Below are 288,358 nucleotides of genomic sequence, written 5' to 3' on the forward strand. Positions count from 1 at the left end.
TAACCATTAAGCTAAGTGTGCTGCAGTATAAGAGGCCCAAGCATTGCGAGCACCCTGCAATTCTGTCTCCCTCTGTCTCCTTTGCCTGCTAACTGACAAAAATAGATGCTAGCCAAGCATGGGGAAAGCATTCTGTCAGATATGCTTTATAGGCAGGTAGCAGTGCAGGAAAGCACTGCTTTCACAAGGAGCCCCCTGGACAAGCCAGGAGAGGGTGAATTCTCTGCTTCCAATTAGCACCTTCCTCTAAGCCAGTTTCCTCAGCCTGCCACAGCTGCCCGACAGCATCAAATCCTTGCATCGTCTCTTGCCAAAGGTTTAGACGTCCTTCCACCATCCCATGCCTTTTAGTGGATACTTTCTGTCTCAATTTCCTGGCTCTTTGTCCTACGCTCACCACCTCTGGCAGCAACCGATCTTTCATCAGTTCCTTTGTGCTAAAATGTCACCTGCCTAAGACGAGAAAAGGGCTGGTTTTTTTATTTGAAAAAATCCCTTTCTACCTTGGTTTGCCCCACAGGTCAGCAAAATGGTTACCACAGGCAGCAGCGCACCCATCAATTATGGTACCCATGAAAGTTCTCAGTAAATATATCTTCAAAATATATCCTGTTTGTTCTGTCTCACACATACACAAATGCAAATGCAACATGCTGGCTAATAACTGGTAGTGGATATATAATTAATTACAATGTCATTCAGTGGTACCTCAGGTTAAGTACTTAATTTGTTCCGGAGGTCCGTTCTTAACCTGAAACTGTTCTTAACCTGAAGCACCACTTTAGCTAATGGGGCCTCCTGCTGCCACCGGAGCACAATTTCTGTTCTTATCCTGAAGCAAAGTTCTTAACCTGAAGCACTATTTCTGGGTTAGCGGAGTGTGTAACCTGAAGCGTCTGTAACCCGAGGTACCACTGTATACTAATACGCCACCCAAAATAATGTATATATCATACAGTACATCTCACAAAATATACAAGTGACTGTAAGTTGTTGTATGTATAAGAGTCAAATGAGGAGTCAAACAAGTCAATGAATGGCGAGGAAAGCCAAGCCGTCTTTCAAAGGAAGGTAAAGGTAAAGGGACCCCTGACCATCAGGTCCAGTCATGACCGACTCTGGGGTTGCGCGCTCATCTCGCTCAAGAGGCCGGGAGCCGGCGCTTGTCCACAGACAGCTTCTGGGTCATGTGGCCAGCATGACTAAGTTGCTTCTGGCGAACCAGCGCAGCACACGGAAACGCCGTTTACCTTCCCGCCTGAGAGCGGTCCCTATTTATCTACTTGCACTTTGAGGTGCTTTCGAACTGCTAGGTGGGCAGGAGCTGGGACCGAGCAATGGGAGCTCACCCCGTTGTGGGGATTCGAACCGCCGACCTTCCGATCAGCAAGTCCTAGGCTCTGTGGTTTAACCCACAGCGCCACCCGCGTCCCTCTCTCAAAGGAAGACGTCTCTCAGAAATCTTAAAAGGAAGTCTCAAGAGGACAGTGTATCCGGAACAGTTCACTGTTTCGGAATAAAGATTTTTACATCTTGCAACACAGGAGTTTGTGTTTGTCACACATACACAGGCAGCCATTTTGTGACTGGCGCCCACATCACTGCCTCAAGATTCCAAATGTTGCTTGCCAAGTTTTCGGCACTGGAGCGAGATATTCTGTGTGGCTCCCCTCACTCAGTGAGCCAAGCTCCTTTGTCCAGCAGGTGCAGAAGACTCATCTCAGTGGGTTCCCTGCTGGGGTGTGGACCCCCAGCAGATGCCGAGCCATGCCTACCATTCATGCCAGCCCCGCTACCATTTCTCTAAAAAATGCTGCAAAAATGCCTTCAGACTTCCCCAGCGACATCGGAGGATATATAATTTGTTTTTAATCTCTTTCCTTTACTGTTATTTTTCATTTTTCTATAAAGATAAACAGAATTAAAACAATATAAGGGGGAGAAACAGGCTTGTTGATTAATCACTTGCCCTTGAAACTTAATTAAACTGAATTAAATTTCCATATTACCCAATCCATAGCACAGTTGCCGTTTTAAGATATGGAAAGAATCACTTACCAATGAACAAAGAAAATGTACTACTCGTTGTTGGACGGAAAGGCCATATTAAGTAGGTTTTTCCCCCATTCCTGCTGTAGGAACAGCATAGGAAGATGTCTTAAGCCAGTTTGTCGTATCTGAGTGTCCCTGGTTTTTTAGGTTCCATAGCAGAGAAAGACCAGTCTCTCTCACACACCCATACACAGGTCACAAATCTTTAAAGAGCTATAGAAGCTTTTCCTTTCAAAACATTTCAACCTCAGCACTGTCTACACTGACTGGACCCCCATCATCCAGCCAAGACACTGAGGTCTAGCGCTGAGGGCCTTCTGGGGGTTCCCTCACTGCAAGAAGTGAGGTTACAGGGAATCAGGCAGAGGGCCTTCTCGGTGGTGGCGCCTGCCCTGTGGAATGCCCTCCCAGGAGATATCAAGGCAATAAACAACTATTTTACTTGTAAAAGACAACTGAAGGCGGCCCTGTTTAGGGAAGTTTTTAAATGCCTGACGTTGTATTGTTTTTAATATTCAGTTGGAAGCTGCCCAGAGTGGCTGGGGAAACCCAGCCAGATGGGCGGGGTATAAATAATAAATTATTATTATATTATTATGGCAGCAGTTCTTCAGGGTTTCAGACATCCACAGTGTCACCTCGATATGCTAGGGATTTAACCTAGGATGTTCAGCAAGCAAACAGATGCTCTACCACTGTGGCCCATCCTCATACATAATGCGGATGGGCAGATCAGTATACAGCCATTCCTTGGATTCTGAACGCCTTGGTATTCAGATGTTTTGGCTCCCTAATGCCACAAATTCGGAAGTGAGTGTTCCGGTTTGCAAATGTTCTTTGGAACCCAAATATCCGATGGGGCTTCTGTAGCTTCCGATTGGCTGCAGGAGCTTCTTGCAGCCAATCAGAAGGCGTGCTTGGATTTCCAAACATTTTGGAAGGCGAATGGACTTCTGGAACGGATTCCATTTGACTTCCGAGGTACGACTGTACTTCTACAATTTTGCAGCCGTTCATTCACAAGCCTGTTCTGCCTCCATTCTGTACATGTGAATTACAGAATTACAGGATTTTCTGTGAAGAAAATCACATTAAAATGCATTTTTACACTGCAGGTATGTTTTTCCATACTTATTTAACCTCAATGAACACTTTTTATATTTTCTTTCGAATACTAAATTTCACATTTTGGTGCATCTTGGTACATTTTTTGAGCCTATCTGTAGCACAAACTTTGGAGAACGGCAAGGTCGAAAGGATAATTGTTCTCTGATCCACACATTAGCCCACAGGGGTGCTGACTTGAATAAAATATTGTGGGGTCCAGGTAAGCCTTGCACCACACAATCAATCACATGACACAGGGCACGCACAGCATTTGAATGGAAAGAAGAAGAAGAAGAGTTTGGATTTGATATTCCACTTTATCACTACACGAAGGAGTCTCAAAGCGGCTAACATTCTCCTTTCCCTTCCTCCCCCACAACAAACACTCTGTGAGGTGAGTGGGGCTGAGAGACTTCAGAGAAGTGTGACTAGCCCAAGGTCACCCAGCAGCTGCATGTGGAGGAGCGGAGATGCAAACCCGGTTCACCAGATTACGAGTCTACTGCTCTTAACCACTACACCACACTCGACTTTGCAAGGAGGCAGCCCCCTCAAATATTTTATTGTGGGGGCTGAAGCACACATGACCCCTAGGAGCTGGCTCCTATGTTAGCCCAGGAGGCATGAATTAGGATGGTCCACTTTAAAAATGAATGAAATCCTCCTCCTTCCTTAATACACAATGCTTATTTTTTTCAAAAGAAAAAATGTCTGTCTCAATTACAGGAGAACAAAAAAACAACAAAAAACAGGAGGGAGATACAAAAAAATAGAATGAAAGGGGGGAAAGAGGATCTTGTTCCCAGAAGTGCCAGCTAAAAGGATTTGTTACAGCCCAGCACATTTTGGAACACACGTTCCTTCTTTAGGAGAAATCTTAAACCTTCAAATTATGTAAAAAGAGCTTAAGTGGCTTGAGCAGATATTGTTGTCTATCTAGCACTAGGAGGGGGATTTCTCTTGAAGAAGGAACTTGCGTTCCAAAAATGTGTTGAGCTGCAATAAATCCTTGTCCAGTTTTAAAGAATAAGCTTGTCTTGTCTTCCTTTTCTGCATTCTTTCTGTCTGAAAGTGAATCATATGACTTTCACCTTAGATTCATTTCCCCCAGCCCTCATAGTTTTGTTTTGTTTTTAATTAATTTTATTCCAACTATATTTCAAGTCATCATGGCAGGGTATTGGGAAAAGTTTTCAATTAGCAATCATGGTTTTACTCAGTGGTAAGAAGGAGGGGAAGCACTCTGGACACATTCAAAATTATAGAAACATAGAATTGTAGAGTTGGAAGGGATCCACAGGGTCATCTAGTCCAACCCCCGCAGTCATTCTCCTTAATGACAAATCTGTTCACCTTTTCCTGGTGGCCGGTATTGTGGCCGGGCAGTTGGGTCACAACAGTATACTGGTCTAAGGGGTGGAGGGTCACCGCCTCTTCTTCTGCATCATGCCAGCAGCGTTATAGTTGCTGGGATCTGCCTCCTGTGGAGTGTTAGAATTCCTGCTCCATGATTGCAGTCATGGGATTGTTGTCTTTCACATGACGGTGTATGTTTTGTCTCCACAGAGTGGGAAGTGATGGAGACAGGATGTTTGTGTTACTGCGTTCCGTGAAGTGGGACTATTGTCCTTTGTTCTTTCTCTTTGCTGTCTGATGCTAGAGAGAAACGGAGCCATGTTGCAGTGCTCCGTGTGTGTTTATATGTAAATAAAGTAGATTAGCCAAAATGCTGAGTTGCTGAGGTCTGTTACGCAAGCTGCGAAGACTCTGCGGATCCCCAAATGTGCTGATGTCTGTTAGAAAGCTTTTGAAGCTCCCGAGCAAATGACCAGGAGGGAGAGAACATGCTAGTCGGGCATGTGACTCTACCAGGGTCCTACTCGAGTGTAGGACGAGCTCCTGGCATGGAGCAGCCCCAGCCAATCAGCTTTCAGTGTGGGTGTGGCCATGGGAGATTAACTGGCACCCTCTTTCTTGCCCCATCACCAGGTCGCCCACCCTCTTTTCATGCATTGCTCTGATATGACCTTGCTATGGACAATTGTCAGTCGCCATATTGTTGTGGCCGGGTGGGGATTTTTCCACTTAGCAAATTGGCACTGGCAATTTGGTTTTTGCCTACCTAGTAGCAATCGTCACAACTTTTGTGAGGTTAGGCACTGGGTAAGCCTTTGTTTGGATGGAGGGGAGGTTGTAGCCTTCACCTGCCCCTCCTCAGTTAGGGTATCCAGTTAAAGGGATCCAGGATGTGAATCCTGTCCAAAGCCTGGACGTGGGCTAGGGCCATGTCACAACCCTTACAGGGACCTCACAGGGTGCCCCTATTTGATGTAAGTCATAGGGCATTCCCTATTGGTGGCTTACCCTTAAGTGGACTCCCTGCAGATGGGCAGGATAGAGCCTGGCTTCACTCCAATGCCCTAGCCAAAACCACTGTGATGGCCTGGGATTCGGACTCAGATGCTGAACCTGAGGGATCCCAGCCTGCACAGGATTCCCCGCCTCCAGAACCAGCTGAGCTGGGGCTGGGGCATGAGCCTGAAGGGTCCTCACCTGTGCTGGATCCTCAGGTGCAGGCATCAGCTGAGTCTGCTCTGGCTCCTGAGGTGATGGAGGACCCATTGCCTGCAGGTGCTCCACTCTCAGCCCAGTCAGAGGAAGCTGAGGTTGCCTCTGGGTCCGGTAACCCTCCAGCCTCTCCTGAGCTGCAGAAGCTCAGGGCAGAGAGGCGGAGGGAACTAAGTTCCCGCAGGAGGAGTGCTCGCCTCCAGGCCAGGAGAGGCAAGTCACCAAAGTATCGGGGCCGCCCTATGCCTCGGGGCAGTTAAAAGCCGGCCAGTCCCAGTCCCGAGTTGCGGGAGCAACATTGTTGGTTGCTAGTTCCTGCCTGAACCCTGTCCTGCTTTCCTGCCTGAGGTCCTGACCCGCCCTGGCTCCCTGCTTGCATGCCTGTTCCTGACTTCACCTGACTCCCTGCTCTGCACCCAGCTTCAGCTACTCCTTCCTGAAGACTTCTGCCAGCCAGTGTTGAAAAGATATGGGGAACCTTGGGCCCAGCAGCCAAATGTAGCTCTTTAAGCCTGTTTATCCATCTCTTGGGATCTCCCTGTGCCCCTCGGGTCATAAGAACAGCCCTGCTGGACCAGGATGCTCTAGTCCAGCATCCTATTCTCACAGTGGCCAACTGGATGACAGTGGGAAGCCTGCAAAGAGGACCCTAGAACATGAGCCCTCTCACCTCCTGTGGCTTCCAGCAATTCAGAAGCACACTGCATTTGACTCTGGAGGCAGACTTCCAACTCTACAATTCTACGATGTCCCACATTTGCCCAATGCCATGTACTCTGGTGCTTTTGATTGCCTCTAGAAATGCCCTTGAGTTGTGGTAATGTCTCTTGCTTGCCTGTGTGTGTGTGTGTGTGTGTGTGTGAGAGAGAGAGAGAGAGAGAGAGAGAGAGAGAGAGAGAGCGCATATGCATAGCACATCTGTCGCTCCACCCACACTGGCATCTAGCCCGACCCACCACAAGCATGCCCTGCCTTCAAATTGGGTCCTAGGGCTGATAAATGTTCCTTGACCCTCACACAGACAGTATTGATCTAGATCAGAGTTTCCCAAGCTTGGATCGCCAGCTGTTGTTGGACTACAACTCCCACCATCCCTAGCTAGCAGGACCTGTGGTCCGGGATGGTGGGAACTGTAGTCCAAAAACAGCCAGAGACCCAAATTTGGGGAACCCTGGTCTAGATGGACCAGTACAGTGGTATCTCGGGTTAAGTACTTAATTCATTCCGGAGGTCCGTTCTTAACCTGAAACTGTGTTTAACCTGAGGTACCACTTTAGCTAATGGGGCCTCCTGCTGCTGCCGCGCCGCCGGAGCACGATTTCTGTTCTCATGCTGAAGCAAAGTTCTTAACCTGAAGCACTATTTCTGGGTTAGCAGAGTCTGTAACCTGAAGTGTATGTAAGCTGAAGCGTATGTAACCCGAGGTACCACTGTATAAGGCAGTTTCCTGTGAGCTCTATATAAATAGCAACATGGCGCTGTTGAGTTCTGGTCAAAGCAACCTCTGGACACAGACTGCTGTTTTGTGCCAATGTGTGTGCTCTGATGTCAGTTCCAAACACATGAGCCCCTAAATGTGCACAGTCACTTTCCCTGGGGCCTCTGCGGGAACACCGATTTGCTCCTTTGTTGTCACTCACCTGTCAGGGACGCCCCCGCTGCTGCCTATTCAGACCTGCCTGTTACTTAAAATCCCAGGGGAAATAAAGGCCCTGTAAAACAGGCTCGAGGCTGTGAAATGCAAGAGCCCTGATTAGATCTATAACAATTAAGAATTCTTTTAAATCTAATTGGAAAAGCGTCTGTTTTGATCGACGCCGCGATGTTATCTGCAAATTGTATTTTGTTTATCGGCAAGCGGCAAAGGTTTCCGCGCCCAATTCAGATGCCGTGCTTTGATCTTCCACGATACGGTGAACTGTAACAGGAGGGCAATGTAGATGATTATCAGGGAGGAGGAAGGGGGGTTCCATTGATCTTTTCTGAAGTGGGCTTTTTCTTGTTGTGTTTATGAATATCTCAGACTTTCGCTTTAGTTACAAAGGGAAATAATGTGCTTCTGTAGTAAGGAAACCACTCCCTATGCTCATGAAACCCAAGCTATACCAGATCTGAACATGCTAAGGTTTTGGCATTCCTTCCCAGGATCTGGACCATAAAGAAGGCTGATTGCCGAAGAATTAATGCTTTTGAATTATGCTGCTGGAGGAGACTCTTGAGAGTCCCATGGACTGCGAGAAGATTAAACGTATCCATTCTTAAGGAATTCAGCCCTAAGTGCTCACTGGAAGGACAGATTGTGAAGCTAGGGCTCCAGTACTTTGCCCACCTCATGAGAAGAGAAGACTCCCTGGAAAAGACCCTGATGTTGGGAAAGATGGAGGGCACAAGGAGAAAGGGACGACAGAGGACAAGATGGTTGGATAGTGTTCTCGAAGCTACCAGCATGAGTTTGACCAAACTGCGGGAGGCAGTGGAAGACAGGAGTGCCTGGCGTGCTCTGGTCCATGGGGTCATGAAGAGTCGGACAGGACTAAACAACTAAACAACAACAACAACAACAACAACCCAGGATCTGGTATAAGTCTTTGGAAGAGACTGTTTTTTTATTTATCTTCATTGCTACTAACGAGACATTGTTTTCAGAGAAGGGAACTTACTTAAGGACCTGAGAAGAGACTTGCTGGATCAGATCAGTGACCCATCTAGTCCAGCATCCTGCTCACACAGTGGCCAACCAGATGCCTGAGGGACGCTCATAAGCAGGACCCAGGCACAAGATCACCCTCCTGTCCTCTGGTTTCTTGGGAGGATATTGTGGGGAGCACATGGAAAGGATCTGCATGTTCTTAAGATGGGACATGATTTGTTTCATATGTTCAGTTTCTGAAAGAAAAATAATTGTATATTTCACATTAACACTCCAATCCTAAACATTTTGGGTTGTATCCAATAGGAGACATACTCAGAGTAGACCTACTGAAATTAATGGACTGATCCGGTTCATTAAATTTAGTGGGTCTACAACAGGCATAGACATATTCGGCCCTCCAGATGTTTTGGGACTAGTTCCCATCATCCCTGACCACTGGTCCTGGGAGCTAGGGAGCATGGAAGTTGTAGGCCAAAAACATCTGGATGGCCGAGTTTGCCTATGCCTGGTCTACAAGTTAGCTAAATACAGCCCATTTTTGCTGGATTTGCATCCTGCTGACCTCTTTCCTTGGCATCCATCCTCATTTGCTTGCATAATGTTTGCAGGAAGGTTAGCTGAGGTTGACTACTGAGCATGCACTGATTTGTTTTTATGGAGTTCAGGCGATGTTGCATCAAGAAATTGTTAGCTCACACCTCCTGGTACATTTCCCCCTCACTTTCCTTACCACAAAAAGCCAGAGTTATTTGCCACCCCTCTGTAGAGAGGGTTACTTCGGCTTTTCTCAGTTTCTCATTTTTCCAAACTTAAATTCAGTTTTCCGCATTTCTCCAGCAATTTCAAACAAAAGTCCTCCTGAAAATTCCTCTGCACTTTTTTGTGCATCTTTCTTCTAACAAACGCATGTTTGTATGCCGTTTTGACCAATATACACATTTCTGCAAGCAATTCCCATAATATTTACATATTCTATTTTCACTAATATATGTATTCTTTTTGTAACACAGTGTTCAGCTGGAGATCTGCATCACAAAATCTGGAGAAGTGCAGATTTCAAAGGATAGCTGTGTTGCGGTTCGCATATACCGGTTCTGGAAATTCGGATTAAGTGGTTTCAAATTAAATTGCAAACACCCTTGAATTTGTTTTCCCCTGCTATCCTTATTCCTCCCGCAGTGCCTCTTATGGGGAGTAGACCGAGGTACTTTCCCTCTTCCCTGCTTACTGAAGCCAGACTTGTAGCTGACAGATGATTAAGTAAGAAAACACAAGAAGAAACTGGAACAAACTTCTTGGCTTTAAATATATGAACCTATGAAGCTGGGCGAGGAAAGCAAGCAGACCTGTTCTCTGCGGGGAGCCAAATCAGGCCTTGCTAGACTTCACTGTGTCCTGTGTCTTCCCCAGCAGGTCATTCTATCAGCACCACTGAGCCATCTGCATTGCACAGACAGTGAGTGGGTGGATACAATCCAGCTTTCCTTAATTATATTCTCCCTACTCCAGTTTGGCACCGAAACGCGGGAGCTGTTTTGTTCATTCCCCCAGCCCTCCTGGCCTTCCGTGGAGACAACACCCCCCCAAATTTATTCTAAACAAGTCCTTTCACACTTGTTCTAAGGCAGGCCCGCGTTGTGTATGACCTGCTGAGCTCAATGCAGTCAACGAGCCACATATGATATAATGACCCACCAGATGCTTAGTAAGTCTTCTGCGTTTGTTGCCTGAGAATTCAAAAATAGATAGGTTAGCAAGCCAGCCTCTGGCAGCCCACAGTCCATTGCACTGAACTGAACATAAACTTAAAAACATAAGAAGTCCAGTAGCCTGTTCTCACAGTGGCCAAGCAGATGTCTGTGGGAAACCCATGAGCAGGACCTGAGTACAAGAGCCCTCTCTCCTCTTGTGGTTTCCAGCAACTGATATTCAGAAGCATTGCTGCCTTCAACTGTGGAGGCAGAGCATAGTTCTCATTAGCCCTCTCCTCCAGAACTCAGTGGGTCTCATGTTGTGCAGCAGAGATAGGGAACCTCAGGTCCTGAGGAAAATATGCCCCAGATCTTTCTATCCAGTCCTGTGGATCAATCTATGTCTCAACACCCTCAAAAACAATACCTCTCTCACTAGCTCCCTCTCCTAGACCCTCAGTGAGTGTCCATGCCTAGCCAGAAAGTGCCCTTGAACTCTGAACATGCTTCTTGCCTCCCTGGACAGAGGTCAGAGAAGAAACATAGAATTTTAGAGTAGGAAGGGACCATGAGGGTCATCTAGTCCAACTCCCTGCAATGCAAGAATCTCAGCTAAGGCATCCAATGACATGTGGCCATCCAACCTCTGATTAAAGACCTCCAAGGAAGGAGCGTCAGCCACCTCCCAAAGGAGTCCATTCCACTGTCAAACAGCTCTTACCAAAGGAAAGTTATTCCTGGTGTTTAGTCGGAATCTTCTTTCTTGTAACTTGAAGCCATTGGTTGGAGTCCTACCCTCCAGAGCAGGAGAAAATAAACTTGCTCCATCTTTCATATGACAACCCTTGAGATATTTGAAGATGACTATCATATCTCCTCCAATCTCCTCTTTTCCAGGCTAAACATACCCAACTCCTTCAACTGGTCCTCATAAGGCTTGGTTTCCAGACCCTTGATCCTCATGGTTTCTCTCCTCTGCAGACATTCCAGCTTGTCAAGATTCTTCTTAAATTGTGGCACCCAGCACTAAACACAGATCACTCCAGGTGTGATCTGACCAAGGCAGAATAGAGTGGGAGGACTAATACTTCCCTTGATCTGGACACTATACTTCTATTGATGTAGCCTAGAATAATATATTCATATATTAGAATTCATATATTATGAATTATGGTGCTGGAGGAGACTCTTGAGAGTCCCATGGAATGCAAGAAGATCAAACCTCTCCATTCTTAAGGAAATCAGCCCTGAGTGCTCACTGGAAGGACAGATCTTGAAGCTGAGGCTCCAATACTTTGGCCACCTCATGAGAAGAGAAGACTCCCTGGAAAAGACCCTGATGTTGGGAAAGATGGAGGGCACAAGGAGAAGGGGACGACAGAAGACGAGATGGTTGGACAGTGTTCTCGAAGCTACCAGCATGAGTTTGACCAAACTGTGGGAGGCAGTGGAAGACAGAAGTGCCTGGCGTGTTCTGGTCCATGGGGTCACGAAGAGTCGGACACGACTAAACGACAAAACAACAACAACAAAGAATAATATAAGTTGTTGCTGCGGTTTTTGCTGCTGCATTACACTGTTGATTCATGTTAAGACCCCTTAGATCCCCTTCACATGGACTACTGGCAAGCCAGGTGTCCCCCATCCTATATATATGCAAGTGTGAAGAAACTAGCTTAATGTACAAGGACAAACATATTTATTGCTCTGCTCACTTTTGCCTCTAGCCCTGCATGTGGCACCCAGAAAGTTGTCCAGAAGGAAATGTGTCTGTCCAGCAGAAAAATGTTTCCCACCCCACTGAACAGGCCTGCAGCTCTCATTCAGGTCCCTGAACAGTAGTTAGCATTGTCCTTAGTTCCTGCTTTAAGGCTTCTGTGACAGCTCAATACTTTGTATTTCTTTAGCTGTAAGATCCTTTTTACTATCTTAGATAGAGTATCTTAAGGTACTTGCTTTGCTTTTTCCCTCCATGGCTGTTGCTCCCATTTAATTATAAAGATTCCCTCTGTGGGGAGAATAGGGGTCTCTCAGCAACTCTTAGCACCCCTAACACACTACAGTTTCCTAAATTCCTTGGTGGCAGATATGAATGTTTAAAGTGGTGTGAAACTACTTTGAAACTATAGGGTAGATGAGGCATAATTCATGAAATTTGTGGGAATGTTGTAGATACTAGGAGAGGATATATTGATTTAATAATATCCTTCCTAACTCACACTTGTGAATCAGCAACATTCCCCAATATGTAGCAGGAAGCTTCTTGGTAGATTCGTTTGAATCTCTTTACTTAAACAATCCAATCTGGCTTCGTTCAGATTGGAGTACATTCCTGGTAAGACCCCTTTTATCCCTCCTAAAAAGAATAAAGACACAACAGTCTTCTTTTAAAAGTATAACAAGTTTACTCACATTCAGTTCACAGTTGGATCCCTGAAGGCAGGCTTTAGCTTGTAGTTACAGATACAGTGTGGCTTACATCTTTGTAAGGATGGGCCCTGTCCTGGGCCTGGGGGTTAACCCGAGCCACGCAGTACAGATCTGGTCCCGAATCCAAGGATTCCATGAGGAGTCAGTCCAACCGGGCCAAGGCAGGAAACTGGGCTAGGTCAGGCACAAGGTCTCAGGCAGGTTCCAGCAAGCAGCAATGTTGCTCCCGCAACCTGGGGCGGGGTCCGACAGCCCTTTGTTGGGGTAACGGCCAGTCCTGATCCCCTGGTGACTCACCTCCCTGTCTCACCCAAAGGCGAGCACTCCTCCTGCGAGTACTCGGGTCTCTCCTTCTCTCAGACCTTAGTCTCTGCAGCTCGAGAGACATCAGTGGGTTACTAGACCCAGAGGCCGCCTCAGCCTCTCCTGACCCAACTGGTAGTGGAGCAGCTGTAAGTGATGGCCCAGCTGAAGCCAATGAGCTAATCCCCACATCTGGAGCCAGGGCAGGCTCAGGCCCCTGACTCGGCCCAGCTGGTGCTTGTTGCAGGGGCACCTGTGCAGACTGGGGCTCTTCAGAATCAGGCCCCCGACTCGGTTCAGATGCCGCCTGAGGCAGAGGATCCAGTGCAGACTGAGACTCCTCCAGCTCTGAGTCCGAGCCCGAGTCCCAGGCCATCACAGGCCTATGTGCTGCTGGCAGAGAGTCAGCAGTGCAGTCCAAGAGAAGAAAAGGCATCAAAAGAGGAAGATGACTGTGTGACTGGACATTTTGTGGCATCTACAAGGGTCACGCCCACCTACCTGGTCACATGCAGGGGGACGATGCTTCAGACCAGGTGTAACAGGAAGTTCAACTGGCTGGATCAACATCTCCCTGTCTGTGTCCACTCTAGGCAAACAAGGAATGTTGTATTTGACTGCTCCAGTGGATTACATCCCACAAAATTCACTGTCCCCAGGCATGGGAATGGACCTTCTCTTATACTACCAAGCAGGGGATTGAGGAAATTCAGGGATGCTATCCATGGCAATTGGTCATGATACCAATTTGGAATGTCCATCTGCAGAGACAGCATGACACTGGATATCAATTGTCAATCTGGGCAGCTCCTGTATGTGGAATTGGGGAGGGGGGAGTCTTAGGGTGGCCCTGCCCCTGATCTTCAGGGCAGGAACAAGGCTGAGGAAAGATGCAAAATAGTTTGGAAGATGATATGTGAACTAAGGACATTTGAACACTGTACCTTGATAGTATCTTTTTAAATATATAAATTCATTCAGTTCCGGAACTAGGAAAAGAAAAAGATAAAATGACCGGTCATCGAGTCAGTTCCACCGATCCTCCCTTAAACTGTGTGCAGATGATTGGAAATTGCAAATTTACCATCCTTTCAGATGTTCCTATTGTCCCCAAAATGGATTTAGCCTTTCGGCAGAAAAAAAAGTTACGGGTTTGGCTTTGGAGAAAGACCTTTGACAAGGCAGCTCATGGTCTCCTGCTAGACTTCTGTGAATCACCGAGATTCCATGCCGGGACCCCCCACCCACCCCCCAAAAATGCCCTGCTGCTATTTGAAATGATTTCAGAGCACAGCTTTGTGAGAGCATGAGTAAGACAACATCCTTTGTCGTTCCTATTGTGCAGGTTGGCTGAAAATAACAGCCAAAAAAAAAAAAATGACCTCTGAGCACTACTTTTGACATAGTTTCTAAAAATACAGAAATCCTTTATCTTTTGCTGAATGGGATCATAAGCAAGAAAAAGATCTTTCACTTGGAAGGGAACGTGTGTGAATTGTTGCCCCAAAGGTCTCTCTTCAGGGTAGTGACGAACAATTCTGTCAGTTTCACTTTCTTTCGATTTCTCATTTTTACAGCCTTAAGTTCTGCTCACCTTAGTTCTGCATCAGCTTAATGAACTTTTTTTTTAAGTCCTTATAAAATTCATCACCATTTTAGTGTACATTTCTGCTGATATCTGAACTGTAGTCTGCAATTTTGCCTACTATACAATTTTTTTCCATAAAAAGAGCCCTGCTGGGTCACATCAAAGGCCTATCCAGTTTAGCCTCCTCTTAAGGGACGTGGGTGGCGCTGTGGGTTAAACCACAGAGCCTAGGACTTGCTGACCAAAAGGTCGGCAGTTCGAATCCCCGCCACAGAGTGAGCTCCCGTTGCTCGGTCCCTGCTCCTGCCAACCTAGCAGTTCAAAAGCACGTCAAAATGCAAGTAGATAAATAGGTACCGTCCAGCGGGAAGGTAAATGGCATTTCCGTGCGCTGCTCTGGTTCACACAGCAGGAGAGCATATTTACAGTTTATTCAGCGTTGGTCAGAACAAAGAAACCATGACCGCCTGCTCCGGTCTGCTCAGGCAAACAGAAGGGTAAAACGAAAGCAACGGAAAACATAAACATCCTGTGAACAGGAAATACGCAGACTCTGTGACTCACAAAGCCTGCTCCCTTTTAAGGTGGAACGGAAATATCCTAACATCCTCCCCCTTTCCGTGTAACCTGTAGTACCTGTGGTTCAACCCAATTGCAACCTTTGTACGTAAACCTTAAGTTGTACGTAAACCATTGTCCAAATGAGGAAGTACTTTCATGCCACCATTCAGCTTCACTGGATTTCCCTGAGTTCTAGTGTTATGAGAAAAGGAGACAAACATCTTTGTATCTGCTCTCTCCACAAATTACACTACCCATTTAAAAACCACTATATTTTTGGGTGTCTAAAAATTCCTGGGCACTCCCTGCTAGTGTTTGTATAATGCCATTATTGGCTAAGATAGTTAGATAAGGGTGGAACCTAGACTATTGTGCTGGGCCCGGGGGTGACCTAGGTAGCGGAGTCCAGGTCCGGTCCCGAATCCAAGGGTCTGCAAGGAGTGAGTCTGACACGGCCAAGACAGGAAACCAGGCAAGGTCAGGCACAGGATCACAGGCAGGTTCTGCCAAACAACAACATTGCTCCTGCAACCTGGGACGGGGTCCAGCAGCCTTTTATCACTGTCAGGGTAACGGCCGGTCCTGATCCCCCAGTGACTCACCTCCCTGTCTCGCCCGAAGGTGAGCACTCCTCCTGGGAGTACTCAGGTCTCTCCTTCTATCAGACCTTAGTCTCTGCAGCTCGGGAGACGTCGGTGGGTTACTAGATCCAGGGGCCGCCTCAGCCTCTCCTGACCCAACTGGTAGTGGAGCAGCTGTAAGTGATTGCCCAGCTGAAGGCAACGAGGTAATCCCCACATCTGGAGCCAGGGCAGGCTCAGGCCCCTGACTCGGCCCAGCTGGTGTTTGTTGCAGGGGAACCTGTGCAGACTGGGACTCTTCAGGATCAGGCCCCAGACTCGGTTCAGATGCTGCCTGAGGCAGAGGATCCAGTGTGGACTGAGACTCCTCTGGTTCCGAGTCTGAGTCCAAGTCCCAGGCCATCACAGCTATTCTGAGCTGAAACTTCTGCTACCAACTTCAGACAGGGCCCTGTTAGCTGTGGCACCCAGGGTTGGGAACAACCTCCCCTCCACCTTCTCCTTGAACCTATTTTAAAATTTATTTGATATATATATTCCAGGTAAACGTTGTCCTATGTACAAGAGTCTTTTATGGGTTTTCGTTGTGGGCAGCTGCTCATTTTTATCCGTTGCAAGCTGCTTGCTGTCTTTCTGTTTTTGTTTTTATTGTCTTGTGTTTGCATTGCATTTTAATTTGGGTTTGTTCTTTGTTTTGTGCTGTTTTTGAATTCTTTTTAAAGCTGCATGTAATTTCAATTTGCAGGGAAGCAAATCTTAAGATCTTCTAAACAAACAAATATGAAAGGCAGGTTTCTTCCTTTCTTTTTAATGTCAACCACAGACCTTCCAGGATCAAGTAAGGTTTAACCCTGAGAGGCAGCGGATGGGAAAATCCCATTTGTGTAGGGGGGTTTTTTCTTCATTTTCCCCTAGTCATATATTCTGTTCTCCACATTTCCAAATCAGTGTGCATTTTAAAAAGTCCTCATGAAAACGCATGAGCATTTTTAGTGCAAATCTCTCCTAATATACACATCCGTGTGCAGTTTTGCCTACTATACACATACATGTAATATACACACTTTTGCAAGGCAATGTGCCCCAATGTGATGCAGCTTGGTTTGTTATTTTCACTAACCTGTGATCTTTTATGCACACTTCATGAATTTGTTCTTTGCATATGCATTTTTGTACACGTTATACAGCTGAAGAACTGCATTGCAAGATTCAGGGGAGTGTGCATTTAGAAGTACAACTCTTTTTTGGTGCATAGGTTGGGGGCAAATTAGGTAGGTTCACCTCTAAATGCAAGCTGGGTCAGATTTCTCCCAAATTCGAAGCTGAATCTGGGGCAGCATTTTGGAACTATGATACAGTCATACCTCGGGCTGAAGTAGCTACGGTATGAGTATTTTTGGGTTGCGATCCGCGGCGACCCGGAAGTAACGGAGCACGTTACTTCCGGGTTTCACCACTCACACATGTGCAGATGCTCAAAATGACGTCGCGCGCATGCGCAGAAGAGGCGAATCGCGACCCTTGGGCGCAGGTTGCGTTCGTTTTAGGATGTGAAAGGGGCTCCGGAACGGATCCTGTTTGCATCCAGAGGTACCACTGTACATAGAGTGCAGATAAGTAGTCCCTCAGTAGCTGGGACACAATTCAGAGAAAGGGAAAGAATTGGAGGGAGGGAAAATCTACAGGGGAGCAGCAGTGTTTTCCTGACTTCTCTCTCCCTTTTCACTAATGCTACTGTGGCTATTCCAGTTAAATAGTAGCTCTCTTTTTAGGCTTCCTACCTTTGCTGTAGGAAGTCTTAAGTATTAGGCCAAGATCAATACCTCAGCTAATGGCCTATGGTATTAAAAAAAACAAAACAAGCGAAAAACAAAAACCCACCAAAAAGAAACCTCTCTTCACTGGAGGAAATGAGAGTGTTGTCTGGAAAGCAGATGACAATAATCCTTGGGATGAATGGATTTAGAGATTTCCGAAGCCATTTTAGTAAGCAGAGGGCAGGTTTAGGCAGCTCGTTCTACAAGTTCCTTGACAAAAGAGAAGAGATTGACATTTTCCTTTCTGGCTTTGCAGCCAACGCCGACTTCTCGCCCTGAATATTTATCAGCGGTTGCGATGGAGGCTGAAGGAAGCAGCACCGAGATGGCAGCAATGTAGAGGTACAAAAATCCAGGCACCTAGTGGTCCGTCACCTACTGGCAAATTCAGGTTGTGCAATTCTAGTCGATGGAGAGCTCTTGCACAGCAAACCTTCCCTGAAGAAGGCTTTTCGTGAAAAGAAAGTGATGAGACAATGCAGTGGGAAGTGTGGGGTGCCCCCTGCTTTGACGCAACATCACCTTAACATCACATCCGGGTCATGTGGCCAGCATGACTAAGCCGCTTCTGGTGAACCAGAGCAGCACACAGAGACGGCGTTTACCTTCCCACCAGAGCAGTACCTATTTATCTACTTGCACAGTGATGTGCTTTTGAACTGCTAGTATGGCAGGAGCAGGGACCAAGCAACGGGAGCTCACCCCGTCGCAGGGATTCGAACCGCTGACCTTCTGATCAGCAAGCCCTACCTTACCTCCCCACAAACAAGTCAGAATGAATGTCCCTTCAACTGCCAACATAATCTAATCTCCCTGCAAATGAATCTTGATGTATTCTCAATGAACAATGCACCCTGGGTTGCTGATAAGAGATGTTTTGGAGGTGCTATTCATTGGGAATTTTTTCTGCTCAGATTACATTGGACCGTAAGAAGAGGCTGCTGGATCAGATCAAGGGAACACCCAGTTCAGCATCTGCTCTTACAGTGGCCAACCAGACGCCTGTTGGAAAACCTCAAGCAGGATCAGATGTCAGAGACCAGGCAGAGGAGTACAGCTCTGATGAGGAATGGTGGGAACCTCCCCCTCTTCCTGCTCCTGACCAGGATCCTGAAGCTGCCCAGGAACAGTGGAGCAGTATAGATTTAGAGAATAACCCATATTGAAGTGATCACATTGTTTTGGGATTGGAAGTAGGCCTAAATGAAGTCTTGGGGTTCCCTCCCAGCACAGGGATTCTGGCTGCAAGAGGTCTTTGATCTGAGGAAGCATGGGCACAGGAAACAGTTTTGACAATGTCCTTGGGTTCAATGACACAATCAATTGAGCTGCTCCCTGTTCAGAATTGTCAGGAAGGCAAGCAGATGACTCATCCTTTTGTTATCTACTTGGCAGGGGCAAGCAAAAACTGTGGTGATTGGGTCATCCTGAGAAAAGTAACTAAATCCCAATAGTTCCATACAACCCTACTGTGACCTCCTTCAAAAAATAAAAAAGAATGAAAATAAATCCAGACCAGAGCACATGTTGCACCCCTGCAATTCTCACCACTCAGAGCAGACTCAGGCCACATTTGCATTATACACCGGGACATTCGCAGGGAAACCAAAATGCTTGTTCACAAAGCTATTGTACTGCCAACCTTATTATATGCTTGTGAAACATGGACCACTTATAAATGCCACCTCCAGCTCCTTGAAAGATTCCACCAATGGTGTCTCCGAAAAATGTTACACATCACTTGGGAAGACAGGCGAACTACATCAGTGTACCAGAAGAAGCAAAGATCACCAGTGCTGAAGCAATGATTCTTCAACATCAACTTCGTTGGATTGGTCATTTTGTGCAGATGCCTGATGATCGTCTTCCAAAGCAACTACTTTATTCCATTAAAAATGGAAAGCGTAATGCTGGTGGTCAACAAAAGGGGTTTAAAGACTGTTTCAAGGCAAATCTTTAAAAAATGTAGTATACACACTGACAACTGGGAAACACTGGCCTGAGAGCGCTCCAGTTGGAGAACAGCCTTTACCAAAGGTGTCATGGGCTTTGAAGACACTCGAACTCAGGATGCAAGGGAGAAACGTGCTAAGAGGAAGGCACGCTTGGCAAATCCACACCGTGATCAACTCCCACCCAGAAACCAATGTCCACACTGTGGAAGGACGTGTGGATCCAGAATTGGCCTCCACAGTCACTTACGGACTCACTGTTAAAACCGTGTTTATGAAAGACAATCTTACCCGGCTACGAGTGATCGCCGAAGATATATTTAAAGGATTATCATACCACTTTAAACAGTCATGGCTCCCCCTCAAAGAATTCTGGGACTTGCAGGCTGCTTAAAGTGCTGAGACTTGTTAGGAGGTCTCCATTTCCCTCACAGAGATACAATTCCTAGAGTGTTTTAATAGTCAATCCCTCTTCACAGGTAGCTCACAAAATTCAGAGAAGTGCGAATTTTGGAGGAGAATTGTGTTTCGGTTTATGCAATGTTTTGGGAAGTGTGAATTATGTAGTTTCTTGTTAATTGAAAACAGAAATGCATTTCTCCTCCATCCCTAATGGAAAGACCCAAGGCGTATCCCCATCATGCCTGGTTAGTTCTGCCGATCAGTTCAGTGTTCGTTTGTTGCCAAATCCAAATTCCTGCAACTGCCCGTTCCACTTGCTGTGTCCTTCAGAACTAGTCTCAGCCCCCATCACCTTGGATTGCTGTTTGCTCCCAAGAATTTATCACAGAAATGGCAAGTTAAGCCTGCTCAGTCAACTTTTAATTCTCTCACCGGCTCCCAGCTCTTTTAAAGTAACAACCCATGTCATTCTGCAAAAGAAGTCTGACAGACTGGAGGAGGAGGAGGAGGAAAGAAAGAGAAGAGGAGAAAGAGAAGAGATAAAACAAAACAACTTTTTATCACTACAAAGACAAGGGGGATCCAGTCTAATTTTGTTCTGTTTGACTGCACCATTTCTTATTAATGTCTTGTACTGACCTCTTGGGGAGCCAGTGCAACCATCGCATCAGCTTTATAGCTGTTATAGTTACTTAAGTTTCATCGTAGCAATAACAGCAAGTCAGATATCATAGCAGGCCTATAGCGCGAGAGAATTTGTGGGCAGCAGGGTTGTGTGTTGTGTGTTATATTCAGGCTCAGTGAATTGTCCGTGTCTCACTCCCCAGAGCCTCCCTCCAGCTGGACTCGTTACAAAATCAGAAATCTGGTTTATTCTGCTCCTTGGGGAAAGCTTTTCCCCACCTGGTCCCCTTCCGGATGTTGTTGAACTTCAGCTCTCATCAACCCTCTTCCCTGCAAGGCCAATGAACAGGGATAATGGAAGCTGCAGTCCACCAAAACCCAGAAGGCACCAGGGTGGGTGCCATGGTCATATGGCAAATAGAAGGGGAAGAAATGGAGGCAGTGAGAGATTTTACTTTCTTGGGCTCCATGATCGCTGCAGATGGTGACAGCAGTCATGAAATTAAAAGATGCCTGCTTCTTGGGAGAAAAGCAATGACAAACCTAGACAGCATCTTAAAAAGCAGAGACATCACCTTGCCAACAAAGGTCCGTATAGTAAAAGCTATGGTTTTCCCAGTAGTGATGTATGGAAGTGAGAGCTGGACCATAAAGAAGGCTGATCGCCGAAGAATTGATGCTTTTGAATTCTGGTGCTGGAGGAGACTCTTGAAAGTCCCATGGACTGCAAGAAGATCAAACCTCTCCATTGTTAAGGAAATCAGCCCTGAGTGCTCACTGGAAGGACAGATCGTGAAGCTGAGGCTCCAATACTTTGGCCACCTCATGAGAAGAGAAGACTCCCTGGAAAAGACCCTGATGTTGGGAAAGATGGAGGGCACAAGGAGAAGGGGACGACAGAGGACAAGATGGTTGGACAGTGTTCTTGAAGCTACAAACATGAGTATGACCAAACTGCGGGAGGCAGTAGAAGACAGGAGTGCCTGGCGTGCTCTGGTCCATGGGGTCACGAAGAGTCGGACACGACTAAAAGATTAAACAACAACATTACTTCCCAAATTGATCTGATTACTATACACTGAGGTCCAGCACTGAGGGCCTTCTGGCGGTTCCCTCGCTGTGAGAAGATGGAGGGCCCAAGGAGAAGGGGACAACAGAGGATGAGATGGTTGGACAGTGTTCTCGAAGCTACCAGCATGAGTTTGACCAAACTGCGGGAAGCAGTGGAAGACAGAAGTGCCTGGCGTGCTCTGGTCCATGGGGTCATGAAGAGTCGGACACGACTAAACGACTAAACAACAACAAAGTAGACCCAATTTGAGACACACAACTCGAATAGATTAATTTATTGTTGTATATATTTCAACCTTTCCCAAAGTTGGTTGGTAGCACAGATGTTGGAAAGGTGCTCTGTCGTGGAACACTGAAGTGGTTATCCAGACCTCGCTGCTGGTTGCGAAGGGGCCCCCATGACAGTTCAAACTTCAGGATCCCCAAAGTGTCAGATTGGGATATGGGTTAATATCTCCACTCAGCCATGAAGCTCATCGGGTGACCTTGGACCAGTCACTGCCTTTCAGCCTAACCTACCTCACAGGGTTGTTGTGGAGATTAAAGAAGAAGTGGGAGAACCGTATATGCTGCCTTGAGCTCTGTTGGAGAAGCAGCTGGGATTAATAAAAAATAAAATAACATCTGAAAGCTCAGACATTCTCCCATTGGTGAACAAACATTTCTTCCCTTTATCAACTTTCCGAAGAAATGTTTTGGAAGCAGCTCTTGAATTGAAACATTAGCAACCGGTCTCAGAGGACAGCCCTGGGCTGCTTTGGGCTGCAGTGTAACCTCCTCCTGTTTGGCAACACATAAAAATTAAGAATCGCGGGCAAGCATTTAGTTTTGCTTTAATGAAGGCAGCTGTCATAGACGGATGCGGTTGGCTATTAAAAGGAAACCGAGATGAGGGGGAGGGGGATCAATTCTGCTGCCACAGAGTTAGCAAAGGCAAATAATTATACATTTCAACATTACGCACATTAACCATGCACAGGCATTCCGAATTAGTATTTAACGAGCAAAGCAAAAGGTGATTAGCTATTTATCGCTAGGAAGATTTATCGGCAGGCGAGCAAATGGCTTAATTGCTACCCCTTCCGCTGGGGTGGGGGTGGGGTGATCAAACGAGACAAAAATAGGACGAGAGGCTTTGGCCGTTTTACGTTAGGCAATGAAAATGTAGGATAGTCCTCACAATCGCCGTGCCAGCGGTGCAAAATCAGTTCTGCTACAGGCACAGATGCTGAGGAAATTGGGGTGGGGGGCATTGTACACTCACGCCTACATGTAACAGGTTAAATAGGAGAGCCAGTGTGGTGTAGTGGTTAAGAGCGGTAGTCTCGTAATCTGGTGAACCAGGTTCGCTTCCCCGCTCCTCCACATGCAGCTGCTGGGTGACCTTGGGCTAGTCACACTTCTCTGAAGTCTCTCAGCCCCACTCACCTCACAGAGTGTTTGTTGTGGGGGAGGAAGGGAAAGGAGAATGTTAGCTGCTTTGAGACTCCTTAGGGTAGTGATAAAGTAGGATATCAAATCCAAACTCCTCCTCTTCTTCTTTTCTCTGTGTGGAAGCCCGCACTGGGATCCAATGTCATAGACCGGCTGGATGAGGAAGAGTGGTGGGAGTCACCCACCCAAGAGCCCCCCAGGGAGGACACAGAAGAAGACGACATAGATCTTGGATCCTGGTGGTGGGGCACTGAGGAAGAGACAAGCTGGAGGATGCTAGAAGCAGGGGGTTTGAGCGATCAAGGGGGCGTCAGGAGAAGGAGGGTCTTACAAGACAGAGTTAGAGGCTGAGAGTCAGTGTGCATTTGGGGGGAAATGCACAAGATGTATCTAACTTTACCCTGTCATTTATAGATTTTGTTAATAATAATAATAATAATAATAATAATAATAATAATAATAATAAATTATTTATACCCTGCCCATCTGGCTGGCCTTCCCCAGCCACTCTGGGCGGCTTCCAACAAAATATTAAAATACAGTAATCCATCAAACATTAAAAGCTTCCCTAAACAGGGCTGCCTTCAGATGTCTTCTAAAAGTCTGGTAGTTGTTGTTCTCTCTGACATCTGGTGGGAGGGCGTTTCACAGGGCGGGTGCCACTACCGAGAAGGCCCTCTGCCTGGTTCCCTGTAACTTTGCTTCTCACAGTGAGGGAACTGCCAGAAGGCCCTCGGTGCCAGACCTCAATGTCCGGGCAGAACGATGGGGGTGGAGACGCTCCTTCAGGTATACTGGACTGAGGCCATTTAGGGCTTTAAAGGTCAGCACCAATACTTTGAATTATGTTCGGAAATGTACTGGGAGCCAATGTAGGTCTTTCAATATCTTTTCGGTGTCTGGTAGCTGTGCACACCTCTTATCACATCCTGTCTCAGACAGGCAGAATAAGACTCACATCTCCTGTAGACTGTAGACAAATTTGGAAATGACCTGTAATAAAGGGGGGGGTGTGTGTGTGTGTGTGTGTGCGCGCGGTGGTGTTTTTGCTGACCCCTACCTGAGAGGGAGCATCACTCCTCCTCTTCTCCAATTTTGCAACGTGGGCTTTGATGCAGATGACAAGGAGCCGTCTCCCTGCCTTACCCCACTAACAAATGTATTCTGCCATATTGCTTTAAAATTGCAGATGGGCAAGCTGTTTTGATTGGCCCCAGCAAGGGCAGTGTTTCCATCACCATCTCATTTATAAAACAACCAGAGGTCTGAATGAAAGTGGACCCTCGTCTTGTAAAGAATGCATTAGGCAAAGGGAGGGGAGACATAAAAGTGGGCTGATCCGCTTCAGATTTAGATAGCTTGTCTCCGAAAGACTGGAGCTCTCGGTGGAGGCCGAGGGCTAAATTTACTTCGCATTCCGAGAGCTAGTGAGTCCTTGCTCACAGCTTGAAGCCCACGTAATTCCTCATGGCTTTTTAAATGATGCATAGGGGCCTTGATTGGAGTTTTGGAATAAGTTTCAGAACAAAGCTGCAAAATACAAAAGCGGAAGAGAAGCCATGAGTGAACGCTGGATATATGTTTGGAAACAATCAGCTGTGGGGGTGATCCTGGCTTGTTTGGCATGGCCACTGTCTTTTTACCAGGCCCAGAACTCCATATGGCGGCCCTGCAATGCATTCAGAGCATGTCAGCCCTGGCTAGTACAGTCATACCTCGAGTTACAGACACTTCGGGTTGCATGATTTCGGATTGCGCACCACGCTGAACCCGGAAGTACCAGAATGGGTTACTTCTGGGTTTCGGCGCTTGCGCATGCGCAGAAGCGCTAAATCGCGCTTTGCGTGTGCACAGAAGCACTGAATTGTGACCTGTGTGTGCGCAGACACGGCACTGCGGGTTGTTCGCAACCCAAGCATCCACTGTATGTGTGTATTTCATTCATCACACCTATGGCATACATTTAAAGCACTGTTGTACCACTTTAACAGTCATGGAGAGTCCTTGGTACCATAGTTTTCAAAGGGAGCTAGGGGAAATTCCAGTTTCCTATCCCTGGCCAGATTGGCATAGAAATAAAAGGATTACATATAAATTACGTAATTATGTTCTTACGTAATTTTTATAAGACGAACCTGCTGGATCATGGCAATGGCCCATCTAGTCCAGCATCTTGTTCTCACAGTGGCCAACCCAGGCACAGGCAAACTCAGCCCTCCAGATGTTTTGAGACTACAATTCCCATCCTCCCTGACCACTGGTCCTGTTAGCGAGGGGTGATGGGAGTTGTAGTCCCAAAACATCTGGAGGGCCGAGTTTGCCTGTGCCTGGGCCAACCCATGGGAAGGTTGCAAGCAGAATTTGAATACAAGAGCACCCTCCCCTTTTGTGGTCTCCAGCAACAGGTATTCAGAAGCATTATGATCTCTGACCTTGGAGGCAAAACACGGCCATTGTGGTTTGTTGCCATAAGAACATAATAATAGTCTGCTGGATCAGGCGACAGGCCTATCCGGTCCAGCCTTCTCACAGCATCCAAATAGATGCCTGTGGGAAACAAGCAAGCAGAACATGAAGTGAAGCTGCTTCTCTCCCTGTTACTCACTCTCTTCCATGTCAGGTACCTGACCAGGACAGATGTGTCTGAACTTGCTTCAAGATCAGACCACATGTTTGACACTATATGCTGTATGTTGTACCCAAGAGTAATCCACCTGTGTTCTCCTTGTTGTATGCAATAACACATAAACCTTTGGATTTAGTAAGTAAGAAATTTTAAACTTACTTAACAGTGTGTAGTACATTCATTGCAGGAAAGGTAGAGGGAGGGGGCAAGTGTTTCAAGGCAGACTTAATGGGACATGCAAAAGAGTTAAACAACCTATAAGTGTTTTTAACTCTGCTGGGGGCACTGCCTTGCTGGGGAGTGCACAAAGCCCCACATTTTGTTTTTTATAATTTTTTATTAGTTTTACATAAACGTTATACACCATAAACATAACATTTCACACATTAAAAAAAGAAAAGGGTTCTTTCGAGCCCTGAGACCTACTTCCTTCCCTCCATGGGTTCCAATTCTAAGATTTTATTCCTGCATCTTTTACTGTAATCTATTGGTTATATTATCATAGTATCCGAAATCTATGTTACATTACAAATGTCATTGTATTCCTGACAATGATTTCAACTGTTTACAGTGATCTCTAGGATAAATTAGAAAGTTATTCCAGTCTTTTAAGAATACTTGGTCTTCCTGATTTCTGATCTTGCCATATCTGCATATTCCACCAGCTTGGTCTGCCCCTCTTCTCTGGTAGGTACTTCTTCTTTCCATCTCTGGGCAAGAAGCATCCTTGCTGCTGTCATTCAAAGCCCCACATTTTGAATCTAGAGACCCAGCTGATTCTTTTTATTAATTGTGCACACGTGAGCCAGATCTACTTTTCCACCTCCCACAAGGGCCACATTCCACCACATTCCACATTTCCGTCCAGGCAAACGAGACATTACCAGAGTCCAAGGACACATTCCAGCCAGGAAAAAAACACTCAGGGTGCAAAGTAGGGCCGGTGAGGGGTGTGAACCTGGGAAAGAGGGCATGCCATGGGGACTGTTCCAAGGGCCAGATAGTAAGACCTGGAGGGACACCTTCAACCACCAGTCTTGAGGTTCCTACCCTTGACACTGACAAACTGGAACGTGTCCAGAGGAGGGCAACCAAAATGGTCAAAGGCCTGGAAATGCTGCCTTATGAGGAACGGCTAAGGGAGCTGGGCATGTTTAGCCTGGAGAAGAGGAGGTTAAAGGGTGATATGATAGCCATGTTCAAATATATAAAAGGATGCCACATAGAGGAGGGAGAAAGGTTGTTTTCTGCTGCTCCAGAGAAGCGGACACGGAGCAATGGATCCAAACTGCAGGAAAGAAGATTCCACCTAAACATTAGGAAGAACTTCCTGACAGTAAGAGCTGTTCGACAGTGGAATTTGCTGCCAAGGAGTGTGGTGGAGTCTCCTTCTTTGGAGGTCTTCAAGCAGAGGCTTGACAACCATATGTCAGGAGTGCTCTGATGGTGTTTCCTGCTTGGCAGGGGGTTGAACCCGATGGCCCTTGTGGTCTCTTCCAACTCTATGATTCTATGATTCTGTGATTTAAAGATGTTGTTGTTGTTGTTATTTAGTCGTTTAGTCGTGTCCGACTCTTTGTGAGTCCATGGACCAGAGCACGCCAGGCACTCCAGTCTTCCACTGCCTCCCGCAGTTTGGTCAAACTCATGCTGGTAGCTTCGAGAACACTGTCCAACCATCTCGTCCTCTGTCGTCCCCTTCTCCTTGTGCCCTCCATCTTTCCCAACATCAGGGTCTTTTCCAGGGAGTCTTCTCTTCTCATGAAGTGGCCAAAGTATTGGAGCCTCAGCTTGAGGATCTGTCCTTCCAGTGAGCACTCAGGGCTGATTTCCTTCAGAATGGATGGGTTTGATCTTCTTGGAGTCCATGGGACTCCCAAGAGTCTCCTCCAGCACCATAATTCAAAAGCATCAATTCTTCGGCGATCAGCCTATATGATTTAAAGATACAGCAGAACAAAAAGTCAGCCAATATTTGGGGAAGGATCGTGCTTCCCGGTGCTACAGACCATCTAGCAATTTTCCTCCCAGACACATTCTGCTGTCTTCATACATATTTTTTTTAAAAAATCTAACTTACCCCCTCACTGGGGTCTGGAACTGTCTCATTTCACCAAGAGAGACCATGTTGTAATTTTCTTAATTAGTGATTTACTTTAATATGGAAGTTGTCAAAGTTCATTTAACTTCAATTAATTGCTTCTCTTGCACTTAATCTCTTTAGTTGGTATTGATTGACTAATCTTTTTTTCTTTTTCTTTAATGTAGCAAGGGTCAGACAGGGTGAAATTTCCAGCTGCATACTTTTCTTAATGCATCGCTTTCTGAAAATATTTTTTTGTTTTTGTTTCACTGTTTGGAGTGGTTATGCACCGCTATTCTTAGAATGGCTTTTAACATGTATTCTTCTACCCTTCTGTTCTAAAATTTAGTTCTGAACTATGTATCCTGGCTGTTTTTTAGTGTTTATTTTTCTAATGCATTTTTAATATTAAGAGCAAGGATAAGCAGAAGTGGCAAATCCGACCATTTTTATCTATTTCATGGAAGGAAAAATTGATCTCTGAGAACCAGGCTGCCATTTATCAAGTAAAGGGTAGGGAAAACAATCTGGCAGAATTACGCAATTATTTATTTAATAATATTTTCATACCACTCACATTAAAAGACATCTCAAAGGGGTTTGCAAAAGTAAAAATGTCCTTTTATTGACTATGTTAATATTTCTCTCTCCCCCCCTTTTTTTTTGTATACCGCTAAGAAGTTCTATTTACAACCAAACAGTATATAATTTTTACTTCAATAAATACATAAATAAAAGTTTTTGGAAAGCATATTACCACACTTCAAAACAGAGAAATGAAATCACAGAAAAATAGGCTGGCTGTGCTACAGATGACCATTTGCCATATCACTCATGAGCAATAGTGGGCCAATTGGAGTGACCTTCCTACAATTCTATGAATTGCAAATCCCAGGTGGGAGGGACTAAGAGAAGGTTGATTGCTATTGGACACAATAGCCCATTGGGACTCGTTGTCCTCTCTGATGAATGGAAGACTTGGGGAATGAAGATGATGTAGAAGAAACCAGGGCTATGGAAACTACAGGAAATTGTCGCTGAGAATTACCGTATTTTTTGCTCTATAAGACTTTTTCCCTCCTAAAAAGTAAGGGGAAATGTGTGTGCATCTTATGGAGTGAATGCAGGCTGCGCAGCTATCCCAGAAGCCAGAACAGCAAGAGGGATCACTGTTTTCGCTGCGCAGCGATCCCTCTTGTTGTTCTGGCTTCTGGGATTCAGAATATTTTTTTCTTGTTTTCCTCCTCCAAAACCTAGCTGAGTCTTATTGTCTGGTGCGTCTTATAGAGCGAAAAATACGTATGTATGTATGTATGTATGTATGTATGTATGTATGTATAATTTGGCTATGATGGTAGAAGTCACATCTGTATGTCACATCTAAAGAATGGATAAACGTGTTTTTAAATACAGCTGGGCCAAAAGATTGGGGGCATTTTCGTGAACATTTTCATGCCCCTTTTGATGAAAGTGGCATGGCAGCTTTTCAGTCATTGTTATGGGCTGCTACAGGGAGACAGAATGAACCCCAGAACAACTCAGGGCTGATTCCACAGGGAAATTGAATAATTCCACTTTTCCCATCTGAACATAATATATGTAGCTGCAATTTGAGGAATTTTGGAACCATTTACAGGGAGAGTCAAGGAAGAGCTGGGACAGCCACTCAGTGGTTGTGCATTGTTGCCAAATTGTTGTCTGGCTGCCTCGTTGTGTCACGTTGCCATAGATATGCTAAGCATTATTATTAGAGACATAACGAGGCATCTAAAAGAAAGCATTTATAAATTGCCTCCTCTATGCCCTCCTCTCTTCTTCTTCTGATATATAATGGGGAGAGAGAGAGATGGTAGGAGCAAAATCACAAACTGTGAAAACAGTAGGAGGTAGGACCAAAGGACTTGCAATCTGTGAAAACATTTTGCAATTCTATGCCAGTTATGTGCACATGTACACAGCGCATAGGGGTGCAGTGATGGGTCCAGGAGGTTCTCAGGAAGTTTCTTTCAAAGGGACAGTTGTCCCAGCCAATTCACAAGACCACTCCTTAAAAAGAACTGTGTGCACATTGCCAGCTTAAAATTCAGCTAGGTTGTTCTTTTCTTCAGTGCAGATCGAAGCTGGCATGTGGGGAAATGCATCAAAACACCGTATTTTATAAGAAGCGGGAATAGATAAAGGACAGACACAAATTGTGGCAAATGTCGTGTGTGTGTGTCCAGCTTCGAAAGTCAGTGGTGGGAACACACTGGACGCAGAGTATGTGGGAGTGTGTACACAGTCCAGGTGTCTATCGGCCTTCAAGATTGTTCCATTGTTGGGAATTCCATTCCTTCCATGCTGCAGATGTGTGTGATTGTCACATGTCACATGTCTATGTTTACATTCCAGCATTGATTGTTGGAGTCTTGTGAGCGGCAATTGAGATACGCTGTTCCGTTCTGTGTAGCTACAGTCATACCTCATGTTACAGACACTTCAGGTTAAGCGTTTTCAGGTTGAAGACCACAGGAAACCCAGAAATACTGGAATGGGTTACTTCTGGGTTTCGCCACTTGTGCATGCGCAGAAGCGCCAAATCGCGCTGGCGCCTGCGCAGACGAAGATGCAGAGCTTCAGGATGCGAATGCTGCGGGTTGCAGACGTGTCTCCATCACAGATTACGTCCGCAACCCGAGGTTCTACTGTATTGTTTTTGCAGTTCTCTCTCTGAGGAAGAAAGACAAAGAGGCCATGTTTTCTTTGTTATGCTACATTTGATTTTGTGCGCAATAAATTAGGCTTAGATGTTACACCTCAAGGCTCAGCTTCTGTTTGGACTCTGCTAGTCATGTGCTCATGTCCTTGGATATGGGTCACATTAGCGTGACAGGACACTGGAGTGATGAATCCCCGGCGACACTGCATTGGGGGGGGGGGCGAAGGCACTGGCCTCAGCATTATCACCCAACAGTGTTCACAGTCCAAGTCTCTATTGGCCTTCAAGGTTGTTCCAACTATTTAGGAACTGCTTGGTTGGTTAGAACATGGTGCTGATAACGCCAGGGTTGCAGGTTTGATCCCTGTATGCGGACAGCTACATATTTCTGCATTGGACTAGATACCATTCTATGATTCTATGCACATAGAGATGGGAGAAATTTGATTTGGTTTGGAGTTAGAGGCAAATTTGCCCAAATTACACTTTCCAAAGCAATGCCTGAACTGAAATGCAGCCATCCTTCAGAATTCACATGTCTCTTTGAGTTTTGCAGTGAAGTTCTCTAGCCAAGTGATGTACACAAAAATGCATATACCAGGATAAAGTGTACATAAAATGTGTATGTTCCTGAAAATAACATTCAAAAAAGCATATTAGGGAACGGGCTTCCCATAGGTATCTGGCCACTGTGAGAACAGGATGCGGGACTACATAGGATAGTGACTAGATCTATTAGGTTAATAATAATAATAATTTGTATTATTTATACCCTTCCCATCAGTTCTCTAGAGCACTGAAATGTTCCAGGATTTCAGGATAGATTGCAAAAATAGGCAGACCATTGGTGCTACCACCACACACAATTAAAAGCCACAGTGCAGGTCTAGATTCATATCTACATTTCTTTTTATTTTGCACACTTCAAAAGATGTTGGGGCAGGGGAAAAAGAGGAACTTGAATTGTAAAATAAATCACTTTTTTCTCTCAAAGAAAACAATTAGGGGGGGAAACCTCTTTCATTAAATCTGATCACTTTCTTCGGTCGTGGATGCTGGTAACATCCAATAAATAATTTTACGGTGAAGATCGCAGACTCTGGATTAATATACATGGCTGAAACAGTTTCTTTCTCCTCTTTTTGTTTTCAGAACTTGAAAGTTGTAGCCTTAAACTTAAAAAAATAAAAAAAAAATCCTGATCAAGAGTTTCAAAGAGCTGCGGAGATGAGAAAAGATGTCAAAGGAACAACATTTTCATCTCCCATAAAAGTCAGGCGACGTTAAGCAAAAGAATAGCTTGAACTTGTTGTCTGGTTTTTAAATGATGCCTCCGTCTCATTCCTGAAACTGGTTGGGATGAATGGGGGTGGGGATGTAACAGCAGGATGAGAGAGTCATTGGAAGAGAAAAATGATGAGCCAGACTGTATTAATTACATGTGAGAAGGTCAAACGAAAATTTCCCATAAAGGATGTAATGCCACATTCACACAATGTAGTTAAAGTGGTATCATACTACTTTAAACTGTCCTGGCTTCCCCCAAAGTTTCTGGATGACGTTGAGAGAAGTTAAGCAGCTCCCCTACAATTCACAGCATTCGCTGGGAGGAAGAATTCATAGCTACAATTTCAGAGTGGTTTAGCTTCTACACGCAAACCAGGAAGTGACCTATCCAGACAATGGGATGACTCTTCTTTTCTTATCTCTGAGGCTGCGATCTTCCAGGTGACACGGATACCATGAGGCGGTTGAATAAGCATGCGTACTCCATTGGTTTCCCTCCCCTTTCCATTCATCTCTCTGCATGGCCCTGGGTGCTGGCAACCCACACTATGCCACTGTTCCCCAGCGTTACCCCATTATTGCCAACTGTAAGGGCCCACTTGTTCTATAGATAGACATCAAGAAGAAGAACTGGAACATTTGCAGTATAGAAAGTTGCAGGACTTCAGCAGGAGCTACAGGAAATGCACCAGTGGGACGCAAAGTAGGGCGCTTTCCTTGAAGCTTTTGCGGGCACAAGCAGTATTGAAAGTCAGATTGTGTATGTTCACCCCGATACCATAATGAGCGCAAGACATTATGAATGCACCAGAAACCTTCTTACTGGGAATAACTAAAAATGAAATAAATAAGAGGGACTGTAAACTTTTTCAGTACGCAATAACAGCAGCGAGAATATTGATGGCCCAAAAATGGAAACAAGAAGATCTACCGACTTTGGAAGAATGGAGAACAAAACTAACAGACTATGCAGAACTGGACAAATTAACTGGAAAAAATCAGACTTCAAAGAGACCATAAGTTCCTAGAGGACTGGGGAAAATTCAGAGAATATTTGAAGACTGTATGTGAGGAACAAACAACGCTAGTGTGTTTTAAAGAAGCTTTGTGAAAAAAATAAGGAATATTGCAAGAATGTAAATGAGGACAGAAAAATTTTACTTAAAGGCGATATTATAATTAAGGAATGTGAAGATAGAAATTTAACTACGGATGATTGTCAGAGGAGTTGAGGGAGGTTCAATAAGTCAAAATATGTGATTTGGAAAATTGTATGATTGGAGATATTATGGAAAAATTTAATAAAAAATCTATTTTAAAAAAGGGGGGGGAGACATTATGAATGCACAGCAAAATTGATTTCCAGGATAGGGGGGAGAGGATAGTTGCAGAAAGGCCTGTAATTGGAGACACAGGACTGTGACTGTTGGACTTTCTTTGCCAACCGAGTTTGCGCAGCGACTGGGGCAATGGAATAAAAGCTTGCCCGTAATATCTTCGCTTATCTTTATTTTAAATAATAAACAGCTGCAACTCACCACTCTACACCAGCCAGTACCATACAAAGCATTTGGTCAAGTGAAATACAGTTCTCAAAATGATCAATTACCCGATCACATCGCTGCATTCGGTGCAGCTGGTAAACTCCCCCCTGCTAATTAGTTAAATTGTTAAGATACTACAAGTGTGTTGAATTGTCAAGAGCTCACAGATGTGCTGCCATGCAGGTTATAATTACAAACACACACCTCTGAGTAGCACCATTGACCACATCAATATTAAGAAAACCCAACAGTGACCACCACCCTTTTATCTATTTTTTTAAAAATAATATTTATTAAAGTTTTAAAGGTTACAGAAAGAAAAAAGTGAAAAACATCATATTAAACAAAAACAATACAACACATCACAATAAGGAAAAGAAAGAACAAGAAAAATAAAAAAAAATTAAAAAAATCCATTTAAAAAAAACACACACAGCGAATCTTCCCATAACTTATCTTTCATTAGCTTATTTCCTTGACCTCCTCACACCTCCCTTTTTTGTATTCTAGTTCGATTATCTGTTTCAGCAAATCCTTTCCATCTTTTCAAATTTTTGTCCTGTAATTTATCTTAATATAATGTAACTTTACTTTCCCTCCTTTCACCAATTAACAGTCAGTTTTTTCCTAATCCTTTATAACATTTCTGCTAAAACCACATAACATCATTCCAACATCCTTCTAGCATTCATTAATTTTACAATGTTTCTGTAAATAGTCTTTAAATTTCTTCCAATCTTCCTCCACCAACTCTTCTCCCTGGTCTCTGATTCTGCCAGTCATTTCCGCCAGTTCCATATAGTCCATCACCTTCATCTGCCATTCTTCCCGGGTGGGTAGATCTTGTGTCTTCCAGTACTTTGCAAAAAGTATTCTTATTGCTGTTGTAGCATACATAAAGAAAATTCTATCCTTGGCACCAATTGGCCGACCAATTGGCCGACCTTTGGCACCAATTGGCCGACCATGCCCAGGAGAAAGGCCTCTGATTTCTTCATAAAGGTATATTTAAATACCTTTTTCATTTCATTATAGATCATCTCCCAGAAAGTCTTAATCCTTGGGCATGTCCACCAAAGGTGAAAGAATGTACCTTCAGTCTCTTTACATTTCCAACATTTATTATCGGGCAAATGGTAGATTTTTGCAAGCTTGACTGGTGTCATGTACCACCTGTAGATCATTTTCATTATATTCTCTCTTAAGGCATTACATGCTGTGAACTTCATACCTGTGGTCCATAACTGTTCCCAGTCAGCCATCATAATATTATGTCCAACATCTTGTGCCCATTTAATCATAGCAGATTTCACCGTTTCATCCTGAGTATTCCATTTCAACAGCGAGTTATACATTCTTGACAAGTTCTTAATTTTAGGATCTAACAGTTCTGTTTCCAATTTTGATTTTTCCACCTGGAAGCCAATTTTTTTGTCCAAATTATATGCCTCCATTATCTGATAATAATGAAGCCAATCTCGCACTCTATTTTTTAATTTTTCAAAACTCTGCAGTTTTAATCTGTCTCCCTCTTGTTCCAAAATTTCCCAATATTTCGGCCATTTGGCCTCCATATTGAGCTTTTTCTGAGCCTTCGCTTCCATTGGTGACAACCACCTTGGGGTTTTATTTTCAAGCAAGTCCTTATATCTTATCCAAACATTGAACAGTGCTTTTCTGACAATATCGTTTTTAAAAGGCTTTATGTGCTTTGACCTTGTCATACCACAGATATGCATGCCACCCAAATACATTGTTAAAACCTTCTAGATCCAGCACGTCAGTGTTTTCAAGAAGCATCCATTCTCTCAGCCAGCAAAAAGCGGCTGATTCATAATAAAGTTTTAAGTCTGGCAGGGCAAATCCACCTCTTTCTTTAGCATCAGTTAATATCTTAAATTTTATTCGAGGCTTCTTGCCCTGCCAGACAAATCTAGAGATATCTCTCTGCCACTTCTTGAAACACTCCATTTTATCCAAAATTTGCAATGTTTGAAACAAAAACAGCATCCTTGGCAATACATTCATTTTTATCACAGCAATTCGGCCTAGCAATGATAGCTTCAGGTTTGACCATATTTCTAAATCCTTTTTCACTTCCATCCAACATTTTTCATAGTTATCCTTAAATAAATTCACATTCTTAGCGGTCATATTAACCCCTAGGTATTTCACTTTCTTAACCAGTGTTAATCCTGTCTCCTTCTGAAACCTCTCTCTCTCAGTCACTGTTAGATTTTTCTCTAGAACCTTAGTTTTCATCTTATTCAACTTAAATCCCGCTACTTGTCCAAATTCTTGGATCAGTTCCAGTACTCTTTTAGTACTAGATTCTGGCTCCTGTAATGTCAATACCAGATCGTCAGCAAATGCTTTCAGTTTGTACTGTTTAGCTCCGACTTGTATACCTTTAACCAATTGGTCCCTTCTAATCATGTTTAAGAGAACCTCCAGGACCGATATAAAAAGCAATGGAGAGATTGGGCAACCTTGTCGTGTTCCTTTCTCTATCTTAAATTCTTCCGTCACTACATTATTCACAATTAATTTAGCCTTTTGTTCTGAGTAAATTGCACTTATACCGTTCCCAAAACCTTAACCAACCCCCATCCCCTGTAGGTTCTTCTTCATGAAACTCCAAGAAATATTGTCAAAGGCTTTCTCCACGTCCACAAATATCAAAATTGCTTTGGTATTAATATTCACTTGTAGATTTTCTAAGATGTTAATTATGTTCCTCGTATTGTCAGACAAATGTCTACCTGGGAGAAAGCCCGCTTGATCTTTGTGAATTTGTTCTACTAATACCTTTTTTAGTCTTTTAGCCAAAATATCTGAAAATTTTTTATAATCCACATTAAGCAGATATATGGGGCGGTAGTTCTTAAGCTGAGTCTTCTCAGACTCTGTTTTCGGTATAAGTGTAATATAAGCTTCCTTCCACGACTCTGGTGCCTTTTTCCCTTCCAATATTCCATTACAGACTTCCTTTAAGGGTTGTACTAGCCATTCTTTCAAGGATCTATAATATCTTGAAGTCAAACCATCTGGTCCTGGAGATTTGCCCAAATGCATGTTCTGGATGGCCCCTTCTACCTCCTGCTCCGTTATTTTGTAATTCAACATTAGCTTATTTTCTTGAGAAATTTTTTGTAGTCCATTTGTTTTCAAAAATCGATCAATGTCCATTTCTTTCTGCGTCTCCTGTGTATATAATTGTTTAAAGAACCTCTGGAAGCACTTTCTGATCTCCACTGGATTCTGTATATTTTTTCCTTCCACTTCCAAGTTTGTAATGGTATTAAGTTTTTGTCTTTTTTTCATTTGCCAAGCCAGCAGTTTTCCGCATTTATTTGCCGATTCAAAAGTCTTTTGTCTCATCTGTTTAATTTTCCATTCTATTTCCTGGTTCATCATTTTCATATATTGTACTTGATATAACTTTATCTCTTTCAGAATCTCCTGCGACTTTGGTTTCACTCTCAGTTTCTTCTCTCCTTCCTTTATTTTCTCCAAAATCTTATCTTTTTTCTCATTTTGAATCGCATTCTGTTGTATCAAAAATCCTCTCATAACCGCTTTGCTTGCGTCCCAAATTACTCTTTTTTCAACAGTGGTGTTCATATTTATCTCAAAATAGTCTCTCAAAGTTTTTTGGGCCTACTTAGTCACTTCTTCGTTCCTAAACAATGTGTCATTCATCCTCCATCTGAAGGAACCAGTTGGTGTTAGTTTCATTTCCATCTTCACAGCATTGTGGTTGGAGCAGGTTTTAGGGCAGATTTCCACCTTTCTAGTCTTCGGAGCCAGCCCTCTAGTTACCCAAATTTGGTCAATTCTTGTCCATGTCATTTTGGCCTCAGATAAGAAAGTTCCCTCTCTTCCCAAGGGGTTTTTCATTCTCCAGATGTCAAGTAAATCCATATTGTCAGTCATATCAAAGAAAGTTTTTGGTAGTCTACCATCCTTAGTAACTACCTGTCTCTGTGCCTTGTCCATATTTGTAGACACCACTCCATTCATATCCCCCATCAAAATCATATTGTATTCCATATAGTCCATCAGAGTCTCATGTAACTTCTTAAAAAATTCCGATTTTCCCTCATTTGGTGCGTAAATGCCTAGTATCAAAAATTTCTCTCCTTGTGATTGAATTTCAATTGCAACAAATCTTCCTTGGTCATCTTTAAATAAAAATTTCGGTGATAGGCTCTCCTTTGCATAAAGTACTACTCCTCTCTTTTTAAACTTTATCTGATGAAATAAATTCATGTCCCAGTCTTTTATTACTCAATATTTTCCTGTGTAGCCTTATCACATGTGTTTCTTGTAGACAAATCAGGTCCAGTTGTTCTTTTTTTAATAAATGAAAGACTTCATCTTTTTTCCAGGGAGTTCAGTCCATTAACATTCCAGCTTAATGCTTGCAGTGCCATGATGTAGTTACTTTGATTCTCCTCCAACTGCGCCCAATGCTTGCTCTTGTTCTGTCGGTGGTGTTAGTATCGCTTTTGCTGGGCAGTCCAGTCCAAAGGATAGTGCTGCTATGTCCACTATAGGTGATCTTCTGTCCGATGCTCCTGGCTCTTTTCCAAGTTCCTTCTGCAGGTCCTCTTCGTAGTTACTCAAAAACTTTTCTTTATCCTCAACTGATCTTATTTTTATTTTCCTTCCTTTAAAGCTAAAGGATAGGCCTTGGGGAAATTCCCACCTGAAGATGATTCTGTTCCTTCTCAGCAGGACAACCAGATCTCCATAATTGGACCTAAGGTCCAAAAGATGTTTCGGGATATCTTTGAATATTTCCACTCTTGACTGCAGTATTACCAAGGTCTTCTGATAGTGCCAACCCAGAATTTTATATCTCTCTTGTTTAGATCGGAGGGTAATCAAACAGTCTCTTATTCTATTCTTCTTCCCTCCTCTTCCAAGCCTAAAGGCACTCACGATTTTAACTCCTTCTTGTTCCAAATCCAAATCCCAAAACTCTGCAAATTCCTGAGTGAGAAAGTCTATCAAACTATCCTTCTTCAGTTCAGGTACAGCTCTGATCACAGCAAAAGAACAAAGCAGCCATTCTCAAAATGAAGGTGTTCCCGTTAAGGTTTCCACCCATTTCCCCCCTGGTCACTTCTGTCTTGCAACTTGATCTCGAAACCACCTTGTTATTTGCGTAGCCACCTTATCTTCTCTAAATGACCTTGGACTGATAGGTTGGACACTTTTGAGAGAGAGAGAGAGTCTGTTAGCTCTTTCTCTTCCAGTTCTTCTTCACTTTGCTGTTCACCCCCCAGTTCTTCCCAACTTTTGTCTTCAGAACTATGCCCCTCTGCAAACCACTGTTCCAAATCTATACTGCTCCACTGCTCCTGGGCAGCTTCAGGATCCTGGTCAAGAGCAGGGGGAAGGGGAGGCTCCCACAATTCCTTATCAGAGCTGTACTCCTCTGCCTGGTCTCTGACACTGAAGCATCATGCAAGAATTGCTCCTAAATACCTCTGGGAAATGGCACACTTCCTGTTCATCATCATCCCATAACATTTCCCAAGCCGCCAAACAGAGTCAAGGTTGCTGTTAACATTTTCTGCAATCCTGCAGAGAAAAGCTGAAGACTCGACACCCGGAAGCTGCAAACATCCCATGATATTCTACAGGAGGGTCTCCTCCTGCTGCTTCCTCCACCAGTGGCTTAGCAACCTAAAGGGGCAGATTCTGTTTATGAAACATTCAGCACTGGTATGGGATTGTGGCAAAATAAATCAGACTTAGCAATGGCTCTTAATAATCGCTGCATGTCTATCGGAGAGGACCTTTCGCATACTGCCTTAAATAATTCACAGCTCCTCAAATATTGCATTAAATAATTCAAGGACAGTACAGGCGTTGTGATTAATGATCTGTATCTGATATTTCTGCTAATGCTGCAAGGAATGAGAGGGAGGGAGTGGGGAGATTCAGATATATGAAGAGGCATCAACGCAGTCACTCTAAGCCAATGCAAGGAGTCTATTAGGAGAATGCCTGGTATTCTATATATAAAGAGAGATTCGAGATATCTCTCACACCCACCCCATTCTCTTTTCTTTTTTTTTATTTAAGAACCTGTTCAGTACACTGGACATGACTGATTTAGTCAAGAGCTTTCATCGTCTAATCTTCTCACCGAATCTATAGGAAGTGCATCCTTGTTTGCATCATGAATATCTGAACTGCCAGCCAAGATGGAGACGATGGAGAAAAGTAGAGTAAGAGGAGCCATCAATAGCCTACTGACACTCACCTCATGTGAGTTTTGGGCTGATGCTGGAAGCTGCAGAGACAGAAACATGCCTGCTTTGTGCTGGACCCAACGTTATAACTTGGGGCAGCCCAAACATCTACCAAACATTCAAAAAGCAGAGATACAGTAGTCATTGGAGACTTCAACTACCCCAATATACAGTATGTTGGAACTCAAACTCTGCCAAGAATGTAAGGTCCAACAAATTCCTCTTGCCTTGCTGATAATTTCATTTTCCAGGAAGTGGAAGAAGCAACAAGGGGATCATCTATCTTGGACATTTGTCACGTGATGAAGCGGAAGTACTCAGAACCTTGGGAGGAAGTGATCGTGTCCTCTTGGGTTTCATGATACAGAGGCAAGGGAAAGCTGAATGCAGTCAGACAATGCACTCTGGACTGTAAGAAGGCAGGTGTCAAAAAGCTGAAGGAGCTACTGAGTGAGTAAGAAATACTCATGGTAAAAAAATACTGTTTGCTGACTGGGAACAGTTGTGGACCACAGGTATGAAATTCACGGCATGCAATGCCTTAAGAGAGAATATTATGAAAATGATTTACAGGTGGTACATGACCCCAGTCAAGCTCGCAAAAATACATCATTTGCCCGATAATAAATGTTGGAAATGCAAAGAAACTGAAGGTACATTCTTTCACCTTTGGTGGACGTACCCAAGAATTAAGGCTTTCTGGGAAATGATCTATAATGAAATGAAACAGGTATTTAAGTATACCTTCCTGAAGAAACCAGAGGCCTTTCTTCTGGGCATTGTCGGCCAATTGGTGTCAAAGAAGGACAGAACTTTCTTTATGTATGCTACGACAGCAGCAAGAATACTTATTGCAAAGTATTGGAAGACTCAAGATCTACCCACTCTGGAAGAATGGCAGATGAAGGTGATGGACTACATGGAATTGGCAGAAATGACCGGCAGAATCCGAGACCAGGGAGAAGAGTCGGTGGAAGAAGATTGGAAGAAATTTAAAGACTACTTACGGAAATATTGTAAAATTAATGAATGTTAGAAGGATGTTGGGTGAAAAGTTATATGGTTTTTAGCTACAATGCTATAAGGAGTATGAAAATATTGGATTATTAATAGACAAAAATTTAATGTTACATTATTTTAAGATTAAAGATTAGGATAAGTAAAGAGGGGAAGGATTTGCTGAACTAACAAATTAAATTGGAATACAAAAAGGGAGGTTTGAGGAGGTTCGGGAATCAAACAAATGAAAGAATGTGATGGAAAGATGGAATTGTTTTTTATTTGTATTTTTTCTTTTTTTCTTTTGTAAAACTCTAATAAATATCTTTTTTAAAAAAAATACTCAGAGAGAAAGGAGTCCAAGATGGGTGGGAGTTTCTTAAACGTGAAATATTGAAGGCACAAATGCAGATGATTCCAACAAGAAAGAAAAATGGGAGGTGGTGGCGTAGGAAGGGGTGTGTGGTGGGTGTGGGCCACTGAGGGGGGTGACCTGCAGTGCACCCGAGCCACATGTCTCTCCTGGGGAGTGTTGCAGTGGCTTGGGCACCTGCAGGCTCTACACTGCCTGAACCGGCAATGTGGGGTTTGCAGACTCCATGGAGGTTCCGTGCAGTGTGCTCTGCCCCGGCTTGCCCCGCCCCTGGGTGAAGGGCATTTGCGCCATGCTGGGTGCCCAAGCAGCTAGCTACACCACTGGTGGGAAGCATCTAAAGAATCCAGTGTGACTGAATAAGGAGTGGTACCTATTTATCTACTTGCACTAGTGTGCTTTTGAACTGCTAGGTTGTCAGGAATTGAGAAAGAGCACGGATTCAAACTGCTGACCTTCCAATTGGTAAAGTTGTGGTTTTGACCACAGCACCACCCGCACCAGAAGCAGTTCAGTCTTGTTGGCCACATGACCCGGAAAGCTGTCTGTGGACAAACGCTGGCTCCCTTGGCCTGAAGCGAGATGAGCACTGCACCCCATAGTCGCCTTTGACTGGACATAAACGTCCAGGGCTCCTTTACCTTTTTACCTTTTAAAATCCCCTCCATCCTATGCTCAGGTTGTACATATGTGTGAATAATAGGAAATATACTAAAGACACCACAGTCTCCATTGATCTTCATCCCAATGAAACTGAACCTGGGTAAGTGAAGGAAACCCTGTAGTCTCTCGCTGCCTGAATTTTGGGGTTGCATACAACACTATCTATGAAACACATTAATTAAACACATTAAATAAGCAGAATCCACACCCCTCTGGAAAGCCTCTTGCACCCGGAACAATGATCAACAGAATAAGAAATTGATTCCTACTTTCAGTCGATTTGGTACGATGCATCAACTAGCACACCTCGGATTTGTGAAATGTGGGTTCAAGTTTCATCACTTTCATTTTAAGATCTCAGTCAAGAGCCTCTGATGCTCAGCCTCAGTTTCCCACCTGCAAAACTGGGATCACAGCGATCTGCTTCACAGGACTGATACGAACACAATAAAGACTGTTAAACACTTTTGTAAATGGAACATGCTGTATAAATAGGAGCTATAAAATGCCAATAAATGTTAGTGCAACAGAGGCCCCAGCTGAACCTTAAAAAGGTCAAAGCGGTTTTATTGTGTTCTGGATATTCAGACAAAATGACTTTATGGGGATGAATAGCTTTCCATGTACTCCCTGATGAACTGTTAATATTTAACACAGATTCAAAACTTCTTTTCAGAGAGAAAACCTTGCCTGGGTGCGAAGCACTTAATATTCTGTAGGTCATCACATTCATGCTACGCTGTACTCCCGGTCCCATCTGAAGCGTGTGATCCTGCGCTTGTGTGTCACACCGCAAAGTCATCAGCCTCGAGGAAATTCATTTCCAGAGCCCCGATACAAAGGCTGGCTTCTGAAGTTCCGGCTTCATATTGTTCTTTCAAAAGGCACTTGGTTCCCAAATGGGAACTAATGTATTGAAAGGCAAGTGACAAAAGTCATGGCAGTTCAAACAAACAATGGCTAGGAGGGAGAGCTGCGGTAGATATTTGAATAGCAGCAAACACTGTAAATATGTTGACACAGAGCTTATTTTGAGAGGGATTAGGGCAGCTGTACACATTAGGACTTCTATGGGAAACAACGGTGTTGTACAGCTTTCCCCCGCAATAAGTATGCAAAGTGTACATCTCAGAAGACACCAGTATGTGTATCTGGGACCCTTGACCAGGCCATAAATGTGTGCAAGAGTAGTTAAAGATGCATGTATTATAGGGCTATGAAGATACTGTTATCTACTAATAGTGAGAGACCCCAGGAGTTCCAGGCACCTACTTACATTGAGTGTATGAACAGAAGACAATCAACTTACCCGGTCTTCCTCATGCATCATCATGCACTGAAACAAGAGGGCTCCAATCTCCTACTACCAACCCCAAATGAGCAAAAGACATTCCCTCTCCATATTTGGGTACCTGGGACTGAATTCATGAATGGTGCACTATGGGAAGTAGACACTATCATCTATCATCTATCATCTATCAATCTATCTATCATCTATCTATATCTATCTATCTATCTATCTATCATCTATCTATCTATCATCTATCTATCATCTATCTATCTATCATCTATCTATCACCTATCTATCTATCTATCTATCTATCTATCTATCTATCTATCTATCTATCTATCTATCTTCTGTGGTAGTTGTTTATGGCCCTGCCTTTTACTGTCGTCAACGGTTTTATTGATTAATGCTACTTTCCTGTGCTTTATGAGCAATTGTAAACCAATCCGGAATGTTTAAATTGGGCAGTACAGAAACGCTCTCAATAAATAAATAGAAACGATACATAGCAAAGTGGAGTTAGGCTGCAATCCAAACCTGCAGGCAGTTTTGATTGGGTAGTGGCATCCCTGCACTCACTTCACATGGTTCAGGTGGCTGCCTGCCACTGCTGGAGAGATGGTTGCGTCACTCCTTTGGTGCAAACATTTCCCTTCCAGCTAATGATCATGGGGGCAAGCAGAAAGACCACTGTCAGCATCCCTGTCAGCAAAGCCTAGTGAATAGTCCCCAAACCCACAACTGCAGGGACCAGGATGAGCTGGCCCAGAATTCACTGGATGACATAGAGCCATAGAGTCCTCTAGTTCAACCCCCTGCAATGCAGGAATCTCAGCTAAAGCATCCATGACAGAAGGGCATCCAACATCTGCTTAAAAATCTCCAAGGAAGGAGAATCTATAACCTCCTGAGGAAGACCATTCCTAGACCAACTAGAATCTCAACTATAGCATCCATGACAGATAGCCATCCAACCTCTGCTGGTGAAACCTCCAGTGAAGGCGACTTCAAAACCTACTGATGTTTAGTCAGAATCTCTTTTCTTGTAACCTGAAGCCATTAGTTCAAGTTCTACCCTCCAGAGCAGGAGAGAATAAGTTTGTTCCCTTTCTATGTGATGGCCCTTGATATATTTGAAGATGGCTATCCTATCATCTCTCGGTCTCCTCTTTTCCAGGCAAAACATACCCAGTTCCATCAGCCACTCCTCATAAGGCTCAAGATGTCTTGGAATACATCTTGGGGAGGGAAAAACAAAACCCAGTTTGGATTGGACTAGCTTCTCTACTCATAATTTCAGAAGCATGGCTCCACCTGAGCTAAACATTTAAAGCAGTATCGTGTCACTTTTAACAATTACAACTTCCACCAAAGAATCCTGTAGTTTGTTAAGTGTGCTTGTGGTTCTTGTAAGGTCCCTACCCCCCCCCAAAGGTACAGTTCCCAAAGTTCCCTGAGAGGGAGGATTGGCTGTTAAATTGCTATGAGTACTGTAGCTTTGTGGGTGGAATGGAGCAGTGGTTGACTTTGGGCTCTCATATTTCAGGCACACAGTGTGGTGCTTAAATTCAGCACCCACACCTCTCGAGCTCCATTCTATAGCATTGTAATGGCACCCCCTGCTGAGAGGTGCCCAGGGAGGCCGAACCGGTCATGCTACCCTAAAACCGCCTCTGAATAGGGGACTCCGGAAAACTCTCAGCCGTGACTCTTTAAAAGGGTAGGTTACCGCTTTAAATAGGGACGGGGGTGGCGCTGTGGGTTAAACCATAGAGCCTAGGGCTTGCTGATCAGAAGGTCGGAGGTTCGAATCCCTGGAATAGGGTGAGCTCCCGTTACTCGGTCCCTGCTCCTGCCAACCTAGCAGTTCAAAAGCACGTCAAAGTGCAAGTAGATAAATAGGTACCGCTCTGGCGGGAAGGTAAATGGCGTTTCTGTGTGCTACTCTGGTTCGCCAGAAGCGGCTTAGTCATGCTGGCCACATGACCTGGAAGCTGTACACCTTCTCCCTTGGCCAATAAAGCGAAATGAGCATTGCAAGCCCAGAGTCGGTCACGACTGGGCCTAATGGTCAGGGGTCCCTTTACCTTTTTTACCGCTTTAAATGTATAGTACGGATAGAGCCAGAGGTAGATTTTCTCAGACTCGAGAGTGTGCAGGTACACTCGCCCACCCCGAACTACAATTTCAGCCCTAGATACAATTCTATTTTCACTTGGACAGAGTCCATTGGCCTGAGTAAAGGAGCTTACAATCCCACCGCAGCGTTCTATTAAAATCACCCGCTCCCTACCATCTATCCCTTGGAGATAATGATTATGTAACAAAGTTGACAAGAATATTTTTTGTCAAAAGTGACACGCTGAATATTCAGACATGATTTTCTCTGGCTCCACCTTTGAAATGTCATTGAGAGATGACTCAGTTGTGGCACCTGGATGTTTCTCCTTCCACTGCTGTCAGACTCGGCTGAGAATCTGAGCACACGGTCTCCCGCCTTTCTTCTTGTAGCAAGAATCTATTTCTGAATAATCAGACGCTTAAGGATGTTCCATCAGGATGCAGAGCTGGTCAATTTACTCACTGGGCTGAGTTTTTCTTCCCTTCTTCCCATCAACATATATGCCACTTTACAAAGCAGCAACGTGACAGCTCCCCTGCTCTAAGGAGATGGCAGTCTAAATTTAGACAGTACAGTCTTTTATGTCATTTAATCTGAGAAGGAGAATTAAAGAGTATCACCAAAGGCTTGCGTACCCTTTCTTTCCTAACCTTCCTTCCTTCCTTCCAACAGTATAAGCTGCCTCACACTGGGGCAGACTATTGGTTCTTCAAGTTTGGCTGTTCACAATCTAAAAATACAATATAAAAGACATAATTAAAACAAGAACAACCAAAACAGCCAACCAATAAAAATCCCCTCTCCCTGAGATTTTCAAATGAAGGGAAGTGTACAAATTTAATAAACAAACAAACAAATGAAATAAACCCAATATGTTATATGTACTTTTTAATTGGAGATAGGAAGGTCCCACTTGAAGAAGAAAATCTAAATCGTTTCCTTACTATCACACGCACACACAGACATGCACACTCCACTATCTCCACTGCTATAGGCAGTCTGCACCGCCAAGTCTGCTCACCTCTCAGGTGGGCAGCGTTGTGGACTGAAGCTCCACCCACCCATTGCGATCCGGTGGCAGAGGCCCCGCCCTCTAGGCCTCTTCCTGGGCAGCAAAGGATGTCCCTGGACTGAGCTTGCTGCCTGGGGAAGTAAATTCTGCCCACTAGCATAATCAGCCAATTTTGAGTAGGCCTGGGGGCAGGCCACTTCCGGGGGAAACCTGACTGGGCCTGCTATATTTGCTCAGTTCCTCGCCCTGTTAAGCATAATGGTGAATGCCTGTTTGTATTGCTGAAATGGTTTAGCTGGAAGATTCCATTGAAGCTAAAGAAGAGCAAGACAGGCCCTCTAAGCTCATGGATGGCTTGATAATTAACTGTTGTTGCTCTCTGCTAGCTCTCATGTGCGTGTTTAACCTTAGATCACATGGAAAGGTATTGAATTGCAAATCACCATTGTGTAGGGAGTTGACTTTTGTCTTTTGTTCCCAGGCTTAGTAGGAGTAAGGATGTATAAAAGGTTCTCCTAAAGGGACAGAAAACAGCTCCAGGCTAATGGAGGCTGAAAGGAGAGAGAAAGAGACCTTTGATTCTAGGTCTGTTTGGAATTATATAATATTTCCAAGAAGATGGTGAGCCTATGCTTAGTTAAGCACATCTTATCTTATGGAATTATTTGGATGCGCCTTTGGTGTTTTTGTTCTGTTTTGAAGAAAATTCTGCAAGTAAAGTTTTGAACAAGCGAATGGGTCTGGACACTGTTTTATTCCAAAAGGAGCCAGTTTTTATGCATCTGGTTGCTTCATGCTGCACAGGATTAATATCCGCAATGTGCCCTGGGGATTTAAAGAGAGCCCATGGCTGAACTTGGCAGTCAATCCAGTGTGGACTTCCAAATACCTGTTGCTGGAAACCGCAAGAGGGGCTTGCGAGTTTCCCTGTCCACTGTGGGAAGGGGAAGCTAGATGAGCTGAGCTAGTGGCCTAATACAACAGGACTCTTTTTATGTTCAGCTGCTTTCTCTTCTCTTTCCCTTCTCCTTCCCCAACCATCACATACCAACTTCTCACTCTTAGTCCATTCGCAGTAGGGAGGGGAATTTTTAATAGCTTGAAACCCCAAGACAAAGAAGCCTGATGAAATTGTCAAAAAAACAAAAGATAAAAAACCCTCCGCTTTCATTTGCACCAATCCTGATCACCTTCCCCTATCTGTCTTGAGGTATTTTTACCGCCTCCGTCTCTTTCTTACCATAAACCTCAGAGCGGTAGCAGTGTCTTGGACAGTTCCATTAAGAACTTTCTCCAAGGAGAAGAAGTTTTCAATTATTTAGCTCCTGGTAAACTTTTCTTTTCTTCTGTTTGTCCATTCTTCTTATGTCAGTGCACTCGAACAAAGGCCTAATGGTACCCTTGTGCCTCCATTTCTATTAAAAGGATGCCTCGTATTCACGGTTCATCTGGGATAAAGCAGCTTAGCTGGACTTCAAAATCTGACAGCTCAAATCGGAACTGTTTTATAAGCAGCTCTATAATACAAATGGTAGGGTTACCCTCAGGCCAGCACATAAATGTATAATGTAATTCTCCGGGAGATATTCTTTTAGCGTTCAGCTTCCTTACCAGTGTACACAAGTATCCTATTCCTGGTCCCAAAGGAGGAGGAGGGGTCACTCAAACACCGCAATCAACATGGTTTTCTCTAGCTTTGGCCTTGTGATCCTGAAATCTACAAGAGCCTCATCGCTGACACAACCAAACACAAGGCACAGGAACTTTAGTAGATCTTGATGGATCATGTCGATGGCCCATCTAGTCTAGCATCCTGTTCTCACAGTGGCCAAGGAGATGCTTCTCCTGGGAAGCTCATGAGCAGGACCTGAGCTCAGCAGCCAGGGGTGGCTCAAGACAGTCTGCCACTAGAGGCAAAACCCTGGTCCCTCCCTTCCACCCAGCACCTGGTACTTGCCACTGCTGGGTGCTCACAGCCGCTGAGTGCTTCCCACCTTCTGCCCCTCAGCCCCACCTGTGGCACACTCCTCTACTCATCCCCAGGTTGCTGCAAAGAGGACAAGCAGGAGGAGGGTGTTTGCCCAGGGGCGAGTAGAACAGTGCGCCACTGCCACTGCCCGCGAGTGGATTGCTGCAGCCGCCAGGACCAAGGAGTAAGCAGCTGGCAGCAGTGAGTGCCTGACAGGGGCAAAAGACAGGAGGTGGCAGTGGCCCATAGGCTCTGTCTGTGATGGGGGAGTCCTGTGTTGGGATGCGTCCAAGGGAACAGGGGCAATTTGCAAGCCCCCAGCTGGCTCCAGCCCACCAGTCAGCAGCCGGGCGATCTCCAATCCTTGGCTCAGCATCAAACAGCGACTCACAGCTTCAGAAGCCTTCAGAAACTTGAGCAGGCTCTAATCAGCAGATTGAATAACACACAACAGAAGTGGCAGGTAAAGTGTATTTACAGGCATTTTATCCAGCATCAGGACAAAGGGGAAAACATGTCTTCTCCCCTTCGTGTCCAAGCAAACAGCAAAAGCAAAAGCTATACACACAACAGAAGTTCCCAGCAAGCTGTGCTGGACTGTAAACAGACATGTGACATACAACAACTCCACACATCTGTTAAGGTGGAACGGAACATCAATATCCTAACATCCTGATGGTGGGGGGAGTAAAGGTGGCAATGAGGCAGCAGCAGGTACAGCCCCCCCTCCCAATCTTCCTATCACTCATCTCACCACTTTGGGAGATGAATTCTCCTCCTCTCTGAGTGATGCCTCAAAGCAGCTTGCTTCAAACTGCTTCATGCATGGGCCGGCTGTGACATCAGCACTCTTCCCTCCTGCAGTTCCTAACAACTGGTATTCAGAGTCCCAATGCCTCTCGCAGTGGAGGTAGATTATTCTTCCAGGAGAGATTCAGCCAGCATCCTCATTACTGACTTTCAGGTGTCTCTTGTAGACCTTGTGTCAAGGACTGGCTAGAGGAGGAGGAGTGGTGGGAAGCTACAGCTGAAGACCCCCAGGGAAGCATCAGAGGAGGAAGGCTCTGAGCCAGGAGAATAGTGGTGGGATACAGAAGACAGGTCAGAGGAAGAAGTGGGGCAGAGGTTGAGCAAGCAACAGGTTTGAGGGAATAGGAGGCAGCTGAGGAGCAGGAAGAGGCTGGGGCTGTGACAGCCACATCAGCCTGCCAGTTCCACTGTTTTCCTTTCCACTCCACCCTTGACTCCAAAAACAATGTCTGTGCTGACCTGCAGCTGAACCAGCCCTGTCACCTTCTCATGCCATTGAGTGATGACTACAGAGTTAGTTGAGATTCTATCTAGTGGTTTTGATGAAGTCTGGATTCTCTGGAATTTCACAGTGCTCTTCTCAAGGCCAAAAGCAAGCATTATAGCCCCAAATGTTCTTCTCCGGCTTGGATTTTAAATCAAGGAACCTTCAGAGAAAGGGATAGGGAACCTGTGGCCCTCCAGGGACTCCTGATCATTAGGTCCAGTCGTGACCGACTCTGGGGTTGCGGTGCTCATCTCGCTTTATTGGCTGAGGGAGCCAGCGTACAGCTTCGGGTCATGTGGCCAGCATCACTAAGCCGTTTCTGGTGAACCAGAGCAGTGTACGGAAACGCCGTTTACCTTTCCGTCGGAGCGGTACCTATTTATCTACTTGCACTTTGATGTGCTTTCGAACTGCAGGGACCAAGCAACGGGAGCTCACCCCGTCGTGGGGATTCGAACCACTGACCTTCTGATCAGCAAGTTCTAGGCTCTGTGGTTTAACCCACAGCGCCTCCAACTCCCATCGGGCCAGAATGGCCATTGGTCAAGGATGATGGTAGCTGGAGTCCAGTAACATCTGGAAGGCCACAAGTTCCCCATCCCTGTACTAGACCCTGCAAACAGCCCTGTGAGCTTGTGCATCCTTTCTCTGCCCGTGCATGTGTGTTGAATGCTGCAACTGTCAGAATTTTTTTCTCCCCATGTATCCTGTGTTGGTAATTTGACAGCCCCAAATGTGATCCCACCAACCAAAAATAGCTCTGTAGCTTTCCAATGTTAATAGGCTCCCTCTGGCACTTATTGCCCAAAGGATTATAGCATACATTAGATTCTGAATTCACACTTGGAGCTTGTTTTAACGTTGCTGAAGTTATTCTCCAGGCTCCTGTCATAGTTTTAGACTGCTTCCAAGCAAATGTCATGATAACGTGAAGCCTTGGAATTATGCTGGGGAATTGCAATCGCCATCACCAACATTGCTCCCTATCACCAGGCCATATGGAAACCTAGCTTTTTGCTATCCATGTAGAAATAAGGAAAGTCAACTAAAGTTATCAGGGGGTTGATAAGGATCTTCCTTATGAGGAATAGCTGAAACACTGATATTGATTAGATTAGACAGATAGATGGTAATACACAGCATACCCTCCAAGATTTCTCCAATGGAAAATAGGGACAGCCTGTTCCATAATGATAATTTTACCATTTATACCTCTTACTGGGTTGCCCTAACCACTCTGGGCAGCTTCCAACATATATAAAAACATAATAAAACATTAAACATTAAAAAAAACTTCCCTATACAGGGCTGCCTTCAAACAGCTTGGGGGTTGGATAATTCCATACCCTCCAACATTTCTCCAATGAAAATAGGGACATCCTAAGGAAAAGTGGGACATTCCAAGATCAAATCAGAAACTGGGATGTCTTCTCTAAATCAGGGATGTCCCTGGAAAATAGAGACACTTGTAGGGTCTGACACAGACACACAAAAATGTGAGACCTGCAACAAAAGAGGAGTGTGGAATACCTAGACTTCCAGCCAGCCATCCACACACTTTTCCAGCGTACTCCATTACACACCTGCACACAGAGCTCTACCCTCAACAAACGCTCAACATTTCATGTCCACTGAGCATGCTCAGTCCTCACTGGACTTTTTTGTACTTCTGCAAACCTCAGGGTTCCCCTAAACATGATGACACTTCCCTTTTACTTCCCCGTGGGCCCATTTTGCCTACAAAACTGTCAACACGCAGCAGCTGATTTTGCTGTTGGCTTGAGTGATGTTCAAAAACGTTATGAATGTGCTTCTTAAAGGCCAGGATCCAAATTTTAGCAATGGGCCATCACAATTTCTTTAATTCCTGCATTGGATTAGGTGATCCTTTGGGTCCCTTCCAACTCTGTTGTTGTTGTTTAGTCGTTTAGTCATGTCCGACTCTTCGTGACCTCATGGACCAGAGCATGCCAAGCACTCCTGTCTTCCACTGCCTCCCGCAGTTTGGTCAAACTCATGCTAGTAGCTTCGAGAACACTGTCCCACCATCTCGTCCTCTGTCATCCCCTTCTCCTTGTGCCCTCAATCTTTCCCAACATCAGGGTGTTTTCCAGGGAGTCTTCTCTTCTCATGAGGTGGCCAAAGTATTGGCACCTCAGCTTCAGGATCTGTCCTTCCAGTGAGCACTCAGGGCTCATTTCTTTCAGAATGGCTAGGTTGGATCTTCTTGCAGTCCATGGGACTCTCAAGAGTCTCCTCCAGCACCATAATTCAAACTCTTCCAACTCTACAATTCTAAGATCATCTTCATTTCACACCTTGCTTCTGAGCTCCCCAGAACATCTTCCCCAATGAGAAAGGTTTATTTTGGGGCATATCTGGCAGGATGGCTCTTATGTTCCTGAGATTCATAAAAACTTTTGGATATGTTATTTCTTTCAGAATCTCAGCCAACACCATCCCACACAATCTAGCAGTGAGGGGGGAGTAGTAGTAAAGCTGGTGAACATCGGTTTCTTAGCCAGACTGCAGCGTTAAAACACCATAAAACACAATATCATAAAACCCAAGTATATTATGTTCTTACCATAAAGCAAATTCTCTCTCTCTCTCTCATAGCTTTATTTGGTGAGTCACTGTGCTCAGACAGCATTTCAGAGTCACACTGAGATTACATCCATACCATGAGTTTAAAACACTGTTATACTTTTTTAATACCACTTTAATAGTCATGGGGAATCCTGGGAACTCTAGCTCCTTGGTGGGAACTGTAGCTTTGTGAGGCCAACAACCTTAACCAACTACAGTTCTCAGGACTCTCCATGGCTGTTGAAGTGGTATAGTACTGCTTCAAATATACAGTGTGGACAGAACCTGGGTACTATTCAAAGCACTTTGCATCCATTATTGCTGTAAACTTTAGAATGACCCTGTAAGGCAAGCATAGAGTTGTGCACCAGATTCAGCTTAGTCTCAAGTCCTGAACCAAATTGAGCTGATCTGGGAAAATTTATGGACCTTGGTCTAGTGAGGTTGAGGCAGCCTTGGGTCACCATGGGTCAAGAGATCTAGAGAGGCCCAGGGCTTTCAGGGTGTCAGGCAGGAGGAAGGAGTAGCTGTGAAAATGAGAGACCTACAGTACCTAGTGGCTCAGGCTTTCTGAGAAGGCAGGCAAGTTCCTCTCCCACTCCACATCTCCTTCTTCCTACTAGACCTCTCCTTCCTGCCCCCTGAAATCGCACCCCGCAGAATCAGACCCTTCTGCTTATCAGCTGGAGGGTAGGATGATCTAATGGTGCTAGCTCCTCCTCCTTTGTGAGCAGCTTCCCTTGCAGGTGTGGGCTCTCTATCACTGGAGGTCTTCAAGAAGAGCAGGGATGGACTCCAATTCCCATCAGCAGCATCCTAGATGCCCACCTGTGAGAAGGAGATTAAAGTTCCTCCTTCCCTTGCCCTTCCCAGCCATATGTAAAAATAGGAGTTAAAACAACCTCGGCCCTCCAGATGTTTTTGGCCTACAACTCCCATGATCCCTAGCTAGCAGGACCAGTAGTCAGGGATAATGGGAATTATAGTTTCAAAACTTCTGTAGGGCTGAGGTTGAGGAAGCCTGTTAAAACCTCCTTAGTCCTGCACCTGAATTTAGGGTTGCCATATTTTGAAGAGCAAAAAAGAAGACACATTTGCTGACTTCTGCTTTTAACTATGGATCGCTATGACAGCTCTCATTTTACATACCCATGAAAAAGAGGACGTGTCCTGGAAAAAGAAGACAGATGGCAATCCTACCTGAATTATCAGGTCCAGGGCAGGTGATCCCCAGGGCTGCACAAGGCAGATTGGCCCAATCCAGAAGCCACAGATGGAGTGGATTAGAAGGGCTGTTCAGAGCCCTATTAATTATCCCTATTTGTAGATTGGGGTGGATGAGCTGGGCTGGGTTGAGACTAGCCTACCTAATGGGCTAAAGGGAGATTTCAGCTGAACATCAGGAGAAACATTGTTATGGTAAGAGCAGTTTGATAATGGGACCAGTTGCCTAGATCAGGTGTGGGCTCTCTATCACTGGAGGTCTTTGAGAAGAGCAAGGATGGACTCCAATTCCCATCAGCAGCATCTTAGATGGCCAATGGTCAAAGGTGATGGGAGTCGTAGTCTAGCAACACTTGAAGGACCAGAGGTTTCCAGACCCCTGGAGTAGACGCTGGACAGCCCAATATGTTCTGAAAGCTCTATCTCTGGATTTCCTGCATCGTGCAGGACGTTGCACTAGATACTCTCTAAGGCCACCTCTGCTTCATAGCATACAACAAATGGTTAGGTTCATTTCAAAGCATAGTCCACGGTTTGTTGGCTGAAGTATCACTTGGCCCCACTGAGATGTTCAGAACGACGCAGGGTGAATGCGTGGGGAGACAGCTGTCATAAGAAGTGCCCGGATGAGCCAGCCCAGTGGCCCATCTAGTCCAGCATCCTATTCTCACAGTGGCCAACCACAGTGACCTGTGAGGAACCCACAAGTAGGAACCAAGCGCAAGAGCACGCTCTTCTCCTGCAGTTTCCAGAACTTGATATACAACTGTCCTCCTGTTTCTACAAGCCTTCACATATTAGTGGAAGGTCTGAAAAAGACATTGCACATGTGCAAATTCTTTCCACACCATTGGGAATCCTACAAATAAAGAGGCTCTGGTCACATGTACAGAGCTTATGCACATGGCACACAGGGGAAGCTTGTTCAGAACTTCTTCTGAATCGCAGGGTCCATGGACAGTAGACACACACACACACACACACTGCAAAATTCAGCTTACACAAGTGTGACGCTCTGGGCAGGACTAAAGTCACTGAAGGAAAATCGAAATGTGGATAATAGTGCCTGTAAATTCACTCGGCACAACTTCAAGGATTAAAACATGCAGAACGCCAAATTCTTCCTAATAAGGCCACTGTGGCAGAAAGAAGCTAAAAGCATGTTTGGCATTTTTTAAAGAATCTTCTTTGATGTTGCAAGGAGTGGATTTATAATAGCAACGCTGAGCACCGATATAGCCCTCTTAGTGTTCAAACCCACATGTGTTATCTAAGCAATCTTTACGCCAACCTTGTAAGGCAACTCAGCAACTGAGTGTTCTGATTCCCATATTGGACTCACTGGGAGCTGTGGCTGAAATAGAAGGACGACTGAGGCCATTTGGAGGCAAACCCCTCTCTAACATGGAAAGGAGCTGGTGGTGCCCATTAGGACTGGTAGAATGGAAGCCAAGGAGAGCCATCCCCAATAGGCTATAAACAGGAAGGCAGGGGGTTGCAGAGGTTGGTGGTCCATTTACTATGATGGACCAGCCTCCACTGCAAGAGGCCATAGCTCCTATATATATGCCATTTAGTTAATGCACATGGCTTGCCCTAAAACAGTGGTTCTCAACCTGTGGGTCCCCAGATGTTGTTGGACTACAACTCCCATCATCCCTGAGCTCTGGCCTTGTTGGCTAGGGATGATGGGAGTTGCAGTTCAACAACATCTGGGGACCCACAGGTTGAGAAAGGCTGCCCTAAAAGAATCCTGGGATCTGCAGTTCGTCAAGGGTGATGGAAGTTGTAGTTTTGTGCAGGGCAAACTACAGTCCCCAAGATTCTTTCTGGGTGTGATGTCACAAACGGTGAACATTCAGGAAAACCCCCACAAAGTTACCTTCTTCCTTTTTTGGAGGGGAGGGTGTGTAGAAGAAGGGAAAGCTCGAGGGGAGGGCGGAAACCCCTTCTGAGAAATTTCAGTTCACCCCTCTGTGAAACCATGGAATGAGCAAAGTTGGTCGGACGAAACTTCTTTTCCTATGTCCCCTACACAGCGATCGTGCAGAGCAATTTGAAAAGCATCTTCTGGCCTTGCGATGAATCTCTTTCACATCCAGGTATGCTGCCTGAGGCAACATGTCATGTCGATGACAAGCATATTGTTGGTCCTCGAAGTGACTCAACATATCCCCGGCAGTCTCATCAGTCCCCAAATGCGCAACGGCTCCGCCACTGAAGGTCAATTTCGCCCCGGTCTTGCCATTGGCAATGGAAGTCTCTGATTATCTGGTGGCATCCTGGACAAGGTAATTCATGTCATGAAGAGGAGATGCCTTAACTTATTGATGTGTCTTTGCATCAAAGCTCAGCCTTGCCTAGCGGAGGCTATTTATATTTGTTATACAGCAAATGGTGTCAGCTCCCGGCAGATGCTGGCTCACCGGGGAGTAAGTGCCCAGATTCTCAGCAGCATACTAAGCAAGTAAGTAATAATTTTAACACAGGATCAAAAAATAATCCTCCCCTGGTCCTTCTACCAGCCGCATCATCCCGTTTAACTGTTTAATGGATGTGGTTCAGGATAGAGCAGGAACCACATCAGTGCCATAGTTGTAATTGGATCTTCCTTGGGATTAAAAAGCCTTCAGCCATCAAATAGCTTTTGATACTCTCTGCTTCCATATGACCAACGCGGTTAGTGTAGCTACAAAGTTTTTCTAGAAAGGGGGAGTCGTGGGGCAAGTAACCCTCTGTGGATTCCCTCAATAGAACATAAGAAGAACGTTCTGGATCGAGCCCATGGGGGACAGGGGGCGGGCAGGTGTGGAGGACTCCCTGGTCCTCAATGGGGTAACTGTGCCCCTGAAGGACCGGGGCGCAGCCTGGAAGTCATTTTAGACTCACAGATGTCCATGGAGGCACAGGTCAATTCTGCGTCCAGGGCAGCTGTCTACGAGCTCCAACTGGTACGCAGGCTGAGACCCTACCTGCCCACAGACTGTCTCGCCAGAGTGGTGGATGCTCTAGTTTTCTCGTGCTTGGACTACTGCAGTGCACTCTACGTGGGGCAAACTTTGAAGGTGACCCGGAAACTACAACTAATCCAGAATGCAGCAGCTAGACTGGTGACGGGGAGTGGCTGCCAAAACCATATAACACCGGTCCTGAAAGACCTACATTGGCTCTCAGTACATTTCTGAGCACCATTTAAAGTGTTGGTGCTGACCTTTAAAGCCCTAAACAGCCTCAGCCCAGTATACCTGAAGGAGCGTCTCCACCCCCATCGTTCAGGTTCACTGAGGTCCAGCTCCGAGGGCCTTCTGGTGGTTCCCTCACTACAAGAAGTGAGGTTACAGGGAACCAGGCAGAGGGCCTTCTTGGTAGTGGCACCCGCCCTGTGGAAAACCCTCCCTTCAGATGTCAAGGAAATAAACACCTGACTTTTAGGAGACATCTGAAGGCAGCCCTGTTTGGGGAAGTTTTTAATGTTTGATGTTTTATTGTGTTTTTAATATTCTGCTGGAAGCCACCCAGAGTGGCTGGGGAAACCCAGCCAGATGGGCGGGGTATAATATTATTATTATTATTATTATTATTATTATTATTATTATTATTAATCCAGCATCCTGTCCTTACAGTGGCTAACCAGATGCCTTTGAGAAACTGGCAAGCAGGACCTGAGCACAAGAGCCTTCTTTGTAGCTGCAGTTTCCAGCAACTGGTTTTCAGAAGCATTGCTGCCTCCAACTGTGGAGCCAGCAGAGCAACAAAATCAGGGCCAGTAGCCAACAACAGCCTTGACCTCCATGAATGAGTCTAATCCCCTTTTAAAACCATCCAAGTCGGTAACCATCGCTGCCTCCTGTGGGAGTTCCATAGTTTAACTATACGCTACATGAAGAAGCACTTTCTTTTATCGGTCCCGAATCTTCCAAAGTTCAGCATCATTGGTAGTCTGAGAGCCAAGGAAATTGAAAAACATCTTCATGTATGTGACAACGGCCGCAAGAGTCTCAGTAGCACAAGGATGGAAGAATGAAGAAATCCCGACCAAAGAACTGTGGCAAGAGAAACTGATGGACTATGCGGAACTGGCAAAAGTGACAAACAAACTACGTGATAAGGACAACCGTGATTTTAAAGAAGAATAGGAACCCTTTACAAACTGTTTAAAGAAACAACAAAATGAACTGGACTCCTTGGCAGGTTTTGAATAAACATACACAAACTTTTTATTGGTAATATATAGATAGATAAATTAAGGATATTTACAATTGTATAGGGACGCGGGTGGTGCTGTGGGTAAAACCTCAGTGCCTAGGACTTGCCGATCGTATGGTCGGCGGTTCGAATCCCCTCGGCGGGGTGAGCTCCTGTCTTTCGGTCCCAGCTCCTGCCCACCTAGCAGTTCGAAAGCACCCCTAAGTGCAAGTAGATAAATAGGTACCGCTTTGTAGCGGGAAGGTAAACGGCGTTTCCGTGTGCTGCGCTGGTGCTGGCTCGCCAGAGCAGCTTTGTCACGCTGGCCACGTGACCCGGAAGTGTCTCCGGACAGCGCTGGCCCTCGGCCTCTTAAGTGAGATGAGCGCACAGCCCTAGAGTCAGACACGACTGGCCCGTACGGGCAGGGGTACCTTTACCTTTACCTTTACAATTGTATAACATGCAGAGAATAACATGTGCTGAAAAACCAGAGAGAGGAGCTGGTGGGGTGGGTTTTTCCTTTTCGGGGAGGGGGGAGGGAAAAAATAGGGTGGGATGAGGATGATGTGTTTTTGATAAATTTGTAATGTTGAAATTCCTAATAAAAAATATTCCAAAAAAAAAGAAAGTCAATCCACGGAAAGTCTATGTTCTGAGAAGGAGGAGGAGGAGAAGTTTGGATTTGATATCCCGCCTTTCACTCCCCTTCAGGAGTCTCAAAGTGGCTAACAATCTCCTTTCCCTTCCTCTCCCACAACAAACACTCTGTGAGGTGAGTGAGGCTGAGAGACTTCAGAGAAGTGTGACTAGCCCAAGGTCACCCAGCAGCTGCATGTGGAGGAGCAGAGACACGAACCTGGTTCACCAGATTACGAGTCCACCACTCTTAACCACTACACCATGCTAGCTCTTTACTTTACTTTCTCCCTGCCATGTGTAATTTTGCAAACTCCTGTCATTTAGATCAGCGTTTCTCAACTGAGGGCCATAGGGCCCCCTGTCCCCCACCCCCAGGATATTCCAAGGAGGGCAGAAGTGAACATTGTGTAAATGGGGGGGGTGCGGCATGAGACTAGGGGGCCACACAGAGGGAAGTGAGAAGCGAAGAAAACAGAGAAGTGACTGAGAAAAGAAAACAGAAAACAGAGAAGCGAAGAAAATAGAAAACAAAGAACAGAGAATGCTGCTGACATTGATGTTTCTTTGCAAGAAGCACTCACAGAGCTACAGAGCGACATAGCAGCCAAAGTAACTTGCAGTCAAGAAAAATACCATTATTTTGAATAAAGAGTACAATATCTAAAAAGCTTCCACAGCTTTGGGATAAAGCAAAATTGTTTTTCATGGCATTTCCTACTTCGTATTTGGTAGAATCAGGTTTCAGACGTGTGAATTATTTACTCAGCCTAACGCAGAATCGTCTTAACATAATGGACAGCGCTGATATTTGCTTATTCCTCACAGCAATAGAACTGGATATAATATATATATATATATATATATATATATATATATATATATATATATAAATAATTTCTGGTCATCAAGCACATGGGTCACGTTGATTGAGAAATACTTAAAGTATAATTTTTTATGTAATTGCATTTTGTATAAATCATAAAAATATATAAATAAAACATGTTCTATTTACAAACAAAATATTGAGATAGCTACCTTTCGACCACTAGTACAGGGGGGGCACAGTGGGGAAAAAAGGTTGAGAAACACTGATCTAGGTCAGGATTTCCCAAACTGGGGTCGCCAACTATTTTGGGACTACAATTCCCACAATCCCTGCTAGCTAGGGATGATGGGAGTTGTAGTCCAAAAACAGCTGGGAACCCAAGTTTGGGAAACCCTGCTTTAGAACAAGGTGTGCTGGGAAGAAGAAGGCAGAAAATTAAAACTGAGATCCATCTTAGGCAGGCTGGCTGAAGGCTGGCTGGGCGAGATACTGTTGACTCCAGTGCCACGCTGCTGGAGTTCCTGCTTGAGATGGCCATGCTGTAAGATCTGGACTCCCTCTGTGCAGACTGAAGGTGTAAACATGTGAATAAATCTTGTTTCTTAAAGGAGCACAAACCCTGGGTGAGCGCCTGGAACCCCCCAGGAATCTTTCTATCACTTGGCAGGGAGTGAGGGTGGCACCCAACTTCTGTAACACTTTTCTCCCTATGGAGCAACATTATCTACCCTGCAGCAGCAAATGACTTAAAATAAAACACGTCTTGTTTCAGCATTAGCATTTACCAATGTGTTAATGCTTTCTCTCTCTCTCTCTCTCTCTCTCTCACACACACACACACACACACAGACACACTTTCTGATTTGCAAGGTTTAGGGCGGAAAGGATTTTTATTGACACATTCCTGTGCAAATGGCCCAAAGTAACCACCGAGTTATTGAAGGAGCTAAAAGGGAAATTAGCAAAAAAAATGGGCCTTGAAACCAGCGGTGTTTGAGCCCGTGATCTTGATTGATGTTGACACCAATTAGCAGGAAACAAAATCCCCCAGATAAAGGCAAAGAAGGTTTTTTTTTATTATTAAGCCCTAAATGCCAAGAGTCAGAACTCAATGCAAAATTCATTAACGCTTTTGGCAGGAGTTCCTAGCAGCCATTGCCATGGGGGGGAGGGGATGGGGGGAGGAGTGGGGGAGAGTGGTTCTAAGGGAAATGAGGAAATCAAAGGCATAAAATGTTTCTGGGCATTCATGGTACAGTCCCCATAATTTTAATCTGACACTTTTAGTAGAAACTCGGCTATGCTTTAATCCCTCAGGAACTGTGAGGTGGTTGAACTCAAGGATGACACCCAATTATTCAGGGTGGTTGAAATCAAAAGGGATTCCAGAGAATTCCAAAATGGTGAAGAAGATGATTTAATTTACGAACCCCTTCCAATGAGGGACCCTGAAACAATTCGATATATTGTTCCACGACACCCCAATCTCCAGGGGATTGATGACCTTACTCAGAGTTCGTGTTTCCTTTTGAGAATGAGGCATAACGAAGACTGAGGTGTCTTTGTGATATATGGTATTTTACACATATATCATAATAATATGAGAAACAGCCTTATTAGAAAAACTAACCAATAAACTGAAACTGACACGGGCTCAAATAGAAGAAGACGCCTTCACCCCGGTTTGGTTCCCCTTTATCACATACACAGCCCAACAAGACAACAACAAGAAGCCACCAACAGCATACAAATCAATCTCGCTAACCTGATTCAAAAATACACACTCACACCCCACTCTCTCACACACAAAAATCTCACTACAGCCAACCAAAGACAACCAACTACACCCTAAGCCACCCCAACCTCTCTCACCACCAAGGAAATACAAGTGAATAGTAAGAGAACCCATACAAGTAACATTGACACAACCCCTCACACACACTAAGTAAATAATAGAAGCATAACCACCTGTCCCCACTAGCCCTCCTTCCCCCCTCCTCCTTCCTAATTGTTTAAACAAATTCATAAACCAAGAACTTATACATTAACCACTAATAATGAGACATATGTTGTAGATATTTTCCCACATTTATTATGCTATTTTTGTGATATGCAAATGACATGAGAAAACTTGGTATACTTCTTTGTATAACTTTATTCTTGTTTATAAAACCCAATAAAAGAATTATTATTATTATTATTATTATTATTATTATTATTATTATTATTATTTGTACAACCTGAGCCTGCAATGGAGGGGTTCACAGCATTAACACCCCAAAAAGGTCTTGTTTCTCCCATAGTTGCAGCCTTGGATTCAAACAGAAAACAAACATTGCTCTCTCTCTCCAGCTTGCTGCTTTCCTCCTAGGTCACATCCCTGCAAATGCTGCTCCAAACTATCCTTTTCACTCACTGTTTAAAAATTGCACATGAAAAACACATGCAGTCCTGGGTCCTTTCCTGCCCCCTATTTTGGCAATGTGCAAGTGGTCACTCTGCACACTGTTTAGGAGGAGCTTAAAACTTGCCACTGTTTCTGTCTTATGAATGGCACGTGGAAGGGAGTGAAAATCTGACCCTAGGCCATGGTGACTGGGGCAGGTGAGGGTTCACTGGAATCTTCTGACGGGGTGCTTTTGGCAACCCCTATGCCCCTGCGGTACGATTGGCCTTTACCAGGGATCAATAATTTTGTGTGGAACACCTTACTAATAATAGAAGTTCAAGATAAGTACAGGTTAATTGTACAGGTTATTGTTTTGGCAGTTTTTATTGATATGTAAATTGATATTTTAACTGATCTTATTCTAGAATTTTGCTTTGTTATATTTTCTATGTATAAATATTAATTTTGTCTTTCAGTTTTTTAAATGATGCAGAGATCCCCAGCTCAAGGTGCGAACATCTTAGATCAAAAAGAGTGGACATAAACGCTTCATCATCTGGTATTTTCAATTGCACTGAAGAGGACAACAGCAACAGCCCTGATGGCTGCTTGAGGTGCTCCAAAGAGTGGCTGTTATTTTCTACCTACATGCGGGGACCCAATTACACTGTTCAGTTTGTTTCAGCTGACACCAGTAAGCCTCTATCGCATTCCATTCACCAGGCGTTCTCTGAAATAATCTTCCAGGTACCTGCTTTTCAGCAATTAGCACGGGTGTGTATGTGTGCATGCCATTCTTCCCATGGAACATGTACAAGTCTGTGCCCTTGCTGGAACTTTGCTGCCAATGTGCATCGTTATGAAGGCATGAAGAAGATTTTGGAACCAGAATACTCTCTGTCTGATCAACCGGCAAAGGTTAAACCTCTTCTGTTCGAGGACTGCTCATCAGGATTCTGGTCCGTTCTTCGCTGTGTGCTAACATTCCCTTGAACATCACCTTACATATTCAGGATAATGTAGAGGCAATGATCCCCCAGGTCTAAGTGTGATGTCCGTCAGCCTTGTATGGAAACGAAAAGGTCGTAACCTCCTGGAAAAGCTTGTCGATCAATAGAAGACTTTTTAAAAAACGCTCCATCAGCCACAGATTGGTGTCTGGCTGACAGCCTGCACACCTGTATGATAATTTCTACTTGACATATCTGAGGGCAATTCAGTCCCAATGGATCTGCAAGATGTCCTTTCCTTGACACTGAACTGTGCTAGCCCTCCATTGACAGGTACCCTGTAAGGTACCAATGACCTGGCTCTCAATTTACCTCCCAGGAATATGCATCACTTTGCATGCTATACATATTTCTGAGAATATCATATTTGACTGCTAACTCTCTTCTCTGCCAGGAACACATCTGAACAGAGAGGTCTATCCAATGGTGGCTTTGTCTCAGGTCAGTCTTCAGCCTTGGGTCCCTAGATGTTTGTGGGCCACAACTCCTATCATTCCTGACCACTGGTGAAGCTGGCTGGGGGTGATGGGAGTCAGAGTCCAGCAACATCTTGGGGTGCAAGATGGAAGAACCCTGCTTTAGGTGCTGGGGCTGGGCCAGGAGCAGCCATTTGAAGACAGTCATGAACCAGGAACTGGGAACCAGGACCAAAGGGCAATCAGGATACTGTGATGGCCTGGGATTAGGACTTGGTTGCTGAACCTGAGGGATCCCAGCCTGCACAGGATTCCCCGCCTCCAGAACCAGCTGAGCTGGGGCTGGGGCATGAGCCTGAAGGGTCCTCACCTGTGCTGGATCCTCAGGTGCAGGCATCAGCTGAGACTGCTCTGGCTCCTGAGATGATGGAGGACCCATTGCCTGGAGGTGCTCCACTCTCAGCCCCGTCAGAGGAAGCTGAGGTTGCCTCTGGGTCTGGTAAACTTCCAGCCTCTCCTGAGCTGCAGAGGCTCAGGGCAGAGAGGCAGAGGGAACTAAGTTCCCGCAGGAGGTGTGCTCGCCTCCAGGCCAGGAGAGGTGAGTCACCAGAGGATCGGGGCCGCCCTATGCCTCGGGGCAGATAAAAGCCAGCCAGCCCCAGTCCCAAGTTGCGGGAGCAAAATTGTTGGTTGCTAGTTCCTGCCTGAACCCTGCCCTGCTTTCCTGACTGAGCTCCTGACCCGCCCTGGCTCTCTGCTTGCATGCCTGTAGCTTCCACTACTATGGACTGACTCCTTGTTGCACCTTTGACCACGAACCGGACTTGGACCTCGCCTCTCAGATAACCCACAAGACCAGCACAGATACAAAGGCAACCAGGAGACAGCATCAAAGAGCAAATCCGAAGCTGGGACCATGATGAAGAACTGGTCCAGAGAATGGCCAAGGAGCCAGGACCAGAAATGCAAGACAAATCGAGGAGCAATGATGAGGGATGATGGGGGGGGGGTTGTTAGTCCAAGGGTCTGCTCTGGGTGATCTTCCAGGGGCCACACCCAGAGCTTTTTTCCAGCCAGAATTCACTGGAATTCAGTTCTGGCACCTCTCAGGTGGGAATCATTTCCATTCTAAGAGAATGAGGGAGGTGTTCATTGTGAGTTCTGGCACCTCTTTTTCTAGGAAAATAGCACTGGTCGCACCTAGTGGTGGGCAGGGCAAGAGGCATATCCTCCAACATTTCTCCAATAAAAATAGGGACATCCTATTCCAGGGGTCAACAAACTTTTTCATCAGGGTGCCAGTCCACTGTCCCTCAGATCTTGTGGGGGTCCAGACTATATTTTTGGGGGGAAATGAATGAATTCCTATGCCCCACAAATAACCCAGAGGTGCATTTTAAATCAAAGGAAACATTCTACTCATGTAAAAGCACACTGATACTCGGACTATCTGTGGGCTGGATTTAGAAGGCGATTGGGCCAGATCCGGCCCCCAGGCCTCAGTTTGCCTAAAGGTAAAGGTACCCCTGCCCGTACGGGCCAGTCTTGCCAGACTCTGGGGTTGTGCACCCATCTCACTCAAGAGGCCGGGGGCCAGCGCTGTCCGCAGACACTTCCGGGTCACGTGGCCAGCGTGACATCGCTGCTCTGGCGAGCCAGAGCCGCACACGGAAACGCCGTTTACCTTCCCGCTGGTAAGTGGTCCCTATTTATCTACTTGTACCCGGGGGTGCTTTCGAACTGCTAGGTTGGCAGGTGCTGGGACCGAGCAGCGGGAGCGCACCCCGCCGCGGGGATTCGAACCACCGACCTTTCGATCGGCAAGCCCTAGGCTTTTGCCTACCCATGTCCTATTCCATCATCATCACCATCTTATTATTTCTACCCTGCCGATCTGACTGCTTTGCCCCAGTCACTCTGGGCTGCTTCCAACATATATAAAAACATAATAAAACATTAAACATTTAAAAAAACTTCCCTATTCAAGGCTGCCTTCAGATGTCTTCTAAAGGTTATCTTCTTGGCTCAGGGGTCGCATAACTCCATACCCTCCACCATTTCTCCGATGAAAATAGGGACGTCTTAAGGAAAAGCAGACGTGGGTGGCGCTGTTGGTTAAACCACAGAGCCTAGGACTTGCCGATCAGAAGGTTGGCGGTTCAAATCCCTGCGATGGGATGAGCTCCCATTGCTCGGTCCCTGCTCCTGCCCACCTAGCAGTTCAAAAGCACGTCAAAGTGTGGTGCTTAAATTCAGCACCCCCACCTCTCGAGCTCCATTCTATAACATTGTTATGGCACCCCCTGCTGAGAGGTGCCCAGGGAGGCCGAACCGGTCATGCTACCCTAAAACCGTCTCTGAATAGGGGACTCCGGAAAACTCTCCGCCGTGACTGTTTAAAAGGGTAGGTTACCACTTTAAATAGGGACGCAGGTGGAGCTGTGGGTTAAACCACAGAGCCTAGGACTTGCCGATCAGAAGGTCGGCGGTTCGAATCCCCACGACGGGGTGAGCTCCCGTTGCTCGGTCCCTGCTCCTGCCAGCCTAGCAGTTCGAAAGCACCTCAAAGTACAAGTACCACTCCAGCGGGAAGGCAAACGGCATTTCCGTGCGCTGCTCTGGTTCACCAGAAGCGGCTTAGTCATGCTGGCCACATGATCTGGAAGCTGTACGCCGGCTCCCTCGGCCAATAAAGCGAGATGAGCGCCACAACCCCAGAGTCGTCCACGACGGGACCTAATGGTCAGGGGTCCCTTTACCTTTACCTTTTAAGGAAAAGCAGGACCTCTTGGAATCAAATCAAAAAAATCAAATCAGAAACCGGGACAGCTTCTGTAATAGGGACACTTGGAGGGTCTGAAAGTGAGCAGAGCAATGAATCTAAACTTTGCCTTTGTACAATAGGCTACATTTTCTACACATGCACACACATATACCCCTGCGGGAGGCATCACCAGAGTTCAAGAATACATTTCAGTTGGGCAAAAAAAAAACCAAAAATGGAGTGCAAAGCAAAGTCAGCAAGAGGGTTGGTCTGGGGAGAATTTTGAGGATCCAGATAGAGAGATTGGATGGGTCAGAGGTTCTCAATCCATGTTATAAACAGAAACTTTGCAGGAATACAGGGAGCCAGGTAAAGTTGTCTGCCTCTGGGCTATTGAAGTCAACAGGACAGAATTTGTTGTGTTTCAGTGCCTGGGAGACCGAGAAACTTGAATGCTAGCAAAACATTTAACCACAGAACATTCAGCCAAATGATTGCCTTCCCTATTTTTGCACTTTTCAATTTTCTAGAACAGGCAACAATACCTCTCTGTTTCTAGTCAGAGCCTGACATTTCCCACTTTTTCTCCATTTTATTTATTTATATTTATTTTTTTGGAAAAAAAAAAACCCTTTTGAGACCTTCTTTTAAAAAATAAAGGCGAGCAAAACAATGCAATATAAATGTCGTTTCGCTTTCCGGGTCACCTTTAAAACACCCATTGGAGGCTGGCAAACAAACCATTGGCATTTGCCCTGGATATAATAACAGAATAGCAACCCTCTCCTTGCCACCGGGAAAAAATAGGAAAGAATTTGAGAGTCAGCAAAGCTTTGTAAATAGCTCCACTTTTCCCTTTCTCCCAAGTTAGTGTAAAGGTGACAGGATGAAAGGCATTTTTCAGAGTGATAAGCAATCCCTAACAGGTGATAGAAATCGCCTTCATCACACCAATCTCAAAGAGAAGGGAGAATCTCCAGCTCATTTTGCCTCTTTGAGGTTCTCCTTGGTTTTGGAAAGGAATTTAGTGTCCTGAGCAGTGGTTCTCAAAGGAAGTGGCAGGAAAAGATGGCAAGTGTGGTGGGAAGCTTCAAGGACAATCCAATAAACATTTAGACATTTAAGTGTAGCATAGTAATTATTATTATTATTATTATTAGGCAGAATATGGATAGATCTCTTTTCCAAATCAAGCACCACTAGGAGTTGTTTCTTTTTGTTTTGCAATGCATTTCTTTATTTTGAAAGTGTGGCCCAGAGAAAAATGATCCGAGAACCACTGGCCCAGAGGGATGAGGATGAGGAAATAATAGGCTGCGAGAAAGCAGCCATATTGGATCCGACTGAAGGTTCGATTGGTCTAGCAGAGATGGAGAACTTGGATACCTTCCAACATCCCAGTGAAGCAAATTGGGACACGACCTTGATGGAGGCCCCACCCCCTCCCTGCCTCAGGGCTCACCACTCCTCCTCTAATTTACTTAATTTTGATCCTTTTCTGGTTACAGGGGCCAGCTCTACCATTAGGCAAAATGAGATGTCTGGATCAGGTGGCAAATCTGGTAGCATCCTCCCAAGGTTGTACCCTTCCTTGTATTGGGGGACAATGCTGTGTGCTCTACCAGTGGCGAAGCTGCATGCTCCGCTACCGGGAGCGGAGAGCAGGCAGGGGCGTGGTGCGCCACCAGTGGGGGCATGGTGCCTGGTGTGTGGGGAGGGGTGCACAGCGTGTATCCAGGGTGGGGCCACCTCAATGGCACCCTCCTGGAATAGTGGTGCCAGGGGTGGTCTGCTCCCTCCGCACTCCTGTTCCTCCGCCAGTGTGCTCCACAAGGCCCGTGCTGTAACCCCATAATTCCCTTGCTGCTGCCATTCGTGGAGTAATACAGTGGTACCTCGGGTTACAGACGCTTCAGGTTACAGACTCCGCTAACCCAGAAATAGTACCTCGGGTTAAGAACTTTGCTTCAGGATGAGAACAGAAATCGTGCACCCGCGGCGCGGCGGCAGCAGGAGGCCCCATAAGCTAAAGTGGTACCTCAGGTTAAGAACAGTTTCAGGTTAAGAACGGACCTCCAGAACGAATTAAGTTCTTAACCTGAGGTACCACTGTACTCAACTGCCCACCTGGCCAACTTCTGTGCATGGAATTGGAGTGGGAGGATGTTCTACACCACAGGCAGCAAAGCGTCTTGCTCCAGCTCTGCTGGCTGCCACCACTAGCTCACTGGAGCAAGCTCAGCAGAGCTTAATTAAAGAACGTATTTTCAGGCTAGAAGGCAGCAGCCCTTTCCTCTGCCATCTGTCCCCAGGCATTCCCTATTTCATTCCCTGTAACTCCAAACAAGTCTACCCTTAGCTTGCAACCCAACTGATTACAGATAGGTAGCCGTGTTGGTCTGCCATAGTCAAAACAAAAAAATTTTTTCCTTCCAGTAGCACCTTAAAGACCAACTAAGTTAGTTCTTGGTATGAGCTTTCGTGTGCATGCACACTTCTTCAGATACACGCAACTGTTTTAACCCAACTGATGCAACTGGAAGAACTGCTTTGAGTGTGCAAGTGCCTTCAGGCCATAAACAGCTGCTCCAGGCATCCCATTTCCTCCAAGAATTAGATGTGTGCATTCATGTTTTTTGCATTATTGTTACATAGATGCCACCCTGTCTTTCCCAAGAGGACCAAAACATCCCCACCCCCATGCTGCATGGAAGGAAGGGCCTGTAGCTGCAATGCAGGAATCTCAAATGAAACATGCAGGACAGATGGCCATCCAACCTCTGCTTGAAAAGCTCCAAGGAAGGTGAGTCCACAATCTCCCGAGGGAGGCCATTCCACTATCAGACAGCTCTTACTGCCAGAAAGTTTTTCTTGATGTTTGGTCAGAATCTCCTTTCTTGTAGGAGGAGAAGAGTTTCAAAAGGCATCAATTGCAAGGGGGCAAAAGGGCAGCTGCCCCCAACTCTGGATGAAGCATACCCCACAGATTCAAAGCTTTCATTTTTTACCCTTCTTTAAAATGATTTTTTACCCTTCTTAAAAAAATGAAAGGTTGAATCTGTGGGGTATGCTTCATCCAGAGTTGGGGGCAGCTGCCCTTTTGCCCCATTGCAATTGATGCCTTATTATTATTATTATTATTATTACTATTATTACTATTATTATTATTAAAGAAGGGTAAAGATACATACTGGAGGGACATGGGTGGCGCTGTGGGTTAAACCACAGAGCCTAGGGCTTGCCAATCAGAAGGTCGGTGGTTCGAATCCCCACAACGGGGTGAGCTCCCGTTGCTCGGTCCCTGCTCCTGCCAATCTAGCAGTTTGAAAGCACATCAAAGTGCAAGTAGATAAATAGGTACCACTCTGGCGGGAAGGTAAACGGCGTTTCCGTGTGCTGCTCTGGTTCGCCAGAAGCGGCTTAGTCATGCTGGCCACATGACCCAGAAGCTGTACGCTGGCTCCCTCGGCCAATAAAGCAAGATGAGCGCCGCAACACCAGAGTCGGCCATGATTGGACCTAATGGTCAGGGGTCCCTTTACCTTAAAGATACATACACACCATACATGTATACATGTATGCAAAGAGTAAGGTTACCGTAACTTCCATCATAGAGCTTCAGTATGCTAATGACAACGTAGTGTGCGCACGCTCAGAGGATGACCTCCAAACCATCCTAAATATCTTTGCAGAAGCTTATGAAAAGCTTGGCCTATCACTCAACATCCATAAAACCAAAGTGCTGCACCAACAAGTACAAAATAACCCCTCTGCGGTGCCACAAATGCAACTCAATGGTGTAACGTTGGGAAATGTCGATCACTTCTCCTACCTAGGCAGTTATATTTCCACAATGGGTTGTGTCCAGTATTAGCTCTCGTCAGAGTAGAACCATTGAAATCAATGAACATGACTAGCTTGCATCCACTACTGTCAGTGGAACTATTCTGAGAAAACAGTGACTATGCAAGTACAGTCCTTTGCAGTGCAATCTACGTACAAGGTCCACCTGTTCAAAAGAAAACTTGTGTTTTGGAAGACTACGGCAAAAAGAATTTGTGGCAAGCATCTTGTGCTGTGATGGGGGTTAAAAGGGGTGGATGGAAGAAAATCAAAGCCCATTGTGCAACAGATTCCTCTGACATCCTTAGCACACTCTTTTGTTAGAAGCTTTTAAGCAGAGGCTGGATGGGCAGTTGATTCCCTGCACTGATGGACATTTGATCTAGATGACCCCTGAGATCTCTTCCAATGCTACAATTTCCAAACAAAAAACCCTCAATAAATAAAGTGAAGGAAAATAAAAGTCTGCCTGTTTAATGTTGCCTCTTTAGACAAGGCTCAGATGCCTGGATAAAGACAAGGCTGCCAGCAATTTTCCCCTTTAAAGTGTCGTTATCATTAAGAGAAGTGACGAAGTGACGTCTTCTCATGCTGCCTTCCTTCTACCTCTGCAATTTCCATTCCAAAACTGCTCTCAAATCCTCCAGCCGATCCAGGAGCTTTCACCTGAATTGCCAGGGCTGTAAGCTCCATCTGTTGTTACCTGGAAATCAAGTGACGCTCTTCCTGCTTATTAAAACATCGCTGGCTTTGAGAATCAAAACCGGAGTGAGTGTGCAGGAGGCATGAAGCAGAAATGCAACGTTGCTAGCAGTTCTCCACCTCTGCTGGAAAGGGGGAAATGGCACAGATAAACTAGGGAGCAACTCAGGAAAAGAGGTGTCTTGAATCACAGCTTTCTATTGAGGGACACCTCAATACCTTGCAGTATTTCACTCATGAAAACAAAGGCAACATAATGCTTTTACCAGCGTCGTCTGGCTCTCCAGCTATGGCTGTTCCTAGGCTGGGAGTGCCTGATCACTATACAGTGGTACCTCGAGTTACATACGCTTCAGGTTACAGACTCCGCTAACCCAGAAATAGTGCTTCAGGTTAAGAACTTTCCTTCAGGATGAGAACAGAAATCGTGCTCCGGCAGCACAGCGGCAGCAGGAGGCCCCATTAGCTAAAGTGGTGCTTCAGGTTAAGAACTGTTTCAGGTTAAGTACGGACCTCCGGAACGAATTAAGTACTTAACCCGAGGTACCACTGTAGTTCATGTTTTGGTGACCTCAAGTCTGGACTACTGCAATGCACTCTATGTAGGGCTGCACTTGGGCCTGGTTTGGTGTTAGAAGTGGCTTGTATAGGGTGGGGAGAGGGGAAAACTTCAACCCAAGGGCCACATTTTCTTCTGTGCAAACTTTCAGGGGCCAAATGGTGTTGGTGGGAAGGGCCAGAAGGAAAAGTGGGCTGAGCAACAGTTGGACATTCCACCTTTCTACAGGAGGCTAGTTTTTACTTACACGTCCCCCTCTCTATTCTCCATCCAGGCAAGGAAGAAGAAGAAGAAGAGGAATTTGGATCTGATATCCCGCTTTATCACCACCCTAAGGAGTCTCAAAGCAGCTAACAATCTCCTTTCCTTTCCTCCCCCACAACAAACACTCTGTGAGGTAAATGAGGCTGAGAGACTTCAGAGAAGTGTGAGTAGCCCAAGGTCACCCAGCAGCTGCATGTGGAGAAGCGGAGACGCGAACCCGGTTCCCCAGATTACGAGTCCACTGCTCTTAACCACTACACCACACTGGCATGATCAGAGTTCAAGGATGCGCTCTGGCCAAACACAAACACTCAAGGAGGGTGTGAAGCAAGGGCTAGTCTGGGGTGTGATTTGGGAAGAATATTGAGACCCAGATAATAATAATAATAATAATAATAATAATAATAATAATAATAATAATAATTACTATTATTATTATTATTATTATTATTATTATTATTATTATTATTATTATTTATACCCCGCCTTCCCCAGCCAAGGCCAGGCCAGGCTCAGGGCGGCTAACAAGCAATAATAAAAACAAGTTGAATGAATACAACTTAAAAATAGATTACAATATAACAATTAAAATATTGAAACATTTAAATATTAAAATGCAGCCTCATCACAGGAGAAGAAAGGAAAAAGAAAGAGGAGGAGGGAATCAAATTGGCTCCAAGCCAAAGGCCAGGCGGAACAACTCTGTTTTACAGGCCCTGCGGAAAGAAATCAGATCCTGCAGGGCCCTGGTCTCATGAGGCAGAGCGTTCCACCAGACCGGAGCCAGTGTTGAAAAGGCCCTGGCTCTGGTTGAAGCTAATCTAATTTCCTTAGGGCCCGGGACCACTAGGGTGTTGCTATTTATGGGGCATACCTGGAGAGGCGGTCCCGTAGGTACAAGGGTCCTAGGCCGTGAAGGGTTTAAAGGTCAAAACCAGCACCTTAAATCTGACTCTGTACTCCACCGGGAGCCAGTGCAGCTGGAAAAGCACTGGCTGTGTAGCACCCTGCTTGTGGTTAACGCTTAGCTGGAATGAAATATTCAACGCAGCAATAGAGAAATTAAAATAATAATTTATTTGTCAGACAAATAAATGAGAGACACAGTGGTATATGGTTACCAAAGCTCTGCCCACTACAGCCCTGATGGTCAGCACTTATATTTCCTCAGCCCAGCCCCCTTGCTCCTCCTTTGGCTGCCTCTGTCCAATCAGCCTGGTTGAAATTCCTATTGGCTGTTTGCTAGAACCAATCATAAAAGATACACCCATTTCCTATTAGCTTTTATGGGAGACAAAGAGCTATATTTCCTTCTATCTATAAATGGCAAACAAGTAGCCATATGTCTTACATTTGCCTCAACAAGGCACCTTAATTACCAGATCACCTCTTGCCCTTCTTGCCCTTTTGCCCTCCAAAACAGATGGCTAATGGTTTTAAATTTTTATCATTTTTATCTTAAACAGAGGTCAGAGATCTTGGGTTCACATTCTCACACACCATCAATGAAAGATCTCCTTCTTTGGAGGTCTTTAAGCAGAGGCTTGACAACCATATGTCAGGAGTGCTCTGATGGTGTTTCCTGCTTGGCAGGGGGTTGGACTCGATGGCCCTTGTGGTCTCTTCCAACTCTATGATTCTATGATTCTATGAAATAAGAATCTAACATAAGAATCTAACATTTCTTACTTTCTGAATCCTTTGCATAATTACATTTAAGCCAATATATTTCATACATAACATATATAGATTTTTAGAAGCAAAGGCCTTTTCAAAGTAAAAAGGAACTTAGTATATTTACACCCCCCCTTCCTGGCCAGCTGCTTTTCCCATTAGCTCTTGCCCTTTAACCTTATGAAAATGTGGCTAAAGTCTCTAATGGGAGACACATGGCATTATATTTTGTTAAACAATGAATCCTACTATTTACCAACTCTTAATTAGTGCTTTTGCAGCTTGATTGTATTCTGTAGGGTCAGTAACCTAGTAACCTTTGCTCTCAGCCTGTAATTCCCTTTTTACAACTTTGAGAATTTTGGCTCCTACTATAAATAAATCAAGGGGGGCCTTTGTCCAGGAAGATAAACATCTGCCAAACCCAGCTGCCTGGCATAAAAACACACAAGCATCTGCAAATATATATATCTTTTAAGCTCATTTTAAAATACAAGTCTTGATCAGATGCCTCAGCTGAATATGCTCCCTTGACAGAGACCCCGTGAGGAGCCTCGCTGCAGCATTCTGCACCCGCTGGAGTTTCTGGGACAGCTTCAAGGGCAGCCCCGCGTAGAGCGAATTACAGTAGTCAAGCCTGGAGGTGACCGTCGAATGGATCACTGTGGCCAGGTCGGGGTGGGAAAGGTAAAGATAGAGGCTTGGCCACCCCAGGCTTGAGGTTCGCAACTCCTAGCCTTCTCTCTTAGGCATGGGATTGAGCAGGTGGTTGCTAGCAGTGGGTGTGGACTGCTGTCAGCAGCAGGAAGGTCTGTGAGATGTCTTTCTGATCCGCTCAGGGCCCAGCTGGGCAGAATGGCAACAGATACAGCTATGGTTTGTGGGCTTATTATCTCAATCTGCTGCAGGGCTTGGCTGAGCAGTAGCAGCTCAGTGCTACAAATCCCTGCTGCACACCAGTCTCAACAGTCCCTGTGTTTGGGGGCCAGGACACCATCTTGCTTCCTACAAGGGGGGGAAAGGGTAGATGACCTTTAAATCCAGCTGCAGCATCTTCACAAAGAGTGGGCTTTGTGAGTGCACATTTCATCTGCCCGTCTTTCTCTTGAAAGAAATGGAGAACAATAAAACCAGACACAAGCATTTTAAGACTCATCGATTTTGGTGGGAAAATTAAACATGTGCTTAAATCTGTCCCGTTGAAATCAATGAGAGTTAGGTTTTTTTTGTTTAAAAAACAACTTTCAACAGGAAACTACCTATGCTTTAAAAAAATAAATAAACCTCACACAGAGCAGATAATAATTCTGTGTAGTTCTGAAACAGGCAGCATGATCTCTTATCACTTTCCATTTAATTAACATCCTGGATGCAATAAAGGCACTTAGTAATAACTGTTTAATGGTGCTGATGTGATTAATGCCAATAATTAACTTATACAATTTATTAAAGTAATATTTTAATCTAACGAACGTTAATTAATTGTTTTAGTGTGAAGATCTTATTCTGATGGGACAGCAGACTTCTTTGACTTCAGCAAGTTCTGGGTACCAGAAAGATATAGAGAGAGAGAGGGAGGGAGAGAGTGAGCCCTCACCATCTTTTTATACCATATAGCGCCCTGTGATCCTCAGATGAAGGGCAGTATAGAACTTCAACAAATAAATAAAGTAGGTGTATTGTGGGTAGGCTTGCTGGACACCTAAACAGACTTACCCAGAAGGAAGGAGCTGCAAGAGTGCATCCCAACTTATACAGGTGTCATCTTGGAAATCTCAGGTTGGGAGACAGTTGTTGTAACAGTCAGGTCCCACTTGTAGGATTCCTGTCTATTTATAACTTTGAGCAATGCCTAATTCAAGAAATGGCTTAAAAACAAACAAACAAAAACTGTGATTGGAGCACTATCAGGCTCCTAAATGCTCTTTGATAATGATGAACTAAACAGTAGTTCTATTTTCTGGGGTGGGGGAGACATCTCATCTTCTGCCACTGCTGCTGCTGTTGTTGTTTAGTCATTTAGTCGTGTCCAACTCCTTGTGACCCCATGGACCAGAGCACGCCAGGCACTCCTGTCTTCCACTGCCTCCCACAGTTTGGTCAAACTCATGCAGGTAGCTTTGAGAACACTGTCCAACCATCTAGTCCTCTGTCGTCCCCTTCTCCTTGTGCCCTCCATCTTTCCCAACATCAGGGTCTTTTCCAGGGAGTCTTCTCTTCTCCTGAGGTGGCCAAAGTATTGGAGCCTCAGCTTCAGGACCTGTCCTTCCAGTGAGCACTCAGGTCTGATCTCCTTCAGAATGGAGAGGTTTGATCTTCTTGCAGTCTATGGGACTCTCAAGAGTCTCCTCTAGCACCATAATTCAAAAGCATCAATTCTTCGGCGATCAGCCTTCTTTATGGTCCAGCTCTCACTTCCATACATCACTACTGGAAAAACCATAGCTTTAACTATATGGACCTTTCTGCCACTGCTAGTCATTGGTAACTCACTTTATTCCTTTCAGCTCTCCCAGACAGAGAACAAGGCTCATCACAACCAGCTCATTCATTCCGCTGCGTGATGAGCCCCTTCTGCATATTCAGAGCCCTGATAATTACAAGTTACTCTATTTCTCAGCTTTGTGCCTAAAGGTAGGATTCGAGGCTATAAAAAGTTCCTAGCTGAGCAAAAATAACACGTACAGTTTCATTCCTTTTCCTCCTCCTGGGAGAAAGAGGACTTGCTACTAACTCTCAGTATAGCGGAAACCCTGTGCTATCATCCAGAATGACTGAGTTCTACTGGGGTGCTGCTCCCCTTGCTTCCTCGGAAGAACGTCAAGATGAGGAGAAACAAATTTGGCGTCATCCATTTCCCAAAGAAGGAGCAAGCTGCAAGGAACCACCTTCCTGCCGCCGGCCAGAAAGAAAACTTACCTTTCTTTGTTGCAAATAAGAGTTTGCTTTTCTCCTCTTCCCTCCCAATCATCTTTTCCTTTTGTGTCGTGCCATTTGGTGTCCTAACACACCTTACTATTGATCTTGCAAACCATTCCAGAAGCCTTTTTTTGTGTGGAGGGGGAAGGTAAAGGGCGGGTCAGACTACTTCGAATAAATAAATACTCTGAGATCAAGAGGAGATGAAGCACCCATCTTAAAGGTGGGTGGTGGTGGTTAGGTCTGGCCCAGTAAGAACCTTCAAGCAAGGGTTAAGAAGGGGTGGTGTGCTGGTCCCGGGGGGGGGGTTACCGTGTGGCGTGGTCTGAGTCCGGTCCTGGGTCGAGGGTCTGGAGGCTGTCCATCAAGGGCGAAGCGGGGTCCAAGGAAAGGAACTCCGGAAGAGCAGGTCAGGGTGTTGGCAGGAACAGGTTTCCAGCGACGTTGCTCCCGCAACCTGGGACCGGGCTGACTGGCCTTTATCTCCTCTGAGGCCCAGGGTGCTCCTGGTCCACAGGTGACTCACCTCTCCTGGCCTTAAGGTGAGCATTCCTCCTGTGGGAACTTAGTTCCCTCCACCTCTCTGCCCTGAGCCTCTGCAGCTCAGAAGAGGCCGGAGGGTTACTGGACCCAGAGGCAACCTCATCTTCCCCTTCCACCAACAGCATACAAATCAATATGGCTAACCTGATCCAAAACACACACACACCTCACTCACACACGAAAACAAAGATCACCACAGCCAATCACAAGCAAACAATCACACCCTAGACCAACCCCAACCTCTCTCACCACCAAAGGAACACAAGTGAACAACACAAGCAACACTGACACCAAACTCTACATACATTAAACATAATAGAAACACCGCCACCCGACCCCACCCCCATCCATCTTCCCTCTCTCCACCCCCCCTTTCTTTTTTCTTTCTTTTTTCTTCTCCCCCTAATGCCTCAACAAATGAAACGGATTTGTAAAAATGTTACATGGAAGAAGAAGAAAAAAATACGAGGCACTACACTTCTGTAAAACAAGAAAATCATATATATATATATATATATATATATATATATATATATATATAACCTCATCTTCCCCTGACAGGGCTGGGAGAGGAGCACTTGCAGGCAATGGGTCCTCCATCACCTCCGGAGCCAGAGTGGATTCATCTGGTGTCTGCTCCTGAGGCTCCGGCACAGGTGTGGGCCCTTCAGATTCAAGCCCCTGCCCTGGCTCAGCCGGCCCTGGAGGTGGGGACTCCTGTGCAGGCTGGGATTCCTCAGGTTCAGCCTCTGAATCAGATTCCCAGGCCATCACAGGTGGACTAGAAGCAGAAGCATGCTTTACTGGAGAATGCTTGCTTTTTAGGAGCTGTCCATTGTGCTGCAATGGCGGTACTGCTGTGCTACAGTCAGAGGCAGAATGCCTTGCAATACCAGCTAGGGAGAGTGCTGCTGTGTCCAGGTTTTGCCTGTGGTTCTTCTCAGGGGGCTGGACCATTGTGAGAACAGCATTCCGGACTAGATGGGCCTTTGGCCTGATCCAGCATGGTTCTCTTTATGTTCTCACATACAGTGATTTTTAAGATACTGGGGGGGGGAGTGTCTTCGCCTTAAGAAAAGGGTGTTGTTGTCATTTAAAAGATCCATCCTTCCGAAATGCTTACTTCTGAGGGTTCAATCAAGGATATGCAAAACACCGTCATAAAAAAAAATGACTAGAGATGATTATGGGTGGTTCCCCCCCCCAACTGCTAATTGAAAACAGCTGTTTAGAGTTGGATTCCTAAGCATTGTGATGTTGCGCTAAAGGCTAAAAGCCCCCAGGCAAAATCGAGGTGTAAACAAAACCCCAACCCAGCACTTTCTCATTACGAAGTCTCAATGAAAAATCAGACCACATCTGATTACTCTTTGGGAACATGGTTAATTCTGGCCAGCTCATTGGTTTTGCACGCTGAGTGGCCATTGTCACGATTAAAGAGGCCCATGTACGAATGGCACAAAATGCTTTGCTTTACGAAAAGGGAGACTGATAAAGCTTTTGTCTATTATCTCTGAGAATTCTTGGAGAACAGGTGAGGTCCCTGCAGGCTGGAGGTGGGCAAATGTTGTCCCCAGTGTCATGGACTGGCTGGATGCAGAGTAGCAGTGGGAGGCACTGGCTGAGGAACTCGCTAGGGAGCCCCAGGAGAAGAAGGCTCAGAGCCAGGGAGTTGGTGGTGGGACGACAAGGAGTGGTCAGAGGGAGAGGAGAGAGCAGACTGGGAGGAGGCATCAGAAGCAGAAGAGGCAACAGGGTTTGGTGAGCAGGGAGAGGCTGTGACAGAGAACAGCCTAGACTCTGAGGCAGGAGCAGGGGCTGGAGAGACGTGGAGCCACGAAACAGTCAGTTCCCAAAAGCCTGTTGGAATCAGAAAGTCTTCACCCACTGGCAGAAGGACATCAAGGAGGGAGCCAGTCTAGCATCTTGAGAAAGGGAGTTCCAAAGTCTAGGAGCAGCCACTGAGAAGGCCCTCTCCTGCATCCCTGAAGGAATGACCACCGGGTGTGGAGCACACTTCCACCCGCAGACAAGCCTCAGGCTGTCTGAGCATCATGCCCTCTATCTAACCTTTGCTCTCTTAGTGGTCTGCCATGCCCTGTCTGTGACCTTTGTCTCCTTCGTCATACATTGTTCAAGGGGGAAATGACGCGGTGGAAACAGGTGCCAAAATAACTTTGTACCACCCCTCGATCTCGGAAGACGTGTAAAGGTCACAGTCCAAAATGTATCTGACTGGTTTTGTATATTGTGCTAATAAAAAGAGCCTCGACAGAGCTAGCTGGCAGCTTGCTTATGCACAGCTCGTCTGCATTACCAACTCCTGCCTCATGTCCTTCACTTCAATCCCTACTAAGCATGCCTGTGAGGGTGGCAAGACTGAGAGAAGAGGCTCCTCTGAAGAGCCCAGGCAGGTTTATATGAGGGAATATGGCATTTCAGATACGTTAAGGGTGCTAGAGTTGCTAGGATACCCATATTCCCCTCTCAGAGCTAGAGTGATTTAACAATCAATCCCTCTTCCCAGGGAACTCTGGGAAGTGTAGCTCTGAGAAGGGAATAGAGATCTCCTAAGAATTCTCAGCACCCTTAACTAACTACAGTTCCCACCATTCTTTTGGGGGGTAAGAAGCCATGACTCTTAAAACGGCATAACGGAGTTATGAAAGCATGTGGTTGCAGCTAGAATGGGGAATGAGCAGCACTTTGCCATTCCCCAAATCTTAAATTACATGCACCTTTAACACATCTAGGGACATGGGTGGCGCCGTGGGTTAAACCACAGAGCCTAGGATCAGAAGGTCGGCAGTTCGAATCCCCGTGACGGGGTGAGCTCCCGTTGCTCGGTCCCTGCTCCTGCCCACCTAGCAGTTCAAAAGCACGTCAAGTGCAATTAGATAAATAGGTACTGCTCCAGTGGCTTAGTCATGCTGGCCCCATGACCCGGAAGCTGTACACCGGCTCCCTCGGCCAATAAAGCGAGATGAGCGCCGCAACCCCAGAGTCGATCATGACTGGACCTTATGGTCAGGGGTCCCTTTACCTTTACCTTAACACATCTAAGTCTGTGATTACTAAATGTGAGGTGCTCTCCAGAGGGCATTCAGATGGAAGCTCAAATGTTGTGCTTCAGAGGGCTAAGCACTTCTAATAACATAGTTCCTGGTAATATGCCACTAAAGGGGGACCCGTCCTCTAGAGAAAGCCATACATTCCAAAGGAATATGTGCAAAGCCATCCTTAATATGTTGCCATGTGTTACCTGCTGGGAATAGGATGTCTGAATTAGCTAGGCATAATTCTGTTTCCCACAAAGAGCACACAGAAGGGAGAGCATTGCCAAATCCACAAATATCCTGCTCCAAAAAAGGAGAGAGAAAGTTAGCAGTTGACGTAACTGGCGGTGGAGAATCTCTTAAATTAATTGTTGAGCAAGCTGTGCCTTAAGATTAATATAGCTCCTCAGGGTTTGAAAGCAAATTTATTCCCAGTTGTTGCCAAATTTGATGTCCCCAGAACTTAAATTTAACTGCATTTGTCTGGACAGCAGCAGGACAAACTTCCTCCCGCAGAAAAGAGATTTCCATATTGCATGTTGGAGCATGCAATTCTGGACTGGAGTGTGTCACTGGAAAGTTACACAAAAAGTAAAGGTAGCCATTTCGGCGCATAAGCAACCCCCCCCCCCAATCCAAACTCAATCCAGATTCCAAAAATTGAATTCTTCAGATTGCTTTGCCAGACTAGATCAGGGGCTGAAGGAACTTTTTCCAGCATGGGGCCTGCATTCCCTCCTATAATAATAATAATAATAATAATAATTTATTATTTATACCCCGCCCATCTGGCTGGGCCTCCCCAGCCACTCTGGGCGGCTTCCATAAAAACCAAAAATACAGTAAAATATCACACGTTAAAAACTTCCCTGAACAGGGCTGCCTTAAGATGTCTTCTGAATGTCAGGTAGTTGTTTATCTCTTTGACATCTGCTGGAAGGGCATTCCACAGGGCGGGCGCCACTACCGAGAAGGCCCTCTGCCTGGTTCCCTGTAGCTTTGCTTCTCGCAATGAGGGAACCGCCAGAAGGCCCTCGGCGCTGGACCTCAGCGTCCGGGCAGAATGATGGGGGTGGAGACGCTCCTTCAGGTATACTGGACCGAGGCCGTTTAGGGCTTTAAAGGTCAGCACCAACACTTTGAATTGTGCTCGGAAACGTACTGGGAGCCAATGTAGGTCTTTCAAGACCGGTGTTATATGGTCTCGGCGGCCGCCCCCAGTCACCAGTCTAGCTGCTGCATTCTGGATTAATTGTAGTTTCCGAGTCACCTTCAAAGGTAGCCCCACGTAGAGCGCATTGCAGTAATCCAAGCGGGAGATAACCAGAGCATGCACCACTCTGGCGAGACAGTCCGCAGGCAGATAGGGTCTCAGCCTACGTACCAGATGGAGCTGGTAAACAGCTGCCCTGGACACAGATTTGACCTGTGCCTCCATGGACAGCTGTGAGTCCAAAATGACTCCCAGGCTGCGCACCTGGTCCTTCAGGGGCACAGTTACCCCATTCAGGACCAGGGAATCCTCCACACCTGCCCGCCTCCTGTCCCCCAAAAACAGTACTTCTGTCTTGTCAGGATTCAACCTCAATCTGTTAGCCGCCATCCATCCTCCAACCGCCTCCAGACACTCACACAGGACCTTCACCGCCCTCACTGGTTCTGATTTAAAAGAGAGGTAGAGCTGGGTATCCGCATACTGATGAACACCCAGCCCAAACCTCCTGATGATCTCTCCCAGCGGCTGCATGTAAATGTTGAAAAGCATGGGGGAGAGGACAGAACCCTGAGGCACCCCACAAGTGAGAGCCCAGGGGTCTGAACACTCATCCCCCACCACCACTTTCTGAACATGGCCCAGGAGGAAGGAGCGGAACCACTGTATGACAGTGCCACCAGCTCCCAGCCCCTCCTAGGGAAGCTCTCAGAAGCCACATGCTACAAGCAGCAGTGGACATGGACAGAATAATGGACGTGGCTTTTACTTCTGCACATCATCCCATGTTCCAGCAGGTAATGTGACTGTGCAAAAGAAAATGGTTTGTACATGTGCAACCACCTCTCCATCGCCCATCAGACAAGAAAGAGGAATTATTGCAATATAAGGACACATTCCAGCCAGCCAGGCAAAAGCACTTGAGGAAAGTGCAGAGCAGAGACTGTGAGGGCTGCAGTGAGTTCTCCAGTCTTGAAGTTCCCCACCCCTGGGCTAAATGGAATACGGAGCAAATTGGGAGGTGGGGTTTTTAAAAACCCCGTTGGCCAACAGCTCTTGCATTTTCAAGAGTCGGGGAATTAGTCGTTTCTATCATTCCTATTGGATATGGGTGGCATTGTGGTCTAAACTACTGAGCCTCTTGGACTTGCCGATTGGAAGGTTGGTGGCTTGAATCCCTGCAACGGGGTGAGCTCCCGTTGCTCTGTCCCAGCATTTTGCCAACCTAGCAGTTCTAAAGTACACCAAAAAGTGCAAGTAGATAAATAGGTACCGCTCTGGTGGAAAGGTAAACGGCGTTTCCGTGTGCTGTTCTGGTTTCGCCAGAAGTGGCCTAGTCATGCTGGCCACATGATCCAGAAAAACTGTCTGTGGACAAACGTCAGCTCCCTCGGCCAGTAAAGCAAGATGAGCAGTTGCAGTGTTCATCTTGCTTTCAGGCCGAGGGAGCCGGCGTTTGTCCGCAGACAACTTTCTGGGCCATGTGGCCAGCAGGACTAAAGTGCTTCTGGTGCAACAGAACACCATGACGAAAGCCAGAGCACATGTAAACACCATTTACCTTCCTGCCACAGTGATACCTAATTATCTACTTGCACTGGCATGCTTTCGAACTGTTAGGTTGGCAGGAGATGGGACAGAGCAACGGGAGCTCACCCCGTTGCGGAGATTTGAACCGCCAACCTTCTGATCGGCAAGTCCAAGAGGCTCAGTGGTTTAGACCACAGCGCCACCCACGTCCCAAAGTATGTATGTAGACGTATGTAGAAGGAAGGAAAGGATGTTAAGAAATGCCTCCCAGCCACTTCAAAATAACATAAGACCCAAAAAAACAACAACCCTGTATTGCTGCCGTAAGAATTTTGTCAAAATTCTCTCTCTCCTTTGAATGCAGTTCCACCCTCCCCACCTCATTAATTGATGGAGAAGATTAGTAGGAAATGCAGGAATTTGAGGGGGAGCATAGACCTTGGAGTGAGGTGGGTCCACAGGATCGGCTCTGAGGAAGAGGAGGAGGAAGACGCATGCCGTCATTTGGAGCCTTCTTTGTATCACAGTGTCCTTTATACGCACGTTACAATGCATAAGCTTGTTAAGAAACATCCAAGTAATTAATTAAAAAGCCTCTAATATATCAAGCACTATCTATTTTAAAAGCTGGCGGGCAGCCAGCTCTCGAGGAAATAAAAGAGCAACTTCTAAATCAAATAGTATCAGTCATTTAACGGGGGTTGGTGGGGGGAAATAGAAGAAATTAAAAACCATGAATGAAACGGATGGCATTTTTATAGATGCTGATTATTCCATATCAATATCATATTTTTCTAAAGCTGCACTCACACAAATAAAGACCTATCATTTCAGGTGCTCTTGTAAGGATTATTCAGAAGGCTCTGGCTTATTTCTGCTCACAGCTACGCGTCAAGCCATCAGCTAAATTTAAACTCCTTTACAGAGCAAGCCTACAGTTGAGTTATTCCAGCTGAGAAGCTCTAGTAGAGTTTGGGGTGTAATTATGCCTGCCAGCCCCAAGCCACACTCACCTGCCCTACAAGAGCAGGGAAAGACACACCTAGGCAGGTAAAGATACACCTAAGAGGGTTTGCAGCTACTGATGATCAGTAACCCTTGCAAAACACTCTACAATGCCCTGTGTGCAGACATTTGTCAGCATCAACAGTCAGGTGAACTTGGTGGCTTAGGTGTACAGTGCTATGCAAAAAAGCGCCACAGAATCATAAAATTGTGGAGTTAGAAGGGACCCGAGGGTCATCCTAGACCAGAGGTCAGCAAACCTTTTCAGCAGGGGGCCAGTCCATTGTCCCTCAGAACTTGTTGGGGGCCAGAATATACAGTGGCTCCTCTGGTTGCGAACGGGATCCGCTCCGAAGGCCCATTCGCAACATGAGCAGAACACAACCCGCATCTGCGCATGTGTGGGTCACGATTTGCCACTTCTGCGCATGCGTGTGGTGTCATTTTGCACATCTGCGCAAGTGGCGAAACCCGGAAGTAACCCTTTCCGGTACTTCTGGGTCGCCGCGGGACGCAACCTGGAAACACTCAACCTGAAGCAAACACAACACAAGGTATGACTGTATATCTAAAAAAAGAGAAGAATGAATTCCTATGCCCCACAAATAACCCAGAGATGCATTTTAAATAAAAGGACACATCTATTCATGTAAAAACACGCTGATTCCCGGACCGTCCGCGGGCCAGATTTAGAAGGCGATGAGGCCAGATCCGGCCCCCGGGCCTTGGTTTGCCTACCCATGAACTAGAATCTCAACTAAAGTATCTATAACAGATGGCCATCCAACATCTGCTTAAAAACCTCCAGTGAAGAAGACTCCACAAAATACTGAGGGAGACCGTTCTACTGTCAAACAGCTCTGACTGTCAGAAAGTTTATCCTGATGTTTAATCAGAACCTCCTTTCTTGTAACTTGAAGCCATTAGTCTGGGTCCTACCTTTCAGAGCATGAGAAAATAAACTTGTTTCATCCTCCATGCAACAGCCCTTGAGATATTAGAAGATGGCTATCACATCTCCTCTTGGTCTCCTCTTTTCCAGACTAAACATACCCAGATCCTTCAACCGTTCCCCATAAGGGTGGGTTTCCAGACCCTTGATCATCTTAGATGCCCTCCTCTGCAAATTCCAACTTGTCAACATCTTTCTTAAAATGTGGTACCCAGCACTGAACACAGTATTCCAGGTGTGGTCTGACCAAGGCAGAATAGAGTAGGACTATTACTTCCCTTGATCTGGACACTATACTTCTGTTGATCATCTGATGTCACTGTGGCATCACGCAGGTAGTCAGCCCCACACACTTGCCAAACCTGGGAGTGGAGGAGATAAAGATCCATCTCACCAGCTGGTTCTAGTTTCCCACCCTTGGATTATAGGGTTCAGCACACCTGTCTATGTCAGGCTGTCCCCATGACAAGTTCATTGGTGGAACACCTTCTCTCTGTGAGAACCTTGCATAACCGAGGCTTGTATCCTGAACCAAGACATATGAACCTCAGACAACATCAGTTGGGGAACATGTCACTTCCCAGATGTTCTTGTACTACAATTCCCATCGGCCCTGAACATCTGGAAGGCCACATTTCCCCCACTCTTTCCTTGAGATTGAGTTGAATGGATCTGTTATAAGGTTTAGAGCTTACGGTGCCTTATATAGGTCTCCAGGGGGACGTGGGTGGCGCTGTGGGTAAAAGCCTCAGCGCCTAGGGCTTGCCGATCGAAAGGTTGGCGGTTCGAATCCCCGTGGCGGGGTGCGCTCCCGCTGCTCGGTCCCAGCGCCTCCCAACCTAGCAGTTCGAAAGCACCCCCGGGTGCAAGTAGATAAATAGGGACCGCTTACTGGCGGGAAGGTAAACGGCGTTTCCGTGTGCTGCGCTGGCTCGCCAGATGCAGCTTTGTCACGCTGGCCACGTGACCCGGAAGTGCCTCCGGACAGCGCTGGCCCCCGGCCTCTTGAGTGAGATGGGCGCACAACCCCAGAGTCTGTCAAGACTGGCCCGTACGGGCAGGGGTACCTTTACCTTTACCTTTTATAGGTCTCCAGAGCTATACGCTGAATACCAAAGTGAAACAGTGCGTTTTTGCCAAGATGTGTAGCTTTTTTTGCGCAGAGTGACTTCGGAGCAAATAACCGGGTGTGCTATCTGCTAGCCTAGTGTGAAAGGAGCAGACCAAACTCAGAGAGTTACCTTGGCATTAATTATTGAGCATCTTCTTATGACATTCGACAACTTGCGCCTGCATCAGTCATGTTCGTTCCACTGAATAATGCACAGCGAGTGGGTCTTTGAGAAACCAGTGCGCTGAATATATAGAGTTATAGCACAGCCCAGTGGCAAACTTACTGAATAAATCTCCGAAGCTGACAAAACAAGGCTGTTGTTTTATTCAAGGACAGTGGGATAACGTTTGCAAAACAGAATGGGGAACTATTGCTAGAGACCCCACCCACTGAAATTTCTGATCTCCTCAGTTAAATGCAATGCACCAGCCACTAGCGCTCTTACCTCTTGCTCCAGGGTGGCCTTCACTCTCTCTCTCTCTCTCTCTCTCTCTCTCTCTCTCTCACACACACACACACACACACACACACAGTGTGGGATTATCCAATAAATGGAACTAAGCAAGTGCTTGGGAACCAGCATTGCAGATGAACAAAAATCAGACTTTTTAAAATCATCACCATCATCTGATTTTTGATTTATTTATTTTTTAAGCACCAGAGTAGTCATCGTGGGGAAACCTGATCTTTGCTAGATTTTGTCACACTCCTCTCTCTTGATTTTATGTATTTTGTATTCATTCCCATTTTGTATTTTTCTGTTGTGAACCACTCTGTGATGAATGGCAGTATAATAATAATAATAATAATAATAATAATAATAATAATAATAATAATTTTCCTGTTCTCTTATATTACTGATCCCCACCTAAATCAGGGTCCAGCTGCTAATGCAGATCAAAAGAATGTGTTGCAATAAATCTAGGTTTTATTTATTTTTGCTTTTAAATTTTATTTTCCAGTTTAGTATTGTTTTTATAGCCTGGATAACTCAGTTGGTTAGAGCGCGATTTTGACAACACCAAGGTTGCGGGGACACCTACATATTACTGCATTGCAGGGGGTTGGACTAGATGATCTCAGGGTCCCTTCCAGCTCCATGATTCTATTAATTACATATGGGGGCACTGTTGTCTTTTCTTTTCTTTTTTAATTTTATATTTCAAATTACAAACATCAAATTCAACATCCATATTCATTTTCTAACATAAACCTATTACATATTTAACTAAATTAAAATATACCTAATTACTCTAAACTTCTCTTTGCTGTATACAAATACAAGACAGTTAGAAATTTTATATTAAAGCTTTTATATTATAAATAATATTTCAAATTCCCCTATACCCCCCCATTCCCCTTCACCCATGTGTGATCTGTTGTCTTTTCATTGCTCAGGGCCTTAGGGTTTTATTTAGACATATATGTGTACAACCTTAGCACCCGGAACTTGAAACTCCCGTTGTCCTAGGCGCATTTTGCGACAGGGAATTTCATTACTTCGAGCAGTTTCTGAGCTTTGGGCGCAGTACCGTGCCTAAGATTTCAGATTAAAACTGCAACTGCTGGAATGAAAGGACCTTTTCTGCCTCCCAGCCACTCTCTGAAGACTGGAGAAGGGACCCACATAAGAATATTAGGGCTGGAGAAGTATGGCTTTGTTTTTGTTTTTTCATTCTTCAGAAGTGGACTAGACCATGTGAAAAATCAATATGAGATTTTAGCTGCAGTTCATTCATTTCCAGTTTTGTATTCTTGTTATAAAATAGCATCCCTAGACATTCTGTTGCGGCGCCCATGACCTATGTTTAAGATCCCATTTAGTTCCTAGCTTTCATATCTAACACTGTTAGTTAGCACCCCAAATTGGATTGCTTCTCTATTAGTTGCAACTTTCGATCCAGAACAGAGCAGGCACGTCTCTGTGTTTCCAGCTTCTAGCCTGCTTCCACTCACACATTTCTCCCTGGCTACTGTTCTCCTCCACGGCAGCAAGGAGAAAGGGGTGGAGGAAATTGTCAGTACGCCTTTCAACCAATGTCATCGACTGGGCTCAATAACTAGTTCTGCCCCGACTGGGCTAGGCGACTGGAGCACTTCCAGAGACCTTCCAATCCTGGGAAGCAGGTCTCAGTGCACTGGACTCACAACTGTGCATTGTGAGCACTAGACTCAGCAGAGTACAGTGGTACCTTGGGTTAAGTACTTAATTCGTTCCGGAGGTCCGTTCTTAACCTGAAACTGTTCTTAACCTGAAGCACCACTTTAGCTAATGGGGCCTCCCGCTGCTGCCACGCCGCCGGAGCACGATTGCTGTTCTTATCCTGAAGCAAAGTTCTTAACCTGAAGCATTATTTCTGGGTTAGTGGAGTCTGTAACCTGAAGCGTATGTAACCCAAGGTACCACTGTATAAATAACGCAGAAGCTAGCTGTGAAGCATATCTTCTTTTATTTCTAATAGCTGCTACAAACTAAAACTACTGGCTTGCATGAGTGTTGCAGCTCTCACTCAGCCATCTAGTCACTACATAGATAACACACAGAGAGACAGGCAGTCAGGAGCGGAAGAAGCGAAGAGCAGTTTCAGCCCTCTCCTTTCCCAAAACATCATATCAGGAGATTCTCGCAATGGGAGGGGGTGAAAATATCAACATAAATGCCCCATCCCATTAACCAAGGGGATACCACCACTTAAGTGGGAAGACAGGTGAACTAATGCCAGTGTACTGGAAGAAGCAAAGATCACCAGTGTCAAAGCAATGATTCTTCAACATCAACTTCGTTGGACTGGTCGTGTTGTGCGGATGCCTGATTATCCTCTTCCAAAGCAACTACTCTATTCCAAACTTAAAAATGGAAAGCGTAATTCTGGTGGTCAACAAAAGAGGTTTAAAGACTCTCTCAAGGCAAATCTTTAAAAATGTAGTATAAACACTGACAACTGGGAAACACTGCAAGCGCTCCAATTGGAGAACAGACTTTACCAAAGGTGTCATGGGCTTTAAAGATGCTCAAACTCAGGATGAAAGGGAGAAATGTGCTAAGAGGAAGGCACGCTTGGCAAACCCTCACCATGATCAGCTCCTGCCTGAAAACCTATGTCCCCACTGTGGAAGGACGTGTGGATCCAGAATTGGCCTCCACAGTCACTTATGGACTCACTTTTAAAACTGTGTTTATGGAAGACAATCTTACTCGGCTACGGGTAATCAATGAAGAAGAAGAAGAAGAAGAAGAAGAAGAAGAAGAAGAAGAAGAAGAAGAAGAAGAAGAAGAAGAAGAAGAAGAAGGGCTTCTTCTTTAAGTGTAGCTCTTGCAACCTAGCTCATTCTGAGGAGGAGCTAAGGTCATGGTCTGTTTACAAAGAAACTTGTCTGACCATCTTAGGTTCAAACAATCACTGGGTGCAGGACCCCAAGAACTGGAAGGAACTCGGGGCATCATCCAAACTGACCACCCCACAAACCAGGAACAATACTTTAGAAAAAGAGTGAACTGCAAGCAGGTATTATTTTATTTTATTTTCTAAAAAAAAGAATCTCAGTGATAAAAATCGAGTTTCCTAATGGCCATGCTGATAGATGGTTATCTCTAAACCGCGTGAACAGAGGACTTTAGTAACTTACAGCTCTACAAAAATGACAGAAAGGGACACCAAAGCGAACAGGGGAAATCTCTGCACTCGTTCTCATTTTTAGTGGAATATCAATGATCCAAGAGTCCTATTTTTCTTAGGATATATCTGAAAATGGCAGGAGGTTTTATCTAGCAGATTTTAATTTTTTATATATATATTTTTTCCTGGCCTGTCAAACCAAATGGACAATTTAAATACCATTTTTACAATGCCTGTAACCACACGGGGAGAGACCCGTAACTTTTCCTTCATGAGCTCAGATCTTCTTGTGGAGAAAAAAAGAGCACATTCCTTTCTAAAGCGCAGTCCTTTATTTTATAACAAGTAATCGGCTGAGGTTACATCAAGAGCATCTATATTTCACAACAGGGGTTTAAGCGCGTACCTGAAATTTAGGTCTGCAAAACTGAAGTGGATCAAGGCACTCCTAGAATAGAACTGCAGAGTTGGAAGGGATCCCAAGGGTAATCAAATCCAACCTTGCCATGCCCAAATCTCAACTAAAGCATCCGTGGCAGATATGTCCCTGAGCACAGGGATAGGCGACCTTCGACCCGTCTGCAACTTAGTCCTGTTAGAATTCCATTCTACCTTAAGGAACAGACATGGGATTGTTATGTGTCACATGTCTGTTTACATTCCAGCACAGTATGCTGGGAACTTCCGTTTGTGTATGGCTTTTGCTTTTGCTGTTCTCTCTGAGACGACACGAGAGAGAGCCGACATGTTTCTTTGTCCTGATTTATGATTACTAAATCCGTAGTTGTAGTATGCTTCCACAAGCCTCACGCCTATTCTGTGTGTGCAGTTCTCTCTGCTGATAGCATGCCCTGGGTTTGAAGCCTGGGTCGCTGATTTACGTCAGAGCACGGGCCGATGGATGGAGACGGCACAGCTGGGGCCTGCCAGCTGGCCTCCCGGCTCTCTGCATGTCGACAAGTCCTGCCCCAGGGGTCTGAGAGAGCCCACAATGGCATTTTCTCCAAACCACACCCACTTGCCAATCAGATGGTGTTACTTGTGATACCATGTGATGGTGCAGGGGAGCGGGGTTAAATCCTGTATTAGCTGTGTTTGCCTGTTTCCACGAGCAAATAAGCAGGATTTAACCCTCTGCTGGTCGGCTGATGAGCTGGGGGTGAAATCTTGCTCAGTTCAACAGGATTCAACACAGGAATGGGATTTGCATGGAAAGCCTGCTACAGAAAAGCAAGGAATTCAGGAAGGTTTGCATCAGCATCCCCTGTTAAATGAATCGTAGAATTTTAGAGCAGAATAATCTATTCCTGCAATGCAGGAATATGCAGCTGTCCCATACGGGGATTGAACCTGCAACCTTGGCGTTATCAGTACCATGCTCTAACCAACTGAGCTATCTGTCAATTTGTTGTTGTTGTTGTTGTTTAGTTGTGTCCAACTCTTCATGACCCCATGGACCAGAGCACTCCAGGCACTCCTGTCTTCCACTGCCTCCCGCAGTTTGGTCAAACTCATGTTCATAGCTTAGAGAACACTGTCCAACCATCTTGTCCTCTGTCGTCCCCTTCTCCTTGTGCCCTCCATCTTCCCCAACATCAGGGTCTTTTCCAGGGAGTCTTCTCTTCTCCTGAGGTGGCCAAAGTATTGGAGCCTCAGCTTCAGGATCTGTCCTCCCAGTGAGCACTCAGGGCTGATTTCCTTAAGATTGGAGAGGTTTGATCTTCTTGCAGTCCATGGGACTCTCAAGAGTCTCCTCTAGCACCATAATTCAAAAGCTTCAATTCTTCGGCAATCAGCCTTCTTTATGGTCCAGCTCTCACTTCCATACATCACTAATGGGAAAACCATAGCTTATCTGTCAGTTTAATGAAGGCAAAACCCTTGTGCCTGATACCATCACGGCATCAGGTGGGTGGTCCTGCCCATCTATCAAATTTAGCCCAATCCTGTTAAGGCTAAGCCTCATAAGACTGACCGAAATGCTTTCCCACCCCTGCCCTAGGGAAGCGACAGGTGAATGAACTAAAAAGTGTGGGATGAATGGATGGAGAGCAGGAAGGTGTACAGCCCCTCCCCATCCTGGAAAAACAAATCAGGATGAATGCTGATTGCTGCATGACCAACAAAATCAGAATAAATGGTTGAGGAAGACCGGATGCAGTCTGACCTCCACTTAAGCTTCATGCAAGCAAGCAGGATTAATGCAAAGAAAGACATTGTGAAGAAATGGGGTGGAGTGCAGAACCTGGGTCTCACAGGAGAATCTTATCCCCTTTCTTCTTGCGAGGCCAAATGTACCAAAGTTTGACAGGCACTCAGTTGGCAGAGCGCAAGACTCTTAATCTCAGGGTTGTGGGTTTGAGTCCTGCACTGGGCAAAAAGATTGCTGCATTGCAGGGGGTTGCACTAAATGACCCTCCGCGTCCCTTTCAACTCTACATTTTCTATGATTCTATCTCCCTCCCCCACTTTGCATTTGACTTATTTCTGCCAGTCAAAGGTTGATTGGCACTGCTAGTCTGTCTGGAGTCTTGGCTGAATAATAGAAGAGGGAAAATCCCATTTTTTATTTATACTTTTCAGGTTTATACATTTCACTGATTTTACAACCATTTTGACATTTCAAAACTTGACTTCCTTCCCCCTCTTTCTGAGGTTCCTTAAATTTATTTTTTAATATCTACTGCATATCCAAATTAACTCAATTAGCTCATTTAGTCATCTTCTTTAAATACATACTCTTATGAAACTGCAGGTTATTACAATAATCCTGCCAATGTTCTTATCTGTTGACAATTTATCTGTAAAAATTCAATAAACCGTTTCCATCCTTTTATAAAAAGTTTGTTATCTTGATTTCTTATTCTTTTGGTAAGTTTCGCCATTTCTGCATGTTCCATAAGTTTTTGTATCCATTCTTCCTTTGCTGGGACTTCTGCTCCTTTCCGCTTTACGGCGAGTAACATTCTTGCCACTGTACACATGAATAGGTTTCTATACAGTTTAGGTAGTTCTATCCCTATAATTCCCAAAAGAAAAGCTTCTGGTTTTGTTTTTTTACAAACATTATTTTAAACATCCTTTTCATATAGGGAAGGAGGAAGATCCCAGCGCTGCTCCCCAGTGATGTAGGCTTAGGACTGCAATACCTCAAGGACCTCCAGTGTGGTGTAGTGGTTAAGAATGGTAGACTCGTAATCTGGTGAACCGGGTTCGCGTCTCCGCTCCTCCACATGCAGCTGCTGGGTGACCTTGGGCTAGTCACACTTCTCTGAAGTCTCTTAGCCCCACTCACCTCACAGAGTGTTTGTTGTGGGGGAGGAAGGGAAAGGAGAATGTTAGCCGCTTTGAGACTCCTTCAGGTAGTGATAAAGCGGGATATCAAACCCAAACTCTTCTTCTTCTCCTCTCTCCATATGAACTGACCTGGACCCTGAGACCATCACCTGAGACCCTTCTTCGTGTGCCTCCTTCGCAAGAGGTCCAGAGGGCAGCAACATGAGAAAGGGCCTTTTCTGCAATGGCTTCCTGCCTGTGGAATGCTCTCCCCAGGGAGGTCTGCCTGGCACCTTCATTATATATCTTTAGGTGCTAGACGAAAACATTCCTCTTCTCCCCAGGCCTTTGGTTAATTAAACAATCTATGGGCTTTTAAGCTGTGCTGGGGGCAGGGGGGTTACTGTTTTGTTTGTTCTGTATTTATGTGTTTTTATACTGTAAACTGTTACGAAAAAGGAGCAATGCAGAAGCAAGCACCAGGTGGCTGGATGGATGCTGTTGGATTGGATTGTCCCGTGGGAAACTGGGACTGTCTGTAAAGTGCTCTGAGAGCCGGATGTTACCTCAGAGCAGCACATGACCCTGTACTGGAAGTACATGGGTGGAGTTAATTCTCTCTCTGCGTTGGGAATCAGAGTGTGCAGACATGTTTCTCTGTACTGGTGAAAGACAGGAATAAAGACATGTAGATATATTTCTGTCTGTCTCATTCCCCCTCCCTGGGGGAGGAGTGGTGTGTTCTCCTTCACGTTTGAAAAGGATCGCCGAAGAGACCTCCTTTGATCTTGCCGGCAGACGCTGGCAGGAGGTCTTAAGGATTCAAGCCGGGCACCTGGAGGGTGGCCAAATTCCTCTGGACTAAGAGCAGAGCTGGAGGCTCTGGCTTTTGCTTGGATCCCGACAACTGGAAGCATACCGATGGATATCTGATCTATCAGAATCTGCATGAGAGGTGAGAGGTCGATGAATCGTTGCCATCCTCTGCACCTAAGGAGATAAAGAAAGCGTCTGCCTGCAGCCAGAAGCTGAAACAGACAGCTGGACACCGAGAGGAGTGTGTTTCAAGGCAACGGAGAAGGTATGCTGCTTTTTGAGGTAGAGAAAAATGAACGCAGAAAGGCTTATTTTCTGGTTCACAAGGAAGAGCTGCGTTTGAGAAAAACAACAGCTCTGAAAGAGCAAGCTTGCATACCAGGAGTTCCTGTGGTTTAGATAAGGAGTTCCGTCCTGAGCAGGTTGCTAGGCAACGTCTGCCAGTTACTGAGTGGCCTAAGAAGAGCCTGGGAAATCGAAAGTGTATCTGCGCAGCTGTGCAAAGGTTTTTGAAAACAACCCAAAAGTTTTGCCTGCCAGTGAAGCAGTAAACAGAAGAGAACTTTTGGAGTTTACTGGCTTGAAAAGTGAAAGCTGGCTTGAGATTGTGTGCAAAACTGACCCTTGGATTCAGCATGGATGCCAAGAAGGGGGGAGTGCCCCTGAATGCCGTGGTTCTAGATGAACACAGCCGGCATGCTGCACTGGAAGTAAAGGACAGGGGGAGGGAGGAACGGAGTTCTAATTCCCCCACCGATAAGGCTACTGGAAAGGAAGCTGTAGCTTTGAATGTTGTCCAGTGTTACAGTTGTGGACAGGCTGGGCATCTTCAGCGGAGCTGTAAGAAGCCATGTCAGCCAAAAGGAGCGAAGGGCCGCTCAGCAAAGCCTGAGGTGTCAGGCAAAGGTCGTACCAAGCCTATGGTGAAACCTGGAAAGGCTTTGATGGCGAAAGGAACCACGCCAGATGTTGGGAACTCGTTTGTTATTGACACTGGATGCACGTTTCATATGTCCCCACACAGAGAACTCTTTTCAACGTTTAAGAAGCAAAGCTTCACTGTGACACAGGCCAATGGTCAGGAGCTAGAAGCGGCCGGCGTGGGGACTGTCTATCTTAAGAGTCTGAACTTGACAATAAACAATGTTTACTTGGTTCCTGAATTGAAGTTCAATCTGCTGAGTGTTTCGCAGATTGCAAAGAGAGGACTGAAACTGTCCTACGATGCTGAGAGCTGCGAGATCTACAAAGATGGAGAGTTATATCTTTCTGCCAAACAGAAGGATGGACTATATTTGTTGACTTTTGCACAAAGTGATTACATGGAATGTAATTCATCTGTGTCTAACCTAGTTTCTCTTGCAGGTGTGAGCAAGAAGAAGACCGGAGTCAACAGAGCATTTCAGCGGGTGTATGCTGATGTGATTGGTCCTCTAGAACCATCTAGAGGCAATGCAAGATATTATCTTGTGTGTGTGGATCATTTCTCTAACTATGTCTGGGTTTATGTGTTGAGAAAGCCACAGGAAGCCTTAGAGAGGTTTCAGGAGTTTTGTGACAAAGTTAAGAGTATGCATGATGCTAACATTGATTGTCTATTCACAGACAAGAAGCAGATTTTTCTTTTACAGGATTTCCAGAGGTTCCTGCAGAAGAAGGGAATAAGACACAAGGTTTCTGTTTCAGCGGAAGCGTGGAACAGGGGTGTCTGTGTACGGGTGAACAGAGAATTGCAAAAGGGGATGGAAGCGCAATTGCTTAGTTCACATCTGCCACATGAGTACTGGGCCGAGTCTCTAATGTCGTTCTGTTATACGAAAGTGAGAAAGGTTTCAAAAGAGTTGGGAAGTTCTCCTTTTGAGAAACTGTTCCACAGAAAACCTTCTGTTGCCCATTTCAAGGTTTTTGGGTCTCATGTGAGAACAGAAGCTCCAGGTGGAGTAAAGAATGCCAGAGGCATTTTTGTGGGGTATGAAAAGGGTCTCTACAGAGTAATTTTGTCTGAATCTGGTCAGGTGATTCTCACAAAATTTCTAGAGAGTGCTCCTGAACAGGAGAGAGTGATAGTACACACTTTTCCCACTGAGGATGATTCAGATGATGATGATTTCACTGATTACAGCTGTACTGAAAGTGATGACACTGATAGCTCGGAGAGCTCAGTTATCACAGTCATTGAGAGGAAGTCTCACACAATAGATAGGCCTTCACAACTGAAGGATGAACCACTGTTTACCATTGGAACTAGTTCTCCAAAGAGTCCTGAGACTGGACCAGTGAGCCAAGAGGATCAGCACCTCATACGTAGGTCTGAGAGAGTTACAAAGGGTCAACCACCCAAGAGGTACTCAAAAGAGTTTGCTAACTTAGCTGTTGCATGTGTTGCTGTTGTAAACAACCGAGGACAGGTTGAAGCTGTGTCTAAGTCAGAGACAAAGACACAACAGAGAGTTGCTAGCCAAGGTAATGCAGATGCACTCATTCCTTGGAAACCAGACAACCAGAGAGGTACACTGGGGAAACCAGTGGCGGGGAGTTCCAAAGGTGGAACTGAAACAACAGGGGAGTGTTATGTGTATAACAACTGTTTGTTTTCTTCTCTGGATCATGCTTTGCTTGCTGCAACACGCATTGATTCTTTTGGGGGAGGATGTTACGAAAAAGGAGCAATGCAGAAGCAAGCACCAGGTGGCTGGATGGATGCTGTTGGATTGGATTGTCCCGTGGGAAACTGGGACTGTCTGTAAAGTGCTCTGAGAGCCGGATGTTACCTCAGAGCAGCACATGACCCTGTACTGGAAGTACATGGGTGGAGTTAATTCTCTCTCTGCGTTGGGAATCAGAGTGTGCAGACATGTTTCTCTGTACTGGTGAAAGACAGGAATAAAGACATGTAGATATATTTCTGTCTGTCTCATTCCCCCTCCCTGGGGGAGGAGTGGTGTGTTCTTTTCACGTTTGAAAAGGATCGCCGAAGAGACCTCCTTTGATCTTGCCGGCAGACGCTGGCAGGAGGTCTTAAGGATTCAAGCCGGGCACCTGGAGGGTGGCCAAATTCCTCTGGACTAAGAGCAGAGCTGGAGGCTCTGGCTTTTGCTTGGATCCCGACATAAACCCCCCTGTGCTCCTTGGATGAAGAGCGGCACATCAGTTTAATAAACAATAATGATAGGCTTGCAGCTGAGGAAGGCAGGCTGGGAGATCTTCTGCACTGTGTTTCAAGTCTTGGTGGAAACTTAGTTGCTCCTACATCGAATGCTTCTGGGGAGTTGTTTTGCAGGCAGGGATGAACAAGAAATTCACTTTGGTTTGCATGTTTGCACTTCGGTTTGCATGAATGAGGCTTATCTGCCTCGTTCACTTTTCCAAAGCAATATGCAAACCTAAACAGAGATGTGCTTTGAAATTCACGGGTCTCCGAATTCTGCAATGCAGTTCTCCAGTCAAGTAAGCCAAGTACAGAAATGCATATACTAAGGGAAAGCATGCATTTGAAAATGCAAATACAGTGGTACCTCAGTTTTTGAACGTCTCAGTCAACGAACATTCCGGAACTGGAACGCCGTAAACCCGGAAGTAAATGCTTCTGTTTTTGAACATGCTTCGAAAGTTGAATGGCTTCCACCGAGTGTGTATGTTATTTTTTCTCAATTTTCTCTATTAAATTTGCAGACTGCGCTTTGCACCTCGGTTTTTGAACGTTTCGGAGCTTGACAGTCTTCCGGAATGGATTACGTTCGAAAACCAGGGTACCACTGTGTTATAGCGAAAAAATGTAGTGGTCATAGATTGTTAGAAGAGGGACTTGGGAGAGACCTGGGTTCGAATCCCCAACCAGTCAGAAAGTTCGCTGGGGGTGACTTTGTGCCAGTCGCTGCCTCTCAGCCTGACTTACCTTGTTGTTGGGGATAAAATGGGGAAGGTGGAGAACCACATATACAACCTTAAGTTCCTTGGAGGAGAAAGGTGGGATATATATGTCAGATATACCATATATATAAATAACAAACCTTATTTTGTTCTTGTAAACTCCTTTGCAAATCCAAATGACTGAATGACTGAACGGGAGAGAATTGTTGTAAGGTCTAGAGCACAGTAACCTCCAAAGCTCACCTGGCTGCTATTGGCAAGCCTTCTCTTTCCACTAATGCGAGTAATACAAAATGCACATTTCTCCTCTGAGAATCACATCTTTGCCTCTTTGAATTCTGGAGAAATAATGCATTTGGTCCTGGTTAGCTAGCCAAATAGCGTAGCAAGGGGCTCCTTGCTTCAGGGGAAATCAATTGCTCCCATTAATAATTGGATGCCTCCCTAAATAGCTCTTGCGATGGAGAAGACAGAACCCATGCGCTCCAGCCGTCCCAACAATACTGTAGGCAGAATGCAGCCTGCCCCTCTAGGAAAAGATTTGTTTTGCACATGTAACCGTGCTTGTTTATTTCATTATTAATGAATGCAAGCAGCCAAAGGGAAACAGCCATTTGCATGCCTTTGATTTGAGTGAGGTGAAGCTACATGAGAAAATCAGAAACTGTGCATAATTTAGAAGCCAGGAAGGAAAAGAAAAATCACGATGTATGGAGTTGCAAAAGTTGGGTGTGTGCCTTGCAGGTTGGCATATCCAACGACTAATAATAATAATTATTTATTTATACCCCGCCCATCTGGCTGGGTTTCCCCAGCCACTCTGGGCGACTTCCAACAAAATATTAAAATACAGTAATCCATCAAACATTAAAAGCTTCCCTAAACAGGGCTGCCTTCAGATGTCTTCTAAAAGTCTGGTAGTTGTTGTTCTCTTTGACATCCGGTGGGAGGGCGTTCCACAGGGCGGGTGCCACTACTGAGAAGGCCCTTTGCCTGGTTCCCTGTAACTTGGCTTCCCGCAGTGAGGGAACCGCCAGAAGGACCTCAGTGTCTGGGTAGAATGATGGGGGTGGAGATGCTCCTTCAGATATACTAGACTGATCCTCCTCAAGCCGTCAAAATTATTTGGGAACAAAATCAACACATGATTCAAGCAAAGGTCAGGTCCCACAAGACCTAAATTCCCACTGTATTAATTCTCCCCCACCTCCCACGGCCCTATAGAAGCGAAAAGGTGGAAGACCTGTAGAAAGGTAGGTGAATATGCAGTTTGCCACTTGCCAGCTGTAGACTTCAGAGATGGGCTTCAGGACCAACTTTGAAAGATGTATGCTGCCCAACATGTGAGTTATGAAGTCCGCTTTGGATGTGAAGTCTGCTTTGACTCTGGGCAGGACCAGAGTGGGAGACAAGTGTGGAATCCATAGAAAAATGGTTTAGTGTGGGTGAAGCCTGGGCAGGATATGTTAAGCTAGAGGTGGAGCCTGTGGCCGATTCACACGGCAGTTTATTCCACTGTCCCGGCGTTTCCCTGACTGTGAATTTCTGCATTATGGTTGACACATAAAAGGTACTTCTGGAAAAGCAATGGAATATAACTCATCTTTAGTGTGCATTACTGTTATTTGATTCCAGGAAAAAAAAATCCATTTGCAGCACCTCCTGCCAGAAAATCGCAGGGATAAAGTGATTAAATTTGAGGCAGTACACTGGCATAACAGATCTTTCCCGGTGTTCTCACAGGGGAACAGAAGAATGCATGAACAGAAATGGCAGAGCAGTAGTGATATTGCCTGCTGGTGTTCGCTGTTGTGTATGAAGGATATTGACAAGCTGGAAGGTGTGCAGAAGAGGGCAACCAAGATGATCAAGGGTCTGGAAAAGGCAAGTCTTAAGAGGAATGGCTGAAGGAGCTGGGTATGTTTAGCCTGGAAAAGAGGAGACTGAGAGGAGATATGATAGCCATCTTCAAATATCTCAAAGGCTGTTACATGGAACATGGAGCAAGCTTGCTTTCTCCTGCTCTGGACGGCAGAACTCGAACCAGTGGCTTCAAGTTGCAAGAAAGGAGATTCAGACTAAACATTCGGAAAAACTTTCTGACATTAAGAGCTGTTAGAACGTGGAATAGTCTCCCTTGGGGGGTTGTGGACTCTCCTTCGTGGGAGGTTTTTAACCAGAGGTTGGGTGTCCATCTGTCATGGATGCTTTAGCTGAGATTCTTGCATTGCGGGGGGTTGGACTAGATGACCCTCAGATCCCTTCCAAATCTGTGATCCCAGCATGGCAGAGCATAACGCTTTTGATCTTCAAGGTATGCGTCATGGCAACAAATTTAATTTTAACCAATTTAGGCTGCCATCCTAATCCCACTCTCCAGAGTGTATGCACCAATGAATTCAATATAATTTATTTATGGGTAGGCACGCTTAGCACTGTAGCATTACTGAATTATTATTTATACCCTGCCTCCCCCCCCTCCTCACGGGAATCAGCTTCAATACTTGAGGCACCAGACGACCTTAACGCAACATCACATACTCAACGCCCTTAAGAAAGTTGCCAAACTTCCCTGAGAATGTTGCAAACTTTTCCGCATTCTGCAAAGCACGCGGGAGTGTTGTCAGCGCGCTAAGCAAGACGAGCAGGCGCCTATGTGCCTAAGCCGCAGATATGCTGTTTTACAGCGCTGTGCAAATCGCGCATCAAAGGTGCAAGCAAGCAGCGCCGGTTTTGCACAGCTCAAAGCAAGCGCATGCGTTTCTAATTTCTTTTCGCAAGAACTGTTACTTTTGCATTCATCTACAAACGCATGTCTGCACCTATCTTGCGAGTGTTATTATGTTTGCACTATTCTGAAAATGCATGCGTGCATTTTCTTGCAAGTGCTATTATTTTCGCATTACTCTGCAAACGCATGTCTGCACCTGTCTTGCGAGTGCTGTTATGTTTTCACTATTCTGAAAATGCATGCGTGCACTTTTCTGACAAGTGCTATTATTTCCGCATTACTCTGCAGACTCATGTGTGCACCTATCCATCTATCTAGACTAGTGCTATTATTTTTTGCATTACTTTAAAAATGCATGCATATGCAGCTTCTCTACTCCAGCAAAGCGCGCGCCTCACTGTCAAAATCGGAGAGCAAAAAAAACAAAAAAAACCCACGCACGGACAGAAAGAAGAACTACCGACCCAGCCTATTCATCTAACCGGGAGCTCCTTATTTCCTTCCCCGGAAATCAAGCCCCGCCCCGCTCTCCCCTCCCATCTCCCGCTCCTCCAATCAGGGAAGCCCTTCCCACGCCACGCCCCCTTCTCTTGCCCCTGCGCGGCCAGAACCAGGAGCCGCGGCCGCCCCAGCGCGCCTATCGCCGGCCCGCGCTTCCGATTGGCTCCCGCGCGCCCACGTGACCTCACCCGAACGGTCCTCCCCCATTCCGTCACGCCCCTTCTCTCTCTCACCGGCGTGCGAGCGCGAGAGCTCGGGAGGAGGGGCGGGGCGAAGCGTGCGCGCGGAAGGGGGAGGGCGAAGGAAGGAAGGGAAGGCGGCGCGGGGATTGGTTGCTAGGGCGCTGACGTCAGAGACCCGGAGGGCGGGGAGAAAGCTGAGGCACGGAAAAAGGTCAAACTAAAGGCGAGGAGAAGCGGCGGCAGCGGCGGCCGGAGCGGCGGAGGGAGGGGGGGCGGATTGGGCGGGAGGGGAGAGAGCGAGAGCCCCCCCCGCACCCCCACCCCCACAGCAGGTACGGGCGGGGGGGGAGGAGGAGGAGTGGGGTGCGCTGTTCCCCGTGGCCACGCCCCCTTCCTCACCTTTGGGGGGGCTTTGTGGGGGGGCATAGAAGAGGTGCCCCCCCTGTACCCTTTTCTCATTGCTTCTCCTCAGGAGCCCCTGAACTTATAGGGGTGACGTGGAGGGGGGGAGCCTCTGGTTCCCCTCATGTAATGTGTGCCCCCCCAACCAACATACACAGATAAGCACCCTAAGGTGCCAGCCCTCCTCACAGTCTTAGGTGCTTCTGGCTGCCCCCTATGTTCCTTATAGTTCTTTCCCCCCCATTGGGGTCAAAAGCAGAAACTGCCCTTACCCCCTCTTTTTTCTGGCACTTCTGCAAAAAACAGCAACAGCCACCCCCCCCCCACGTAGGGGTGACCCCTGTGCTTCTCCTCCTGCACTCAGGAGCCCCTAGACTTAAATGAGGAAGTCTCTGCTTCCCCTCATGTAATGTGTCCTTTCCTCCCCCCCCCAACGCACACATAACCACCCTAAGGTGCCAGTCCTCTTCGTGGTCTGTGTGTTTCTGAGACCTATGTAGGTGTGTGTGTCCCCCCCCCTTCGGTTAGGGGGTCAAAAGCAGGAAGCGCCCCCCCCCCACTTTTTCGGCACTTCTCTGAAATAAAACGACAGCCCCACATTGAAACGCACCTATATTCGGCTCCTCAAATAAGTCTCTCTGCTCTTTTGCGGGGGTTTTTTGGGGGCGGGCGGGCACCATGCTAGAGTGCCCCCATATCTGTCCCAAGTGTCCCGGAGAAGTACCAACAGTCCTGTGCTTGTCTCTCTCCACTCCCCATCCCATAATACTGCTCCCACCTAAGTTGACAAGCTTCCTCCTTGCTGTGTTTCTGGCCATTGAGAATGTCAAGGGAATGGGATGGGGGGCGGCGGCGGGGGGGGGGGCTTGCTGAAAAGTGAACTGGTACAAAAAGGAAAGGTGCTGTTTGAAAAAGGGTTTCTGTTCTATATGCTTTGGGCAAGCTTACACACACACACACACACACATATATATGCATGCCATGACCTCTGCATGCCCCGCAGGGTCCTTTTCTGGTTACGTTGGGTGATGCGGAGGGGAGATAAAGATGTTTTCCCTGCTTTGCTGTCAAGATTCCTTTAGGGAGGAATGTCACAGATGGGTTGGAAGAGTTGGTGATACAAGACGCAAAAGAGTTCTGTCGTTTTGCCCTGAGAGGTCTTCCCTGTTAGGGCAGCTGTACTGCATAGGAAGGCAGCTCTGATTCCTTTGATTATCTTTTTGGAGCACCCTGTCTTGGTGATTGCTGTTTGACACTTTAGTCGTCCTTTAGGGGGCAACTGGGTGTTTGGGGAAAGAGCACAACCCAGCAGCTGGCAGAGCTTTCCCTTTCTCCGTAGAATTGAGGAAGTGGGGCAGGGGATATCCGGAGTGTTTCCCTCAAGCTTCCCAGCAAAATAGTTTCTATAAAAGACGGATATCAAGTGACAGTTTTGTGTAACACTCTTCACTTCCTTATTTATCTGCTTTCCTTAGCTAGGCTTGCCACTTCTTTAAGATTGTTGATGGATGATGTTGTACGGACTAAATATATATATATCCCATGATGTCTGATAGGGAGGGACTGGGACTAAAACAGCAGATTTGTTTCTTCATGTGCATTGCAAGCAGTGTTGGATTGAAGGAAAGGGAGTTTGTGCGAGGAAGCAAGAATGAAGAGACAAGAGAAGTCTCGGAGCTGTAGCGTATAGCAACAGGAGGTTGTTCCTGAGCTGGAAACTAGGGTTCTGCTTTCTGAAACTTTCTGCTGACAGTACACTTCTTAGGGGGAATCTGAGTGACTGCTGATGCAGCATTGCTGCTCAGGATTTTTTAAAATAAAAATTGTGGTTCATTGAAATTACTTCATTTCGATGTGCTGTACCCAGGCCTGCGGTGATTGACAGTTGTGCATCTAAGATGTGGATGTTGCCTGTTCACTATATGAGCAGTTGCTGCTTTGTATCAGGAAACCACTCTATTTATATCATTGTTGGGTTTTTTTTACAGGGCTAAATGGAGAAATCACATGTACACCTAAGTAGATGATTGTTTGAAATAAGTGTGAAACCTCTAGAATGAGAACAGATGTAAATTGCTGTAGTCATAGGATGACTTCTCTGCAATCAGCCGATAGCTCATCACAGCACAGTCTTAATTGAACCTGCCAGACTTGTCAGCATGCTTACTCAATGCTATCCCACCCTGTCTTGTTTTGCAGAACAGCAGTAAAGAATGCTGGTGAGGGCAAACCTCCACAGAGTAATGAAAAGCGAACTTCTTAACATTTTGACATCAGGGTAGAGAATTCTTCCTCCCAGCTGCTTTCCTCAGGAGGCTTATCCAGTTTGTTGATTTGAATAAAAATGGACACAATTAGCTCCATTAGCTGCTATATAAAATCTCAGTTTTCTGGCCTGATTCCTCCCGCTCTCAGCCCCACAATTCCCAAGGACTAGAATTATTTTGGTTTTGCTATAATTATCCTCATATGGGTGGGGCTCTTCGAAGGCAGCTCACCTTTTCTTTTTTGGGGCTGCCTTAGCTGTTTGTAAGAAGTTGTGGAGAGGCTGAGAGATGGCCCTGCTTTCTCTTTTCCCTTCCCAAACTGTTTGGACTAAACACAGCGGAGTTGAGTTCGCTTGCTCTAATAACATATCACATGAGGGAGGGCATAACCTCAGAAGGGGTATTGAAAGCAAAAAGTGGAGATTCCATTGGCCTTTTTACAAACTGGGTTAAAAATTAAGCTCCGTCTGTGGTGTGTTAATGTGCTCCTGGAAAATATGTCACCAATTTCATAGCTGCCTTCCACATCTTGAAGTGTGGGCAAGAAGCAGTAACTCAGCAGATCATTCCAGATCTTATGACCTTAGTGGATTTTTGGAGGTCACCAGCCTAAATATGTTTGTGTTCTCTATAGCAAGTGGGACAAGCATCTTTTCTCAAAACCTTGAGGTTTTATTCACATTGGCCTTTTTTTTGCACTTTTTTGCTCATGAGATCTGGAACAAGTACACAGTCTCTTGCAGTACAATACACAGCTCTTCATATATGTCATGTTATAAGTCCCTTTCAAATCTGAGGAGATGGTTAACTTGTTGGGAGTAAAGATAGTGTTGCTGTGAGACATATTCTCAGTGGTAGTGCCTGTCTGGATACTTGTACGTGCATCACGAGTATGAGGAAGTAGTTATGTAAAAGAGTTTTCCATCCTATCCCACCTACAGCCTTCCAAGCAGCCCTGAGAACAGGATTTCCCTCATACTGGACATTATGGAGAATGTGCTGTTCCTTTATCTTCTGTGTTGGACATCATTGAGTTGGGAGCAGGTTGCAGCAGTTACAGTTACGTTGTGTGGGAAATGGGACTTTGGGTACAGTCTAGATCAGGGTAGGGAAACTGTTTTGTCATCGTGGGTCAGACCGTTATCAGGATCAGCCTCTTTGACCAAACCTGGCAGGTGTGCAAGGCTGCCAATGTGTGACTCGCAAGGCATCACAGTGACGTCTTGTGCCGAAGTACATTGGTACCTGGGGTTACATATGCTTCAGGTTACAGACTCCGCTAACCCAAAAATAGTACCTCGGGTTAAGAACTTTGCTTCAGGAAGAGAACAGAAATTGTGCTCCGGTGGCGCGGCGGCGGCAGCAGGAGGCCCCATTAGCTAAAGTGGTGATTCAGGTTAAGAACAGTTTCAGGTTAAGAATGGACTCTGGAACGAATTAAGAACTTAACCCGAGGTACCACTGTACTTTGAACTCCCAGAGTTGGGACTTAAAAGCACCTTGTGGGCTGCTAAAAGGGAGGGGTTGTTCCTTCATTTTGGCAGAGAGTTGCATAGAATCCCCTGCTAAAACAGTGATTAAAAAAAGAAGAAAAAACCCTCCATTTTAGCTGATTTTGATGCACTTCTCTTTCTGAATGTTTGGAATCTCCTGCTAAAAATGGGAGGGTCCTGCTATTTTGGCAGGGGATCAGATGCAGGCTTTCATGGAAAACTGCCTAAATGATGTAGAGGAAGCCCATTTCCTTGAAACAAGAAGGTGTTTGCATGGAAACCGGCCAAACTGAGCAGGATTGAACCCTGCTCCTCAGCTGATAAGTGGGGGTTCATTCCTGCTCAGTTTGGCTGTGCACTTCTGGGAACGCGTACCCAGCCAACGCAGGATTTAACAATTATCTAGCGCCTATTAGGTGATATCATGTGTGATGTCAGCCGATGGGTGAATGGGCATAGTTTTGGGGAAGTAGCCTGGCAGTTCAAGTTGGACTCCTGGTGGGCCAGGATTGGCCTGGGGGCTGGAGGTTCCTCACTTCTGGCTTAGATTATATACATGCGTAAGTGAAACCTTTTTAAAGTGGTATCCATGCGTACAGTGTTTCTAGAACAGTGTGTGGTATGAGGAGGAAAGTTCAGCTTTCAGGTTGTTCTCAGTTGACATCTACATACATCACCATATTAAAACAATAGTTGTACTAGAGTAAAATACCTGTTCATATCTTAAGAATAAATACTGCCGTGCAGTTGTGGGGAAGGGAGGGCAAATGGAGAAGAATCTGTACAGTCTCTCTCATCTGCTGTTTCTTGTATTGGTTTCCAGGAGAAGACTGAGCATAAGCCCTCGTGAAATATAAGGTGCAGTGTTTGGCTATGTCGATGGCCTTCTTCCCGTTGGTGGATGAAGCAGTGGCCGTAGCAACCATCTTCTCTCTGGGGAGCAGAGAGAATTCTTTCTCCCTCTCTTCCTGCCCCTCAGGTGTGGCCACTTCACTGCATGAAGTATGTTTGCACATGTTTCACAGTAAAATGGCCCCCAGAGCACTTCAAAGTACTTCACACAGCTGTAATTTCAGCTGCTCTGGGGAATCCTTTATTGTGGCACTTCCACGAGCAAATTCCAACTACTGGCATTTCTCGGAGTTAATTCTTGTGTGAATGAATCCTAAAATCGGCTTCTTTCAAACCAGAGTCCAAAACTTTTCCGTTTCATAAGTTCATTAGTAACAGTGAATGGGTTCCAACTGCAAATGCAGTATTAGGGAAACTTGGCAGTTTCTGCTTATTAAATGCAAGTAAAATAAACATGCCCATTTCTGGAAAAAATTGTGGAACACCAACATCACAGAGAGAATCTGAAGAAAACTTGGGGAAGGTGGTCAGTGGGACAGATGGCAATAGAAGGGAAAGCGGCAAACAGTTTCTTCCAAGCTGAAAAGGAGAAAGATGGATGTTAGAGTGCTTTAAGTACTAGAAATTTGCCACTTTCTGTTGCAGTGTTCAAGCAGTTCCTCCAGTTGACAGTTACCAGGGAGTTGCTGCCAAGCGTCTTTCTCAATGCCTGCCTTCGAAATCTACCCTGTCCTGGGCACATCTCACAGTCCTGTCTTAAAAATGTAACAACTCAAGCTTTCTTCAAGAGGCAGCAATATATTAAAGCACAGTGATGTGGATTTTCCGGGGGGTGGGAGGACTGAATTGAGTTTTTTTTTTATTAGGACAGCATTCATTGAAAAAAAAATCGGTTGGCATAAGAAAATATTCTCACATGCTGGAGTGTGATCTAATTTAGCATGATCAGTTTGCTTGTATTTATTAGACAAAGCAAAAAAGTATTACATTCCAAGCTTGCCTAGTATTGTATTTGCAATTGACATCCATTCATTTTCTGCAAATGAGCTTACAAAAACGGAATTTCTGCACGGGGAAATAAAGCCCCAGAATTTTTTTTGCCCCACACTGCTGGATTTTCTAAACTCAATTCTATATGGATCAACATTTGTAAGCAATTTAACATTAGTGACAACATTCCAAGCAGTAACCAGGTGTTTACTTCGGAGAAAGAAAATGTGAACTCTAGGAGGTATTTTTAGGGAGAATTGAAGAATGTGGGGGCAGAGCTTAATGTGAACCTTCTTGAAGTCCTTCTGCAATTTTCTAGTTCTCTGTCTTTTACGTTTATATGAATGCGATCAAAGTTGATAGGTACTTGTGGGTCAGAAATTCTTTCTGTCCCAATTTCCATCTATTCCCCACTCGCCTGCTCACCCCCGCTTGCTGCCTGAAACCTTGTGTAATATTTATCTTGGTGCTAGAATGTTTCTGGAATACTTGAGGTAAATTGGATGAGGCATTTGGGAGATAAGAGGGTTCAACAAAAGGGGTGACTTCAATTCTTGAATATTCTTCAACTCTGCGTGAGTTCCCTAACCACTTGGCTCACAACTTTTCTAATCTTTTGCTTTTAGTGGGAGTTAATAAATTGGGCCAGCTCTCATGTGGAAGTTGGCAAGTCTGTGTTAGTGTTAGGTACATATTTAATTGCAGCCTTTATCTCAAATGCTAGGATAAATTGCAGGGGCAATGCCATGTTTCCATAGATGTGGGAGGAGAGGCATGGGTTGTGCAACTTTGCAATAATTTATTCTGGGTTGCTTAGCCGCAACCTGCATCGTTTGCTGTTGTTGTTCCTCTCTTAGTTGTGTTACCATTCCCGCCAGTTACACTTCTGCTGGGGTTTTGTTTTTTTAAAAGGGATTGTTCAATGTGTTCTCTAGGGCTGAGGGCCATGGTTGCATGCTTGCACTTCATAGTACTGCCTTGTTTAACACAAAACAGCATTTGTGATGTGCTCATTCTCCCATCTAGTTGGTCAATAGCTCTTGACAGATGGGAGAGTGAGAACTATTTGTACAGCCTCTAAAGTGCAGGAACAAAATGCAGGACTGTCTTCCTCCCTACAGTTAGTGTTAGTTCTTAAAGTTTGAAGGAGAATGAGCAAGTGTTGCATGTGATCATCCTAGCACAACCTGCTCGTGATCTGCATGTGTCTTTATCCTTAAGTGAGGTTCCTGCTTGTCTCTGATGATCAGTGGAATTTTTAAAATGCCAGTACTAATGCATTTGTTTTGTACAACAGGGCACTTGACATCTTGTGTGCCATAACTCAAAATACTGTGTGCAAGTTGGACGATGCACGTGGTTAAAAAGTTGTTTATGCAGAACTTGCACTGTGCGAAGTGCTTTAGAAAGCCTTGCTCATCATAATCGTATGAGGTATATTTTTCAGATTTTGCAGATGACAAAATAAGACCGTGTACCTCAAAATCAGTTTGAGAGCTCGTAACAGCTGAGGTGGAATTTGGCCTTTTAGATCATGGGTGAGTGGTGTAGCTTCACATCACTAGCTTTGTGAAACCGTGATATATTTGTAATTGGTTTTCATCTCGGGGGGGCCTAGTTGCTGCAAAATTTGGACATTGGGGTAAGGACAGAGGTGGTGTGAAGGAAGGAATGGGTTGTGTTATAAGTATAGAATCATAGAATCATAGAGTTGGAAGAGACCACAAGGGCCATCTAGTCCAACCCGCTGCCAAGCAGGAAACACCATCAGAGCACTCCTGACATATGGTTGTCAAGCCTCTGCTTAAAGACCTCCAAAGAAGGAGACTCCACCACACTCCTTGGCAGCAAATTCCTCTGTCGAACAGCTCTTACTGTCAGGAAGTTCTTCCTAATGTTTAGGTGGAATCTTCTTTCTTGTAGTTTGGATCCATTGCTCCGTGTCCGCTTCTCTGGAGCAGCAGAAAACAACCTTTCTCCCTCCTCTATGTGACATCCTTTTATATATTTGAACATGGCTATCATATCACCCCTTAACCTCCTCTTCTCCAGGCTAAACATGCCCAGCTCCCTTAGCCGTTCCTCATAAGGCATCGTTTCCAGGCCTTTGACCATTTTGGTTGCCCTCCTCTGGACACATTCCAGTTTGTCAGTGTCCTTCTTGAACTCTGGTGCCCAGAACTGGACACAGTACTCCAGGTGAGGTCTGACCAGAGCAGAATACAGTGGCACTATTACTTCCCTTGATCTAGATGCTATACTCCTATTGATGCAGCCCAGAATTGCATTGGCTTTTTTAGCTGCCGCGTCACACTGTTGGCTCATGTCAAGTTTGTGGTCAACCAAGACTCCTAGATCCTTTTCACAAGTACTACTTTCAAGCCAGGTGTCACCCATCTTGTATTTGTGCCTCTCATTTTTTTTTGCCCAAGTGCAATACTTTACATTTCTCCCTGTTAAAATTCATCTTGTTTGTTTTGGCCCAGTTCTCTAATCTGTCAAGGTCGTTTTGAAGTGTGATCCTGTCCTCTGGGGTGTTAGCCACCCCTCCCAGTTTGGTGTCATCTGCAAATTTGATCAGGATGCCCTTGAGTCCATCATCCAAGTCGTTGATAAAGATGTTGAATAAGACCGGGCCCAAGACAGAACCCTGTGGCACCCCACTAGTCACTCTTCTCCAGGATGAAGAGGAACCATTGATGAGCACCCTTTGGGTTCGGTCAGTCAGCCAGTTACAAATCCACTGAGTGGTAGCATAGTCAAGACCGCATTTTACCAGCTTCTTTACAAGATTATCATGGGGCACCTTGTCAAATGCCTTGCTGAAATCAAGGTAGGCTACATCCACTGCATTCCCTTCATCTACCAGGCTTGTAATTCTGTCAAAAAACGAGATCAGCTTAGTCTGACATGACTTATTTTTCAGAAATCCATGCTGACTATTGGTGATCACAGCATTCCTTTCTAGGTGCTCACAGACTGTTTGCTTAATGATCTGCTCCAGAATCTTCCCTGGTATTGATGTCAGACTGACTGGGCGGTAATTATTTGGGTCCTCTCTTTTCCCCTTTTTGAAAATAGGGACAACATTTGCCCTCCTTCAGTCTGCTGGGACTTCGCCTGTTCTCCAGGAATTCTCAAAGATGACTGCCAGTGGTTCTGAGATCACATCTGCCAGTTCTTTTAATACTCTTGGATGCAGTTTATCTGGCCCTGGAGGCTTGAATACATCTAGACTAGCCAAGTATTCTTGTACTATCTCCTTAGTTATTCTGGGCTGTGTTTCCTCTGCTGAATCATTTGCTCCAAATTCTTCAGGTTGGGCATTGTTTTCTTTATCGGAGAAGACTGAGGCAAAGAAGGCATTGAGGAGTTCAGCCCTTTCTGTGTCCCCTGTTTGCATTTCACCATCTTCTCCTCTGAGTGACCCCACTGTTTCTTTGTTCTTCCTTTTGCTACGAACATACCCATAAAAGCCTTTTTTGTTGCTTTTAACCTCTCTAGCAAGCCTGAGTTGTTTGAATTCCTCTTTGGTGGTTTCCCCCCTTTTCCGTTTTTTGTACACATCCTTTTTTAATCTTAACTCAGTTAAAAGTTCTTTAGATAGCCACCCTGGCTTCTTTAGGTACCTTCCATGTTTCCGTCTCATTGGTATTGCCTGAAGTTGTGCTTTTACTATCTCCCTCTTAACAAACTCCCAGCCATCATGAACTCCCTTTCCTTTTAGTATTACTGTTCATGGGATCTCACCCAGCACTTCCCTAAGTTTTATGAAGTCGGCTTTCTTAAAGTCAAGAAATTGAGTCCTAGTATGCTTGGCTGCTCCTTTCCGCTGTATAGTAAACTTCAGAAGAGCATGATCACTCGCGCCTAATGATCCTTCCACTTCTACCCCACTAACCAGGTCATCAACATTGGTTAGGACCAGATCTAAAATGGCTGTTCCTCTTGTTGCTTCTCCCACTTTCTGGTCAATGAAGTTGTCTGCAAGGCCAGTGAGGAATCTGTTTTACCTTATGCTCTTGGCTGAGTTCGACATCCAACAAAGATCCGGGTAATTGAAGTCCCCCATTACTACTATCTCCCTTCCTTTTGCATGCTTGGCCATCTGTTCCAGGAAGGCATCATCTATGTCCTCCGTTTGGCTTGGGGATCTATAGTAAACTCCCACAATGAGATCACTGTTATTCTTCTCTCCCTTAATTTTGACCCAGATGCTCTCACTTTGGCTTTGAGGTTCTAAATCTTGGATCTCTTCACAGGTATACACATCCCTGACATATAACGCCACTCCTCCTCCTTTCTTGTCTGGTCTGTGATGGAGTGATGGAGCTCATACAAATTAAAAGCCATATAATTCAAAGCTAGTTATGCAGCAGAACCCTAATGTCTCTTTAGCTTTTCTCTGTTTTCTAAGCAATTACTTCTGCATTTGCAAGCTTTTTCCTTGACCGTGAAGGCTAAACCACCTTAAAATTTTCAAGTTTGTATGTTCCTGCCAGATTTTTCATCCTGTGCTGGCACGTGGCACAACTCACAATCGACTGTAAGCTGATTCTCTTTTGGAGAAGCACAAGTTTGGCCCTAATGTTGCACATGAGCATAACTGGAAAAACCTCCAAGACGTGACTTAATACCTTAGCAATACTGCATAGAAGTTTATTTACTTGGGACATGGAGCTCTGGAACGTAAGCAAAAAAGATACAGGGCTCTGTCCCAAGGAGCTTGCAGTCTGATGTTTTGATAGGAGTGGAGATGATAAAAGGAGGACCAGAGAGGGCTGTGCAAGGGCTTCATGGAATAAATAGTTTTTGAGGGAGACGTTTGAAGAAAGAGTGAAGTAGTGCCCAGAATTCCTTGTAATTTTACAACATTCAGTAGATAGGGCCTTGTTCTTTGCAATCTGTGTGCCCATACTGCAGCAGAATCTGTGGTTAATCTTGTTCCCAAGTAATGGTAATTGAGTTTACACTGAAGTGAAAGTTAGAAAGATAAAAGGAAAACAAAATATTAATGTTCAGTGACCTAGACAGCATTTCTGTTACATGTCCGAAATTTCCTCTGAGGCGTTTTTTTGAATCCCCTAGGAGTAAGGTCTCTGGGAAACTTCATTGTGTTTTTAAAGAACGGAAGCTGAATGAAAGATGCAAGAAGGAAAGGAGTGGTTGAGTCGACAATTATTTTTTTTAAAGGGTGATATTCAACTAAATTTTACACTGAGTGAACCCAGTGAAATTAAAGTTTATGACTAAGTATGAGTCCTGATTCGCGGTTGGCGCTGTGGGTTAAACCACAGAGCCTAGGGCTTGCTGATCGGAAGGTTGGCGGTTCGAATTCCTGGAACGGGGTGAGTTCCCATTGCTCAGTCCCTGCTCCTGCCAACCTAGCAGTTTGAAAGCACGCAGTGCAAGCAGATAAATAGGTACCGCTCCAGCGGGAAGGTAAACGGTGTTTCTGTGAGCTGCTCTGGTTCGCCAGAAGCGGCTTAGTCATGTTGGCCACATGACCCAGAAGCTGTATGCTGGCTCCATCAGCCAGTAAAGCGAGATGAGCGCCGCAACCCCAGAGTCGTCCGCAACTGGACCTAACGGTCAGGGGTCCCTTTACCTTTACGAGTCCTGATTAGCTTATGAGGAAATTCCTCAGAACACTACCTGAAGATGACTAAAGTAGAGAATAAGCAAAACTAGCACTGGGGGATAAGAACACAAAATAAAACATGCCAAAATAGAATTTAGAGTTAAGCTGAAATGTGTCTTTGCCTTTCAAAACTGTTTGTAATTTGCAAATGGCCTTTCTCTCTTTTAGCTTCTCCATAGAATAGAATCACAGAATTGTATAGACCATGAGGGTCATCTAGTCCAACCCTCTGCAATGCAGGAGCCTTTTTGAACCCATGACCCTGAGATTAAGAGTCTCGTGCTGTGCTGACCAAGCTATCCATCGAGGCCTTCCCCTTTACCTGCCATGACTTTTGCCATCCTCTCTGCTGCTTCGCTTACAAGTTTTCCTTGTGGGTATCGCCAGAGAATTGCATGGTGGAATTTTGCTGTCCCGATTTATGTGACCTTTTGAGTAGACTGGTGGTTAGGTTTGGTGGTGTCATATATCATGTTGTGGCACAGCATTTGGTGCATAATATTACAGAAGCCGTTGCTGGCATGACAGCAAACACGGTGGTAGAGGGGAAATTTAGAAGCCATGGGAAAAAATAGTTGGCTCCCTTACCTCAGTTGTGGTTTTTTTAAAACACTAGATTGTATATAGATTGACCTGCTACACCTTCAAAATAAGAGGCCCAGCACTGAGCATCCACGTGTCTGAGACCTAGACTGTTCTGCTAGCCACCTTGTGTTTAGGATTAAAAGGCACACACATCTGTTCTGCAAGCAGGAACTGCACTATTGGTTAGCATATGAATACAAGAAGAAATGCAAATGCTAAACATGCAAATGTTAGCTACTTACATACCTCACAGTTAAATATTAATAATAAATGTAGCTGTTTCTTAAGCTGTGTAACATAATATGCACAAATTGAATTATACACAGACTAGCTTTCTTTTTCTCTCCCCCCCCCCCTTTGTCAACAGATCAGCTGTCTGAAAGGGAAGTGAGAAGGTTGTACAGGGCTAGTAAAGGGTGCAGCAGACACACAGACAAAGACATGTGAGCAGCTCACTAGACTCAAGGATCTGAACTTGTGCTACTGGGCTGTTTTCTTTGCACATTGTTTACATTCAGGAAAGCTATTTTTGGTTTTCCCAAAACAATGCTGTTTGACCTTCCCATTTTTAAAGAGCAGAATAATTAACTTCATTAACCTCAAAATCAAAACTTTTCTACATTTTAAAGCACATTTTTAAAAAGCAAAACAAACCCATTATTTGTTTCCAGTCTTCCTGGAATTCCTTTTAAGGTCATCTCTGTGGGTGTCCTTTATTAAACCTCTTAAAATATTTATTTCCCTCTCTATGTTATAAAATGATAACGTTGCTTGTATGATGACTGAGAAGGATGTTTTCCTTCCAATCGTTTGTTTACAAAGTAAAACAGATTTCACACATTTTAAGAAGGCTGTAAATTCGAGGATACTTTATATTTGTATTAAGTTCGGATTTAGTTTTACAGTTCCTTTAAAACAACAACAGAAACATTGGCCATGCTTTCAATTGTGCCCAGATACGCACTGGAAGGTATTAAAACAAATTTAAGACTGATTCGGTCACCTGGGGGCTGTAATCCAAAACATCTGGAGGGCACCAGGTTGGTGAACGGCTACTCTAGAGTAACACGGTGCCTAGATTTTAAAAGGAAAAGACCAGATTTTAAACAGGAGAGCTTGATACAGCTGTCTGCAAGGAAGCCTGCTCACTGGTGGGTTCTTTGCTTGCTTTTATTGTCTTAACACTTAGATAGTTGATGGTTAGACTCCAACATTAAGAGTAAAATAAAATGGGATGTTCTCCCAAGACGCCCCCATTCTAAGCAAGTTATGAACCTGCCTTCCCATTGAGATAGTTGAGGCCCTCCTATGTGTCCCATTATCCTGAGAATTGTACCCAGCTGGGACCACAGAGAGAGCTTTCCCCCTTGTTTCCAGTCCTGAATTTTCTTCCTGAGGGATGCTCATCCTCTTTCCTCTCTAATGGCTTCTCATAGGATGGTCAAAGCCTTCCTTTTCCAGAAAGGGACATAAATAATTGTTCTCTTTTTGAAGTGGTTTTAATTGCTGCAGTTAAATCAACATTTTTTATGTAGGAGGGTGCTTTCTATTTTTAAATTTTAGTGCTTTTATGGCTGCTTTATTATATTGAATTGTGAAATTGTAACTGCGATTACGTTATTGTCTTAACTTAGCTGCTTTGGACTTGTTGAGGAAAGACTGGGTATAAAATGTTGCAGAAATAAATTACGTATTTGCATAGAATTGTAAATTTGGAAGGGATCCTGAGGACCATTTAGTCAAAAATCTCCTGCAATGCAGAAATGTGCAGCTGTCCCATACGGGAATCGAACCTGCAACCTTGGCATTATCAGCACAGCACTCTAACCAACTGAGCTATTCATCGAGTCTTATTATTTTTAAAACAGATGTGAAACTACCTGGGGTTTGGCCTAGGGACATTTTCAACAACTGGTAGGTGGGTAATGCATCTTTAGCAGGTGGCCTGCCAGAAGCGAGACAGATGATGCAATTTTACACTTTCTGATTTGCTGTATCTTGAGATGTGCACAAATATGCAGTGGTACCTCGGGTTAAGTACTTAATTCATTTCGGAGGTCCGTTCTTAACCTGAAACTGTTCTTAACCTGTAGCACCACTTTAGCTAATGGGGCCTCCTGCTGCCGGAGCATGATTTCTGTTCTTATCCTGAAGCAAAGTTCTTAACCTGAAGCACTATTTCTGGGTTAGCGGAGTCTGTAACCTGAAGCGTATGTAACCTGAGATACCACTGTATTTGCGTGGGTACTTTAAAGACAGACAACCGGTACTGAAGAATGTATTTCTGTTCTGTAGGATGCAGACTACTGTATGTTGGCTTGTGGCAAGTTGCATTAGAAAACTCCAAGATTCAAGAAAACAGCCCTAACAGTATGTTGGTAAGTTTAGAGGATGGTTTGGATTCATGTGGGGTGGGGTAACGAAAAAGTTTGTCCTCTAAAATTAATAGGGGTACAGTAGAGGAAGATGAACAGAGAACCTTTGAAATCAACTTGACAGAGTTGGAGCCACTCCACTGAAAAAGTCATATAACAGTTAGTGCCAGAAATGGCCACCTCTGTTCTCGAAAGGCTGAACAATATTAAGAACATTTAAATGTATGAGCATATGACATTGCTGCATGTTGTCAAATGGTGGGTCCATGTGTGCCAAATGGCAGTAGAATCTCTCCAGCATCTCTCTCTTTTCCAGCCTTGCTATCTGGACTTTTAATGAAGATGTCAGGATTTTAACCTGGGGCCTTTTATTCACAAAGGTTGTGTTTTACAACTGGGTGGTGGTTGTTCCTTTTGATACGCTAAGTAAAGAAATTGTGCTGAGAGCCCAGCTTCAGCTTTCTGTAAGAAGCAATTAAGGGTTAGAGTGCCCAGTATACCTAAAGGAGCCTCTCCACCCCCATCGTTCTGCCCGGACACTGAGATCCAGCGCCGAGGGCCTTCTGGCGGTTCCCTCACTGCGAGAAGCCAAGTTACAGGGAACCAGGCAGAGGGCCTTCTCGGTAGTGGCGCCCTCCCTGTGGAACGCCCTCCCACCAGATGTCAAAGAGAACAACAACTATCAGACTTTTAGAAGACATCTGAAGGCAGCCCTATTTAGGGAAGCTTTTAATGTTTGATGTATTAGAGGATTTTAATATTTTTTTGGAAGCCGCCCAGAGTGGCTGGGGAAGCCCAGCCAGATGGGCGGGGTACAAATAATAAATTATTATTATTATATTATTATTATTGGTTTGGGCTAAGAAGGCCCATGTTCAAATCCTCACCCAGTCATGCAATACACTAGGTGACTTTGTACTGTTTCCTAGCCTTGCCTCTCTCACAAGGTGGTTTTACAGACAGAGCATCACTGTGAGTCTACTAATAACAGACTTTTAGGAGAAAAGGCATTCCCGCAAATACTCATCATAACAAGCTACTAGCATTTTTTTTTAACTCTTTGGCAAAATATAATCAATTTGGGCTAACAGAATAACAGTATATTAAAATAACTTACAATTGCCACTTCGAGTTAAAATTTGTAAGCTAGGGTTTTAGTTGCGTGGTTGCTAAAAGCAATTGTGGTACTTTAAAAAATACAGGAAAAGCCCTGCTCACCCTTTTGAGGCCTTTGAATTTCTGTCTGCTAACTGGCAGAATAGAACCTTGATTGAGATTTTGCATGAGTGGGATGAATGCCGGCTGTTGAAAGCCAGAAACAGATGATCATGATTTGTATCCCTACTTGGAAGTTGCTTCTTAATTGGCATGCTTGGGCATAATGATGTTCCTAACATCTTTATCATGTAAATGGCCTCTCATGGTTGAATATGTATTGATCTTTTTGGAAGCTCACAGAAGCAGTCTTTCATGTTGAATTACCGGAACTTTGCACTTCAGCCTGAGTTATATTGATGCCTAAAGGACTGCCTCTTTGCTTGCCAGAATGTACAGTTTAAGAGGCAATAGTTCAGCTGCAGACCTGATCAATATCCGGTAACTGCAGCATAGTTGACTCATCTTCTAGGACAGTTTGCATATGAGCGTGTTTTGGCGTCATCAGAACGATTGCTGTCATCTGTCCTAGCATGCTCTTCTTCCTTCCAGCAAGCCACTGAGATGATGCAGGGAAAGATGAGTAAGGCTCCAAAAGGCTGCTTTTTGCCACACTTGGCTTAGGGTAGTACAGTGCTTCCCAATTTCTGCACAGCAACTTGGATGTCAAGGTGCCCTGCAGGATATATATGCTCTACAGGTAACAGATTATTCCTGGCTTTATCTTGCAGACCTCTTGATCGCCAGCCACTGTGCATCTTGGTTTTTATTGCTATAATCTGCCCTAGTAGGGATTAATCTAGGGTAATAAATCTTGATAAGGGATGTCCAGCTTCTGTAAAATCTAGGCCTATTATGTTCTTCTGCTGTGTTTCGTGAGCTAGGGGGTTTAGTTTTGTTCTGCAAACATGTCTCTTTGCATGTAGTCAGGCGTCATAGTTGGCCATCACAGTTATAGAGCTCATATAATCATAGAAATGCAGAATTGGAAGGGACCCCGAGGATAATCTAATCCAGTGGTTCTCAACCTGTGGGTCCCCAGATGTTGGACTACAACTCCCATCATCCCTGAGCTCTGGCATTGCTAGCTAGGGGTGATGGGAGTTGTAGTTCAACAACATCTGGGGACCCACAGGTTGAGAAAGGCTGACTAATCCAGCCCCCTGCAATGCGGGAATATGCAGCTGTCCCATAAAGGGATCGAACCAACAACCTTGATGTTATCAGCACCATGCTCTAACCAATTGAGCTTTGTGGACTATCAAATGGGCAAGTTTATAAAAATTTACAAATTGCACCCAAAAGGGGACTTTTAATAAACAGATATTTGTTCCTTTAGTTATAACTTGACATTGTTTTTCTTCTCTTTGTGATTGAAATTGTGTAAGTTGACGCAGCTAGATGACCGTTGGATCCTTTCCAACTCTACAATTCTATCATTTTAAATTGATTAAAATTTGGTAAGACTTCCAGTGGCTATGTTGAAATTGCCTTTGGGACCAGATTTGGCAGGTGGGTTGCCTGTTGGCGATTTCTCAGATAGAGAGTGGCATTCTTGTTATGCAGTTGATAAACTTTTTTATTATAGGAATCCTAATAACGTTGGGCATCTATTGCTTACCGTATTTTTTGCACCATAACACTCACTTTTTTCCTCCTAAAAAGTAAGGGGAAATGTCTGTGCGTGTTATGGAGGGAATGCCTATGGGTGGCATGCCTACGGATTTTCCTCCTCTAAAAACTACGTGCGTGTTATGGTCGGGTGCGTGTTATAGAACGAAAAATACGGTATTCACATTGACTTATCTCCCAAGAAAATCTGTAAATCTCAACCAGAGATACAATTACTCAGACCGCTCTGTGGTCCAAATCCTTGTGTCTCAAATGTCATCCTGTGTTGTGGCCAGTTCCCATAGCATTTCTTTTTCAAAGAACAGAGTGCTCTTTTATTCATTTTATTGTAGCTGACACCAGGTCTCACTTTTATTTCTGCAATTGCTTTTCATCTCTTAGTGGGATATGCTACTTAGTTGATTTTCTTTTACTTTCTGTGGCCTTCCTGGTCTTTTCTTCCTTCAGCACTGCTTCAACCATCCTCAGCCATCCCCAACCAATTCACCCTCCTTTTGTTTATCTTCACACATCTGAAAAGGTGGGTTTCTCCTCTGCCTTCAGGCTGCCTTTGTTGCTGCCTTGTTGGACCTTGATATTCTTCTACAAACTCTGTACATCACTTTATGATGCCATGGAAGGGGACACTTGTCTGAAACGAGTAGTTGCAACTGGAAACCAATAGGGGAAAATGCTACTAAAATTGCGTATCGTTTATATAAACATCAAACCGGGTGCTCCTATGAATAAAACAGCTTTTCACTCTGAGTGTTCAGTAGCACTGTTTCATGTTAAGGAAACTTGCACCCTTTGAGAGCCAAGTCCTTAATAAGAGAGGTCCTAAAACTTGCTTTGGTCATTGATGAGAGGAAATTCAGTCTTCAAATCACCAAATAACTTTGTTTTTGTACTTCTGTTAAAGATTGTCTGCATACTTGAAATACGAAACGTGCCTGTATAAATGAAAGTTCTACGTTGCAGTTGGGCCAAGAAATGTCTAAAGAAGGGGGTTGTTTCCCCTCTCTCAAATGTTACCATCAAATACAAAAGAGCAGAAGTGCTTTCTGAATCTCTCTAAGCAGCTGTTGATTCAGATTTAAATGCTTCAGATAATAACCCATTCGCCTGAAGTTGTTATCGGGAAATCAGAAATGCTGGAACATAGGATAAGTGTTTTGGCTTCTGGCTTTGTGAGCACTCGTCAATGTTTTATAAAGTCCCAAGCTATATGTGATATTAAAAACACTTCTCAATGACAGGTGTATCTTTAAAAAACTGCAAATAACAGCCCGTGGCCCCGGAAAGAACTGTAGCAGATGATGAAGCAAAGTTTATTCCGTGTCCTGTCCCAACAAATATGGTTGATAGGCAAGTGCTATTTGCATTAGGAAGGAATGTTGCTTTCTGATTAAAATAGCAGTTCCGGAAGAGCAATTTTTGCTGGAACCGTGCTGGGTGGAATGGATCAAACTTCACGTCATCACCTACTGAAGTCTCGGGTGGGGAGGCAGTAGCTATTATTTGCAGTTTTCAAAAGATACACACTAAGTTAAACCATTTCATACATTCAAGGGAGTAAAGGTACCCCTGCCTGTACGGGCCAGTCTTGACAGACTCTGGGGTTGTGCGCCCATCTCACTCAAGAGGCCAGGGGCCAGCACTGTCCGCAGACACTTCCGGGTCACGTGGCCAGCGTGACATCGCTGCTCTGGCGAGCCAGAGCCGCACACGGAAACGCCGTTTACCTTCCCGCTGGTAAGCGGTCCCTATTTATCTACTTGCACCCGGGGGTGCTTTCGAACTGCTAGGTTGGCAGGCGCTGGGACCGAGCAGCGGGAGCGCACCCCGCCATGGGGATTCGAACCGCCAACCTTTCGATCGGCAAGCCCTAGGCGCTGAGGCTTTTACCCACAGCGCCACCCGCGTCCCATATTCAAGGGAGTAGTCCTATACAAAAGAAACTGGCGTAAATTAAGCTGGCATAAAATTATAGCAGATCCAAACCCCATTCAGGAGCAAGACTACTTGCAAGGAGCCAGCATAAAATTGCTCCCGAGTGTATCTTAACTTTTTCTTTTCTAAATTAGGTGTTCATCACAATGGCAGGCTTGCACCTGGTCTGCTGTTCCAAGTGTTCCTGCTGTTGTAAGATTTGTATAAGAACCACAACAGTGGAGTGTTAGTTTACTGTTGGGAGATCTTCCAGTATATTGGAGTTATTTCCTCTTTTAAAAGGAATGTGTGGGCAGTCCTGGCCAAAAAATGGCAGTGTGGTGTGCCTCTTTCAAACAGACCAGCCTCCATAACCCCTTGCCTTGATTGAACCTGGTGTATCTGCCACTAGTCTCAGACTGGGAAGAAGAAACAGTAGTCAGAGAATTATAGAATTGTAGAGTTGTAAGGGACTCTGAGTGTCATCCAGTCCAACCACTGAAGTTAATGTGAGAAGGAGTCTTTGCTTTTTGAATAGGTAGCTGTAACTTCTATTTCATTTTACTCTTGCATGCTGCATTTAGATTTTGTTGCCCCAAACTGTTCTCAAAATAGTCTCATATTTTTCTTGCAGAAATCTAATTTCTGGAACGCCACATTATCGCCTACTATGTAATTAAAAATAATTAAGTCTTTGAAATTACATATTTTCACTCTCAAAAATAAGAGCCCTGTCAGGGAACTGCCATCTGAGATGCAGGAGGTGAAGGGGCTCACGGAGGGTGAGAGAGACCATTCAGCTGAGGAGGGGACCAGCAGGGGGAGAAGTGGAGTTCCAAGGGAAAGTGAGTTGGAGGGAGGGCTCAGAGACACTTCGAGCGAAAATAGTGGGGAGGTTTCAGGACCTCCTGTAGGGACACCCACTCCTCGCCGGAAACTGTCACGCCGAGAGTCCAGAAGACGCGTTTCCGTTAAGGAGCTTTTATGCTGGAAGAAGTTCCGTAAACGCCCACTGTCCGATTCAACGAGCGACTGATGGAGCCATGCTTAAGGAGCTCCGTCACAGACAGAGGTTTGTGGACTTAGCCAAACTCTGAGGGACTAGGATTTTACGCACAAGCAGCTCACCATCCCATCACAGCAATCGGACAGTCTCTGAAAGCAGCTTGTGCAGAGAGGCATCATGAGCAACCCAGCCGGAGCCGGGGGAGCAGGAGGAACTGGAGAGGGTCCAAGCCTGGAAGAAATGTACAGGGTGTTGGAAGTCCAGCTAGCACTGCAAACGGCAAGGCTAGAGGAAAGGAGGGCGCAGGATGCAGAAAAGGCAAAAGGCGCTACACTAGCAAGAAAGATGCCAGGTTTGGTGCAGAAGTTTGGGGGGGACCCCAGGAACTACCAAGCCTTTAGGACAGAGATGCAGTATGCTCTCGAACTGCAGTTTAACGACTTTCCCGACGAGGCATCGCGAGTGGCGTTTGTGATTGGCCATCTCGAAGAGGGGGCGAGAGACTGGGTTAGACCCCTGATGGCAGGGAATAGTGAAATGCTGAAGGACACGAGGAAGTTTTTTCGCGCCATGGATTTGATGTTTTCCAGCGAGATTGAACAGGGACTGGTGCACAGACAATTGATGGCTTGCAAACAGGGTAGCCGATCGGTTCGTGAGTACTGGACTGAGTTTACAATGTTGATACATAAATTAGGGTGGGACCTATCGGCGGAACCCATTCAAATGCTCTTTGAAGAGGGGCTTTCTTCGGCGGTGAAAGACGAACTTTCCTGGGCGCCCAGGGCGGAGTCTATGGACCAGCTGACCAAATCAGCGCTGACCATTGGAGCGCGCCAGGAGGCAAGAGCCTTGGAGAAGCGGGAGGGGAAAGGAGAGCGTTGGAGGGATTTCCGCATTCCAGAGATTCCAGAGCCGAGTTTCCCGCCCGGAGAGCCGATGGAAGTTGGAACAGCGCGCGCGCGCGCAGTTTCAAATCCCAGTGAAGGGAGGAAGAAGGAGGAAAAGAGCGCCAAGAAATGTTATCTGTGCCAGCAGCCAGGTCACTTTGCCAGAGTCTGCCCGCAAAGAAAGGAATGGCAAGGGATGGCGGGAGCTGTTGGGGGGAAGGAGGAGGGAGTCCAGGAGCCAGTAAAAGCCAACGCCTGGCTGCCACCGTCAGGGCACTGCAGCCAGGCCAAGGAGCAGTAAAAGTGCCCACTCCGGAACCTCCAAGACCAGCCCTAGTAATAGAGGTGTTGCTAGAGCTGGCAAACGGATACCCACTAAAGACAAAGGCGCTGTTGGACTCAGGCAGCTCCTGTAATTTTATGAGTAAGGAGTTTGCAGCTGAACACCAGATACAGATACTCCCTTTAAGCAACCCCCTGCAGGTGACCACGATCGATGGGAGGGAGCTGTTGGGAGGAGAAGTTAGCCTACAGACCGTCCCAATGGTTATGAGGGTGGCCAGGCACACCGAAAGGATAGCGTTCAATGTGGCCACCCTGGGAGGGGCGCCTGTCATTTTGGGAATGAGCTGGCTAGCGTTGCATGACCCGCTAGTGGGCTGGCATCAGAGAGTGGTCTCCTTTGGGTCAGCACATTGCCTGGAACACTGCAGAGAAGGAAAGGTGCCAGAAGGGGCAAAAGCCTTTCTAGCAGGGACGGAAGTGGCGGATAAAGGGAAGGTGCCCAAACAATACGCTGACCTGAGCAAGGTCTTCAGCGAAAGGGAAGCAGATAAACTACCACCGCATAGAGACTTTGACTGCCAAATTAACCTGGTCCCTGGGGCCCAGCTCCCCGTGGGCAAGCTGTACGCCATGTCAGACAGGGAAATGCAGGAGTTAAGGGAGTTTATTGATAAAAACCTGAAGAGGGGCTTCATCAGAGAGTCCAGAGCGGTGGGGGGGAGCCCAGTGTTTTTTGTGGACAAAAAAAACACGGATAAACCCAGGCTTGTAGTGGACTACCGGCGGCTAAATGCCGTGTCAGAACCAGTGACTTTCCCCATGCCCAGGATTGATGACATTTTGACCAGGGTGAGGAAGGGAAAGATATTCACGAAACTGGACCTGAGAGGGGCATACAACCTGATACGAATAAGGAAAGGGGATGAATGGAAAACCACCATGTTCACCCCTTTGGGGGCTTTTGAATATCTCGTTATGCCATTCGGATTGCAATCAGGCTCCGCCTGTTTTCAATCGCTCATGAACCATGTCCTGGGACCTTTGCTCTACAAGAATTGCGTGGCCTTCCTCGATGAAGTGCTGATATATTCAGAGAATGAGGAGCAGCATGTAAAGGATGTCAGGGAAGTGCTGAGCCAGCTGCAAGCAAACCAGCTGTGGGTGAAATTGGAGAAGTGCCAGTTTCACACCAAGGAGGTGGAATTCCTGGGGTACCGCTTATCAGACAAGGGATTAGCCATGGATCCAGGCAAGGTCCAGGCGGTGCTGGAATGGAAGACACCGAAAACGAAAAAGGATGTGCAAAGGTTCTTAGGGTTTGGGAACTTTTACCGTAAATTCATCAAGAACTTTGCCCACTTAACGGCTCCCATCACGGACTGTCTAAGCAGCAAGAAGAAATTCGTTTGGACGGCGGAGGCGGAGCAAGCATTTGAGGAATTGAAAAGGGCATTCGCTTCGGAAGAACAGCTCCTGCATGTGGATTTACAAAAACCCATGAGAGTGGAAACTGATGCCTCAGACCGGGCGGTGGGGGCGGTGCTGCTTCAGCCAGGGAGCAATAAGTCGTAATGGAGACCGTGTGCCTTCTTTTCGCGTAAGCTGAACAAATCCGAGAGGAACTACACCGTATATGACCAAGAACTACTCGCCATTCACGAAGCGTTCCGGAGATGGAGACATTTACTAATTGGCGCACAGCATAAGGTGCAAGTGTGTACGGACCACAAGAATTTGGAGTATTGGAGAACGGCACGAGTGCTCAACCAACGACAAGTGAGGTGGGCCCAGGAGTTCTCCAAATTCCATTTTGAAATCTGCTATGTGCCAGGTCCAGAAAACATCAGAGCGGACGCTCTCTCACGCAAACCTGAATATTTGGAGGGGGAGGGAGCGCCTGAAGAGAGACATATTATCCCAGAGGACCACTGGGTGTGTGGGGCGGCCTGGGTGGGGCAAAGAGAACTGGTAGAGGGAACGGTAAATGATGAATACGCCCAGGATAAGCTCAGGGGTTTAAGGAGAGAGGGAGAAGACCCCGGAGGTTTTGAAGAAAGAAACGGGGCATTGTATTACAAAGGGGCACTATATATACCCGAAGGGGAATTGAGGGGGAGAGTACTCAAACAGATGCACGACAACCCCACAGCGGGGCATTTTGGGCAACACAAGACCATGTGGTTGGTGACCAGGGAGTTTTGGTGGCCCAAGGTGAGGGAGGATGTACGGGAGTGTGTGAGAAGGTGTGACCAATGCCAGAGAGCCAAAGGAGAAAGGCGGGCGCCAGCGGGGTTATTAGAACCGTTACCCACACCAGAACGACCGTGGGAGGCGGTATCGATAGATTTTATGACTGATCTGCCCAAATCCCAGGGGAAAACCGCCATACTAGTCGTAGTAGACCTGTTAACTAAGATGGGTCACTTTGTAGCTTGCTCACATGCAGTCACGGCGGAAGAGACAGCGAAATTGTTTGTAGAACATATTTTTAGGCTGCATGGCGCCCCCTTGAGGGTGGTCTCCGACAGAGGGAAACAGTTCACGTCCAGATTCTGGAGGAAACTTATGAGCTTGTTGCACGTAGAGGTCAACTTTTCGACTGCCAGGCACCCTGAGACCAATGGGCAGGCGGAGAGGGCAAACGGTATCCTCCAACAATACCTGAGGTGTTATGTCAATGACAGAGAGAACGATTGGGTCGAAAAGTTGGCGCTAGCGGAATTTGCTTACAATAATGCAGAGAATGTGTCCACCGGGATGAGCCCCTTTTTGGCTAATTATGGGTGCCACCCCAGGGCGTTTCCAGGGGGAGGAGGGGAGAGATGGAGTGTCCCGGCCGCTGAACATTTTGTAGAAGAGATGGAAGCGATCCATCGTCAACTCCAACTCAACTTAGAAAGGGCCAAAGAAGAATATAAGAGGCAGGCAGACAAGAGCAGAAGGGAAGGTGAAACCATTAGGGTGGGGAGTCAGGTCTGGCTATCAACCCAAGGGTTGCCGTTCAAGGGGGGTTGCAAGAAATTGAGACCCAAAAGATTGGGACCATTTGAGGTCATCCAACAGGTCAACCCAGTGGCTTTCAGACTCCGGTTACCGAACCACATGAAACTGCACCCAGTTTTCCACAGGTCATTACTGTCACCATATAGGGGGGAAGGTGAAGGGGTATCCACACGGGGGCCAGCCATAGAAGAAAGGGAAAGCAGCAACCATGTGGCGGAAATCATCGACTCCAGGTGGAAGGGTAATCAGGTGGAGTATTTGGTCGCGTGGGAAGGGGAGCCGGAGTCGGAAAACACCTGGGTGACGGCAGAGGAGGTCCGTGAGGAGATCTTGATCGAAACGTTCCACCAAAGGTTCCCCAGGAAACCTCAGCCAGTAGCGAGGTTCCGGAGGGAGTACTTTGGCACCACCGACGATGAGGAGGAACTGGAAGGATTCAGGGAATCGGAGTTGGAAGAAGGAACAGACTCCGATGAGGAGGAGTACTTGGAAACCGGAAACAGCAACAGGTGGAGGGAAGTGTTCGAAACTTCGGAAGATGAGGGAGGTTCCTTCAGGGGTTTTGCTCCCTCGCCTCCCGCAGAAGAGGGGAGGGAAGGGGGTGAAGGGGGCCCTGGAGGGGAGGTGGATGTCAGGGAACTGCCATCTGAGACGCAGGAGGTGAAGGGGCTCACGGAGGGTGAGAGAGACCATTCAGCTGAGGAGGGGACCAGCAGGGGGAGAAGTGGAGTTCCAAGGGAAAGTGAGTTGGAGGGAGGGCTCAGAGACACTTCGAGCGAAAATAGTGGGGAGGTTTCAGGACCTCCTGTAGGGACACCCACTCCTCGCCGGAAACTGTCACGCCGAGAGTCCAGAAGACGCGTTTCCGTTAAGGAGCTTTTATGCTGGAAGAAGTTCCGTAAACGCCCACTGTCCGATTCAACGAGCGACTGATGGAGCCATGCTTAAGGAGCTCCGTCACAGACAGAGGTTTGTGGACTTAGCCAAACTCTGAGGGACTAGGATTTTACGCACAAGCAGCTCACCATCCCATCACAAGCCCCCATCACACCTCTGTGATTGTCTGCTGCATCTGCTTTTGGTGGCAAAACGTCAGTTTCAAAAAGTTATTTTAAAAAGCTATTTAATGAATGGGTGTAATATTTTTATCCAGATTTTCAGTTTGTAATCTGTTAGTGCAGGAACTTTCCCTACTTTTTTTATGTACACTTTATCTAAAGATTTAATTAGTTTACACATGGTTTACCACAGATAACATAGGAAGAAGAATGTAATAATATATCTGCTTACCGCAAAGGAAGGGCCACTAAGTTCACTGGGACTTTCTCTAAAGAAATCCACACCTCCAATGCCTAGCTTCTGCTTGGACTCTGCTTATGTATTGCATGCATAGATCTTCAGATATATGTCGCAGAAGCGCATTGGGAAAGAAAAGTGATGAATCATCCTGAGGGTCACTTGTGGACGGGAACGCAGCTGCCTGGCATTTTCCAAGTTGGTGCAGAAGCCCAGCCACTCTGGGCGGCTTCCCAAAAAAATATTAAAATACTGTAATACATCAAACATTAAAAGCTTCCCTAAACAGGGCTGCCTTCAGATGTCTTCTAAAAGTCTAGTAGTTGTTTTTCTCTTTGACATCTGGTGGGAGAGCGTTCCACAGGTAGGGCGCCACTATGGAGAAGGCCCTCTGCCTGGTTCCCTGTAACTTCGCTTCTCGCAGTGAGGGAACCGCCAGAAAGCCCTTGGAGCTGGACCTCAGTGTCTGGACAGAACGATGGGGGTGGAGACGCTCCTTCAGATACACTGGACCAAGGCCGTTTAGGGCTTTAAAGGTCAGCACCAACACTTTGAATTGTGTTCGGAAACGTACTGGGAGCCAATGTAAGTCTTTCAAGACCTGTGTTATGTGGTCTCGGCGGCCGCTCCCAGGCACCAGTCTAGCTGCCGCGTTCTGGATTAGTTGTAGTTTCCTGGTCACCTTCAAAGGTAGCCCCACGTAGAGCGCATTGCAGTAGTCCAAGCGGGAGATAACCAGAGCATGCACCACTCTGGCGAGGCAGTCCACAGGCAGATAGGGTCTCAGCCTGTGTACCAGATGGCGCTAGTAAACAGCTGCCCTGGACACAGATTTGACCTGTGCCTCCATGGAGAAGTGCGAGTCCAAAATGACTCCCAGGCTGCGCACCTAGTCCTTCATGGGCACAGTTACCCCATTCAGGAGCAGGGAATCCTCCACACCTGCCCGCCTCCTGTCCCCCCAAAACAGTACTTCTGTCTTGTCAGGATTCAACCTCAATCTGTTAGCCACCATCCAACCTCCAACCGCCTCCAGGCACTTGAATTGTTGACGCTGGGGGTGCTTGGGAGACCATTAATGAAATTTACACACCTGACTCCCAATTTTACACACACACACACACACACACACACACACAAACAAACACACAAGCTTGCTTTTCCACATATTGATGAGTGCAGCTGAGACAAGATGACTGTGTTAAGAATAAAAATATCTCAGGAGTAAGTCCTCTTAGGTATAGTGGGATTTGATTCTTGTGTAAGAGTGCAAGGATGGCAGGCCTAAAGATGAAAAAGGATTGCAAGAAGTGATGGCAACTGCTTCTTGCATGCATCTACTGTTTGCTGCAAATTCTTCCTTTGTGTGAAAGGAGAACATTCTAATAGTGGCTTCTCATAGAAAGTTTTAAGAGCAGCCAAATTAGTCAAATACCATGTGCTTACCTCTCCGTGAAATACCACATTTCTTTCCAGATTTCTAGTTGTGGAATTACTGGTAGAGTGTGTTCTTGGAAATAATTACTGGGTTTTTTTTTACACTTGGTCCTAAAAATATATAAAATAAAAGGTCAGTTTATTAGACTGCATGTAGTCTCCTCAGTCTAACCTTGACCAAGAACTACTTGTGTACCACCAGCGATCTATAAATATGAAGACATGGCAAATGATTTGCTTCTGGTCTCCTCATTCTATTTTTTTTTAAAAATGTACACATCTGTGTTTCTTTGTGAGCCTGCTGTTCATGCAGATGTGTTCACTCACCTAGAAAATGCTTAACTGCCAGGTTTCTTTGTATAGGTGTCTCCTTGTGGATAACTTGTACTATCTCAGTTTTTTGTACTGTTGAAGAAATGGCCCAGTGATTTTGGGGATTAGTTTGGCTTGTTTGATTTAAATGGCAGTCCTATAACTTGTATCCAAGGGTTGTTGAGTAAAGTCTAAAGAGTTGACCTGGATTTTCCCTGAGCATCTTCCCTTTTCTCTTTCCCCCTACCCCCAACTCTTTGGCCGTTACTCAATAATCCTTGGATGGTTCCTCTGTAAACTTGAGTATTTTTTTTAATGAACTGCTGTTGTCATTTCCTATTATTTAACAGGAAGCTTCTACCTGACAGGTTTAGCAATGATGATTTTTAAAAGTTATAGGACTGTCATTTAAATCAAACATGCCAAACTAGTCTAATAACAAATGACGGGATGCTTATTGAAATAGGGCATGCAGCATTAACAGCTGGTTCCCACCTGGTCTTTTACAAGGTTCATTTGCTTGCCTGACACCTGTTCAGATGGATGCCTCTTGCTAAGGCCTTTGATCCTACTACTGCCAGTGACTGTGAGCCAAGATGCTGCTGATCCCCTTCTGATCCTTCCCTCTGAAGTGTCACCTCGAATTTGGTGGGGGAGCATTGATGAATGGATTGTGTCACTTTTTGTGATCAGAATAAATTTTCCATTTCCAGTATCCAGAGTTTTTATTTTTTTATTGAAAAATTCAGGACCTTTGTTTGATTTAAGGAATGTTGAGTGTTTGTATCTGAGAGCACATGGGTTGGGTTGTTTAGCCTGGAGGTGAGAAGCCTGTGGCCTTCAGATGTTGCTGGACTTCTACCTACCATCAGCATTTCCAGTGGTCAGGGGATGATGAGAGGAATTGTTGGACGACATCTAGAGGGCCATGGGTTTCTCATCTCTGGTTTAGCCTGGCATCAGCTGATTGCATAATTAAAGAGGAAACCGAGAGGAATATCTCAAGGACTGTCACATGGAAGATGGAGCAAGCTCCTGCTCTGAAGACTAGTACCAGAACCAATGGATTCAAGTTACAAGAAAGGAGATTCCGACTAAACACCAGAAAGATGTTCCTGACAGTAAGAGCTGTTCAGTAGTAGAACTGTCTCCCTTGGGAGGTGATGGACTCTCCTTCATTGAAGGTTTTTAAAACAGAGTTTAGGTGGCCATCTCTCATCCATTATCTAGTTGAGAATCCTGCATTACAAGGGATAGGACTGTTGGGATTTCATTCCTCCCATTGCAGGATGTGTGATTGTTTTCATTACATGTCTGTGTTGACATTCCATACTGTTGGAGTCACGAGAAGGGAAGTTCAGTTACACTGTTCCGTTATGTTGCACTTTTGCTTTTCTGCTCTCTCAGAGATGAGAGGAGCCATTATTTATTTTTTTCTGTTTTGTACATAATAAAGTAGCTTAGAAATCCACACCTCCAATGCCTAGCTTCTGCTTGGACTCTGCTTATGTATTGCGTGCATAGATCTTCAGATATATGTCGCAGAAGCGCATTGGGAAAGAAGAGTGATGAATCATCCCGAGGGTCACTTGTGGAGGAGAACGCAGCTGCCTGGCATTTTCCAAGTTGGTGCAGAAGCCCAGCGAGGTCCAGCTCCGTGTATCCAGGCACCAACAAGGACTAGATAACTCTCAGGGTCCCAACACTTGTGCTTTATGAAATAATAGTAGTTTTCCCCAATGGTCCATGGAATTTAACTGAAAGATTTGACTGGGGGGGGGAATGCAATTTTTTTTTTTTGCACACTTAATGATGGTTTTATTTTAGGGATGGGGAACCTTTTTGGGTTTGTGGGCCAAGTCCTAATCAGGATCAGCCTCATGGGCCAAATTTGACAGGTGAAGCTGCTGGCAACCACACGGTTGTTAGGTGAGCGGAGCTTCACACCTGTCAAAATCCCTTCCACAGCTTTGCAAGTGGTCCTTGCTTCCTTCTTGTTTCTCAGTTCCTACTTGTTCATTTGCTCCCAGACTTCCCTATATAGAGGTGAATCTTAGGATAATTAGTGAGAGCTGGAATTCAAGATTCTGCCAGGGGTTTTGGCCCTAACTTGCTCCCTACTGGAGAAAGCTTTAAAACCTGTTTCCTAACGCTTCAACAGAAGCTTGTCAGCTGTATTGAAGGTGCCGAGTCCTCTTTTAAAAAACAAAATCCCACTTTTGCTTACATAAATATTTTGAGTGAGATCCTTTCTGCATAACTTAAACGTTAGTCTCTGAGCGCTTAACTGCTGTGCTTTCTCAACATATGGCAGCTGTGTTATCAAGGGTGATGGATTGCAGTGCTGTCATAATTGGTGCCATGAAATGGTTCAGAGGAGATACGGAAATGTGGTGGTGTTTTTGTTATGTTTTTTTTAAATTAACTTTTCTTTTTCTTTTCAAAGGTGGCTTCCTTGCTCCAGATGCACAGTAAGTAGTCTGTAGCTGTAAACATCCCCGACTGGAAGCTGTAAGCTTTAGCTTTCAGTCAGATGTTTGCTGCCACCGGCTATTCATAAACAACGGTGGAAGAAAAAGATCCATTATAAAGATCCATTATTTTAAGCTGACAGGCGTGGAGGGGTCGTCTTAACACTTTTAAAATAGATGCCAGGGATTTGAACATGGGGTCTTCTGTATTCAAAGCATGCGCTCTTGCCCATGTCCCCCTCCCTCCTTTTTCCTAAACCTTCTTTGCATTCTCTGCCTTAGAACCTGCCCTTTTGCACAAATGCATGTATACAAAGGGGTGCAGTATACATATTATTTAGTAATATTTTATCTATCCATTTTATTGGGACGCGGGTGGTGCTGTGGTCTAAACCATAGAGCCTAGGGCTTCCCGATCAGAAGGTCGGTGGTTCAAATCCGCGCGATGGGGTGAGCTCCCTGCTCCTGCCAACCTAGCAGTTCGAAAGCACGTCAAAGTGCAAGTAGATAAATAGGTACCACTCCAGCGGGAAGGTAAACGGCATTTCCGTGCGCTGCTCTGGTTTGCCAGAAGTGGCTTAGTCATGCTGGCCACATGACCCAGAAGCTGTACGCCAGCTCCCTCAGCCAATAAAGCGAGATGAGCGCCGCAACCCAGAGTCGTCCGCGACTGGACCTAACGGTCAGGGGTCCTTTACCTTTTTATCCATTTTAATCATTTACCGGTATATACTGCCCTGCATCCTATCAGAAGCCTCTTAGAATATTTGTTATCCTTCTGTTTGCGTAATGTTTTTGAAGCCTCTGGAAGTTAAGCTTGGAACTGAGTAATAAAATCTGATGTTAACCATCTAAAAAGTCAGGAATGCAAGGGACAAGAAATGCAGGGTGCTCAGGAAGCACCCTGTTTTGCACAACATCCTTGTGATCTCATATGTGACATCCATGTATATGTGCTTGAGCAAGCTATTCCCCACCTAAATGCCAAAAATGCACTGAAAGGACAGACTTCTGCCATTACGGACTCCTTTTTAGATTACATCATTTATATTTACTCCTCCACTATGTATAGCAGGCCAGCAACTAGGATTTATAATAACCAACAAAAATGCTTTGTTCTTGTTTGTCAGAAGTAAAGCCTCTCTAGTGTCAATCAGCAGTTTTTAAAATAGTTGATTGTTTCTTACTGGTATTCACAATAAGCATTTAGACATGACTGTAAGTTGTGATGATAGGGGGAGGGTATACTTTATTGCTACAAACAAGAATTCTTCAGTGTTCTCGCTTTCTGATGTCTAAATATCAATATGATGCTTACCTTTCAGATACTCTTCTTAGAACAGTTCTAAAAATATGTTTCATTCTTGGCAAACCAATTGAAGTGGATTTATTTACTCTCACATTTGCTGTTACCAGCTGAAGTGGCCATATTGTTAGTTTTGTTTTTTCTTTATTTTCACCTCCTTCGTGGCAGCACTAGAGTGTTAATCTTGCCATTCCATTTGCTCTCTGGCTCAGATCATTTCGAAACCTTGTTTGTGAATTGGAGTGTCACCTGAGCCAATTGAGTACTGGTGTTAATAATGGCTGCAGTTCTAAAACTGGAGCTGTTGTGAGTCTGCAAAATCAGACACTGCGCTTGTGCTATGTACGACCACGAGCCGTTGACACACCTGTTGTCTCAGCGGGGTGAGGGGTGCAGGAACATGATGCACTAAGCTTGCTGAAACACACAAGCTCCTTCTCTGTTCCACTGCATAGATGGGATGTCTCTCCAATTGAGGTTGCTGGAGTAAGGCATGGTAGTATATGTAGAAAAGATTATTTGCCCAGTCAAGTGGCATTTACACACCTTATTTGTATAATAACCAGTTGATGGGCTAGGTCAGGTTTTCCCAAACTTGAGTCTCCAGCTGTTTTTGGAATACAACTCCCATCATCCCTACCTAGCAGGACCAATGGTCAAGGATGATGGGAATTGTAGTCCAAAAAACAACTGGAGACCCAAGTTTGGAGAACCCTGGGCTAGATAATACTTTTTTAAATATATATGAAGAAACAGGTTTCTAATACAGTTAGCTTTCCTGGAAGGTTGCTGAAGGTCACTTTCCCCAGCCTCCTACGCGGATGCAGGCTCCACAAATCCCAAACAAAAACATGGTTCATTCGGATAGTTTCTAAGTAAGGCTCTAAGGGCCATTGTTCCCAGGGCAGGTCTGAAAGGAAAATCCAGATGACTGAAGCAAGTGAAATGAGCCATGTGCTACTGGGCGAGGCTTTAAAAAAAGAAGACAAAACAATTGCTGATCATTCTTCAGATGGGGAATTCCTTATCAACTTGAACATTAACTATGCAGTTGAAATTATTATTATTTTTTAAATTGTCCAGTAGCACCTTAGAGACCAACTAAGTTTTGGGCATAAGCTTCCATGTGCATGCACACTTCTACCCAGAACAAACTTAGTTGGCCTCTAAGGCGCTACTTGACAGTTTTTAATTTTTTTTATTTATTTTGACTGCGTCAGAACAACATGGCTACCTACCTGAATCTATTAACTATGCAGAAATTGATGGCAAAACCAATATACCAAGCTCCTCACCCACCAATGAGTTTTCCTAGCTTACTTCAAGGTGCTTGTGTACACACATGAAAGCAAACACAATGTCTTTGTAGATTCAGGTAGGTAGCCGTGTTGGTCTGACAGTCGAAATAAAAAAAAAATTGTCCAGTAGCACCTTAGAGACCAACTAAGTTAGTTCTGGGTATAAGCTTTCGTGTGCATGCACACTTCTTCATATATGTATCTGAAGAAGTGGTATCTGATGGTATCTGAAGAAGTGTGCATGCACACGAAAGCTTATACCCAGAACTTACTTAGTTGGTCTCTGAGGTGCTACTGGACATTTTTTTTTATTTACAATGCCTTTGTGATAACCCTTGTGTCATAAGCTGGTTGGGATCCTATGAAGTATGCAAATGGTTCTGTGTCTAAGGGGCTTTGAAACTTGTTCTTATGAACATTGGGTCACTGACTCAAATGGCAAACAAAATAGAGGGGACTTTTTAAAAGCAATTTGTAGTATGGCAGAGGGATGCTCTGTTTAGAGATATGAAAGTAAAGTCCTACTGAGATTTCTCAAACTCTTGGATGCATCTCAGGTAGCTATTTGGATCCCTGCTAGAATGTGCAAGCAATTAATCTTTTAATTTTCACCTCAGCTATGCTTTAAATTCAAATTTCTGGGAGATCGTAGGGGAATGTCAATAAGATATATTACTTGCATCATGATGGAATAGTGTGACCACTATCTGCTTGCTTTTATTGCCTCTTGTGGTTTTTATTCCCTTATTTTTAAATCTTTGCTTGTTCTTTGAACAATAAAAACTTAACATGCCATTAACAGAAAAAGGAAAGGTAAAAAAAAAATACTGTACAGACATGTTCAAAAGCAATGTGTCGTAGTTGAGATTTTAACTCCCTTAAAACGAAAGTTCTGACTAGAGCAAGAGGGATTTAAGGCTGGAAAGTAATGTTGATTCTCTGCATTGCATTCAGTGTACCTGGTATCTTGAAATACTGAGGTATGGACTCCTTTGAAGTGCATCAGTGTTGTGTTCACATTGTTATCCCTGATTCTTAGTTCATGTAAACATCCTACACTCAGCTCTAACAGACTGAACGGCTGAGAGGTGGGTGTTTACTTCAACTGATTTGGAAAATCTGCCTTCCTGAATAATCAAGCCATGAAACCGGATGGACTACGGGAGACGGCAACCGTCAACTGTGCTGATTCCCACCTCATTTGAATAAATGCAACCTCCAATTATCTGTGAAAGTGGTAATCCATAAAATAGTTTGCCTTCGGTTTCGTGTAATACTGTGTGTGCATTTGCCCTAGCAACCTTTTGTGCCAGTGGTTTGCTTCAAGATCTACGCTGAAGGCCTATTTTCAAAATTTCCCTTTCATCTGCTGTAAACCAATTCCAAATAGTTTACTATAAGGAGGGATGCATGCAGTCTGACACAAGGCAAAGCGAAGGTTGGTCTTGAACACAATGGTCAATGTATGTGGAAAGCCATAGCTGTGTATTTTCAATGTGACCTTGATATAGTTCCGGTTCATGTCCTTGGTGTGCCTATCTATTCTCTCCAAAGATGGAAAAAATAGTCCATATTGTAGGGAATGCTCAAGGAAGAACTAAAACAAGTCCAAACGGACACTTTGGTTAGCTAATATAATTGAAGTGTTGCTTGCCACTATGATGCTGTATTGCAAGTGACAAGTAGCTCATTTTAAAAGCATCTTAAGTAGTGTGGAATCTCTTTATTAAAATGTAAGTTTCTACCTGAAATCTACAAACCATTTGTGCTGAAATAGATTGCAGTGAGCACTGGTTAGCTGAAAGCTGAGGTCATAGCTGTCAACCTTCCCTTTTTTTGCAGGAAATTCCCTTATTCCAGCACTGTTTCCCGCTGCTATCCCGGATTGTTAGATATCCTGTAGACTGTCCCCTGGACAGGTGAGGCTGCCGATCCCTTATTTTCGAGGCTGTTGATCCCTTATTTTCAAATCTGAACGTTGGCAGCTATGGCTGAGGTTGAGTTGTAGATGGTTGCTGGTGATTTCCATCTCAAAAGTTGTGGAGCATGCACATTGCTTTGCTTTCTCATTGACCATGTTTGTGCGTTTGTGATCTTCACAGGACTGCTGCACTGCATTGAACTTAATTTCTCATGCTAGAGAAAGGCTGTTTCCAGGCAGGTCTTGACTTTGACCTGCCCTGGTGGTATAAATTTGTAGTAACTACTGTCTTCCTTACCAGTTTGTAGTGCCAGTTAAGCATTCTAATAGTACCAAAAAAAAAAAGAAGAAGTAAAGATAATGAACTTAAAAGACAACACGGCCATTCATACTGGGGGTTTGGTGATCCTGCTGCTAGCTCTGCATTATCTCGCCTGTGTTCCTTCTGCTTATCCCATTAACCCCAATGACGGCTCAAAATATCAGCCCAGTCTCTTTGTGAATATATGCATGCTGAATGCAACCCCCCCCCCCCGTGGCAAAGTGCCCTTATTGACTTCAGAGAAGTGAAAGATTTTGTGCAGAGCCCAGCAAACTAGGGAGATGGCCTGTGTGTACATGTCTTTGCCAGTAACCTCAGCAGAACACAATGTGAGGCTTATGGTTGAAGTTCCATGGGCATTACAAGTCTAGGGGAGAGGACAAAATTGGCTTCTGAAGAGGATGGAGTTGAGAGATTTAATTATCAGATCTATACTCATCCAGGGGGAAATTGCAGAAGAAATGAGTTTTGAAACAGTGCAGCGTTAAGATCATTATGAATTTCCATGTGGATTTTTTTTAAATGCGTATTTTAGAAGTTAGTTCTAAAAATAAAGGTATACTATTTCTCCTCTTATATGTAACTAGCTTTCCATGGTAGCCACAACAGGAAAACCTCCCTCTGACAGTTGATTATAGCTGGCATAAGATCACAGTTGATTTCTGGCTTGTACTCTTGTGTTTCAAAATGAGTCCTAAACCCTGAAACCTGAGCTTGTCTGTTGACATAACCTGAAGCTGATTTTTCTGTTCACCTACAGGCAGGCTGGATAGGTGAGTGCCTTTCATTTATCCAGGGTATGGTTTTACTGGAAATGTCACTCCCCATTGCCTCTCGTTGGGGTCATGCTAACACTGCACCTCGAATACGACAGTAATTGTCCAATAGCTCCTGTTGTAATAAATATCAAGGTCACCTTATGCAACTTTTAAACTAACCAGATGCAGGTGCATTAAACTGGCTCACTTACTTGGGAGATACCAGAAACACATAAGGAAAGCCATGCTGGATGAGGCTGAAAGGCCCATCTAGTCCAAAATCCCGTTCTCACAGTGGCCAACTAGATGCCGGTGGGAAGCCCAGAAGCGGAACCTGAGAGCAACAATGCTCTACAAGAAAGAAGATTCCACCTAAACATTAGGAAGAACTTCCTGACAGTAAGAGCTGTTCGACAGTAGAATTTGCTGCCAAGGAGTGTGGTGGAGTCTCCTTCTTTGGAGGTCTTTAAGCAGAGGCTTGACAACCATATGTCAGGAGTGCTCTGATGGTGTTTCCTGCTTGGCAGGGGGTTGGACTCGATGGCCCTTGTGGTCTCTTCCAATTCTATGATTCTATGATTCTCTTCCTCTTTGAATACCAGTTGCTGCAAATCACAAGGCTCACTGGCCATAATGGCTAGCATAACTCCATCCTCCATGAATTTGTCTAATTTTCCAAAGCCATCCAAGTTGGTGGTCATCACTAGCTCTTGTGGGAGCAAATTCTGCATTTTAATTGTGCGCTGTGAGAAGAAGCTATTTCTTGTGCTAAACAGAGACTTGGCTTCATTAGATGAGTTCTGGAATTATAGATACTCTGCCTGCATGGTTGTCACAACACACTAACAATATATTATTTGGCCTGCCATGGTAGCGATAGAAGAAGACTCACATAACACATTGTATTCATTCAGTGGCCATGTTGAAAAGATTTGTCCTGCCCCATGGAAAACTGTTACAATGATATACACTGGAATTTAGCCAGGGGGATTTGAGAAAGTCACTTAACAATGTTACTAAGATTGGATTAAGTACAATTAAGATGTGTGTTTGTTTGTTTGTTTGAAAATTTTTGAAAACCAATAAAAAAAATTTGAAAAAGATTTGTCCTGCCCTTCATGCGCTTTTGTCTGAACTCAGGTTTTCTACTATTAAGTTTTACAAAGCCAGCAGCATTTGCAGAGGGTGTACTGAATATATTTATGACCTTAAGTCGCTCCTCGTTGAAGCTGGCAAGCCTTTTAGTCTGGAGAAGTCAGTGGTATTTAGGTCCCTTTTATATTCTGAGGTTCCTGTAAAATACAGGAGCAAGCAATGTGATTTAAACTGCCTTGCAGCTGTAAACTGTGATTTCCCCAGAAGGTTCGTCATCCGGCAGAACAAGTTTTGCCACCTTTGACACATAGCTTCAGACGGCATAGGAGGAGGGGCAGAAAGTGTCAACAGGTTGCAGTAAGTAAGGAGAGGTTGTTCTCCCTTATGCAGCGGTGCATTGATGCACAGCCTTATTAAGTCTTGTCAGCTGTATTAAAGAGAAACCTCATTTCTCAGAAGAGTATGCCAGACAGTCAACGCTGCTGTCTGTTCTGGCTGTCAAGGGCTAGAAAGTGCCATTGGGTGACCTTGCCAGCTTGACTGAGGCAGCATTTTCCAGGCTTCAGAACCCTGGTGCAGCAGCAAGTGCAAAAGTAGTGACACATAATTAGCTCTGCAAAATAAGATGATAAGCCCGTAGAAATGTTTTTGCTTTTAACTGTGTGAATGTGTGTATATGACACGGGTGGTGCTGTGGGTTAAACCACAGAGCCTAGGGCTTGCCAATCAGAAGGTTGGTGGTTCGAATCCCCGTGACGGGGTGAGCTCCCGTTGCTCGGTCCCAGCTCCTGCCAACCTAGCAGTTCGAAAGCATGTCAAAGTACAAGTAGGTAAATAGGTACCGCTCTGGCGGGAAGGTAAACGGTGTTTCCGTGTGCTGCTCTGGTTCGCCAGAAGCGGCTTAGTCATGCTGGCCACATGACCCGGAAGCTGTATGCTGGCTCCCTTGGCCAATAAAGCGAGATGAGCGCTGCAACCCCAGAGTCGTCCGCGACTGAACCTAATGGATAGGGGTCCCTTTATCTTTGTGTGTGTATATATTGGGGGGGGGGGTAGGATGAAAATTGCTGGCTCTAGGCTGCCGAGCAGGGCAGGGTGCCTTTTTTAAAAAGTGGGATTCCCGCATTTATTAAAACGTTGCCACCCTAAGCTTCTTTAGGAAGAAGAGCAGGACAGAAATCAAATAAGTAATTAATTTCTGCTCCTTAAAGCGGATTCCTGGTGGTGTACGGGCTGGCAAAGAGCACAATCTATAGGCTTTTTGTGGCTGAGACCCAACGTGGTTAGCAGAACTGTATGGGAACAGGATTGTATAGCTTAGTCATGAGAAGGAGGTGGCTGTGAAGAAGCATAACCCCATTTTGTAAAATATTATTAATAAAGCTGGGCCCCTCTGGATGCAATTTTATTTGTGAACCCCAATATTTACCCTGTCTGACACCAAATGCCCAAGATCCTTAGGCTCTAGTGCTGCATGAGTTGTGCCAGGTGGGTTGCTGGTCACACCCACCTGCCTTTTGTTCTCCCCCCCGCCCCAACTTTTCAGCTTTCATCTTGCCTGTAACGGGGAGTGGGTGGGCGCCCCTGGTCCACCCTATTTAAACTGTTCTTGGGGATTCTTTATGCAAGGAGCTGTCCAGCCCCACAGAGATGCTGAACGCCTATGTGGCTGAATTCAGCCCACCTCCTCTTGACTGCTGTATTGATCCTGGTCTGATCCAAGATAACTAAATAAGAGTGATATATACTTCCTTAAGGTTTTAAGCACTGCCTGTTTATTACAGAACTTGAGAATATTAGAAAATTGTTTCTTTGTTGGACAATGCCTAGCTATCACTTGTATAAATAAATATTCTGGATTAAAATTTTAGACTGGTTGGTCACTTATTTACATTCAAGATATAAGCTGGTTTTGTTGCACTGAAAATTTGGCATGGTTTAGCGGGGTCTGAAGCTGAAAAAGGGCATGCATGAATACCCATGTGGCATCCTGCCCCGAAAAAAGCAAGCTGGTTTATTTTTGAGCCTTCTCTTGTACTTAAATATATGAAAACAACTGATGGTGGTGTTAATCTCTCTAGAATAACTTTCTTGGGTCGCTAGCTTAGCCTAACCTACATCACGAGATAGTGAGCCCAGGTGTCAATCTATATATTAAGCATTTGGGTGGGGTACATAAAATTAAACCTGAGTTACATTATCTACAACAAAAAATGTCTCAAACTGAATGTAATTGATTTGTTTGTAGGATTGTACGATTTAAAAACAGCAACACTGAATGTATTTTTGTTACTTCTGGAAATTTTTTCAATAAAAACATTTTTTTAAAAAAAACCAGTAACAGTACTTGTTGCTACTATGTCCTTCTGGATAGGCATATTACTGCCCAGTCACAGTTAGACTAAAATCCCGAGTTTCTTAATTCTCCTGGGTTTCTACTGATGGTCGCTTGTTGTGACTTGTTTGCAAAGCATTTTAAGGATAAAATTGCCTGCACCTGCCAGGACCTTGATCCCAGTTACAGCAGATGAATCTTGAGAGGTGCCCAGAACACTGTCTAGTTCTGTTGTGTTGGATGAGTTTCAGTTAGTAAGGCTCAAGGACATAGATTAGGTGCTTGGATGGGTCAAGGTGACCACTTGCCCTCTGAATCCTTGCACATCTTGGCTGATAAAAACTAGCGAGGAAGGAGCAACTGGCTGGGCCAGGTAGGAGATTAATGCCTCCCTGTGAGAAGGGATGGCCCCTGCGAGCTTGAAGGAGGCAGCTGTAAAATTAGTATCAGTAAATAAAATTTAAAACAAAACGAAAAGAGAAACCCTCACTGGATTTGGAATATCTAAGTAATTACCACCCAGTTACCAATATCCCCTTGGGCAAGTTTCTTGTGCGGGTAGTCGTGGACCAGATCCAGGTGCTCTTGGAGGAAAATGATTTTCTGGATCCATTTCAGTTGGGGTTTCGGCCTGGTTTTGGCATAGAAACTACTTCTGTCACCTGGTATGATGATCTCTGTCTGGGGAGAGACAGGGGAAATGTCTTAGTTGATTTTCCCCAACCTCTCTGTGGCTTTTGAGTTACACTTAATTCCATGTATTGCAACCTAAGCCCATTGGAACGGTTCTTCACTCTGGGAAATGTGGAATGTATAGTACACGCTTCGCTCTTATGTGCAATGTTCATACAGTCACAACTGTCTTTAAGTTGACCATACTATAGATATATTTTGGCACATTGTACTTTTCTCTGGCTGATTCTTCAGGACCAGATTTATTAGGGCCCGTGCTTTTGAGGAAGCGTCACACTTCCTCTCCTGAAATGTGGAACAGTACTTCCTCAAAATCGCTCATTTCTTTTAAAAACAAAACAGAATGTTAGTTGTAACCCCATTCAAACCAATGGAAGAAAACACAGCTATTAATGGGACCTATAAAGCAAGATTAAGCATGTTTACCCAGAAGCAAGTTTCACTACCCAGTGTCAGTATGCTGGAGTAAAGCCTAGCATACTGATTTCAGCTACTGCTCGTTTAAGGTTACATGAGAAAATAAAGGTTACTGTCTGCCAAGAAGATAGGAAATTGACCAAATTCCTAGAAAAGATCCCAAAATCCCTTAAAACAAACAAAAATAGAAGTGGGACTCTTGCTCAGGAAGCATGGAAGGCAGATGGAGATGGCATTCCTGACATATTTAATTCCAGTGCATATTTCTTCTACACAACACCATGTCTGCTTTTTTATTAGGACCTTATTCTGCTTACGGCAGGAGATGCAGCTATTCATTTCTCTTGACTTCCATCTGTTTTTACACTCAAGTACCTCATTAAGATAAATCTGTTCACTCTTTCTCATCCCAGCTGATCTTTCCTTTTCCTTTTCCTCTCATCTTACTCTTAAGATCATTTGCTTGTATGTGGGGGCGGCAGTTTTAGTGCATTATATATAAATTGAGTCCTGTTCTGCTATTATTGCTAAACTTCTAATAGGAGATTTTTGTTCCTTTTGGAACATGCTTAACAAAATGCTGCTCTAATCCAAGAAGGGAGTTTCTGCCTTGCCTCCAACCAGATTATCTGCCATTTCTCTCCAAATTTTCTTGCATGTCCAACCTGAGCATGAGTGCATTCTAACTTGAAAACGTTCCTCCTGCATTTTGGAGAGGAGCAGTTCTTAATAGAATATAAAGGGTCAACAGTACTGCAGTGTAGTGAAGAAGATGCTTAAAATGATGAACTTTGAGTACTGCTGAACAGGGAAGAATGTCTTAAACACTAGGCGATTCCATGTGGATTTTGCCTTCAGTCTTCAAAACGTCTTGACCTCTTCTGAAGATGTTTGATACTGTTATTTTTACTTTGTCGAGGCAACACAGATTTTGCTTGTAAGCTGGTTTGCAGAGAATTGACTGGCTGGAAGCCGAGGTGTTGCAGCATGATTCTAAGCATGCTTCCCACTGCTTTCAAAAGTGTCCTCTAATAACACGTAGTCCCTGATGGCTGCTTTAATGCAAGACATTAAAATGAGCAAAGGCTATTGTATTTGGAAGTGTTATTTGCTAAGCTGTACACAGGGCTATTTCCCCTGCAAGACACAGGGAAATCCCTACCATAATATGAGGAAAAATTTTCCCTATACCCCGTTGCTCAGAAATCAAGCCTATTTCCCCTCTTATGGGGCATAAATAAGATTCTAGCCCCATTTTCTTGGCATATTTTATCTATAAATCAGCTTTAAGCAGAACTGTCACTTGATGAATCCAATATACAAATAATTTTTTTGTGCTCTTGGGAGCATAATCTCCTGACCTATGCTGGGAGAGTCACAAAGACTCTGATGTCATACTAATTTAGAAACGCTGGCGAATGGATTCCCCACCCCCTGTATAACAGTGGAAAACCCTGTCCTTTTCCCCTTGAGGGGGTGGTTAGAATCATAGTGAAATAAAAAATGGCTGGCTATTAATGATGTGTTTGCCCCTTGAGCAAGGAGTATATTCTGTTTTTAGATATTGCAGGTGTGTCACAGCAGCCATTCTTACAGCTTGCTCTTCTACTAAAAGTGCCCAGAGGGTGGTGCACAACATACTCATAAAACCACATTATGTAACCTCTGAAAGTCTAGCAAACCGTTTCTAAAAGCAGTAACAAAGAATATGTCGTATAGTTAACACTTAGGGGAAAAACCTAACAGTAAAAAGATTCATGTTGGTCCGATGCAGTCGAAATATATAAAAAAATTAAAAAATTGTCCAGTAGCACCTTAGAGACCAACAAAGTTTGTTCTTGGTATAAGCTTTCGTGTGCATGCATACTTCTTCAGTAAAAAGATGTTAACACAGAAATGAAACTGTTGTTGTTGTTTAGTCGTTTAGTCGTGTCCGACTCTTCGTGACCCCATGGACCAGAGCACGCCAGGCACCTCTGTCTTTCACTGCCTCCCGCAGTTTGGTCAAACTCATGCTAGTAGCTTCGAGAACACTGTCCAACCATCTCGTCCTCTGCCGTCCCCTTCTCCTTGTGCCCTCCATCTTTCCCAGCATCAGTGTCTTCTCCAAGGAGTCTTCTCTTCTCATGAGGTGGCCAAAGTACTGGAGCCTCAGCTTCACGATCTGTCCTTCCAGTGAGCACTCAGGCCTGATTTCCTTAAGAATGGATGCGTTTGATCTTCTTGCAGTCCATGGGACTCTCAAGAGTCTTCTCCAGCACCATAATTCAAAAGCATCAATTCTTCGGCGATCAGCCTTCTTTATGGTCCAGCTCTCACTTCCATACATCACTACTGGGAAAACCATGGCTTTAACTATACGGACCTTTGTTGGCAAGGTGACGTCTCTACTTCTCAAGATGCTGTCTAGGCCTGTCATTGCCCTTCTCCCAAGAAGCAGGCGTCTTTTAATTTCGTGGCTGCTGTCACCATCTGCAGTGATCATGGAGCCCAAGAAAGTAAAATCTCTCACTGCCTCCATTTCTTCCCCTTCTATTTGCCAGGAGGTGATGGGACCAGTGGCCATGATCTTCGTTTTTTTGATGTTGAGCCTCAGACCATATTTTGCGCTCTCCTCTTTCACTTTCATTAAAAGGTTCTTTAATTCCTCCTCACTTTCTGCCATCAAGGTTGTGTCATCTGCATATCTGAGGTTGTTGATATTTTTTCCGGCAATCTTAATTCCAGCTTGGGATTCATCCAGCCCAGCCTTTCGCATGATGTATTCTGCATATAAATTAAATAAGCAGGGAGATAAAATACAGCCTTGTCGTACTCCTTTCCCAATTTTGAACCAATCAGTTGTTCCATATCCAGTTCTAACTGTAGCTTCTTGTCCCACATAGAGATTTCTCAGGAGACAGATGAGGTGATCAGGCACTCCCATTTCTTTAAGAACTTGCCATAGTTTGCTGTGGTCGACACAGTCAAAGGCTTTTGCATAGTCAATGAAGCAGAAGTAGATGTCTTTCTGGAACTCTCTAGCTTTCTCCATAATCCAGCGCATGTTTGCAATTTGGTCTCTGGTTCCTCTGCCTCTTCTAAATCCAGCTTGCACTTCTGGGAGTTCTCGATCCACATACTGTTTGAGCCTTCCTTGTAGAATTTTAAGCATAACCTTGCTAGCGTGTGAAATGAGTGCAATTGTGCGGTAGTTGGAGCATTCTTTGGCACTGCCCTTCTTTGGGATTGGGATGTAGACTGATCTTCTCCAATCTTCTGGCCACTGCTGAGTTTTCCAAATTTGCTGGCATATTGAGTGTAGCACCTTAACAGCATCATCTTTTAAAATTTTAAATAGTTCAGCTGGAATACCATCACTTCCACTGGCCTTGTTATTTGCAATGCTTTCTAAGGCCCATTTGACTTCACTTTCCAGGATGTCTGGCTCAAGGTCAGCAACCACACTACCTGGGGTGTACGAGACATCCATATCTTTCTGGTATAATTCCTCTGTGTATTCTTGTCACCTCTTCTTGATGTCTTCTGCTTCTGTTAGGTCCTTACCACTTTTGTCCTTTATTATGGTAATCTTTGTACGAAATGTTCCTTTCATATCTCCAATTTTCTTGAACAGATCTCTGGTTCTTCCCATTCTGTTGTTTTCCTCTATTTGTTTGCATTGCTCGTTTAAGAAGGCCTTCTTGTCTCTCCTTGCTATTCTTTGGAAATCTGCATTCAATTTCCTGTATCTTTCACTATCTCCCTCGCATTTTGCTTGCCTTCTCTCCTCCGCTATTTGTAAGGCCTCGTTGGACAGCCACTTTGCTTTCTTGCATTTCCTTTTCATTGGGATGGTTTTCGTTGCTGCCTCCTGTACGATGTTACGAGCCTCCATCCATAGTTCTTCAGGCACTCTGTCCACCAAATCTAAATCCTTAAACCTGTTCGTCACTTCCACTGTGTATTCATAAGGGATTTGACTTAGATTGTATCTTACCGGCCCAGTGGTTTTTCCTACTTTCTTGAGTTTAAGCTTGAATTTTGCTATAAGAAGCTGATGATCTGAGCCACAGTCAGCTCCAGGTCTTGTTTTTGCTGACTGTATAGAGCTTCTCCATCTTTGGCTGCAGAGAATATAATCAATCTGATTTCGATACTGCCCATCTGGTGATGTCCATGTGTAGAGTCGTCTCTTGTGTTGTTGGAAAAGCGTGTTTGTGATGACCAGCTTGTTCTCTTGACAGAACTCTATTAGCCTTTGCCCTGATTCGTTTTGATCTCCAAGGCCAAACTTGCCAGTTGTTCCTTTTATCTCTTGCCTCCCTACTTTAGCATTCCAATCCCCTATAATGAGAAGAACATCCTTCTTTGGTGTCACTTCTATAAGGTGTTGTAAGTCTTCATAGAATTGGTCAATTTCAGTTTCTTCAGCATCAGTAGTTGGTGCATAAACTTGGATTACTGTGATGTTAAAAGGTCTGCCTTGGATTCGTATCGAGATCATTCTATCATTTTTGAGATTGCATCCCAGTACAGCTTTCGCCACTCTTTTGTTGACTATGAGGGCCACTCCATTTCTTTTACGAGTTTCTTGCCCACAGTAGTAGATGTGATGGTCATCCGAACTGAATTCGCCCATTCCCGTCCATTTTAGTTCACTGATGCCCAGGATGTCAATATTTATTCTTGCCATCTCATTGAAATGAAATGAAACTAGGTGTTGCCTATTAAAAGCATGACAAAATAAGGAACGCCTTCCATTTCTGTTAAAAGACACATAAAAAGCAAGCTGGACATGTTGACGGCAGAAGAGTATTCTAGAGTTGTGACATCTTAGAAAAGGCCACATCCTTGGTGCTTTATGAATGACCTGAGGTGGCTCTGAGAACAGGTAACCTGGCCCAGAGTTAAGGGCTTTTAATACAACCAGTACTTTGAATTGAGCCAGAAAGGGAGTATGACGCCAGTGATGGCTTTAGGGACATGTTACTCCCTTTCACACTCCCTCTTAAGAGAAATCAGCTGCCCTTATTCTATATGATAAATCTGCAAGCTGTGCATATTCTGTCATAAGTTGTCATTCTTTAGTTGCAGACTAAACATACAGAATAAGAGAACAAGAAGAACATATGTTTAGAGAAGATTGGAAAATGTTTATTGAATTTATGGGGGAAAATGGTGTACACCTGAAAACGTTGGCAGCATTAAGATAAATTTCACAGTGTAAATAAGTTTTGATAGATGCAATAATGGAATATTGACTAGTTTAGTTTTTGTAAAATATGCAGGGATTTATGATATGCAAAATGAACCATGGAAAGAGAAGAAGAGAAGCCACTGAAATTCGAAGGCTGTGTAAAGGAGTATTTTAAATTGTAAAACAGAAAATTTAATAAAAATTAGAGAGAAAACAGCTAGCTGTGGCAGCATGCAGACTAACGAACGTTTGGCGGCAAGAGATTTCGATCTTGTACATCAAGACCGACAGATGTAATATATATTTCTATGGTAGCAATTCCCCTGCCGTGGTTCAGCTTAGATCGGGCCACAAATATCGAACCAGCAATAAAAATTGAAAATAAAATGAAACTGCCCAGTTAAAGGGGGGAGAGGAGCAACATTCTAGAGTAACCAATCAGCGATACAACCCTCAATTTGAACCTGCATAACGTAATATAAATATTAAATATATATATTTTCCTAGGGTGACGTCGACTACCGCAGCCAGGACGACTCTTGCTAATAATAAGCTCGCAGACCAGGAGCGACGCATGCGCCCTAAACAGGATGGGAGGGGCTGGGGCCGGCCAATCAGAGGAGCGGGAGCTCTCGCGCGCCGTCCAACGGCCGCTCAGGCCCGCCCGGGCGCGTGCCCGGACCTGCCCAACGGGGGAGCGTTCCATCCCCCCCCCGCCCGCGCGCTCCTCCCGCTACGTCACTCGAGGAAGACGAAGGAAGCCGCCATGTCGGACGCGGCAGATTCGCCATAACCTTTTCGCCGCCGCGGCCTGCACGCCGCCGTTTTAATAATAATAACAGCTTAATAATGCGCGCCCGCGTATAGATACGTATTTATTTATTTTAAACAAAATATTAGCGCCCCTCGAATTTGAGCGCAGGGTATGGCGGCGGCGGCTCTTTTCCTGAGGGGACGAAAGTGCTAGTTCTTCCTCTCTTTTTTAATTCTACGGTTTTTATTACCACCCCTCGCCCTCCTCATATCCGGCCATGGAAGCTCCGTCGGCAGGTGAGTGCGGGCGCCGAGGAGGGCCTTTTTTAATATATGGAAATCGCGTCGGCGGAGGGATTCCGCCCCCGCGCGGGGCCTGACGGGATGTGGCGCGAGAGTCCCGAGCGGGCGTCGTCGTCACCGGCACTTCCGGTTCAGTGGTGGGCGGGCATGGCGTCGGCCGCATCGGGGCCGGAAGTGTGCGTGTGCGCTTGCGCGCGCGTCTGTCTCGTCATCTCGGTGCGCGCGCGTCTGTCTTGTCATCTCGGTGCGCAAACGCGCCTGGTTGGCTGTGTTCCTCCGGGCGGAGAAAGCGATTTTTTCTTAAGGACGCGAGGAGAGCGAAGCTGCCCGATAGCCTCCCCTCATAGTGGAAGTGCAACGCCCTTCCAGCTGCGCCCACCTATATTTCGCCCAAACGCGGGTCTCGAACCCGCAACCCTTGAGTTTGAGAGTCTCGTGCTCTACCCATTGACCTATCCAGCCGCCGAGGCTTTGGAACGGGAAACCTCGTTAATGGAACAGAGAAGCCTAACTGGCACCGAGGGAGGGAAGCGCTGCTTTTTATCTGTCCCAAACTGTCCCATCGAAAACCTCAACCAAAGCTGCCCATCCTGCTTTTAATTGAAATTGAAATACTTTATTGTCACTTGTACAACTTGTATACAGTGAGATTACATGAGCACCCCCCACTCAGCTCTCTTAGTCTTAATTCCCCTCGTTTACTACGTGGGGCTACATTTGAAAGTGACCTGGAAACTGCAATTAATCCAGAATGCGGCAGCTAGACTGGTGACTGGGAGTGGCCGCTGAGACCACATAACTCCGGTCCTGAGACATCTGCATTGGCTCCCAGTACGTTTCCGAGCACAATTCAAAGTGTTGGTGCTGACCCTTAAAGCCCTAAACGGCCTCGGTCCAGTATATCTGAAGGAGCGTCTCCACCTCCATTCAGCCCGGACACCAAGATCCAGCGCCAAGGGCCTTCTGGTGGTTCCCTCATTGAGAGAAATGAGGTTACAGGGAACCAGACAGAGGGCCTTCTCGGTGGTGGCGCCCACCCTGTGGAACACCCTTCAGATGTGAAGGAAATAAACAGCTATCCTATCTTTAAAAGACATCTGAAGGCAGCCCTGTTCAGGGAAGTTTTTAATATTTAATGCTGTACTGTTTTTAACATTTGATTGGGAGCCGCCCAGAGTGGCTGGGAAAACTCAGCTAGATGGGTGGGTTATAAATAATAAATTATTATCATTATTACTGACGCACACCCACCAAACCCGAAAGTCAGTTGCCCTGTTGTTATCTTTTCATTCAGCAGCCCAACAGCCCATGGATAGAAGCTGTTCTTTACCCTGTTGGTGCAGCTAATCATGCTTCTATATCTTCTGACTGAGGGCAGGAGATCAAGAAAGTGCTGGCCAGGGTGTGAATCATTCCTGAGAATTTTCCTTACTCTCCTGAGGCAACATTCTTTCACTATTTCATCCAGTGGATTCACGGGACAGCCCATAATACCTTGTGCTGTATTTACCACCCCCTGTAGGCACTTCCTATCAGATGATGTCAAACCAGCGTACCACACCGTGATGCACATTTTCAGAATAAAAATTTGCTCGCACTGTACCTATTTTTTTATTGATAAGATACATTGGAAAGGAAAAGCAAAAACTAGCAGTGCTGGATTTTTTGCGTAGAACGCAGCTGTTTTATAATATGATCATGGGGCATCCAGAATGTATAAAACAATGCATCTGCTTACTCAGGAGTTCCATGCTTCTTCATGTCCTTGCATTTTGAAAAAGCTTTAGCTAGCCTTTGCTGTTGAAGTTGATTTGTTGTGGGTCGTCATGTATAACAAGGATCTAAACCTTTTGTTCTAACCCAGTGCCTAACTTCTGAGTTGTCACACTGGGGGTTATTCTCAAAATTATGTGGACTCCTAGATAGTACATCACTACTAAAATGAGTTCTTGCACAGGTGAATAGTCAGATTCCATTTAAGATGCAGTCCTACACACACTTACCTGGGTGTAAGTCCAGGGTAAGTAAGTGGGGCACTCTTCTGAGTAACTATGTGGGGTAGCTCTGTTGGCAAAGCATGAAACTCTTAATCTCAGAGTTGTGGGTTTGAGTCCAATGTTGAGCAAAATATTCCTCCATTGCAGGGGGTTGGACTAGATGGCCCTTGTGGTCCCTTCCAACTCTACAGTTCTATGATTCTGTCTGTCCATGGCTTTCTTTCCATAAGCCTTTTGAAGCAAGGCTTCAAAGCAGGAAGACCTACTAGGCACCCTTTTGAGTACCTGGCACCTCGAGCTATAGAAGTTTAGAAATTGCAAATTGCCATTCCTATGTATGTAGAACTTCTGTTTATGATGCCTCTGTCCTTGCGTTTCTGCTATAGCCTTTTCCTGTTTGATCTACTGGATTTGCTGCCATTTCGTCCACCCAATCTTAGCCTGTTGCCTTTTGTGCTTTGGGGGTGACTTTTGTAACTACAGTGGTGCCCCGCAGGACGAATGCCTCGCAAGACGGAAAACCCGCTAGACGAAAGGGTTTTCTGTTTTTGAGTTGCTTCGCAAGACGATTTTCCCTGTGGGCTTGCTTCGCAAGACGAAAACGTCTTGCAAGTCTTGCGATTTTTTTTCCGCTCCCCCCCCTTTTTCTAAGCCGCTAAGCCGCTAATAGCCTTTTAGCAGCTAAGCCGCTAAGCCTTTAATAGCCGCTAAACCGCTAATAGCGCTAAGCCGCTAATAGGGTTGCTTCGCAAGACGCAAAAACCGCTAGACGAAGAGAATCGTGGAACGGATTCTTTTCGTCTTGCGAGGCACCACTGTACCAATACACCGCTGCTGCAAGTTCTATCTTTGAATTGTCCTCTTTTTGTTCCACCTCCTCATAAAGAAAAATCACGAAAGACTTCTGAAGGAGATGTTTTGTCAATGCTGCTGAAAATATTCCCCCCCCCTCTATTTGGATTAGCCCTCCTTCGAATAACATTTGCCAGTGTGCCTCTGTTCTTTAGCTCTGCGTTGCAGCTGCTGCAAGCGGCTGCTAGAGGTTGCTGTTTGCACGCAGAAACAGGCTCTTTCAAAGCAGGCAGCTGGATGCCATGTTTAACTTGCAAGCTGTTGGCTTAATAATCAGGGTTGCTAGTCGATTAAATAGTTTTGGCTGATTGATTGGATAAAAGGCAGGCGATTAATTAATTGCAGTTAAGTAAAATCTGCATTATGTCCAAAACAAAGGGTTGGTGCCTTTTTGAGGTTTTCTTCAGCAGTGTTTGCATGGCCAGTAAATTCAATGCTCTTCATCACAGGGGAGCATCCTTGAGTAGAAAAGACTCCCTGTTTCAGATGTTGCAGATGCAGGGAACCTTTATCAGCCAGAGCAGAGAGAAATGAAAAGAGTAGAGCAGCCTTAGAGAGGGGTGGGAAGGCAGGGGCCTTCAGTCCTTTCAACTGCATCATTGGGGCAAGACTTACTGGGAAGAGCTTTTAGGATCACTAGGCCTGCGCTGTAGGGACGCGGGTGGCACTGTGGGTTAAACCACAGAGCCTAGGACTTGCCGATCAGAAGGTTGGCGGTTCGAATCCCCACGACGGGGTGAGCTCCCATTGCTCGGTCCCTGCTCCTGCCAACCTAGCAGTTCAAAAGCACAAAGTGCAAGTAGATAAATAGATACCGCTCCAGCGGGAAGGTAAACGGCGTTTCCGTGCGCTGCTCTGGTTTGCCAGAAGCGGCTTAGTCATGCCAGCCACATGACCCGGAAGCTGTACGCCAGCTCCCTCAGCCAATAAAGCGAGATGAGCGCCGCAACCCCAGAGTTGGCCACGACTGGACCTAATGGTCAGGGGTCCCTTTACCTTTACCTAGGCCTGCGCTGCTTTGGTTTCTTTGAATAAAGAGTTAACTGCACCGGCACCATGTATTTTTATTGCTCTTGACACTTTCCCCCCACCAAATAACATCATAGGGGGCACCCAGTATTTAAAACAGCAGAAATAAATAAAAGCAATTAAAAGCTATCAATAAAAGAGTTAAGAAATAACAAAGCAGCTGTAAAACAGTAAATAACAAAGCGGCTATAAAATAACCATAAAATCTTAGCTGCAGCAGCGTAAATCAATTTCTCATTCAACGCCTGTGCAAATAGCCGCTCTGTAAAATAGGTGCCAGGTGAGTAGACTCAAGGAAAGGCCCTTTGCTTTGTCCTCAGCTGCCTTACCAATGGGGGGGGGCGGGCGTGGGGCTGGTGGCAGGGCCAAAGGAGTTAGTTCTTTCATTGTCTGGAGAGTCCGATGGACGGAAGGTTGAAAGTGTGGCTCCATCTATTATTAGTGATGTTTCTAATTATCCTGAGGTCTGAGGGTGGGTCACAGAAATGCATCCAAAACCAAACAGGAATCGTACATCCAGGCAGAAGGAGGGCACCCCATTTTGCTCCAAGAAGAAGGAGAGGATGAGGTGCTGTCTTCATGCCAACCACTCTTAGGCATTCATCTGACCCCTGATGGCAGAGAGTTGCTTGGTGTAGCAGAGGGAGTCTCTGAGGATTTGCCCCGCAGTTTGAGAACCGAGGTACGGCTTTGTGTGTAGCAAGGAGCCCAGTCTATTTCCTCCTGCTGTGGAATGCAGCACTAGCAAGAACAGGGCATCCAGAAGACAATTATTTGAGGCCCTAAAATTTAATAGACAGTTTTTTACACAACCAACTGTTCAGGACCTGCTGGCGGACAGCGATGATCAAATTACTTTAATAGCGGCTGAATTTTTAAGTGCTGTCCATGAAGAAAGAATGGGCCATGATAAAGAGACTTAGTGGTTTTTAATGGTAGGTGATGTTGCTGTGTTGTATTATATTATTTATGTACATTGATTTATTTTTTGGAGTTAAGAATAGGACTGGGATAAATTGTGTTCGCTGAGCCCGTATTTTGTACAGTCTGTATATGATGTTTGTTTGTTAATGTGAGGTGTGATATGCCTAATAAAGGATTCTGTTTATTTATTTAAGAACAGGGCATTGTAAGGAAATTAACAGGGAGATCCTACATGTTTACTCAGAAGTAAGTCTCACTGCATCCAGTGGTGCTTACTTCTTAGTAAGAACGTTCAGAATTGCAGCCCTAGGAGGGTGCATTTTGACTGATACAATGACAACAGTTGATTATTTTTTATTTTCACAATGCTTTTGTGTCAAATAAACCAGTCCTGAAATAAATTAGATTTTAGGTTGGTAGGAGAAGTTTGTGTGCAGCAAGCTGAATAATTCCACTGTCGTTCCGCTCATGGTGTACCTGCATACTTAGCCGATTAACAGCTTCTTTGATTCTCTGCATATTTTATTCATTGTCTAATTAATTGCTCTGTTGACTTCCCCTCCTAGTTAATTACCCACTGCCTCCTCATCAATTCCATTCATGCTTAATTTGGAATATTGTTTATTTGATTCTTTGCCCTTAAGTGGCTGTTTCTGTTATTGTCCTGTTGATTCCCAGCCTAATTATCAACTGATTTATCAATTACCCGTTGCATATTTGTTCATCTGCTACGGGGATCGGTGGCAGCCTTCTTATTATTAGTAATTATTTATACAGTGTGCTGTGTGATTTCCCTCTCCAGTTCCATTCATCCTTGCAACCAATATGAGAAGCTGTTCATTATCATTCTGACTTTACGGGCAGGGAATCGGTTTGCAAGCGTGAAGTTCGCTCAACTAAACCACAGTACATTATAGCACCAAACTTCTTGGCACATGTTAAGATAAGTTTGCTAAATCCGAGCTAGGTAGTTCAGATCTGCAAGCTTTCTTCTTCGCCTGCTGCAAAAAAGTGACTATCTTGAGAATAAACAAAATAGAATAAAAGCCTTTAAAGCATGCATGAGGATCACATGTCCTGACAGATAAACCCCAGCGTGGCCTAAGGATCAGGATGGAGTTTAATGGCTTCAGTCCTGTATACCTGAAGGAGGATCTCCACTCCAGTTATTCAACCTGGACACTGAGGTCCAACTCTGAGTGCCTTCTGGTGCTTCCCTCATTGCAAGAAGTAAAGTTACAGGCAACTAGGCAGAGGGTCTCCTTGGTAGTGGTGCCTCACCTGTGGAATGCCCTCTCGTTAGATTTCAGAGAGATAAACAATTATATGACTTCCCGACAATTGGATTTTTTAATATTTTTTTAATATTTTTATTGGATTATGATTTGATATGCTAATTGGATGTTTTTATTGGAAAATTAATAAACGCTCTAACAGAACAACAACAATTATATGACTTCCCAAAGACATCTTAAGGCTTACAGGGAAGTTTTTAATGTTTGGTGTTTTACTGTGGTTTTATAACTTGTTGGAAGCCTGCCAGATTGGCTAGGGCAACCCAGTCAGATCGGGGCCTTAATATTAATATTAATAATAATTATAATAATGACATAGGGGACGCGGGCGGCGCTGTGGGTTAAAGCCTCAGCGCCTAGGACTTGCCGATCGAAAGGTCGGCGGTTCGAATCCCAGCGGCGGGGTGCGCTCCCGTTGCTCGGTCCCAGCGCCTGCCAACCTAGCAGTTCGAAAGCACCCCCGGGTGCAAGTAGATAAATAGGGACCGCTTACTAGCGGGAAGGTAAACGGCGTTCCGTGTGCTGCGCTGGCTCGCCAGATGCAGCTTGTCACGCTGGCCACGTGACCCGGAAGTGTCTCCGGACAGCGCTGGCCCCCGGCCTATAGAGTGAGATGGGCGCACAACCCTAGAGTCTGTCAAGACTGGCCTGTATGGGCAGGGGTACCTTTACCTTTACCTTTATAATAATGACATAAACATCTGGAAGGCCACATGTTCTCTTGTCTATGCTTGAGAGAGTGGGCAGGTCTTCCCGGCTACCGCCGGCTTCGGATGTTGCAAAGGAGCATGTGCGGGGTCCAGTGGGCATGGGGACGCCCGGCAGGGTTGTTTTTCATTTTATTTCCCACAGTTTTTGGTGCTCTGCAGAAATGCAGGAACCGTTAAAGGGCTGAGGCTCTTGCCAAGCGATCTAGGCAAGACAGGTACAGGAGCCCTGAGAGAACAAAACGTTGGCAATGCAAGTAGACAGAAGGGAGTCAGCCCGTATCCAACTTCTGCATATCCAGCTGGCCCTGCCTACCTACCCCAGATTCCCCTGAACCTTTTACTGGGGTTTCTCACTTCTTCCAGCCACCTCCCACTAGTAACTTGCCCTTGGCTCTACTTGAGGGACAATTCCAACAGATCCCACACGAAAAACGCTTATGTCCCTGTGGAAATGGCAGCACCGAATTGGTGGTGCATGCCCTTCTGGCTTGCACTCTTTATAAAGACTTGAGGAATGAGATTATCACCCCTCTTTTATTGTCCATTCCAGGTCGCCCAACCACTGCCACAGTGTCCTTTCTCTTGGCAGATCAAGATGAGCAGGTGACAACAAAATTGCAGGGTTTTTTAGCTGGGGCTATTTCACTGTGTTTTATATAATCTGTGTTTTATATAATCAACTTTTTATTTCTGTTTTGTATATATTGCAATGTTCTTTTGTTGCTATGGCCTATGGCTGACGCAAAAAAAGTTTCATGCTTTAATTTTAAGGATGCCTGATAGCATGCGAGTGCAGCATGTCAAGTGTGGAAAGTAAAACTGATATATTTTGTTGCTTGAGGTAGAACAGAAAGCGGTTGAGTCCACCGCTGCAGTATCCCAAGGCCAGCAGAGCCATTTTGCTACCCAAGCAGATGATCCCACAATCATAACACCCTGGGAGTAAAATTACAATAATAATGAAGGGTGACATCCAGTGTTGTGTGATCAGGTTTGTTCTTGTGTAGCAGGCCCTCCCTCTTTCCTGGCTGCAGTCATGCTCCTAAAATCTGTTTTAGGGTGTTGGGAGGGGTCCTTCTGGAGCAGATTTTGGGTACGCATGTAGCTACAGGGAGAAGAAAAGCAGAAATCTGTAGTGCAAGCGGGCAGTCATAATCGGGTAGTGACTTAATTAACTAACAATCTGTTTGTTTTTCTTGTTGCCCAAATTCAGCCACTTGAGGCACGTGCCACACACTGCCAAACAGTAAGGCTGGTCCGGAAAGCATATTCTTTCCCTTGGCATCATAGAGAGAAGAGCCAAAAGAGCGTAGATGATGCTCATGATCCAATAGCTTGAGATAACAAACTTTTATGTGTTCCGTGGGCATAGCATTATATGAATCGTGCGTGGTGTAGTGAAATACAGTACTGGGATGTTCATCGGCATTTCAACTGCTCTGAGAGGTGCTGCTAACCTACAGGAAGAGTACAAATGCACACTCCTGCAAGGCGCACCATGTGCACCATGTGCCATTAATCTAGATACCTTTTTTATTCCTTTCTATTGGCAGTAGGCACCCTGCATGCCTCCAGTTCCCGCTGTTATGGAACTATGAGTGCAAGCAGAGTGACAGTGAAAAACTCTGGGCTTCTTGTACTTTTTGGGGGGGGAGGGGGGATAGCAACCACTATGTGTTGCTTCTCAGCGATCAAACCAAATTACCAATAAACGGATCTTGACTTGAATAATGTCATGGGTTTCCTTTTTTTCAGATTAACTGTTAAAATGGGGAAAGAAGTTAATAACCCACCTTAATTTATGTTATATTTTCCAGGAAACAGATCCATCTTTATGTGCAAGCTCTGTAACTTATTTTCCCCGAACCAGTCACAACTGCTGTCTCATGTCTCCGAGAAGCATTCCGAAGAAGGGATTAAGGTGGATGACATCGTTATTCCTCTCAGACCTCTTACGACGCCGGCAAATCTAAATAAAAACGGAGAAGGTACGGCCAGACGTTGGCAAGGATGCAAATAATTATTACCGCTGTTCTTTGCGTTATGTTAAATTTATAAAATTGCTTCAGCCTCAGAAACGACCAGATCCTCTGCTTAATTCATGACAGCAGGAAAGTCTTTTGCTTAATTCATGAACGCTTCCGACTGCAGTGATTAAATGTCTCTGCATAAGGCATGGAAAGCTTTGATGGTTTCATGAGTCTGCCAGAGGATTTGTTTGTTTCATGAATTATAATATTTGCTTAATGTCTGCAACTTCATATGTTGAGCTGTCCCCCTTCCTTTTCGTAAAAGAAAAGAAGCCTTAATTAAGCAACTTCACAGGCTCAGCTTTGTGTGTGTATGCGCATGAAACCTCACACAGCTGCACTAACTGTTCCGCACCCCTGTTCACGAACAAGCACACCCCCAATCCATTGCCTTTCATTCACATTCATCCCACAATCCCCCAACATCCAGTTATCCTGCTTTCTCTCCCCACCCCAGGACTTTCATTTTCCTGCCACCTCTTCCTTTCCCTTCCCTGGTGGCCCAGCCACAGAAAATGTCCTTCGGGATGATGCTGCAGGTGCCACACTCCTTGCTGGAGACTGCAAGCTCTCTGCCACCTGATCACCTCTCCTTGTTCCCTTCACAGTTGCGGCTGAATCATCCTCCCATACACCTTGCAGCAATCGTGGCATCACAACCACGAAGAGATCAGGCAGTTGGGAGGCCAGATGCTGTGGTTTGGGCATCTTTCCAGAGGATGCTCTAGCTCAGTGATGGCCAAACTCGGCCCTCCAGATTTCTTTGGAACTACAATTCCCATCATCCCTGACCACTGGTCCTGTTAGCTAGGGATGATGGGAGTTGCAATCCAAAAACAGCTGGAGGGCCAAGTTTGGCCATTGGTGCGTTTGCACTCCATGGTTGAGTGTCACACATGAAGCTGCTGAATGCCAAGCAGAGCAAGAGAAGGAATAAGAGACTACCTTCTGCAAATCTGGAATTGTTTTTGTGTGTCCAGTTGAGAAGTCGGTGTCTCCAGACAAGACTTCAGCCCCCATAATGTGGGTGCCATTATATCTGCTTCATTATGGGGGGGGGGGGAACCAAACTTCCATCTGGCAAGGCGACAGCACTGCAGCTGTAACGTGTAGCATGGCTCACAATGTGGAATGATGTCCTCTTGTGAATGTCACCACTAGAAATAAAAGGCAGCAACGTGGAGGCTTTCTTTGTTATGGTAGCTATCACATTCTTTGTGCCTAACTACCAGTGAGAGGGAAAATTTAGAAAAGATGATGTGTAGGTGGTACATTACACCAGCAAAGTTAGGGAAAATGTATAAAACAGGAAATAAGAACTGCTGGAAGTGTAAAGTTAAAGAGGGTAATTTTTTCCATATGTGGTGGACATGCGATGAAATGAAGAAATATTGGGAACATATTTATAATGAGTTAAAAAAATATTCAAATATACATTTCCCAAAAGACCAGAAGCATTCCTACTAGGAATAATTGGGGATGAAATAAAAAAAGAAGATAAGATATTATTTCAGTATGCCACAACCGCCGCCAGATTATTAATTGCCCAAAATTGGAAAAATCAAAATACCCCATCAGTTAGAGACTGGCAAACAAAATTATTTGAATTTGTTGAACTTGCAAAAATGACACAAAAAATCAGAAACCAAAAAAATACAAAGTTTATTAACGATTGGAACAAATTTATGATATACATCGAAGGGAATTACAGAAGCCTAAAAACTATAGCAGGTTTGATATAAATCTTACGACGCGCAAACCATTAACAATCACTAGCTGCAGGAAAAATAAATTATGTATATTAAGAAGCCTGAAAGCGGGAGGGATGGAGGTCAATAGAGTGTAGAAGAATGATTTAAGTTCCTAAGATATAAAGAGACAAGTGTGAAGACAAAGAACTGTAACGGAAACGGATAATATTTTTATGTTAAGTTCAGATATTTGTTATTTACTTTTTCTTCTTTGTAACTGTTGATTTGTTTTCCTTTTTGGTTATTTACATGAAACTTAATAAAAAGAAATTAAAAAAAAAAGAGAGGGAAAATTCCGGCTTTTCTTTGGAAAGCCACCAATGCAACAAAAAATAAATAAAACTGCAGTCATTTGACGAGCTGATTGCCTGGATGTTACGTTGGTGTTTGCAAAAAAAATTAAATATCTTCCCGTGATTCATTTCAGATAATAGCTCTCTTTTTATGCAAAGACAGAACAAGGACTATTCATAATTTATAATGGAAAATTAACACCGGTGCGATTAAGCAAAAATATAAAAAAATATAAAGAAACCATGCAGCAAAGGTTGGAACAACTTTGCTGATGACAACGTCAACTCCACCACCTAAATAGGGTGGCAATTTCAACTTCTCCTCATTTTTAAGAACAACATTGCCCCTGATGATAAAGGATTTCAGGCTTGAAGTCATTACGAAGGCTTCCTAAGTCCAGTTTGGCAACTGGATTTTACAAAAGTTACCAGCCAAGCCATCTGTGGCCTAGAAAAAGAGGGAAGGACCCACATTTGCAAAGCTGTTCTGCTCAGTCGTCCAGAGGCAGTTCTTTCTTGGCACAGACAACCTGGTTTTTTGGTTTTTTACACACATGCATTATTGTATAAATGATAGCAAGGCTCAGGGGTCAGTGTACTGGAAGAAGCATCTGTTATTGCTTATTGTTGATTTTGGGTGATATCCAATGTTACTCAGACTCGGAGCCAACCCATCTAGCTTAATTTCTGTTATTTCAGTAGTTGTACTCTCGGTGTGGCTAACAATGGATATCACCCTTTAATTATTTTATATTGCATTTTTTAATATTGTCTTGTTTATCAGTCAACCAGGATGGCTATAATAAATCAAATTAATAAATTAAAAATACCTTCCAGTACATATCTAGGACTCGATGTATAGACCAAATTCAGTTCTGCTGCTCATTGAATTAGCTGGCTATTTGTTCGCATATGTGGTAATTGCAGATATGGTAATGATAGTACGCACGATAATATTTCTAATTTTAGTTACAGATAGGTAGCCGTGTTGGTCTGCCATAGTCAAAACAAAATTTTTTTTTTCCTTCCAGTAGCACCTTAAAGACCAACTAAGAACTAACTTAGTTGGTCTTTAAGGTGCTACTGGAAGGAAAAAATTTCTAATTTTGTTACCCTTTTCAAGCATTCTTTTTTAAAGGGAGTGGTGTCCATCTTCTGACCCCCACACATTCATTTGGGGTTTACGAGACATGTAGGCTGTGTTCTGATCTCCAGTGACCATCCAACACATGGAGATTGAGCGACCCACCCCCATGTCTTGGATTATTTCACTTGAGTTGTGATCTCCCTGTATGGCAAAAGCCATTGTGTGATGGGCCAATCATTTACTGCTTGAAAATCTTACCTTCAAGTGGTGATGCAAACTTGCTTCCACAGTGTATAATTTGTTATATGATGGAAGGTAAAGATCATGTGAAAGGGACGTGGGTGGCGCTGTGGGTTAAAGCCTCAGTGCCTAGGACTTGCCGATCGAAAGGTCGGCGGTTCGAATCCCCGCGGCGGGTTGCGCTCCCGTTGCTCGGTCCCAGCGCCTGCCAACCTAGCAGTTCGAAAGCACCCCCGGGTGCAAGTAGATAAATAGGGACCGCTTACTAGCGGGAAGGCAAACGGCGTTCCGTGTGCTGCGCTGGCTCGCCAGATGCAGCTTTGTCACGCTGGCCACGTGACCTGGAAGTGTCTCCGGACAGCGCTGGTCCCCGGCCTCTTGAGTGAGATGGGCGCACAACCCCAGAGTCTGGCAAGACTGGCCCGTACGGGCAGGGGTACCTTTACCTTTACCTTTAAAGATCATGTGTAGTTTTTGCTATGGAATTTTTATTTGTCGTCTTGAGCTATCTCCCCACCCATGGCAGGGAAATAATCTTCAGATCTTTCTGTGCGTTTTGTGAAGTCCTGCTCCTCGGGATATCAAGACTTTGTGCGACCGTCATTCATTAGAGTAATTGTTTTTGAAGCGTTCAAAACTATCAAGGGCTCTACGAAGATAAAATCAGCAGGCTTGTAATCTATTCCTAGATTCAAATCAGCTAGCTAAATGTTACACCTACGACCACCGTCTGATAAGAGTGGTTTTGTGTTGTTGTGGGTTTTTTTTTTTACTTTTTAAAATGGCAACTTTGCTTTTCCTTTTGTGTATGTGTGAATAGCGGTACAGCTTGTTATGATTGCACCCGGTAGGTCCATCCCCCCCCCCGACACTTTCCCCTATGTATTTTGAATCTATACCAAATAATTAATGAAGCTCAGTGCTCTAAAAATCCAAGCACATGTTAGTCACATCCCAAGGGAATAATGAAAATGTAGGGGGGGTTTTTCCAGCACGGTAGGCACGGTTTTGCTCTTCTGCAGCAACAGCATTTAATCTCCCCCCCCCTTTCCCAATGCATGCCTGTTAAAGAATTTACAAAATTACATAATAATTAGATGGCACTTGGATGAAAAATGTGCATTGGAGAAAGAACAGTATAAAGATTTTTCTCTTGACATAGTTTATTTCTCAATTTCTTTTTGAAATGTCATCTCTCTGGATATTAGTCTAGGCAGAATGTGTTTTCTCCACTTATGCATGGCTTTGAGTGGCATTTGCTGGCCTCCCGAAGTCTAAATGACAAAAGAGCCGGTTCTCCCCAGCAGACAGGTAGGCAGGTTTCATAATAGATTAGATGAGGGCAGTGCTCGCTCTTTTCCTTTCCCCGGAATGGAGAGGCTGAGGCCCTGGGGTCCAGTGTGGCCCTCCAGACCTTTCTGCTTGGACCTTGGAACTGTCCCCAGGCCGCACACCCCCAGTGGTCTTGCTTTGAACCTGTTTCCCCCCCAATCTGGTTGGAATGTGCCTGTGAACTGCTAATGCCCCTTGACTGGGTGGAGAAGAGAGAGAAGGGGGGTGGGATATGTGTAGAAACAAATACACAGGGAGATTTTTGGCTTTGGCCTTGCTGACCACTGGCATGTGACCTTCAAAAGGTGCCCAGAAAGGATTTCAGCTGTCGGACTTTCAGGGTTTATGCACCCCTGCCCTAAAAACCTACATCTTCACACCTCAAATGGAAAATGAAGGGACAGAGTTAAATGGGCTGAACAAAAGCAGGAAACTGGGGGGAAATATTTTCCCCAATAACCTCACCATGGACAATCAAGGCAAGGCCTCCCTTTGGAGACTTGCTTCCCACTATGAGACCCTAGAAATAACTGCTTAGAGAAATCCAGACCCACTTTTTAATGTGCACAGCTTTAGAATCGGAAGTTCAAGAGAGCTCCTTTTCTTAATATTTTTCTCTCACGGGCTGTCACGTGGAAGAGGGAACAAGCTTGATTTCTCCTGTTCTGGAGAGTGGGACTCGAGCCATTGGCTTCCAGTTATAAGAAATGAGGTTCTGACTAAGCGTCAGGATGAACTTTCTGACAGTAAAAGCTGTTCGACAGTGGAACAGACTCCCTCGGAAGGTGGAGGACTCTCCTTCCTTGGAGATTTTTAAGCAGAGTTTGAATGGTCATCTGGCATGGATGCTTCCGCTGAGATTCCTGATGACCCTTGGACTAGATAACCCTTGGGTCCCTTCCAACTCGAAGATTCTGTGATTCTATGGCTCCAGGGCTCATTGGTGCTCCAGTCTTAGCTCCCCTACCTCCTTGCAAAGCTCCACCTCCTGCATATAAATGCAATATCACAAGGAAGAAACATGGTATCTTGGCTGCCGCTAGAAGCAGCAACTGCTTGGGACACAGGGCAGCCCTTTGGGGTATAATCTTGGGACATGGGCTGGCCCACCCCATAATCCAACCACCAAACCTGTAGTACAGGCTTCCTCAAACTCGGCCCTTCAGATGTTTTGAGACTACAGTTCCCATCATCCCTGACCACTGGTCCTGCTAGCTAGGGATCATGGGAGTTGTAGGCCAGAAACATCTGGTGGGCTGAGTTTGAGGAAGCCTGAAATGTTAAGTCTTAGGATACTTGAATGCAGGAACAGCCTTGAGGTTAGGCACTCTTTCCGAGCACAATTCAAAGTGTTGGTGCTGACCTTTAAAGCCCTAAACGGCCCCGGTCCAGTATACCTGAAGGAGCGTTTCCACCTCCATCTTTCTGCCTAGACACTGAGGTCCAGCGCCGAAGGCCTTCTGGCGGTTCCCTCACTGCGGGGAGCCAGGCAGAGGGCCTTCTCGGTAGTGGCACCCACCCTGTGGAACACCCTCCCACCAGATGTCAAAGAGAAAAACAACTACCAGACTTTTAGAAGACATGTAAAGGCAGCCCTGTTTAGGGAAGCTTTTAATGTTTAATAGGTTATTGTATTTTAGTGTTTTGTTGGAAGCCGCCCAGAGTGGCTGGGGGGACCCAGCCAGATGGGCAGGGTATAAATAATAAATTATTATTATTATTATTATTATTATTATTACTACTACTACTACTACTACTCTTGGAACGAACTCGCCCATTACCAGTTGAAAGAACAGCGTAGGTGCTCATTAAGAGCCACGCACAGCTGCTTGACGACTTCTTAACATTCCTCCCAACAGAACTTCTCGTAGTGAAGAGGAAAAGAGGCAGGCCGAAAGGATCGACCAAGAAATTTTATGCTGATGAAGAACTGGCAGAAAGCAGCAACTGCGCTCCAAGCGAGGGTGCTCCAGTGGGACCCGAGGAAGGAGGGGAGTTGGCGGAAGTTCCGCCAGGCAACCTGGAATGCCGGAAGTGCAACCGGAAATTCTCCAATTCCCGGCAGCTACGGAAGCATATCTGCATTATCGTCAAACCCGAAGATTTGGAGGAGGAAGGTGATGCAGGTAGATGAGCTTTCTCTTGTGTTTTTCTGAAGGCATGTGCTGTGATCCACAGAAGAACAATACGTCTGCATGTGGGGAAAGCCGACATACACAAAGTTGGTGTTTCAGTTCTCTAAGTCTACCGTTGTGGCTCCTGTTGACAGGCAGGCAAGCTGCTGTTGAACGTTAAGGATCATTTAGGATTGATTGGGCCTCTGGGCAAATTCAGGAGAACCAAGGTCTTACACAGTTTGGCCCTGTGGCTTCACAACTTGACAGCTGTAGGGAGGTATTGGAAGGTTACAGAAAAGAGCCTTAAGCCTTAAACTGTATTGGATGGATGACTTTGAAACATTTAGGCAGGGCATACTCCTTGGTTCAAAGCAGAGTTAGAAGCTCAGATATAGAAGCTAGGTGCCAAATGGCTCCTTAAACCAGGGTTACAGTCGCCATTTGGGGGCCAGACAGCTCGAAAGTTGTATTCTTCAAATTTTTGGTCCTTTCAATTCATTCGGATTGTGCAGATAAAAATATAACTGATAGAATTCTACAGGATGGGGTATTGGTGTGTGAAAACTGTGAAGATCCGAGGATCCTCAGGCATGCGCCTCCAGGCCGGGCACCATCCTGGTACCCAGGCATCTTCAGTTTGTTGCAAGAGGCCGATAGCCATGTGCAAAATGCACCTGGTGAATTTTGGTTCAAAGTAGGTACGTCACACCATTTATATAGGTAACTTCTTGCATTTGTGGGCTGTTTTCATTTTTAGTTAAGCACCCACATTGACTTTGTACTTGCAAGATAATTTTGAGTACATATGGAAATTTTCCACTAAAACTGGTTGCCTATGTTGCTTTCCCCAGAGATTAATTTATAGGTAGCATTGGGTAGTATCTGGTGCTATGGGATCTAAATAAAGCTGGCAGGTCTTGAAAGAAGCTTTGGGGGGTAACATTCTTTGTTTTCTGCTTTGTTTTATTGCTTAAGAAAGCCGTCTGGTTGCCTCATTTGTGACATGTTTCCCTTCTCTCCTCCACATGTTATTTTCAGCAGGACTATTATACTATTCTAGCATAATTGGGATTAGTAAATGCTTTTAAATGTGATCTTTATGTACATTACTGAAACTCGCTGTCCTTGACCCCACAAGCTCATTAAAACCATAAAATACGTAGACTACTCATGGTTTTTCCAGCTGAAATTGGTTTCTGCTTTTATAGAAGAAAACAACTTTTCTGTCTGCAGCTGATGAGAAAAATAAACCAGTCCATGTCATGCAGGAAATTAATTCTTGCCACTGCCCAATGCCTGCTTTTTGATACTGACATAAAATACGGCCTAGCTTGGGATAGCCAATGAGTTGGCCTCCAGATGTTGGACTACAACCCCCTCATCTCTGACTGCTGGCCATGCTGGCTGATGGGAGTTGTAGTCCATCAACATCTGGAGGCCAACCCATTAGCTATCCATGCACTGGATCTTTTGGACAATGCCCATGGGGCATTTTCCAAGCTGTGAGATGTTGGTTTGATTGTATTACATTGTTAACATTCTGCCTACCAACCTTTTAAAGGCTTCAGATGCGTCTAAGCCATTGGTGAGACAGTATCTTCCTAAACTCAGCTAGAAAGGCCCACTGGGAACTGTCAAGAACTCTGGCTTTCCATGCCAGTTTCCCTGAGAGGGATTCAGATTCCAACAGAACAGGGTACTCTCCAGCTCAGGAGGCGAAAGAGAACTCCCTTGTAGATGCCTATCTAAGGCAACCCATATTATCTGGTTCCACGACCTGAAAAATGGTTGGTTGTCTGACCAGGGTGAAGCTTAAAACCAACAGTGGTGTCCTAGGTGCCCTGTTTATTATGACCACTTGGCCAGGAATTAGATCAAATGGCCCACGTAACACCAAGCCACTTCGGTTATAGCGAAAATGGCAACTGTCCTGCAGGGGAGTGCTGGTAAAGATTTTAAACAAAACGAAATCCCAAACGCTCCAATGAAGAGCAAGTTCAAAGTGTGCCAATTAAAGGACCAAAACATGTACTGCAGATTCACCAGGGAGCCCCCTCCAATTACGAATGCACGACATACGGCGGAGGAACCAATTAGGGACGCTGAACAGAAAATATTGATGGCTTGAACAGTCTAGCTCGAAATGCTGTTGAACATACTGATTCATATGTCATTGACAGCCGCCTTCCTCAACAGTAGAGACGTGAACATCCCGTAAATGGGAGTCTAAATTCAGATGCAGCATAGCATTAAATTACTTGTGCATGCCACACTGGGATTTAAATCGCATAGATCTGGATACAGGAGGTCAGTTTATTAGTTTGCCAAATCAAAGTGCCAGCTGTTCAAACTGATTGCTTAATGTTCCTTAGGAATGCAGAGCCAGAGTAAAGACTATTCATCTCAATCAGGCTGTTGCGAGGGGGAGGGGGGAAATTCTCAGAAAACCTCCCCACATTTGTTTTAGTCATTCTAAGTCGAATGGGCTTGCCGTTCACCCCCAAACAACTTGTAAATATAGATGGAAGGCAGAGGAGGAGAAAGCAAAAAGTCCAGATTGTGAGGAACTGGACAATGCACCCACTAACAGGGCTTTTGTGGGGCTCCTTCCCCTGCAGCTGTCATCTGGTAGGGTTGCTCAAGAACTTTGGCCAAAAACGTCTTTTTTATTGTTGTTGTTGTTTAGTTGTTTAGTCGTGTCCGACTCTTCATAACCCCATGGACCAGAGCACACCAGGCACACCTGTCTTCCACTGCCCTCCGCAGTTTGGTCAAACTCATGCTGGTAGCTTCGAGAACACTGTCCAACCATCTCGTCCTCTGTCGTCCCCTTCTCCTTGTGCCCTCCATCTTTCCCAACATCAGGGTCTTTTCCAGGGAGTCTTCTCTTCTCATGAGGTGGCCAAAGTATTGGAGCCTCAGCTTCAGGATCCGTCCTTCCAGTGAGCACTCAGGGCTGATTTCCTTCAGAATGGATAGGTTTGATCTTCTTGCAGTCTATGGGACTCTCAAGAGTCTCCTCCAGCACCATAATTCAAAAGCATCAATTCTTTGTCATTTTTATTATGGCAACCCTATCATCTGGCCTTCATATACTGTACCCAGTACCCTCGTCTCTGCTCACGGTATCGTTCACACTCTCCAATGGTAGTGAAGTTCTCCTTCCTCCCCCTAGTGTTACCTGTGTTTAACCCCGTTTCAAATACCATTTGCCACCTTTGCAAGCAACCTCACCGTGCCCATTCAGTTCTTGCACTGTAGGCCCCCCACTCTCCTGGATCGCAGGCTTCGACTGCAAAGCTTTCTCAGGTCGCAAAATTGTTCCCCTCCTGCTTCCTGATTTTGGCATTTTAGAAGCTCCCCTTAGCCCCATGTCAAAGTGCACGAGGGACAGTAGTAAACATTTTGCAGGCTGGTTACTTTTACAAGAACAGAGTGGAACACCCAGGGAAGCCGCTGAGGGTGAAACTTTGCTGCGCAAGATAAGAATCCATGTGTTCCTCCTTTTACCTTCTTTCCGATGTTTGCTCTTTAGGTAATGATTCTGACGTTGACCTTGACAGGAGGGAAGATGAGCGAGAACGAACACCGAAGAGGCAACGGCTTCAGAGAACCGAGAAAAGCCTTTCAGCAAAGGACGCAGACCAGCTCTCGGGAGCTAAGAATCCTATTATAAGTGTAGTTCTGACAGCCCACGAAGCAATTCCAGGTAACTGCTAACTGTTCCCTCCTAGAAACTTTTACTTCAGGAAGCCATTAAAATAAAATGAACATCTCCAAACATTTGCAATCTGAAGCAGACCTCATCGTTCCCTTTATCTCATCATAAAGATTCACCCCCCCATGTAGCTCTTAAATTGTAGGCATCTGCATTGCTGCAATTGCAGTTCAGAATCTTGAGAATCTCTAATTTCATTTCATGTTATTTTTCTTTCGGTTATCAAGATTGCAGAGGGAGACAAATATTGAAGACATGGCAGAGTAGGTGATTCACATCATGATTTCAATCAGCAAGGGGAAAAAACTGGTTTAAAATTATTGAATTATTGATTTAAATCAAGTTTCCTGTTGATACTTTATATGTTTCCTAAACAGTGGTGCAAATTTGACCATTTCCTTTGGCCCCTTGTCTTAAGGTATTAGCTTGCATAAATATTTACAGTTTCTTTTTTTGTTTAAGGATATGTACTATTATTGCATGCTGCCATTTCTCTAAGGAGCTCCAGAGCAGTGTGTGGGTTTTTCACAATGTGTCTACTTGCAAAAGTGCACACACACTTTTTGTTAACCATGTGTAGCAGCAGAACTCAGCAGTCTGTAAAGATTTTACAAGCTGACATCTCATTTCAATCCTGAATCAAGTACAGTCTTAAACTTTGACCAAAAGTCTTTTGGGAAGTAGAAGGGGGCAGGGAGAAAGGCCAGCACATCACCTGCTCTTTTCTCCCGCAACACAAGACACCATTAGGCTTTTGAGATGTAGATAAACAAGTTCTTCCCTCCCCTTCTTTTGTGCAGCGGTGGATTTCAAGCTGTTGTTCTGATGTTAGATGTTCCAGAACGGTGGAAGCTGGAGATTTTTGCAGCTTTTGTCATGCACATATCATTGCCTTTCTCTTTCTCTCTCACCCACATTGATTTCTCCAATGCATCTATAGCAGTGGTTTTCAACCAGTGTGCTGTGGCACCCTGGGGTGCCTTGAATGATGGTCAGGGGTGCTGTGGGCAACACTGACCTCTGTCCCTCTTTCCTTCCCTCCCTTCCTCTGATGCCCTCTTGCACCTCTGCCTCCCAAAGAGATCTGTCCTGAGAGATCTGCATTGGCTCCCAGTACGTTTCCAAGCACAATTCAAAGTGTTGGTGCTGACCTTTAAAGCCCTAAACGGCCTCGGTCCTGTATACCTGAGGGAGCGTCTCCACCCCCATCATTCAGCCCGGATACTGAGATCCAGCGCCGAGGGCCTTCTGGCGGTTCCCTCATTGTGAGAAGTGAGGTTACAGGGAACCAGACAGGGGGCCTTCTCGGTAGTGGCACCCGCCCTGTGGAACGCCCTCCCTTCAGATGTGAAGGAAATAAGCAGCTATCTTATCTTTAAAAGACATCTGAAGGCAACCCTGTTTAGGGAAGTTTTTAGTATTTAATGCTGTGTTGTTTTAACACTTGATTGGGAGCCGCCCAGAGTGGCTGTGGAGACTCAGCCAGATGGGAAGGGTATAAATAATAAATTATTGTCATCATTATTGCACAGCTGTTTGTTGCAGCAGCCCTGGCTACAATCTCCCCAGGCGGATGGTGTCTCTGGGGCTGTCCAGAGGGTGCTTCCCAGGCCCCTGTGGGGCAGTGTGAGGAGGCACCTCTCTTTGAGGCAGGGGGGCAGACAGCTCAGAGACCGGGGCAGCAGCAGCGGCTGCCCAGAGAACTCCCAAGCAGAGGGGAGACGAGAGGAGGCTGAGGGAACCCTCCACAAAGGAGGGTCTTTAAACGGGGTTAGGGGCTGCTGATTCTGCAGGCAAGGGGTGACATAACTGGGCTCCTGGGCCCCACAGGGGTGCCCCAGAATGAATGCAGTTGGTCAAGGGAGCTGTGGACCCAAAAAAGGTTAAAAATGTCTGATCTATGGAGATGTTTAGGGCACTGTAACTTTTTTCTTTCCACAAACCCATAAAGACATTACTTAAATAATGCAAAATTTCCCCAGAGAGTTTCACCAGACAGAAAAAGAGAGATTTATTTCATAAGGTTTGCAGCTGGCATATATAAGATAAACTCATGCATTTCCCCTGCCCGCTTTGACTACAGTAGATCATCTGAAATGCAGGTTCACATTATTTAAGCTGCAGGGATTTTGTTATGCCTTAACACTCGGTGTCAACCTTTCATCTGAGCCGAATACACTTCACAATTGCCCCTTTCTTCTTCAGATGTTCTGTAATAAAATCCTGATAGAAGATGCCATGTAAGCTTTCGATCCTCCTGGAAGAACAGTGGGAGGAAAGACAGAGCATTAGTAGTCTCTCTTTTCTGGGGTATTGAGAAGGGTGTCCTGAAATGCTTGCATAACTTTTATATTAGCTGCTCAATCCGCTCGTTTTTCAGTGACACTCGGTATCAGGTTGAGAGGCATTCTTCACTTTTTTGGCATGAGACTTGGGCCAAATTCTTTTCATCAGATCTGACTGATTGCAATTTTCTAGTCGGAAGAGGTCAGACGCACAAACAGAGCAATCCAGTATTCCTGTTATGCTGGACCAGGGATAGTTTGCTGCTACTCCAGCAGAGTGGCTGCAACATCCAACGTGTGCTCAGTCATGGAGCGAAGCAGAAAAAACTCACAAGTAGAAAGCATGAAAAACAGTGTAAAAATTACTGATGGATCTACAGCACCCCTGGAAATACTGTACAACTATTATGCGCCAAGCTGGGACCGTACTGGTCACGACGCCCAAATGCTGCATTTATACAGAGGGAGCCATAAAACCCACGCTGCAGACATCACAAGAGTAGGGAAATGCAGAGTTAGGGACTCTGCTCTTATCTGAGGCTAAACCTTGGCAGGAGGAAGAAAGGAAGAAAGAAGCATTTTGCTTTTCCCAGCTGCTGCAGCAGTTTTAAGGACAAATATGAGCACAATAATTCCTTGCTAATATTTTCCTGCTTTTGAACATAGACCAGGTGATTATACATAATATTCAACAGGCAATATTTCTGTTTGGTGTATGTTCTTAGTATTTATCCTAGTCTTCCCTAACCCAGTGCCCTCTGGGTGTTGCTGGACTACAACTCCCATCAACCCTGACCAGTCATACTGACTGGGGCGGTTAGGAGTTGAGGCCCAAATATCTGGAGTTGTGACCCAGAACATTTGGGGAAGCCTGCCTTATTCTATTGTGAATGTGCATGCGCGAGCGCGCGCACACACACAAAATCTCAGTGTGCAGGTGATTGATTTTTTATTTTTTTTACTGAATTTTGTGTGTTTATTTTGCTTGCAGGAGCTACAATAATAGTTCCAGTCGAGGCTGCTGCTACTCCTGAAACGGAACAGCCAGCAAACCCAGAGACAGTACCGCCAGACTCCTCTCAGCGAAGGGGCTACCAGGAATATGCTATTCAGCAAACCCCTTATGAGCAACCGATGAAATCAAGCAGGTAACTTCCATTTTCAAAACAAGTTCTGCTTCACTCGCTGCAGAAACACTGCATAACCTTAAAGCGACCGAAGGGAACCAACCAGCTGAAGCCAGGCTTCCAGAAAGATGATCCTGGAGGGTATAGAAATTTAATTAACACATAAATATTGTTGATTTCATTACCCAGTGTAAGTATGTTTTTTTAAAAAATGCATCCAATGGAATTTGCTGCTTGCCTCGTATTGGTCACGGGGTCCACGAGGCATAGTTTTTCAGGTGATTACCATGACTTAAGATTGTATGAGGACAGTATCTGGTGATGTAGCCCTGCAGGTAGGGAACAAGGAAGAAATGGGAGGGAGGGAGGGAGGGAGGGAGCACAAGGCCAGAGGGGGAGTACAGGGCGCAAGTCAGTTGCAGGGTGCTTGGGCCAGATCCACCTGACTCAGGAAGGTTCATACGGGACTTCTGGCCAATCAGAATGGGGAGCCAATCAAGGGGGCAAAAACATCCCCAAGTGCAGCCCCTTCCTCAGGTTTCTGTGTTATCTATGTCAGTTATGAGAACCTAGATCCATCTGGTAGACCAGATCCCTATCTTCCCTACACCCACAGACCCAAGTCTGCCAGTTGGGCTGGGCCACCAACCTGTCAATCACCTGATGTCATGATGACATCACACGAACCATTTTTGCCCACACACTTTGAAATCGACCTGTGCAGGCAAAGGGACAGCGCTGTGCAGGTCCTGACAGCCAGCTGCTGGTTCTGTGCATGAGACTTTGCAGGTGCCACTGATCGGCAGACCTCTTGTCATTCCAGCTGTGTCTTTACCTGCCTCACACTTGACAAGACAGGTGGGCATGGCTTGGTCAGAACAGCCTCATTGGCCAAATGGGGAGACCTGGCGAGTCAAATTAGAGCTGGATGTTCCCCACTTCTGGTCTATGAGTATCTCTTCCATGTCAGGACCTTCTAAATCCCCATATTCTAAGATATAATTACGATAGAGTGCTTGATATTTATTGTATTTTTGCTCTTTTCCCCCTTTTTTCTCCTCTTTCTGGTATTTTTTCTCATCTCTCTTCCTTAGATTAGTTTGGTTTTTCTTGCATTTCATGCTGAAAACATTGAATAAAAATTGATTAATAAAATACAATAAATTCCCACAATCTAATCTGGCAGAGAGATTTGTTGAGAAATGTGCCCCCTCCTCTCCACTGGTGACATGGGGCTGTCCAGAACTGAGGACGCACTTTTAAGATACAGATTCTAGGGCTGTCAAGACTTTGTTTAATACCTCCAAGTTAGAAAAGAAATAAACGTTGAGCTCAACCTGAAAGTGGCTGGCAGCCCTCTTGTTGGCTAGCTAGTTACTGAACAGCAGCAAAAGGCATTTCTACCAATTTATTTCTTGGAATTGCCAAAGTACCAGGGTGGGGGATCAAGTAAAACTGGGAGAAAAGTTGCCTCCTCCCCTTTCTGACCAACAGGAAGCATAGAAGGGCAGAGATAGCAGAAACAGTCATCCACTCAGCCCCAACCAACCTGGTCTTGAAAGTTGGCCGACGTTTGCATGCCTGCCTTAGCGGCGTAAGCAATTTGTGTCTCAACCCCGTTTCTCTTTAGGTTGGGCGCAACCCAGCTGAAGATCTTCACCTGCGAATACTGCAACAAGGTGTTCAAGTTCAAGCACTCCCTCCAGGCCCACCTGAGGATCCACACCAATGAGAAGCCTTACAAGTGCTCGTTCTGCAGCTACGCCAGCGCCATCAAGGCCAACCTGAACGTCCACCTGCGGAAGCACACAGGGGAGAAGTTCGGCTGCGACTACTGCCCCTTCACCTGCCTGAGCAAAGGCCACCTCAAGGTGCACGTGGAGAGAGTCCACAAGAAGATCAAGCAGCACTGCCGCTTCTGCAAGAAGAAGTACTCGGACGTCAAGAACCTGATCAAGCATATCAAGGAAGCGCACGACTTGCAAGACAAGAAAGTGAAGGACGTCTTTGACGAGCTCCGGCTGATGACCCGCGAAGGGAAGAGGCAGCTGCTGTACGACTGCCACATCTGCGAGCGCAAGTTCAAGAACGAGCTGGACCGCGACAGGCACATGGTGGTCCACGGGGACGAGAGGCCCTTCGCCTGCGAGCTGTGCGGCCATGGAGCCACCAAGTACCAAGCGCTCGAGCTTCACGTCCGAAAGCACCCGTTCGTCTACGTCTGCAGCGAGTGTTCGAAGAAGTTCGTCAGCTCCATCAGGCTCCGCTCGCACATCAAGGAAGCGCATCGGGACTTGCAGGAGGCTTCCGTTTTTAACAGCTCCATCAACCAGAGCTTTTGCCTCCTGGAACCAGGAGGGGACATTCAGCAAGAAGCCCTTGGGGAAGAGTTGTCGCAGACCGCGGCTGAGCTCTCGCTTTTAAACTCGAAGGAGCTGTGTATACCGAAGAAGTCGGGTGAGTCAAATGCAGCGGAGGGAAGCCAGGATGAGGACCCTGGTGGCAGTTTGGAAACTTTCCCTGCTCCTCCTGTAGAATCTGATAGCTCTCCAGTTGCAAGCGGAACAGATTCACAGTGCCAGCCTGCGGCAGAATTAGCCTCGCCAGATGCGCGCCCAATTAGCGCTTCGGATGACCTTCTACAGAAAAGTGCTCCTTCGGCTTTGGATGAAGCGAAGACCCTCCCTGGAAAGGATTTGTCTCCTGACCGTTCATTAAATTTGAAAGACGAAGTAATGCAGATTTCTGGAGATGGGAGCCCCAGTATAAACCAGAACGAGCAAGTTCTGCAGTGTGCTCCTGTCCCTGAAGAAAAGGGCCAAACCCTCAGTCTAGGCGCTCAGGAAGCTGACAAGTCAGCTGCTGAAAAGGCAGACTCCCCCACGCCAATGTCCCATCCGGAATCGAACACCGCCGTCAGCGAGAATTCAGATTCTTGCACGTTGCCTTCAGAGAATCGGACCGGAGCTGCGGCCTTTATGCAGATCTTGGATAGTTTGCAAAAACGGCAGATGAACACCGCCTTGTGCGAGAAGATCAGGAAAGTCTACGGAGACTGGGAGTGTGAATACTGTGGTGAGGAGTATGCAGGGTCTGGGGGGTGGGGGAATAAAATATACAAGGGAATCCAGGCTTAAGTACTTCCTGGCTCACGTAGTTTTGTGGAAAGCTTTGGTGGGGTTGTTGTTTTTTTACTTCCTGCCGAGAAAAACAAAACAAAAACCAAGTTTGCTTCTGTGTTAATAGATCAAAAGTTGTGTGCGGTCTGAAAATGGGGCAGACTGTTCTCTTCCAGCAAGAGGAGCCATGTGCCAGGTGTAATAGCAGGGAAAGAGGCAGGCAGCAGAACTAGTGAGAGCAGTGAAGCTAAAAAGAGGTTTGACAAGCTAGAAAAGAGGAGCTGGAACAGGTCAGAGCAAGAGGGATGAGGCAGGGCTATAAACTGCACACCTGAAAGGAGCTTGCAGCACGGACAATTGTTTTACAGAAAGGGATATATGCAGTGCAGTGGGCAAGAACCCGTCATGATGGAAAGGGGCAGAGCAAGATTAAGAGCCAGTAAAACTATCTGAGTTTGGGGGGATTAACTGAGCCCAACAGAGGAGCAGTGGATCTCAGGACCTCTCTCATATTTATTTGCCCTATGCCAATTCAGTGGCCTTTCCAACTTAGGTCTTGACTAGCAGTAACTTATCAGGCAAATAACTTCCCTCGCCCTGATACCTGTGCGTTTTGATGTGACACCTTGGGTGTCTTCTTGTGGCAAACAGTTTAGGAAGCTGCTTAGGATGTTGAGCCCTCAGCGAGTCTTATTGTGTATTAAATTTATATACAGCTCTTCATCTGAAGATCTCGGGACAGTCCACAGCAGGAAAACAACCAAACAGAACCGCAAAGTACACAATGAAAACAAAAACATAAGCAAGGCAGGCCAAATAACCCCCTTCCCACAATCTTGTGGGGTCAGGTTCACATTTCTGGACCACAGTAAGCCTCAGGAGTGTGTTATGCTCAGATCCTACATGTGGGATTCCCATGGACATCTGGTAAGGCTCTGTGAGAACAAAGTGCTGGACTAGATGACTCTTTGACCTGACCTTACTATGTTGAGACTTCACACATTCTCAGCACGTGTTCTTCCACTAAGCTGGGTCATTGTTGTTATCCCTCCCACCCTGTCCTTCCTGTCATCATTTGCCTGTTCGTACATATCTACATAAAGGTAAAGGGAACCCTGACCATTAGGTCCAGTTGCCACCGACTCTGGGTTGCGGCGCTCATCTCGCTTTATTGGCCGAGGGAGCCGGCGTACAGTTTCCAGGTCATGTGGCCAGCATGACTAAGCTGCTTCTGGCGAACCAGAGCAGCACACAGAAACGCTGTTTACCTTCCCGTCGGAGCACTACCTATTTATCTACTTGCACTTTTACATGCTTTCGAACTGCTAGGTTGGCAGGAGCTGGGACAGAGCAAAGGGGAGCTCACCCTGTCGCGGGGATTCCAACCGCTGACCTTCTGATCGGCAAGTCCTAGGCTCTGTGGTTTAACCCACAGCGCCACCCGCGGCCCACATATCTACATACTCCACCTTATCTGACAGAGGGTCTTCTCTTCCACCCCTTTTCCCAATTCCCGCAGCTGCAGGCTGCAGTTTGCCCTCAACTCTTCCACATCTTGTGACAAGCCCGCTGTGCAGCTTTTGCACACTCGCTCTTGCCTTCGTTCCTGAGGCAGCCAGACCCTGTTCCAACGTCCCCTCCCACAGCCGCTGCAGCAAATTTCAGTCTCCTCTTGTGCGCTTCCCTAGGCAGTACTCTAGGGTCGCCAGTTCTGCTAATAAAGTCTCCTGATTCAAATGCTTTCTGAAAATTGCGTTTCATAGGGACTGCATCCATTAAGAGCAATTCAATTAGTGAAATACCTTTCGGAAGGATTTTTCATCAGGGATGCAATTGGCAAAGGATCGCACGTTAACTGTGCCCCGTTGAGGTTGCTCTCTTTCAGGAAATAACAATTAAATGTGTGTCATGGGCAGCGTTCTGCCTACATTAACTGGATCAAAGGGAATTTTAGCATTTTTATTAAAAGGTGAAATTGTGGGCATGGAAGAGTATTGTTTACGCAGGTCCAATGCAGGAAGTCCAGCTGTATCAATCACTTTCCTCCCCGCTTGTGTTAGATTCAGGCCCCTACCAAGTCAAGGAGATGGAGGCTAGATCCTGGAAGCAAGGAGAGGAAAGAGGGAATGCATTGAAAAAGCTTCCCTACTCCTTTATTATCTTTATTATAGGATTCAGGTCTTATCACATGCCCTGCTTTGGCCTGTTGCTATTCAAATGACTTATTTGGTTGTACAAGACATGTGTCTGATGTTACCGGGTCTTTTATTTGGCTAGAGCAGGGGTCGGCAAGGTTTATCTTGCCTGTGCCGGATCGGTCTCACGGAGATCCCTCCGTGGGCTAGTTGGTGCGTGCGCGTGAGCGTGCGCGCCTGTAATTTTTGGCGTCTGCACGTGCGCAGACGTGATTTCCAGTGCCGCGGAAGTGGGTCCCCGCGCTGCACCGGTTTAGCACAGCACACGAGTGGGCAGCGCGGTTCGGCAGCGGCTTGTGGGCCAGTCAAACGACCTCTGCAGGCTGCTTCCAGCCCGTGGACCTTAGGCTAGAGCTTGGTGGCCATGCATAGGCTACATCCCAGCTTGATGTTTCACTCAAAATCCCTGGACAAGTGACATTGGCAAGTAGGAAGGGGCTATGCCAATATGTATGAAAAGAGAAATTCTCTACCTGTGGAGTAAACTATAAGAGACACAGCTTAACACAGTGTCTTTATGTAATTTAATACAGATTCTCAAACCTTTATTGGCATATGTACAGGATTCCAGTAGCGTTCAATACAAAAAACAACAACACTCATTAAAAAAAACACCAAGCCCTGCATCTAACACTTAATTTAGTGTTGTACAGCATTCACAAATTCTTATTGCATGTTGCAAAAACCTGGCTACTATCTCTAGCCCATCCCCATCCTGGGTAAACATAAGGAAGGCTACCTTGCATTCGTCTGAATTCCAGTCCCTACAAGCAACCAACTGATGAATAAACTTAGGTCGAATTGCCTGATACCAGGGGCAGTACAAAAGGACATGCCTGGCTGATAATCGAATACAGAGCCCTTCCGGATCAGGCCAAAGGCCCATCTGGTCCAGCATCCTGTTCTCACAGTGGCCAACGAGATGCCTCTGTAAATCCTTCAAACAGGACCTGAGCGCAAGAACTTGCAGTTGCCAGCAGCTGCTACTCAGAAGCATATTGCCTCCAACAGTGGAGCTAGAACATAGCCATCTTGGCTAGCTGCCATCAAAAGACTTATCACCCATAAATTTTGTCCAATGCTCTTTTAAAGCCATCACAAGTTGATGGCCATCAGTTTAGCAACTGAAAGTTGCACTACGTCTGGGTTCTGGTTTCATTGTGGGCTCAAGTTCCTAACTAGCTTCTAAGTCGTTTATCATAAGCATAAACTACTATTTTACTTGATCCGAGCTAAGTAGAGGCAAAAATGATGGTGCATACTGTTTCCCGTGACATGGGCACACTTCTTCAGCCATTAGATTCACGAATTAACTTCATGGCGCACCCTGTTTCAAAGCCTCAGGATTTTGCAGCCATTCGCATTTGAACCTTCGGCCTCATCACAAAACACAGAAGCCTGTCCCAATTATGATTCCCGCCCCTCTCTGTTCTAAAAACCATCACTGCTACTCGAGATGGAGTCGGGATTTGAGCCTCTGCTTCTCCTAACTTCATCTAGCGTTTTGTTCATTACGCAAGGCTTGAATGGAACACTCTTGAGTGCATCTAATTTACTCTCTTTCATGCTTTGAATTGTTCTTCCCAGGCAAGTTGTTTTGGTACCAGGTGCATTACGACATGCACGTCCGCACTCACACGCGAGAGCACCTCTACTACTGCTCTCAGTGCAGCTACTCATCCATCACCAAAAACTGCCTTAAACGACACGTCATCCAGAAGCACAGTAACATCTTGCTGAAATGTCCCACAGAAGACTGTGATTATTCCACCCCAGATAAATACAAACTCCAAGCCCATCTGAAAGTGCACACGGAGTTGGTAAGTCTGAATCCTGGGCAGTGCTGTTTTTGTTTTGTTTTTTTAAAGTCATAGTCATGTTCTGTACAGGGGGAGAGTTTCAATCCATGAAAATGACCCCATTGTTTCCCACTGTATGTTGTTGTTTTTTAGAACACAGGTACAATTCTGATGTTTCTCGGCTGCCTAGCTCTTTCCTGCTTATTACTGTACTGCCTTGTGTGTGAAACAAAACATGTGTTTCTCTGTGGTTTGCACTGTCCATGCAAAGCCCCATTTTAGGCACGAGAAAGTCTGAATTTTGACAGGCTTGTTGCATGCTAAAGAGGTAAAGAGTGTCCTTAGAACGTGGCATTGTATGGGCAGTGTGCAACCCTTACAACGCCAATTCCCCACCAAGGTATTTATGTACTCTGAGCAATTATGTAAGGGAAACACGTTTGCATTGGCTTGCTTTGCCAAGAAGTACAGTGGTACCTCAGGGACGCGGGTGGCGCTGTTGGTTAAACCACACAGCCTAGGACTTGCCAATCAGAAGGTTGGCGGTTCGAATCCCTGCGACGGGGTGAGCTCCTGTTGCTCAGTCCCTGCTCCTGCCAACCCAGCAGTTCGAAAGCATGAAGTGCAAGTAGATAAATAGGTACCACTCCGGCGGGAAGGTAAACGGCATTTCTGTGTGCTGCTCTGGTTCGTCAGAAGTGGCTTAGTCATGCTGGCCACATGACCCGGAAGCTGTACGCCAGCTCCCTTGGCCAATAAAGCGAGATGAGGGCTGCAACCCCAGATTCGTCTGCGACTGAATCTAATGGTCAGGGGTCCCTTTACCCTTTACCTTTTATGCAGAGCCTTAGAGACCTTGGCACACTGCCTTTTCACTTTCAGATCCCTCCCTTTTGAGAGTCAAACTTATATTTTGGAGCTGGGGTGAACCCAGTTTGGGGGTTTTTTATTCTGCTTTAACTGCAGGCTTTACGTTTTATGAGCTGAAACTCAAGGCCTTGGAATACAGGAGATTAGAAAGTCAACAGTTAAGCCTCATCAACTAGGGCCCTCATGATTCCACCTTCTGAGCAGCTTTGGGAATTACAATTTCAGAAGAGCAAGGGGAAATTTTCTCAACATTCTTTCTTCTTTGCTTCCAGGCTGTGTTTGTGCATTTTTCTTAAAAGCACGAGTTAAACGTGATACACCTCATGTTTTCAGATCTCTTTTATGCTGACAGGAGGTGGGCTGTGGGCCAATATCTCCAACAGTTAGAATTTCTTATTAGGGGGAAAAAATAGGTGAAGAACAGAATAGTTCACCTCCTACTCTGACTAACTGCTGTGGTTTCAGAAGCCGCAGGATGGCTTTTCAGAAGGCAGCGAGGGACTCAAAACCAAAGGAAGGGATCCGTCTATAAATACACACCGTCTCATTAGTATCATTTCACTTGAGCAAGAGGAAAATTTTCCCTTTAAATTTGTTTTTCAGAGAAAACCTGTGGTCGTTTTTAAGGTCATTTTTCTTGACCTCTATTTGCAACATTTGATTTCGCACAAGGTGCTCGGCCCCCCATGAGCGTTCGTGTGCATCAGAAAGTTACTCACAGTTTGTACGCGATTTAAAAATCTAGCACATTGACTGAAAATAGCAGGGAAGATTTCTGCAACGGCCCCGAGGGAGAGGAGGGTGAGAATACAGCCGCTAAACATCTGTTACTAGGAATGGAGGCTGCTGCCTTTTTCGCACCAGGTTTTCTCTTCTGCCTACCCTTAGGCCCTGCTGAAAAAGCAACAGTTGAGTTTATGGCAGGGTCCGTCACACATCATTTTGGCCCTGCCAAAAATCTAGTATCTCGTGACAGCAAGGAGATATGGCAACAGGCTTTGCCTTTAAAGCCACAGGTTCCCCCACCCTTGCCTTAAAGGAGGACACATTTTTATGGCGTGAGGTTTTTTTGTGACAAGTGCATTAGATGTAGCTGTTAAAGTAGTAGACCCTCGACTACAAACGCTTATGCTTCCGTCAGATTGTTAAAGGACTCCTTTGTCATTGTCACCGCATTAGGCTAAGCACAGCTACTCTTCTAGGCAAGTTGTTCCTAGCCATTGTGTCAGCGGGTGCCCACCCCACCCCCCCACCCCGTAAGGAGGAAGGAAGCATTGCATGTCTCCCTCTCCTCCTCCTCCTCTTCCTCTTCCTCTTCTTCAATCACTCGTAGCTGAGTAAGATTGTCTTCCATAAACACGGCTTTAACAATGAGTCTGTAAGTGGCCGTGGAGGCCAATCCTGGATCCACACGTCCTTCCACAGTGGGGACATTGGTTTCCAGGTGGGAGTTGATCATGGTGTGGATTTGCCAAGCATGCCTTCCTCTTAGCACGTTTCTCCCTTTCGTCCTGAGTTCGAGCATCTTCAAAGCCCATGACACCTTTGATAAAGGCTGTGGTGAGAGCCAGTGTGGTGTAGTGGTTAAGAGCGGTAGTCTCGTAATCTGGGGAACCGGGTTCGCGTCTCCGCTCCTCCACATGCAGCTGCTGGGTGACCTTGAGCTAGTCATGCTTCTTTGAAGTCTCTCAGCCCCACTCACCTCACAGAGTGTTTGTTGTGGGGGAGGAAGGGAAAGGAGAATGTTAGCCGCTTTGAGACTATCGCGGGATATCAAATCCAAACTCTTCTTCTTCTTCTGCTCTCCAACTGGAGCACTCGCAGGTCAGTGTTTTCCCAGTTGTTGGTGTTTATACTACATTTTTTAAAGATTTGCCTTGAGAGAGTCTTTAAACCTCTTTTGTTGACCACCAGATTATGCTTTCCATTTTTAAGTTGGAATAGAGTAGTTGCTTTGGAAGACAATAACCCGGCATCCACACAACAAGACCAGTCCAATGAAGTTGATGAGGAGGAAGGAAGCATTGCATGTGATCTCCTGCCAACCCACCTGCTTTTGGCTGGCATGAACCATCAAGCTGTGCATCCGCTTTCATAAGGAGCGTGTTGCTTTCCCTTGAAACGTATATATTTATAGGCCCTGGTCCAGAGATGCTTTTTAAAGGTACCCTACGGTTTTTTCCCTTTTGAAGGTAAATTGTTTGCACTCTCTCTCTCTGGGTGGGAAATCATAGTCCAGCTGCATACCAAGACCCCAGGTGTCAGGTAACAGAAATTCTCCATGGGGTTACTATCTAACACAGTATAAGGCTAGGAATTGGAATGGGGGAAATGATACAAGCTTTGATGGACTCTCATATTGTGCCGGGGTTATATTCCAGGGATGGTGAGTGTATGCAGAAACGTGTATAGTCAATCCATCCACTTGAAACCACCCCCACTTGAGCGATCTTACCTACCAGAGCCAATGTACCAAACAAGTCTTAACTCCGCCCGCCTTATGGGGCTCTGGGAGGCTCTCACGAGATTTTGAAGGGCTGCCTAAGTTCCTCCAAGATCTCACCAGAGCCTGGTAAGCAAGGCAGAGAGATTTCTCAACCTGTGGGTCTCCAGCTGTTGTTGGACTACAACTCCCATCATCCCTGACCACTGGTTCTGCTAGCTAGGGATGATGAGAGCTTGATCCCAGTTTGAGAAACAATGCCTTAAAAACTCTTTCCGCTTCAGGGAAAACCCGGTGCCGAAAGAGCTTTCAAGCTCTCCACCTTCTGCATGTTTAATTTGTGCGATATCAACCACCTGAAGTTGAAATAGCACAAGTTGGACGAGTGTGAGTTGTAAGTCCACAGTAATGCCTTTTTTTTGACTGACAGAGGGATGAAAAAGACAGCCAAGAGAAGTGATTCTTGGAGTGTACCATTCAGTCTGCAGGTCGAGGCAAGGAATTAGTGTTTGATTCATCCACCCTACTGAAAAGCTCTGTGCCCAAAGATGACTGGCATGCCAGGGAAAATGTTCTCCCTGACATGTCAGTGTGGTGTGCTCTAGGTGGTGGCTTTGTTTGTTTTAAATGTGAGAGGGCGTTCAAGCATGATGTTGCTCTGCTTGCGGTCTGGAGTAGTACAGCTCAGCAATACATGCTCTCTGCCATTCTCCTGATAGCGTGTGTTTAGCTCCAAAGTCAGCTTCTGATGGCCCAATGGGGGGAGGAAGGTAGAAAATGGCTGCTTGCATGGAAAGAGGACCTGAAAGCACTTTTCAGCCTGAAGCTTAAGTGGGCTATGTTTTAAAATCGGTTCCTAATTCGAATGCAAGACCTTCTGCAACTGCAGGGCAGATTCGGTTTGTCTTCCAATTCTTTCATGCATTAACAGAATCCGTGACACACAGAGAAGTTTAAGTGTGCTTGTTTCACAGGGCAGGTGAAAGAGGATGTACTGTTTGAGTCACTGCCACTCCCGTTCATCATTGTCCTCTTCCCGTTCACCCACCTAACCGCTGCATCTGTTCGCCTTCCACATCCTCCTTGGCTCACCCTAGGAAAGGACAAGGGGGTCTTTCTTCAGAGTTAGGCATTCTGGCCGAGGTGCCTGAGACTATGGATGGCAGCTAACAGATTGAGGTTGAATCCTGACAAGACAGAAGTACTGTTTTGGGGGGACAGGAGGTGGGCAGGTGTGGAGGACTCCCTGGTCCTGAATGGGGTAACTGTGCCCCTGAAGGACCAGGTGCGCATCCTGGGAGTCATTTTGGACTCGCAGCTGTCCATGGAGGCGCAGGTCAATTCTGTGTCCAGGGCAGCTGTCTACCAGCTCCATCTGGTATGCAGGCTGAGACTCTACCTGCCCGCAGAATGTCTCTCCAGAGTAGTGGATGCTCTAGTTATCTCTTGCTTGGACAACTGCAATGCGCTCTACATGGGTCTACCTTTGAAGGTGACCTGGAAACTGCAACTAATCCAGAATGCGGCAGCTAGACTGGTGACTGGGAGCAGCCACCGAGACCACATAACACCGGTCTTGAAAGACCTACACTGGCTTCCAGTACGTTTCTGAGCACAATTCAAAGTGTTGGTGCTGACTTTTAAAGCCCTAAACGGCCTCGGCCCTGTATACCTGAAGGAGTGTGTCCACCCCCATCGTTCTGCCCAGATACTGAGGTCCAGCTCTGAGGCCCTTCTGGCGGTTCCCTCACTGCGAGAAGCCAAGTTACAGGGAACCGGGCAGAGGGCCTTCTCGCTGGTGGCGCCTGTCCTGTGGAAAACCCTCCCACCAGATGTCAAAGGAAAAAACAACTACCAGACTTTTAGGAGACATCTGAAGGCAGCCCTGTTTAGGGAAGCTTTTAATAACTGAAGGACTATTGTATTTTAATATTTTGTTGGAAGCTGCCCAGAGTGGCTGGGGAAACCCAGCCAGATGGGCTGGGTATAAATAATAAATGATGATGATGATGATGAGAGAGAGGACCTCTGTTACCACTATGGCTTTGCTGCAACACCTATAGAGGCTCTATAAACTTTTAAAAAGTTCTAAGTTGAAAGAGCATTTCCAGAAGGGTTGATGCAAATGTTCTCCAAGCCACCTTGCCCAGAATGCCTCCCTCTGAGGAAGGACTTCTTGGCCCTTTCCTAGAGCAAGGCAGGAGAAGGCAGAAATCTTTGCGAAGTGGGGTGAGCAGCTGGGGACAGTAAGAGGGGGCTGAGAGGAGGCGGTGGGTGTTGCCTGACAGTTCACTGTCCCCCAAACCTGCTGCCTGAGACATTTGTCTCCGCTTGGCTCATGAAAGGGCCCATCTTGTAATGTTGCACATGGAAGTGTTTTGAGAAGCAGAAAAAATCACAAAAGGCCGCAAAACTATTATTAAAATTTGTATGCCACCCTATACCCATAGATCTCAGGGAGGTTCACGACATAAAAATACAATATATATATATATAAAACACGTAATAAAACTCTTGTTTGCTTCCACATTACAAGAGCTCTTATTGACTTTCTGTCCCTTTCATCGTGCAAGGAGGGAAATGCAGTCAAAAGTGGGCCTAATTAATTGCCACTTTGCGACACATCCCAAGGGTGAGGTAACACATTATGTGCAGCGCAAGGTGAAATGTGTTGGCAGAAATGTATAGAAAGCCTTGAACAAACATTTCCAGCACTCAGATTAGTTTCCAGCAGCTCGACATTACCAGGCTTCTCCGTTTCACACTTGTAAGTAACAAAGGGAACAATATTTCGAGCCAGTGGGGAAATAATTGTGGCAACGAGCGGGGAGATGGGACTGGAAGTGCAAGAGAAGAAAACGGAGTTTTAATGGAATGTTTGACACCTCTGGGGGCTTCAATAGCAGCTTGGATCCCTGCCAAAGTGAATAAATAGCTCTCACTGTTGTTCGTGCCTGGCCATTGTGCTCTGACACTAAACAGAGGTGTATTTTTGTGTGTTCAAAGGTTTCCTCTCCCATTCTAAGTAGACAAGTACGTTCTCAAATGTACCAATAAGCGGTACATTTGGGACACCGAAGTCGGGGTCAGCACAAGGCAGGGAACCACCCGAGGCAGGTGGTTCCTCATACACCCCCCCCTACGCTTGCTTTTGTGCTAGCAATCTTTCCTCATCCACCTGTGGCATTTTGAAGAATGGGATTCTTCCTCAGAACAAGATATTCCAGGAAAGGTGGCTCAATGTCATGGCCCTGTCAGGCGAGGAATCCCCAGATTTTAACTATTGTCAAAAGCACGCTTGCAAGTTATGGAAAGGCAGTTCCATCAGTCCTACTTCTCCCAGCTACTCCTAGGTGTGCACCTGATGAGGCAGTTGGCGCAGCAGGGAGGTCCTGCTATGGACCTCGACTTGTGTATCTCCTTTAACCAAGCTGCACACAAGCAAGCGAGGACTCTGCCTGTGTTTCACCTTCTGCTCCTCCCACTTCACCCCTCTTCTGGTCCTGGGAGACAATGGAGCAGAAGAGGTGGAGGCAGGAGGAGGAGGAGGTGTGGAAGCCCTTGATGCTACACTAGCCAGTCTCTGACATCCAGCGGAGTGCATGCACCACCACATCATTCTTTTTGAGTTTAGTTGAAACTTTAAACTTTCAATGAACTGCTTTTAAAAGGAAGTTCTTGCCAGAAAGGCCAGAAAGCAGGAGGTTCAAGTTTTTTCCACCACCTGAGTTTGCCTAATGGAAGTGCCTGCCCTGACTGAGGCGATCAACCAACTGTTTCAGTTCTGTAAAGCAAGCAGAGGCTCATATTATGGGGTGTTCCTTTCTAGAGAAGAGAACACATTTCCCACAAATAGAAAACTCACGTGTCAAAGAACTAGCCTTTCAAAAAATGTAGGTTCCTGCTTTGTGAACCTGACATCTAACATTCCCTGCAAAGTTGTGATTTTCTGTGCAGGGATAGATCCTGTGTTATACCCCCACCCCACCAAAAAACCAAAATGTGTTGGACAACAATGAAGAGTTTGCTTTTTAAAGCTGGTTCCGAATTAATGCAAATTCACCAGGTGAGCATATTTGCTGATGCACAATTGCGGCTGATGGCGACTCTGCCACTGGAGTACTATAGGGGTGTAAAAGGTAAAGGGACCCCTGACCATCAGGTCCAGTCGTGACCGACTCTGGGGTTGCGGCGCTCATCTCGCTTTATTGGCCGAGGGAGCCGGCGTACAGCTTCTGGGTCATGTGGCCAGCATGACTAAGCCGCTTCTGGTGAACCAGAGCAGCACACGGAAATGCCGTTTACCTTCACGCCAGAGTAGTACCTATTTATCTACTTGCACTTTGAGATGCTTTCGAACTGCTAGGTTGGCAGGAGCTGGGACTGAGCAACGGGAGCTCACTCCGTCGCAGGGATTCGAACCGCCAACCTTCTGATTGGCAAGTCCTAGGCTCTGTGGTTTAACCCACATCCCTACTATAGGGCTGTATCTCTGCGTAAAGTTGTATAATGCATTGTACCATGACAGACAACTATCCGAAGCCACCTTTCGTGTGATTTGGGCTTATCGTTGTTTCTCAGTCCCTCTGCCACCTGTGCCCTAAAGGAAGTAATAAAGTTTGCCAAGTTATTTTCGTTGGCAACACTCTGCTATCAATTGTCAGCAGCTATGGCAGTCTAAAAGTATGTTGCTTTTGTTCACGCCCTTCAGAAAGTCTTGAAAGACATTTCCGAAAGGCGAAATTCTGTAAAGCAGGCCATATACTGCTCTCTTCCTTGCCGAGGGAAAAGGCAAGTGCCAAGAATGCGACAGGGAGTTATTGGAAAGGGACCCCACCTGAGTCCTCGAGAAGCGGTTCTGTCACCACGTATGACAAGGTCACTCGGAGAAGCCCCTGTTCTGCTTTGCAGGCTTTCTATGGGATTCCCTGCTTATGACCTGGGCAGGCTCAGGGAGGCAGAATCTCAGACCAAGAAATTCATAAGGGCCGGCTGGAAGAGTGACAGGGTTAACTCTGAAGGATTAGCGTAGCAACATGTTCTCTAGGCAGCAGTGGGAATATTCTGCAAAAAACCCCACCAAATGACTGATACTCCTGCTGCTAAGTTTTGGCTGGGAATTCCCTGCGTGAGGTTGAGACAGGTATGTTCTAAGGACGCTGCCGTTGAGAAAAACAGCACATGGGCATATCTAAGCAAAATAGTCAAAAATGAATTTTGAGCGGGGAGGAGAGATTGAGCTGTGAAAATGGTAGCATTTAAACTAATTTTTATTTTTTTAAAAAACTGGATGCCTTTTGGTTGAGCATGCAGCCATAGAGGCAAGGAGATGCTCTCCAGTGCAGGAAACAGTCCTGCAGATAGGAAGGAAATTACCGTAAAATTGTGGACCCAACTCTCAAACCAGAGAGCTGCTCCAGAAGGACAGCATGTTTGTTTGAGCAGCTAAAAAATAAATAAATCAAGGCCCGTTCTCGTGTTGCCACCCTCCAGATCTCTTGAGGAGGCCCACGAAGAAGGGCATCAGGTGACGACATAGCATTTGAAATATTTTAACATAGAATTATAACCACCACCCATGTGGAGCTGTGCCACAAGCAGCCATTCCAACAGATGTGTGAATTGAGCTTTTGTTTCGCCTTAACCGCTAGAACGCTGCACTAGATGCAACAGCACAGACCACTGCTTAGAGAATTCCTGTAGCTCAATAGGACAAGGCTGCCTGGTGTATTGTTCTTGTTTTCCTTCTTCCTCTGGGGAAGCTGTTCTTCTGATGGAAGCATGGAACGCCTTGGTTTAGAACCAAATGAGGGATGAACTATCCTTGTCAATCCAAACCTCACTAGGGACTTATTCCATGATGGGGTGATCTTAACACTGCCTACCACCGAACCATTCCCAATCCACGCTGCTGCGAAAAACCAATAGGGGGCATTACTTGCTGTGTATGTAATCCTGCTTTACACAGACGAGGGCTTGTGCAAAACACCAGCTGTGCGTTGTGGAAACAACTACAAATACAGAGACACTTTGGCAATGATTGGCAGCCAGTCCAGATTTTTTTTTTTGCTCGCTCATGTTAAAGCTCAGCAACGACAGGCAATGAAGTTTAAATGATGGTAGCATCTTCTGCGTTCCCTTTGTGGACACAACTTTTATCCTGTCACTTCTCTGCGAGGCCCACATGTTTTTGTCTCTGTGCCTCGCTTGGCATTTTGCTTTTCCAGGAAGCAGATTTTGGCATTTGCAGAAGTGCAGCAGCACGACTCTTCCAGTCTGTTGGGGTTCCCAAGGGCCCTCGCTGAGCTAACTCCATATGCTCAGAATTAAGTTAGAGTCTCAAACTCATCAGCTTGGCTTCGGAATTATTAGCTCTGGAATTATAATATACTTCAGCTTCTGTGTATTTTATTTTCCGGTTCCTGAACCATCCAGGCCTTGTTGTGCATATATGGTCTCTCTCTCACACACACACACAAATAGAAAGAATAGTCTTGGGACTTGGAAGCCGTTGCTCTCTCAGATGACATTGGAATGAAATGGCCCAGAACTCAATTCCTTAGTAAAAATTTCCCGAAGAAAGCCATTTCAGTGTAACAGGCCCGTTGTGAGGGAGCTGTCAGCCCTCTGTGACTTATCCACTTCCGAGAGACTCACAACATCAGACAAGGCAAGAATCCAAAGGCCTGCTAGATTAAGTGGTGTCAACAGCAGCACTGTTGCACTGAGGAATGCCCAGCACACAGGCCGAAGGTGGCATGCAATCCATCTTTAAGGACTGTCAACAGATCTTCTCTGTTCACACCTGTACATCAGGGGCACAAAAACCTCAGGCCTGGGACAAAAGGTGACTCTCAAGCCCCCATCTCAAAGCAGTGGCACTTTCCCCCAAAATGCAAATTAAGACTTTTATCTAATTAGCAGTGGGAAATGCTTTCTGTCCAGATATGGCTAGGCACTTCCTTTAGAAACGGCAAAGGTTCCGGGAGTTGATTCAACTGTCCTTGCCACCATTCAGTCCTGTGCATGGCTACAGCTATGCAAGAACATCCTGCTTAAACCAAGGCTGCTTTCTCTTTTGCTTCGCAAAAGCACCGCGTTAACTGCTCAGAGCAGTGTCAGGACAGACACATAGCCCCAGGGCGCATGCAAAGTTCCAGCTAAAGTTTGAGCTTCTAAGTAACAGCACACAAAGTCAGAGTAAATAGGGCTATTATTATTTTTACCTGCCTGTTAAAAGCTTCCAAGGACAGACTTGGGAAGAAAAGCTGTAATCGGGGCTGCCGAGCTCCATGCAATCGTAGACGGAGCTTAGGACCCAGACAGTCAATAGTCCTGGTTAACTCTGCATTACAGCAGGCCACCGGGGAATCGGCTGAGAGGCCATCAACATGGGCTAATGCATCCCCTACCACTCTCTGGAAGCCATTTGGCTTCATTAAGTGGCGGGGGTGGGCCACTCGAATCGGTCTTACCTCCCTGTGGAGGGGAAGGATCGCAAAGAAGTCTAGTTGTACTAGGAAGTGATCTGACTGTGGCATTTCTTTTGTTCCACTCAAACTTAGTGTCAGATCACGAAGGCATGTCCATGGCTGTGTGTAAGGCCAGATTTATTCAGGGCAGCCCCATGGGGGGCATGCTTTCAAGGAGTCCTGAGCAGCCCCTCGTAAAGTCGTGTTGGCATGGATGTTAAAATCACCCAGGACCACCAAACTAGGTGTCTCCAGGAGAACATCTGGCACTGCCTGAAGCAGCTCAGGCAGGGAATGCTTGGTGCGGCAGGTACACCGAAAGGAATCTTGTATTCCCCCTGTTGCCCACCTTCCGGAACATGCACTCGGAGAACTGTGTCTCCCCAATAGAACACCTGGTGAAAACCAAGGGCTTTTTACGAATCACTGCACCCACACAACCTCTGTCACTGGTGGACAAGCAGCAGCAAGAACAAGCCCAGCTTCCAGGTCAATTCCTCCACCCACAATCAAGTCATGGATGGCAGTGGTCTTATGAATCATTGGCCTGCCATTGCATTGCTCTAGTAGTTCACCTGGAAGAAATGTTTTAGCCCTATCCTCACCCTGTTGGACAAGGTTTCTACACCCTTGTGCAAATTAATTGAAACAAACAATGTAGTTTATTGTACAAAACTCACATATACATGTACAAAACTCACATATATGTACATTAGTAACGGATATGACCTCTGCTATTTTTAAGCAGCATTTGAACACGGTTTGGCATGGAGTCTACTAGTTTTGAACAGTCACTGTTGATTTTCGGATCCCTGTTCCACACTTGAATCAGCGCCTGAATGAGCTTCTTCATAGTTGTACAGTCTACAGCACGGAGGCGACTTTTGCATATAGCCCACAAATTCTCAGTGGGATTTACGTCCGGGGAATTCCCTGACTAATCAAGTACCTGCATTTGCTCTCTGTCATGAATTTCTTCACCACTTTCGATGTGTGACAGGAGGCTAGATCCTGCTGCAATATCCCAGTACTGTCGGGATACCTCTTTTCCAGCTCTGGAATAACTCTCTTTCGTAGAACCTCAATATATTGTGGCGAGCGCCTCATTCCTTCTATTGGCTGCAGGCTTCCGACACCATAATGATCAACTGACTTTTCGTGTTTGTTTTGAGTACAGGATTACGAGTAAGATAGAAAACATGCTTTGTTTCAATTAATTTGCACAAGGGTGTACGTGCAGAGAATGGTTTTTACTTTTAAGTAGGGAAGCAATCAAAACCACAGAAAGTCAGCTCAGAAACCTGTGCATGGGCAGGTTATAAACCGAATAAGCAAAATGGGTCCACTCTACCATGCTGATCCCACCTCATTTTTCCTGCCTACGTAGATTGAATCACATATGCAGCTTGTACGTGAGCTGGAGAGGTAGATCATGTTTACAGAGACATACAGGCATGCACGCTTCAAGTCAAAAGCTGCAAATCATTCCGAGATAAACTATTTTGTAACAAAGCCTAATTTTCTGTATTTCCTTTGCTGTACCTCATCATGATAACTGCTCTTGCTCTTCATAATGCCAGCAGAAATTGGCATCCGAGGATTCCAGTTATCACCTTGTTGGGAGCCATATATTACTCAACGAGTAATGAGTTTAGCAATCAGCTCAGCGAACTGATAACAGACACTTTCCTCTCTCTCTCTCTCTTTCCCCCCTTCAAAGGACAAAAAGAGTTATTCCTGCCCTGTGTGCGAGAAATCTTTTACCGAAGACCGACTTATAAAATCGCACATAAAGACAAACCACCCAGGTAAGACGAGCCACATTAATGGTCTTAAATGTGGAGCCGTGTTCCTGACTAAGCAATAGATTTTAGCTGTGTTGTGTATGCTGGTTATCATACGTGGAAAACAGCGATCCAACCCTATAGAGTCCTGATACTACAGGGGGTTCCTTAGTTGGAGCAGCTCATGGCTATTAGTAGCAGCAGCAGCAGCGAACTCCTGGTGCCTCGCCTCACCTTGCCAGTGTGGTGTAGTGGTTAAGAGCAGTGGACTCGTAATCTGGGGAACCGGGTTCGTGTCTCCGCTCCTCCACATGCAGCTGCTGGGTGACCTTGGGCCAGTCACACTTCTTTGAAGTCTCTCAGCCCCACTCACCTCACAGAGTGTTTGTTGTGGGGGAGGAAGGGAAAGGAGACTGTTAGCTGCTTTGAGACTCCTTCGGGTAGTGATAAAGCGGGATATCAAATCCAAACTCCTCCTCTTCTTCTTCTTCTTCTTCTTCTTTTGAACTATGCTTGGCCCTGGCTCTACTCCCAATCTGCAATGCTCTAGTCTTTGCCTTGCCTACCTGGATCATTTCCCTTTGCTTCAGCAGCCAAAAATCAAAAGCAGACCCCTGCTGAGGCCTGACACTTGGCCAATCCAGAGGCTTCATACTGCCTGTCAGTAACAGGAGGCGATATTGCCATCCCCTGTTCCCCTTTTAATTCTGAAGAGAGGTCTGACTACACAATCCGGATTTGGCCCATGAGGTTCTCAGCTCAGGCCCCAAGATCCCTGGCAGTGACCCTGCATGGTCATCTCCATTCAAGGTTTTTAATAATAATCAATATTATTTATACCCCACCCTCCCCAGCTGAGACCGGGCTCGGGGCAGCTAACACCAAGTCTAAAAACAAGATTAAAATACAACATTAAAATGCAGCCTCATTTCAGTAGAAACTCAAATCAAAAAACTTTTCGGGGATGAAAACGTCAAATCTTCACCAAGGCCAATTATCCAGATTGGTCCTATATGGGCCAAAAAAAAAAAAAGCCAGGGAAGTCCCCAATTAGGAGTTCCATCACAGAAGGAGAAAGGAAAGAGGGGGAGGGGATCAAGTTGATTCCAAGCCAAAGGCCAGGCAGAACACAACTCTGTCTTACAGGCCCTGCGGAAAGAAATCAGATCCTGCAGGGCCCTGGTCTCATGAGACAGAGCGTTCCACCAGGCCAGAGCCAGAGTTGAAAAGGCCCTGGCTTTGGTTGAGTCTAATCTAACTTCCTTAGGGTCCGGGACCTCTAGGGGGTTGCTATTTATGGACCTTAAGGTCCTCTGCGGGGCATATCGGGAGAGGCAGTCCCGTAGGTTAAGCAGAGGTTGGATGGCCATCTGTCATGGATGCTTTAGTTGAGATTCCTACATTGCAGGGGGTTGGACTAGATGACTCTCGGGATCCCTTCTAACTCTGCAATATACACTCAGCATATGCATCTTTTTAAAAGGCATGCAATTAACTTGACTATTACACACTCTTGGGACTCGGCAACGTGGTCCCATCACTTCATTATTTCTAGTTGATTATAGCCTCACATCTGTATTCTCAGGCCTTTTGGTGTTGTTAACGACCTGCCTGCTTGGGTATTTTGGGCTCCTCCGGAAATCCCAGGTGAAACCTTAAGCAAATGTTATGCGCCTCTCAGAGAGCATCGAAGCTAATAAATGTTTGGTTAGCGAAGCTGCCCGGTTCGGTATTGGCCACCTGAGAGTGTTCCCTGCCAGGAAGGAGGAAAAAAACCACCCATTTCTGCAGCAATGGCGCAACCAGCCTCTTAATTTGTCACAAAAATAGCAAGACACCATGGAGGCAACTCAGCACACAAAAGCAATGGCCAGTCCTTGAAAAAGCTGTAAAATAATGAAGCAGTTTCCTTAAGACTGCACAACCCCACTGGAAGGCTGGTGTGGAGAGAGGGAGAAAGAGAAGAGAAAACACGGAAAAGGAAGCATATTGAAAGGACGTGGCAAGGAGCAATCTAAATATTATGTTTTCTCATTATTGTCATGTGTTTCCCGAAGGCTAAAGCTTTCCCCCCATGTGTGTTTTTTCTCCCCCCTCTCCCCTCTCCAGAGGTTTCCATGAACACCATCTCCGAGATTGTTGGCAGGAGAGTTCAGCTAAAAGGGCTGATAGGAAAGCGAGCCGTGAAATGCCCCTATTGCAATTTTTACTTCATGAAGAATGGATCAGACCTTCAGCGTCACATCTGGGCCCATCAAGGTAACTGCAGCGTAGCTGGCACTTAATCTTTTTAAAAATTGCGATCACTTCCTGACACGCCGGTGCTCCGGTTATGGCCCAGCTAGACGCATGGAATGCCATCACACAATTTACTAGCAGCTGTTTGGGGTGAGGGGTCTTTGAGGTTAGGGACCGTGTCATGCAGCTGGTGTTTTCCCCAGGAGGGAAGGCGGTAGCTGGGGGGAAAGGTGTCAATTCACAGCTGCTGTTCATCACGTTGCTGCTGTTGGCATCGGTCTGTCTCGGGAGACAATGGAGTGCTCCTCCAGAGATAAAGTCAAACAGCTGTGTTAGCAGCAGCAAACTGAGCTCCACAGGATGCAAGCCTGGGCAGCATGTACAGAGTTCCTGGGCTGCCCAGAAGACAAGACACACACACACACACACACACCCAGCCTCGCTGATGTGGTCCAAAGGTAAGCAAAGCAATACGTTTGGCACAAGCATGGTTGATTGCAGAGATACATAATTTTGGTGCTTGTTACCAAGCTGATACATAAGAGAATTTTCTAGGAAACTCAGGCCCTTCCAGACCTTCCAGTTCATAGAGCATCCATCCCGATTTGCTTGCAGGCAGATTACCGTACTTTTCCATGTATAAGATGATATTTTTTCCTTAGAAATTATAGGCAAAAATTGCAGGTAGTCTTATACACGGAAAGCAGAGGGGGCAATTGGTGGCAGCAGCCAGCAGGAGATTGGCAGTGGTGATTGGGTGTGTGATTGGTTGCTGTGGCAAGGCCTGCTGACAATTGGCTGCGGCAATTGGGCGGTTGATTTATGTCAGCCGTGAGGTATGTGTGCAATCAGCTGTGGTTGAATCGAGTGGCCAGGTGGGCTTGTGGCTGCAAGCGTGCAGGCGATTGGTGGCCGTGGCGATGCGTGCAGTTTGCAGTTGTGGGCAGGTGTTGAACCCCCCCCCAAAGCTGAACAACTCTGGGCAATCCCCCCTCCAAATTTGGTCCCCAAAAATAGGGGTCATCTTACACGTGGCGGCATGTTATACATGGAAAAATACGGTACGTTGGTTATTTAACAAGCGTTCATTCCAATTTGCAGGGCATGTTAAGGAGGTTAGATGATGATGCATCAAAATAAGTTGCACCCCACGCTTCTCAGTGCATTTTCTCCATCGCTTTGCTTATCACAAAAAGTCCAATCTTTGCAGGTTTGTTGCACATGACTGCCCAATCAGCAACCTGAATTTGCTGGTGCTTTTGAATCCCACCTGAAAATGCAATGGTCTGGAAGTTCCCTGTGAGGCTCACAGTCCTGGTTCTTCACCCTGGAAGCCCAGTTCTGTGGGCATTTGCGAAGAATTGCTGCTTTCCCAGTACTTTCGTCAACATCAGCTCGTTAAGCCTTCCACCCTTTGGACTGGTTCACACTTTGGGTTGCAGCCAATGTTATTCATACTCAGAGAAGACCCATTGAAATTGACAGACATAACTTAGGGCCATTAACTTCAGTGGGTATATTCTGAGTAGAACGCAACCCAGAATTTCTTAACGCAAGGACCGGCAGCTGAAAATGTAAACAGACTCTGTTCAAAAGTATTGCACTTTGAGGAGGCAGCAGGTGGTGGCCAATTAACCCGAGATCTGTGATGACTCAGGCATGCAAGTCGTCACTTGATGTTGCACTCATCAGGTGATGAACTTGCATGCATGATCTGCCCTGCAGTCACCATCCAGGGAAAAGTGCTTCCCAGACTTGGGTCTCCAGTTGTTTTTGGACTACAGTCCCCATCATCCCTGACCACTGCTCCTGCTAGCTAGATTGGATGATGGGGGTTGTGTTAGTATTTTCATTCTCCATTGCTGGATCATATGCTCCTATGTTTACTTTTCTGTACTGTTGCATATGGAAACAATAGTCGGTCTGAGATACTTCCGCTCTTTGTTCTCTGTCTCTCTTATGAGGGAACTGTCTGTGTGAGAAGACGCAGCTCACCACTCGTCATGATGCTTTTGTTTTCTTTGCTGTAAATAAAGACTCTGCTACATTAATTAATAATAATAATAATAATTTATTTATACCCCGCCCATCTGGCTGGGTTTCCCCAGCCACTCTGGGCAGCTTCCAACAGAACACTAAAATACAATAACCTATTAAACATTAAAAGCTCCCCTAAACAGGGCTGCCTTCAGATGTCTTCTAAAAGTTTGGTAGTTATTTTTCTCTTTGACATGTGGTGGGAGGGCATTCCACAGGGCGGGCGCCACTACCAAGAAGGCCCTCTGCCTGGTTCCCTGTAACTTGGCTTCTCGCAGTGAGGGAACCACCAGAAGGCCCTTGGCACTGGACCTCAGTATCCGGGCAGAACGATGGAGGTGGAGACGTTCCTTCAGGTATACTGGACCGAGGCCTTTTAGGGCTTTAAAGGTCAGCACCAACACTTTGAATTGTGCTCGGATATCCGACACAATCTCACTTTCGCTGAACTGCTAACGCGTGCTCAACATCTACGTATGTGGGTCAAAGTGTTTTGCAGGACTGGCCCAGAGGAATGTCCCGATAGGTTGTAGACCAGAAACAGCTGGAGAACCAAGTTTGGAAAACACTGCTGAAGGCCGTGCAGGGAGCACCTTTGCAGCATCACAGATATGGCAACAGGAGAGGGGTGCAACTCGTAAGATTTGCAATATAAACACACTTAGCTAGAATTAAGCCCCATTGGCTGATAAAAGATTCTTCCAGGTGGTACATTTAGCCACAGCACTGGCTGAATAGGTTTTTAACATACCATAAACACCTTTGGTGAATGCAGAGTGTTCACCAGGACAGTGGCATCTGCTCTGACCAATTTAGTTAATGCTGTAATTAAACATCACTTGGAAGGATATTCCATCTGATGGTGTGTTGTTGTTTTTTTTAAAAAAGGAAAAATAGGCTAGCACAGGCCCTGCTGGCATAGGGCTTCTACATTAATTCCCACTGCTAACTTTATTTATTGCATTTCTCATTTATAGCATCTTTGACATGATAAATGGCAAGCAGTATATTTCCACCTCGCCCCCCTTTGTTGCTCTAGTACTCTGAAAGCAGAGCTCTGACATAAGTCATCTTTTTGAAGTCTCCTGCTGCATCTTCTATTGGAGCTACTGCAAAGTCTATGTAAATCAGTTGTTTGTGGCTCATCTAGTTCAAAGCTACCCGTTTTAGCGATTTTCTGCCTCAGCAGATAAGTCAAAAGTTATTCCGTAATTAATATTTCGAATCCCTTTTGTTTTTGAATTAATGAATCACAAGTTAGTCCAGCGAGTATTCCTGCCTGATAATATCCACACACAAAAGGGTAAATTAAATTATTACCGTCATCCATGCAAAGGCTGCTGTTTTCAAGCCTGGATATTCTCAAAGCTATAGAAATTATTTCTGCATAGAAAAGTAAAATGCTATTATGACCTAGCTGTGCTTGTGTGTGTACACATAGTGCGGTCTCTCTGCCTCATATATTCCACCATCAGTGCAGAAGAAAAGAACTGAAACTCTCCTGCTCCTTTGCATCCTTCATCCCTCTGTGCATCCCCTCCTTTTTATTGCAGCAGCAGCAGCAGCACTCCCTGCCCTTACTGCCTAGGAATAGGGGAGACTTGCTTATTGCAATCCACTATAATAATAATGGGACGCGGGTGGTGCTGTGGGTTAAACCACAGAGCCTAGGACTTGCTGATCAGAAGGTCAGCGGTTGGAATCCCCGTGACGGGGTGAGTTCCCATTGCTCGGCCCCTGCTCCTGCCGACCTAGCAGTTTGAAAGCACATCAAAGTGCAAGTAGATAAATAGGTATCACTCCGGCGGGAAGGTAAACGCCATTTCCGTGCACTGCTCTGGTTCGCGGCTTAGTCATGCTGGCCACATGACCCGGGAGCTGCCTGCAGACAAACGCCGGCTCCCTCGGCCAGTAAAGTGAGATGAGCGCCACAACCCCAGAGTCGGCCATGACTGGACCTAATGGTCAGGGGTCCCTTTACCTTTCCTAACATGAACTCAGGATCCTTGTCCTCTACCAGGGATTTTAGACATTGAAGTAGTCCTAGGACATCGCCTTCAAGTGGCCATTCCTCGTATCCCTGCAAAGTTTTTGACCAGTCATCTCCAGACAGCCCTTTCTTCATTTCTGTTCTCTCTCTTTTTGCACAGGCATCAAGCCATTCAAATGCTCCCTGTGCGAATATGCCACTCGCAGCAAGAGCAACCTGAAAGCTCACATGAACCGCCACAGCACTGAGAAGACCCACCTGTGCGATATGTGCGGGAAGAAGTTCAAATCCAAAGGCACCCTGAAGAGCCACAAGCTCCTCCACACCGCCGATGGCAAGTAGCTCTCTATCAGGGCCGACACCACCCAAAGCCCTTCCGCAATAGTTTTCATCATATTGCTCGTTTGAAATTGCAAGCTAGCAGTGACTCAGAGCAATGCAGTGGTGCTGCATAGAGTTAGGGTGGCTTTCATGGAAAACCCTATACAGACTTGTGCCGGGGGTGGGAGAGTTCTGCCCCACAAGGCTAATTAGGCCTGGCACGAGTTCAGATTTGGCCTGCAAGGTTATTTCCCCCAAGCCATGCCCACTTGCCCCACAGCTGATGTGATATATGACATCAGGTGCGGGGCAAACAGAGTTGTGGCTGTTGATGCACAACTGGTAGTCTTAAAGGGAACTCCTGATTTCCCATTGGAAATAAAGAGCAAGTGTGCTGGATTCAGCTGCACTGGGGTCATGGCACAGGGAACTCTACTGGGCTTAAGTTGCCACTTATTAGCAGATAGGCAGCGACTCCAGGCATGTCGGATCGTGCATCCAATCCCTGAAGAAGGCAGTAACTTCAAGGCTGCTTGTCAACTAATAGCTGCTGGCTTCAACCTTCAGCCGATCAGCGGGGCTTCAGAGCGCTTCAGCAAGACCCGAGCGGTGCTCTGAAGTCCCAACCATCTGATGCCAAGTGATTGACAAGTGGGTGGTAAGGGAGATAAAGACCTGTGTTACGCCATGCCACACAGAAGCCCTGTGCATGGAGTGAATCAATTGGCCCCTTGATATCACCACCTGCCCAATGACGCGTCTAAAAAAACCCCCAAAACACCAAGGTGTTAAGATTCCATCTGCTCACACACTGTTGCCTCTCACCTTTGTTTCTTTTCCAATGCTCTGTAAAGATGCCTAAATGCAAGCAGTGTGTTTTGCACCAAGTTTTATTATATGCATGAAGAATAGTCAGAGTTGCATTGCTAGATTAGACCAAAGATTCACCTAGCACTTCCTGTCTATCAACTGGCCAGCCACTTCTGTTCTTGGGAGGCTGTTTCTGCAAACTCAGCCGTCCCCTGTCCAACATTTTTCTATTCCTTCCTCTTGCCAAGAATGGCACATCAGTACAGAATGCATCTCTGTCCGAGTTTATTGCTGTTCACAGTAACTAATGAAGCACAGAGCATGACTTCTAAGTTCAATTAGATAGTGAACATTCTAAACATCAAGCCTTTTCCCTCCACCGTGTTTTATGGGAACTGTCAACCTTATGCATAAGCTGCTCTGGAATTCCATCAACATCTTAGAATTTAGAGGAGAAAACTTGACAAGTTAGTATAGATTTGCCTTTTCAACTTGCACTTTGGGGTTCCCTTTTAAGTTTTTGACAGCTGTTGCTGAAAGGATTTCAAACAGAAATTCTCTGTCGTGGTAATGAAGGAGGAGCTGGAGTAAAACAGACCTCTGTGCAGGTTTTAATATGCTCGCATCATACTGAGAGTCTTCCACAGTTTGCAAACAGCTGAGAGTTAAAGAGAGAAGGGCTACCGATTTAGATTCTAAAAAAGATGCACGGCAGATGCTTTAAATGCTGTAAACTGTTCTGCAGTCCAGACTTGTATAGCATAAAGTCAAGCAAATAAATAAATGATGTGAAATGTTAAAAGGGGCATTCGGGAAGAGAATTGCTTGCAGCACTTACGACATGCTCAGGTTTATTTAAAGTTTCTTTTATGCCATCAGGATTCAAAGGCTGTTACTCCCTTGTGTTTGTTTGTTGTCCTACGAATCTAAGGTATCAATACCAATGTACATAAACCAGGAATTATACAGTTTTTAAAGCCTCCGGCTTTACTTTTGAATATATTGGGCCGAAGCTAGATGTGGTGTAGAGCATCTGTGATCGAGATCTCCTATTGTCAATTTTAAAATATTGTGAAGCTTAAAGAAGCCACAGGGAAGGGGTTATGAGAAAGAGGGGGATAACCTTTTCCACAGCACCATTTGCCTAGCCTAAATTTCCCACCACATTTGGGGAGGGTAGTTTAGAAAATGTTGCGGTGGAAGGATTAAAACACCTCCTGACCTATCGCTGCTGCCCCAACTTGATTTGCCACCCATGAAAACCTACAGGAGAACTGACTCATTGATGTTCCCTTGTCACATTTAATTAACCTTTTAGACTGTCCAAAGACCTTTGAAACTGTGGACTTTAAGAGAGCAGAATCGTTCTGCTTTTGCCTTAGGTGGCGATTCTCCTTCAGGACACTTCATTCTCCCAAATTCATCCCGTCAATAGAACACATTCAGGTGATTTCAAAGGTTGCCATCTGAAGACAACTGACCAAGCACACATCAAGGAAGATGCGTAAATGGAAACTCAACATAACAGTGAAACGGTATCATAAAGGCGGGTAAATCACAGCTTCAGAAACAAATAAAAGCAGCATTATAGAAACAGAAATTCAGGAATAGCAGGGTTGAATCATGACGGTTGCTACTTCATATCTGTTTTCCTCTGTTTAAATGAGACAACGCATTTGTATCTGAATTGGTTGGTTTTCTGTTTCAGGGAAACAGTTCAAGTGCACAGTGTGCGATTATACTGCCGCACAAAAGCCACAGCTGCTGAGGCACATGGAGCAGCATGCTTCGTTCAAGGTAAGGAGGTTGCTGCTGACTTGGCTGCGTGAACCGCTGTGCCGCCAAGCAGTTATTGCGGGTGCAGCACATGGCAGCGGTTGAGATACCGCGGCAAACTATGCCCAAGGTTAGAGGCTCCAGATTTAGATGTCCCTGGACCGGCATGGGAAGCTGGAGCCAGAGAGGTCCTTATAACTTCTATCTTCTCCCCTCTCCCATGGGCCAAGTTTGGCAGGTGGGGTTGCCCACCTCCAAATCACCTGGCACCGCGATGACGTCTGGTGACCAGTTTTTGCCTGCACAGGTTGCAGTTAAACCATACTGGCACAGGCATGTCTAGAACTGTGTGGGGTGCTTTAAAGCCCTGATATTCAGCTGATTGTCCATTTCTCCTGATTTGATAGATATCTCTTCTGTACACTTCTCTCTCCTGCCTTTAGTCTTTAAGTTTTGTTTCACTTCCCCGCCCTTAAGACTCAGATCCCTGGGCTGAACTTCGACCCTCCTGTAGTTGTCGAAGCTGTGGCTCAAAACAACCTGTGCATTGGGGATATTAAAACAAAAGACCGGCTGTTTTACAACAGAAACAAACCCCCAAAGGCTAAGCAGCTACATTCTAGATGATGATGATGATGGTTATGCATTTTATCATTGATTATTAGGATGTATTTTAGCCCTCTTCAGGCATTCAAAAGAACAAATCTTTTGTGATGTGTTAATGTATCCAGGATTGCATATTTATGCAATTAACTTTCTCCATGCTTGCATTTTTGGGATTCGTCTTTCCCTCCGATATTTACAGAAAGAATTCTAGCTAGCTACAGTTACCATATAACATGATACCATCTGTATTTTATTGGTTTTTGTGGACGTCAGTAAGGATCAGGTAATTATTTTCTTTTCAGTAATTCTGCCTCTTGCTCTCAAGATATTAGACCAATATATTTCAGCGAATAAACATGTCCACCTTAAGCAGAAACATGCTGGCATTTCTTGTATGCATCCCAGAATAGAAGATGATAAAACACGGTCATTTTGTATAGTTTCTGAGGCAGATATTCCATCTGGTCACCATTCTGGCATATGTTTAAAAGGATGCAAACGAAGAATGCCTGGCCAGAAATTTAATGAACAAGGCAAATTCTGAAGTCTTTTGAACAGATTATCAGCACTGAACTATTTAATGTACCGCAGTGACTGATGCAAGGCTGAGAGTGGAGGATTGTGTTAGGCTGAGTAAGAGAGGCTTCTCGATAAAACAATAGAAAGTACATTTCAGAGTACAATTCAAAATGTTGGTGCTAATCTTTAAAGCCCTGAACGGCCTCAGCCCAATATACCTGAAGGAGCGTCTCCACCCCCATCGTTCTGCTCCAACTCCGAGGGCCTTCTGGCGGTCCCCTCACTGTGAGAAGCTACAGGGAACCAGGCAGAGGGCCTTCTTGGTAGTGGCTCCTGCCCTGTGGAATGCCCTCCCACCAGATGTCAAGGAAATAAGCAACTATCTGACTTCTAGATGACATCTGAAAACAGCCCTGTTTAGGGAAGTTTGTAATGTTTGATCTTTCATCGTTTTTTTAATGTTTGTCTTTTTAATGTTCTGTTGGGAGCCCCCCAGAGTGGCTGGGGAAACCCAGCCAGATGGGCGGGGTATAAATTAGTAGTAGTAGGCTGAATGGTGTGCATATATAAATGGCACTAGCCTATCAACACCCTCTGGGCCTGTCTCTCAAGCCCTTGAGACTCTCCCCAAGCCACAGCCCTCACTACCCCTCCTGCAGGTCGCCCTCAAGTCCTTTTGTCTGCTAGAATGGGTCCTTGGCCACATACACAGCACCCTTCTAAAAAACAGCATTGTACCAACCATGTCTTCCCCAAAAGAATCCTGGGAACTATAGTTTGTCAGGGTTGCCGAGATTTGCTAAGAAACCCCTATTCCCCTCGCAGAGACACAACTCGCAGAGTTTCCCAGAAAGAAGAACTGGTTGTTAAGCAGCTCTTGCAGCTGTAGCTTTGGGAGGAAGATTGGGGGGGGGGTCTCTTTGCAACCCTCAGCACCCTTAAACTACAGCTCCCAGAATTCCTTGCAGGGAGGGGAGCAATGACTGTTAAAGTGGTATGGTAGTGATTTCAATGTATGTTGCTGCTGTGGCTCTGTGGTAGTGCTTTTGCTTGTCTGTGTGTGTGTGTGTCTGTGTGTGTGTACACACACATGCAGAAAGCTCTTACTTTAGTGTGAATGGAACATAGCCTACAGTTCAGAGAGTCAAATATATTTCTCTGCCTATTTGGCACCTGTCCTCAGCAGTTCCTGCATGGTGTAGGAAAGGGTTCCAAAGCCCTCTTTTTAAAATATGGCCTTGAGCTATCACAAGTGATAAATTGAACAACAGCGATTAAAATGTACGCGTGGGCTTTGTGACACCAAGCAGGTACTTAACAATCTCTCGCTTTGTTCCGCGTGTGGTCTCTCCATGACCTTGTTTGCATTTCTGTATTTATTTATGTGTTCACTACATCTATGTTCCTTTTCTCTTTTTACCACCATCCTCAACGTCCTTAAAAATGCAATATTATAAATAATAAACACATGCTTATATATTTTTTAAAAAATTGCATGAAACCCTCCCGCTTAATTTTGGTTCAAGTATGATCGAGAAGCCTACCCTTCAGAATGACAGTTGTTTTACATTTCTCGGCATAAATATCCTGAAATAGAATTTGGTGCCGTTTGAAGAATGTTCAGAGGGAAATGAATAACAAATGGTCAAATGGTACAGAAAGATAAAGAGGATCGATGGGTTCCTACTCATTAAACTCAGTTGGGAATTGCTTTCAACTTACCATACATAGTAAAGCAGGCATAGGCAAACTCGGCCCTCTAGATGTTTTGAGACTACAATTCTCATCATCCCTGACCACTTGTCCTGTTAGCTAGGGATGATGGGAGTTGTAGTCCCAAAACTTCTGGAGGGCTGAGTTTTCCTATGCCTATAGTAAAGAAATGGAAGCGAAACAGTTGATTTTTAAAGATTCGCTGATGGGGGGTGGGGTGGGAGCAGTTCAAGTTGGCACTCAGCCTACTTAGGCTGTCCAGCTAGATAGAAAACAGAGACACTTCCCACAAGGAAGATGGATGAAGGAAGGTGAACTGGGTACCAGTTTTGTTAAATGCTGCATTGATCATCTTGAACAGAGGCACCTTAGCCTGCTTAGAGCCTGTTGGCAAGCTACACGTTGATTTTTTTGCCTTGGTGCTATGCTTTTTTGCCACTTGTGCTATGTCTCCATAATCCATTCTCTGCCTGTACATTTCTGAACAGAACTACTTTCACAACCCATACCCTGGAAGACTCTGCTGTTTCTTCTTAAGCATCCTGACCCATGCTGCCCTTACCTTCTCAAGGCTTGAGGCAGAGAGTCTGGACCAAAACAGTACCTACCGTTCCCCACTAATTGGCTGCATTGCTGGTTACAGCGCCTCTCCACAGGGATGCCCTCAGGTGCTAAGGTCCCAGTTACAAAAGATGCCTTTCACCTAAGTACTCAGCAACCAGGGAAGGGTTGTGGCTGCAGCAGCTTCCAAGAAGCATCTTCCAAACAGAGGTCAAGCGCAGAGAGTCAGTCAAGTCACCAACCAAATCCAGAGATAAGGCCAGGAAACAGTCCAAGGTCAACATCACAGGGGAGTTCAACCAAGGTAACTTCTGCCACCAGGGACTAGAAGCCATAGAGCTGTGTTGTTTCTGGCTAGTGGAAGACTTACAAGGGAGGTCTTATATACTCAGGCCTCCTAAACCACATCCAAACCACAGCTGTTGCCAATGAACAGGGACCACTTACTCACAAGTAGACCATCAACACCAGGTCTTGTAAATGCATACTGAGCCATCGCTCTTTGGCCCTAAAAGTGTTTGGTGCCAGTGCTATTGAGGGCTTAGGGCTGCTTCACCTTCTCCTTGTGGTTCCAGAAGTTCAATATTGGGTATCAACCCAGAGGTCCCCTCAAGAGAATTCTCAGCATTGGATTCAAGGAGCCCTGCCAGCTCCTCAAGGTCCCCAACATTTAGGTCAGGGCTAGACATGCTAGTTACCTTGGTATCTCAAGGTTCTCCGAATGCTGGGTTTGCCTCTCAGTAACTTTGCAAGGTAATTTGCACTGTAAAAGGTGTCTAAAGCTACCTTGAAAGCTTCTTACAGATAAACATCAGACAGATAAACAACTGCACATCTTTCCAAAGACATGTGGAGGCAGCCCTGTATCAGGAAGTTTTTAGTATTTGACAGTTTTGCTGTACTTTTATTATGCTGGAAGCCGCCCAGAGTGGCTGGGGCAACCCAGTTATATGGGCAGGGTATAAGTAATATGTTGTTGTTATCATGCCTGAATGTGGAGTTGGACCAGAACATCCCACATCCAAAACCAAAGCTGTATCACACCATAACATTGCAAGTGGCTCTGTGAATTGTTGTTGCTAAGGCATCTAAGCTGGAATACAAAATCGGTCCAAAGATATTTTTTTTATGACCTTTAGACCATTTAAAGGTCACAGCAGTTTTTATTGTTAAATAGCCAAGCAGGCAACTATGATATTTCAATAATAGGCAGTATTGTGACTGTAAGAAATAGCCTTTTGAAGATATTGATAGTTCCTTTCCACACACATTTTGCAGGATACACACTGAAAGACAGATTTTATTGTTGCAGTGTTCTTATTTCTCAGTCTTTTAACCCTTTTGTGCATGTGAAAACTCCACAGAGCCAACTATATTTTTCTGATAGGACTTCTGAGTCCTGACCACATGCACAAGGAGCTGTTTTCTGATGTGGCCTCGTAAAGAGAAGCGACTGAAACGCCTTCCTTACGCCAATTACCTTTCAGCCTCAATTCCCCATTGTTAAAATGGGAATACGAACAACTGCTTCTCAGCATTGTTGTGCACCCGAAACATGTTTCAGGAATGTTAACGCCTTGTTATGTTCAATATTCTAGTCAGGAAACCTATTTACATGGATTTATTTGAGGTCTCTAAAGGAAACTTTGTAGGACATCTGTACTGATTGATTTTTGTGAAGTGATTAATTTTTTGTGAAGCACACAATGCAATTCTAACTGGACTAGCTCTGGAGACTGAGTGCCTCTGTTCGGTCAGGGAAAAATAGTATTTCTGAGCTTTCATAGTTCCCAGACAATGATATTTTTTTTGCAGTGGAAACCAGTATACTGATCGGTAAATAGACCATATCGCATTCTTCTCTTCCCATTGTTGCTGACTTCTCAGCATTGCTAGGAAAGTCACTGAAATAGGGCAGACCGAGTCTGGAGAAGAAAGTCTTGAAAACAAGAAACTGTACAAAAATAGTGTATAATTGGAGGAGGCAGGAACAGAGAGGTCTCTCGTCTTCCTTACTTCAGGCCTTGTTCATCGCAGGGAGACAGTCAACCAAACATACAGAGGAAATGTTCCACCAGCCAATTAGAGGACATGCTACCTCAGTGAAGATCGCACCACTGCTCTAGGGAGGGCCAGAGAAGATGCAACCGGGGCAGCCATGTTTGTTTGCTCATTTGCCTGTCCCAGTCACATGCAAAACAGGGATGGAGGGTGTTTGTCTTACATTTTTTCATCATGAGGGACGTGGATGTAGGGAGTAGAAAGCCTGAATGCTGAGCAGATGCTCCGTCCTTGCGCCACACTCTTCTTGTGCACGAGGCTGAGGAATCCCACTGAATGTCCACTTGGGATAATCGCAATTTATATGTGCAGAGTTGTGCACAGCCTTTGCATGTTCTTCCCCCACATCAATTTCTTTTGCTAGTCATTTCTGAATGAGGCATCAGCTCTGTGTTCCTCCCGTCTGCCTGGAGAAGCATGTCACTAAATTAGTACAGGGCATTAATTTTAATGCAGTGTAATTTATTGAGTAGCTGAAAATTCTGCAGTTGTGGGTGGTTTTTTTGGTGTGTGTGTTTTTTTTGCAACTTCAGAGTGAGTGATGCTACCTTGCTTTGCCAATCCATCTTTTTATGGAGGAGACCAGGACTCAGCAGCCACGACACATAAATACTTCGCGGAGCTGTTCGGTGCCAATGAATTTCTGCTTTATTGTGAAACTTCGCAAGGCATAAAAATGTAATACAGTTGGAGATATGGCATTGCTAAGGCATTGGCTTGCATGTGTTGCTCTAGAAGCGTTACCTAGTGGAACAAATTAGCTGGCTAACGTACGTATTGAGATAGATTTGAATCTTGCTGTTTCTTAAGCCAGAAGTGTAGGTCTTCTGTAAAGTTCTGAAGACAGGAAACAGATACGGCTAATTCATTTCCTTTCTCCTTCTGCAGCCTTTCCGGTGTGCACACTGCCATTATTCCTGCAACATATCTGGTTCTCTGAAGAGACATTACAACAGGAAGCATCCCAACGAAGAGTATGTTAATGCTGGCTCTGGAGAGCTTGCCGCCGAAGCCCTTCTCCAGCAAGGTGACCTGTCTTATTTTGAAGCCGTCGCGCACAAAAATTACTCCTTTGAATTAAGACACAATTAAATTTCTTTTGCAGAGAGTATGCTGTGGCAGGCTTAGCTTTTCAGTGGTGGACAGTGATGGGATTTTGTGTGTGTGTGTGTGTGTTTGTGTGTGTGTGTGTGTCACTGTCATCACTTCCCTGAAAGAAAAAACCTGTAGCAAACCTTGTGTGCGAATTGAAAATCCACATGAATGAAAGCTGGAGGGAAGCCAACATCCTCCTGTGGATCGGCCCAGGTTTAAATTCCTACAGAACGCGCTCTTGGCTCTTTCTTAATGGGAGTGATGCCAAAGGCACTTTTAAAGGAAGAAAGCTGTTGCTGTATTTGAGAAAAGGTTATTTTTTCCCCAGTTACACGCTGCTTTTTTTTTTTTACATTTTAAAAACTGGCTGTGCAGCTGTGATCAGAGTTGGCACCTCCAATCCTGAATGTATTTACCTGGGGTTGTATTCAGTTGTGTCTCTCCTTGTCCATCAGTCTCTGGCTCAGCAGAAGGCATCTGTTATTATAGAATGGGGGGGAGGCCATTTTCGCTGATTCTTCCTTCCCCTGCAGCTCTCCTCCCTCGCCCGCCCTTCACCAGCTCAAGAGAGGCAGGGGACATTTTGGAACAGTGCAGCGGACAGCAGGAGAAAGGGGAGATCTGCAAAAATCAGTCTGCACCCCACTTTCATCTCGCATAAGAATCCCCTGGATTCAGTAGCTCTCTGTCCACAGATGGACATGGTAGGACACACCCCATGGAACTCCTGTTGGTTTCTGCGGAAACAGCTTCACAGGATGACATCTTTGATTTGAGGAACTGCATCTCATGGAGCAAGCAAACCTAACGTTCTGCTCATTACTTCAGGATATTCTTCTCACTGCGGGGAACGGGAAGCTGACCTAGAGATGAGCCTTTGGCCCGATTCAGCAGGCCATCTTCTTACATTCTTAACCTAGCCAGTTCTTCTCTGGGTCACTTGTGAAACCGCCCTGTGGGTCAAATCCTACTTGGTTAAACGCTTAGCGTTCCTCCCGCAAAGCATTCTTCTCTTGTACTTGCTTCCTGCATACATTTCTCAGTTCCACTGCATCAGCTCAGCTCACTTCCAAATAACTAACTGAGCATCAGAGTAGGTGCCTGAGCATTTTTCAATCCTTCCTGCTATATGAGTTTTTGTTGTTTTGATATTCACTAGAGCCTGGGAAGATAAAAGAGGAAGCAGGGAGGGAGAGGAATTCAAGAGGACTCTTTTCACTACTCCGGGCCCTATCTAATTAAAAACGGGTTTTGCCGAACAACATAGTATCTAGATGCAACTGCAAAAGATGTGCACGCTGCACTCTTAAGGGACATTTTGCTGCTGTGCAGTTGGAAATCTGATAGCCCAGTCCAGTAGCTTCTTAAGTATGAAATGTATTCAAGAATTCAGGACATTGGAAAGCATGTAACGCTACTGCAAGTGGGGAATTAAAATTGATTGCCTTTTGTTGGGAGATGCCAAGCTGTTTGTGGAAGTTGACTCCCTTGTTTTATTTTTGATGGTTCCCAAGTGTTTATCCCCATATTGAACGAAAAAATGCAGAACTTTCCCCCTCCTTAAAAAGCATCTTGCAGGGATTTCAAAATTCGCTTTTTTTTTTTTTACAGTAGAATAGATGCCAGACTAACACAGCCGCTCTAGATAATGAATAAAACATCATTCTCCCAAGCGTGACATTTCTAAAAAGCATTTCCAAATTATTCTTTTCTTCTTTCTTAGCTGTTTAAAAAAAAAATGTCTGCAAAGAATTCACATTTATCGGAAGTGCTAACCCATGTTCCAACAACACAGAAACAGTGACACGAGCCAAATGCATTCAGAATAAATGCTGTCTGCCCTCCCCCTTCCACTGTTGCAAATAAGGGAACTGGAGGACAGAAGCAGGGGTCGGCAACCTAAGGCCCATGGGCCGGAAGCAGCCCATGGAGGCCGTTTAACTGGCCCACGAGCCGCCCCTGAACCCAGCCACCCACTCGGCGAACCCCCACACACTGCGCTAAACCAGCGCTGCGCAGGGACTCTCTTCTGCGGCTCCAGAAATTGCATCTGCGCATGCCCAGACGCCAGAAATCGCTTCTGCACAGGCATGATTTTTGGCATCTGGGCATGCGCAGAAGCGATTTCCGGCCCCGCGGACATGCACAGATGGGATTTCCGGCATCACACTGTGCCGTACCGGCCCACGGAGGATCTTCATGGGAGTGCCCCTGCCCATGCCCGGTAAGCCTTGCCGACCGCTGGACAAAAGCATCACAATGAGTGCACCCAGATGTTAGTTTCTTTGAGTCCTCCAAACTGCAATGAAGATAGAGGTCTGTGGTACCTTAGAAACAAATGCATTTATTGCAGCATGGATTTTGAAGGGGGGCTGTACATCCATTGAAAAGCACGTGCATTGCATTCCAATGGCCCCAGATCCAGTTCCGGTTATCTGCTGCCTAAAACCTTGAGAGCCGCTGTCTGTCATTGTAGACAGTACTGAGCTAATGGACTGATGGTCCGGCCTGGAATAAGGCTGCTTCCTATCTCTGTTGGCATGTGAATCATCAGGTGCGTGGGCAGCCATGTTTGATTTTCCATGGACAAACGTATTTGTGCAACAGCAGCCAAGAATGCAAGTACAGCGGTACCTCGGGTTACGTACTTAATTCTTTCTGGAGGTCTGTTCTTAACCTGAAACTGTTCTTAACCTGAAGCACCACTTTTGCTAATGGGGCCTCCCGCTGCTTGCGCGCTGCCGCCACTCGATTTCTGTTCTCATCCTGAAGCAAAGTTCTTAACCCGAGGTACTATTTCTGGGTTAGCGGAGTCTGTAACCTGAAGCGTATGTAACCTGAAGTGTCTGTGACCCGAAGTACCACTGTATAGAAACAGGGCAAGCCATACATTTGATGGAATGGGGAGCACTTTCTACTTCATGAACCTTCACAACTTTGCATTAGGAAATGGGGGGGGGGGCTCTGCACAGGAAGCCAGGAACGTATCTATGCACGCTGGATTTACAGTTTCCCCCCTATGATACACTGATGTGTATCTAGTAGCCAGATTAACTTGTTTTAGAAGTTAAAGAGAAAGGAAATGTCAGGAGCTGGAGGCAAGCACAGGTCAGCAATCAAAAGGGGAGGGGAACCCCTCGGTGTTAGTGCAGTTAAATCTTTATTGTTGTTTAGTCGTGTCTGACTCTTCGTGACCCCATGGACCAGAGCACGCCAGGCACTCCTGTCTTCCACTGCCTCCCGCAGTTTGGTCAAACTTCGAGAACACTGTCTAACCATCTCGTCCTCTGTCGTCCCTTCTCCTTGTGCCCTCCATCTTTCCCAACATCAGGGTCTTTTCCAGGGAGTCTTCTCTTCTCATGAGGTGGCCAAAGTATTGGAGCCTCAGCTTCAGGATCTGTCCTCCCAATGAGCACTCAGGGCTGATTTCCTTCAGAATGGAGAGGTTTGATCTTCTTGCAGTCCATGGGACTCTCAGGAGTCTCCTCCAGCACCATAATTCAAAAGCATCAATTCTTCGGCGATCAGCCTTCGTTATGGTCCAGCTCTCACTTCCATAAATTTTTATGCAAGAAACCAAAACGGCGCAGGCCTAGTGATCCCAGCAACCTCTCCCCAGTTGGTCTTGCTCCAAGAAGGCATTTGCACGGACTGAAGGCCTCCGCCTTCCCACCTCTTCCCAAGTCTCCTCCTCTCCCAGGTATTTCCCAAGCAGTCGTGAATTGCGTCTGTGCACAACTTGCCTCTGCTCTGCCCTCCTCACTTCTCTGCACATTCTATGAGACCAGGGGAGAGGTAGCTGGTCCCGGCAGGAGGGGGAGACTCCCTTACTTCTTCAGCAGCCTGCCTCTCTGTCTCCGGGCCTCCCTCCCAGCCTCCACTTCTGCCTCTGAGTCTGAATCGCCCTCTGCCACAGCCTCTTCCTGCTCACCAAACCCTGTCACCTCTTCTGTTTGCGACCCTTCCTCCTCCCAGACCGCTCCCTCTGACCACTCATCGCCATTCCACCACCGACCCCCCTGACTGAATCTTCTTCCCCTGGAGATTCCCTTGGGGGTTCCCCAGCTGGTAGCCCCCCCCCCCCGCATGCAGCCACTCCATGACAGGAGCCCACTATAATAGTAGATAAAATCAACTAACAACAGGGCCTGGGCATCTCAGCTATGTCTAAAATACCCTTCAAAGACAGCAAACCACATGGCCTCCCTGTTGCCAAAAAGAAGGTACCGTGGCCAGAATATAGGTTGTAAACCTCAGGCAGATTTGCCCAGTGAAGCTAAACCTATTAATTATTTTGTTGCTTAAACTTTCCTGCATTTTTAAAAGGCAAACTGTAAGGATCTGGAGCTGTAACCATTGATAAGGAAATAGCCCAGGGCATGCAGTTGCATGTAGAGTTCTAGTAAGAAAAGTACTTAAGTGTTTTCCACTAAGTTTCTCTATGGGTGTCCTGATGCTGTAGCTTAAACTCAAGGACTGTAAGAAGCCAAAGGAGGTTCGCCGTGGGAAACTGCAGATAGGAAGCCTTCTAAAACGAGCGTTTCCCCATACTATCAGTAGCACACAGATCCTCGGGGGTTTTCTGGCTGCTCGTTGTCTGCGACTTCTTTTCATTTTGTGACCCCTTATTAATGCAATATAGAAACTAAATGTCACTTCCAAGCGACCAGTTAGTGCATTAATAGAGAGTGTGTGTGTGTCCAGGGGGATGGTGGGGAGGCCAACAGTGGAATTGCTCCTTTGGCATTTCAGAAATATGAAATACTCCAATATGATTTGACTACATGCACGGGTGTCAAAAGCAGATAAGGTATGTCATTCAGTGACCTTTCCCCCTCTCTGTATTGCCAAAGTATTTAATGAATTGGATGGAAATTAATTTTCTTTAGCTGCGGTGTCAATTAGCTGTCGCACAGTTTTCTGCTACTGGCTCAACTGCATGCTTCCATTTGTTGTTCCTTAATTAAAGTCGCAGTGACAAAGATGCCCATTTTAATTAGCAGGGTGTTATTGTTACAGTAATTTTAATTTAAAAGAAATGGAGGAAGGTCTTGCGTCTAATTGAGTTTTTATTAAGAGGGTGATACGAAATGAATATTTCATTTCAGATTTGGTAACTGATGGTATCTTTCTCCTATCCTGTGCCAAAGGTACTTACTAGGGAGCCGTGCAATGTTGCATATTAAAAACATTTGATAGAGAAGCTATTCCAGTTTAGCATAAAATCAAGCAGCCTGCATTGTCTAAAGCGGTTAAAGATAATAATAGGCAGGACTTAGGAAATCCTTGAGGACTAATAAATGCCAGCAAATGAACCTCACTTTAATGAGGTTTTATGAAATGAAATAGAGGAAATTATTCCATTCCGCCGCGTTGATGAAGTCCCATCTTGAAAGAGTTTGGCTTGGAGACGGAAAACGTTTGGCGCAAAGACATTTCTGCAACTGATAAACAATGTGCCAGTGACAAATTCTCCAACATACTGCTGCGAGATTAGGGTGGCTTGCCACTGCACGAAAGCACGTGGAGTTGGGATGCAGAGACACCATTTATGTATGTGATAGTTATTTAGTTCACTCATAGACTGCCCCTCATCCAATCAGGATCACAGGAAAGATCACAAGACGTGTCATGGCAGCTCCCACATGCTGAGCCAATTCCACAGTGAGCCAGCAGATGTATCACTGGTGTGATTATTAGCCCTTAACAGTGGGGGACCGGATAGCAGAGAAACAGAAAAGGCTCTTATTTCTGATACCTCTTTTTCAGTATTGAGTCTTTTTCGGTATGTTCCTTTCCCCCTCACCCCATGCCCAGGGTCCTACAAAACAGCTCTGGAACTCTTTCCCAGGTTTTTCACCTTCATTGTTGATCAGTGCTTGCTGCAAATGACCATTTCACCATGCTGTTCCAGCAAGATACCATAAGATTTTGTGATTTATTTATTTAAAAAAGAGAGATAACTTAGAATAAGGGAGGATGGAACAGTGGCTGCTGCTGCATTTCTTTCTTTCTTTTTGTAAATCTACATAAAAATCAAACACACATTTCTAAATGTAATTAATCCTAAAATACACATCGTATGCACATTTCAAGATGTATAGTAAAAAAACAAAACTGCATTGCAAAATCAGAAAAAAATGCAAAGTCTGAATTGTTACTGTGCCCCCAAATCACTGTAGCTTGAGACGAGTGGGTCAGGTGTGTCCGTATCAGAATTCACAAATAAGGAATTCCTCAAGCATCCATAACTCAGGGCTATGTTTTGTTCTGCTGCTCAGTGCAAAGTAACATTTCCCACCATGCTGTGCATCCTCCCACCGTGAGATTTCAGAGCAAGATTTCAGGGCTTCTTCTGAATCAGGAAAATAAATAAATCAAGAAGCAATTTATTTATTTTTTAATATGTCCAAATTGCCAGAGATTTTGAGCACGGAAAAAGGAAATAGATTAAAAACAGATTCTTAACTCTGTGTGTAGTAGATTCATTTTTCGTGTTTCTAGTTAAAAATTAGCAAAACAATTTGCGTGTGTGTGCGCGCATGCAGAATTCACCTGAAATACTCTGCTGCCGGAAAACAAAAATCCAAAAGTATTTTCAGCATCCGTAGTAAAACATAGTAGTTATATAACTGACAACGTGTTGCCGTTTAATGGTGCGTAAAATCTGGTTTGTGCAAATTGGAAAGTAATCATCTATTAAACTTGATAAAGTTGCAACCTGGTAACCTGGCATGCTGATTTCTTACTGGCGTGCTTATGCCTTAATTTATCAACGAGAGGCAAAGATTGTGCTGATGAAGTTTATCTTGTTCTCCCCCCCCTTTGTTTTTTTCTTCTCCTTCAGGTGGTATTAAGTGTCCAGTTTGCAACTTTGTGTATGGTACAAAGTGGGAATTCAACCGACACCTCAAGAACAAACATAGACTCAGATTGGTCGAGTATGATGGGGAGACAAAGTGGGAGGTAAAGCCAAGCAGTGGCAGCTGGCCCTGAAATATCGGGTTTCTCTAGAAGGGTCAAGGTGGGGGGTGTAATTGGAATCAAATGAGAATACGACGACATAAGCTGCCTTATGAGATGAAAAAAATGCACTGCCTCTTGCGTGGGCATGCAGAGATGTATGCTTTCTGGCAAAAGGATCCTTTTTCCCCCATTGCCCTTTAAAGGTAAAGGTAAAGGACCCCGGACAGTTAAGTGCAGTCGCGAACGACACTGGGGTTGCGGTGCTCATCTCATTTTACTGGCCAAGGAAGCAGACGTTTGTCCACAGACAGTTTTTCCGGGTCATGTGGCCAGCATGACTAAGCTGCTTCTGGCAAAACCAGAACAGCGCGTGGAAACGCCGTTTCCCTTCCCGCCGGAGCAGTACCTATTTATCTACTTGCACTTTGACGTGCTTTCAAACTGCTAGGTTGGCGGGAGCAGGGACCGAGCAACGGGAGCTCACCCTGTCATGGGGATCCGAACTGCCGACCTTCTGATCGGCAAGTCCTAGGCTCTGTGGTTTAGACCACAGCACTACCCGCGTCCCTTGTCCCTCGTCGATAGTTACACACTGCAATAGCTGTTTGGCATCTTTGTGATGTGCTTCTGCCAGCTAATTCCCTTTGATCACTGATCACTGGCTCTTTTTGCAGACCAAAGCAGAAATTCCTGAAGAAACGCAGTATCTCCATATCACGGAAGCTGAAGATATGCAAGGAACTCAGGCCGCAGTTGCTGCACTACAGGACCTGCGATATACCTCGGAGAATGGTAAAACGTTCTCTTTAAGGAGAAATGAATGTTTCGCAAAAGCAATGTATAAATGCTGAGCGTTCAAAGTCCCCGTACATTAGCTCAGTAATCCTTGCGTGGTAATAATTATTATTATTATTATTTCCCCAGCCACTCTGGGCGGCTTCCAGAAAAATATTAAAATACAGTAATTCATGAAATATTAAAAAAGCTTCCCTAAAAATATTAAAAGTTTCCCTAAAAACAGTACCTAGAGCCACCCAGAGAGATTCATGGTCAAGATGGCATGTGAACTGGTACTTCCTGCTCCAGTATTACACCAGCATTACGTTGTCAACAAAAGTGGCTTCACTAGCGAGCATATTGTTTTGTTTCATCAAAGTTGCCAAGTCCGGAGCGACTCTGGGAAAGAAACGCATATTGGCTGCAACCTGATGCCACCAGCACAGCTTCTTCCCAAATCCTGCAAAGACTTGAAGCAGTTGGGGACAGCACAGAGGCGGGTTGCTTCTGTTCTAACCTTGAAAAGAAACTAGCAGAGCAGTCCGAACCCCACTAATGCCTGGTGAAGAGTGTGAGGTGGGGTTGGGGGGTGGACAAAAGACCCGCTCCGGGCAATGTCAGCCTATAGCTGCCAGGTTTGGGCCTGAAGCCGTCAAGTGACAGCAGTTCAGTCGGATTTGACGACTTACTGAGGTCACCAAAGGTAAATGGAGCAAAAGAGACTCTTGGCACCTTGGAGACTGACCAGTTTATTGGGGCGTAAGCTCTTATTCCTCCAAAGCAAACTCAGTGCCACCAGCGGGGCTTGCTTCTAAGCATATGACCAGACCATTGGTGAGGAGAGAAGACAGGATTCTGTAAGGAAATAGGGAAGAATGTGAAGAGGGATTTGAACGAGGGGTGAACAGGGGAAGTTCTCGCTGCAATGGCATGGCGGGATGTGCAGCGGCGGAAACATAAGCAAAAGGAGATGAGTTTGAATAGAAGCGAAGGTTGGCAAGTTTGTGTTGCTGTTAACGCCGGCCTGGTTCTCATATTGACATTCTCTCCGATTAGGGGGACGACTTGACCCCACGGCTGTGAACATCCTGCAACAGATCATAGAGCTGGGCTCGGAGCCCCACGACGCAGCTGCCGTCGCTTCTGTCGTTGCCATGGCCCCAGGAACTGTTACTGTCGTGAAACAGGTCAAATCATTTTCCTTTCCTCTGTGTGTGTGTGTGTGCGCGCGTGTGTGTGTGCGTGCATTAGACAGAAGGAGTGGTACTTCTGGCTGTTGTTGTATGCAAATAAACAGTTAATATTTCTAAGCTATTTGAGACCACATTTGTTTAGCTAGACAGCTCAATACTGGGCCGTCCTTGCAGCTCCACCTTGAACCACATTTGTTTCTGGATTTGGCATTACGGAATGTGTGAATTCTCTGCCTAAAACAAAATGTAATCAACTTAATTCTTCCTGTATATAAAGTTGTGGGGAGATAAAGGGCTGGTTTCGATAGATGACATCAAAATGCTTACTGTGAGCCTATTATGTTAGTGCATTGAGCAACTGGCAGCTTGTGTGAGCATGCAATCTTTTCCCGGGACGGTTCCAGCTCAGGATGGGGGGTGAAAGGATGGAGGCATTCGCTGCATTCAAAGTCCTTGCATGGTGCAGGTGGGGGAAAGTTTGGAGCATCATTCTCTCACACACATTTTGGAATTCTATGTACAGGAGTGACTTTGACACAGGGGCCGCACTCTCAAACTTGCAATCCCCCACAAGAAAACTCAGGTGATTGCAGTCTCATGAAACCATGTGCCATTTGCCTCCTGGCTTGCTTGGTTCAGAGTAGCTACATTTCTTCCAGAGATAGGTTTCCACATTGTGGAGAAAGTGGCTGTTTAAATTGGCCTCTAGGCAAGAGAGTTGAGAAAATTGACCTGCATTCTGTTCCACTTCTGAGCTTCATCCTGTAATGAGGTAGCAATCTGCAAGCTATTGGAAGCAGTGAGGTTGCAGAGGTTCTGCTGGTGACTTATTTGATCTGTAGGATTTTGTTGGAGTCAAGAAGAAAAAAAAAATGGCTTTCTAATGGAAGTATGAGGCATCCTTCTCACCCCATTTTTATAATTAGGGCTTTCATTATTCATAAAGAACCTTAAGATTGTGGTTTGCTCATAAAAACACATTTCAATAAAATTGTATGTTTTCAGATACTTGCATAAGGCACTGAGTCCTTGTTATATACTGTTAGCTTTTATTCTATGTAGACACCCTTTGAGATAAATTCTTGTGTTGATTGCCAAATGACTTTCTTTGCAGCTTTTGTTTCAAATCTTGGTGTTGGTGGCATTGTGCTAATCATTTTTGTGTTAAAAAAAGGGGGGATAGAAGCATATGATAATGCAAATATATTTATATATGCAGAAGATCAAGAGGAGGGGGGATTCATATTCCAGGGAGTCCTTATCAAATATTGAGAAGCTAGACTATTATAAAGCTCAAGGATTGCTGAAAGGCCTGAGCCATAATCCTGTGGCACCTCAGAGCTACGGAATAGTGTGATCTCTCCCCCTCAAGCCCCTTCGGTTTCAGTCCAACTGCTGAGCAACAAGCATTGCTTCTGTGACAGATGAAAATGGCTACACTCTAAATACTCTTGGCATGATCTTCTTCTTCTTCTCCCTCGCCTTTGGCAGTGCTCATTGTATATTGCTTGTGTTGGCTGGGGCACCAGTTCTAGCAGCCACTGCAAGCAGCACGAGGCTCCCCTGTTCAAGGAGTTGGGGCGACTGGCCTACCTCACACTGTCAGCCTAGCAGTTCGAAAGCACACCAGTGCAAGTAGATAAATAGGTACCACAGCGGCAGGAAGGTAAATGGCATTTCTGTGCACTCTGGCATTCAATACGGTGTCTTGTTGAGCCAGAAGCAGTTTAGTCATGATGGCCACATGACCCAGAAAAGCTGTCCGAGTACAAAGGTCGGCTCCCTCGGCATGAAGTGAGATGAGTGCCGTACCCCATAGTCAAATTTAACCATCCAGGAGTCCTTTTACACTTTAGTAACTGAGTAGCAATGGTACAGGGTTTCAAGTGGGCCAGAGCCATTTGCAAAATTTGCATGGCTGCTTCTGCTCCTTCCCACTCCTCACCTCTTCCTTGCAGTCTCCTTTGTATTCCACCGCGTCCCCCAGGGTGTCTCTGCTCAGTAGAAGTGATGACTCGGGGAATCGGTTTGGCAGCCAGAGACAACCAAACTAGCTGAGAACTTGAACAATTCATTGGCTAGCCTTGCAGAATCTCAAGTAAGTTGAGCGAAATCAACGCCCCAACTATTCTTTGTTGCTTGATCCTCAGCTTTCTGTCATACGTTGTTGAAACGTGAGCAGGTACATCTAGTCGTAAGGGGCTATGTGTAAGAAACCAAAGACATGGTGTCCACGTTCCGCCATCACACATTTTTAAATCACTTTCATAAATGTAACACAGAAGACAGGAGGCTGCTTTGTTCAGGTGTCATATTGTAAAATCATCATTAACCATGCTAGATCTTGACATATATACCTGTATACCTGAAGGAGTGTCTCCAACCCCATCATTCTGCCCGGACGCTGAGGTCCAGCACCGAGGGCCTTCTGGCAGTTCCCTCACTGCGAGAAGCAAAGCTACAGGGAACCAGGCAGAGGGCCTTCTTGGTAGTGGCGCCCGCCCTGTGGAACGCCCTTCCAGCAGATGTCAAAGCGATAAACAACTACCTGACATTCAGAAGACATCTTAAGGCAGCCCTATTCAGGGAAGTTTTTAATGTGTGACATTTTAATGTATTTTTAATCTTTGTTGGAAGCCACCCAGAGTGGCTGGGGAAACCCAGCCAGATGGGCGGGGTACAAATAATAAATTATTATTATTATTATTATTATTATTATTATTATTATTATTGACATATGTAAAAATTAGATACATCTTAGAGCTATAGAACGTACAAACAGGGGCACCTAAAATGAACCAGAAGATGGACCATCTTCCTTGTTGATAAAGGCTTAGCTGGATTTTTTATATCAGGGGGAAAAGATTGAAAGTTGTTGGCATTCATCTGTCTTGAGAGAGTAGAGTGTGTCTCCAGGGGTGAAGTCAATCTGCTGCATTGGCAGCACCGAAGTGACCTCCCCGGGGTGCAAGCCTAGGCAGTGTGTATGGAGGTCCCCCTCTCGACCTGGCTGATGTGGCCCAAAAGAAAGCAGACGTTTGGCACCAGCTTGGCTGCAGGAGTTGCCAGAAGGAGGTGTACCTGGTGCCATCCAACCACCTTAGGGACTCTACTCTGGATGTGTGCAGGAGTTACTCCTTAGCCGTTTCTTCTCCTGAAGATATCCCGCAAAGCCTAGATGAGCTACCTTCCCAGGTGGACGAGCCTCACGTGCCCCTCACTTCCCTATACAGTGGTACCTCGGGTTAAGAACTTAATTTGTTCTGGAGGTCTGTTCTTAACCTGAAACTGTTCTTAACCTGAAGCACCACTTTAGCTAATGGGGCCTTCCGCTGCCCCCGTACCGCCGGAGCACGATTTCTGTTCTCATCCTGAAGCAAAGTTCTTAACCCGAGGTACTATTTCTGGGTTAGCAGAGTCTGTAACCTGAAGCCTCTGTAACCCGAGGTACCAGTGTACAGCACATGCAGAAACTGCCATCTTGAGGTTCTCTTTGGGCTCTGGGGTGGGACTTCTTGTGAGCCAAGTGGGATCTTCAGGGTGCTTCCCATTTCTGGGTACCACTTCCAGGTACCCAGCACCACACGTGTGCGTGGTCACACACAAATAGATTGCGCGTCAAGCTCTTACCAGGAAGCACGGAGGATGCTTCCGGTAGCAGTTGAAAAGAATGTAGGTGCTGCCAGGGGGAAAAAATGGAAGGGCATCTCCAGTTGGCTTGGAACTGTTGTCTCATTGACTCCCTTATTAGAGGGATAAAGGAAAAAAGCAGAATTTTGGGAAAGATGGATCAATCCAATAGGACCTAAGCAGAGGGCATGTAAGTGCTGAGCTGACGTGAAGTGTTGCCAACCTGAGAAACACAGCAATTTGTCACGCTAAGAGGAATATAGATAGATGTCTACCAGAGAGAGAGAGAGAGAGAGAGAGAGAGAGAGAGAGAGAGAGAGAGAGAGAGAGAGAGAAAACAAGGAGCGCCACAAGTGAAAGCAGTTAATCATTTTTCCTGGAATGACAAAACCAATGAAAAACATCTGGATAAAGGCAGGTAGAGAGGCTGTTAACTTTCTTTATTGGCCATTTTCATTTCAGGAGAATATAAAATTGAATAAGCATTCCGTTTGTCGCCCTTGCGCCAAATGAGATTCTAGTTTCATTTCACTTTCGCGTCAGCGGCATTTTTATTTATCTTCCTCTCCTTGTTATTTATTTGCGCATCTCAGATGCATTTAAAATTATGTGCGGCTTTCAACGTAAACAAAGCCAATTTCGAATCCCATTCAGGCTACAATATACTTGCTTGCAGGTCTCGGTGAATGCTGGGCAGCGAGGCTTGTTGCCTTAGGAATAACGCGTGTGGTGTTTGCAAACCTGTTTTGTGATACCACCTGGAAAACTAAACGGCCCCCTCCCCCTGCCATCTGAAAAGACGTTGAAATTCCATCACCAGTGACAAATCTCTTTCGATCCAAACACAGCAGTGAAATAGAGGTTTGCATACCTATTTCAATGGCCATATCTGTTTTCATTTGGCTACCTGTCTAGATCCAGCAGTATAAATTGTTATATATGTGTAATCTGTGCAGTTCTTAATGCTTGCCTTGGATAGCCCAATACCTTGGTAGGCAGCTGACCGACTCCATGAAGCCAGCTGAGATCCTCTGATTGACCCATTGATCCTCTGGTTTTCTCCCCCTGCACACACACACACACACACACATCTCTCCCAACTTTCCTTACAAGTGCTGCGCCAGGAAAACCTGCTCCCAGTTGCACCTTCTAGGGTTGCCATATTTTGAAGAGCAAAATAGAGGACACATTTGCCAACTTTTGACTATGGATCTCTACGACGACTCATCATGAAAAAGAGGACGTGTCCTGGAAAAAGAGGACATATGGCAACCCTGAGGGTACATTCTGGTTATCTTTACTATCCTTGTTAATGTCCGCACTTCGTATTAAAATGCAGCTTAAAACAAAGGATGGTTTGGGGCCAACGAGTTAAGGCATGCTGCTCAGAAGTTCCTGAAGTTCCCTGCTGCCGCCACGCCACAAAATAAGCCAGAGCGTGGCTTACTGTTCCATTTGAACCCAAGCTCATCCTTTTCAGTTGGTAGAGCGCGAGACCCTTATTCTCAGGGCCGTGGGTTCGAACCCCATGTTGGGCAAAAGATTCCTGGAATGCAGGGAGTTGGACTAGATCGGGGTCTTCGCTGCGAGATCACATTCATCCGGTGCTATATCAACTGCACTGGCTCCCGGTGGAGTACAGGATCAGGTTTAAGGTGCTGGTTTTAACCTTTAAAGCCCTATACGGCCTAGGACCCTCGTACCTACAGGACCGCCTCTCCTGGTATGCCCCACAGAGAAACTTACGGTCTTCAAATAAAAACATCTTGAAGGTCCCAGGCCACAGAGAAGTTAGGCTGGCCTCAACTAGAGCCAGGGCTTTTTCGGCTGTGGCTCCGACCTGGTGCAACACTCTGTCACAAGAGACTAGGGCCCTGCGGGACTTGACATCTTTCCGCAGGGCCTGCAAGACAGAGCTGTTCCGCCAGGCCTTTGGCCAGGGCACAGCCTGACTCCCTCCCTCGGCAATCTTCGCGGAGCTCTGGCCCAATGGTGGCCAGTGGCTTGAATTTAATTAATTTTATAATGAATGATTTTAGAGTGTTGTTTGTGTTGTACTTTTGTATTGTTTTATTGTTGTTAGCCGCCCTGAGCCCGGCTTCGGCTGGGGAGGGCGGGATATAAATAAAATTTATTATTATTATTATTATTATTATTATTATTATTATTATTATTATTATCAGGGGTAGGCAACCTAAGGCCCGGGGGCCGGATGCAGCCCAATCGCCTTCACAATCTGGCCCAGGAATCAGCATGTTTTTACATGAGTAGAATGTATCCTTTTATTTAAAACGCATCTCTGGGTTATTTGTGGGGCATAGGAATTCGTTCACCCCCCAAAAAAAAAATACAGTCCGGCCCACCACATGGTCTGAGGGATGGTGGACCGGCCCCCTGCTGAAAAAGGTTGCTGACCCCTGGACTAGATGACACTCGTGATTCCTTCCAGCCCTGCAATTCTGGGGTTCTGTTATTCCCCTTCCCACAAGCAGTAAGTGAAAAACAAGAACTCCGTTCCCCCTTTGTTTGGAAGCACAAGACTGGGTTGAGGCAGCACAACAAGCTAGTTTTATCCGTGATGCATCAGGAGAGCAGCACCAACAGAATTCTTTAATAAATAATAATAATAACAATAATACTGCCCGGACACTGAGGTCCAGCGCCGAGGGCCTTCTGGTGGTTCCCTCGCTACGAGAAGCCAAGTTACAGGGGACCAGGCAGAGGGCCTTCTCGGTAGTGGCGCCCTCCCTGTGGAACGCCCTCCCATCAGATGCCAAAGAGAAAAACAGCTACCAGACTTTTAGAAGACATCTGAAGGCAGCCCTGTTTAGGGAAGCTTTTAATGTTTAATAGGTTATTGTATTTTAATATTTTGTTGGAAGCTGCCCAGAGTGGCTGGGGAAACCCAACCAGATGGGCGGGGTATAAATAAATAAATAAATAAATAAATAAATAATAATAATAATAATTTAATAATAATGTAATTGAGTGAGACTGCTAAGCTTGGCCCTATCACAAAGCTAACACGTTAATGATTGGTTTCTTCTGCCTCTTCTCCCAATGATCTTTACTGTATTTTTCGCTCTATAAGACGCACCAGACCACAAGACTCACCTAGTTTTTGGAGGAGGAAAACAAGAAAAAATATATTCTGAATCTCAGAAGCCAGAACAGCAAGAGGGATCACTGCGCAGTGAAAGCAGCAACCCCTCTTGCTGTTCTGGCTTCTGGGATAGCTGCGCAGCCTGCATTCGCTCCATAAGACGCACACACATTTCCTCTTACTTTTTAGGAGGGAAAAAGTGAGTCTTATAGAGCAAAAAATACAGTATTTACTTGGGCTACTGTGTGCCTTTCTTTCCCCCCATGGTCCAGCTAGTTCCCAGCTCTGTGCTGTTTCACAGTCTTATTAGAAACGGGATCCAAAGGAAGAGTAAAGGATGGTTGTTTTCAGTAGAGTGTCTCCGCCTGCATGGCTTACCGGTTGCCGCCTGTCACTGCGAGGTGTTGCGTTGGGCTTTTTCACTAGAGCTCCAGCTCCTGTGTTGTCGTTGTCGTCTTTCCTCCTTTGGATGAAATTAAACAGAAACGAAACCTGAATAAAAGATATTCATTCTCCAAAGAAAAGAAGAAGCCAGCCTAAATCAATTAAACGGCGCAGCCAGCTTGGCATATACTGATCAATGTACACATAAAATGTCCTTCTGTTGAGCACAGCTGCGTCATATAACAAACCTTTTGGCACAACGCAATTGCATTTTTTCTTTCCTCCAGGAAAAAAATAATGATGATGGCTCCCTTTCTTTTTGTTTTTTCTCTCCCCCATCCTCATGCTTCATTGCTATTACCATTATTATTTCAGAGAGCATACTTGCTGGAAATGAAGGGAGCCTTGGGCCATCTGATATTTCCATTACTGGCCTGACGGGCATTAAGTGGATATAGTTTGCAGGTACTCTGCAAGTTGTATTTGGGGGAGAGTTGACTCCTTCCCCCAACTTTCCATTTTAAAAGACTGTGCATTGGCAATTGCAGATCTGCGAATGAAAATCCACAGTAAAGTGGGCTCAGATGTTCCGAGTTACTCGTTTTTAATCCAAAACCGTCCGTTGAGAGAAAATTGTCCCTTTTTTTACACCCAGGGAGTATGTTTCGTGTTTGAACCTGTGTGCTGTAGATTAAACGCAGTTCGTTTTTGCTCCCCTTGGGAAAGTAGCCATTGGTCTGGGAGACCACATGGGGGCTAAAACTCCAGCTTGCCCCATGGGAGGAGGTGAACAGAGAAAGAGTTCCAAAAAAAAAAATGATGGTGACCATCCTCTGCATAAATTACATGCTCTGCTGTCCCCCTACAGTGGCTCAAAGCAAAGATAACCATTGCAAGGCTGACAGTCTTAGTGCACACCACTCTGAATAAATATTTGCTGGGACAGAAGGTGTCAGGTGTTGGGGTGTGATTATTAACACACACTCACTTCAGCAAGAATGTCTTCCTGGAATTGTACTTATTTCTCCAGATGATGCAAATAACACAGTGGATAATGCGTTGGTGACCTTGTTTCAGATCCTTGCTCAGCCATGAACCTCATTAGGCGACTTTGGATCAGACATGTTCTCTCCTTCAGTCTTTCTCGTGGTCCTTCTGAGGATAATATGGTCCTTGAGTGGGTGGGATTAAAAATTGATGATAATGGTGACCAGTCCTTCTGGCAAGTGAGCCATGGTGCTGGGCCAATCTACGCTGTTGTTCAGATGCATCTCCTTAGTATGGAATTGCTTCTAGTCCATTGAGTGGATATCAATGCGCTGATGTGCCTGTATTCCCCTTGTGGCACAGATTGGCTACCAACTGCTTAAACTCATGGGCTGCAATTCAGCAAAGGGAAAGTGCATAAGGAAACCAAACTCCTCTGTCATCGCCTCGGCTCTGCTGTTCCCTTGCCAGCGATGAAACGCCTGTACATGCACTGAAACCCTTAAATCTTGGTTATGAATGCACATCCGTTAGGTCTTTCAGTAGTTCAGTATTCCTGGGACTTTCTGCATGCAAAGCAGGGCTCTTCCACTGACCCACATCCCTTCCCTAGTGGGTCATCAGCTGTACGAGCTCATCTGTTATTTAACTGAAGCAAATACTGCAATCTCCTTTAGTACCAATAATTTATGAAATACAGGGCTCGGTCATTTATTTGCACCTAGGTTTCCTTGCTCTCGTTTTAGCAACATTGCAGCCCCGCCATCCAAAGAAACCCTTTGTAACGTCTCCCCTTTTCTCGCAGGTGACAGAAGAGGAGCAGTCAGCCAACCACACGGTGATGATTCAGGAAACATTGCAGCAAGCGTCCGTCGAGCTGGGCGAGCAGCACCATTTGGTCGTCTCCTCCGATGAGGTGGAAGGGATCGGGACAGTGACAGTCTACACCCAGGGGGGAGAGGCCTCTGAACTTATTGTGTATGTGCAAGACATGCAGTCTGTGGAGGAGCAGGTGGAGGAGCAGGAGCAGCCTGGACAGAAAATCTAGATCAAATTCCCAAGGGAGACCAGCCTTCTGGTACCGCCAAACTGCTACATGCTTTGTTTTCCAATCTATATTTAATGTTGGGCAAGAACAGAACCTCCCGCAGCTGCTACTCTATCATATGTTTAGTCTTTGGCAGATGGCGCACGTGGTTGTTGACTGGACTGGTGGCTTCTTCTTTTTGCCAGGAAACGTTTTGGTACGTACTGAGCCATGCGCAGCTTCCTTTCACATGGCGCTACTCCCCTGCTCGTAAGGAACGCCTGAAGTCGCAGCAAGCAGATCCATGCAGATGGATGGTTCATGACCACTACCTTCTGGGATAAAAGATACTTTTCCTAGAGCAAGAGGTGAACCAAAAAAAAAAGCAAGAGGAGTCAGTGGCAGTGGACAGCACTTGATAAACGCTAAAATGTGTGCGTGTTATGCACTTTAAGAAGACTGTAGATGGAAAAGACAATTTTAGCAACCGCCCGGAAAGTTCAGATTTTAAGACTTGCCAAGCAACAGGCCCCGCAGCGAAGCTATTCAGAAGAACAGGCTCCATTGGGTTGGGTTCACTCAACGTGCAGAAAATGTGGTGGTGTGAATCAGAGCCAGCTGTTCTTCAGTGCTGCTTTCTAAACGGTTTTTCTAAATAGTGTTCAGCATTTTAACCTCCCCAAAGACAGCTTTCCTTCCTTTTGTCACTGTGAATTGTTGAAGACCCGAGATCATTACCCGAAGAAATGTGTTCTCTTTTATCTTGTATCTTTTAATCTTTTAAACCGGGACTCTGTGCCAGTGAGCATGCCACGTTTTTATTTGGATGGGATCTAATCTGGCACGCGAGTGAAAAGATCCCACCTCTAAGAGTCTTTCAGATGCACAGTCCCTGCCGAAATGCAAGTGTTTTATGGTTGTGACATATTTTGGACACGTATATTGGAGATATATAGTGGATTTCTTCCTTTTTTTCCTATCTGTGAAGCATTATTTTCTTGTCTCTCCCTTTCCTTTTTTGCAAGCAATAGCAATAACTTCAGAAATATATATTTTAAAAAATCAAAGCTTGGGCACAGTTTTTTAGATTAACACACCTGCTACAGGGTTATGTCTCATATAATATACAATGGATGCCATGTTGAAGCACTGAGAAGTAATACCAAGCCAAAAAATCTGTGGAAGCCACGGTGATAGAATGATATTTCGGGATCCTATTTCTCCCAGCCTGGCAAACGCTGAGCATTTTTTCCAAAACAAAAAGCACTAACTCTGCATCCTTGAACTGCATTGAATCGCTCTTCTGTATTCATTAGACACAGGTGATCTATGGAAGTCTTATTCTTTTTCTGTCTCCTTAAATAATAAAATAGATATCCACTATGAGGAAACACCCAAAGTAGAGATGCAAGCATCTCTTGCTGTAAGTAAGGGCTCAAACACTCTGCTCTTGGTGGAGAAAAGGGCATGCAATTTGGAGAAAGACTCTATTTCAGGGGAAACCAATGAGGTGCCCTCTGGATGTTTCCAAACTACAACTCCCATCATCCCTCGGCATAGCCTCCTCTGTCCAGAGCTAATGGAGTCTTAACAACTTCTAGATGACACCATGTTGGCTACGCCAGCTTATCCACGTGTTTTTTTTCCCCCAGTAGGCTTTGGGGAGTGGATCTAATTTGGCCCTATGTGTTCTGATCTCATGTCCCGTGTTCAGGTTGTGATTTGAACTACACGGCAGTGCATTCACCAGAGAACTTAACCACTGGGCTCCACAAACAATGTCACATCTCATTGGGTATCTCACAGCTGACATGCGAGAGTGACAATTCCTTGGGCTGTGTCAGGAAGTGGGCAGAAGAGGAATGGTGGAAACTGCCTCCCCAGCCTGACCCTTCCAGGGAAGAAGACAGTTCAGAATTACAACAGGGATTTGAGGGAGGTCACAACTCAGAGGCAGATGAGGGGGAAAGCTGGGAAATAATGGGAGAGGAGGAGGAAGAAGAAGCACCAGGGAGGCGACATCCGACGGACACAGTGTCTTTAGAAAGCATTCCAGACCCACCATCTCCCAGAACCTGGTGAGCATTGAAAGTAGGAGAGCAATGAGCTCAAAGGCAAAGGGCATGTTGCAGCACCCGCAGTGATGACTCTTGAGGAAGTGAGACAGACAGAGTGGGTGGAGACTCACTCGGGACAACGCCATTTTTCCAAGAGGTTGCATTCCAAAGCCTCTCTCTGTGAATATTGAATAAAAAGCAGGTGGTAAGGACTTTTCCTTGTCTTATCCATTCCTGGCAACCTGCCGTGGGGGTGGGGTCCTCTACCGCCTGACAGGTTGTGGGGTAGAGTGCAGGAACGGGCTGACTATACAGCAGCTATACAGCTCCTGCCTTTTTTCACCAGTGCATCCTTTGTATTGTCATTCACACAAACTGTATTTTGGGGTGGCATCTGGTATGTGAGACCGAACTCTTTCTCTCTTTTTTTGTAATCTCAAACCCCCGTTCCTCAAATAAATATCAGACAAGGTGAAAATGTAAAACCCCCGTCACTGTTTTACAGGATCACATTTATGTATATTCAGTGCGGTGTCCTAAACTGCATGTGGGGAAGAAACTAGCTTCAGTCGAACCTACACATTTCTGCTGTAAGTCCATCTGCTGCAGCTGCCTATGGCTCCAAACTTGGTTTTAGTCACATCCCGAAAAGTAACGATGGTTTAAATGTCATGGCAATGGATGCACACAAAACGGACAACAAGAAGTAAATAAGGATGAAATGGATATGGAAGAAGAGATGATGTAGCAACAGGAGGAAGAGATGGACATATGCTTGTAACAGGAGTGGGAAACCTGATTTTTATTTTTTTAAAAGAAATTGTATTAAATTAAATTTGGATGGATTTACAATAATTTGGAAAAACCAATAAATAATAGAAAAGACAATGGATGCACACCAAACAGAGAAATGACCTTTTAAAATCAGCTATCCTATCTGCAATAGGATGCTTGATATGAAGATTCGTAATTGGACAGCCTGAGATGTAAAAGATCTCCCCCTGTTCCTGCACTTTTATGTTTTGAAATTCTGTATGTACACACAAATTATTCAGGGTGTAAATGGCTATGTGATTCATGAATCAGATACACAAACACTTCTAGGTTAAAATGGGAAATTGCCTTCTGAACGCACTGAAATTCTACCCTTCACTAAAAGCCTGATATGTGATCTCTAAGGAATTGTTCTTGTTAATATGTACAAAAACAGTCATGTTTGCGAGTGTAATGCTCAGATGGCTTGAATGGCTGTAAATAAGGGAATCTGAACTAAGAGATTTGTCATTCTTAATCCTTGTGACCAAATTCATCTCAGAGTTAAGCATGGTTTCAAGTGACTGAAGCATGTCTAACAGATTGTGGTTCATGACTTCATCATGTGCATCTCATTTATTTTGGGGAGGGATAATCTTTTTTTATCTGCACTTCAAAAAAAAAAATTAATAACGCAAGTCTGTCGTGTTCTGTTCAGTGGGTTTAAAATTAGACAAATTCAGCAAGTGTTCTCCCTGCCCTTAAAAGCAAAATAATAATAATAATTACCCAACCCAATAAATCATTTTTTTTTTCAAGTCTTGAGTTGGCTGAAGGGTGTTTCTTTGCAATTAGGCAGACCTGTGAAAACCTTAATGTCAGAAGCATCTCTCCTTCAGGAACCAGCCCACTTGGAGCTTAATAGGATCAGTATCTCTTTGGAGTCAAGAATTTCAAGCTTTGGAAATGTGGATTGGCACATAGACAGGTCTGGTGTGGCGACCCAGTGCATAGTAAAAGGGTTGCTATTGCCTTGGAAATGGGCATAAATTGGCCATCCAGTTGGGCCAACTTAGCGCTAGTCAATTGCTTTAACCCTAATCATATGCTGACCAAAATTCCATATGGCACAAAGCCTGAAGGAAACACAAACATTTTAGAAGACTTTCTGTGCTAGCTAATTATCTGGCTTTTCCATCGCACTTGTTGTTTGACCATTCAGAAATAAAGAATACACTGTGTTGGGGTTTCAGTGTGATTTGGGGGAGATTCTTTTGATGATAAGGTTGGTAGCTGTATTTCTCACTGTTCCAAATGCCAATTAGCTGATGGAAGCCAGGTTGAACTGAAGGCAATATTTGCAAGTAAGGTAAAATGCTTGCCCATTCATTAATTGGCGGTAAATGGGGATTGTTCATTATCATCTAGACGCGACGCAAAGAAAACCAGGGCTAATGCAGCAAATGAATTTGTATTGTGGTTTCCAATTAAACTTCATTGTTCGTTTGCAGAGATTACTCTTTGCCGTAATCTGGAAAAGGAAGAGTAACAGCTGCAAAATGTGTTTCTCTCTTTTTTTTCTTCAAATCTTCAGCTACTCTGTCTACAGCCCATTTGCCATTAAAACTGCATTTTGAGCAGTGTTGTTAAACGGTAGCAAGATTCACACTATTAGTAGAGAAACCTTTCTGAATCAATTAAGCAATTGCCTGTGTTAATATCTGGCTGCAGGGGTGGGATACGAAAACTAATTTGCCATGCATCGCTTACAAATTTTCAAGTAAATTATTTTCAAATTGACTCTGCACTTCCACTGTCCATGACAGGTGTAATTTAAAAGAAAAATTCTAATATATCACTGTCATGCACACCTACCGCAATTTAAGGCTTGGCTTGTTTGGAGCCTGATAACAGTAGTTCTGCTTCCTGCCGATTGAGGATGGAAATTATTGTTGTTTTTTCCTGACTAAATGTGATGCATTTTACAGACGGAAAGCCAAACAGTAAGTCTATGCAAATGTTACCTTTATGACTGCTCTGAATGCAGTAATAACATTTGGCTTGGGGTTTTTTCCACCCCTGGTATGTTTTTGGCAAAGATTTCTTCTAGTCTTCATTCTGTTCTACTAATAACTTCCATCCTACCTTATTTGTGTGTTTAGTACATCTGCCATAATTTGATGCCAGAGAGGGCTATCTGTGTTAGACTGTTTTGGACACAACCAATAAAAGGTTCTTCATAATCTCAGTGCAATCCAACATATAAGACTCCACACCCTCTTGAGTAGATTAAGAGGGATTTACAGGCCCAGGATCATAGAATCCTAGAGTTGGAAGGAACCACGAGGGACATCTTGTCCAACCCTCTGCAATGCAGGAACCTTTTTGCCCAACGCGGGGCTCAAACCCACAACTTTGAGATCAAGAGTCTTATGCTCAACTGACTGATCACCCATAGGCTTCACAAATGGGCAATATAATGACAAACACAATTCATTGCTGTGGTGTTTGCCCTCCTAGGTTTGTGACATCATACTGGGTTCATAAGGAAGGGGTTAACTAATTGTAAAATGACTAACCAATGGGAACCCAAGGGGAGGAGTTAGAGTTAGGGTGGTTGAGAAGTCAGTCTGGAGTTAGAAGAGATGGAGAGAGGATAAGTCTGGGTTGGGCTAGTCTGATGTGAGACTGAGAGAATCTGTTAAGAGGAGTCAGTCAAACAGTTGATGTAATCAGTCAGAAGGTATTAGGAAGGTATAGGCCAGTAAAGAAACTAAAGTTAAGATACTGACAGGAATATTATCTGAGAAACCATAAACTTGTTAATGCTTATAAAATAAACTTGTTTATTTGGTTCAATTTTAACAACTGACTGGACTCAGTGTTTTACCCGAGAGTAACGGGTTGGTGGCAGCGGGGAAGCGAGCACAGTGGTGGCACAGGGATCACTAGATCGCTAAATGTCCGGGGACCCTGTGTGATTGCCACAATTGCAAAAGAGTGTAAGGTGATGCATATTGAAGTCAAAAATATTAATTTCATGTACACCCTCATGGGTTTGGCTTGGAGGTGATGGACCAGGAGTGAGACCTTTGAGTCAGAGTAGTTAACTCGATGAAGATGTGTGGCAGCTATATAAAAGACAACTTCCACGCTAGAAATCATTAGGAAAGTAAAATACAGTGTCATAATGTCCCTACCAAATCTACAGTGTGACCGCATTTAGAGTACGGGACTGTGTATCATTCTGGTTGCCTCCAAAAGGATGTTGTGGAGTTGGAAAAGGCCCAGAAAACAGTCACCAAAATGTTCAAGGAGATGGAGCGACTCCCTTATGAAGAACGGTTGCAGCATATGGGACTTTTTAGTTAAGAGAAAAGGTGAGTAAGAGGAGGAGACATGATAGCAGTTTATGAAATCATGCATGTGGTGGAGAAAGGGAATAGAGAAACGTTTCTCTCCTAAAACCAGAATTAATGGACATCCAAGGAAGCTGAATGTTGGAAGATTTAGGGTGGGTAAAAGAAAGTCCTTTGCACAGTGCATAGTCAAACTATGGAACTTTCTCCTTACAGAAGGCAGTGATGGCCACCTACTTGGGATGGCTTTAATAGAGGATTAGACAAATTCATGGAAGAAAAGGCTATGGCTACCAGCCATGACGATCACTGCAGATGGTGACAGCAGCCATGAAATTAAAAGATGCCTGCTTCTTGGGAGAAAAGCAATGACAAACCTAGGCAGCATCTTAAAAAGTAGAGACGTCACCTTGCCAACAAAGGTCCGTATAGTTAAAGCTATGGTTTTCCCAGTAGTGATGTATGGAAGTGAGAGCTGGACCATAAAGAAGGCTGGTCGCCAAAGAATTGATGCTTTTGAATTCTGGTGCTGGAGGAGACTCTTGAGAGTCCCATGGACTGCAAGAAGATCAAACCTATCCTTTCTGAAGGAAATCAGCCCTGAGTGCTCACTGGAAGGACAGATCCTGAAGCTGAGGCTCCAATACTTTGGCCACCTCATGAGAAGAGAAGACTCCCTGGAGAAGACCCTGATGTTGGGAAAGATGGAGGGCACAAGGAGAAGGGGACGGCAGAGGACGAGATGGTTGGACAGTGTTCTCCAAGCTACCAGCATGAGTTTGACCAAACTGCGGGAGGCAGTGGAAGACAGGAGTGCCTGGCATGCTCTGGTCCATGGGGTCACGAAGAGTCGGACACGACTAAACGACTAAACAATAACAACCAGCCATGCCAGCTATGCTCTACCTCCACAGTTGGATGAAGCAATGCTTCTGAATACCAGTTGCTGAAAGCCCTGGGAGGGGAGAGTGTTCTTGTGCTCATGTTCTGCTCCCTGGTTTCCCGCAGGCATCTGGTTGGCCACTCTGAGAACAGTATGCTAGACTAGATGAGCCACTGGCCTGTTCATGACTCAGTGGGGTTTTGAACTCTGGCTTAACTTGTAGTCTGGCCCTCTGTTGTTGAACTACTGCTCCCATCATCCCTGTCCTCTTTGCATTCTGGCTGAAGCTGATGAAAGCTGAAGTCCCAACAGCATCTGTAGGGACAAGAGTCTTTGTTGGTCAGGTACTTGCCCTCACAACCTTTTCTGAAGAATGCCTACTGTGTCGTCGGTATGTGGGCTTAAGAGAGAAATGGAGACTGGAAGGGAAACTAAAAAAGCATAAACTACACAAGAGAGACCGAAAGGGCAGAGAGAGTGGGGCAGGGATTTGTTTTCCTTTAGTTTTTACTGAAGAAGGAGCCAAAAGAGCAGAATTGAACCAGCTGCTGGGATAAGCATAGAAGCAAGGGCTACCTGCAAAGGGAAGCATATTCTGTGGTTTGAGGTGGGCATTTGTACCTAAACATTTTCATTCACCTAGTCCTAGAAAGGCAGTGGTACTGTATATGCTGTGGGTGCAAAAGGGTCCCGTTTCAGTCTCTGGCTTCTCCAAGAAGGCAAAGCTTAGTCCAGGATCTTGGGGAGCTGTCGCACAATGAGTCAGACCACTGGGCCTTCTGGCCAAATGTCACCCACAGTGAGAGAGTTTCAGAAAGGATTGCCACCCGAGTACAGTGGTACCTCGGGTTACATATGCTTCAGGTTACATACACTTCAGGTTACAGACTCCGCTAAACCAGAAATAGTACCTCGGGTTAAGAACCTTGCTTCAGGATGAGAACAGAAATCGTACTCCGGTGGCGCGGCGGCAGCAGGAGGCCCCATTAGCTAAAGTGGTGCTTCAGGTTAAGAACAGTTTCAGGTTAAGAACGGACCTCCGGAATGAATTAAGTACTTAACCTGAGGTACCACTGTACCTTCTGCAAAAGAGAGACCTGTGCCTCAGCATAATTTAAATCGGCCAATTAAATAACACTGAATTGATATTTGCCTTTTAAATGGATTAACCAATTAAATTTAAACGTGTGTATATTCTCAATAGAGTTTTGTTACTGAGATATTGAAATAAGTGTTAGTTAAATTGCAATTTCATAAATAAAATGTACCACTCATTGTTCAATGGAAAGGTGATCTTTGTATATGTGTAGTAACTTCCTGTTCTGATAACAACACAGTCTGGTGGCTCATGTGAAGCGGTTCGCTTCAGAAAAGTACATAGCTTTGTCAGCTACAAAACAGCATTTTGCTTGACGGTAATTTACACTGATTTTCTCAAGTCTTCTGTGTGCCAAGCAAACAAACATTTCAGGATAACTCACAAATTCTGGTTTCATATTCCTCATAACTGTTACTTTTATATCCTCATTTGCTCAAAATATGGGAGGGAGGGATGAGTTATTTCCCAAATGTTGCATTTTGGATCTTCTTTTTCTGCAGTGCCATAAATTCTTCTCTAAGGCTGGAATGGATGAGCACGTATTGATCGAGGAAATGTGTTTTTATTTAGAAGAAAAGCAGCCTGATCATGCAAATGTAGATGGCACCTTTATCAGCAAGACAGAAAAGGGCAACCAAATAATAAGCCGAGCCAACTCCCTTGCGAAGAAAAGTCATAGTGTTTGGGAGTTTACAAAAAGAGGCAAGGGAGAGAACATGTAATAGCTGAATGAAATGTATGGTTTAAGGGAAGTGGGTAAAGAGAAGTTATTCTTCCTCTCCTACCAGCAGAGCCTGGGGCCATTCCATGAAACTGAGTGGTGGGAGATTCTGGACACAAAAAAGGAAGCGCTTATTTTCATGGTGTTTGGTGACTTACAGAAGCTGCTGTCGCTGGCCACCAACTTGAATGGCTTCAAAAGAGTATTAGACACATTCACGGAAGAGGAGAAGGTTGTCAATGGTTGTTAGCAAAGGTGGCCGTTTGGACTCTCCATGTGTACCACTGAACACCATCGGTTCATGGGGTGCAACAATGAGAAGGGCCTTTTGTTTTCATATGCGGATTATGGGCTTCCTGGAGATATCATGGTTGGATAGCTGGCTACTGTTGGAAGGAGGATGAAGGTTCTAGAGGGGCATTTAGTCTAATCCAGAAGGGCTCTTGTTAGGCTAGTGTTTTGTCATGAGCAGAGACTGAATGCTTGTTGTTTAGTCGTTTAGTCGTGTCCGACTCTTCGTGACCCCATGGACCAGAGCATGCCAGGCACTCCTGTCTTCCACTGCCTCCCGCAGTTTGGTCAAACTCATGCTGGTAGCTTGGAGAACACTGTCCAACCATCTCCTCCTCTGCCGTTCCCTTCTCCTTGTGCCCTCCATCTTTCCCAACATCAGGGTCTTTTCCAGAGAGTCTTCTCTTCTCATGAGGTGGCCAAAGTATTGGAGCCTCAGCTTCAGGATCTGTCCTTCCAGTAAGCACTCAGGGCTGATTTCCTGAAGAATGGATACATTTGATCTTGCAGTCCATGGGACTCTCAAGAGTCTCCTCCAGCACCATAATTCAAAAGCATAAATTCTTCGGCAATCAGCCTTCTTTATGGTCCAGCTCTCACTTCCATACATCACTACTGGGAAAACCATAGCTTCTGAGAATGCTAGTGGTGTATAAAATGGTGTGGAGAAAGTGAAGAAGAATGTGCGCTCTCCTAACACTAGAAGACCCTGGAATCATCCAATAAAGAGGAAAAAATTAGCTCAGTGATAAGAGCATCTCCTTTGCATGCAGAAGGTTGCTCTTTCAATCCCAGGTAGTAGTTCTTCTAGTAGTTCCTCTGCTTGAAACACTGGAGAGCTGCTATCAATCAGTGTATAGACAGCACTGAGCTTGAGGAATCAATGGTCCAACTGAACCTAAGGCAGCTTCCTATATTTTTAATGAATTATCCTGGGAATTTGGCTTACAAAGCCTGTGTCCTGATGTCCTTCCATAATGTCCTTCAAATTCTTCCATGAATCTATTAAGTCCTTAAAAAAAAAGAGCCTTGCATCTTGGAAATTATTCCAGTTTCTTTCCTTAACATTTGTTAATTTGCATACTCTGTTATTCTGAATTGCATCCCACATAAAAAGGACTGCATTATTTAGCTTAAATGTAATGCAATAAAATAAGAAGCGCTTCTTTCTTTCTTTTTTAAGAGCCATCTTATCTAGCAACCAGGCTCTAAAGTCCACAAATCAATTTATATCTAAGCTCCTGTGAGGCTGTGCTCTTCTTGAACCCAATAGATATAGCATCTGGATAGAGCATTTTAATAAAAGGCTTGGAAATGTACAAAGACTTTCTCGTTCTGTACAGAAAAAATAGGGCTGAGTGGAAACGCTTACTAGCAGACGAGTGCTAAAATAAGACATGAAAGCCCACTGGCATTTTGAAAGGAAATATTTGTCTTAATGCAAGTTAAAAAAAAAGATCTTCTAACTTTATTTTCTCTAATCTGCATGTTAATTATTGTGAAACAATGGCAATGGCTGGCTCACGCTGGAGTCAACCCAATAAAGTCTGTTTAATCCTTTTGCAAGCTTGCAGAAGTAATTACGCTGTGCCTCCACAGAAACTGCAACTTCTGTGAGGTTCATCTCACCACTCCGGAGGCTGGGTGACCTTTCTGCTTGCAAGCCCCCAGCGCAGAGAGCAACAATCTTCTTTGCTAGCCAACAGCAACCTCAGCGGCTTTAATCGACTGTTCATAACAGAATGTGAACTTTTGTCACCTGCCTCCGTCCACCTGGAGGAAGAGGGAAAGAAGGAGCAACGAAATCTCCGTGGCTCTGAACATAATAAGCCAAGGCTTCTGTGAGGAAGCAAATGATTTTGAAATCCTCATGTGAGAATTAGAGGCTGCATGCTTCAAAATATCAGTGTGCGCCATTTCTTTTTATCAACACCTAGAGAACCATCATTATATGGTACTTAATAGCATAACTGAAGGGAGAGGGGGGGATAAATTGTTTCAAATTACTGTTGATGTCGTATTTTAATACAATGTCGATACCCCAAATCTTCCTGACACAGTGCATGTGGAAGCTGTTGAGGCATCACTCCTGACAATTGTAAATGGTCCATGGCTCACTTCCATAAAGCATCGTGCTCAGCACTCAAGCCTGGTAGACTTTCATCTTGGCATTGGACGTTAGCATCACATTCCCCCAAACCCTTTTGGAGAGGAGAGCCATTGCTGTAGCTATCTTGCTGATACGCTTGTCCAGTTCAGCATCAATGGAGAGGTTGCTGTTTATGTTGTTGTTGTTGTTTAGTCGTGTATAACTCTTCGTGACCCCATGGACCAGAGCACGCCAGGCACTCCTGTCTTCCACTGCCTCCCGCAGTTTGGTCAAACTCATGCTGGTAGCTTTGAGAACACTGTCCAACCATCTTGTCCTCTGTCGTCTCCTCCTTGTGCCCTCCATCTTTCCCAACATCAGGGTCTTTTCCAGGGCGTCTTCTCTTCTCATGAGGTGGCCAAAGTATTAGAGCCTCAGCTTCAGGATCTGTCCTTCCAGTGAGCACTCGGGGCTGAGGGCTGATTTCCTTAGAAATCTGTTTATGCTGTTTATGGTGGAACTCAGATGGCAGGACAGAACTCCAAACAGAAATGTTCTGTCCCAAGCTGTCAGGGACTGGGCAGAGGAGGAATGGTGGAGACCACCTCCCCAGCCTGACCCTTCCAGGGAAGAAGAAGACAGTTCAGAATTACAACAGGGATTTGAGGGAGGTCACAACTCAGAGGCAGATGAGGGGAAAAGCTGGGAAATAATGAGAGAGGAGGAAGCAGCAGCACCAGGGAGGCAACAGCTGACGGACACAGTGTCACTAGAAAGCATTCCATACCCACCATCTCCCAGAACCCGGCGAGCCTTAAAAGTAGGAGAGCAAAGAGCTCAGATACAGATGGCCCTAAGTGGCAGCCGGGTGTGTGGGTGTGTTGTTGAAATATACTCAGAGTTGAGTGTGGATTTCATGCTCTTTATTCAGCTCATAGTAGTGAGGAATGGAAGTTCCCCCAAAATGTCTGCTTTATATACATTGTTTACACAACGGGCCCCACGTGATTGGCTAGTTCCGGAATTCACCTGTAGGCCAATCAGGTTGCGGATTCACTTCCACCTGGAGTTGGATTGGGTGGCTCCTGCGGACCAATCAGACTGCTGCTTTCTGGATCCTATTTTTCTAGGACCAATCAGACTGCTGCATTCTGAATGCTATTGTTCTAGGACCAATCAGACTGCTGAAATTTGGATCCTATTCAACTCAGTACATAACACTTTGCTGAATGACGAAGTGAAAGAGAAGGGGGGTGGAAATTTACTCAGAACAACGCCATTATTCCAATAGGCTGCATTCCCAAGTCTCCCTCTGTAAATACTGAATAAAAGCAGATGGTAAGGACTTTTCCTTGTTTATCCATTCCTGGCAACCAGCCGCGGGGGTTGGTTCCTCTGTCCCCTGACATAAGCCCACATTCCCAGCATGTGTCTCAGTGACCTCTACGGTGGCTTGGTCTCCTCTACAGAATGGAAGATGGCAGGATCCCCTAAGGGCATGCTCTACAGAGAGCTGGCTTCTGGCACCAGGCCTGTTGGCAGACCAACTCTACGTTACAAAGATGTTTTCAAATGTGACATGAAGGCGGACAACATCAGCCTGCCATGTGGGAATCTGTCAGGGTACTGCCATCGAAAGTGGGGAGGGGGGCAGAAGCAAACAGGGAGCCTCCAACATTGCTGAGCAGTGACACTTCATCAGGGAGTGGAGAGAGTGACGCCTCTGGTGAAATGGAGGGAGAAAGGGGGGGGGAGTGAGGCAAAGGCTCACAGAGGTTACTGTGAGCCCTAGCACCGCGCCCAGCCCAGCTGATCAGGAAACAGACATGCCGCTTCTGTCGCCTAGTTTTCGCAAGGGGTCAAACGTAAAGAAAGGAGGCAGAGATTTGGGGTGTCTAAGTTCTTATGCTGGGGGAGGACAGGAAGCAGCCACTCCCGGAATCTGCAAGTGACTGAGATGGACATGAACTTTGGGTTTCTGCACTGTACATAGTAAAGGACCCCAGACCATTAGATCCAGTCGTGACCGACTCTGGGGTTGCGGCGCTCATCTCGCTTTATTGGCTGAGGGAGCCAGCGTTTGTCCGCAGACAGCTTCCGGGTCATGTGGCCAGCATGACTAAGCCACTTCTGGCGAATCAGAACAGCACACAGAAACGCCGTTTACCTTCCCGCCAGAGCGGTACCTATTTATCTACTTGCACTTTGACATGCTTTCAAACTGCTAGGTTGGCAGAGCAGGGAACGAGCAACGGGAGCTCATCCTGTCATGGGGATTCGAACCGCCGACCTTCTGATCGGCAAGTCCTAGGCTCTGTGGTTTAACCCACAGCGCCACCCGCGTCCCTCTGCACTGTACATAGTTTGAACTTAATAAAACCTGTAAAAGGCAGGTCGGAGTCCTGGCTGTTTACTTGTGAGCAACTACCTGCACCCCGACAGAATCCCTTACAGACTATCACAGTGCCCGGAGACAGGCAGTCAAGTCGTGTGTCCATAGCAGTGACCAGAGGAGAAATGGCCTCTGGGAAGAGTGCAGAGAGACGAAAAGCCATGGTGCCACTACCAGGTCCACAGCAGCCAACTACATAAGCTTCAGCCGATCCTACATCACACCAGCAACTCTGGCATTGGGTGTTTCATCTGGAAATGCAAAAACTGCAGAATCCCACACACAGAGGACTATCCCACAGGGACATCATTGTGCTGCAGACTTTACGGTGCATTGGCAGAGAGAGTTTTTCAGAAGCGGTCCCTTTCCAAAATGGTTATTTCAGGTAGGCTGCAATAGGAAGGGGGCGACACAGAATGTGATAATGGAATCTCATTAACGCAAAGAGCATTGTCTTGGGGTGGGGGGTGGGAGAGAGCAAGGGGGGGCACAGCGCCCATTTGTTATCGGAAGGTGGAAAGGATGACAGGTGGTGTCACACTTGTCATTGCAATCTCATCCTCTGAATGACAGAGAAAGGACAGCAAAATGTCTTGTGGGCAGATAGTTAAAGATACAGGCTGGGTGTCAGAGCCACCGCTGTCACTCAGGCAGAATAAATCGTGGTTGGCCGTCCGCCGACACACAGGCACACACCAGTGCTCTCTCTCCCTTGTCACTTCAACCCGCCATGAATTATTAAAAGAACAGCTGTAAAATAATATTTTTTTAAAGAAAAAAATGTCACTGTGGCTTTCCCCCACAGATAGGAAATGCTTGCACGCTTCTTTGAGCGCAGATTGAATAACAAAGACAGCACCAATACATGGTTTCATTAACTTGAGGCATCAATTTAATGTTGTTGCCTTTTTATTTTTAATAAGATCTCAAATTCCGGGACACGAAACATAAAAATTAAACATGCCGATATTCAGGAAAAGCCTGAATATGGTCTGAGTAAGATAGAGAGATATTGAAAAGCCATTAAATGTTAATTGCACATACGAGCATCCTCATACAGCGTGCTTTTCAATATGAAATTAAAATTAAAAATAATTATGGGCAAATTTAACCTCCCCCCGCAACCTGCTGCCCCAAATAGAAATGCAGTTGATTTTAGAGTGTTCTTAATTTTCTCACTAATTAGCAGCGTCAGGTGCTCATAAGGTTGACACCTCAGAGGGAAAGCTGCCTACGAAGACTCTTCTAGAAAGCACCTGTGAAATAAGCGTGTGATCATAGAAACCATAGTGTTCTGCTGGTGGGCAGATTCATGTGAGGGGAAGTATTTTAGGAAAGCACCAGCAGAGAAGTAAAACCCAGGACAGCAGCTATTTTTAAGAGAATTATTATCATTATGATAATTATTAATTACCCGTCCTTCAAGCTAAGGTCCCAGGTTGAGTTGCAAACGCAATATTCGAAACGCCTGAAAAAAATTTAGTTGCAGAAATACGGTGGGTCCTAAAATTCATCTCAGGGGTCAAACACCAGGGCAAAGAGTCATATCTTCAGCATTGTCAAGAGCTGTAGAACAGCAGTTCTCAACCTGTGGGTCCCCAGATGTTGTTGGACTACAACTCCCATCGTCCCTGACCACTGGTCATGCTGGCTAGGAATGATGGGAGTTGTAGTCCAACAACATCGGGGGACCCACAGGTTGAGAAACACTGCTGTAGAATGAAGATGCCAGACGCAACTCTGTGGGGAAGGAGGGGCTGCGGCGGAGAAGGCCCTCTTCCCCTGGGTCACCTCCATCCTGAGGGAGGTGGAACAACCAGTAGGACATACACACCCCTCTGCCAATCTTATCTCCTGAGGGGGGTCTGGTCTTTCAGGTTGTTCTTGTTTAGTCGTTTAGTCGTGTCCGACTCTTCGTGACCCATGGACCAGAGCACACCAGGCACTCCTGTCTTCCACGGCCTCCCACAGTTTGGTCAGACTCATGTTTGTAGCTTCGAGAACACTATCCAACCATCTCGTCCTCTGTCGTGCCCTTCTCCTTGTGCCCTCCATCTTTCCCAACATCAGGGTCTTTTCCAGGGAGTCTTCTCTTCTCATGAGGTGGCCAAAGTATTGGAGCCTCAGCTTCACGATCTGTCCTTCCAGTGAGCAATCAGGGCTGATTTCCTTCAGAATGGATACGTTTGATCTTCTTGCAGTCCATGGGACTCTCAAGAGTCTCCTCCAGCACCAGGTTTTTCAGGTAGAATCATAGAATTGTAGAGTTGGAAGGGACCCAGAGGGTCATCCGGTTCAACCCCCTGCAATGCAGGAATCTCAGCTAAAGCATTCGTGACAGATGGCCATCCAGCCTCTGCTTCAAAACGTCCAAGGAAGGAGAGTCCACCACCTCCCAAGGGAGACTGTTCCACTGTCGAACAGCTCTTACCGTCAGAACATTCTTCCTGATGTTTAGTCGCAATCTCCTTTTTTGTAGCTTGAGGTCTGAGTCGTCTAGGGTTTTAAACACCCGTGTGAACACCTTGAGTTTAGCTAGGAACAAACCAGCAGCCAATGCAGCTGCTTTTAATACAGGAGATACATGAGATCTAATAATAAATAATAAATAATATTTTTTTATTTATACCCCGCCCTTCCCAGTTAAAAAAACGGGCTCAGGGCAGCTAACAACAAATTTAAAACATTATAAAAGCAGCAGAAAATACAGTGCAGTGGTACCTCGGGTTAAGTACTTAATTCATTCCGGAGGTCCGTTCTTAACCTGAAACTGTTCTTAACCTGAAGCACCACTTTAGCTAATGGGGCCTCCCACTGCCACTGCGCCACTGGAGCACGATTTATGCTCTCATCCTGAAGCAAAGTTCTTAACCTGAAGCACTATTTCTGCGTTAGCGGAGTCTGTAACCTGAAGCGTATGTAACCTGAAGCGTTTGTAACCTGAGGTACCACTGTATAAGAACATGAATAACAATAAAATTCAAAAATCAATTTAGGGGAAATAAGCATTAGATAATCCCCAGGGCTAGCTGGCTGAATTGGTCCTACTTGGGCCAACGAGGAGACCAGGGGAGAATTAGCTGTGGTGTCTTAGAGCAGGTGATCTTCATAAAAGGGGAGGGGGAGGGAAGGGAAGGGAAATAAAAGATTGGGCTGAATTCAGATTAAAGGCCAGGTGGAATAGCTCTGTCTTACAGGCCCGACGGAAGGATGTTAAATCCTGAAGGGCCCTAGTCTCATGGGACAGAGCATTCCACCAGGTCAGAGCTATCACTGAAAAGGCCCTGGCCTTGGTGGAGGATAGTCTGACTTCCTTAGATCTTAACAGAACCTGAGCCAGTAATCTGGACAATGCATTTTGAACCAAGTGGAGTTTTCATGGCCTCTTCAAGGGAAGCCCCAAGCAGGGCACATTGCAGTAATCCAACCTGGAAGTTACCAGAACACAGAGTAGAGTGGCCAAGTCATTTCTGTCCAAAAGGGGGTTGTGGCTGGCAAACCACCCCGAGCTTGAAAATGGCACTCCTTGCCACCAAAGTCCCCTGAGCCTCCAGTGACAGTGTTGAATCCAGGAGCACCGCAAAGCTGCAGACCTGCTCTTACTGGGGTGGAGGTGCAACCCATCCAGAACCGTCTGTTTACTCACTTCCAGACATGAGAACCTGGGACACATCATACCAAGGTTCAGCTTCAGTTTATTGGTCGACGTTTAACCTATCACCACCTCCAAGCACTGGCTGACACATCCGCTGCCTCTCTGGAGTCAGCTGGGACAGAGAGATGGAGTTGGATGCCATCTGCATATTGATGACACATCACTCCAAATCTCCTGAGGCTTCATAGCGTGGGGGACAATATGGAAACCTGCAGGACAACACAGGATAACTCCCATGGGGCTGAACGCTAACTTTTAAAAATAATAATAATATTATTTATACCCCGCCCATCTGGCTGAGTTTCCCCAGCTACTCTGGACGGTTCCCAATCAAGTGTTAAAAACAATACAGCGTTAAATATTAAAAACTTCCCTGAACAGGGCTGCCTTCAGATGTCTTTTAACGATAGGATAGCTGCTTATTTCCTTCACATCTGAAGGGAGGGTGTTCCACAGGGTGACCACCACTACCGAGAAGGCCCTCTGTCTGGTTCCCTGTAACGTGGCTTCTCGCAATGAGGGAACCGCCAGAAGGCCCTCGGCGCTGGATCTCAGAGTCCGGGCTAAATGATGGGGGTGGAGACGCTCCTTCGGGTATACAGGACCAAGGCCATTTAGGGCTTTAAAGTTCAGCACCAACACTTTGAATTGTGCTTGGAAATGAACTGGGAGCCAATGCAGATCTCTCAGAACCGGTGTTATGTGGTCCCGGCGGCCACTCCCAGTCACCAGTCTAGCTGCCGCATTCTTGATTAATTGCAGTTTCCGGGTCACCTTCAAAGGTAGCCCCACGTAGAGCACGTTGCAGTAGTCCAAGCAGGAGATAACTAGAGCATGCACCACTCTGGCGAGACAGTCCGCAGGCAGGTAGGGTCTTAGCCTTTTCACGGCTACTTTCTGGAAATGTCCCTGGAGGTAGGAGCAGAACCATTGAAGCTCAAGCCTCACCCCACCCCAACTCCCAACACCACCAGAAAGTTAAGACGGCCCAGATGTATAACGTACAATGTGTTAGATGTATGGATATATTAACATTCCACATTCCCATAAATAATGTTGAAGGAGCTCCTGAGTAAAAGAGCTGCCTGTTCCACCGAGAGCTAGCAACCGTCTGTTTTCTACGTGAATAGTCACCCCACTGCCTTCCTGCTTGACCCAGACTCTGATAATGATTTCTAGCACGGGGTCTAGTTTCCCATTATCTATCCGGGGCTACTGATCTACGAGATAGACCAGAAATTCTTTTTGCTGCTGATTGATAAGCTTTAGAGCATCTCCCTCTTCTGCTGTGCTGAGTGTACCAACAATTCAATACACCTGGAGAAATTTGGGCATGAAGCTTTGAGAAGAAGGCATGGGAGGAAGAGAGTTGGGGTGGTGTTGAAATATAGGCTGCATAACAAGAGAGATTGATGCTTTTGAATTATGGTGCTGGAGGAGACTCTTGAGAGTCCCATGGACTGCAAGAAGATCAAACCTCTCCATTCTGAAGGAAATCAGCCCTGATTGCTCACTGGAAGGACAGATCGTGAAGCTGAGGCTCCAATACTTTGGCCACCTCATGAGAAAAGAAAACTCCCTGGAAAAGACCCTGATGTTGGGAAAGATGGAGGGCACAAGGAGAAGGGGACGACAGAGGACGAGATGGTGGGACAGTGTTCTCGAAGCTACAAACATGAGTCTGACCAAACTGTGGGAGGCAGTGTAGACAGGAGTGCCTGGCGTGCTCTGGTCCATGGGGTCACGAAGAGTCGGACACGACTAAATGACTAAACAACAACAACAAAAAGAGAGAGAAAGAGATTTGGCTTCGGCATTGAGTAAAAGGCCTGCCTGTCATGAGAACGTCTGCCCAAAGTAGAGAAGTCCAGCATGAGTTAGAAGGTAGCCAGCAACAGAGAGGCTTGCATTTTCTCTCGGACAGCTGGAAGCAGTCGGCTGTCAATTCCCCCCTTCTTGACACTGAAAGGAATGTAGATAAACCGTTAGCAGAGGGCAGGCTGGAGAGAAGCCAATGCTCTCAAGAGGCATAGGTAGGATCAGCAGGCAGGGGGAGCATTTCCTCACTGGAAGAGCAGGCACTTAACCCCATGAGCCCAGGAGTAGACGAATGGGAAAGGTATTAGACAGGAAACAAAACCAGAAATGTAAGGGTCACAGGTTCAGGATATTCTGCAGAAGCTGGAAACATTCCTTAGAAGGGTCAACTGAATTGTAAGACACGGATGCTCGGCTAGATCGTCAGAGGCTAACTGTTTTCCAATAAATCTTCAAGCTAATTACGACTTGCGTGCTGTGTTATCAAGATGGCAGCCTGGGCACCTGACACTGCCCTGTGTTTCAGAAAATAAATGCTGCCCACCAATACACCTGTGCAGAATATATCCTGCGTGTCTTCTTTGACGATCACTTGTAGCTGAGTAAGATTGTCTTCCATAAACAATAAGTCCGTAAATGACTGTGGAGGCCAGTTCTGAATCCACACTTCCTTCCACAGTGGGGACATTGGTTTCCGGGTGGGAGTTGATCATGGTGTGGATTTGCCAAGTGTGCCTTCCTCTTAGCACGTTTCTCCCTTGCGTCCTGAGTTTGAGTGTCTCTGTAGCCCATGACACCTTTGGTAAAGGCTGTTCTCCAACTGGAGCACTCGCAGGCAAGTGTTTCCCAATTGCTGGTGTTTATACTACATTTTGAGTAGTATAAACGGTATTTAAACCTCTTTTGTTGACCACCAGCATTAAGCTTTCCATTTTTAAGTTTGGAATAGAATAGTTGCTTTGGAAGACATTCCAACAACATTACCAGTCCAACAAAGTTGGTGTATGTTGAAGAATCATTTATTTGACACAGGTGATCTTTGCTTCTTCCAGTACAGTGGCATTAGTTCGCCTGTCTTCCCAAGTGATGTGTAAAACTATGCACTACATGAAAAAGGGATTTATTTATTCTGAGTCTTCTGAAATCCGGCTTCATTAGACAACCCTGAGTTTGAGTCTTAGGACAGAGGGTGGGGGGACTTTTCTCTATCAACTTTCTGCACACTATGCAGAATTTTACAAACTTCTATAAAGTTTCCTCTTACTTGCCTTTTGTCTAAATTAATGACTTTCCAAAGCTGCAACCTTTCCTCACAGAGGAGTTGATCCACCCCTTTTCAGTTTCTCATTCCCCCCGCCAATCTGTTCTCCATGTTTCCAGAGGAATTTGTGACTTATTTATATGTTTAAAAAAAGATTCGTGAAAAGTTAGCATTTTAGTGCAAATTTCTCCCAATATATACATTTTTTTTTGTAATTCAGTCTTGACATTTTTTTGCAAACAATTCCCCCTATTATTTTTATATATTATTTTCAGTAATATATGCATTTTTGTACACATTCTTGGGTTGGAGGACTGCACCTGAAAAATCAGAAATGCAAATTCTGGAGGATATCTGTGTTTTGAATCACAGATTGGTTTGAGAAGTGCAAATTAGGTAAAGGTAAAGGGACCCCTGACCATTAGGTCCAGTTGCGGACGACTCTGGGGTTGCAGCACTCATCTCGCTTTATTGGCCGAGGGAGCTGGCGTACAGCTTCTGGGTCATGTGGCCAGCATGACTAAGCCGCTTCTGGCGAACCAGAGCAGCACACAGAAACGCCGTTTACCTTCCCGCCGGAGCGGTACCTATTTATCTACTTGCACTTTGACGTGCTTTCGAACTGCTAGGTTGGCAGGAGCAGGGACCGAGCAACGGGAGCTCACCCCGACGTGGGGATTCGAACCGCCAACTTTCTGATCGGCAAGTCCTAGGCTCTGTGGTTTAACCCACAGCGCCACCCACGTCCCAGCGTATTAGGTAGTTTCTCATTAAAATGCAAATATAATCTTATTTGTCTCCCGTCCCTACCCCCCTGAAATCTGACCAGTGTGAAATAGGATGGAGCTATTAGTGGTTGTGTTCTGGGCATTATAATATAATATAATATATAATATAATATAATAATATCTTTATTGTCATTTAATATAATAATATCTTTATTATGTGCCTCTGTAAATGCATCCTAAGTCTGTATTAGCTTTTTTTTTTTGCTCACACAGCTGTCTCACATTCAGCATATGACCAGCTAAGATACCTTGATACTTCAAGGGGCCATGAATTTTTATCTCTACATTTTAAAAGTGCATGTCATGAATGAAAGATATATTTACGAGCTGATTGTAGAGAAATACCTATTTCAGAAGCCTCTGCCTCCCCACAGCTGCCACGATCGATCAGGTAAATTGAAATGTGTCGTTTACATCACCTCAAATCAATAGAGGATTAGACCTCTCTCTAGTTCAGGGCTGAGAACAAAGAGAGCATAGAGGGAAAACCAGAAGTTCTAGCTCATTAATACTCCCTTAGATCAGCATAAGCTTCAGTAAAACAAGGAGGAACTTGTGATGAACATTGATCATGCACACCCCGTAAGATGGTGGATATCCTCAAAGGACTAGTAGGTCACAGCAGATATATTTGCCAGAATGCTGAGTCTTAGAAACAATTCAGTCCAGGCTCCTTAAACAAGACTAGTCCCAAATATTTTGATGGATCGCACAAATTAAAATATCTTTTCTGCCTTGCCGTTTCATCATTTACAGCAGCGCATAAAATAATCAAGAGCTGACTTGGAGATTCTTCCGTTTTTCTTTTTAATGATCATTGCTTCTTTACTTTCTCCCATTTGCAACTGTCTCCAATGGAGATTAAAAAAACCCTCAGCTGCCACTATCCCTTGCAGTTAGGGATGGAGGAGGGATTTGATTCTGTTCACATTTAAAGGTGAACCTACATAATTTATATTTTCAAGTATGATACCCAAAATGAAAAAATTCTTCAAAATGTGCACTTTTCCGAATTTTGCAATGCAAGTTCTCTGGCCCAGTAATGCGTACAAAATATATTTGCTAGGCTAAAGTGTGCCTAAAAACGCAAATATTAGTGAAAATAACACGGAAATGCATTATATGGGAGGAAAATGCTTCGCAAAAAAAGGCATCTTAATAAAAACTGTTGAATTTTCACGAGGCCTTTTTTTCTTTTAAGAAAACTGATGTGGAACTGTGGAAAACTGAACTTGAGATGGGGGGAAACTGGAAACTGAAAGAAACCAAAATAGAAAGATTTGCCCATCTCTCTCTGCGGTATGAGGGAAATAATACTGATATGGGTATTGTAAGGCTTACCACATGAAAGCAAATGATTTGTGCACACTGAATGATTTTGAGTAAATACTGTGTGTCATTGCCGGTCAAAGTTCGCTGCCTCCAGAGTCCCCCAACCTTCACTAATGATACTAAAATTTGTGCAGATTCCCTCCCCTTGTTCTGCTCTTTTGTTGCTTCGTGGGTTGGCACTCCCTTCCGCTCCAGCAGCTCATTTGTATCTCTGCTTCCCTCTCTGCGTCAGTGATCCATCGGAGCAAAAAAAGATGCTGTGGAACACTTCATGCCACAGTGACTAACTGCAATTCCCCCCCTTTCAAATTAACAGATGTGGGAAATGTGCAAAACAGCACAGCCCTTACTACTGTGAGTAAAGTTGCACCAATGGGTATGGCGGGTTCCTGCCCCAAAGAGCTTATAGTCTAAAGGGTGTCAGTGGGCAGATCAGAGAAGGGTGGGAGAAGCTCAGGGTCATGGCAAGGAATGTCCAGAGGGAGGAATTAACTATTGTCAAAAGTAGGCTTTCAAGTTAGGAAAAGGCAGTGTCAGGGACTGGGCAGAGGAGGAATGGCGGAAACTGCCTCCCTATCCTGACCCTTCCAGGGAGGAGGAAGAGGAAGACAGTATAGATTTACAACAGGGGTTTGAGGGAGGTTGCAGCTCAGAGGCAGATGAGGGGGAAAGCTGGGAAATAATGGGAGAGTCAGAGCAAGAGCTGGCTGACACGTTGTCATTAGAAAGCATCCCAGACCCTCCATCTCCCAGAACCCGGCGAGCCTTAAAAGTAGGAGAGAAAAAGGCAAGAATACTATTGGCCCAAAAATGGAGGCAAGAATTACCAACGATGGAAGAATGGAGGATGAAATTAATGGACTATGCGGAACTTGACAAACTAATGGGAAGGATCCGAAACCGGTGGGACCAGAAATTTACCGAAGACTGGAGTAAATTTACGGATTATTTGAAAAGTATTTGTGATGAACGGACGACGTTTGTAGGTTTGCAAGAAGTTCTGTGAGGAATAATATTAGAAATATTGTAAAAATGGAGAAGGAGAGATGATATGTTAAGAGATGTAAAGGCAATATTAAGTTAGGAAATGCATAAGAAGTGATTAAGACAGAGGATTATCAGAGGTGCTGATGGAAGTCCAATAAGAATGTATTTGTGATAAATTGTGTGGTATGTTTTATAATTTTGTATGCTAAAAACCAATAAAAATATTTATAAAAAAAAAGAAGTAGGAGAGCGAAGAGCTCAAAGAAAGAGGGCACGTAGCAGCACCCGTAGAAGAGACGATGAGAATGACAAAGGAGGAAGTGGAAGAGACGGCGGGTGGAGATTCACTAGGGACAACACCATTGACCAAAAGGCTGGGTTCTATAGCCTCTCTCTGTGAAGATTGAAGTAAAAAAGGACTGCAGAAAACTTTTCCTTGTCTTTATACTTTCCTGGGCAACCAGCCGGGAGCCACTGACAGCATCCTGACAGGCAGGTCCATCACTCCTATGCCTCAGCTACTCCTAGGCATGCACCCAATGAGGCAGTTGCAGCAACAGAAACGTCCTGCCCCCAAACTCGGCTTATGTATCTCCCCCACTCAAGTTGTGCACAAGCAGGCGGAGACTCTGCCTGCAGGTCACCTTCTGCTCCTGCCACTTCAGTCCTCTCCTGGTCCTGCGAGACAGTGGAGCAGAGGTGGGGCAGCAGGAGGAGGTGTGGGAGCCCTTGACCCTACACCAGCCTGAGCTATCTCCAATCCTCACTCTCCAATCCTGCAGCATCTCCTGGCTCTGACTCTCGTCTCCTGGCTGTTACAGGCTCCCCCGGATCACCGATCCCTTCTTCCAAACCAGTTTCCAACTCCCAATTCATCCATATCCAACCACCACTCCTCAGTGTCCAGGGAGCCCCTGGTATTCAGATAACAAGGGATGGATGTGAGCAGGGGAAGTTAGCATGCACCTTGTCTTCTCAGAAATGACCTTATTCTCACGCACATACCCCATGTCGGTCTCTGATGGCACCATGGCAGCACTTGTTTGCCCTCCCTCAAACTGCATGGGGCATGGACCAGCACTGGGCCTGCTGAAGACAGCCACTCTCACCATACATACAGCCTATGTGTTAGGGACTGGTCTGGATCTGAAGATTTCGGAAGCAGTCGCAGGCAGATCAGCTTCTCTCAGAAGAGGAGGGGGAATACACACACACACACACACACACACACACACACACACACACAGCCTCCAGCTTTTTCAGAAGCAGAAAGGGAGGCAGATGCAGACACAGAACCTGAACAGCGTAGAGGGGAGTTGCCCAGCTACGAGATAATGACAGGGAACCACAAGGGAGGGGACAGCTAGAAGAGATGTCAATTGAGAGTATGAGGGACCCTCCCTCTCCCTGGACTCAGCGGTCTGAATGTATCAGAGATCAAAGGAGGCAGAGGGAGGAGGGTTTGGAGTAGGCAACTGCCCTCCTTGCGGAGAGCTGTGTATTTGTGCTCGCAACATGAAGCTGTAATAAAAGGATGATAAATCTATCAGTTGCTGGTTATCTGTGAAGTTACCAAAGGGAGGGGAAGGACTCTAATGCTTCACACTATGGCAGGGGGAGGAGAACGTAGCCATTGGGGTTCATGGCCACTGATAGCCCTATCGTCCATGGATTTGTCCAGTCCCCTTTTAAAGCAATCCAAGTTGGTGGCCATTGCTGCATCCATTCCATAGTTTGACTATGTGCTGTGCATAAACACAACTTAGTACATGGAAACTAAGGCTACTGGTAAGGTAATGGTGTCAAAATAATTGTTAACGTTTGCCTGGTTTGGATGTTAAAATTTCACCTGGATGTCCAGTGAAAGTATATTCAAACTATGGGTGCATACAGTGGACGCTTGGGTTGTGAATGTGATCCGTGCGGGATGCACATTCACAACCCACAGCGTTCACAATCTGCGTCTGCGCACGCGCGGGTTGCCATTCAGCACTTCTGCGCATGCGCAAAGTGCGATTTAGTGCTTCTGCGCTTGCGCGACTGCCGAAACCCGGAAGTAACCTGTTCTGGTACTTCCGGGTTTCAGCTGTCCGTAACCCAAAAAAACGCAACCTGAAGCGGCTGTAACCCGCGGTATGACTGTATACCACAAGGTTTTGGTATTCAAAGCAAGGGGGATCTCTCTCTAAAATCATTGACTGTGCATTTACTCTTGAGTTTCCCTCCCATCTTTTTATTTTTAAAAAAGAAAAAAACAGGTGTAACAAAATCTACTTCCTTCAAAGGGGAGATGTGGGGCTTAAATCAATAAAGTCTAATGAAATCCTTTGATGTCCACAGATGAAAAATATCCTATTCATCAAACTTATGAAAACATTGACTTTTCAGAGCAGAGGATCAAAGGGGGGGGAATGGGAGGGGGCAGATGTTATCAGCACTCATCTTAAATTGTAGGAGACGGTATTGTGGCTTAGGAGGGGAAAGCTGATGGAAAAATACACGTGGATTTAAATGATGTGTATGAAAGAAAGATTTGCGCTATATATAAGGCATGTTAGCTAGAAAGAAGGAACACAAGATTTTGTCTGCTCTGGAAAGACACCCTCACACCAGAAATGTAAGCATGCTGGAAAGGAGATTGCTGCAGCTCTGAGCTGTAGTAGCCCCAATCTTCTCTACTTGCTTACACGTAAGATGAAGTGAACATCCAAAATGAGAGTTCAGTGTTATCTGCCCCTTGCTGTTTCCCCCACAATTACACTTCAGCATGTCACAGACAGAAAAGGCTCTCTGTCAGACAAGATAGCCACTGCCTCTCCCACCCTTTTAACTCCCCAGCCCTGACATTCATTCTCCTCTTACACTGGCTTTAGCAAGCAAGCATGACTCCCAACAGGTGAGGGTGTGGATGACAGGAGCAGGGGGAGAACAGGAGCATTGATTGGTGTGCGTTGGGACTGGCTGGGCAGACCACAGGGAGGCCAAGTGGCGGTTGAGTCCGAGCCAGCGCATGATGTGCCTCTCAGCCTAACCTACCTCGCAGGTTTGTTGTAGGCAGGGGCGGACTTTGGTCTTTCACATGTCAGAGGCACCCTGTGCAAGGCCAAAATTCTGCACCCTCACCTCTCGTCTTCTGTTCTGCATGTGCACTACCTCACAGTTGTGGCACCCTCTCAGCTTGGCACCCAGTGTGTCACCATTGGCCTCTCTGCCGTAAATCCAGCTCTGAGAAAGAAGGGAAGAACCATGTGTTCCACCTTGGAGGAAAAGGTGGGGTATAAATGCAATAGACGCCCTGTCAGTGACGTAACGTGGGTTGCCAGTGCCTGGGGCTGAAGGGAGGGAAATGGAAGGAGTCTGCATGAACATTCAACTGCCTAATGGCATCTGTGTCACCCAGGAGATTGCAGCCGCATAGATAAGAAAAAAAGAGTTGTTCATTGTCTGAGAGATCACTTCCTGGTTTGCATAGAGAAGCCATTTCCGACAGAGCCCAGTGACGGAAGCACACAGCTGTACTGAGGCAGCACCGGGTTTTGAAATTTTGCGGCCCTAACCATTTTGCACCCAGGACAACCACCCCTGTGGCCCTCCCACGCTACACCACTGAGCCTTTCATTGCCCAGTTGATTTACCTGCAAATACCCTTGCATTAAGTGCTTAAGAGGAACCTGACGGCCAACCTGATGCCTATGAGAAGCCCTCAAGCAGGACATGAGTGCAACAGTGCACTTCCCACATGTGATTCCCAGCAACTGACAGAACATAGCCATTGTGGCAAGTTGCCAGTGTGGTGTAGTGGTTAAGAGCAGTGGACAGCACATAGTCAAACTATGGAATGGATCATTGTCTCACCGGTAGCCTTAGTTTCCATGTGCTAAGCTGTGTTTATGCACAGCACATAGTCAAACTATGGAATGGATGCAGCAATGGCCGCCAACTTGGGTTGCTTTAAAGGGGACTGGACAGATTCATGGACGATAGGGCTATCAGCGGCCATGAACCCTGATGGCTATGTTCTCCGCCCCCTGCCATAGTTTCAAGCATGTAGAGCCAGTGTGGTGTAGTGGTTAAAAGCGGTAGACTCATAATCTGGTGAGCCGGGTTCGCTTCCCCACTCCTCCACATGCAGCTGCTGGGTGACCTTGGGCTAGTCACACTTCTGTGAAGTCTCTCAGCCCCACTCACCTCACAGAGTGTTTGTTGTGGGGGAGGAAGGGAAAGGAGAATGTTAGCTGCTTTGAGACTCCTTAGGGTAGTGATAAAGCAGGATATCAAATCCAAACTCCTCCTCCTCCTCCTCCTCCTCCCCCTCCTCTTCCTCTTCCTCTTCTCCTTCTCTGAGTTTGCCTAAAGCCATCCATGTTGGTGCCCCCTCTACTTTGCGGGATCAAATCCCATCTTTTAACGTTCACCCTCCCTCCACCTTCTTCATTTCCTTCCTTGCATCAGTGCCTGTTCAAAATACTCTCTCTCTCTCTCCTTCTGGGAACTCAGTAGATTTCCTTCACATTTCAAAATAAATAAATAAATCACTGGACTGTAATAGGAATCCTGCAGCCAGCCACAGTGTTCCAGGGGCTCTTCACCGTTTAAAACGATTTTCTGCTAGAACAGCTGCATAAATTTCAAAATCAATGCTGTCCCATCTGCTGCCCATGATATGTCAGCTGCTCACCTGGGGCTTTCCCATAGGATAAGGCTTTGGGGCATGCTTTGGAAGTCCAAAAAAAGGGTGTGATTTAAAGAGCCCAGGAGAACATCTACCTGCTTTGGAAGCAAAAGACCAAGAATGTTCAAAGCCTTTAATGCAGACTCTGGCCTGGCAATTGCAGCTGACTCCAAACCTCCTTCTGCCCCCTGCCCATGCCGCATCCCTGTGACATTTTCATGCTTCTCTTAGCTATAGAGTGACCCTTCCATTTCAGTGTAGAAAGCTCTCTCGTGCATCTATTTTTAAAAAATGGATTTTGCTGCTACGGATTTTGCAAATTCGTCGTGGCCACGAATTTGACTGCAGCTGCTTAACAGGAGACACATCTTATGGGGATTGTTCCCAGACACTGTCATAGAGCTGTTGCAGAGCCTGATGCAGCTTACAGGTGTAACATTGCATTAATGGTGGTCCTTGCTGCAGTAGTGTAGCAACCCCCGCTGGTGCCCGGGGCAGACCAAAGTTGTTGAGTAAATCAAAGCTGCTGAGCTTTCTTTTAGGGCAGCTGGCTGCCGATTTCAGGGGTAGGAAGTGGCAGCCACCAGGCCACAGTACAAACCCCTGTGCCTCCCTATAGAACCCCATAGCGCACCCCCTGGCTTGCTACGCTACTGCCTTGCAGATGGCCTTTAAGAGGGACAGGGCAAATTCATGGTTGGATAGATCAATCTACAGCAATCAGTCATGAAAATGCAATAAACCTTCGATGTTCAGAGGTAGCTTCTTTTCCCCTATTTCCATTGTTTGGGAAGTGCAGGCTGCTTCTTGTGTAGCTCATATGGTACCACCTATGCACAAGAAAGGAATCGTTAGGCTTGGGGTTGTCGGAGCTCAGCCTACACTCGAGTAGGACCCTGGCAGAGACACATGCCCTACTGGCATGTTCTCTCCCTCCTGGTCGATCATTCGGGAGCTTCAAAAGCTTTCTTCTGCCCAAACATCACAGCGACCAATGCCAACAGACACTGGCACACTTAGGGATCAGCAGAGTTTGTGCAGCTTGCGTAACAGACCTCAGCAACTCAGCATTTTGGCTAATCTACTTTATTTACATATAAACACACACGCGAAGCACTGCAACATGGCTCCCTCTCTCTCTAGCATCAGACAGCAAAGAGAAAAAAGAACAAAGGACAATAGTCCCACTTCACGGAACACAGTAACACAAACATCCTGTCTCCATCACTTCCCACTCAGTGGAGTTAAAACATACACCGTCAAGTGATAGACAACAATCGCATGACTGCAGTCATGGGACAGGAATTCTAACAGGGGTAACCCTGAGGATTTCATTGGGAAGGAGGGAGGGAGACCCTACAAATAGGCCAATGAAGCCTGGGCATGTTCAGTTGGCATAGAATGCTGACTAAAATTTTGAGGGAATGGAATGGAATGGAACTCTGAACAGGAAGCAGTCTGCGCGGGAACATTTTGTTGCAGATTGCACTTGTAGTTCTGAATACCAGTTGCTGGAGACAAGCAAGGCTCCTTTCATTGAAAAGACAGATACATTTCATACTCCTTGATTTCTCCCTGTTCTCCTCCTCCATCAGTCCTCCTGCTCAGCCAGCCACCATGCCACCTGAGAAAAACCCATCTTGTTATTCACGTCGCTCCAAATTGTAAAATCCTAAAAGGCTTTCCCCAATCAGATTGCGTTTCTCTATAGTGCCACTTCTCCTAAACATCACTCAACCGTATGAAGCTGTTGCCGCTACTCTGGACTCCCACTGTTCAAACCGAGGCGTGCTTGCGCCCTTCCAAGCCATTAGCGCCAGTCTCTGTGTTATGCTATGCCAGCTAATAAACTGAGCGTTGCCTTGCACGGCTGCCATAACCGGGCAAGGCTGTTTTACTTAATTAAAGCCGCAATGATTATAATGGCAAACGAAGGGGCTGCAATGCATTATTCATGCACCAAGACAATGTGCTGGATGGACGCAAGCTCTGCAGAATTGAATGTGAAGGAGTTGAGCGCAGCCCAATTCGCGTCAAAACATGAGAATGCAATTGCACTGGAGCTGCTCTTTTATCCGGACGAGTCCAGGTGACAAACTGCCAAACAATTCCCAGACTGGGCTGCACTCAGATCTCGCAGAAAGTGCTGCATTTTTAATATCTCTCAAGCCACATTTTCGGTTTAATCCATCTATTTATGCCCTCCAAATGTTCTCGTAAGAGGGAAACGGGCATTCCTGTGGAGGCGTAAAGGGTAGTCCGGGAAGCTCAAAGAGCACAAATCGAAACACTTGAATAATAACCAGCCCCATCCTACACGTGTCTACTCAGAAGAAATACCCACTGAATTCAATGGGACTTCTTTCCAAGTAAGTGGGTATAGGGTTGAAGTTCACAGATTTCAGTGGAAGTGATCTGAGCATGTGTTAAGAAATAAATGACTTTTGTTACACATGCAATTTATTTTGGGGATGGGGGGCAAATTGCAGATGGGGGAACTCACCACAGCTAGAGTTCCTTCCAGAGGTTCCAGCTTTCCCAACAAAAAGCACCTCAAGATATCTATCAATATATCACCTGCATGGTGATATATTGCCACAAAATTTCCCCCAGGTGGGGGGAATAGTGACCGCCAGTGTAATTCCCTTCCCCACCTGCAGTCTGAAATGGTGCAATCCATCCTGCAACTCCCATTCTGCGGTATGCCTACACCAGGCCTGATTAATCAAGCACCAAGTGATGGATAAAGCAACATTAGATCCATGATCCATCCATGCACGTTCACCAGCCCTGACTCCCCTCACCTGCAAACAAGGGCAGTGTGCCCTGTTTTGTTGCTTGAGGCGACACACGAAATCACCTTTGCCCTGCTGCTGCCGCCATTAAAGCACCACTTTACCCACACTGCCAACTCTGCCACCAGCATTGGCAGCAATTTGGGGTGAGATTTTGCCCATCTTGGGTGAGATGTCAGAGAAATCATGCAAGATCTTGCAGCTTTTCAGCTGATACTGGCACGGTTCTGCAGAGTTGACAGGGCAGCTGGGGCACCCATAGGGCTGCCGCCTTGGGGCTTCTGCCGCCTGAGGCAGCCACCTCAGTCTGCCCAACAGTTGAGCCAGCTCTGCTGAGTTTGTAACGTCGGTCATCAGTTTGGCACTGCAACAATAGTGCAATTTCAACACAAGATAAATTTCAGGGCTGGATTTAGGGCTATGCGAGTTCTGCACACACACTAGGCGCTGAGCTGAGGAGGCGCCATCTTAAAGCCTGGCAAATGAGGCGTTGGGCTTTGGGAAGGAGGACGGAGGCTCTGACAGGGTCCTAAAGTCCTCCTAACTCCTTCCCAAAGCTTAGTTAGTGCCTTCCCAACTTTGGTAAGGTGGGAGGGCTCTAGAACCCTGCCAGAATCTCACACCTCCTTCCCAAAGCCCAGCACCTCACTGGAGGAAGGGGCCGCCAAATTTTGGGCTCCCACAGGGCATCATAGTACACAGACCCACCCCTGGATGCAAGGCAGGCATAGGCAAGCTCGGCCCTCCAGGTGTTTTGGGACTACAATTCCCATCATCCCTGACCACTGCTCCTGTTAGCCAGGGATGATGGGAGTTGTAGTCCCAAAACATCTGGAGGGCTAAGTTTGCCTACGCCTGATGCAGGGCCTCTACCATCCCTGCTCCCACGAGCCTTTTGCTCATGTGGCAAGAAGGACCCACTAATAAAAATCTGTTTCCATGTGCGGCTCCTCCTGCCTGAATCCTACTTTACCCTGAGAAAACTAAAAACTGCCGGAAACTGTTTTGTGTCCTCCAGATTCCCTGAATGCTCATGGAGATTCTCAAGTCCTAATTAAATCACAATCAGCTCATTTTTGCATCTCCCTTCGGAGAGCGTTTTTCGCATCACAATCATCAGCAAATGAGTGCAACTGTTTAGCCCCATGGCTGAACATGGAACGCTAATCAAAAAGGCCACTTGAAACAATAAGGAGCAATCACTTCTTGAGAGGACGGAGTCAACCAACCCTCCTCAGATGAATATTCAGGTCCCTGAATTCCAAAAAAACAAAACCCAAAAAACTTTTGGGCTTGATTGTGCTGCAATTTTCTCAACTGAGCCTAATTAGCCAAGGATTTAATTGATGATATTTGAAACTGCAACACACCATTTCATGACATTAATACTATGCAGACGATCTAAGTGAAGCTTTTAAGGGGAGTATATCATGGCAGTAAGCTCCACAACATATACAACTTGAGGAGAAAGAAACAAGATACGTTTTGTATTCTACGGTCAAGCCTTGTTGAGAAAACGGTGGCATACAACTACACAGGGAGGGGACTTATTCAGAACGACACAGCCAGTCAGAACTTGAGTTACCTCAGCAAGGATCTTGCCAATCTGAGGGGTGCCTTGGCACTTTTTCTCCTGGCGCCGTCAGGCCTGCCCTCACTTAAATATAGTGCACCCACCTCACAGAACACCAGTTCCACGAATTCCTACAAACCACCCCAGATTATCTTGTGGGGGAACTTGTGTGAGGTAAAACTAAATAATTTGGAGTCTCAGGCAGGATTTGACCAAATAAACAATAAAGATTTCATTAAACAAAGGAAGTTTATGACACAAGTGGGTAAAACATAGGATACTTCAGATCAGAATGCTATTTCACTTCAGTTCTTTCTCAGTTGTTGCACAGCTGTTGCCACTTAATACTTTGGTTCTTCCACAAGGTGGTACTTCCTGTCAGTTGCACACCCCTTAGACAACCCTACTTCTGAGGTACTCCAAGTAACAGACTCAAGGGGTCTCCACACCCCTCTTAACTGGTTTGGGAGTCTTCTCTTTTTGTAGAAGAATTTCTTCCCTCCTGACTGGAATGAGACCTAAGTAGACTGTATCCTCACAGCTTCTACTTCTCCTGGCTCAGCCTCCCAGTTAATTCTTGGCCTAATTACTCTTACAGGACACCACACACTGTCCTTCACACCAAGCTCAGAGACTCCTTTCTGTAGCTTTTGATATATTCCTCAGAGTGAATGCCTCTACCCAGAACCAACTCCCTCTCCTGGCTTGAGAGCAGTACATGTGAAAAGCATCTAGAAGTCTTGGTTGACCACAAACTTGACATGAGCCAACAGTGTGACGCGGCAGCTAAAAAAGCCAATGCAATTCTGGCTGCATCAATAGGAGTATAGCATCTAGATCAAGGGAAGTAATAGTGCCACTGTATTCTGCTCTGGTCAGACCTCACCTGGAGTACTGTGTCCAGATCTGGGCACCACAGTTCAAGAAGGACACTGACAAACTGGAACGTGTCCAGAGGAGGGCAACCAAAATGGTCAAAGGCCTGGAAACGATGCCTTATGAGGAACGGCTAAGGGAGCTGGGCATGTTTAGCCTGGAGAAGAGGAGGTTAAGGGGTGATATGATAGCCATGTTCAAATATATAAAAGGATGAAACCATATTGTCAGAAAAGCACTACTAAATGTCTGGACTAGATATAAAGATTTGTTGGAAAATAAAACCCCAAGGTGGCTGTCGCCAATGGAAGCTAAGGCAGTCAAAAAGTTAAATATGGAGTCTAAATGGCCAAGATATGGGGAAATTCTGGAAAAGGAAGGGGACAGACTGAGATTGCAGAGTTTTGAGAAACTAAAAGGGAAAGTGAGAGATTGGTTGCACTATCATCAAATAAATGAAGTGTTTAAAATGGACAGTAAAATTGGCTTCCAGGTGGAAAAATCAAAATTGGAGACTGAACTGTTAGAATCCAGCACTAGAAATTTGTCAAAAATGTATAATTTGCTGCTGAAATGGAATACACAGGATGAAACGGTTAAATCAAGTATGATTAAATGGGCTCAGGACATTGGTCATAACATTATGTTTGCTGACTGGGAGAAGTTGTGGACCACCGGGATGAAATTTACGGCATGTAATGCCTTAAGAGAAAATATTATGAAGATGATCTATAGGTGGTACATAACCCCAGTCAAGCTTGCAAAGATTTACCATTTGCCTGAAAATAAATGTTGGAAATGTAAGGAAAAGGAAGGCACATTCTTTCACCTCTGGTGGACGTGCCCGAAGATTAAGGCATTCTGGGAAATGATCTATAATGAACTGAAAAAGGTATTTAAATATACCTTCCCTAAGAAACCAGAGGCCTTTCTCTTGGGTATTGTCGGCCAGGGGGTGTTAAAGACGGATATAATTTTTTTTATGTATGCTACATCAGCAGCAAGAATACTTATTGCGAAGTACTGGAAGACACAAGATCTACCCACTCTGGAAGAATGGCAGATGAAGGTGATTGACTACATGGGTCTGGCAGAAATGACGAGCAGAATCCGAAACCAGGGAAGAGAAGCAGCGGAAGAAGAATGGAAAAAATTTAAGGACTATTTAAAGAAATATTATAAAATTAATGAAAGCTAAAATGATGTTGGACTAGAAAATAAATGGTTACTATTAGTAATGGATAAGATAAGGAGAATAAGGAAGATTAAACTAAAATTAAAATAAGGGAAGATTTGCTGAATAAATGACTAGAAATTGGAATACAGAAAAGGGAGGTATGAGGAAGTCGAAGAAGTAAGGTATAAGAAAATAAGATTTGAAATTGTACTTGTTTTTGTTTTTGTTTGTATGTTTGTTGTGTTTATTGTATGGTATTGTTATGTTTTTGTTGTTATAAAAAATTTCTTAATAAAAATTATATAAAAAAAACAAACAAATATATAAAAGGATGTCACATAGAGGAGGGAGAAAGGTTGTTTTCTGCTGCTCCAGAGAAGCGGACACGGAGCAATGGATCCAAACTGCAGGAAAGAAGATTCCACCTAAACATTAGGAAGAACTTCCTGACAGTAAGAGCTGTTCGACAGTGGAATTTGCTGCCAAGGAGTGTGGTGGAGTCTCCTTCTTTGGAGGTCTTTAAGCAGAGGCTTGACAACCATATGTCAGGAGTGCTTTGATGGTGTTTCCTGCTTGGCAGGGGGTTGGACCCAATGGCCCTTGTGGTGTCTTCCAACTCTATGATTCTATGATTCTATGATTCCTCTCACTCCCTATCTCCCAATCTATTCTCCCAACCTCTATCCCAACCTACCAAGTGTTTCTCAAAATCCTCTCCTTTTCAACTCCCCCTCCTGGAACGCCGGCCAATCATAAGCTGCCGTTTATTAATTGTTTGCTGGCAGGGAAAAAGAAAAAGAAAGCACTGGTTGACCCAACCTGCCCAGCAAAAACAAGCTTTTCCATCACAAGCGGTTGCTCAGCAATGCCTCCCCTCCCCTCCGGTTGGCTAATTTTAACAGAATTGACTCTTATGTTGCTAACTGAATGATCCCTGCTGCTATGCTCACAACAGGGATGACCTCTCCTATGAGGTGCATCTCCTGGTGACATTGATATCATTTTGGCATCTGGTGATGATGCAACTCTTTGCCCAGGCTTTTGGGGAGGGGTGAAGCTTATCTTAGGGCTTATCCACACTTACGTATTGCCTTCCACTTTCTTTAAAGCCCTGTGTTCGAGTGTTCTGTTTTTTGCCCTGGTGCTTTCCCCACAAAACCTGCCCTTTAACACTGACATGCAAGAAGTAGAAATTCAGGTTCTCTGGATTGCAGTTTGCTCCAATTCAGCTTTGATGGGGAAAGATCCAGAGTGAAAAAAACCCAAAACCTGAGTGCTCAGACATGGCGCATTAAAGAACACTCTGTGCCTGGAAAGTGAGGAAGTGTGGACAAGTCATTTGTCGAGATGCTTCTTTTTTCAAAGGGCATTGGGAGGAGGCGAGATCTAATTGCTGGCACTGCCCCTCATGTGGAATTGATGGAATTTAATGGCGTACGCGCCCTTAAACTCAGTACAGTTGGGACAACTGGCGGAGGAAGACGGGTGCGGGGGGTGCGCTCCGCACCGGGTGTCAGCCATGAGGGTGGGTGACATCGCCACACCGCCCCCCTCCCACGCTCACTCTGCGGGTGGCACCCCGGATGCTTGCTGCGAGGGTGGAGGGCCGCTAGGGACGATGCTACCGTGGGTGGCTAGTGATGCTCCCCAATGCTCGCTGCGCAGGAGGCTAGCACTCCCTCACGCTCTCTGTGTGGGTAGCGGGTGGTGGGTGGCTAGGGACGCTCGCCATGCAGGCAGCTAGCCCCACCCCCACGCCGCTCCAGGTGCTGGGGCAGGTAGCACCGCCCCTGGTTGGGACAGCCTTGTTGCACCCAGGTCTATCTTGCTGGCTTCCCACAGACATCTAGTTGGCCACTGTGGCAACAGGATGCTGGATAAGATTGGCCTCACCTGATCTAGCGGATCTTATGTTCCTATGAGCATGCAACAGAAGTGATTTACAAGGACGGGTAGCTAGAAAACCAGAGCTGTCCCTATTGTTATTGTTTAGTCATTGAGTCGTGTCCGACTGTTTGTGACTCCATGGACCAGAGCACGCCAGGCACTCCTGTCTTCAACTGCCTCCCACAGGTTGGTCAAACTCATGCTGGTAGCTTCGAGAACACTGCCCAACCATCTCGTCCTCTGTCGTCCCCTTCTCCTTGTGCCCTCAATCTTTCCCAACATCAGGGTCTTCTCCAGGGATTCTTCTCTTCTCATGAGGTGGCCAATGTATTGGAGCCTCAGCTTCAGGATCTGTCCTTCCAGTGAGCATTCAGGGCTGATTTCCTTCAGAATGGATAGGTTTGATCTTCTTGCAGTCCATGGGTCTCTCAAGAGTCTCCTCCAGCACCATAATTCAAAAGCATCAATTCTTCGACGATCAGCCTTTTTGATGGTCCAGCTCTCACTTCCATACATCACTACTGGGAAAACCATGTCTTGAACTATAGCTTTCCCTAGTGAGATGCAATTGGAGCATATACAATGATAAGATGTGGGTAGTTGGGAAACTTCAGTAAGTGATAGGAAGTGCACTTCTCAAAATCTCAGCATCTGCTCCCCCCCCCCGCATTGCAATCAATTTCTGAATTAGTTTCACGCCTACACTGGGGCTGATGCACATCTGCAGAGATTATCCGCCCCCCGCACCCATTAAATCTACAGATTTCATTTAAGCCTTAGACGCCGGCCTAAAAATGCAATCTGATTTTACTTTCCAAACCAGACAATCATTTTAGCGTAAGTCATAGCATCAAAGCCGTGTTGCTCAACGCTTTCTTGTGGCACCCTACCTCGCTCATATGGTTAATTACACAATATTCCTGGAGAGAGCAGATGAAGGAGCAAGAAAACACCTGATCTCATTAAAGGAGGCTTAGCCAAGAGAGGAGGAAAGAGTGGTTTGGGACCAGGCTGAAACCTTAGAAGAAATAGAGGGTTTCCAACCCCCAGTGATGTTCCCTGGGATGGGGTGAAAACAGGGGCTCTGGTAGTATTTGGGCACTGAATTTTGGAATCCATCTGTCGCCCAAATCCAAATATTGCTCCCAGACAATATTTTTCCCCGAAAGAAGAAAAAGAAAAGAAAAACCCATCTCAGATGATTAGAGGCTTTTTCTCAAGTAATTAAACCAAAACGTCTCATTAGCTGTGCCACATAATCTAATGACCCAGTTTATTTCATCCTACAAATCTAGGCAGATCTAAGTGATACTGTTGCATTGTCCTTTCAAAGCTGCTTCAAATTAGTTCCTAAGGCTCCCAGGCTGGCTACGCCATGACTTGAGCAATCTTGCAAGCAAAAGTTCAGCACAAAAAGAGGGGAACTTGGAAAAATGAAATGACTTGCCCATAAATTGCGTTAATTGCTACCAAAAACTCCTATTGTGGATGAGCCTTAAACAAACATGCAATTTTAGTTGGGAGTAACGTTTGCTATGGTTTTCCCAGTAGTGATGTATGGAAGCGAGAGCTGGACCATAAAGAAGGCTGATCGCCAAAGAATTAATGCTTTTGAATTATGGTGCTGGAGGAGACTCTTGAGAGTCCCATGGACTGCAAGAAGATCAATCCTATCCATTCTGAAGGAAATCAGCCCTGAGTGCTCACGGGAAGGACAGATCATGAAGCTGAGGCTCCAATACTTTGGCCACCTCATGAGAAGAGAAGACTCCCTGGAGAAGACCCTGATGTTGGGAAAGATGGAGGGCACAAGGAGAAGGGGACGACAGAGGACAAGATGGCTGGACAGTGTTCTCGAAGCTACGAACATGAGTTTGACCAAGCTGCGGGAGGCAGTGGAAGACATGCCTGGCGTGCTCTGGTCCATGGGGTCACAAAGAATCGGACACGACTAAATGACTAAACAACAACAACAACTTTTGCTGGGATGTGCCCACTAGGTAAAAGTAAAGGTAAAGGGACCCATGACCGTTAGGTCCAGTCGTGGACGACTCTGGGGTTGTGGCGCTCATCTTGCTTTATTGGTCAAGGGAGCCGGTGTACAGCTTCTGGGTCATGTGGCCAGCATGACTAAGCTGCTTCTGGCAAACCAGAGCAGCACACGGAAACGCCGTTTACCTTCCTTCCAGCGTGGTACCCATTTATCTACTTGCACTTTGATGCGCTTTTGAACTGCTGGGTTGGCAGGAGCAGGGACTGAATGGGAGCTCACCCTGTTGCAGGGATTCGAACCGCCGACCTTCCAATCGAAAAGCCCAAGAGGCTCAGTGGTTTACGCTTCTGCAAATGCATGAAAGAGCCTGAGTGAACCTTAATGTGCCCAAACCTTTTTGCTACCTATAAAGGAAGAGTATGGTTCAATCTGGGAAGATATTCTACAGTCATTCAAAACCTGGAAGAAAAACTCCAGAATTCATTTTTTGGTGGTGGAGGCAGGATTCCACTCAGAGGAGTCCACCTGAAATTAATGGATCTAAGTTAATTATGATAGTTAATTTCAATAGGTCTTCTTTGAGTAGCACCAGCATTGGATACAACCCATTGTTTGTTTTTAAAATTAGACTTTAAAAAAATACATATATCTTAGCCTTATTTCTTATAATTTTTAATGCAATCGTATCCATTTACAAATTCAAGATACAGTTTATACTGTGCTTCCTTTCTATCCGCCATCTTATCATATTGAATTTAACAATATAAATAGTTGTTGCGAAAATCAAATTAGGATAAAAGAAAACTCATTTATTTATTTATTTAATTCTTCAAGCAAAGTTGTCTTAGGAGAATTGTTTTTTTCAGTTCTAGGTAAGGGGTGGAGTTTTACTCAGAGTAGAGACGCCAAAATGACTTGCAAGGCCCAAAATTGCCTTCCATAAAACCTGCAGCAAAATTAGAATGAAAAAGGACTTTTCATTACAAAGGGCGATCTAGCTTCAAATGCTAACCGTCGACATTTATATATTGATTCTGGAGACACTGAGAAGACAAGAGCCATTTAAATGTTTACAGTATCTAATCTTTCATTATGTGCCATTTGTGTGACCCATAAAACAATTTGCCTTTTGCATAGGAAGATTGAGGCAGGTAGGTGATACTTATCAAATACATTAAGGTCAAAAGCGTCCGAAGGTGACATCCATCTCCTTTCGCTTTTCCCACACCCTCGTTTTTGTTCTACGCGGCGACATCCTGGGCAACAGCTGGATGATTTATATCACAGATGGTAATTCTTAAATATCTTTAATACCAGTGTGGCAACTCATCCATCTTGAACTGAGAGATATATTCCAAGATTATTTATTCAGGCGTTGAATCATTAACTGCCAAAAGGCACAATCTAGCATAAATCCATTTGTTCTTCCTTCAGGGATTGGGCCTCTGGGGGGGGGGGAATACTGTTTGGGAAGATTTGTACCTGTTGGGGCAGGGGAGGGTGGACCTTAGAGCTGGTATACTGATACCGGCTTGCTCAGTTGTACCAGTTTGCAAGGGATGCGGGTGGCACTGTGGTCTAAACCACTGAGCCTCTTGGGCTTACCGATCAGAAGGTCGGCGGTTTGAATCCCCGCGGTGGGGTGAGCTCCTGTTGTTGTGTCCCAGCTTCTGCCCACCTAGCAGTTTGAAAGCACGCCAGTGCAAGTAGATAAATAGGTAGCACTGTGGCAGGAAAGTAAATGGCATTTCCATGCACTCTGGTTTCTTTTACAGTGTTCTGTTGCGCCAGTAGCTGTCTGTGGACAAACGCTGGCTCCCTCGGCCTGAAAATGAGATGAGTGACACAAGCCCATAGTCGCCTTTGACTGGACTTAACCGTCCAGGGGTCCTTTACCTTTACCTTTACATTTTACCAGTTTACATGAGCCATGTAACTTCAGAGTAGAGATCCTACTAAGATCAGAATTTCTCTTCCATGGTTTGTTTGGTTTTTTTGGAATCCAGTGATGCTGCTGCAATTGGAAGCTGAATCTAATAACATCTTTCACTGAACATTGTTCCTTAGCCTCCAACATTTCTCTAATGTAAATAGAGATGTCTTATTCAATGCTACTGCTGCTGCTGCTATTACTACTACTACTAATTTTTTATATGTTGAAAGCCATTCTGGGTGGTTTCCAACATATATAAAAACATAATAAAATATTAAACATTAAAAAACTTCCCTATACAGGGCTGCCTTCAGATGTCCTCTAAAGGTTGCATAGTTACTGAATGAGCGTCTCCACCCCCATCGTTCTACCCGGACACTGAGGTCCAGCGCCGAGGGCCTTCTGGTGGTTCCCTCACTGCGAGAAGCCAAGTTACAGGGAACCAGGCAGAGGGCCTTCTCGGTAGTGGCACCTGCCCTGTGGAACGCCCTCCCACCAGATGTCAAAGAGAACAACAACTACCAGACTTTTAAGAAGACATCTGAAGGCAGCCCTGTTTAGGGAAGCTTTTAATGTTTGATGTTTTATTGTGTTTTTAATATTCTGTTGGGGGCTGCCCAGAGTGGCTGGGGAGGCCCTGCCAGATGGGCAGGGTATAAATAGATTATTATTATTATTATTATTATTATTATTAATCATCATCATCATCATCATCTCCTTAGCTCGGCGGCTGCCTAACTCCAGACCCTTCAACATTTCTCAAATCAGAAACTGGGATGGCTTCTCTAAGTCCCTGGAAAATAGAGACTCTTGGAGGGCCTGTTTTTCTGCATTTTTTTTTAAATAATATTTTATTAAGTTTAACAATAGAAAAATAGAACAATAAAAACACAGAGAAAATATAAAACACAACAATACAAACTTTCACAATACATAAAATACAAACATTTAACAAGGGGGGAAAAAGAACAATCAACACACAAAACATAGAATAAGAAAAACACAAATCACTCTTTTCTAATTATTCATCTTCAATTAACTTATTTTCCTGACTTCCTCACGCCTCCCTTTTTTTATATCCCTTTTTAACAATTAGTTCAGCAAATTCGTATCCTACTACTTTGTCCTTATATATTTTACCTCCCAAATTTATAATTTCAAATTTTTATCTCTTATTACTAGAACCCCTTCATTTTATTTCAATGTCATCAGCATTCATACATTTTACAATACTTCTGTAAATAAATTTTAAATTTCCTCCAATCTTCTTCCACCACTCTTCTCCCTGGTCTCGGATTCAGCCAGTCATCTCAGCCATTTCCATATAGTCAATTACTTGCATCTGCCATTCTTCCAAGGTGGGTAATTCTTGTGTCTTCCAATGCTTTGCATTTCTGCATTTTGCTAGGGATTGTTCCATTGATGGTCTGTATACATTCATGCCTATTGTTCTTGCTGATGCCATTGTGGCAGAGAACGTGACTTTCAGGCATTTCTACAGGAAGGCAATTTTTATGATTTTATGAATCAACAGCAAAGCCACTGCAGCAAAGCCACTTACAGAAGCAGCTTAAGAATCTCCTTGCAGAATTCATTTCGGCAGAGCCTCTGACAATATGCTAATTTAGCTCTTCATTTCAGACTTGGGCTATAAGTCAACACAACTCAGTTGGGGTGGCGGTGGGAGAGGGAGGGAGAGGGGAGGGAGAGGCAGGAAGAGTACGAATCAATAGTATCAATTATAATGGACGGATATAAAATTCCTTATATGCTTTAAAGTGAAAGAACGCCTTAAAAAATTGGAGATGTGTGGTGGACTTGTAAAGAGTAAAGGCTTTCTGGAAATGGTATTGTAGCACCCTGCTTGCGGTTAACGCTTAGCTGGAATGAAATATTCAACGCAGCAATAGAGAAATTAAAATAATAATTTATTTGTCAGACAAATAAATGATAGGCACAGTGGTATATGGTTACCAAAGCTCTGCCCCCTCCAGCCCTGATGGCCAGCACTTATATTTCCTCAGCCCAGCCCCTTGCTCCTCCTTTGGCTGCCTCTGTCCAATCAGCTGGTTGAAATTCCTATTGGCTGTTTGCTAGAACCAATCATAAAAGATACACCCATTTCCTATTACCTTTTATGGGAGACGAAGAGCTATATTTCCTTCTATCCATAAATGGCAGACAAGTAGCCATATATCTTACATTTGCCTCGACAAGGCACCTTAATTACCAGATCACCTTTTGCCCCTGTTGCCCCTGCATTCCAAAACAAATGGCTTGTGGTATTAAAATTCAATCTAAACAATAAATCTTACTATTTACCAACTCTTAATTAGTGTTTTTGCAGCTTGATTGTATTCTGTAATATGTAGGGTCAGTATAACATTTGCTCCCAGCCTGTAATTCCCTTTTACGACTTTGAGAAACTTGTCTCCTGCTACTGCTATAAATCAGGGGGGCCCTTGTTCAGGAGAGCAGAAAGATAAACAACTGAAAAAAGTACTTAGCCAGCTGGTTTCTGCCTGGCATGAAACATTTGCAAATATATCTTTAAGCTCATTTTAAAATACAGGCCTTGATCAGATGCCTCAGTATATAATGTGAAATATACTCAGAGTAAAGTGTGAATTTCATGCTCTTTATTCAGCTCATAGTAGCAATGAATGAAACTTTCCCCAAAATGTCTAGCTATATATGCATTATTTACACAATGGGCCCCACATGATTGGCAAATTCCAGGCTGTTCCTGCAGGCCAATCAGGTTGCTGATTCACTTCATCCAGGAGCCTGATTGGCTGCTCCTGAAGGCCAATCAGGTCGCTGATTCACTTCCACCTGGAGCTGGTTTGGGTGGCTCCTGCGGACCAATCAAATTGCTGCATTCTGGATCCTATTGTTCTAGGATTCAGCTCAGTACATAGCATAATGAGTTAAAGAAAGTGTTTAAAAATACTTATGTTAAAAAACCCCAGAAGCCTTTCTATTGAGTATAGTGAGTGAAGAGATACCAAGGGAAGATAAAAGACTGTTTATGCATGCAGCAACCGCGGCAAGAATTATTTTAGCCCAAAAATGGAAACAACAAGAAGTACCAATGTAAGAAGAGTGGCAGATGAAGATGATGGACTTTGCAGAACTGGCGAAGCTGATGGGAAAAATCCGAAACCAGCACGATCAAGTATTCCAAAAAGAGTGGGGATAATTCATACGATATCTGAAAGATCATTGTAAGCAATTAACATCACTAGCAGGGTTATGTGAAGACTTGCAATGAGAAGTTTTCTATCTTTCTATATTTATTTAAATTTTTGAGATATTCTGTAATGAGTGTAATTAGAATTGGAAAATGTGTAAATTGCAATGATATAAAGGTTAGTTTTGAAAGCTATGAGGCGGGAGGGAAGGAAGTCGATAGGCTCTAAGAGCCAAGGCTTTATAGTGGATAAAGATGATATGAATGTATAATATTAAATGGAAAATAAATAAATAAAATATTTTTTTAAAAATCAGAGATGTGTGTGTGTGTGCATGCACATACGTTTTGCTTTGTTCCTTTGAAATGTCCCATTATTTTGCTTCCAAAAACTTTCCCCAAAATAATATTTCCATCCAGATCAACCTTGCAAAAACTTGGATATGCTACAACACTGGAACCCAGACGCAGCTTGAAACAACAATTTTAACAGATTGGTGGCACCCCTCATAATTGAATCCCGGCAGATGCCTTGAGGATGGCAGTGAACATGATAGTAAATATACCAAGGGATTCCGATGACACTAATGTGTTTTATTAGGGCTAAGGAGCCTCATTCCTGTGATCTAAGGCACACTTACCCTTTTCCCTGCCCTTCAATTATTGCCAGGACATATGGCAAATTAGGTTTCCGCACATTAGCGTTCTTCCTTTAATTAGCAGCAATTAAAACGAGGCGGCGGATTATTTTTCAGCCCGGAGTCACACCTGTGTTAGCCAAATTTAGTTATGACGCCTCATTGATTGATTGATTGTAACTTACATCCTAAATCACAGGGATAGGATTTGCTAGAGGGGACCAGTCCGTATGCTCCAGATCATGTTCCTCACTGTGACTACACAGAGACAGATTAAAGGACAGTTTAGAAGAGTTTGGATTTGATATCCCGCTTTATCACTACCCGAAGGAGTCTCAAAGCGGCTAACATTCTCCTTTCCCTTCCTTCCCCACAACAAACACTCTGTGAGGTGAGTGGGGCTGAGAGACTTCAGAGAAGTGTGACTAGCCCAAGGTCACTCAGCAGCTGCATGTGGAGGAGCAGAGATGTGAACCTGGTTCCCCAGATTATGAGTCTATCGCTCTTAACCACTACACCACACTGGCTCTCAGGGACAAATCCATGCCATCCACCTCCCAGAAGAATTGGGCTGCCTCTGCAAGCGTTTTCCTAGTAACATTTAGATAGATGATAGACAAATACATAGATAGAAAGACAGATAGATGATAGATAGATGATAGATAGATATAGATAGATGATAGATACAGTGGTGCCCCGCAAGACGAATGCCTCGCTAAATGAAAAACCCGCAAGACGAAAGGGTTTTCCGATTTTTAGCGGCTTCGCAAGACGAATTTCCCTATGGGCTTGCTTCGCAAGACGAAAGCCCATAGGGAAATCTCCGGGGACAGCGGGGAAGCACAGCTCGCCTTCTCCTCTGTTCCCGGACCTGTCCTGAAGGCTTGCTATCCGCAGCTTGGAGAGCCCTGCGGGGAAGTCCTGCAGGGCTCCCCAAGCTGCGAATGTCTGAAGCAGAGCGCCCCTCGCGCCTGGCAGCAGGCTGCTATCCTCAGCCTAGGCAGCCCTGGGGAACTCTTCTGAAGGCTGGCGGCGGGAGAAGGGCTTTTCTTCCCACCGCCAGCCTTCAGAAGGCTGTTCTGAAGGCTGGCGGTGGGGAGAAAAGTCCTTCTCCCCCCGCCAGCCTTCAGAAGAGGTCCGGGACAGACTGTCCCTGGACCTGGTCTGAAGGCGGTCTCCATAGGAACGCATTAATTGATTTTCAATGCAGTCCTATGGGAAACCGTGCTTCGCAAGACGAAAAACTCGCAAGAAGAAAAAACTTGCGGAACGAATTAATTTCGTCTTGCGAGGCACCACTGTAGATAGATAGATAGATAGATAGATAGATAGATAGATAGATAGATGATAGGTAGACAGATAGACAGATACATAGATAGTGTCAGGTGTGCGTGCAGGAGCCAGGCCCTGTGACCAATAGGACTTTGCAAGACTGGGGCCTTCCTAAGTTTGTTCTGAAGAGGCACGGCCTCACAGGTGAGGCCAATTGGTAACTCACAGCACCTGGTGGCAAGAGCTGGGAAGGGATATAAGGTCAGCATTTCCCTTCGGCTCTTTGCCACGGCAACACGCTTCCTGCCTTACTGTGTTTGGCTTCTTGCTTCCTGATCCTTGAACCTTGGCTTCTTGGCTCCTTGCTTCTTGAGCCTTGGACCCTTGACTTTGTGCCTCCCGGCTCTCTGACCCTCGGACTCTTGGCTTCCTGACTCCTGGCTTCCGGACCCCCATTCCTGCTCCTACCCCGCCATCTTGCTCCCGGTCCTGACGTCCCCTGTCGGGACTTCAATTGCCCATGAACTGGACCATGACAGATAGACAGACAGACAGATAGACAGATAGATAGACAGATAGCTGACAGATAGGTAGATAGATAGATAGATAGACAGATAGATAGATGATAGATAGATGATAGATAGATATAGATAGACAGGTAGACAGATAGATGACAGAATGTATTGAACTGATTCCATTTCCCCCCAAAATTAATATATCATGAAAACTAACCATTTCAATCAGTACAAAGGATTGTTAGAAATAAATCAGAGGTTGGGTGGCCATCTGTCATGGATGCTTTAGCTGAGATTCCTGCATTGCAGGGGGTTGGACTAGTTGACCCTTGGGATCCCTTCCAATTCTAAAATTCTATGAATTTTTGATCTGCTATTACATAATCAATAGGAAGAACTGAGCAGACTAATGGGGGGGGGGAACTAGCTTGTTGACAATTTCATATTAATAACCATCCTCTTTGCAGGACCCAGATTGCCTCTTACCAAAAGTTATTACTCTAACTGCAAACTGGAATAAGCCACAGGTGGAGGACGTAAGCTTTCTCACGATCATTGCATGCCACCCCAAACTCTGCTGAGCAGCTGTGTGAGACTCTTGGGTTTTGGGCGCTTTTCCCAGGTTTGTGTTTCTGTTGGGAAGATGAAGGACAGCAGAGGCTAATGTCTTTAAGAGATATTGTTTATTGGCACATATTTACACCGGAAGTCTGCAATGGAGGGCATGCAGAACATTACAGTGGTACCTTGGGTTACAGACGCTTCAGGTTAGAGACTCCGCTAACCCAGAAATAGTACCTCAGGTTAAGAACTTTGCTTCAGAATGAGAACAGAAATTGTGCTCCGGCGGCGCGGCAGCAGTGGGAGGCCCCATTAGCTAAAGTGGTGCTTCAGGTTAAGAACAGTTTCAGGTTAAGTACGGACCTCCGGAACGAATTAAGTATTTAACCAGAGGTACCACTGTATAGCCCAATAGGGTCTCTCATTGCCCCTCTCATGGCTTCAGCAAGGTTGGGGGCAAAGCAACAGTAAGGCATGGCTCCCCATCTTTCAGTGCAGACTCCTCTAGCCAAAGCCAATATGAGGATGACCTCCAGCCCCCCACATAGAGTTCTTTAAAAATAAATAAATATGATTTTCAGTAATATACATTTCAATAGTTTTACAATCATTCTAACATTTCAAAACTTAACTTCCTTCCTCCTCTTTCTGTGGTTCCCGAAATTCCCCCCCCCCATTTCCTGCATATTCTAAAATTAACTTTTTCTTTTATCTACTCTTTATCTACTTTTCTACTTTATCTACTTTTTTATCTACTTTAAATATACGCTCTTTTAAAGCTGGTGGTTATTGCAATAATCCTGCCAATGTCCTTATCTGTTTACAATTTGTTTGTAAATATTCAATACACCATTTCCATTCTTTTATTTTTGAAGAGGTTTGTTATCTTGATTTCTTATTTTCCCAGCAAGTTTCACCATTCCTGCATATTCCATAAGTTTCTGTATCCATTCTTCTTTCATCAGGACATCTTTTCATTTTTGGGCAAGTAACATTCTTGCTGCTGTGGTCACATACAGGAATAAATTTCTATACTGTTTAGGTGGTTCGCGGGTGGCGCTGTGGGTTAAAGCCTCAGCGCCTAGGACTTGCCGATCGAAAGGTCGGCGGTTCGAATCCCCGCGGCGGGGTGCGCTCCCGTTGCTCGGTCCCAGCGCCTGCCAACCTAGCAGTTCGAAAGCACCCCCGGGTGCAAGTAGATAAATAGGGACCGCTTACCAGCGGGAAGGTAAACAGCATTCCGTGTGCTGCGCTGGCTCGCCAGATGCAGCTTGTCACGCTGGCCACGTGACCTGGAAGTGTCTGCGGACAGCGCTGGCCCCCGGCCTATAGAGTGAGATGGGCGCACAACCCTAGAGTCTGGCAAGACTGGCCCATACGGGCAGGGGTACCTTTACCTTTACCTTAACCCTATAATTCCCGAAAAGAGCTCGCAGGAAGATGGGTTGATAATATCCAAGGCAACATGATGACCAAGCGCAACAATGCAATATCAATATCAACTCTTTATATAATCCATACGGAACATTGAACAGTATGAAATATATGAAACATGCACTCTCCGCAAAACCAAACAAACAGAAATCTTATAAATCTCTGAAAGTCACAAAATGTGCACTCTTGATGGATTCTCTTGAAAACATAGAACCAAATAAACTTTAGCCTTATAAGTCTCTGAAAGTCTTTGTAGACTATGCAAGTTTCTGAAAGAAGCAATAGGTCAGATTCTTATCTGGTGAAAAGATGGGAAGATGGTTTGGACAGATTCTTCTTCCAGGAATTACTGTCCTGATAAAGGAGAGGGAGAGAAATAGGAACAGAGGCTGCACCAGAGGTCTACATATTAGAGAGATGAAGACCAGGAGATTTATCTAGTGTTACCATGGCATAACAGGTCTCTTTCACAGTCATTAATTTTGGGGATTGCAATAAAGAAGCAAGATGGGTTTTTAAATGTTTGCCTGAAGGTAATTGCTTCAGCCCATTCTTTCCTCTCTTTTTTTTTTTAAAAAAAGAGTAGAATTCAGGTTTGTGGAAATACATTCTCCAACCGTGGTTTTCTTGTTCTCAGCAGAGGCGCTCTCTCTCTCTCTCTCTCACTCACACACACACACACACACACACACACACACGGGAAAATAAAGTGTCCTCTGTCAAGTTAGCTCAGCGCCCCGTTTCACCCAATTATGTCTGCTTTGACAATTTTTTGCAATATATTTAGAGACTGTTTTGCAGCCCCAATACCCCTCTCCCCCAATTATTAAAGTAGGAATTCCCCACAGAGTAAGTTTAGCATATGGAAATGGATCCAATTTATTTTTATTAGCTAATATATTCCATATCTTTCTAACTGATTTAATTGTTTCAAGGGTTGTTGGAACTTTCAAGTATGTTTATCCTAATACTGTCCACCCAACCAAAGGTGTTATACAGTATATGTATACTTTAAGGGTGCCCAGCTTGGGAGATTAAGACCATCAGCAGGTCTCCAATGTCTGATAAAGGTAAAGGTAAAGGGACCCCTGACCATTAGGTTCAGTCGTGGCTGACTCTGGGGTTGCGGTGCTCATCTCGCTTTATTGGCCGAGGGAGCTAGCGTACAGCTTCCGGGTCATGTGGCCAGCATGACTAAGCCATTTCTGGCGAACCAGAGCAGCGCACGGAAACGCCATTTACCTTCCTGCCAGAGTGGTACCTCTTTATCTACTTGTACTTTGACATGCTTTCGAACTGCTAGGTTGGCAGGAGCAGGGACCGAACAATGGGAGCTCACCCCATCACGGGGATTCGAACCGCCAATTTTCTGATTGGCAAGTCCTAGGCTCTGTGGTTTAACCCACAGTGCCACCCGCGTCCCATCCAATGTTTGATACTTGCCAATAAATATGCATGATGGTATAATTCCGAATTTGGGATTCCAAATCCCCCTTCCTTAATTTGTAACTTCATTTTCAGCAATGATATTCTCGGTAGCTTTAACCCCAAAGACATTTCCTAAACAGGGAGTTTATTTTTTTGGAAATATGATCCAGATATAAAAACTGGAAGTCCTCTCAGAATATAAATAAATATGGTAATAATGTTCATTTTGAGAGCATTCAACCTGCCTCAAAGGGTAAGGTTTAATGACTCCCATCTCTCAATTTCTTGCAGCCACAATACCCCTTAAGGGCAAGATTGCATTTTACATGCAAAACAGATTGCAGAATCATTCTGGGAAGGAAATGAATCTTTTGGAGGGGAAGTTAAGGAAATGATAAAAATCCTGCTGGATCAGACCAAAGCCCGATCTCATCCAGCATCCTATTCTCACAGTGCCCTGGGGGGAACCCCATAAGCCAGATTTGGGTATAAGAGCACTTTCCCCTATCAGCAACTGATATTCACTGATTTCCTGCTCCACCCCAACCTTTCTGAGACTCTTGCTCCTCTGCAAGAAGCCTACTACGATGTCCCTGGGCGCATGAAGAAGCTTGTGTGGCGAGGTCCCAATGACATGAATGTTTAGGTTAATGGGATAAAATAGGCCACAACTTTAATGGTTATGGATGTGAGCGGTTTGGCTTAGGCATTGGGTGAAAGTGGACTATATCCTGACTCCTCCCATCACATGGCTAAACCACCGGTAGGGGGAGCCCTGTGACATACAGTCATACCTCAGGTTACAGATGCTTTGGGTTGTGCAGTTTTGGGTTCCGCACCACGCTGAACCCGGAAGTAGCGAAACTGGTTATTTCTGGGTTTCGGTGCTTGCGCATGTGCAGAAGTGCTAAATTGCGCTTTGCGCATGCGCAGAAGCATCAAATCGCAACCTGCGTGTGCGCACACGTGGCGCTTCAGGTTGCAAACGCTGTGGGTTGCGAACATGCTTCCTGCACGGATCATGTTCGCAACCTGAGCGTCCACTGTACGTCTAATCGGGACACCTCCAGGGTCCCCGATGGGGTTGTGGCATAGCCCTAGCCCACGCCCAGGCTTCAGACATGAGCCACACCCCCGGATCCCTTTAACGGGATACCCTTAATGTGGAGGGGCAGGCAGAAGCAACAACCTCCCATCCCATAAACAAGGGTAAAAGGTAAAGGGACCCCTGACCGTTAGGTCCAGTTGCAGACGACTCTGGGGTTGCGAGCTCATCTCTCTCTATAGGCCGAGGGAGCCTGTGTTTGTCTAATGACAGATTCCGGGTCATGTGGCCAGCATGACTAAGCCGCTTCTGGCGAACCAGAGCAGCGCATGGAAACGCCGTTTACCTTCCCACTGGAGCGGTACCTATTTATCTACTTGCACTTGGACGTGCTTTCAAACTGCTAGGTGGGCAGGAGCAGGGACCAAACAACGGGAGCTCACCCTGTCGTGGGGATTCAAACAAGTCTTACCCAATACCTAACCTTACAAAGTTGTGACGGTTGCTACAAGGTAGGCGAAAACCAAATAGCTCTGATGTCCCTGGAGCTGTATGAAGAAGCTTCCTGCAGCTCCGAGTTCTGTCTTTTGTGGCTGGGTTTTGCATCTGGCAAATCAGTTCTAGGTGATTTGTTTCCAGAGTTCTGTGTTTTGACTTCTTTGATGGATTACCCAGATTCAGTATCATAACAGGACAACGCGCTCTTTGTTGCGGCCCATGCTTAATGGCTTGGAAGGAGGCGGCTGATAATCCCCACTGTGAATGCAATCACCCACTCTTGTTTGTAGGCTATCTTTAAAGGGTGGGGAGCGAGGGGGGAAGAGTCGAATGAAACAAGAAGAGAACTGAATCACAATGGAGGTTCATTACACTGCCAAACAAGCAGTACAGTGTAGGCTGCTATTACTCATAGCAGCATGATTTATGTCTCCCCTTTATGCTAGATATATGGAGGATATACGTGAATTGGCCAACAGCCCAGCTGCGGAGAGTGATTCTGACTTGGTGTCAGGGCTGGTGGTCCGGAGGCAGCGAGGCTGGCAGTCAAGTGGGTAGCTCAGACCGACAAGCATGGGTAGAATCAGCAGGTGTACAGGACCAGGTGGAACCCTATTGGCTCTGGTGTCCCCTAAACCCTGCTGAGATAGTAGCTGAAATACCACCTTCTGGCCATCCATTAGTGGGGGTGCTGCCATGCAGAAGTAGATGCAACTTTGTTGTTGTTGTTTAGTCATTTAGTCGTGTCCGACTCTTTGTGACCCCATGGACCAGAGCACCCCAGGCACTCCTGTCTCCCACTGTTTGTTCAAACTCATGTTTGTAGCTTTGAGAACACTGTCCAACCATCTCGTCCTCTGTTATCCCCTTCTCCTTGGGCCCTCAATCTTTCCCAACATCAGGGTCTTTTCCAGGGAGTCTTCTCTTCTCATGAAGTGGCCAAAGTATTGGAGTCTCAGCTTCAGGATCTGTCCTTCCAGTGAGCACTCAGGGCTGATTTCCTTCAGAATGGATAGGTTTGATCTTCTTGCAGTCCATGGGACTCTCAAGTCAACCAACAGCCTTCCAAGCACACCTAGGCCCATCCATCTTGATGCTCTCCTGCAGCTGTTACGGTCCTTAGCTTGCTGGCTGATGGATGAGAAACATCCAGCCACATTTCACGACACCTGGACTACCTAATGGCTTGGGAGGTGGGGGGAAGAGACAGACTGATTCTCCTGCTGCATCTGGTGTCCCCATCTACATAACTTGAAGGATGCCGAACCACCATATCAACTGCTGCTCAGTTCCACCCCATTGTGTGCTGGATCTGTCCAGTCTTACCTAATTTCTAGCAGGTACCTACTGCATTACTTTTTAAAAAAGAAACCTGTTTGGAAAGGCAAACAAGAACTCCATTTTCATACACTCCCCTTACTATATGATCTGTGCTCCCTGTCCTTATATACCTTTGCCCCGATCCTATTGCCAAGCTAAGGTCTCTCACCCTACGTTACCAGCATAGAGTGGGATTGCCCTCCATTGAACATTTTCCCGGACCGTAAATGGATGGTCAAGTGATATATACAGTCATACCTCGGGTTGAAGTTGGTTGTCAGCCAGCCATAAGGATTCTCAGTGTGTACAGAGGACTCAGGTCTATGCTATACCCATCATTCGGTTGCATGTTCTACATAGAAAAAACCCAAGGTTATCTGGGGAAAGATATCAGGGAGGGGTTGTGGCTCAGTGGTACAACACCCGCTTTACATGCAGGAGGTTCCTGGTTCAATCCCCGGTGTCTCCAAGTAGGTCTGGGAGAGACTTTCTGTCTGAAACTCTGGAGAGCAAGATTGCTGTGTGCAATCTCAGCGGTGAAATTGTTACATGCACGAAGATGGAAAGATGCAGCCCTATCCACTATAGAGGAATGGCTGATGAAACTATTGGACTTGGTGGAGATGGCAAAGTTAACATGTTAGAGAAAAACCGTCATCAGCATTTATTCAGGACTGGAAGCTTTTTATGGGCTTTTTGCGCAGAAGAGAAAATGAACTTGTAATATTGGGATTGGAAGACTGGAAGGAAAAATACTGGTTTACAACCATTCCCAGGAAGTGGATGGTGATGATTATCTTTATACGCCTCCTGTCTGCTGGGTTGCCCCAGCTACTCTGCGTGGCTCCCAACAAAATATTTAAAACACTCTGCGATGTCAGAGTGGGGCTGAAAGCACAGCCCCACTCCTTGCTTAAGTAGCATTGCTTAAAAGGCTAAAAGAAAACACACAGAGAGGTCCCATTTGCAAAGAAATAAAGGCTACTTAATTACAGTTTCTTCACCTTTGCAAGGATAGGTTGGATCTGAAGTCTACATGGTAAGACCTAGGTTTTTTTATGGTTGCTTCATGCAGGGAGAGAAAGAGGTGGTGCTTGCAAATTTAGTGCATTTCCCCCCTGACTATTGGTTGTTCTCAACCCTGCCCTCTGCTGACTGGAGATATGCAAAGTTGTTTCCCAGTACGTTTCCGAGCACAATTCAAAGTGTTGGTGCTGACCTTTAAAGCCCTAAACGGCCTTGGCCCAGTATACCTGAAAGGTCCAGTATACCTGAGAAGCGAAGTTACATGGAACCAGGCAGAGGGCCTTCTCGGTAGTGGCGCCTGCCCTGTGGAACACACTCCCAGCAGATGTTAAGGCAATAAACAACTATTTTATTTTTAAAAGACAACTGAAGGCGGCTCTGTTTAGGGATGTTTTTAATGTCTGATGCTGTATTGTTTTTAATATTCAGTTGGAAGCCGCCCAGAGTGGCTGGGGAAACCCAGCCAGATGGGCAGGGTATAAATAATAAATTATTATTATGTTTCTACCTAAAAGTGAGTTCCCCTACATTAGTGAAGAAGGAGCACCCCTAAATAAAAAGAAATAGGTCTTATTCTCTTCTTATTTGGTGGGAGCATTTTATAACCCCTCCTCCAATCTTCTCACTTAAACTGGTTTGGGTGTCTGGTGTACTGATGTCCTATAACTTAATCCAACGAAGCAGGGGTCATCAAGAACGACCGTGTTCGCAGTGAGCCAGTCGTTCTCTACTTCATTAGGAGGGTCTTGCAGAGATAAAAATGTATCTTCCATTCCTCATCTTTTGCCAGGGATTCATCATGCTTAAGCTGGAGCTGTTGATCTCCCGAGCATAATCCCCGGAAATGGAGATGACTGTTAATGTGCACGTTTCCAAGCTATCAAAATCTTCAAGATACACACCAGCCTTTCAATTCCCGCTTTTCTAAAAAGCGAGAATACGGCACGCACGCCAGAAATCCACAAAGGGCCTCTCAAACATCAATCCGTTTTCCTCATCTGCTTGTTCCATGTGCCACCGAGCTGCTGAGCAAGGATGACAACAATGTTGAGAGGAAGGAACAATTTCTGGGAAGGACGAAGCAACTGTCTCAGGCTGGAGGAAAGCTAAAGGGACTCCTCCAGTGCAGTAGCAACGGCCACCAACTTGGATGGCTTTAAAAGAGGATTAGATGAATTCACGGAGGAGAAGGGGTCCCAGTGGCTACTAGCGATCAGAGGCAGTGTGCTTTGCTGGGATTCACAGATGGGGAAGAGGTGCTGCTGCAGTTGATGCCTTCTCCAGCAGGATCTCCATAGCTACCTTGTTTGGTGAGAACAAGATGCTGGTCAAGAGATGGTGCGTTGTAGCTGAGATCGGTTGACAGCAGCCACGCAATTAAAAGACGCCTGCTTCTTGGGAGAAAAGCAATGACAAACCTAGACAGCATCCTAAAAAGCAGAGACATCACCTTGCCAACAAAGGTCCGTATAGTTAAAGCTATGGTTTTCCCAGTAGTGATGTATGGAAGTGAGAGCTGGACATAAAGAAGGCTGATTGCCGAAAAATTGATGCTTTTGAATTATGGTGCTGAAGGAAACTCTTGAGAGTCCCATGGACTGCAAGAAGATCAAACCGATCCATTCTGAAGGAAATCAGCCCTGAGTGCTCACTGGAAGGACAGATCATGAAGCTGAGACTCCAATACTTTGGCCACCTCATGAGAAGAGAAGACTACCTGGAAAAGACCCTGATGTTGGGAAAGATTGAGGGCCCAAGGAGAAGGGGACGACAGAAGACGAGGTGGTTGGACAGTGTTCTCGAAGCTACCAGCATGAGTTTGACCAAACTGTGGGAGGCAGTGGAAGACAGGAGTGCCTGGCGTGCTCTGGTCCATGGGTTCACAAAGAGTCAGACACAACTAAACGACTAAACAACAACAACAGCTGAGATCGAGCACTGAGGGCCTTCTGGCAGTTCCCGCACGGTTTCCCACCATACTCTGGTCCTGATGAGAATAACGTCTATGAAGAAACATATTGGGAGGCAGCATGCCTCAGAACAAGGGATGGTGGAGATTCAGAAGCAGGGAGGGCACAGTTGTTCTCCTGCTTGCAGGCTTCCTGTAGGCACTTTGAGGAGAAGATCCTGGACCAGAGGTGGGCCTTTGGTTTCCAGAATTCCTCCTATGTCCTGCTGGTCACCAGATAGGGCTGAAGGTTGTGCCAGCAAAAGTTTGTGGGTGAAACTTTGGTCAGGTTGTTTCCTTGATGGTGACATTTGTACAATTTAAAATTCCCTGTTCTCCCATATAGCTTTAGCTGTTCATCATGTCGCTTCTGAATCACCTGCATGCGCAATTTGAAGTCAAACTTCTCTTTCCTTTGGTTTACTACGCCCCATATACCTGAAGGAGCATCTCCACCCCCATCATTCAGCCTGGACACTGAGGTCCAGCTCCGAGGGCCTTCTGGAGGTTCCCTCCCTGCGAGAAGTCAGGTTACAGGGAACCAGGCAGAGGGCCATCTCAGTAGTCACACCAACCCTGTGGAATGGCGTCTTATACATGGAGGCGTCTTATGGACAGAAAAGTACAGCATATCATGTTTGGTTAAAATAATCACTTTTTCTGGAATGCTCTGCAATCTTCTTTTCTTTAAAATACATTTGCACATAGAAAAGTAGCTGCACAGGGGGCTAGGACACCCCTCCCAATGTGCACTGCTGACTTTCTACATTTCAGGAAACATTCAAAACATTGTTCCCCTTGTTCAACCCCAAACTGTACAATAAAGGAAGGAGAGGATGATTGGTGTGTAGCTTAGAGTTTAGATCGAAATCCAGGAATTTAATTCCCCTTCTGCTGTCCTACATTCCTAGGCCTAATGGACTGGATAACCATGAATAAAACAACAGTGGAGCAGAAATGGGGGCGAGTTGCTCATCCTTAAAGTTGCTCGTCTCAAAAAGAAAGCACAGAAGATTGGAGGCAGTGGGGTGCATGCGTGAAGAAGATCCACACCATTCCTTGGCTGAGGTTCAAGACTTGTAGTAGACACACGGTCTTATCTCCATGAGTCACTGATATGGCGTTTATTACCTCCCACTGTATTATTTTAATAACCTGCTGGCAAGAGAGAGCAACTGATCAATTTACCTTGGAGCTTTAATCAATAAATGCCAACAACTCTGGGATTTATGAACTACCGAGTAATGACATTGTGGTACTGCTGGAGTGCACTTGGAACGAGGAGACAACACCGTTCTTTGGCTAAGGTCCACAGTGCTTGAACTGTCAAGCCTTACAATGTGGTTTGGAGTCTCAAGAGAACGAGAGGTGCATTGGAATTCCAAGTTGAAAGTCTGCCGTGACTCCATCATTTCATAGAGTCCTCTTGATGGACTCATGAATCTGAACTGGTGGTGGCTGAGAAGGCATCTGGATGCAGTGGTGGATGAGGGCTAATAAACCAAGTCTGAATCCTGGCAAGGTGGAGGCTGTGTGGGTGAGCATTTTCTAGGTCCTGGAGGTCAGTAAGTTGCCTGCCCTGAATGGGGTTGCGCTTACACAGAAGGATCAAGTCAAGTGCCTAGTTTGGGAAGTTCCTGGATCCAACTCTATCACTAGAGGTGCAAGTGGCTGGGAGTAGCTTTCCCCAGCTCTGGCCATTCCTGGCTTGACCACAGCCCGGCCAGTGAGGTCCAGCGCCGAGGGCCTTCTGGCAGTTCCCTCGCTGCGAAAAGTGAGGTTACAGTGAACCAGGCAGAGGGCCTTCTTGGTAGTGGTGCCCGCCCTGTGGAACGCCCTCCCATCAAAGGGATGTCAAAGTGATAAACAACTACCTGACATTTAGAAGACACCTGAAGGGAAGTTTTTAATGTGTGACATTTTAATGTATTTTTAATCTTTGTTACATGAGAAGAGAAGACTTCCTGGAAAAGACCCTGATGTTGGGAAAGATTGAGGGCACAAGGAGAAGGGGACAATAGAGGACAAGATGGTTGGACAGTGTTCTCAAAGCTACCAGTATGAGTTTGACCAAACTGTGGTAGGCAGTGGAAGACAGGAATGCCTGGCATGCTCTGGTCCATGGGGTCATGAAGAGTCGGACACAACTAAATGACTAAACAACAACAACTGTCTTTGTTGGAAGCTGCCCAGAGTGGCTGGGGTACAAATAATAAATTATTATTATTATTATTATTAGCCACACAGATGGATTACTGCAATGTGATTGTGTGAAGCAGCCCTTGGTGTTGGTCTGGAGGCTACAGCTGGTGCAGAGCATGGGGTCGAGGTTTGCTTCCCGGGACAAACGACAGCCTGCAAATACTGCTGCCCTCCCCCTAACATTCCACACACCCCACACCACACCCAGAACCTCTGGATAACGGGAGCCTGGGTGATACAAGAGGGAAGGGCTGTTGTCTTCATGGCCTGCCTGCATCTTCCTAGAACTATCCAGGACCTTTGATCTGATGTGACGTGATGCTCCTTACAGCCTTGCATTGCAAGCTTGAGGCTTTTTAAAAATCATTAGCAGAGCGAAAGAGGTAAGAATTTGTAGATTCCAGCTCCAGGAGCTGACAGCTGTTCAACCTAGATCAATATTTGAACGGACATAATAGTAAGCTCTCTCCATGCCCTGCTTTCCCAAAGCGGGAGCTGGCAAAAAAATAAATAAATATATGCACAAAACTTTCCCCACATATGATTAAATTAGAACCCCAGGCTCTTCCGTTCTCTTTGGTCTGTGATGGATCACTAAGCTCTGGAGTTTTAATTAGCTGGTAACGATCAGGGATGGCAGAACTTTGTCTCGGGCCAGTGACCCCAATCATGCAATTAGACTCTCCAAGACATGGTGCTTGCCCAGCCTTCTTACAGATGAGAGTCCATTTTGGTTCATTAAGACCCAAATAGTCATCTCCTTCCGGCTTATGCTTTGCAGGCGAAAAAGGAGGGGGTGTGGATGGAAATGCTTCATTGACTCATGTGCACAGTTGCTCCCAACACAGATACCGAAGGGACGTGAATCCATGTTCTTCCTCTTATGTGCATGGTTTGGAGATCTGTTCATGGGCAGCATTTCAGAATGTATTGGTGATGGACAGACTGTCTGTCTCCAGTGGTACCAGCCTGCACATGAGCGTCATCACTGGAGGACCTCATTCATGCGCCCCTTCCCATCTGAGATGAGTTACGTCATGGTTTAATGCAGCTGTGGGCATAGGAGGGTGCAGCTCTGACAAAGGCGTCATCTGTCAGGGTGCCAGGACAATGGACTAGCCCACCAAGCTCTGTCAGCAGAATGAGGCGATAACAAGGCTTTTAAGTTTGCTTAGGTCACGGGAAGTTGGAGGCCGCAGAAAAGAACCAAGCCAAGGCTAGATACGTCATCCCTTTTCTTTGCTGGGGTTCCAGCTTCAGGCTGGCAGTTTAAATGGCAGCACTCCTTTGAAAGGACCTGCAATTTGGATCAAGAGTGAAATGCTTCATTTCAGCTGGCTGCAGATCTCTTGTTACAGCACAATGTGTTCTGCAACTTGAGCCTTCGTAGTTGATCAGGGATGTGAACCCAGCACATACATCTCACCCCAGACTCAAAATCCAACTTTCTAAACAATATGCCACTCTTTGCCAGCTCTCTATTCAATCACACTCCGCTGAGCTGAATAAATTGCAAATCGTGCTATATTCAGCCACTCTGTGCGTTATATTCTGATGGCATTTATTAGTTAATTCATTAGAGTCATTAGACTCAGGGTGGTATGTTGGTTAGAGTGGTGGGCTAGGACCCAACTGAAACCCACTGGCCAGCTTTTGGTCCAGCCACTATCTCTCAGCCTAACCTACTTTGCAGGGCTGTTGTGAGGCCGAAATGGAGAGCGGGAGAAGAGTATAACCACCTCGAGCTCTTTGGAGAAAAGGTGGAATATAGATGTAATATTAAATGAAAATAAATGAAAATAGTTGCTGTCTCCAGGTGACTTAAAACCCGTAAAATACCAACAGCATAAAAATGAGTTCAAAACCAGATACGAAAAGAAAACAAGACCCAATTAAGCAAATTCTTAAAGTGCTCATCCAGTAATACTATGTTGTTTAGTCGTTTAGTCGTGTCCGACTCTTCGTCACCCCATGGACCAGAGCACGCCAGGCACTCCTGTCTTCCAACGCCTCCCGCAGTTTGATCAAACTCATGCTGGTAGCTTCGAGAACACTGTCCAACCATCTCGTCCTCTGTCATCCCCTTCTCCTTGTGCCCTCCATCTTTCCCAACATCAGGGTGTTTTCCAGGGAGTCTTCTCTTCTCATGAGGTGGCCAAAGTATTGGAGCCTCAGCTTCAGGATCTGTCCTTCCAGTGAGCACTCAGGGCTGATTTCCTTCAGAATGGATAGGTTTGATCTTCTTGCAGTCCACGGGACTCTCAAGAGTCTCCTCCAGCACCAAGTACGGTAATCATAGAATCATAGAATCATAGAATCATAGAGTTGGAAGAGACCACAAGGGCCATCGAGTCCAACCCCCTGCCAAGCAGGAAACACCATCAGAGCACTCCTGACATATGGTTGTCAAGCCTCTGCTTAAAGACCTCCAAAGAAGGAGACTCCACCACATTCCTTGGCAGCAAATTCCACTGTCGAACAGCTCTTACTGTCAGGAAGTTCTTCCTAATGTTTAGGTGGAATCTTCTTTCTTGTAGTTTGGATCCATTGCTCCGTGTCCGCTTCTCTGGAGCAGCAGAAAACAACCTTTCTCCCTCCTCTATGTGACATCCTTTTATATATTTGAACATGGCTATCATATCACCCCTTAACCTCCTCTTCTCCAGGCTAAACATGCCCAGCTCCCTTAGCCGTTCCTCATAAGGCATCGTTTCCAGGCCTTTGACCATTTTGGTTGCCCTCCTCTGGACACGTTCCAGTTTGTCAATGTCCTTCTTGAACTGTGGTGCCCAGAACTGGACACAGTACTCCAGGTGAGGTCTGACCAGAGCAGAATACAGTGGCACTATTACTTCCCTTGATCTAGATGCTATACTCCTATTGATGCAGCCCAGAATTGCATTGGCTTTTTTAGCTGCCGCGTCACACTGTTGGCTCATGTCAAGTTTGTGGTCAACCAAGACTCCTAGATCCTTTTCACATGTAGTGCTCTCAAGCCAGGTGTCACCCATCTTGTATTTGTGCCTCTCATTTTTTTTGCCCAAGTGCAATACTTTACATTTCTCCCTGTTAAAATTCATCTTGTTTGTTTTGGCCCAGTTCTCTAATCTGTCAAGGTCGTTTTGAAGTGTGATCCTGTCCTCTGGGGTGTTAGCCACCCCTCCCAGTTTGGTGTCATCTGCAAATTTGATCATTTAATACTATAACATACTATAAAAAGGAGAAATTCTTCCCATGTCAGTGAAAGATGAGCAATAATAATAATAATAAAGTCCAGGAGATTCCTTGGAATCTTGTTTCTATTATTATGTTTGAGATATCTCTTTAAAATTTTAATTTGAAAAAACCAAGTAAATAATTTAATTAATTTTTTTTTAAGTGAGAGAGTTCTACGAGATGAATGAGTCAAACTGGTCAGCAGGACTGAGTGAACAGGAATGTCTTAGTTGGACAACTAAAAGGTGAATGCAATAGCCCCAGGTGTGTTTTTGGGTCAACACAGACACCTGCATGTTTGGACTTCTGAGAAAGTCAGTAGAGATAAGTTCCGTCCCCCTTTGCCCCAATAACACTAGAACTCAGGGACATCCTGAATGTTGGAAAATTCAGGACAGAGAAAAGAAAGGAGTTCTTGACACAGCACATATTTAAATGGTGGAACTTGCTCCCATGAGAAGAAGTGATGTCCAACAACGTGGATGGCAGTAAAAGAGGAACAGGCAAATTCGTGGAGAGTGAGACCATCTAAGGCTAGCAGCCACAATGACTATATTCCATCTCCACTGTTAGAGATAGCAAGGCCCTCAATGTAAGTTGCAGGGGATCACAAGAGGAGAGAGGTGCTGTTGCGCCCAAGTCGCGCTTGCAAGTTTCTCATAGGTGTGAGGCTGCCCACTGTCGTAACAGGATGCTAGACTAGATGGGCCATTGGCCTAATACGGCAGACTCTTAATAAGTTTGTGAAGGAAATGCCTTTTATCCCTGTCTTTGCTTCACAAATCTACTAGCCCAAAATTCCTTAAATCACCTTATAAATGGAAAATAGCAATGCAAATTATTATTATTACAGTCATACCTCAGGTTACAGCCGCCTCAGGTTGCGTTTTTTTCGGGTTATGCACCCACCGAAACCCGGATGTACCGGAACAGGTTACTTCCAGGTTTCGGCGGTCATGCATGTGCAGAAGCGCTAAATCTTTGCACTTTGCGCATGCACAGAAGCACCGAAGCGCAACCCGTGCGTGTGCAGACACGCCGCTGCGGGTTGCGAATGCTGTGGGTTGCAAATGTGCATCCTGCAAGGATCACATTCGCAATCCGAGCTTCCACTGTATTGTTATTATAAGAATTTTAAGGTCTCAAATATAGAATAAATATTCATAAATGCACACATATCTAAATATACGAACCATGTGCCCAAAATAGTATGGGAGAGCAATCCTGAAGCCATTTTGACTCGCCCAATGGCCTCAAATATTCCTCTGCAGAATGGGAGGCAAATGGGGAAAGCCGTCCCATTGTCTTTTTGCTTGCAAATCCTGTCCTAAAGGCGTATTTGTGTATGAATTGGGTGAGCCTGTGACCTGGACTCAGGAACTAAACTATTAACCATCACAGAAGAATGGCCAGGCTGCCCAGGTAATGCAATCAGTGACCATTATAAGGTATCCTGGCAGACAGGATTTCTGCTGTAGACCGCCTCATTCTGTGATTCATGTATAATGTTTTTTGGGGGGCGGTTTTGGGCTACAGGATGGGCAATTTCAAAAGTCTATATAAGGGCTTGAGCACCATTGTTCAGGGTTCTCCTCCCTCCTGCATTTGGTGAGTGGGGACACTGTTGCAACAGTTCCTTTAATAAAAATCAGGCTTACTAGCCGCTTTGCTTATCAAATATACTCTGGTTGGCCTCTGCTATTTTCTCCTACCGATAGGGAACCCACTTAAGAATTCTATGTGGGCTCCAGAATACTCCATAAGGGAAAGGAAGCAGTTTTTCTTACAGCAATTATGATCTAAAAAAATTTATACCACCCTATACCCATAGATTTCAGGGCGGTTCACAACATAAAATCACAACATAAAAGACACAGAATACATAATAAAGACAAAGACAAATTGTGTTGCCTCAAACTGAACTGTAGAAACCCTCTGCTCAGGACAAAGTCCAACGCTGTTTGCTCTTCTGCTAATTAACTGCTGTTTGTTAACGACTGTTTGTTGAACTCCGTAGCATATCCTGCGTAAGTCCTTTGGTAGCACAGCCATATTGTGCCATATCCACAGTAAAGACACGGCAGAGGATAATGTATCAAAAGATAAGAAATCTAAGCAGCAATAAAGGATATTAATAGAGATGCCGCACGCATGTTTTCGTTGCTTTGATGCATTTGCTAATATTTACTAATTATTTATTAGTTACAAAATTCTATAAAAGCCTCAGTGAAGTATTTGTTCAGGACAGTGCCTTTGGGTTGACGTACTGCAGTAGAATTAAATAAAGGGTTACCTACTAGCTATCTTGCTGGTTATCTGTGATCTTGCCTATTTATTCAAGATAACGAAAATCCTGCATTTCCACGACATGTTCTTAACTTTTTAGATACCATTTTGACCCTTACTGACTCTTTAAGGCTGGCTTTAGAATTCTGTGGATTTTAGCTTATTTGCCTTTTTGACATTTCCATTTTAATTGTTTCATTCTTTTCTCTTCTTTTGTAAACTGAAATACGATTTTGAAGGGCACTCCAGAAATACCTTCGATAAAAGAACTAAATAAACACAGTGACCTATATTTTAATAGGCAAGCTGCTGTAGAGGGCAAGCTCTTTGTCAGCGCATTCTGCACAAGAGCTTATTATAGACGCCGTCCAAAATTTGATCAATAGCATTATTGATTGCACACGGTGTTACTTAGATATTGCAGTCGGGAAATTAAAGAATTTGGGATGCCGTTTGCTGTAGGGCTCGAGGCTCAATGGAGATCTCACCTCTAATAATGGGAGGACAATAATCTTACTGTTTGCTCAAAGCCGTAGCTACAGGGCACCCCGACAAGGACAGGACAGGATGGATTAGTGGCAGAGCACGGCAGCACTGTGTTTGGCATTTCTTCCACACATTAATGTACTTCTGAAGTTTGTGCCTTCTGTTGGAGAGGGAGGTTTGGGGGAAAGATTTTCACTCTTTTGTAGAAGAGTTAAGCACCATGGCAATTGCTCCCAAGCACAGTAAAACTTGTGATTTGCTTCTGCCCTCATCCACCATTGAACAAATGTTCCCCACAAAAATACCTAGGCTAGAATAAATCATAGACACTTAGCTTTTCATATAAGTGAATATTTTGCTCACAGAGGTTTTTTGTGTGTTTTTGTGATGTTCTATTATGTTCTATCATGTTATTATTATTTATTGTTTGTAAGCTGCTTTGGGATTCATTTCAGTGAAAAGCAGCATAGATCAATGACATCAATTATTAATATCAGCAGAAGCAACTAATCCATGTTATCTAATTGGGTCTCTCCTTCTTGAAATGCCTGCTGAAAATGGTATTTGTTAACCAACCACAAGGAACTACAGTTACTTCCGGAACACATTACTTCTGGGTTTCACCGATCGCGCATGCGCAGATGCTCAAAATGACATCAGGTGCATGTGTGGAAGAGGCGAAGCGCGACCCGCGCACGCGCAGTTGCGCAGTCGCATGTTACGTTCGCTTCAGGATGTAAACGGGGCTCTGGAATGGATCCCGTTATTTATAGACATATTTATGGACATATTTTCCAGCTGATTTTGCACTCACACCCTCGTGGGGGCCTTCCTTGCCACCCCCTAGCTATGGCCCTGCCTGCGAACAATGCCAGTGTAGATAGGAAGGGGCCCAGCGAACACAACTCTCTTCTTGCAATTGTTACTCGTGTGAGGACAGCAGCTGATTGGTGCTTACGTCCTCTCGAAATGCATTGGGACCTGTTAGTGGCGACTAAGGTGACAGCGGTGGGCAGGGCCAGAGACAAAACTGGATGGAGACATGAATGGACAATTGACCCTTGTGCAGGAGGCTGATGGACCCTCACACATCCCTCTTTTTCCAGGCAAGTAAGAAGAGTTACCAGAGTTCAGTGACTCATTCTAGTCAGGTATCAGCACTCAAGTGGGATGTGAAGCAACCTGGGAAGGGGTGTGGACTGGGAAGGGTGTGGCCAGGGAGGAGGTGTGGCATGTGGAGAGTCCAGAGCATAACTGTCAAGCGTCCCTTATTTGGCGGGACAGTCCCTTATCCTAGCACCATGTCCCGCTGCTGTCCCTTATTCATGATGTCCCTTAAATTTCCTGGGTTTCAAAGGAAGCAGCTCCTCTCCCTCCCTGCCTGCTGGCCAGGGAGGAGGGAGGCTTCAACTGTGTTGCTTGGCTGTGTTGCTCACCCAAAAAGGAGTCTAAGAACAACTGGGGTGGGGTGGAGCATGCATGCCTTGTGCCGATCAAGTCGGCCGCGTTCCCTGGGGACTCGCCTTTGCTCAGCACTTCCCAGCGGAGAGGTGACATGGTTTTCCTTGCTGCATCCCCCTTGCCGGGTTGCTGTGCTGTGGGAACCACTGCTTGAGGCTTCGTTTGGCTGCTGGCTGGGCTTTCTGCCTTTGGCTTGGAGGGGCTCAGAAGTCGAACATACCTGTGCTTGGAAAATCCCTTATTTCGGCTGCTGATCCCTTATTTTCGAGGCTGCTGGTCCCTTATGTTCAAATCTGTAAGTTGACAGCTATGGTCCAGAGGGCCAGGCAGAGAGGGATTTGGCCCCCAGGTCTGAGATCCCGACTCCTCTGCTACAGACAAGGCTTAGTTAGTCTCTGCGACTGACCCTATGTAAGATGTTCCGTATGTTCCAGGGCCCAATGTTTTATCATTAGTTTGAGTTGATGATGATTTTTATTAAAACACTTTCTGAGATGTGGGGGAAAGGGTTTTCTTTCCTTATAAGAAGCCCTTCTCTGTTGCACTTGTAAAACCGTAGCTCTTTCTGTCTAAATGGTTGTTAATTAGCATTTCCTCAGAATGGAGGCAATCTGGCTTAAATGGAATGGCAGGGTGATTATGTGAGCAGATAGAACAGCTCAGCTCGCTTTCAGAAATGCTTTGCAGGCAGCCCTGTTAACATAGTTGCAAATCACTCTTTAAAAGCCTCGGAAAGGTACAGGTGAGTATATTAGAAAATGGTTCATTTTGTTATCTGGGCAGCTTTCCACTGCATTAGTGTAATTCTATATTAATGTTCATTTTATCAACCGCAGAATGTTCTACTATCTCGCTCGCTCTCTTTTGGTGTGTTATATGGCTATGGCTTTTAGCAGAAATGGATACTATAACGAGGCTTGCTTCGTTATTTCTCCAAGGGCTTCCTTTGGCAGCATGTTAAGAAGCACTTACTAGAGAGATGCTTTTCTTGCCAACAGGAAATTCTACGAGGGGGAGAGAAGAGATATAATTAGGGATGGAATGAAAAAATCAGGCAAATTCGAAATTCAAGGACTCGCCTGCGTTTTTGACGGGGGATGCAAAAAGCTGCAAATCACCTCCAGATTTTGTCCATATTTTTTGCTTTACGATCTGTTACGGCTAGGGATGGCCTTTCAGTTCGTAATATCATGTCAGTCTGCTGAACCAATTTGTGAACCAAAAGGCAGCTATTTTTTGACATTCATGCTTCTCTTAATTTTGCAATGCAGCTCTCCCAACTAAATCATGTGTGCTATTAATATAGTTGGGGAAAA

The 288,358-nt window shown here is 45.3% G+C and overlaps 1 protein-coding gene across 4 annotated transcripts; it reads left to right on the plus strand.

The window, feature by feature from the left end:
- Positions 1–99,741: 99,741 nt before the first annotated feature.
- Positions 99,742–226,509, plus strand: ZFAT (zinc finger and AT-hook domain containing). Of its 4 annotated transcripts, none has more exons than XM_053395259.1 (17): positions 99,742–99,808; positions 114,002–114,084; positions 154,484–154,654; positions 161,259–161,525; positions 165,052–165,225; positions 168,511–168,667; positions 170,277–171,721; positions 175,548–175,780; positions 188,265–188,352; positions 190,438–190,587; positions 194,754–194,927; positions 197,433–197,521; positions 203,849–203,987; positions 210,903–211,021; positions 211,696–211,813; positions 212,855–212,985; positions 221,901–226,509. In XM_053395259.1, exons 3-17 carry the CDS (start codon positions 154,501–154,503, stop codon positions 222,141–222,143), a joined length of 3,681 nt encoding a protein of 1,226 aa, XP_053251234.1. In that variant the 5' UTR covers positions 99,742–99,808; positions 114,002–114,084; positions 154,484–154,500; the 3' UTR covers positions 222,144–226,509. The 4 variants fall into 4 exon arrangements, with proteins under 4 accessions (XP_053251234.1, XP_053251232.1, XP_053251231.1 ...); XM_053395257.1 differs by lacking the exons at positions 99,742–99,808; positions 114,002–114,084 and adding exons at positions 145,467–145,853; positions 153,217–153,269; XM_053395256.1 differs by lacking the exons at positions 99,742–99,808; positions 114,002–114,084 and adding an exon at positions 145,468–145,853.
- The last annotated feature ends 61,849 nt before the right edge of the window (positions 226,510–288,358 follow it).

Source organism: Podarcis raffonei, chromosome 7, assembly GCF_027172205.1.
Source record: "Podarcis raffonei isolate rPodRaf1 chromosome 7, rPodRaf1.pri, whole genome shotgun sequence".
NCBI classification, from domain to species: domain Eukaryota; kingdom Metazoa; phylum Chordata; class Lepidosauria; order Squamata; family Lacertidae; genus Podarcis; species Podarcis raffonei.

What these genes read in the sequence shown, in the direction of transcription:
- ZFAT (XM_053395256.1), top strand. An exon ending in GCTCCTCCACACCGCCGATG is followed by an intron (nt 194,928 to 197,432) that starts GCAAGTAGCTCT and finishes TTTCTGTTTCAG; the next exon opens with GGAAACAGTTCAAGTGCACA. An exon ending in CGAAGCCCTTCTCCAGCAAG is followed by an intron (nt 203,988 to 210,902) that starts GTGACCTGTCTT and finishes CTTCTCCTTCAG; the next exon opens with GTGGTATTAAGTGTCCAGTT.